This window comes from Amphiura filiformis, chromosome 3 (genome assembly GCF_039555335.1).
Source record: "Amphiura filiformis chromosome 3, Afil_fr2py, whole genome shotgun sequence".
NCBI lineage: Eukaryota > Metazoa > Echinodermata > Ophiuroidea > Amphilepidida > Amphiuridae > Amphiura > Amphiura filiformis.
In genome coordinates, this window is record NC_092630.1 from 41,891,548 (window position 1) to 42,171,835 (window position 280,288).

General features: G+C 36.2%; 5 protein-coding genes and 1 long non-coding RNA gene across 6 annotated transcripts; 4 read left to right on the forward strand and 2 right to left on the reverse strand.

The window, feature by feature from the left end:
* Window positions 1-8,350: 8,350 nt before the first annotated feature.
* On the reverse strand, window positions 8,351-9,483 carry LOC140147696 (transmembrane protein 187-like). Its single transcript, XM_072169463.1, has one exon. The coding sequence runs from the start codon at window positions 9,343-9,345 to the stop codon at window positions 8,467-8,469; it is 879 nt and encodes a 292-aa protein (XP_072025564.1). The 5' UTR covers window positions 9,346-9,483; the 3' UTR covers window positions 8,351-8,466.
* A 5,324-nt stretch (window positions 9,484-14,807) lies between these two features.
* Window positions 14,808-47,276, forward strand: LOC140148543 (host cell factor 1-like). The gene is made up of 22 exons (XM_072170538.1): window positions 14,808-14,993; window positions 23,610-23,919; window positions 24,527-24,735; window positions 25,470-25,554; window positions 26,023-26,129; window positions 29,252-29,397; window positions 30,812-30,929; window positions 31,843-31,953; window positions 33,155-33,238; window positions 34,292-34,383; window positions 35,157-35,555; window positions 36,076-36,814; window positions 36,853-37,056; window positions 38,192-38,497; window positions 38,951-39,544; window positions 40,117-40,380; window positions 40,942-41,078; window positions 41,847-41,978; window positions 42,709-42,897; window positions 43,550-43,818; window positions 44,509-44,598; window positions 45,492-47,276. The coding sequence occupies exons 1-22, from the start codon at window positions 14,834-14,836 to the stop codon at window positions 45,550-45,552; spliced, it is 4,806 nt and encodes a 1,601-aa protein (XP_072026639.1). The 5' UTR covers window positions 14,808-14,833; the 3' UTR covers window positions 45,553-47,276.
* A 7,733-nt stretch (window positions 47,277-55,009) lies between these two features.
* Window positions 55,010-198,657, reverse strand: LOC140148546 (uncharacterized). Its single transcript, XM_072170539.1, is given in 21 exon segments — window positions 55,010-59,284; window positions 60,663-60,849; window positions 69,305-69,394; window positions 73,054-73,597; window positions 73,600-73,843; window positions 73,845-74,910; window positions 74,912-75,222; window positions 75,389-75,532; window positions 76,626-76,757; window positions 79,658-79,797; window positions 80,868-81,075; window positions 83,275-83,413; window positions 89,673-89,777; window positions 95,391-95,467; window positions 98,967-99,111; window positions 124,483-124,632; window positions 142,444-142,523; window positions 151,659-151,836; window positions 170,624-170,718; window positions 194,431-194,496; window positions 198,488-198,657. Coding segments are annotated over 20 exon segments (4,110 nt in total). The 5' UTR covers window positions 198,536-198,657; the 3' UTR covers window positions 55,010-59,284; window positions 60,663-60,701.
* LOC140148545 (uncharacterized) lies at window positions 157,294-159,713 on the forward strand. The gene is made up of 2 exons (XR_011858496.1): window positions 157,294-157,811; window positions 158,358-159,713. It is a non-coding gene; the product is annotated as an uncharacterized lncRNA (long non-coding RNA).
* A 48,919-nt stretch (window positions 198,658-247,576) lies between the features above and the next one.
* LOC140148547 (ETS domain-containing protein Elk-3-like) lies at window positions 247,577-255,856 on the forward strand. Its single transcript, XM_072170541.1, is given in 5 exon segments — window positions 247,577-247,726; window positions 250,946-251,306; window positions 251,927-252,022; window positions 253,898-254,035; window positions 254,038-255,856. Coding segments are annotated over 4 exon segments (1,467 nt in total). The 5' UTR covers window positions 247,577-247,726; window positions 250,946-251,131; the 3' UTR covers window positions 255,096-255,856.
* An 8,210-nt stretch (window positions 255,857-264,066) lies between these two features.
* LOC140147698 (UPF0739 protein C1orf74 homolog) lies at window positions 264,067-265,594 on the forward strand. Its single transcript, XM_072169464.1, has one exon. The coding sequence runs from the start codon at window positions 264,275-264,277 to the stop codon at window positions 265,196-265,198; it is 924 nt and encodes a 307-aa protein (XP_072025565.1). The 5' UTR covers window positions 264,067-264,274; the 3' UTR covers window positions 265,199-265,594.
* The last annotated feature ends 14,694 nt before the right edge of the window (window positions 265,595-280,288 follow it).

Below are 280,288 nucleotides of genomic sequence, written 5' to 3' on the forward strand. Positions count from 1 at the left end.
ATGTATATAGAGGGTATAAAATATTTAAAAAAATATTTTTTAAATATTTTAAAATATTTTTAAGCTTGGTTATTTTAAAAAATAACATTCAAAAACATTTTTGAAAAATTGCTGCAAAACATTTTAACAAGATGTTATTTAAGTGTTGACAAAATATTTTGTTTGCCAAAAATATTTTACAATAACATTTTGACATTTTTTTACAGTATTGTGGAATTTTCATATGAAATAAGTTCAAAATATTTTATTTCCATGACCTTTGTATAACCTAAAGTCTTATTCAGATTTTATTTGACAGCTTAACCATCGCATATACGTGCGCGACGTCAAGCGTGTGCATTGGACCTTGTGCAAATAATACTGGCGCTGGACGGCTAGCAACGCTTAATTTGTAAAGGGAATCTGAATAAGACTTTAATATTCACATTATTATTAAAACCAAAACATGTTTATCACACATTTTGTGTGTTGGGTTGTACATACATTTTTGCATACATATATTTCCTTGTAATATATTATTTATAATTAAGTACATTAGTCAAGAATCAAGCGAAGGAGAGGCTTCTGAAATCCACAAAACAAAGTATAGATTTCAGTGATTTGAACAAAAGATTCAATCAGACATTGAAAACATATTTTGATTGACAAATCCAAAATTACTCAATGTTTTAAGATTTTGGCCATCTTGGCTCAGCTGATGGCTTCTAAAATGACTACTGGGATCCACTTTTCCGCAAGGATAACTGATATTTTCAGTGTATTCTGCATCCTCGGTTGATTGGTTCTTATTAGTGGATCGTATACAAGGTTTAGATAATTATTACTGATGTTCGAGTTGACTGTTTTCAGTGGCGTACCGTGGCCACCCCAACCCCGGGGGGCTGAAGAAAATTCAATTTTGCCGCCCCTTCCTCAAGAGCCCGAAAAGGTTGACCAAATTTTTTTGTCGTAGGTATAAAAAAATAAAAAAAAAAAAAAAAAAAAGAAAAAAAAAGGGTTTCAGGCGCTAGCGCCCTAAAAGAAACTCATTTTGATGTATAGTACCATTTTTTCAATTTTTTTATGCTTTATCAAATTTTTCCGCCCTTTTTTATTTACCAATTCTTTTTGCCGCCCTTCTTTTTTGACGCCCCTGTTTTTACCACCCCTTCATTTTGGCCGCCCCCTGCTTTTACCCCGGGGGGCTGGCGCCCCCAAAGCCCCTCCCAAAATACGCGCATGGTTTTGCCCCCAAGCAACCGAGGGATTTGAAAAGCACCAGGAAAAGTGGATCTTTTGAAGAAGCTAACAACCAAGAAGGTAAAACAGCGAGTTATTAAGGATTTGTCAATCAAAAAATCTTTCAATTTTAATCTTCAACAACTACATCAATTTCACAATTTCAACATGTTTCACACAAAACAGTTTTCAACTTACCAGTTTCCTAATTGCTGATTTCGCTTGATTCTTGAATTGTTTTAAAGATTTTTTTTCTTCTTCTTTTCTTTTTATTATCTTGACAGTTCTTCATGGGCTGTTTGAAATGCACTTGCAGGCCGGGTTTGGCCTGTGGGCTGACTATAAGCACTGCTGTATTGGGAAATTTAAATAGTACCTTGAATGTCACAAAAGTATTATATTAAATATACCATATCAGCATATAATCAGTCTCAGGATTTGCCACCATGAGCTACCATGCATAATATAATATGTGTGCTGTATTTATATACATATGTGATGTGATCAAGCAAAATCAGTCGGAACTCGGGAATATTGATTTTGAGATAGTCATACAAAGGAAATATTTCCTTTTGTTTCCTGTTGTTTTTTAATTGCTCATATCCTTAGCACTGGTTGTTCAATTTCAATGGGCTTTTCTGCAAAATACAGCTTTGTAAATGCCTTTTACTAACCTATGCTATAAGAAACTGAAACTGTAATATTTCTGAGTTCCGACTGATTTTGCTTGATCGCATCCAAATATAATACATGTTACTCACATAGGCGTAGATCGGGGGGATGGTAGGGATAAATCCCCCTATATTTTGCCAGGGGATGGTCCATACAATCATCTCCCAATGATGTTGACACCTGTATGTGGGTTTCTGACCAAATTAACCTCATATTTGGCCATTTTAACCCCCAAAGTGCAAATATTTTAGCTCTACGCGCGAATTTATTCAATTTTTGCACAATATTTCACCAGTTTAGCTTTAAATTGGCAACATTTTTCATGCGCATTTGTACCATAAACTTATTATGTGGCCAAAAGGTGCTGGGTTCACAATTTTTCAAGAACGTTTTTTTCCACCCCCGGGGTGACAAAATTTTATGGATATTATTAAAAATGGGCTAAAAAGTAGAAAAATGCCTAAAATCTTAAATATCAGGACAGTCAGCATCCTGAGAGAAGTGAAGGCAAGACTCTTCACAGAAGGGAGGGCGGCTTCACCCTTGGCCTACACCACTGCTAATCAGTTAAGTTTAGCCAAAGTACAAATCCAGTATTGTACACATACAACTTGAATACATTTGTTCCTCAGGGCTTGAATTTGACATTAGCAATTCAAGGGACATTCAGATATCTGTCAAACACAAACTATAGTCTATCTACCTTGAGTCACTAGCTTTGAAGTTCAGCATGTGCTGCGTTGGCCTAGCGTGGTTTCTTGCGTGTACATATGCGACACGTTGATTACGCGCATAAAAGTATGTACATGCACCAAGTAACGCTAAGCTAACACAAAACACGCTAAACTTCAAAGCTAGTGCTGGTGACTCAAGGTATATATACAGACTATACATATTCCAAACACATGTATGCCTTTTTATGCACTTTTGATGGAGCTGTCAACTTTTCGGACCTGTTGGATATTAACCAATATACAGGCATACTGGGATGGAAATATTGTTTGCCTACTAAAATTGTTTGTTGTTTACCACTGATTTTTCATTTTTGTCACCAGGGCACTTGAGAATCATATTATAGTAAATTGCTGTAAACCTTTGACGAGAGCTTACTTCCTTGATGTTGACATAGTGCAACTCCCAACATGTACAACATGTATGGTGGCGAAATTAACAATGTGTACGACACGGAAAGCACAGATAGCAAGCTTTGGAGGCACCTTGTTAGCACCGTGGAAGTACCCTCTCATCAGAGTTTTACAGCAAAATACCATGGTGATGTACATATTTGAGAGCACTGTGGCGCAGTGGTAAATCGTGGGATAGCTCAAGGCTTTCAAGGCCAATGTGTTGTGAATTTGGGCAATGCCTTTAACATCACTTGCCTTACACCACCCAGGTGAAATGGGGAGCTGTAAGGGGATCATTACAATCTACAGTGCAGAACGAATCTGCATTTTGATTGTGCCCTTGAAGCGAAATTATTCTAATGTATCTCGGTGGCAGCGTGATAAATTGTTGCAAGTGGTCTGATACATATCCCTGGTGAAGCACATGTTAAGTCACAAATATTTATTTTATAAATATCGTTAATTTATCACTGCCATTTGTCTTAATTTTGTACAGGTGAGCCATAGTGAGAAGTTCCCTGGTGATGTGCAAAGCTGACAAATAAAACTTTAAAAAATCTGCCACAATAATATATGCAATTTCAGATTGAACACACAGATGGGAAAGAATTGTGTAGATATTTCACTCTTTGTATCAAATGTTTATTTACGTCACAAATATACAAACATGTGCAATTATTAACAATATAATACTTAATTGATTTTAAAATGTTACAAATAACATTAATAATATTCGTGCATTGATTTTAAATCATATAAGAATTGTACAAATTTGGACTTTTAGATTATCCTAAAATGTCCTAAACTCTAGAGCATTGCACATATTGTCATGATTTTCTATTTTTGCTATTCTGTGAAAAGCAGCTGTCAGGTTTTAATCCTTCCATTTGTGTACCACCTTATACAAATATCAGGTCATTTGTCTTGGATATAGTTTGTTTGGCTTACAAGTGGCTTAGGGTCCCTTTGACCCCATAATCTGCAAAAGTTGAAAACTATGGGGTCCCACAGGGTCTTGGATATAGTTTGTTTGGCTTACAAGTGGCTTAGGGTCCGGTTGGACCCCATAATCTGCAAAAGTTGAAAACTATGGGGTCCCAAATATTTTCAGAGTGGTCTTTGGACACAAATTCTGACATGGTTATCACATTTTAGTCTCGGTGGGCCATATAATTGCCAAAGTTTGACAAATATATAGAGTCCCACATGATTTTAATGTGCTAAAAGACCCCAAACTCAGTGTAGCGGGAACCCTGGTGTGCAAGCAGTTCAGTGAAGGACTTGTGCTAGTTGCATGTGTGACTGGTGCATGCTTATGATGTGAATTTATGCAAGTGCAAGTTAGGACTTTATTGCCACGTGCAGTAACAGACCCTTCCATTTGTGTACCACCTTATACAAATATCAGGTCATTTGTCTTGGATATAGTTTGTTTGGCTTACAAGTGGCTTAGGGTCCCTTTGACCCCATAATCTGCAAAAGTTGAAAACTATGGGGTCCCACAGGGTCCTTACACAGGGTCTTGGAATCTGCAAAAGTTGAAAACTATGGGGTCCCAAATATTTTCAGAGTGGTCTTTGGACACAAATTCTGACATGGTTATCACATTTTAGTCTCGGTGGGCCATATAATTGCCAAAGTTTGACAAATATATAGAGTCCCACATGATTTTAATGTGCTAAAAGACCCCAAACTCAGTGTAGCGGGAACCCTGGTGTGCAAGCAGTTCAGTGAAGGACTTGTGCTAGTTGCATGTGTGACTGGTGCATGCTTATGATGTGAATTTATGCAAGTGCAAGTTAGGACTTTATTGCCACGTGCAGTAACAGAACCCGAACAATTTTCGCCAATTATAAGCTGAACAAATTATACCATTAGAATACTCTACTTACAAAAGTCTGTCTGTAGAAGAATACATAGTCTCAATAATTTAGATATATTGTTTTTTATTGTATCTCTAAATGTAATGATGAGACGTATATTAAAGTAAACATTTTTAGAAAGCAACTGATGCAAGGAATCCAATTAGCATAACAGATTCCTGCAAAAATTTAGTACTTATTGAGATAATCCTCAACATTTGATTTACTTTTCTGGCTTGAAGAAGGTAGACAGACTATAATAGAAGACAGAGATAAAAAAAAAAGAAGACTAGTTTGCGTCTAATGCCACTGTCAGTCAAATTCCCTATGATCCTTGATTGGCTAATAGCACGTAAAAAGGAAGGTCGATTTATCTGGTGCCGATCGGAAAAAAGGAATAGCAGAAAATGGCAAAAAATTACGCAACTTTTCTAGGCATTGCTGACATGGTGCCTTCGGGAAAAAAATTCCTACTAGTATAAAGACCTAACTTTTGAGATGGTTTGTATGTTTCAAGGTGCAAAATTAACAATAAGGCGCCCCTTTTTACCGCCAAATTCAGCAACTCATCATCACAACACTTGTAAACAAACCGTGCTCGAGTTTGATTGACGGATAACGTCAGACGCAAACTAGTCTTTTCACCTCTGTCTTCAATTATATAGTATATACTGTACATCAATTTATTAGTAGCTTATCCCTGAGGTTAAGTAGTATGGAGAAATGAGGCTGACAATTGAACAGGAACGTAATTACAAACACTGAAGTTTTACATTTGATATAACTGCAGTTTCATATATTTCAATTGCGGTAAAATAGCAGACATTGAGTTTTAAGGCGCGCGAGTGTGATGGCACACCATCGCACACCTTAAATTACCTGTCTGAGTTTACAGTTTCTTATAACTTAAAAAAGTGAGGCATCAGTTGCATCTGATTTCATAGATCACAACATACATTTTATTAGAATTGGTGGTTGGTTGAGCCAGGGCCCGGACACCACTTCTGTTTATAAATTACAAAATAATTGCCAATGTCCAAGTGATTATTGGAGAGAAATAGTTATGAAGTGCTTTCACAGTTTTATAGAATACTGATCAATTATTCAATGTACAAAAAAAAATTATCTTTGCACTCAAGATTTACTTTTTAAGAGATGTTAATTTTTGCTGGTAAATTTATCTTATTTTATAAAAACAATGTTATATAGAGATACTAACTCACAAACAGTAGGCCTACAATGTACAGCGAAACTTTGTTAACACAAAATTGTCAGGGCCATGGGTTTACTTTTTAGGTTATATCAGGTCATAAAAAAACTACCTAAAAAGGTATGCTTGAGACTGTAAAACTGTTATCAGAAATTTTTTATTAATCATAATAATACAAAATTCCTGTCATTAACAGATTTTGTGTTAACAAGTTTCCACTGTGCTATGTGTAAGTTATAGACAAATAAAACTTTCAACTTTATAAAATTGTAAAGAGTTGTCTTTAATCTCTTCTTTCAAACTTGGTATTCAACTCGCCTGCAGCAATGGAGTAGTCCGACGAGTAGGACCTGGTTTTTTTCTTAGTTACCAATTATACTCTGACTCTGATCGCTCAAGAAAGATTAACCACAAAAATCCACTAACCGCCCCTCTCAGGCGGCACAGTCACTGGACTTTCGCGATTTGTCTTTCTTGCACCATAGTCTAAGCTGAGTATAGTCTGGTAACTTACAAAAAAGGTCCTACTTGTCATACTACTGTGGAGTGGAAATTGATATTGGGCAATTCCAGTTGATATCCATACACCCCTATGACCTTAATCATCCACACCAGGAATGTAAATTTCAAATGGGGTTACCTGAATGGGCGAGTCCATTTGAAACCTGTACCCTGTTTGTAGATTAAGATCATGTCATCCATACATTTTGTAGGTGTATGGATTTCAACTGGACTAGCCCACTGCCACTGGGACAATCTACACAGGAGAGTATGTATGTGACATGATCAAGGGAAATGAGTCGGATGTCGCTAATATTGATTTTGAGATATTGGTAAAGAAAGTGTTCAAATTCTTTTGTTTTTTATTGTTTTCAGCGACTGATCAATTGATACGCAAAGAAAAGTCGTATCAAGACAGGGTTTTCAGTTTCTGAAAGCACTAAATGTCCTCTTTAGAAAAATATGTAAAACTCATTTTCTACCAGGGTCGACATGCGATTCATTCCCCTTGATCATGTCACATATATCCACATCAATGTGTACTTAATTTGTACAACCCTTTTGAAACCTTCTGTACTGCAATATTTGCATTTGCACGCTACCCAGGCCCCAAAATTCACATTTTCAAGTGCACTTATTTTCAAGGCCAATGTCCAAACTACAGATTCACACTCTGAAGTAAAGGTTGGTGCTGATTTAGCGCCCCGTCTGTGTAGATAGCTCCATTGGACAACAACAAAAGACAAATTTGAGTAACACATAATACTTTGAACAACATAAATACATTGCAAGAGGTAAACATCACAATATATCAAGAATTGAGAACTGTCAGAAAGTCTTAACTCACAAGCTTTCCTTTATGAGTTACGGCTTTCTGGTTATCAATCCTAAATATGTGATGAATGATTGCTTTACACTTATTAGTTCACATTTATCTACATTCTCACCAACACATAGCTGCAGCCTGCAGGTGTAAATTTTATATTACAATTGACATATTATATGAGAAATGTTGACAAAACATTGTTTTTCCAAAATGTTTGCAAAATAAATTGCAATTCATTAAAACACATTATTTGATTTTGATAAAAATTGGTTTTAACCATTTAAAACATAAATTTGTGTTTCCTGGAAAATGTATTTAATGGAGGTCCAACCATATTTGTGGAATTACTTGAGAAGTGAAGCTTTGAATTTGTTTACCGATAGCTAATCATAAGTTTAGAAGTACACACAGACGATCACGGCGGGTTATCTTATTAAAATATTGATCAAATTGCACTTCAAATTTTAGACTGTTCAAAATATTCAACCTTTTTACTCAAAAGATTTGCACAGTTGACTTATCAAAATAACTTTCATCCAAATTTAAACATCAACTGAAAATTTATGTGTAACTGTTGCAAAAAATGTCAATGCTGATCAGCCGAAAAATGATTGCTTTTGACTCTAGTCTAGCCTCGAATGCGTAACTATCATGTGCAAATTCAAAGCTACATTTCTACCTCAATATATCAATAAAATCTTGAATGGTTCAGTTGCAAAGATATTATTTGATCACTGATCATTTATACCGGTAAGCAATCAATCAAAATGTATCAAACACATTATAATATATCAAGGGGTCAGTGACACAAAGAGGTAACTCCATTTTTTTCAAAAATGAGATTTTAAAATCAAAATGTTCAGAAACATGAGCAGTTTCCAATAAACACATTTAGCACCCCATAGAAATCAAGGGCCAATAAAACATAGACTTAACTACATTTAAGTCAATGTGGACCATTAACTTTAAACTTATTTATCTCAGAATGGCCAAAATGGAGTTACATCTTTGTGTCACTGACCCCTTGATACTTTCTTCACCAAACATTAATTACTTAATTTTCAGTTTCTTACTTCCTTTACTTGATTTATTTGGTTTACTTGTTAATTTTGTTACAGCTGCACTCTCTTCTAGTAATTTCTTTGCCTCACTAATATTGAAAAGAAGTCTACACGCAAAGTGAATCATCAGAAAGTCCCCAACTTTGGACCAAAAATGGCCGCTAAATTCTGTGAAAAATGGATGGAACTTTCCGAGTTCTAAATCGTACAATTTAACCACAGTGAAGTCTAGGAAGCACACGACCAAACATATCAAGTTAAAAAGGTTATCCTTTGCAGGGTATCTATTGAAAGCAGTCCATAATGGCATCAAGCCATTGATTGCATGTAAAAGAAGAGCAATCTCAAAACCTTGTTCATGAAGGAAGATCATATTATAACTCAATGAAGACGATATCATAAGAGCCATTGCCCACTGCATGCTCCATCCAACTAGCAACGTTTTAGCCCACACAGCTACCCAAGCAAAAAATGGTAGTGTGACCCACTGATCGAGCACCGCACTCCTAGGCGCCTGTGTGATGATTCTCGTAAACTGTACCGGTCCATAAAATATTGCCATCCATGCAAATACATAGTACATATATGCCTCCTGCGATGACACGCTACCTTGCTGCTCCCTCATGAAGATTTTTAGCATCCAGTACATACCAACTAAGCAATAGCCGGCATTCACTATGGTGTTGGCAGGCATTTTTATCCAATCGGGAAAAACAAACCCACCCAGTTTGGAATCAGGCTCTTCTGCGTAGTATTTGTATCCGACTTCTACCTTGGCTCCATCAAAGAATCCTTGTCTGATTACCAACATGATGATGGCCAGACCAAAGGACACTTGAAGAAAAGCCCACAAAATATTCAACTTCATGATTGGAACGGTTTACGGCTTGATGGAAGACCACTTACATGTATAAGAATTGTTGTTGTCGATAGGTGATGGGCTCACTATGGAAGCTACCGTCTGCATTAGTGCATTCACTCAGAGTTTATGTAGGCAATTTTTTCCTGCAAGATACAAATAACACACTTTTAAGGTACGGTACAAATGTAATTTAATAGAATGATAAAGGGATAATATGATCCTCCCTGCAAACACAGTTTTGGGGAAAATGAAAAGATTGAATAAAAGATAAGCAAAAAACATACTAATATTATTGGAAAATGAAAGTTGGTAAAGAGTTCTCACAAAATGAACCAATAAGCATTTCAAAAGTTCAAGGGTCATTCAAGATTTGACCACAGATTGATCATCAAAACTGAAGGAATTGAGTACTAGTAGTAGTACATAAGTACTTTTCTTGGCTGAAATTTTGTGTAGAAGAATAAGAAGTCAAAAATGCAAAATGTCTTACTTGATATGCTCATGCAGCAAATGCTGGCCAAAAAATAGTAAATGAAATGATCGAGTGCCAAGTGGTGAACTTTTTTGTAGCCCATTGAAAGGTTATGACCTCAAGAATTGTTTTTGAGAAAATGCTAACTATGTTATTTATATCATTGTTTTATCACAGGCACATCAAGCAATCATGAACTTTCACAGAACATCACAATTGACATAACAAGAAATGAATGCATAAATATTCAAACAGAGATTGTCTTCAACGTTGAAAGAGTATGTATCATATTCAAACTGCAAAATATTGTCACATCAAAATGGTCATTTTTGCCAAAAAATGGCCATATTCAAAACTGAAGAAGATACAATGATTTCGGTCATGAATCAGGAAATTAGACTACATTTAGAAATTATCTTTTGAATTAAGTTAATTCATTTTCATATTTGTTCACACTTTTGGCTTCTAAACAATAGACTGTTGATTTAATTGTCAAAAGTTTGGAATTCTAAGGGTTCTGATCGTTGTTACCAAACCTCACAGAATTCCAAGAGGCTGACTTATAAGCAGGGATATGCTGTAAGTGAAATGGAAGAAATGCACGCACTGACAATTTTGCCTGTTTTTGTCAAAATGAATGGGTGAGTCATTTAAAACAGGAATTTATATAAAATTCAGGTGGTTACAATAGGAGTCAATGGTGGTAAGTGCCTCTAAGTGGTATATATATTATATGATATTTTTGTAGTACCGGTAGTAACTTGCTGTACATTTTAATATAATCTGTGCATTAAGGGGGTACTACACCCCTCAATAAATTTGTGACTATTTTTGCATTTTTCTCAAAAACTAATAACACCCTGGTAACAAAAGTTATGTATATTATAGGGGCAATAAATCCGATTACTACACTGGAATTTCAGTGACCCAAGACAAGCAGTTCGACACTTGTGATAGAAAATGAGGTACCGCTAGGATGTACCTCATTTCCTATCATATTTACTAAACCGCTTGTCTTGATTCACTGAAATTTCAGTGTAGTAATTGGATTCCTTGCCCCAATAATATACATAACTTTTGTTACCAGTGTAGTATTAGTTTTTGAGAAAAATGCAAAAATAGTCACAAATTTACCACAGGGGTGTAGTACCCCCTTAAATGGAACCATGCACCAACAGTTCAATGACATCCAATATGTAAACAAATTCAAAAGTTCTTTCATGGGGAGGGAAGGGGGTCAAAAAGTTTGATTACGTTTGTACAAAACTAGTTAAAATATTGGTCAAAGTTGATCCTTTGAGATGGAATTTTCAACATTTCATACAGGGAGGGCAAGCGGAGATTAGCCTCCAAACTAAAGCACTTTTGTACTTTTGTTTATAGCATGTCATCAAACTTAAATTGGTTTTTGTTTCTCTACGGACACCTATGTGAGATATTTATCAAATTATTTCGCACAAAAGAGTGGCTTCCGAGCAATTTTACAAACCAGATTAATAAAAATTCTGAATGACACTCATACCAACACATGCAATGTCTATCCTTGTTTAGAAGCAAATTTCAAACCAATTCTTTGCTCAGGGTGCTTTTATAATGTCTAGCCGGTATTCCTCGCTTAGGCCTAGGGTGTTTTTATTTGAGTAAAATCCTCGTTAGGGTTAGTTTGACAAATTTTTGACATCCTTGCGTAGGGTCACTTTTAAGTCAATTCACACGGATGCTTAAAGGCCCTTTCAGTGATTTCACAGGAACATTAAAAAAAAATGGAAATTTGTCAGAGTTGCTTAGAAATAAAGAATAAGTCTACAGAATTTCATTAAACCACTTTTCCCTGAATACATCGACAAATTAGTCAAAAACAGAAGTTTTAGAAAGGTTTTCTACTTCAACTCAGATCGACTCGAGAAAATCGAGATTTTTTAGTACAGTCGCCACCAATCGACTGGAAAAACTTCCTAGTCCAGTGTTTCTAACACGGGGAAGTAGAGTCTAAATTGATTTAAAACAGGCGCTTAATTTTTGTAGTAGAAAACAAAATAAGCAATTAAAGATCACCGAGGCAAACTAACGGTCAATTCAAATATGAAAAACAGTTGAAATTGTGTATTTTGTTTAAAATAGTAGCTACTGATGTAATAAGTAGTAGAAACAATACGCATAGCGCGTGTTAGTGCAGTGGAGAGTGAGCTTCTTTCGATCTCGAGTCGGACTTTTGTACTGTCAGTATCAAAAGTCCAGAATCATGCAAATGCTTTATTTTGTCTAAAATACACGGCTTTCGACCGAACCACTAGCAGGCTATGTTAGCACATCTATGCCAATTACAAAGGTACCAAAATCTGAATTTTGATGATTTTTACGATCGTCCGGATGAGCAAATCACTGAATGGGCCTTTAAAATTTAAATACAATACATGAGTGCCTCTTTCAGGACCTCTTAGGAGGGTCAAAACTTTTAAGGGCCCCCTTTTGCATCAGGCCCCCTAACAAGTATTTGTGAACAGCCCCTTTTTTTTTTAGCCCGAAACATCATGGCCCTAGTTGTTCCTTCCTCGCCATATAGGGCCATGAATGCCGTACGTACGTAGAAACGGGGCACCCTGAACTCATGTCGTGGTGTAGCACTACTTTCGGGCTCTGTTGCTATCAGTATACTATCCACAGAGGTTGCGTCAGAGAGGCCGACGCGCTCGATTGAACGCCTCGCGCAACACGCTCGGTTCCGCGCGCTACGCCCTCGTTAAGTCTGTGAGGGCCACAGACTGCGGCTAGTCACGGTGATGACGTCACACTGACGGCATCTATTTATAGGAAGAATTCAAAACACGGCGACAATAACAGTCACAAGTCTGGTCTTTTTATTTACATCCTCAAATGTGCTCAAAATTTACGAACATGCACCAAATATGTTTTGTTTAAGTCTCATCCGGGGGGCACTCAGCTATATTGGTGTACACATGCGTGAACAACGGTTTAAAAACACCCCCTACATGTATACAGGTTCTACCCTGTTTTTCAAAATCACCCCCTTAACAGGTTTTTAGCGCGCTTTCCCCCCAAAAAGTACCCCCTAAACAGGTTCTGGTCAATGCAAAATTGACCCGAACCTGGTTTTTTATTAATATCAACAAAACACTTTAATGGAGAGGGTCACAATGGCTAAAAAAGGATTTACAATGTACACATTCTTTTAAAATTCATCAGGTAAGAATTTATTTCAAATAAAAAGCAATATCAAACTATGAACTTCCAAATGGCTTTCATACACAGTAATCATCAATCCTCCTTTTGAAAAAAAATTATACCCTGGAATTTGTATCATAGATAAAAAAGCTAGTAGTAGTACAATAACTTTAAGTACCGTACCATGGGAGAACTAGATGAAAGGATATTCATAAAGATAAAAAAAAGTTCTTACTTCGTCGACTGAGTAAAAACGATCGAGAAAGACCGAGCATGTGGTGGAGGCAATGGGTGGAAAATTCACCAGGAAAATTCATCTTGTTTCATGCAGAAATGAACGCTATAGCTAGTATGGGGGACGGTCATCAATACATGCTATTGGGTATAGCATGTACATGGAGGGCCGGGATGGGCGCTGTATTATCATAATTGGGAAAATTTGCGAGGGGATCGACAAGTGTTCAAATCTGGTACTACTTATTTCCTAGAATTTCCCCCCTTAACACGTTTTGCTGGTTACAAAAAAACACCCCTTTTTGTTGAAAAACAGCGTTTTTAGACCCCTAAACACGGAACGTTAGTCGAAAAAAACCCCCCTTTTTACACGTTTTTTTGTTCACGCATGTGTACACCAATGTAGCTGAGTGGCCCCGGGGTCTCATCTTCACATGAGGAATGGTAGGAAGTGGTATTTATGAGAAAAAGTGGTATTTTGTACCCTGGAAAGGTTTAATGTAGACATCTCAGACCTTCATACGGAGAAGGACAGTGGAAATCGTAGTGACGGAGGAGGTGAGAGTACCTCTGGCTATTTTTTTCTAGACTATGACAGAATTTTAAAAAAATTTTTTTTTTTAAAGTTACCATTTAATTTTGTTTTCTGAAGATTAATTTGAGATTAAATTGAAAATATATATCATAACAGAAATCCCAACAAACCAACTTGGGGCTTGAAGTCAGAAGGTTAAGCAGATAATCTAGACTATATAGACAATATCATTCATACTACTACTAGACAAAGGCAAAGAGCCTCATGATCCAGCAGTACCGCAGTGCCAGTTCAGTGTCCTCACCTCACCTGTGGCTGCTGTGTTGTAAAATTTTACCCATCTGCAAACTGTGTCCAAGCCTAGGAGCTGTAAATTAAAAATTAGTTTGTTACACCACCTGTATACCTCCCAGGCCACACACTCATCCAGAGCTCTAAAAACGGCTTATTTACACCCTAAACAGGCATGCAGGTACACTTGAAGCTCAGACAAAAACATCAACAAACCTGACAGGATCACGTGTTCCTCCCTAGTCGTGACCCCGGCTGTTTTATATGACACGTTATATCAGCGATGTGTCTAAATTGGAAACCAGCTAATTTGTTTACATTGGTGGCGCTCTATTTACCATGTAAACATAAATTAATTAGCAGTTTCAGAGTACTTTATTTTGAAGAAATAAATGTATTAGAAAAACTTCAATCACTTTTTAACAATTAAAAAAATTGTTGTTGTTACTTTATTCAATATGAATAACATTTAGTACATCATTGCTAAACCAAACATTACTTGATCCAGCTTTTAAAAGTAAATTTATAATAGGCTTGGTCATGAAAGAACATATTCACAGGAATTCTTAGAATTATTTATTCTTCTTTAACTTAAAATTATTATGTTTATTAATTTAATAACGTATGTAATTTATTTTTATATTATTCTAGTACTTAAACATCAAATATACTTCCAATAAAATTAATGAAAAGTAGCTCAAATTGAGAAGGTAAAAATAAGTTGTTTACAACATACGGGTCCTTCAGTGAAAACTAGGGCATTGTGGGTAAGAGGCAAGATGGCGGCACCCATACTGAAATGGAAGCGTGTGACAAACACGACTGGTCCTTGTCCTAGACCAAGGCATGGGCACCGAGCTGTTGCAATTAAAGACCTTATGGTAGTGTTCGGCGGTGGGAACGAGGGGATCGTCGATGAACTTCACGTTTACAACACAGGTGAGTTTAAAGTTTTTGACGGGCACTGGCCAATCCAAGATGGCGCCCTATTGTTGTCATTTTACAGGGGTCTGACGCTTTGCTGTTTTTCCTGTTCCATAGACCTAAAACAGGCCTGAAAACTCCTCCACATGTGCAGATTAATGATGTTGATAGTTTTAGTTGGTCAATTTTTGCAGATCTTTTGATATTGCTCAAATTTTTGTCAATTTACAGAAATCCAAGATGGCGGCGCCCGTTGTTTATCCATACAAACTTCTAATATCGCGCCGTTCGTAATGTCAAGAACATTGTTTTTACGCTCATCGTATGGATCGCTACATTCCCCAACTGTATCTTTAAGCTCAGTAAACATCTAAGCTTTGTCTTTATGGGTTGTAAAGTTGAATCTGATCACAAAAAAGTATTTTAAACGTATTTTTAAAAGCCCATCCCCTTACTAAAATTCCAATTTTGACCAAATCCAAGATGGCGCCGATCAGGTGAAAGTTTGGTACCGGTACCACGGTTGTGATCGGCGCGGCGAAAATCCATAGTTGAATGTATTTTTTTGAGTGATGTACCTAATATTGCACTTCTTTTTCTTTAAGTACCATTTGTCGAATCTAACGTGTATTTGGTTAAGTATTTTAGTTGGATAAAATTTAGAAATAAAGTCGAAATTGACAAGAATTTAGAATGAAGAATACTTGTACTTTTTGAATGATCATGTTCGACTTGATTAGGTCGTCCAAAGGAAAAGACCTTAGCTTATGTTATGTTATGGCATCATGAGTAGTGTGTCTGTTTTGTCCATGTAACTGTATGGCTTATATTTTTGGTTAAAATTTGGTTTAAAATTTCAAAAAGTTAAATCTTATTGAAACCAATCTGGTGGCCGGTGGGTCATCATCAGGGGTGTAAATTAGCGGTTATTTTAACCATTTAAGCGGACCACAATCCGTCGGTTAACCGTATAGCGTATGTAAAAAAATCTTAGAAATTTTTTTTTAATTGATTTTTTTTTTCAAAGTTTTCGGCGACTTTGGAGAACCACTGGACCTACTGTACTGTCTGTAATAAACACTCCCCCATAAGCGCCCCTCCAATTTTTCAATGAAAAATTGACAAAAATAAAAATGCAAACATTTCCAAATTCCGACCATGCCATATCGTTTGACTTTTGAGTAAGCTTAAAACTGGCATCAGTCATGTCATTGACGATCGCTAAATTCAATTGCATGGACAAAACCTACTACGACTCAAACTTCCATCCATTTCATTACCTAATTATTGCTTGATGATGCATTTGCAGCTGCAGGTGTAAATTTGTTGTATTTACCACAAAAATATCATTTACCACGCTACTCTGTGGGCGCTGCCATTAATCCCATTATTAGGTACTTGTAAATCCCTCCTTTCTACAGGAGCACCATCGGGAAATTTAACCCGATTTTAAAGTTTTTTACACTTTTTTTTGGAAAAATGCAATGCCTCCGGCGAGTTTATTACAGATAATACGGTAGGTCCAGTGGTTCTCTTAAGGGGGTACTACACCCCTGCCAAATTAATGCCTATTTTTGCATTTTTCTCAAAAATTATAGCGCATTGGGGACAAGTAAGATATGTATATTATAGGGGCAAGGACTACAACTACTGCACTGGAAATTTTATTTCAGCACAGACAATAGTTGTGGAGTTACAGTCAAAAATGAGGGAAAACCAATATTTGATCAATAAATCAATAACTACTTGCTTTGAGTTGCTGAATTTTTAGTACAGTAGTTGTAGTCCTTGCCCTATAATATACATATCTTACTTGTTACCAATGTGCTATAATTTAAAAAAAAAATGCAAAAATAGGCATAAATTGGCCAGGGTGTAGTACCCCTAAGTCGCCGAAAACTTTGAAAAAAAAAAAATTATGTTTAAACGGTTAGTGATTTTCCTAAACGGATAGTGCATTTTACGGTCGGTTAAACGTGTAAACGTAGACACCCTTAGTCATCATCACTCACTCGGTACTATTGCATTTTAGTTTTATGTGTGAATATGGATGGGCATTATAAGGCTTAAAAGCCTACCTTTTGCAGTGCCCAACTCTACAGGTATCATGTATCTGCATTATCATGGGTGCCTTCATGTATTTGGTGGTATACTATCCATCCAAGATCACATACTGATAGGTCAAAGGTCATTTGAGGTCAACTTGCAAATAGGCTGAAAATTAAAAATCTTGACCCACATGAACAGTTCAAATCCAATTGCAACCATTATTATATTTTGATGAATCCAAGTGTGTAAAAATATTGGATCCAAAACATAATAATGATAAAATTGGATGCTTTGCATGGCTCGAAAAAGTGGGGAATTTGGGAAGCTCATTCCCAGGAAATGTTGGTGTTTGGAGGGAAATTGTGTCTTTTTTGTACCGTATATAAAAACATGCTATAACTTGTTGGAAATTTAGCTTACTTCCCGGGAAATTAACATTTTTTCAAGCCCTGATGCTTTGCGCCCAATATTTATTGCCCGGGATTTATTGGTCTCGCTAAGAGTTTTAAAATATTGGACTCATTTGGTACACAAAATGTTTGTGTGGAGGGAATGTAACCAAACTGCAAACTGGCTGCTAACTCATTTACTGATTGGTCTGTTGCTAATTTAATATGCATGATAGATATGTGAAATTTATGGGAAGTAAGCTTAAACTAGCTTGATTATTTTTTGAAATTCACTTGCGTTCACATGGATGCCGGGCATTGATGCAGCTTGTTGAACAGTGCGTCCAACAATAGAATATCACGTCCTGGACGCGCCTTAGCGGGAGCCTTGATTTGAAGTTTGTGTTCCTCTATAACTCTAGAGGCTTAGAGAAAAAACACATTTTTTGACCAAAAATGCGATATGGCAACTTCAAAATGCGAGAAAAAGCAAGATTTATAATGCCCCAAAATTGGTAAAAATAAAAAAAACTCCCCCCCCCCCCCGCTATTTAATTCTTTTTTTGACTCCATAACCAAAACAAATAGCCTCCCCGACCAGAGTTGGTATGATTTAAAATCACGATTCAAATAAATCTCAGATTTAAATTAACTTTTTCAGTTTTTACCATTTTTGATTAATTTTTAGTTATTAATTTCTATCTTAAATTGACTGTTTTTGTCTCGCCTGAACTATGTTCAGAGGGAGGCTTAATAATCACTATGGTGTGGTGTGTGTGTGGGGGGGGGTGTCCGTGTGGCGTGTGTGTGTGTGTGTTCGGAATTTAAGCTTGTGAACGCATTATCTTGAGAACTGTAAGTGCTGAGATGATGAAACTTTAAGTGGGGGTAGCATGACCAGAGGGTCTCGACCTGATTAGATTTTGGACGCAAAAATGGTAATTAAGTACGGTACCTAATTTGCATAAGTTATGCGTAATAAGCAAAATACCTTGTGAACAGATTATCTGGAGAATGGAGATTCATATGGGGTACAGTGACGTAACTTGGTGGGGAGTAGCGTGGCCAGATGTTCTCGACCTGATTAGATTTTCAGCTCAAAATATGCTAATTAAGTACCTCATTTGCATAAGTTATGCATATTTTATGCGTATCAAGCAAAAAACCTTGTGAACAGATTATCTGCAGATCCGTATGGGGTACAGTGACATAACTTGGTGGGGAGTAGCGCAGCCAACGGTTCTCAACCTGATTAGCTTTTCAGCGCAAAATATGGTAATTAAGTACCTAATTTGCATAATTTATGCGTTTCAAGCACGTTCCTCAAACTTGGTGGGTGGGTGCATCTTGACCCCAGACAGAACAAGTTTGTATTGGTTAGTGGGTCAAGGTCAACTTTGCGCAGAATGAGCAGCGTCAGCTGAATTCGAGAATGCTTAGAGGGCACATACATGAAAAATTCCAATCTGTGTGTTTAAGTACACACATGTGTGTATTGGTGGTATCAAAGGTCAAAGGTTTATATCTGAGGTCAACTTGTAAAATAAGCTGAAAATATATACTGAATAATTTCAGGGTTGCTTGATTTAAATTACATTTTCAAAAAAAATCACTAATTTAAATCAACCCCCAGATTGGTGTCATATGAAAGAGAAAAAAAAAAGAATATAATAAAAATATCCCCACCCGGGGGTGACACTCATCATGAAACCTGGGTCAATATTCATATGGGTCCTTGACTCCTTCTCATATCTCAAATTGCCAAAATGTGCTAATTAAGTACCGTACCTCATTTGCATAAGTTATGCGTATTTTATGCGTATCAAGCAAAAAACCTTGTGAACAGATTATCTGCAGATCCGTATGGGGTGCAGTGACGTAACTTGGTGGGGAGTAGCGCAGCCAAAGGTTCTCAACCTGATTTGATTTTCAGTGCAAAATATGGTAATTAAGTACCCAATTTGCATAATTTATGCATTTCAAGCAAAATACCATTTTCTCGGAGACTAGGGTCGCACATTCCTCAACTTGCTGGGTGGGTGCATCTTGACCCCAGACAGAACAAGTTTGTATTGGTTAGTGGGTCAAGGTCATCTGAGGGCATGAAACTGGGTGGGTACAGTCAAAATTTAGAAGCAAATTTTTGGAATGTCATTTTGGGGTCATCCGGGGTCACCTGGGGTCAAATTACTAAAAAAATGTTGTATGGGCATGAAACTTGGTGGGTACAGACAACATTTAAAGCCAAAATTTTGGAAGGTCATTTTGGGGTCACCCAGGGGTCATCTGAGGTCAATTTACTAAAAACTGTCATATGGACATGAAACATAGTGGGAAACAGTCAACATTTCAGGGTCATCCAAGGTCAAATTGCTAAAAACTGTCATGGGCATTTATAGGTCATTTCATTTCATTTGGGTACAGTCAACATTTAAAGTCAAATTTTTGGACGGTCATTCAGGGTCATCCGATGTCACTCAGGGGTCACCTGAGGTCAAGTTACTAGAAACTGTCATATGGGCATGAAACTTGGTATGTACAGTCAACATTTAGAGCCAAATTTTTGGAAGGTCATTTTGTGGTCATCTAAGGTCACACAGGGGTCACCTGGATCACATTTCTAAAAACTATCATATGGGCATGTAACTTGGTGGTTACAGTCAACATTTAGAGCCAAATTTTTGGAAGGTCATTTCAGGGTCACCAGGGGTCATCTGAGGTCAAATTAGTAACAACTGCCGGATGGGCATGACATTTGGTGGGTAGTCACCATCAGCCAGGTAATTATGCCCTGCAGCCCAGCTGAGAAACGCCAAATCAATTTATTTCTACCAAAAGTAGATCGCGAAAGCAGGTGGTCGCAAAAGCAGGCGAGACTTGTGGTTCGAGAACCACCTTGTACCTCATTTGTAATGCTTCCACACCCTTTGGATACAATTAAATACTTCTATGATGTCATTTTATCTATTGCTAAAAAATCATTTTCAAGGTGTAGAATTCAACAAGTTTTTTCCCATGATTTTACCAAATTTTTTCTTTGAAATGTTCATGTAGCCATGTGTCTTGAACTCGCCCCATTTTGCATTGTGCAGCCTTTTTGAGCTTATTTACACCTTTGGAGGTTGAAACTGACATAACATTTTAAATATGCACTCCACCCTGTACTAAGTATACATTTCCTGAAAGGAAATTGCATTCAACCAAATATGCCATTTAAAAAGTAGGGGGTGGTTAGTGTTAAGTTGTTATTGGATTCCTTGCCCCTATAATATAGTCAAACGATATGGCATGGAAATGCTTGCATTTTTGTCAATTTTTCATTGAAAAATTGGAGGGGGCATTTATCAGAGGGGGAGTGTTTATTACAGACAATACGGTAGGTCCAGTGGTTCTCCAAAGTCGCCAAAAACTTTGAAAAATAAATTTAAATTGTTTTTTTTTGGGTTTTTTTTTACATACGTTTACACGGTTAACCGACCGGATTGTGGTCCGTTTAAACAGTTAGACAAATAACCTTTAATTTACATCCCTAGTGTGTTTATTAATCTAAGTACACACATGTGTATTGGTGGTATCAAAGGTTATCCGAGGTCAACTTGTAAAATAGGCTGAAAAAATGTTTACTGAATATTTCAGGGTTGCTTGATTTAAATCACATTTAAAAAAAACAACACTTATTTAAATCAACCCCCATCCCCCAGGCCCCCAGAGTGGTGTCATATGAAAGAGAAAAAAGTAAAGAATATAATAAAAATATATCCCTACCCGGAGGTGACACTCATCATAAAACCTGGATCCAGGCCTCGAAATAAGCCAGAATTTTTGAGGGCCATTTGGGCCCTAGATCTTAAATGTTTGAGGGCCCTCACACAATTTTGTGGGCTGAATGTGGGCCATTGGTTTTAACCTATGAACCCCACAAAAATAGTGAGAAAAATTATCACAAATTTTGCGGGCCATTTGGGCCCGCCGTATGTGTCTTTTGCGGGGCCCTCACTGATTTTCGAGGGCTCATGGGCCCTCCTTATTTCAAGCCCTGTCTGGGTCAATATTTTTTGTGATTGCTTTGTAAATCTTTTTTGTGTGATATCTTGTAAAAATAAAAAACAGAGAAACAAAAAAAATATTCATATAGGTCCTTCTCATATCTCGAATTGCCAAGAAGCTATGACCCCCGAAATAAACAACTTTAGGATACATTAAAAGTATTTTCCACTGGGGGTCACACTCCTGTGTCAATATTCCTAATTTGGGTCCTTTCATATCTCGAAATCCCAAGAAGGTATTATGATTTCAAATGAAAGATAAGAAGTAAAGGTATGAGCCGCCCAGTGACAGTGATATTCCACAGTATACTGCCGAAGCATCATGGTTCATGTTTTTATGCCTCCACCGCGAGGCATACTGTTTTTGCAATGTCCGTCCTTCCGTGCCTCCGTCCTTCCGTCCGGATGCGATATCTCAGGCATGGATGGGTGGATTGACTTCAGATTTTCAGGATAGGTGGGTCATGGTCAAAAACTCTGGCTACTTTTTTTTGGGTGAGATTCAAGGTCATGTACTGAGGTAAAAGGTCATTTGAGGTCAGAGGGCCCATTTTCCTTATTTACCTCTTTTCTCGGAGACTGGGGGTCGCACGTTCCTCAAACTTGGTGGGTGGGTGCATCTTGACCCCAGACAGAACACGTTTATATTGGTTAGTGGGTCAAGGTCTCCTGAGGTCATGCAGGGGTCATCTGAGGTCAAATTAGCAAAAATAGTCATATGGCCATGAAACTTGGTAGGTACAGTCAACATTGAGAGCCAAATTTTTGGAAGGTCATTTTGGGGTCACCCAGGGGTCATCTGAGGTCAAATTAGTAAAAACTGTCGTATGGGCATGAAACTTGGTAGGTACAGTCAACATTCAGAGCCTAATTTTTTGAAGGTCATTTTGGATCATCCAGGGTCACCCAGGGGTCATATGAGGTCAAATTAGTAAAAACTGTCATATGGGCATGAAATTTGGTGGGTACAGTCAATATTCAGAGCCAAATTTTTGGAAGGTCATTTTGGGGTCATCTGAGGTCATCCAGGGGTCATCTGAGGTCAAATTAGTAAAAACTGTCGTATGGGCATGAAACTTGGTGGGTACAGTCAACATTTAGAACCAATTTTTGGAAGGTCATTTTGGGGTCACCAGGGGTCATCTGAGGTCAAATTAGTAAAAACTATTGTATGGGCATGAAACTTGGTGGGTACAGTTAACATTTAGAGCCAAATTTTTGGAAGGTCATTTTGGGGTCACCAGGGGTCATCTGAGGTCAAATTAGTATAATTACTATATGGGCATGAAACTTAGTGGGTACAGCCAACATTTAGAACCAAATTTTTGGGCGGTCATTTTGGGGTCACCAGGAGTCATTGAAAGGTTGTTTTGGGGTCATCCAGGTGTGATCTAAGGTCAAATTCAGTCTCCTCTTTTAGGCTTGAAGCTTTGTGTATCAACTTGTGAATTCCACATCACTCCCTTTGGTGGAGGCATCACGGTCGACGCTGTGCGTCGAAAACCGCGACATCCGAAAACCGCGGTCCATCTAGTTACATGTGAAAATGTCAATGAAAAAATTTGGTAAAATCATGGGAAAAAACCTGTTGAATTCTGCACCTTGAAGATGAATTTTTAGCAATAGATAAAGTAACATCATAGAGGTATTTTAATTGTATCCAAAAGTTGTAGAAACATTGGGAATGAAGTAAAACAGTCAATTTAAGAAAGAAATCAACTTACAATTGATCAAAAATGGTAAAAAGTGAAAAAGGTGATTTAAATCAGTGATTAAAAAAAATCAAGTGATTTAAATTGCGATTTAATAATCAAACAACCCTGTCAGCACCAGTATATATATATTTACCTCTAATCGAAATGTGTTTTACTTTGATGAGTTAGTAATGAGTGTTTCTAAAATGGTCAGTGATCTTTTTTACACGTATGCTTCTGATATGTTATGGTATAGACTTGAATGGTAAGAAGTATATGGTAAAAGTATATAATATTCTGAAAACTTAAATGGAAAGGCTTCTTATCATACTAATCATTACAAATTGCATCCCCAAGGTCAAATGTTGCTAAAGCAGGTGAAACTTGTGGAAACATGAACACAAAATATGGTATTTTAGCATAATACCAATGCATATTTATCTTTGATTACAGCCACCAATCAATGGTTTGTACCAGCAGTAAGAGGGGACATTCCACCAGGATGCGCTGCCTATGGATTTGTGTGCGATGGCACCAGACTATTCATATTCGGAGGGATGGTGGAGTATGGTAAATACTCCAATGAGCTGTATGAGCTTCAGGCGAGCAGATGGGAATGGAAGAGATTGAAACCCAAAGCGCCCAGGAATGGACCCAACCCATGTCCAAGGCTTGGCCATACTTTCACAATGGTGGGAAGCAAGGCCTATCTCTTTGGAGGCTTGGCTAATGATAGCGATGATCCCAAAAATAATATTCCGAGGTAAGCTGCATAAGTATCATGGTTATAATTAATGTTGACCAAATATTGACCATTTCCAATGTTATTTTCAAAAACTTGCAGTGCCAACTCTTAATTACCATGTACTTCACCAACTTTTCTTGTTATTTGCCTTCATGGTCATATGTGGCAGTATCTTGCCTTGTTACTCCTGTGCAGTTGTCGATCGCACTGAAGACGGCCATCTTGAATCATGAATTTTATCGATGGTGTTTTTATATAAGTTTTTTTTTTTAGATCTGGATCTGAGGTCTGGTTTTGGCTAAATTCATGTGAACCAGAACTCACTTTTTCAAAACTGAGTCCTGGTAGCAAAGCAGGACTCAAGCTCAAGCCTTGAACCTTGATGTTAACTAACATTTTGATCCATTTAATGGGTGTTAAGAATAGGATATCCTTTGAAGTTAGAATCAGGAGAACATTGTTATTAAAACACAAGTTACAGCAGCAACAATGAGCAATCTCCTTATAAATTTGAATATAGGTTTGTCCTAAACCAATTGTTGAACAGAAGTTTTGTTCATACAGTATTATTTAACTTGTTAGTTAGTTCATTATTTTTAAAACAAACTGTTGATTTTGTCCACAGATATCTTAATGATTTGTATACACTTGAGTTGCGTTCCGGATATCAGAACATGCAGTGGGACATTCCTTCGACAAATGGATTACCACCCCCAGCCAGAGAATCACACACATGTATTTCCTACAAAACCAGGGATAACAGACATCCAAGGCTCATCATATACGGAGGCATGAGCGGATGTAGGTTAGGGGACTTATACCAACTCAATATTGGTAAGTATGATTATACTAAAATGCAGCAAACCTTTTACGAGCGCGACTACCGTGATGTTGCAAATTGGCGCTAACAACGCGACTGGCGCACAGTTCATTCATAAATTTCCACTCAGCAACAATATATCGCCTTAGCAGCCAATCAGAGACAAGTGCGTTCAACGCAGTATATACGCGATGTATCCTTACAATACGCGCTCGTCTAAGGTTTTCTGCATTTTAGTATAGTTCAGACTCTCAAAATTAGATAACAACATCTGACTCCCAACTTGTATGACTCAACCAACAAAGTAATGTATTATGCTCCAAAGACTTAACTCATATTATGTATTCAGAAATTAGAGATTGTCCTTAACTGATTTGCATAATCTAAAGATATTCTCATACAAATTTGAGCATGTAGACACTCTAAGTAAATGGGGAGAATCTAAAAGTTTATGTAAAGTGCTGTTACCAGAATCAAAGTAGATTCTTACAAGGTGAAAAGAAATTCTAACTTCTATGCTTGGTGCGTTGCCAACAACAAGTGTCTGATTCTGGTTTCGCTCAGAATAACTTTGTATCATGACTATTGACCCACCATAGTCCCACCATGATAGGACGTAATTCTTGCCTGATTCACAGTTGACCCACCACAGTATAATGTGGCTGTCTGCTTCTCAATCTCTCTGTCATTCCAGTCAAAGGCCCTGTTAGTTGGACTAACGATTGTAACTTCTTTTTATCCTTTGCAGACACAATGAGCTGGATCAAACCAGATATCAATGGACTGAGCCCTCTACCTCGTAGTTTACATTCAGCTACTATTATTGGTCACAGGTAAGATTGAGGGAACAAATTGTAACAAAAGAAAACAAAAAATGTGTATGTAAAATTGTTATCAGAATTTCACAGACTATAATGTATAACAACTTTTTGATTAAATTTCCTTAATTGATGTGATCCTGTGAACAATTTCAGTCCATGCTCATTCTCAGGAGGAAGATTTAAATTGTTCTGATATTAATAAATGGAAATTTATATATTGGAGTTTGATTAATAAAATGATACCATATTAGCTAAACGTTAAATATATTGATTTATCAGTAATTAATCAATTAAGTCATATTTAAGAAGAAGGTATTATTCCAGTAATCAATAACTCAATTAGCATTAGGCCATTATCACTTCTTATTAACAACCATCAATTTCAGTGTTTAAATTTTAAGATAATATATGTGAAAAAAAGTAATGGTTTAAAAATATGTCTGAACTTGATACAATTCAAATTGTATTGTTTGTTGATAGAATGTTTGTATTTGGAGGCTGGGTGCCATTAGTTATGGATGATGTGAAGACAGCTACCCATGAGAAAGAGTGGAAATGTACCAATACATTGGCCTCCCTCAATCTGGGTAAGTGTTCCTCCCTCTCAACTTTAGATTGTTATATTATGTAGACAGTAATCAGATACCAACCTACCTGTCATCTGTGTAATTCCTGTCTGTTATTTATGACCTTTTGACAGTAAAAAACAGTTTACAGAAAGACAAAAAGATTTATTAAGTTTCTCCCGGTTTGACAATTTATAGTTCATTTTTTAAGCAATTGAACCAAAAAATGGCAAATTATGGTATAATTTACTTCAATCATTAATAATTTGTACAATAATACTGATTTGAAATTGAAAGGGCATTTTAACAGCAAAAACAGCCATCGTTTATGTGTCGATCTTTCGTTCTCCAAAGCTACTATCTTGGATGACTAAATCAGAGTGATAGAGGGCAGTATTTTTTCAATAATTGTGGAGCGGGAGGTCGAATTGTCAAATCAAGGATTCTCGTAAAATTCTTTTGCAAGAATCCAAATGGATTCGCCCGCACTGCCACAGATTTCTAGACCTGCTATGATGGTATTGTTAATTGGTGGAGGTTGTCAATTATTCAAGTGTATCAGTCAACTCAAAGCTGTTTTCTTATGTTTCTAATAATATCATTATAAACATTGTGTAATGTATTACCAGCTTCATGGCTAAATTCAAACTGAAATTGGTTGAGTTGGCATTTGTGACCATTCCATACAAATAGTAGAAATTATGTGAACTTGTAATTTTGTGGGTCTCAATGAATCTATGTTTTATCATAACTTTTGTCAACATTGTGCTTGTCTGTCTGTCTGTCTGTCTCAACCTACAAATGGAAAACATATTTGTGGGTGGGGGGTGCGGAGTACATTTGTGGATGTGTGTGTGTTAGGATAGTTTGCATTAATTATTACAATGTCCTCCAAACTGCATATATGCAAGTGCAAGAATATACGCTATAAACAGTTTTCTGTCAATGCATACGAAGGAGAAAATGTGAACAGAAATTCAATCTTCCAGAAAAGATTATAAATCATCTGCAAGTTGAAAGTAACATAAGTGCCAAGTCACTGCAAACCAACACACACAAAAACATTGCAAGTCATAATGGAAAGGACATGCAGCATTATTCAACATTGCTTAGTGTGCAAGTGCTTCTTTTTCAATTTCCTACTTTACATGGCAGATTCCGTCACATGGCTTTCACTAGGCAGGAGGGATCCATTCTTGCCACATCACAAGTTTGTTGACCTAGATCTCAACCCATGAAACCCTGCATGCTTCCATAAGATTCATCTGGGAGTTAGTTCACTAGTTATATTGCCAAGGAGCTATAATCATATTATTAGTTTTGGTACCGTAATGTAAGAGTTTGAGATTTTCAAAAGCTCATAGCAACAATTAAATCTTCCTTCCTGTGTTACTTTAAGCCACCATCGGGCTATTCCAGTTGAAATCCATACACCCCCTATGGAAGACATGAACTTAATCTCTCACGCAGTGAGTTTGAATTTCAAGTGGGGTTACCTGAATGGGTGACTCCATTTGAAATCTACACTCCCTGTGTGGAAGATTAAGGTCATGTCTTGCATAGGGGGTGTATGGATTTCAACTGGAATAGCCCATTTAAAGTCAATTGTGTAATTGAAGGTTGGTGAAGTTGTAATAAATGTGTAGGCGAGATGTTAAATGGGATGGGAAGTTGGCGGGTCTGTCATTGTGGATGAATATATTCTCAGGATTTCCTGTTTCTGCTAGGATTTTGAGCGAGCTCTTGTTATGTTGTCTTTGAAAGTGTTAAATTCTACTGGACAACCTGTTGACTACGCAGTTTCCCAATTCATAAAAATGAAAAGCAATGGCGTTTTAGTCGAACTACTGATTTTATTATGAAATGTGTGTGTTTGAATGTGAAAGGAGTTTAAACTTCATATCTAACTTGCCAAGATAATAGTATAATGTTCAAGCAATGTGAAAACATGTTACTGCGGTTTGTTAACACACAGCATGTTAATCAAGGATGTTTAAATTAACAAGAAGCTGCAGGAAATAAATAAATATCAGATATTGTCCTGTTTAGAGTCTTTATAACAGTCATTGTTTCAACTACTTTTTTTTAATTCTTGTCTGTTGCCCACAATTCAGGATATTGTTGCTAGTATGTCTCATACAATGAAGCATATAACTACTGTGTATTAGGCTTGTGTTATTGGTTGACTCATGTCCCTAGGGCAAGGGAGAAAATTAGGGTTTTTTTTTTATCTTTTGATCCTTTAAAAGGAATTGGTAAACAACATTTTTGTTTGTTCATTTGTGTGTTTTTTTTGTTTGTTTGTTTGTTTGTTTGTTTATTTATTTATTTATTTATTTATTTATTTATTTATTTATTTATTTATTTATTTATTTATTTATTTATTTATTTATTTATTTATTTATTATTTATTTATTTATTTATTTATTTATTTATTTATTTATTTATTTATTTATTTATTTATTTATTTATTTATTTATTTATTTATTTATTTATTTATTTATTTATTTATTTATTTATTTATTTATTTTATTTATTTTATGTGTTTATTTGCTTTTAAGGAAATAAGCATGGAGACATGTCAGTGTTAACATTTGAGATTTCTGATACGGTGTAGCTATAGTATGAAAATATGCCCAAGTCAAGAAATAAATAATTATTGGTAATAGCACTTGTAATGCAATAAAAAGAGATGGAAGCTATGCTAAATGATGGTTACTATGTAAAATTAATTTGTTAAAATGTTTATAAAAATGTAGCTGAACTTTATTAATATTTGGTCAAATGTAGCTGTATCTTTGAATATAAACTTTGCATTCAGGTGAGATTGTGAGAAAACCTCACTTTTGATTTTATTTGTATGATTATAACCAGTGTCCGAAATAAGGAAAATATGGAGGTTGTCCTGAGGACAACTAAAGCATAAATTCTGCTTGTCCTCAAAACATTTTGGTTGACCCCAAAATGTGTCATATTTTTGGAGGTAAAATATAGTGGTTGTCCAGGGGATAAGTACATAGCTCAATTTGGTTGTCCCCAGTGATTTTTGGACAAGAGGATAAACTTGTGCTTATTTCGAACACTGATTATATAACCTGTTTTAGACATTGCCTTACTCGTGAAATGTTATTTAATTTGTGCAGAAACCATGACATGGGAGCCATTAGCGATGGAGGTATTTGAAGATGCCGTGCCAAGAGCCAGAGCAGGTCACTGTGCTGTAGCTATCCATTCAAGACTGTACTGCTGGAGTGGTAGGGATGGATATCGCAAAGCATGGAATAATCAGGTATGTCAAAATTACATGATAGCTGCCTGCTAAAAAAAATCTGGTTTGATCTCGTCTGTACTAACTAATCAATGAAAATGGCTGTGAAGTTGTATACTAACCTCTGACGAAATCTGAAACTGAATGCCCTTCTATATTACTTGGAGCATTAGTATGCAACTTCTCGGTCAAAATAGGTCGTCAATGGTCTCTATCCTTGACTATAAACCCATAATTTAGAAATGAGATTGCACTAGTTTTGATTCAATCAAATGTACATGTTTGCATACATAGCAGCATTGTGTCTTTTTTACTTTCAGTTTTAGATCAATGACTTTGGTCACCTTTTTATAGAATTCAAGAGACCAAGTAGTTTCAAGTAGTTTTCAGTTAAAATACAACTTCCTGTGTCCGTAGAAAAGGGGATCATGAATCATATTCAATGAGAAATATGATATATCTTGCCACTTACAGCAAAACAAGTATTTGCTTCTATGTGTGTATATATGTCAGTGTATGAAGGGTGCATTTATATATAATACACATGCTTGTAATACTGCCAGAAAATGCACATCTGGATACTATACTGTATTGACTGTATTGTTAGGGTGTCAGTTCTATTAAAAAATCAGCATCCAGCTGTTTGCAAAATTACATTGGTATAAATGCAGTCTTCATTCTGCATGTGAATGAATATGATTTTGCGAAATTTTTGATGATGAAAAATAACAATAAAAAAATTAGAATATTAAATGCAATTCATTAAATTTCAGGGATGAGCTTGTGTATGAAGCATAACAATATACAGGATGCTTTGAAATAATCTTCAGTGTTGTCATACGGGCTGTTGCTAGAATACTTAAAATCATTCAACTTTTAGAGAGATCATTGGCTGAATGCAATGAGGGGGAAGTGTCAAAAATTACTATTAGTGGATTCTAAAACAGCAAGTACAAGTCTAGCACTCTTATTGTTTGAAAAAGGTTGTGTATAATTATGCAGATTCTTTCAAAATTTGCAACAAAATGTGACATATGTTTCCACAGTAATTACTGCTTTCTGAAACATCTTTTGCAAATGTACATTTATGTTGTTATGTCATTCAACCATCCAAATGTGGCATGCCGCCCTCTTTCCAAGACTTGATCTCCATTAGCTAAAAATAAGGCTATTCTGGTTGAAATCCATACACCCCCTATGGAAGACATGACCTCAATCTCTCACACAGAGAGTGTGAATTTCAAATCGGACTACCTGAAAGGGTGACTCCATTTAAAATCTACACCCCCTGTGTGGGAGATTAAGGTCATGTCTTACATAGGGGGTGTATGGATTTCTACTGGAATAGCCAATTAAGTGGTTCTGTAAATGATTGTGTGACTTTTAAGAGTTGAATTTGAACTCAATGAAAATATGTAACTTGTTTGATTTGCAGGTGTGCTGCAAAGATCTGTGGTTCTTAGAGACAGAGAAGCCACCGTCACCAAGCAGGGTGCAGCTAGTCAGGGCTAGTACCAACACACTTGAGGTATCATGGGGAGCGGTACCAACAGGTAAACTTCATTCTGTAGCTCATCATGGCTCCTGCTAGGAAGAAATCAAATCAAACAAACAGGGTTATAGCCATGCCGGTTGGGGGTAACCGGCGCCAACCGGCACTAAAAAAAAAAATTTAAATTTTTTTTCCCACAAATGTTTAATCATCATAAAAAGAGTGAAAAACCAAAAACAATTTTTGGGGTATACCCCCTAGCCTATTCCCCGATCCCTTGTGTTCGCTAAAAAGATTGTGCCCCGAGCCAGCCCTCTAATTGGATAGTAAAATTAGCCGGCACTCAACTTGGGCTAGCTATAACCCTGCAAACAAAATATCTTCATCTGTATTTTTATATTTGAATGGTTTGGTCATTTGCAGTATTGCCAGAGTTCAGCATTTAAATGACAATGTTTAATTTATGGAAGTGTCTAATGTTGCGAGCAATACTGGCAAAGCACTGTACAAAGAAATACCAGTAAAAACAGAGAAAAGCAGATGAGATTTTTGAATGATTCCTAGGACCATTTATGCACTTGTAGTAATTTTAACTTTTGATTTTTATATAAATGAATGAAAATGACCAAAAATTGATGGAACCTTTTGCCTATTTGGTATTTTCTAAATTATGAGGTGTTGGAGTGCACCATGTGTAGCTAATAGTAATATATATAAATGATGGTAATGTAAGATGACAGCACATTATCTTGTTCATGTTAAATGGATGGACCACCTGTCACCAGCAATTAGCCTTAATTAGATGCTTGCTGACACTGGTAATTAATTGTCCATCTAACGAGGCATCCTAGTAGAAGTAATGAATGTCAAGTTACATTATTAATAAGATAATTCAATATGGACTAAAGGAAATATTTGCGCACAGGTACATTGATCATATTGGTACCTCATGATTTGTCCGGTTTTATTTTCAGCTGATGCATATTTGCTGCAACTTCAAAAGTATGACATGCCTCCGACACCTACTACACCAACTGCTGGGGTATCAAGTGTGTCGCCACTGAAGGCTGCTGCCACTGCTGCAGGTTAGTTGATAAAGCGCCCTCTATTCTGTTGTTAAGGTTTTTTTTATTATTAGTTGCCGACTTGAAAAAGTCTAATGGTTGGGTGTCTATTTGTTGCATTCTCACACACTAGCACATACAGGGACTGGATTTTCAAAAACCTGTGAGAAATGTTTGAATCAAAACTGGAGAATGAACTGAATGACTTTTAAAAAAACTCAGTCCATAAATATATTATAAACATATATCTTTGTATTCAATAGATGAGTGTCTATTGTTTTTTAACTCATGTTTTTTCATGTGTAACTGATGTGTAAGATTATCAGATTTAGTGACTATGTAATAATGAGTTCAGACTAAACATCCTTGTCAAGTGACTACTACTCCCTATTCCAGAAAATTCAGAACTAATTTTTTGGAATTAGGCCTAAAATATATTATCTTGTTTTGCCAAATGAAATATAGCTCAATCCTAATCATATATTTAGTACTAACTGGAGATAAAAGAAAAAGTACACTATTTTACCAATATCTTGAAAAGAGAACCAAAAATATGCATATTTGCATGTTTTCTGACAATCGAGTCAAGCATTAAAATATTTGAATATATGCCGAAATTTTGATCAAATTTTCACTTTTTTGTGTTACTTAAAATGATTGGTTATAAGAATGAAATACTTATTTTCTAAAAATTAAAATGCATAAATTGGAATTAAGCTGCGTACAAGTCTTTAGGCTTGATTATCGCAGCGTATGAAAAACACCCTAAAAATATTTTTGGCCCTTAATTCATAAATTTGGCCAAATAGTGAAATTTAACTTTCATTGTCAGTTAGTGCTAAATGAATAATAAGGATTGAGCTGTGTTTCATTTGGCAGAAGTTGATAATATTTTTTTTTAATCTCAAAAAATTAGTGCTGTATTTTTCTGGAATGGGGAGCAGTACAGTTTGTGTTATTAGCTCTTAAGATTTTCTAGTGTTTAGATCTATGTAAAAATGTATGTTTGAGATCTTCAGCTTTTTCAAATACAACTTTAAAAGCAAGTTTTAATAATTTAGCAGCTTCTTTATAACTTGATATAACATGAAGAATTTTTCTCAAGCCTTTCAATAACTGTCGGTAAACTTGAAACTTTACTTTTCGCAAAAGAACTGTATTGTGCATTTTGTTGTTATTAGTTCAAGTTAGAACCTGTCCAACATGTGTATCTGTGTTGTAGGTCTCAAGATCCAGGGTGTCCCAACAGTAGGCACTTCTGCCTCTCTCACTTTCACCCCTGGGGGCGCCATCACAATCACAAAAGGTATAAGGTGCATGCAATATATTTGTATGTAATGTAGTTGTCTGTGGCCAGCCCTTGATGTTCTGCCAGAGATTGAGAATAGATTACTGTATTGTGTTAATCGTATTGTACTCTGCATGCTAGCTGCTTTTACATCATGCGATAAGAACTAGCAAAACATTCACATAGAATGTATCCCCTCCTCAGTGTAACCTAACCAGTCTTTGTGTATCAGATTAGCCTGCTTAAAACAAATCCAGCATTCATGAGTTAGCTTTTGTAGTTTCTTACTGTCTGCTACTATTTTAGGGCTGCCAACCATGGCTTATTGCTCAGAAGTGAAAATTGTATTTGTAATTTACTAATTGGGTTATTCCAGTTGAAATCCTTACACCCCCTATGGAAGACACAGGGGGTGTAGATTTCAAACTGAGTCACACATTCAGGTAACTCCATTTGAAATGCACAATCTTGTGGAAGATTATGGACATAGATTATGGACATGTTGTCCATAAGGAGTATGGATTTAAACTGGAATAGCCCATTTCTAATTCTGTCTCAAGTGTTTTGTGTCATTGTAGTAATTCAAATAGCACAGGCAATTTTCTGTAATGACCAGAAAACTACCTGTTTTAAATGTCAAGCTTTTCCATCTACTGATTGATTTTATTTTTTTTCATTGGTTTATTTTCAACAAACAAGGAAAGGAAAAATAATTGTTTTGCATACAAAGCAAATTAAAAATTAATTTATTACATTTTGGAAATGTTTGTTTTAAACAGACTAAAATGAGTCAAATTTCATTGCAACAGATATTCTCCCAATTCATATCCCTAAACATAATTAAATGGATTGAATTAGAGAAAAAAAACTTGCCATTTATAAATAGCAAAGCATAATGGCATCTCATTGTATCTAATCAAGTCACATGTTGCATGATAATTGATATAATGAAGTAAAATGCATTGAAATTAACATCCATATAGCATGCAGAGAACAGTGTATATATTTTGAGATATATTAACTCAAATGATATGGCATTAACATTTGTGTGTGCTTTGTGTTCCATGTTAGGTATTTCACCCTTGAAGACAACACCTGGCTCACCGGGCATGGTCAAATTGGCAATGCCATCAGCAGCAGCTGCCAAATTACTTGCTGCACAGGTAAGGGAAAGCTTTTCTGCCAATGTGTTTGAATGTTTGAAATCTTCATTTGTGTACAAACAGTTGAGGGCCTTCCAAGAAATCCAGGGTCCTTGCATATTTTTAAGGATGATTGCAGGGTCAGAATTTCATTTCACAGTGGAAGAATCAATCTTGATTCTTGCAGAATAAATTTGTGGGAATCATTTGATTCTTGCAAATCAACTTCTGTGTAAACTACAAAAGTTTGCAAGAATCATCATTGATTCACACAACTCTGTTTACCAGAATCTTTGTGAGAATCGATTCTCGTATTCTTGCCGAAATCCTGACCCTGGATTGGTTTGAGGGCCTGTCATACTTTTAGGCCTGGTATAAATAAGAATGTTCCCACAAAATGATATAATGAGGTCATGGAATATTAAGTTTTTCTTGCTGATTGTATTGGGTCTGTCTTTGTACATCCTCATTGCATTATACTTGCTGACTCTTAACTAATGTACAATGAAAATTAGTTCTTCTAGTGATGACTATGTTTTGAGCCAAGAATATTGAAGTTTGATACATGAACAGATTAGAAGTTTGCTTCATGTGAAATCTAAACCTTTCCATAATGAAATATGGAAATTGTCTCGCAGGATGAATTTCAGTTTGGATATAAAATAGGAAGTTTGCAAGAGAATTAGTTTTAGGAAAGTAGTCAATTTGACAAGATGTATTTTAAGATCATTATTTATAGCATAAGATTTAATGAACTATTATCTGTGTTTTTCCCCCTAATATTTTAAACACAGGGAGTAACAAGCACAGGTCAACCAGCCTTAAGTGGTATGGTAGCATTAGCGGAAGCAGCTGCTCAGAAGATGCAGGCCACACAAGGTTCCATCCCAACCACACCAACCAAAACATTTTTATCACCGCTTGCCGGATCCGGTCTCTCCATTGTCTCGCGTGCTCTCACAACCACAACGGGTGGTGTGACCACCATCACTTTACCGCAGGGAGTCAGGTTAGCAACGACACCTGCCAAACAGACCCAAGCAATGAGTTTACCATCAGGGGCTATGTTGAAGCCAGCTACAACTACACTGTCAGCGTTGAAGCCTATTATAACAGTACAGAAACCCGGGACCATCACATCACAAGCTTTACTTGGAGGCACAACAAAAACAGTCACGTTGGTAAAGAGTGCAGTAAGTTTAAGTTTAAGGTGTTTCACCCTTCTATGTGAAATGTTGAAAAGAAATGGTAAAACTATCATGGACTTTGTGGTGCCAAGAATTTAGAATGAATATACCAAGAGAATGCCTGTTTTTAAGAATTAAGAAATGCCGCTAAGTTACTGGTAGTGGTTACTGCCTGCCTGTGTTCTTGCATAGTATTTTTTGGCGATATTTTTGAAGATCTTTAACAAAATAACAAAGGTAGTGACAGCTAGACTGGACAAGGACTGATGTCAATTTATGCCATAGAAAAGTGTTATGATATTTAACATTGAATGACCATATTACATGCACACTGTAAAAAATCATTAAAGTAAGGAGCTCAACCTCCAGATCAGAAAAGTGAGTTTAGAATCAGTTCAAAATGCCAAAAGATTATATGTAAATTAATTAAAATCTTGAGTATCATATTGTTTTATTGTTATAACAGTTTTTAATGAAACAGTCCCATCCCATGTGATTCATAGAATTTCTTTTCTCACTCTTGCAGATGGGAGGTAAACCAGTGTTCACCACTCAGACAGCAGGTGGTACAGTATACACACTGAACCCAGGACAAGTAGGAGGCAAACCTGGTGCAGGCACCACCATAGTCAAGCTTGTCTCCACAGCAGGTGGTGTAGGACCCAGAGGAGCTACAACAGTTGTGTCTCCATCCACAAAGACCGGACAGCCAACCATACTTGGTATCAGCAGCATCACACAGCAAGGCAAGACCTTCATGAAAACCATTCCAGTCAGTTCAACCATGGCGAAAACGCTCACCACACAACAAGTAGTAGGATCCCCGGGGAGTACCAGCAAGCAGCCGACTATGATCACGGTAACCACCAAAATGGTGACCTCAACTACGGGTACACCAACAAAAATCATCACAGCATCTATGCCTAAGCCACAGATTGTGATCACAACACAACCTGGTTCACAAGGGACAATTGTATCGGGTGCTGTGAGAGGGTCGGTCGCAACAGCAGCTAAAACAGGAGCACCAATCACTATAATTAGAGCGGTCACTCCAGGATCGGGTCAGCTTGGTCAGGGTACCACTAAAACCATTCAAATTATCACTAAAGGTGACGGTAAACAGCAGACAAGTGCTAACATCCTTAAAGCACTGCAAAATACACCGGGCCTTAGTGGGGCCACTTCATTCACCATTACCACAACAACCAACACAGCTGGAGTCACAACAAAGTTAGTGACCATCCCTATATCGGCGACAAGGCCTGGTGGTTTGTTTTCACTCGCACACCGACAACAGCAGCAGCGACAACGGTAGCCCAAATCGTGGCCAACACAGCAGCATTGAATAAGCCTGTAGTAGCTTCGATGCAGGGTATGGCATCAACGTCGCTGGTTTCAAGTGCAGCAGCAACACCTGTATCAAGCACACATATAACCAAGCCTGGGCAGATACTTACTCATGGTACAATAGCACCAGCTGCTGCTGGAGTTACACGGGTTGCACAAGGTAAGTCAGCTCAATCAGTAAGGTGCTAAAGTTTGTTTAACTTATAATTAGCAAAAAAATGAAACTCGTATTGATATATAATGGCGTACATGGTTGCCATGCGTGACTGGTGTGCGCTTTTAGTGAATTTACGCGAGCGTGAGTTGGAACTTTATTGACGCGCGAAGTAACAAAAACCGAATAATTTCCGCCAATTATAAGCCAAACAAACTTTGGATTCTGGTGTGTGAGTGCTAGACTGGATAAGATCGATCCCCCACAGTGTATATTTATGTTCTTGTAGACAATTGTGCTGTCTTGAAAATAAGGCAAGGTACCTACTATTAACTGTGTTGATCTACCCTGGCTTCCCTGAATGATGCTAAATGATTTATAAGGTGTCTTAGGCCATAGTGATCAGTGATTTTCTTATAATCTTATGTATTCAGTTGATATAAATCTGGCCTTTGTTTTCAAAAGTTTTCTAAAGAAAGGAAATCTTACACTGATTGAAAGCTCGATATGCATGTTCTAAGCCTCTCCACACTGGTGTCGACTGCAGACGACAAGTTTCAAATTCTTGTGATAAATTTTAAAATGTCAGAATTGTACATATTCATGACTATTTAAAAAAAAATCAGAATGAAAGATGCATTAAATTGAGTACAAACAAGCCTAGTATTGGTTCAGTGGTTCTTGAGTTAGCTCTTGGTATTTTGAGAAAATATCTTAAAATTTGAACTTTCTTTTTGTGAAAAAAGGGGAAAACATTAGATTTGTATTTAAAATTATCTTGGAGCCCTCTATAGTTAAAATAAAACTCTTGATATTGAAACCTTTGGCCTGCACGCAAAGCATTAAATCAGAGAAGCAATTTGGATTAGAAGGTGGTCGGGGGGGGGGGCAAAACAGTCAAATGGGACATCGGTAGCTACTCTTGATCATGTATATGATCCACTTTGCATTAAGCAACCAAGGGATGCAAAAATCGCCTGAAGTAGCAACCAATGCCGCGGGAAAGGTGGATCCCAGTGGTCATTCTGAAGAAGCCATCAGCCAAGATGGCGAAAGTCAAAAATAGTGAGTAATTTTGGATTTGTCAGTCAAATAATTGTAACCAAAATTAAACAAGTTGTTCTCCATTTATTTATTACAGTTGCAGTAACAAAACCAGCAGCACCAGTAACTACACTGGCAGCAACTACACTGGCAGCGGCAACAACAGCAACAGACGGCAAATGTACAGATGGACATAACTGTCCCGGGGACGAGGAGGACAAGACAAAAACAGTGTGCACGGATGGACATAATTGTCCTGGGGATGAGGAAGACAAGACAAAAACTGTGTGCACGGATGGACATATTTGTCCTGGGGATGACGAAGACAAGACAAAAACTGTGTGCACAGATGGACATAATTGTCCAGGAGATGAAAATGAGGCTACTACTACATCTACACAGGGTGAGTATTCTGAGTTGTAATAAATGTCCAGATTTTTTCGTGAATGTTACTTTGGCTGAGGTAGGGCATGTAGTGCATATATAATTTTCTATAAATTGAAGCATTCAAAACTAATGTACGCTTGGTTTCACCTCCAGTTTGGTAGTAATGTCAGTGCTTTTAATACAGTTGTGCAGCAGTGTGCTAAGAAACTGCCGTTGTACACATCTGTACGCTCTGCCGGATTAGGTAAGCATGTAGGACTTGATACTGCGACAAGCAACTACCACTACTAAACTGGATGTAAAGCAAAATAGCTGTGTTGCCAATCTTGTCCCAAATGTACATAACAAATTCCATGATACTGTGACTAGTGCAGCAAGGTTAACTACAGGTTAAATTTGGTACATAATCACCTAATGGTAAATCACTACTGATAAATGAATGTATATTCTATTTTATGTTCTGAAATAGGAAAATGCACAGATGGTCATAACTGTCCAGGCGATGAAGACGAAACGACAGCAACCTCGTCAGGCCAAGGCAAATGTACAGACGGACACAACTGTCCCGGAGATGAGGAAGAGACACCCAAGACGACATGCACAGATGGGCACAACTGTCCGGGAGATGAAGAAGAAAAACCCAAGACGACGTGCACAGATGGGCACAACTGTCCGGGAGATGAAGAAGAAACACCCAAGGCGACATGCACAGACGGGCACAATTGTCCGGGAGATGAAGAAGAGAAATCATCCGGTGAAGGGAAATGCACGGACGGACACAACTGTCCGGGAGATGAGGACGAGGTGAAGACAAGTCAAGAAACGGGTAAATGTACGGACGGACACAACTGTCCAGGCGATGAAGATGAGCCAGCAACAACAAGTACCGCTACAACGGGAACAACGTCCACGTCCGGAGTTTGCACAGATGGACATAATTGTCCAGGAGATGAGAATGACCCAGCAGCAGCAACAACAACAACAGCAGGGCCTACTGACACCACAGCAACACCAAGCACAACAACAGCAACGGGTATAGAAACTGCTGCTACCACATCAACAGGTTAGTAATAGAGATCTTCAACTGCTGGAACACCTGATTTATTGAAATCTGGAAGGGGAAAAAAAACAAAGAAGAAAGAAGCAGGTGGTTGGTCAAGGAGAAGAGTGGTGGAGGTTAGCAGTTTGGATTTTGATGGTCATATATATAAAAATGATTGTTTGCAATGATTGTTTGAAATAGCGGCATCACTATAATCCATTTGGGGGTTCTCAATTATTTTTGCTCGAAGACCATAACCATATTAAAGATTTTGTGTTTGAGGGCCAAATACACCTTGTTTTGCAATGCTTATTGTACATTAAAAAATTAATTTATGGACTGGATCTGGCTGCCTATTGAGAACTGATCTGTGATATGCCAATCTATAAGGACTTGCATCTTACACATCTTTTAGACTTGCTCATGTGATGGCCAATAGGTACAGAAGCTCATTACACCACACAAGGTCAGTTTTTGAAATGTGATAATCTGGTAATAAACTATACAACTCTTGGCTTGTAGGCTATTGTCTATCAATCAACACATTTTAACAATGCTTAAATTAAATATTTGTTATATATTTTGTATTTCAGCTGCAGCAAGTGAAGGAAGTGAAAGTACAGAGGTGAAAAAGGAAGAAGCCACCACTGAGGTTAAAAAGGAAGAAGATGCCACGCCAATGGAAACAGAAAAACCAAGCGGTGGAGAACAAGCCACGCCCATGGATACAACGGAAGGAGCAGGTAAATCAGATGCAGTGCCTAATGGAGCAGAGTTAGCAGCAGCAGCAGCAGCAGCAGCCAGGTTAGAAACACCCATGGACACAAGCGATGTAAAACCACCCACTACCTCAACTGGTAAGATAAGTCATTCAATTGTTTTTAACCATCCCAAAAATTGAACTGTTTCAGATGAACCATTTAGTGTATTACTTAAACTATAGGACTTACGAGTGCTTACTGAAAACCCAAAGCTTGTGTACATATTGGGATATGTATGATGCATCTCTGTAATGGCCCGTGTGCATCAATGATATTGAGATCAAATTATACTCTTTGACAGTGAGTCAGCATGTTATGATTTTCATGCAGAGAACATGAGATTTGGTGCCAATTTCAATGAAAAGAAATTAATTTTTTGGGGTCAAAATTAGACTATTTTTGACAAAAATTACTTGAAATATTCCAAAGAGAGTGAACACTATTATAAGCTCATCTCTGAGTAGGTAATCACTGGGTTCAGATGTTGTAGGCAGGTTAGCTTGTAGTCGTAGAGGTTCAGATGCTGAACAAGTGAGTCATGGAATGAAACAAACAAGAGAAGTTCACTTGAAGCAGCTAACAAGAAATCTTGCTTTGTATGTTTTGTAGAAATTTGTCTTTCCTGACATAAATTATTGATATTATTTTATTCTGTAGGCGAGGTGGATAATAAGTCAATAGCCATGACTATAGCCTCATTAGCAAATTCAGGTATAGCAGCTAAGACTAACACAGTGGCTAATGGTTTAGGCCCACAAAATGTCATCAGGACGGCGGTCAAACCCAAGGAACAAGTAAGTGTATTGGGGTATTCCAGTTGAAATACATACACCCCCTTTTGAAGATGTTTCCTTAATCTCCCACACGGGGAGTGTGAATTTCAAATGGGGTTATCCAAATGGGTGACTCCAATTGAAATTCACACTCCCTGTGTGTAAGATTAAGATCATGTCTTCTAAAGGGGGTGTATGGATTTCAACAGGAATAGACCATTGTATTCAAAGTTATTGTAGTACTTGTTTGAGTCACACATGTCTCCTTGTAAACCACTCCCACGTTGCATGCTGGCAAGATATGGAAGCCAAATCTATATATGGCCAGTTGGACTTGGGCTAATGGTATGGATTATATTTTATATTTATAGGCAATATCAAGTGAGAATCCTGTAACATTATGCTGCTAACAAGATGCGATGATCCAGCAATATCTAATATGTCAAAAATGTCTATATGCTTGGTGTCTATACATAGACCGACTGCTATCAACAGATATTCTGATCTTTTGTGATTGATATTTGAACAGATGAATATGAAGTGTACCTTGTTTTGGTCAGCTGTTTGTTATTCAGTGATAAGAATATTTCCTGTTTTGAATTCTTGTAGAACCAAGGATCAGTCAGTCATACATGATGCAATGTTATTTCTTCATATGTATACTCGACCATTTGAGGGGTGCATTTTATGGAAGGAACAGGAATTTGCTAAATCTGTGAATGTAATCTATTACCTATAATAATCAAACTTGAGTGTAATTGTAACGTCTTACATTGTAATTATTTGCAGGAGAACAAAGCTGGTAAAGTAGTGATCAAAAAGGAAGTGAATCAGTGGTACGACGTAGGCATCATCAAGCAGACACAGACAGTGGTTGGATTCTATCATTTACCATCAGAAGCTGCACAAAGGAATGAAGATGTGAGTCATGGGTTGAAAACAGGGTGTTACCTAGCCACCTGCCCACCTGTCATTTGGGAAGGGCAGTTTGCTCCTGGGTCCGGCAAAATTAATGCCGGTGACAAAGGCTGAATTGTAAAATTAATGCTTGCATAAGTTAACTCATAATAAGACTAGACTAATAAATCAAGCTATAGCAAGTAGCTATTTAAACTGACTGATCCTTCAGAAGATACAGAGGTTAATGTTTTCAGGGTCAAATCTTAGACAGGCAGGCAGTTTGGTGAAAATGACAGGCACTTGTCAAATCCTAGCCAAGACCTGGTTAAAAATGACTAGGGAATTTGATAAGTAATTTAGGATGATATTTTGTTTGGAGGCAAGATTTTAGGAGTGGAGAACTAACATAGCAATAATAAAAGAATACATCGGTGCACCATGCTAATGTGTGCCATCTTTTGTTTTACAATAGTTTTAAATATGTGAGCCATTGTCACTACAGTAAAATCAATCATCATCAAATATGACAATATGCATTATTAAGCATAAAAACTAGTGAACAGGTAAAATTAATGTAAATATTTAAAATATTTCATAAGGACTTGCTATTTATGATGACTACAGTATCACATCTCATCCGAGATGCATCATTAGGCCGGCCCAATGATTTGGTGCCGAACTGATAACCTGTGACACAGTTGGAGTGTTTTTCATATCAATAATTATATGCCGATGTATGTGCTTTTTGCAGGACATTGACGTTGTAAGTGTTCCAGATCACAGTATCCTTAAGAAGCAGGATCTACAGCCAGGCACAGCGTACAAGTTCCGTGTTGCTGGTATTAATGCTTGCGGCAGGGGGCCATGGAGTGAGATTTCAGCTTTCAAGACGTGTTTACCTGGGTTCCCTGGTGCACCCTCCGCAATCAGGATAAGCAAGGTGGGTCAGGATGTCGCAAATATTGTATTTGATTTGAGATTTGCCATCAATGTTGCCAGTGTAGATGCTTTCTAAACAGTGCAGGTGTACATGGATCAACAGATAACATAAGGAAAAACTGATTTAGGATTGTATTATTATGTAGCATTGAATACTCTAAAAACTGGGCACATCTATATAATATTTTGAGCATACTTATATAGGTAGGTCTCATAAACTTCGCTTAATTTGTTACTGGCACAGTAATTTTGCATTCAGAAAACTAAAAGCCATTAACACTTGATCCACATGTATTTAAAATCAGGTTTGCTTTTTTTTTATACCAAAATTGGAACAAAATAGATGTGTTACAAAAAGAGCATCTGTTCTTACACTGGGTAATTCCAGTTGAAATCCATATTATTACACCCCCAATGGAAGACATGTCCTTATTCTTCCAAACAGGGATTGGGAATTTCAAATGGGGTTACCTAAATGGGGGACCCCATTTGAAATCTACACCCCCTGTGAGGGAGATTTAAGTTCATGTCTTCCATAGGGGGTGTATGGATTTCAACTGGAATAGCCCAATATCCTCTCATGTGGTGCAAAGTAGCTTCTATCATGAAATGTAAGGACAGATGTAATTTTGTTCTCAATTCCTGTTTTGCAGAGCACTGAAGGTGCACATCTGTCATGGGAACCTCCAACCAACACTGCCGGTGACATCCTGGAGTATTCCGTCTACTTAGCGGTGCGCAGCACACAAAGTGCCGCCACTGATCAGAAACCAGCAACCCCAGCACAACTGGCATTTGTCAGGGTGTACTGTGGACCAAATCCCTCCTGTGTTGTCAGCACCACTAGCTTAACCACAGCGCATATTGACTATAGCAGCAAACCTGCCATTATCTTCCGTATTGCTGCTCGCAACGATAAGGGGTAAGGAATAAACTATTGAATTTTCTTTCTTATGAGATGAAATTATGTTAATAATGAAATTCAACTACATTGAAAAAGCATGAGAGCCTTGTAAGTGGGCAGGTTGTACTGTAATATATTCAAGGGTAGAATTTTTCATTTTACAAGAATCTTTGATTCTCCTCCACTTAAAGATGGGTGACCTGATCAACAGCCTCATCCCCCCCCCCCACTTTTTCCTATCAAATGGAGATTTTGGCATAAGAAGAAAGCTCATATTTTTTTCGTAATCCCAGTGAAATTTCACGATTTAAATATATTCTGTTTAGACGTTATGAATGAAAAAGGCTGGCCTCGCCCTTATCCCCAAATGTGGTATACCACACATACCGTTCTATGGGTCATTGTGAAACACGTTTTTAATTCTAATATAGAAATGGCTAGTGCAATTTACCTCAAAATTTGGCAAGTGGATTATTTTGGTACATGCCTCAATGTGAGGTACAAAACACAATTCAAAAAAAATTTGACCACCTACCTTTAAGGAGTGTGTTGGTTCAAAATATCACGCAAATCATTTAGGAGAATCACTGAGAATGGATTCCCAGATTTTCGCCAAATTTCTAGGCCTGTATGTTTATTTTGTATTTTTTAAAACAAATGTCATTCTTAATGGCTATGATTTCTAATGATGTGTTCAATTGTTTGTAGGTATGGGCCAGCCACACAGGTGAGATGGCTTCAAGACAACCAAGCCTCATCCAAACTTGCTGCAGCTAAGAGAGCGGCAACAGGAGATAGGTAAGGAGGGAACATTGGTCTTAATTGAGAGATTGGGATTCTGTATGCCTCTAACTATCCCAAATCATAACACAGGAGAATGATTTTGAATAGTTGAGAAATCCCAACACCTCAAGTATAGCTCTAATTCTTTAATACTTGATACACATGCCCTATTTGAACCGGGACTGATTGATTCTAAGCCCTAGGTAATTTCTTGTAAAATGTAGGATTTAATGTAGGTATTTTTAGACAATAAATGTATTGTTTTTAGCCCCTGTCGTGCATCTATCGTCTCTTATAACACAGATGGATATCGTTATTTTTGGCGTAAAACAACTCGGCTTTGCCTCTTTGTTCTACTTAATATAATGATGTCGTCTGTGCTATATGATACAATAGATGCACGACAGCAGCTAAAAACAATACATTCATTCTGTAAACAATACCTTGTTGTACAATCCTCTAAATACTTTTTTATATATCTGACCTAAAGTTTGCTTCTATTCACCTGAAGATTAAACAAGATTAAGCAGACATTCAAAACTTTTAAACATTATTAATTCACAAAAAATGCTACCTGCCCAGAAATTTGTATGATATGAAAAATGTGTTTTATTACAATTGAGTTTATTCCAACAAAGGGTGCCAAAGTTGTGTTACTCCTTCATGTAATTATGTGCAAAATTTGGGTTAGGGTTAAGGTTAGTGTTAGTTTAGGGCTAGGATTAGGGTTATGATTAGGATTAGGGTTAAGATTAGCTTACACGAAATAATTACATGAAGGATCTACCCAAAGTTGATAGTCATAATTGTTCAGATCATGTGATTTACTTATAATAATAATACTAGTTTTGCTGGAATAATAAGTACCAAGTATAATCCTATTTTTTGTATTTCTGTTTCTTTTGCAGTCAACCGGGTGCAGCTGTGAAGAAGTTCAAACAAGAAATGACACCACCAAAGACAAACTGAAATTGACCCTTGACCTTCTGTGATAGTTTCCTGGGGACAAGACGACCTCGTCATCTCCTGACAACATTTGACACCTGTTGCTTTATTTTCCTATAGCTTTACACATTCACTGATGTACATAGAAAATTTGCCAAATGTGAAAGCTTGTTTTCAGCGGTTGTTATGTTATTGAACTTGCAGACTATGGGCAGAGTATAATGATATTTATTTGCTTCTTCTTCCTCTGGCTGATTTAACCTTTCTTCGTTTCTGTTTGTGTATGCTTGCTTGTGTGACTTTTGTTATGCTTGTATGTTTTAAACTGTTAGATTCAGTCAAAACTTTCTGGAAATATGATAGAATATGTCTTATTTTTTATTGTAAGATTTAAATGTGAATATAGTTAGATGAAAAATTATCTGATATTTTGAATATTTTTCTTTTGGGGAAGGGGAGGGTTATTTTTAAGTATATCCCAACACACGTAACATTTGTATTTTGGAAATATGGGCTATATATTATCAATTCAAACTTTGTTTCAAACAACATTGCTTTTGTCTTCATGATAGAAGTGGCATTTTATAATTACCGTACATGAATGCCCTATACCACTTGCTTTTAAGCACAAAACTTTTGCTGTTGTCATAGGATAGTTTCTTATAAACTAAGAAAGGTGTAGACTGCTGCCCTCAACTGTCTGGATTGATGACTAAGAAAACTATGGAAAAAAAGTGCTGGACTTTGCAACAGGATTCTTGTGGCATAGAGCATGCGCAGTTGCCTAATGACCAAGTTTGTTGTTTTTGGAACTTCAGAGCACGATCTTGTCCCAATGGCACTGTTTACAACGGCACGTTACATGAGTGGCGCTAGTCAGTTGCGCTTTGGGGCACAACCAAAGTTGCGAGAGAATATGTACAAAAGTCTGACACGCTATGAACTGTAAGTTATTCAGTTGTCACTCTGAAGTATAACACAAGTACATGCCCAGTGTAGACGAGTGGTGAATTTAGTCTAAGAAAGGTGTATCCAACTGATGGGACCTAGGCTAATTGGGTAATTGCACCTGTACACAGACAGTTGTCAACATTTAGGTAGCATGTGGATGTGGTCATGTAGATGCACTCTACAGGTGGTTATATGAAATAAGTGCTCCTTGAATGACAAGTACATTTACATGCACATTCACCTGCTACCTAAAATGTCTTAATTGTCTTTACATGATTATGAATAGGCTGCAAGACATGATATATGTGATGCGATCAAACAAAATCAGTCGGAACTCAGAAATATTCGATTTTCAGTTTCTTATAGGATAGTAAAGAGCATTTACAAAGCTGGAGTTTGCAGAAAACCATATTGAAATTGAACAACCAGTTCCAAAGATATGAGCATTAAAGAGTTTCCAAAACAGGAGGAAACAAAAGAAAATATGTTCTTTGTTTGGTTATATCTCAAAATCAATATTTCCAAGTTCCGACTGATTTTGCTTGATCGCATCACATATGCTTATTTATCATTGTGGGTGTACTTCTTCACTGTTATCTGTGGTCCATACCAGGCAGAAACCTACAGCCCATAATTCCCATGCAGATTGTGAAGTACCAATATAAGCAATTTTGTACAATTGTATGGTCACTTGGTGGGATGATGTTCACTGCAATGGTACAACCTCGATACAAATGCAGTAGTACACATACCATAGTGTAATATCAGATTCGAGTTCATGCTAGAAACCTCATAAAGGAACAGTGGTGTCATACATGCCATTGTTTTATGATCAATTAGCGGCAACTTTATCCGAAACCGGTTGAAGTCAAGTCAAATTGACTGCAATGGCTAGTAACAGTTGATATGGGAGGCAATCGTTTGATGCCCTTTTTTAAGTGCAAGCATGATACAACCATTAGCGATATACTTGTGCTAAGTAGGATTATGTATAGCAACAACTTTTTCCTTATTGTCTATTATACAAATATTGTTTGTTCATGAGGGAAATTGTGCAAACTATAGACTCATGTAGTAGGCCCATGGTCTCCAGTCACCAGGGGAAATAATGTGCACCATTTCCTGAATAGAGAACAGTCAATATTTGTTTTATATAATTGAGGAACATAAAGTAAGAATGATGAACTGATCCGCTGAGTATCAGGGTAGGATGGATTAACTGTCGTGTTGTCCAGTGGGCAAAAAGTTACTATTGACAGGTTTTGAAGTCATCACCAATCAATGGTAATTTTTTTATGGGAATTATTTTCCTTGTCCTGAAATTTCAGGGAAATAATCACAATATTTTATGTCATGAAATTCAGTAACCACCAAAGAAACGACAGAGATATTTTCATGCATTATATTATGTAATATCTCTGAAGTCTGCGCAGTCCACAAATTATTTTTGCTATCTTTACATTTTTATTTCTTTATGGAATCATTTGGTGGAGACAGGGTGACAATGGCAACATGTTTGTTAGTTTTCTCTTTTTTTTATCGTGCATGTCTTTCTGTTGTTATTTGAGTCATCTGTGTAGCTACTTTTAAGTCAAGTCAATCAGCCATCATGTGCAAACTAAAAAGGGTGAATTACCATTTCGCTCTGTAATGGGATATTTAGGTTAAAATCCACACACCCCCTATGGAAGACATAACAACTGATCAGTGCCAGAAGTGTGTAAGTGCAATAGCTGCCATGTGTAGATGAGTACAGGATACTGTGTGTAAATTGCAAAATATTCACAGGGGAGCTATTGCACTTACCCACTAATGGCACTGTGCAGTCGAAAAGCTTAATCTCCCACACAAGGAGTGTAGTTTCAAATGGAGTCACTCATTCAGGTAATGCCCATTTGAAATTCATACTCTCTGCATGGAAGATTAGGGTCATGTATTCCATAGGGGTTATGGACTTAAAATGGAATAGCCTAATGCCTCTTGATTCTCTGATGTCAATGATAAACTAGACTATACTCTGATCAGCTCGTGACTCATACATTGTGGATTGATATAGAATGGTGTACACTCAACTGGGCGCAGCACCTACGCAAGATGCGCTTTGCGTGAATTTACGTGGGTGCAAGTTGGAACTTTATTGACTTGCACAGTAACAACAACCGAAAATTTCTTGCCCATTACGAGCTGATAATAGTATAGCAAATTAATTGTTATGCCTTATTGAAAGTCTTCATGGCATATGCTGGAAATATGCTGGAATCAGACTCACAAAGTGGAAAGAGACACTGGTGACCAACAACAAACAAGTTATCACCACCATCATCATGAGCAAACTGTCATACACATCAGCTAACATATTGGATACCCAATAAGCGCATATTATAATTAAAGACAGGGATAAAAAGAATTTATCGCGTCTGATGTCACTGTCAATTACGATCCTTGATTGGTTAACACAGGTTAATAGCGCATAAAAGGAAAACAGATCTATCTGGTGCTGATCGAAGAAAAGGAACAGCAGCAAATGGCGAAAAATTAAGTACTTTTACAAGGCAAAAAGCAGCTTTTCTAGGCATTGTTGACATGGTGCCTTCGCCAAAGAAAGTTTCCTACTATAAAGACCTAACTTTTGAGATGGTTTGCACGTTGAAAGTGCAAAATTAACAATAAGGCGACTGGTTATACCGCGCGTTCAGCAAGTCATCATCACGACACTTGTAAACAAACCGTGCTCGAGTTTGATTGACAGATGACGTCAGGCGATACATTCTTTTTATCTCTGTCTTTAATTATAACATAATTCCACATGGCTGCTGCTGGTCTTTTACTGATTTGATTTGTATCTGTCAAATCAAGATGCTTGCCCAAATGTTTCACATATTTTCGTTTATTATTTGTATGTGGAAGTTTTCAGGGTAGGCGGGTAAACAGAAGTGGTAGATGGAGGTCTTGATTTGATAATTGCTATAAAAGTGCTGGTTACTGTTAATGAATATAACCAAGACATGCATGCAAGACGTATCAAAACTGAAAACTGATATGTTTCATTTTGTGGGAGACTGAAGAATGATGCCGTAGACAAAACAATTTTTGTAACATATTGTGTATATTTTCCAAAACATTTTTTTAGATACTCTGTATAATGGGTGCATGTGTGCAAAGCGAGGCATAACTCTGGAATACCCTTCACACCTATGTGTTATAGTGCGCTTTATTCCATAAAATGTACAGTGTGATGGGTATTCCAAATTTATTCCAAAAGCAAATATATAGTAGGCAAAGAACATAGGGCTTTGTAGTAATCACTGCAAAACTTGCACAAAGTCAAGTTAAGGATCTCATGTTTATTTGTTTGTTTGTTAATTTGTCACTTGGCCTTAAATATATATGACATTGTGCAAGTTCTGTAGTGTTTATGTAACCTTAGTGCATGTACTGTAGGGACTCAATGCCCGGCAAGTCAATCAAGAAAAAATAATAACCCTGACTTCAAAAGTTGGGTTGATATGTGAATCTGAAATGAATAATATGAACAAACCGTGTACAGGAATGGACTATTCCAGTTGAAATCCATACCACCCCCTATGGAAGATATGACCATAATCTCCCACACAGGGAGTGTGAATTTTGAATGGGGTTACCTAAATGGATGACTCCATTAAAATCTACACACCCTGCCTGTGTGGGAGATTAAGATCATGTCTTCCAAAAGGGGGTGTAAGGATTTCAATTCGAATAGCCCAATTAGAGTACAAGTTATTATTTATCTTGTGTATATGAAAGTGGACAGAAGGTGAAAGTTGTATTTTTTATTTAAAATGTTTGATTTATATCATGGAATTGGTTGTATATCCAGTATTAATGTAGTCTGTGCATTGACCTTTGATCTATTTTTTTTAGAATGAATCTTACCTCAAAATTGGTCAAAGGTCAATTCAATATGATGTGACCAATATTGGGGTCACAACAGTTTGGTAACATCACTAATTGCCATGATTACTGCTTAAAACTTAACCCTAATGCCCCAAGGGCATTTTGGCAACTGAAAGGGCAAGGAGGAAGGAATGAAGAGAGAAAACTAACAAAGTTGTTTGCTCTCATCTGTATTCGTACCCAAGACCCCTTCCTTGTATGCCGACTCGTAGCCACAGGGCTTTTGCTTGCCTGGCCAAGGAAAGCAGGCCGATGTATCACTTGGGGTGACTGCGTCATCTCATCACGTGGGATTATGCACGCGTAGTGCATATACCATGGAGTAGTCCGTAGTACCTGGGCGTGTTAGGGTTAAGAATTTAATAGCTTTGGTCAAGTCAAACTTTCATTCCTGTCTGAGAGTGCATTTCTGTATAGAATATCAACTTTCTTTGTTTTGTAATAATGTATAAATATTTAAAATTCACTTTTCAAATAATTTTGATTCAAGTTTGTCTTTTTGGAGGCAAGTGTGTAAAATATTGAGACATTTTTTGTTATTTGTTGCCGAGAACATTTCTGAAAGCACAAACGTTTATTTAGTTATGACTGTCTTTGTTGCTATGGTTATGATACACTGTGAATGTGGTCCACTTTTGTATAAACCATAGGATGAGCTATCCACAAACTTTGAATTTAGTAGTAGTCAGAAAACGAGGCCTAAAACTGTACATGATAGTCAGTGTAATCGTTTATAAGGCTGTAACTATTCATGGGGGAGAGAGATATCGTGCTTATGTTGCATTAGAGAAACCGTGCTTGTATCGCATTTGTCTTTTTTGCTAAGTGGAAAACTGATTTGAGGGAGATGATTATTGTACATACACTACTCTTCTGTTTGTGTTGTTGTTGTTGTGTGGTTCAGCTCAGGTTTATTGAGTTGTTTAATTTTGTTGACTCTTCCGGTTGGGTCATTTGGGTTGAAGTTCATCTGTCGGTGAAATTGTGTTTGAACACTAATAAATTTTGGTTGAAAATGGGTATTATCTTTAAACGACTTCATTTCAAAAGTAGTTTGTTTGTCTGTGATCCAAGAATTTATGATGTGCACACTACATTTGAATAAGAAAATTTCATTTTGCAGTGGGCATAATACTAGCATTATGAAATATGTTTAGAAAATACCTGTTTTCAACACGAGGTCGAATTCCATTGTATTACCATTCAGTTTTCAAACTGATAACTAAATCTTTCGAAATATTTTTCAAGTGTTTAATTAATTTGAGATGAATATTTGGATATAAATATAATGTATTATATAAAATTGGACAAAATGAAAAGAATACACATCAACCCAGCCCACTTTTTTTCATCTATTTTGTTGTTAATAGAAAAAGAAATGAAATTTGGTGGAGTAAAACAAAATTGATCATATATGGATGTTGTTCCTTTTTTTAAACAAATGAACTTGTGATTTCTGCGCAAGGTTGAAGGTATAACTGTAATATATAATACCATGCGAGGTCTTTACAGTTGGTTGGTAGGCCTAGGTCAGTAGACGTCGCCAGACTAGATTATGTATTGACGGTGTCCAATTGTATTAAAATAAAAAGGCCTCTTTTTAAACCATAAATGATTTGTGTGACTTGCTTTATTTATTTTTAAGTGTCATAGTTTTAACATGGTGTTTCAATATGCGGATTTAGGGTTTCTATTCTGGAAGTCAATTTGTGCCGAAAGTCGTTCGCACAATGCGATAGGTGTATTGCATTATAACAGATAATCTGCTATGAAATAAGCATATTGCATTGTGGGAAGATATTTCAGCACAAATTGACTTCCAGTAGAGAAATTAGCTTATTGAAATTGATCCCATTATAAATGTGAAGTGATTCCCTTAACTAGTTTCCCCTTAAGTTTAAGGGCCCTCATCAAATTATGCGCATTCTAGTATCAATATCTGTGTATTTTCGGTTAAAAAGCCCAATTTAGGTAATTTTGTATAATTGAATTTGGACAAAATCATTTTGTGTAGAATATAGTAAAAACCCAAGTTTGTTTCTTGTTTTGGGAGCAATTTTACTGCATTTAGTTTCTTTATTTGAGAAATCCAAAAAAAGTTACATTTTCCAAGCAAAAAATGATTTTTTTTTTTCTTGTTTTGTTTTTTTCTTACAAATTCTCTCATCTAACCTACACTGCCCTAATTTGAAGCATACACCCCGACTCTAAAAATTAAAAACTAATATTTCTTGTTTAGGTTTTCAGGCCACCTACAGGAAACAAGCTTTTTAGCTTAAGGGATCTAGAATGAGCGTTTATGGCGTTTCAATAGTATTTTTTGTGGGACATGAGAGCACCTCAGACGTATCAAATTGCATTCTGAATACGAAGCATGTCTTTCTGATATCAAATAATTGTCATTTTTTGAAATTCACGATATAATACAAATTATATGACAAATTATTAAAATTTGATATTTTTCAAATTTTTGATATATAGCAGTCCTCGAAATAAATTTTATAAATCGAATGATATATTCTTAAAGTGTATGTAGCTGGGAGGAAAAGCCGACGATCAATTGAAAATTTTGACCTTTTATATTGAAGATATGGATTTTTCCCAAAAAGACCTATTTTTTTTTGTGTTTTTTGGGGAAAAAAATCCATATCTTTCAATACCAAAGGTCAAAATTTTCAATTGATCGTCGGCTTTTCATCCCACCTACATACACTTTAAGTATAAATCATCAGATTTATAAAGTTTACTTCAAGTACTGTTAAATATCAAAATATAAATTTTAATGATTTGCCATAAAATGTGTATTACATTGCGAATTTCAAAAATCAAAATTATTTGATATCAGAAGGACATTCTTCAGTATTCAGAATGCAATTCTGAATCTGAAGAATGTCCTTCAGAATGCAATTCGATATGTCTGATGTGCTCTAATGTCCCACAATAAATACTGTCCAAACGTTCACACCCTTTCCCTTAATATCCTGTCAAAATATAATATGCTATTGAAAACAGAAAAAAATCTGGGCATTGTTTTAGTTCCAAGTCAATATGGCCACTGATTCATAAACAAGTAAAATAACACTGGCTAAAAACTTGATGAGAAGAAACATAACTTAAGAAATGCATCTAAAATGTTTGAGGACAGAAGAGATGTACGGGTCTCGTAAACTTTAAAGAAAGTGAAGGGAATGCTTTAAGGGGGTACTACACCCCTGCCCAATTTTGTGCCTATTTTTGCATTTTTCTCAAAAATTATAGTGTATTGGTGACAAGTAAGATATGTATATTATTGGGGCAAGGACAACAACTACTGCACTGGAAATTTTATTTCAGCACAGACAACAGTTGTGGAGTTACAGTCAAAAATGAGGGAAAACCAATATTTGATCAATAAATCAATAACTACTTGCCTTGAGTTGCTGAATTTTCAGTGCAGTGGTTGTAGTCCTTGCCCCTATAATATACATATCTTACTTGTCACCAATGTGCTATAATTTTTGAGTAAAATGCAAAAATAGGCACAAAATTAGCCAAGGGTGTAGTACCCCCTTAAGCGAATTCATTTGAAACAATGTATTGTTTATGAATATTGTCACTTTTGTCTCCAAAAGCAAATTAGTTATTTTTGAGCTAAGCATGAAAGTTAATTTCTTGTCAAGTTATGGCATCAGTTAACTTGCAGCATCTATTTAAGATTACAAATTCCGGTTAATATCAACAAATCAGTTTTAAGGATGGTGATTGGTCTGATCAACAGCTTCATCCCCACTTGAGTATCAATGGAAAGCCCACATTTTTCTCATTTAACATGTAAAATATATGGGCCGAGATATGTTATGTAAGCCAAAATGTATTTAGTGGGTTAACCTGGGGCTTTCAAATCCCCACATTTTTGCTCTCGTATCAAACAGAATTGGAATACAGGTATGAAACTTGACAGGTGGGAAGTGGGAGTCGAGGTCATTCAACCAAGTTGGAGATATCATGTGACAAAATTGGACCATCCTTTGAGATACAAATGGTATTGACCTTTTTGGTAAATCCCATAAGCCTTTGCGGGTAGACCCAAGATGTCATTTGACGTCACGCCGATGCACACATCGTTTAATGAACATTTTTACTGTGCATTATTAAGGTGGCGTAACGTCAAATGACAACATCTTTGGTCTAAATTGCAATGAATTGGGATTTACCAACGGTCAATTGGGAAGCTATTGAATACAGAATTAGGGCAAGGTGAAGATCAAAGCTTTGAAATTAACAAGATTCAGTTACCATTTCTGTCTGTGACCACCAATGTTATGTTGGTGTTATAGAACTCTCCTTTGGACATGTCTGAAAAATTTTCATTATGATAAAGAAATAAAACAAAGTTCCAAATTTGGTTACTTCCTGTATTGGGTATTATCTTTCTATTTTGGATATTCAATGTGTTTACAATGGCTAAGAAAGTATCGGTTGGGGCCTAGATTTGTGTATTAGGAGGCTTGTCAGCGTTAGTTAAGCAATGCATGACCCACATTTACGGGAACCCTATAAGTTTGCTTTGTTCTAAGACAACACATCGGTCAAATCAAAGACACATCACTCATTGAAGTTGTATTTAGATGTTGTAAAACTGTTATTTGCCAATTCAAACCGGCCCAAATTGGCCAATCTAAACATTTTTTCCAGAACATAAACATAATATTATTAGCTCTTAATTACAAACAGAAAATGATCAATACAAAAAATATGTGCACAAATCATCTGCAAAAAGATTATCCTGCGGCACATAAGTAAGAACAAGTTGCCGAAAATGACAAAGCTTAAAAGTGTCTACTTGTATTTGCCTAGATTCAAAAGCATAAATCTTAACAAACAGTAAAGTAATGTAAAACTAACACAAAATCATGTTTAATAGGGTATAAGACAAACAGAATGTATGTCAAACTTCTTCTGAAGTCCAACTATTGTTTCTGATCACATCTTATATATTTCATACCCCATCAAAACAATATTAATTCTATTTTTGTGCTTATCATTTCTTTACTGTTTGCTAAGACATAACAGCATTAAATTTGAGCCTATTTATTATTAACATACGACTATGGAATGTTTAATCTAATACTGAATCCTCCAAAGAGGCATAATATTACTTAATCTAAGATCTTAATTATGTAATGAACTGTACTTGAATGAAACTTTATGCACCAACATATGCACCAGTCTCATCAGTTTAAGGTAGACATGCTTTAAATAATAGATGGCATACAGCTGTCAGTAACACATGGAACATGTGACATGATGAATACAAAATAATGGTAATTGCGCAAAAAAACCTGTGATGCTTGGTAAGAACCCAGCCTATCACATATCAATGAACCCAGCATGACTCTGAGAATGAGATGAATTTGGACACCTATAATGCATTTCAAATATTTGTATATTAGGAGTGGATAGATGGTGTACTCCTTTGTTACATTGATGAAACATGACATCTGAGTGCCCCAAATTAACACACATCTCCAATCCACTAGAAATGTCCCAATAATTACTTTGTATTGGTTTGTATTATAGACCTAATGACAAAATTTGAATCACATCATCAAACTCATTCTGAAATCAAGGCCTGAAAGACTTCCATTTTGTTACAACCACACAAGTTATGAGCAAGTTATGAACAAGAAAGTTTTTTAACTTGTTTGCTATGTGTTGCATTAGTGTTTCCTGACAAGCAAGCCAGTAATAACACCCTCAGGTTGTAACCTTAACTCTATCAACTATCTTGTAAATAAACTATTCATATATTTTATGCCAACTCAGTACAGTATCCCTTAAAGCATGTCTACCTCAACATAGTAATATCACATATAATGGGTTATCCATATATGGAAAACAGGTCTTAATCCACACAGGGAGTGGGAATTTCAAATGGGGTTACCTGAATGGGCGACTCCATTTGAATTCTACACCCCCTGTGTGGAAGATTAAGGTAATGTGTTCCATACCTATGGTGTGTACCATGTGGATTTCACCAGGAATAACCCAATAACAGCCTCTTCTGTGATCAGCACTCTATCATGTAAGCCCCAAGCAATGTTGTACTCTTCTTAAATCTCAAATACCTAAAAGTGATATACCACTTCTACAAAATACACATATTGCACGTTGGTATTCAATGTAGAAAACGAAGAGCCAATACCTCAATTGCCATAGTGTGCTACCAACAGGCGCACATATCTGCGTACAGTATCTAAGTACCTAATATACCATAAAATCTGCATACATAGTCATGAAAATTACAATTTTAAAAGCCTTCAAAACATGATTTTACAAATTTTCCAAATAACTTTGGTATTAAAAAAGTGGAAGGAACAAGCTCTAGGAATTACTTAAAAAATGAACAAGAAAACATTTGTTCAGCTTTCAGTTGCGTTGCTACAATATTTTTGTTTAAAAAAACCCAAGTGTGACAGGTGTCATGTATTTAAATGTACCATTTCAGTTCTCATCAAGTTTTAAGTATCAACCTTAAAGTGCAACTTTGTTCAACCAATGTTAGTGTTCACTATTAAGGAGTGCTCTAGTTCCAACTATAAGTTGTTAATATGTACTTTTTTTAAATGAGTGCCGAGTGGATTATAAAGTAAGCCCAGTTTGGCCAATTTAATAGGTATCAAATGCACAGTAGCATCTCCCAGTTATTAGGGTCAAAATGAATTTGGGCATTTGAAAATATAGGATGTTATTATTTCAACATCTCAGCACACATTTTTGATGATTAATTTCGTCTACATTAAATCAGATGAGAACCTTGGTACCAATTTTGATTTAAAAGCAGCTGCCAAGTTGGCACTTAAAATGCAGAACTGAAATGTTACAAGCTTATACAAATACACTTGTCGTGTCATTTTGATAGGTTTGTCAACTTTATTTCTACGAAGAAATCCAAATAAGAAAACAGGTCCCTTTTGAACCTTTTGGCACCTATCATTTGGTTTTATTGGAGAAAGATGTGCACTGCACAACAAAATATGAATTTCTTCGTAAAAACAACTGTTACAACCCATCAAAATAAAATGACATTATTAAGTACAATTTTTTCTTGGTAACTATATATTGCAACAAATTATGATTTAGCATTTTTACTGAACCACCAAGATGTCTCAAAAGGTTTTAGATCAAGGACTAAGTGTCAGGTAAGAAATCCTGGGAGAGGTTCTTGGACCTTGGTTGAGTTCCTATGCTCATGCAAGGGCTGCTAAAGGTGAACCTAAAATGACCACAAAAGCATGAAAATGACACCTATGGGGAACCTAAAGATATCAAAGAAGAAGTTTACAGTTTAATTTTTATACCCTTTCTGGGATTTTCAAACAACTTTAAGATTTACAGGAAATTTGGTACCATACCAATTTAAAAAGGCACCCAATTGGGCGTAAAATCATAAGAAATTGACAATAGCAGATTCAAAGTTTAATATCCAACATGTAGTGGTAGTTCCAAGACCAAGTCCTGCTTTAGTCCTGCATGAGCATGAGAAGCCAAACAATTTTCAAGAACTTTCTCTGGGTTAAAAATACCAAAATAGTTATTGGCAAATGTGTCATTTCAGAGTATTTTTCTCATATCAAATTTGTGACCAAAAAGATAATTTGTTTTCATCTATACACAAGGTGAGTGTTGGGGTGTGATTCACTAAACTTTTTACACATTGTAGCGTAAGTAACCTGCCGTGAAGATACTACGACGATTTACTTACTTGTCGGAACTTGACGATATGTTCCCATTACAAATCCCCCTATTACTTACAATAAGTATAAATTGCAAATCTCCGTAGTGAAGTGAAAGTTACGATACATCGTATCACATCGTATCATAACTTGTGATAGATTTGAGACTTACGACATGTTGTAAATGTTAGTGAGACACACCCCTGGTTAAGTATTGGTTCCTTACTTCATTGAGATCTGTTATCGTGTATACTTTTATACATACATAGGAAAGGCACATGGTAAGCACCAGATTTAGAGTTGTTATCAGTTACAAACAAAATTGTTCCTACAAAAAATAACTACTCATTTGGATTAACAACAGGCTGGTGTCATGTAGAAACAGACGTCTTTTCAGTATTTCCTTATTTTTTAGATAAAATTTTACGTAAACTTGTTACCAAGATGACATGTTCAATCATTTCCTCGGTACAATTTCTGTGCGTTATGAAATGATTTCAGATCATTTGTTGCCAAGGTTATAATTACAATATTAAAAAAAATACCACTGGAAAATTTTAGGCAATGTATTAAATGTTAAAATCAGCCTGTTAGACTAACAATAACTTTAACTATCAAGACATTTATATTTTCCCCAAATGTTAGCCACTTAGAAGAGGCAACACAGAGGTTATATAATCAACATCTTATTTTTGTGTCAAAGAATGAATTTTAACCATCAACCTGAAGGTCAAACCAGGTAGTCAATTTTAAAAAACAAAATTTATATTGGTCCCAAAAGTTTTCTTTACTACCTAAATCATTGTTATAAATAATCTGTGTGTAAAGTCACTTGTATTTAGTTTCAGAAAATTATATCAACACAGGTTCTGTGATTTCAGCAAGCTGTGCAGTATAAAAGTTCACAAAATTGTAGTAAAGATATCCAAAGAGTGGTGTGTCCAGCCATTACTTAGTTGTCCATTGATTTGGGTCCCATCCTTGGCTAATGCCAGGAACAAATTGTAGGTTCGTTGGTAGGAAGGTGTTCTGTTTGCAGTCTTTTATAGGGGGAAGGTGTTCTGTCAGCTGTTAGTTGGAAGGTGCTCTGTTAGTTGTCTTCTGCCTGCAGAAGTATTCAACGGAGTCGGGTGTAGACCTGGCCAACAATCCAGAGTCTGAGAAAAAAAACAAGAGACAAAGTAGTTAGCTTGACAGTTTATTCATATTTTGCTCAGACAATCATACAAAGAATGCAAAACTTTGAATCTCTTAGCAACTTTTGCCATCCATTCTAGGGTGTTCTAGTTCAGCAAATCAAAGACTTGTCTCTGTACAGATCAATACCCTGGGAGCAATACATCGGTTCATAAATTTCATTTTGTAAATCAAAACTTACTAGGCTATTTCTTTGCTAAATCTGAATACGTGTGCAACTAATGAAAGCAAGCATACATAGCATGTACAGCTCAAAGTGTGTGGGTAGTAGATGTCATATCTGACACCATCTGTGAACATTAGTGCCTAAAATAGCCTAAAATGTAATGCAACATTAACACACACAGTGAGAGAAACATTGGGCTATTCCGGTTGAAATCCAGATGCCCCCTATGGAAGACATAACCTTAATTGTCCACACAAGGAGGGTGAATTTCAAATGGAGTTACTTGAATGGGCGACTCCAATTGAAATATACACCTTTTATGTGTGAGATTAAGGTCATGTCTTCCATAGGGGTGTATGGATTTCAACTGGAATAGCCCATTTTGTAACCTCATCCTATCTTGCAGAATTTGACTAAGTATGCTAGTGAAAGACTAGATGTTCTGCCCCATAATGCCATGGCATATCCTGGCTCCCATGAGTATTTCATGCATTGCTAACCTTGTATGGTCAGTTACCTGATGAGAAATGGCCGGTTTTATGATCATTAACTTTTAATCCCATGTATATGTGAGAATTTGATGAACTGTGAAACTGACATGAATTTGGTTTTTAAATTTTGTTATTTAACTTTCCGAGTGCCAGTAACTATCTCCAATAAAAACAGGATATTCACACATTTGCAATCATCTAATATTTAATTGAGATCTTGGACAGAATGCTCTGAAAAGTAGGAATGATGATTTAAAGTATTTTCAGCACTTGACATCTTGTCTTTAACCCAACCCTATTGTTTTTGTCCAAAATAAACAATTACTCAGGAAAAACGAAGTGGTTAACAAGGATTTGAATTACCGAGTTGGCCAAGATTCATTACTACACCTCCACAATCACAAACAACCCACTTACTGGCAGGGAAAGGGAAATTATAACAAGTAGTAAAGTAGTGTAGGTGTGTGAGAAAAACCATTGAACTTCAGTCCCCCAAAGCATCACATGCTCAGTACACTTATAACGTTCTCTGCCAGTTTCTCTCACTCGTTATGGACAGCATATCCAATAATTCTACCCCATGAGCCATGATTAAAGGAGGAAATAGGAAAAGTGATCCCGCCCGGGAATTGAACCCAGGACCTCTTTATTTCATCATAATTCTTACCCACTTCAACTTACCATGAATACAGGGTAAACCAGCCCTGCATTACTGCTGTTTCATACGAGAGTCCCTGTCTTCACAACCCCTTCTTGCTCATCAAACCATGTCAACATCTCTTCACTGAATGCGTCTGCTAGCGATTCACCAGCATCACCTTGGTATGAACCCTCCTCTGATGGTGTTGCGTAAGAGTCTGGTCTGGGTCTATGTATGGAAGAAACAAGAATGATGTATAAATTTATATGGGAAGATTTGGAAGTGTGTATATTTTATTTGAGGAGAGTTTTAAAAATGACTTTTTCTTTTATGATGGCAACTTTGTAATATTTTAAATAGCTCCATGTTCACATCTGTAAGACTGTAATTATCAAAGTGATTTCAATTGTTTTCTTTTATATTCATTTACAAGTAGTTCTTTCATGTTGTAGTTTTATATTCCACTCGAATCATAATCATCTTACACATTTTACACAGACAATTACACACAAAACACAGGGCAATGTTAGGGGAAGATATGATAGTACAATATCCTATTCTCAATGAGGATTCCAAGGCCATTATGTATCATAACAGTTCAAAATGCAACATTCCCAAGACATGAAATTTGTACAAAATACCCAACTTTGATTCTTTCCTATTCATTGCTCAATATCACCTTTAAAAACCCAACAATTTGACTCTGCAAACACACCCTGCTCCCCAACCGGGACCTGCTATCAATTCACCAGCTAGCCAATGCTTCAATGCACTTGATATGATTTCCATTTCTACCCCAATAACTCTCCTAATCGAATAAAATTCCTGAACCTTGAACATAACCTGACACATTTCGCTTTGCCACTTCACATTTGTTTCTGCCAAGTGAAAACAGTGTCGCTGTAAAAATGGAGTCGTCTCCAGGAAAGTGACACAGATGACAGATGAAATGCGTGAACAAATTATTGAAATTGGCTTTATGACACACTTAATTTGGCGCACCGGATAAACCACACCCATTTAAATTGTTCAGCACTTTTAAAATCAAGTATTTCTTTCTGTGCTGGTTGAACACTTGGCTCACCATCAACCATTATTAAATCTAGACATACTAGGGAGGTAACTTCAGTTAAGTATAAACAGGCATCAAAATAGACCTACATTTTCTATCTAAATGTCAAAATGTTGATAAGATCACCATACGTGCAATACTGGATTCGGTATGGCTTATTACGTCGCATGTTTCAGATCTACATCCAGATCCCAAGTGAAACAACATGATCCTGGTTAAAATGGATCACCCTGATCCAGGTCAAACTGGATCACTGTGATCCGTATCAAACTGGAGCATGTAAATCAAAGTAGGACTATGAAGCCTAATTTGCACCATTTATAAAGTCTCAAAGCAGGCTGTATAAAGTTTTTAAGTACATACATCCTAAGCTTGCATTGCTGATATTTGAAAGCAGCTGAATACATGTACTCATTTTCCTTCTATTTTCAACATCATGTTTATTCCTAACATTGATCATGTTTTCTCCAGCTGAGAAAGCAGCAAACGCCAGACTATTTAGAACACCCAAAGCATGACACCAAATCAGTGAACTGATCACACAGGGGAATTTCAAATTAATCATTTGATAGAATAACATGACTGAATGTAACACGTTGTATTTCCAAATTTCCGAAAACTACATTTAGTTCATTTTTTTGCACTTTCCTCCTATTTCCTATCGGATTCATAGTCACAGAGTTGTCTAAATGCAAACATATATCCTTTGTGTTACGAGAGGATGACACTGCCAACACTAATTTTTCTCCAACAGGATCATTTTGCACATATGTCTTCCCTTCCCATTTTTGTACTTCTACATGTATATTTATTTCCTGTATGCAAAAACATATTTGATTCTAAAGATAACTTTCATTATTAATGAAGAAATCCAGGACAACAAAAGCACCCATGGTACAACTTCTTGATTTTTGAGAGACAAATTACAAGTATAGAAAATACCAGTTATATCACAGTCGGCATCACGCTACGGATGCACTTGGCACCATGCCTTAGTTTAATGCTATCCATCAGAACTAATCATGAAATATGTTTCCTCACTGCAACATTCACAACTCTCAGATAGTAATTTTTGTCTTTGGAGGTTTTCGGAATAAGAGTCGCGTACAATGTGCAACTAGCGATAACACCGATAACACCATGCGTTAAATCTTAACAAGTAGAGTAATTGGCTCCACATTTTGGTTCAGGCAACTTGCACAATACTGCATACTGTGTTCCACATACATGCTAACTTTTACAATTTTCTTGTATAATGTGTTCCACATATATATGTTAACTTTTATTGAGTATTCTTGCTGTTCATAAATCACAAGCCACTGACGGTATTTGGGAAAGAAGAAACAAGGTTTTTTCTTTAAAATCAACTGAAATTTCTTCTAAAACTGTTGAAAACAAGCCTGTTGACTAAATATTAATAACTTGTCCTACATTTATCAAAACCTAGAAGATATACATATCCAAATTTCAATTCTTGTCTTCTATGAAATCCAAATTTCAATTCTTGTCTTCTATGTTTCTTACCCAATTTTCAATAATCGCACCCATCCACTCACCCCACACAAGTGGTTAACACTCTTCACGCGGGTGTCGACTGCAGACAACATGATTCAATTTTTTTTTTTAATCAAAAATTTCAGAAATGTAAATTTTCATGACCATATTTGGAATCAGCATGAAAAATGCATTAAAATGAGTACAAACAAGCCTTGTAATTCTTGTAATTGGTTCAGTAGTTCTTAAGATAGTTCTTGATATTTTGAGAAAATATTTCAAAACTTCAACTTTTTTCCGTTGAAGCGCATGGCTAGCACGCAGAGCATTAAAAGTGTTTTCAACCTGATGTGTTTTTAGTATCCACAGAGAAGGAAAACAAACAATACTATGCCAAGGGAGTTAACTAAAAGACTAACTGATTCCAACTAACAACCCCCACATGTTTACAATTGAATGAAGCAGAAGGCTAACTCACTTTGGATTGAGAGGGAGAGACCCCTCTAGGAATACAAGCATCGGAAATAACTTGGCTGAAACAACACCAGAGTACTAACGCATGAAGATCAAACATCCTGATGTTGAACAAACCCAAACGGCAGTTTTAAATGTTATAATCAATAGAAATACGATGCTATATTAAAGCAACGTATCATCTGAATTACAAGACTCCCTTTGCTATTAAATTTTACTTGATATTAAAGGAGGATTTTGTGATCCTAGCATCCTTTTTTTATGACATTTTTCATTAGATATCCACGAAAAAAGCTTATTTCCAAAATTTCAGTTGATTCCGATTTTGCGTTTGCGAGTTATGCATGATTATGTGTATTATTACACTGCTCCATAGACAATGTGTTGTAATTTCGTTCTGGTGCACCAGAACGAAATTCAAATTTGGCGATATTTTTGCTAAACGAATTAATCTGCAAGAAATATTTGGTACATATATAAACATTATGTAGCCAGAGGTATCCAGTGGTGTAAAAATCTCAACTTTTTTTTGGAAAAGTGGGGGATGAGGCTGTGGATCACGAAATGCCCCTTTAAGAAACTGAGCAAGGCTGATAATGTCCTGTTATCTTATTTGATATTGAGACACTGATGACTGAAATTGCATGATAAGGAAATACTTGGAGATATGAATAAATATCCAACGCTATCACAGAAAATAAAAGTTGCACTTTTGAGTCTTTGCCATTTCGTGACAACTCTGGTTTTTAGAATTAAAATTCTGCTTTTGTAACTGCCTAACTTATCCACTATGTTTACAACCCAAAATATTGCTGATTAAGGGGCCCAACTCAATGTAACTGAAATATGAGAATTCTGCTGATCAACCTATGCCTTGCAAGTGGTTGCATACCTGTTTATCTTGGCGGATCATTTCTCTTACATTTTCTATCTCACGGTCAATTTTACGCCTGAAACAAGCGATATCTAGGTCATGTCCGGCACCGATTTCCTACAGCGACATTGAGCTTAAATCTTGGCGAGATTACAGGTCTACTACCCTACGCCCTCTAAAGTATATCATTCATTCTGGACTTAACGTACTGTCAGCAATGTGTGTGTATACTAATTGAGACAGTCCAGAGGATACATTCCAGGAAATGCAGAGTTCAAATCTACAAAATCAAAGCCCTGGTATACTCTAAATATTTGTACTCAACATCACATTACCTGTCAGCAACAGGTGTATCCACTAATTGAGATATTCCAGGAATCTCAGTTCAAGATGCAGATTTATAAATAAGATCAAACCCTTATTATCTCAACTTGATGTCAGGTTTATGCTGTCAGTAAAATACATGTGAGCTGATATGATAAAGTCCAGGAGATATTTGAGAAAAACTCCTGTTCATATGTACCTAATTTGCTTAACGATATAAATTCATATGCGTAATATAAACCACAGGTTTGAAGTGATAGTTTTCCTAAGAAACCAATTTCAGTACATGCAGTACATAGACTGTATCGAATAAACCAACCGGAAAGGTGTAACAAATGAAATGGTAACCATGTTGGTGGACAGCTCTAGGTGTCAGAGGGACAAGTTGCTAGTTTGATTCTACAACCATTCATACCTATAACCTTTTTTATTGTATTATCATCATGATGCAAATTGCCCATGGAGGCCTCCTGGTGAACAGAATATTATTGAAATGAGGATGAGTGACGTAGTATTCAAAAGTACCTGAAACTTTGGAAGTTCCTGAAAACATTCTACACTTGTATTGTATTAGAAAACATGACAATTTGTGGATAGTCGTCATGAAATTGTGCTCTTGCATGTATTACAAAGTATCTGTGAAGGAATAAGGGACCGTTCACAAATACTTGGGGGGCCCTGAAATTTTTTTGACCCTCCTAAGGGGGGGGCTGAAAATAATGACCACAAATTTTCCTGGAAAAATTCAGTTTATATGCTTTTCTATGGGGTTGACCCATAATTTTCATATCAAAAAGGGGGGACCCTGACATTTTTGAGGTCTGTAAAGGGGGGGGGGGAGCTCGAAAAAATTTTGTGATGAAATTTTTTTGCATCAGGCCTCCCTTACAAGTGTTTGTGAATGGTCCCTAATGCACTCACACCAAAGGAATATTTGGGCAAAAATATTGAAACTACAAATTTAAATTTGGCAACCTATGTTTTCAAATGCACAAAATGTACCAAGTGCACTCTACCATCATGCTCCCAAACTGTCGACAAAGCAACTTGATGCTTAAAGCCATGATCGAAGTCGCTGTCTGCCAACTTCCACAATCAATGTCAACCTGCTAGACTTCCCATATTAGCCATTCCTGTGCAACCTGGAGACCATGATTCCGATGACAAATCCATCCTAATTCACACCTAAACATGCCAAATCCTCTCCCTTACTGACCCACCATTTAAGGTTAACTCCCTTGTTTATCCTTATTGAATCATATTTTGATTCAATATTTCAGCAAATAGTCACGCCATCGGAATTCAAAGGTGTGTTTATTTTGCTATATATCCGCCGAGTCTTTCTTTTCCTATTAAAAAATAATATGCTCTTCCTGTATGGACAGCCTTTTGCCCCAATGTCCATTGTATTTGATATTTTTGACATTTGTAACACATCTATATACAAATCCTATGCTATAATACCCAACCATAGGAATCCCAATGCATAACTCCCTACAAGCAATAATCACCCCACCAATACTGCCATAACCAATCCCTTTGGGAATATTCAAATCTTTGGGGAAATTTTCTGAAGGGTGGGGCAAAAATTACTATGTTGTTCCTCTAGACTGCTCCCACATTGAAAAATGCACACAAAAATATATAATTTTTACAACTATTTTGACCTATGATAAGTTGGATGTTGTCTGAAACAAGGGTACAATTACCGAATAGGGTGCAACTTGGTTACAGTTTTAGAGTTGGGTTAGGCAGTCTTGTAATAAGACTAGTAGAGTTGCATCCTACTCTGCAATCGCTCTGAAACAAGTCTCAAGGAAAGATACACAATATTTCTTGTCTATTTGTATTTTGAGCCACAAGGAAGTAAGGCAGCTCAAGTTAATGTCTGCAAGCATAGTCATATCTCATGACCTAATACCTGTTACTATCATAAAACCACAACATCCTTTTATCATACCTCTCTTACTGTCAAATTACTATCTACCCATATTAGGCACCATGACTTCATCCATGTTATCTTAACAATATCAGAAATCCATCCTTGTCTATGGGCCAGACAATAACACTGGTGTCCGGGCTGCCTCTGTCCCTTTCCGTAATTTGGGCGGAAAGGCCATCAATTAGTATGGTCCCAATGTATAGTTCATACAGGATGTGGGGTTAATCTATGTCCACATAGCAGGTGCCCCAGATGTACTCTTTACCTGCAACAGCTATATTCTTTATTAATTACTCAAGACATGAATCTTATTGATGCAAAGATAAATGTTTGGGCTGACTATGGGTGAAGACAGAAATCTGCTAATAAAGACATCGGATGGACAGTATGATGTAACACCATTGGATAAATCACTTGGGTCCTACAAGATTTTCCTGTATTTCCTATTCTGGATTTCATTTTGGCTAATGTATGTTCAAACAAAATCAAAAGTGCTTTAGATGTGCTAAGATTTTGATACATATCTTAAGGTAACTTTTGGTCATATAGGTATCAATCCACTGCTGAATGAAAATATTAGAAATTGCCATCACAGTTCTGTTGCATTTGCTCCTGCCATAAAAACTGTAAAAAAGAGGCAAAATTGCTCTCCAAAACATGCTGATAATTATGATCCAATTCAATTCAATAGAGCAAAACATTGTGAATGTATGTGACAGTAACATGTTTCATAGTCCTACTCTTTAACAGTTAAGCCATTTTTCACATGAGATACATTCGCTAAATCGCAGCAAGAGGTTGCTGCCATCCCAAACCTGACCATAATCCTAATCTCTTACTCATAACCCTAATCCTAACCCCAATCCTAACCATGAAACCTAGCCTAAAACATACCATTAACCCTTACCTTAAAACCAAACCTAATCCTAACCTTACCTCTGCAATCTATTTGGTGACAGTCATTCTGGAGGCTATATCTATAATACCGCAATACTTGAATTAAAATGCAAAAACAATTTTGTCCATTTTCATTATATTAGATCTTTTAAGTAATTTACTCATTTTCAAAGCTTTGTAAAAGTGCTGTAGAAATACTGCACTTACATCATATTGGGTACCCATAGGCCCTCTCCACCAAATCTATGCAATCAATGACCCTATTGTAATTCACCCCTATCATCAATTACTAGTTTGTATTGTTTCGTTAATCCCCTTCGCCAATGGCAGACGACAAAAATCTGTGACTTGCAATTCCAACAGGCAGGCAATAATGCAATGAACTCATGCAGAATTATGTCTTTACATTCATGAATTGCATGACAAATGGCTTTTGCAGCAATAATTACCCCCCCCCGAAAAAAAAAAAAAGTTCAGTGAATGTAACAGGCACAAAAGATTTGCATTTATTTTAAACAAAATTTAGTGTATACAAATATATATATGTAGGCCTTAACATCAGTTCCGTTTTCCCATTTTGAAGGTAATCCTACAGTAAGGTTATAAAGCTTTATGCAAGGTTTCTGAATCGGTTGAATCTGATTTTGATTAATTTTGCATTATATAGAAACCTGAAAAGGTGACCTGTATTTAAACACTTTCACAATGACATGTACTTCAAAAAATCAGTTTCTGTACTTTCCAATAAAGTCAAACACTTTTTTTTTCACTGAAGACCAATCTAAACACAGAAAATTGGTTGATAAATACATCTTTCATGATTTGAACCGACACTTTCCCCCAGCAAGCCATGCTTCGAAGTTTCATGCAAACATGCCCACTGATGCAAGCACACCTTACCTGACCAAAACCATCACCCCTCTGCGCAAAATGGAATATGCCAACTACAGCTCAGAATGCTTGTAACCCCAATATAACTTAACATGAATTTTTCTGCAAAGATGGAATATAGCAAGCCAAAATCCTATCATTTACATCCAAACAAAACATAAAGCAACAAAGATTTGCTACCAAGACAACAGACTGCTAATTAGTGCATGGCTATATCTGAAAATGAAAAAATGTGCGTTTTTCAAAACATATGAACATAAAAGACGCATTTCATCATCCGGCTGCTTCCTAAATTGAAATCACATTCAACATATGATAAGCAAAATAAATGACAGTGAAATATGCTGCATAACAAGAAACAAGCACCCTCTATTGGAACAATGTGTCCTCGGTAGAATACTTTCAAAGCGAAGCAACACCACTTTGCTTTTACACACCATCGACAAATATAACAAGTTCGTAGGTATGGGGGGAAGGGGTGGGGTAGAACAGAAAATAAGGCACAGAAAGAAACTTAAATTGAAAAACAAAACATCCAGCAATGTAGTCTCTGATCAAACCGATTATTTATTCAAATATAGTGAATCTTTGGATGTGATAGAGACTACATGCTATGTGACAAAATACATAACAGAGGGTTTACAATGAAAACAATACACAAACAAAACATAAAATAAAATAAAACAGAAAATAAAAACAAAACAAAACTGCTTACTGTACTGCGGCCGTCCTGATCTCTTGGTGCTGTCTTGAGGAGGCTTGGATGAGGACGCTACCTTCTATAGAGGCGGTGTAGGAATGAAGGCTAGAGTAAATAAATTGCATAACACAGCAAAAATGGAGTGCGATGAGTGAGGGGGATGGAAGTGTGGGTGGGGTGATCATAACAAAGCACATACAACACAACAAAAGCATGACATACGTGGCGTGGCATGCCCTTACTACATACATAACTACTACCAAACTTACAAGGACCTTGCTTGCTAGAATCTGATGTAATAATGGTTTCATATTTAATGATCATCTCAAAATGCTTCTACTTGATTTAATATTTTATCACAATTTCAACAAATTAACATATTTTCATGATTTTTAAATAATTGTTTGATTGAAAGTTAGTCGTCAAGTTAGGTCAGGATTAAAGATCCGGTAAGGGTTAAGTGAAACAGGCACTTGACAAATAATACTTTTTTAATATGCTGATTAATCTAAAAAAAAGCAACTTTCAAAAATAGAAAAATCAATCAAAATCCAGTCCAAATCTTCATTTCCAAATTGCTGTTTCATCTTAATCGTTTATAAATAAAAGATGATAGACGATGATGAAGCAATAAAACAAATTCATTAACAAGGTTAAAAGTGCTTCATTGAACCAGAAAGTCCAGCATCAATTTCCAGCCAGCAAGGTTGAAGGTAAACACACATGCAAATCACTACTATATATCTACTAGCTTGACTTCACTACATTTCCTTCTGTCTCACAAATATAGCTAGCCCTGTTCCTTTTCTGATCATTGTCATTCTAGCCCAACGACTAAACCCGCTATAAAAACTACTCCAAAATCAGGAAGTGACTTATTAAGTTCTTAATCTAATTAATCTTAACCCAATTCAACATCAAACTATCCAAAAATATGGGATATTTAGTCAAAGTGTTCATTTTATGAGACCTATCTACATATTTTTGATAATTCAATTAACAGCATTCCCAATGTCTTATTATTAAATGTGTTTGTGATCTAAAGTAATGGTAAAGATAAAAGTGCAAAATTATTATTTTACAATTTGGGATCAAATTTTAAGCTTTCCAACAACCAATGAGTATAATTTGGTGATCAAGTATACTGATGTCCAGATTTGAAAATTATGAACACTACAGCTTCTAACATTAGTCCTACTAATAGATATATTGTGATGTTAATGTCACACAGAGCTTACTGGAGTTATAGGTCAATGTTAATTTGAAATAATTTTGTAAGTGTTTTAAACCGCATTTCACACTTAAGTGCAAGAAAGAGTTTTGTGGTTCATTATGGAAAAGCAGGAAGCCACAGCAATCACACTCTTAACAGTAGAGTTGTTATGAGAAATAATGGCTACGAGATACAATGATTTGGCATCATATGCTGTGTAGATGTCAGAGTTGTATGCATCATTATTCGCATGTGTGTTGTTTGTTTGTGTGTGCATGCTTGCTTAAAACCATATCTTTGTATGTAAGTATCTACATGTGGGGGTGAGTGCATATGTGGATGTTACTGCAACGGACTGTCCCCGTTTAGCTAAGTTATGCAATTGACTGCAATCAGCCTAAAATGCATTTCAGAGTGTGTACCCTATTGTTGATATAAAAAATCAGTCCCCGGTGGATAGGTTCAAATCCAAACAAAAATTGTGTATAATTTGTGTAAAATGGGGTCAACATCCTCAGTTAGGCGCAGAATTTTTTTTTAAAAACCATTTGCCGGTCCTGAACAGGGTCCCAGTTTACCGGCAAACACATGTAGTGGTTTATACTTGGTGTATTACTTGCACATGTATGTTTGTTTTATCTCACCAATTATGATGCATATCTATTTTGACAATTCACATCAGCTGCAAAACGTGAGTTCTGAGAACTATGTTCTGAACGATCATATTTTAACTTTAAATTAAAATACATTTGTACTACATGTACGTAAAATTATAGATGACATGCTAGTACATTTGGATCATTTCAAAAGGTTATTAAAATCGTAACCATTTGTTGGCATGGCAACCATTCATTGCTATTTGTTAAAGACCTAATCTTACTACCAGCTGGCAAAGGTTCTACCAAGTTTATCAGATAATATTAGTGAATCACTCTAAACCCACATAAAGATTAATGATTTATAATTAAAAGGAAAATTATTCTTGTGTTAACTGACAGGGGTGCTGTTTTTAAAGTACTAAATACTGTAAAACACATTATTTTCATGGCAAATTTGTTATGAAACTGTGTGATAAAAACACTTGAAAGCAAGGCATTTTTTGCAGATAAGCTAGGATCATTTTTTAGGTGGTTAACACCGCCTTTGTGCATACTTCTTGTCACTGTTGAATATTTGTTTTTCAACATGGGCTACATTATGAAATGCATGGACATACTGGTATAATTTTTAATTTTCCTGCATTTTTAACTGCCAAGGGATCAGAGCAGGGATGTAGCTACGGCGGGCGGTGGCGGGCGGCAGAGCCCGGCACTCAGATTTAGAGCCCACCACTGATATAAAACTTAAGCTCTAGCACCCAGCACTCAAGTGTCAAATATTGCAAAATTACATAGAATTTGGCAAAATTTAGACAATTTTCAATAAAATTGTCAATTTCACAAAAATTCCCTCAAATGCCACCCGGCGCTAAAAACTCTGGCTACAACCCTGGATCAGTGGGTGTGAGTTCAGCTTTAAGCCAAAGAACCCAGCCCATTATCAGAATTATGAAATCACCTCAATGGAATTTGATGCCAAATTGTTAAACACTATGCTCATGAATTTAAGTTGTTTTACAGTTATCATTGCCATAAAGTTAATTCTAAAGGTTAATTGTTAAAGGATAACGGATTAATTATTAAAGTCATAATGACAAAGTTAGTCCAAACAGTAAACACAGGAACTTACTAGGTGTGGGTAAAATGGATCAGTGGCATAACAAAATAGGAAACAGCAAATTTAAAAGTTATGACGGGTCTAAATTTGGGTTATAAAATATCAAATTAAGTCAAACTAATATGGGTTAGCGAGGTGTTAGTTCAAATGTCATGGCTGATGGAACATTATAATGCAAATCAGAAAATAAGTATACAGAGAAATAGATCATTTAAAATCAAATGAGTATGAACAGTTGGGAAATGCATTGAAATCTATTAAAATCTGTATTTAAGTATATGGTTTGATGATCCTTATATTATGATTTCTTGAAATGATCATGGCAATATCTTAATACTAATAACTAGCCAAAATATTATCAGATCACAAAAATAATATATAATCCTACTTAATTTACTTCATATTAATTTATATGAAAACAAAACGGATAGAGCTTCTAACAAATTTAATTGTGTTATTTTTTTTTTTTTTTTTTTTGTCCAATCTGGTGAATCCTTAAACTGCTATAAAAACTTATAATAGGAATCAACGTGCCTATAATGTGTCTAATCTCACGTAGAGAATAACAACATGTTGGATTTCATCAGTGGCAGATTCAAATAAGTGCGTTTACACAGTTGCATCGCCACCATATGATCAAATCACCCTTCTATAAGCCCTGTGCGATTAGGATAGCGCATACAATTCAAATCTGCTACTGCAAAATCTAACATGGCATTATTCTCAACTTGAGATGAGACACACTATACACAATATTCTCCGCTAGTTATATTTTCCTAAAACACACTTTTAAAATTAAGTCTTTTTAAAATTTAAATTACTATATGATAATTACCTGCTAACAGATCCATGAGCAAGTTTCTTGGATCTTGAGACTGGTTCACATGTCATGGGAGTAACAGGTTGATAGTGTACTTTACTAACGGCAATACCACTACCAATGGCTGGTTGTGGTCTAAGAACCATTGATGATGTAGTCCTATACACAGCAGCTGGTTGGGGTTCTGGGTACATGGATGCACTTGATGTGCTTGAGTTCTGACTTGATATACTAGAGTAAGATGCTGTGTGCTGCATGCTTGCATAGTTTGAATACTCGGTCAAGCGATTAAACGCCGGATTCTGTTGGACGTGGAATGGTGCGGAGTTCACTTGAGACGGACCTGTGAGCGAAGAATGCGACGAATGACTGCTTGTGGATTGGTTGGAAGAGAATGAATTATGTCTCCTTCTGTGATGATCAACAGGGGGAGGAGGGGGCATAAGGTCACGTTCACTTGTGATGGACGAGTGAGTTGAACTTGAGCTGCCTTGATCCGTATCATTTCCTCTATGATTATAAGGCTGATTTATAAAACTATTTACATCTTCAAATTCATAACGTTTTGTTGTACTCGAAACACTTTCATGCATCGAGAAGTATAGTTTTGATATTGTTGTGAGCGGTAATAACCACGGCCCCGATACGGGGCATAGTTGTTGAAGCTCTGTTCTTCCTCCTCAGTTTGTTGTTGATTTGGTAGACTGGTCGCTTTGATATTCAAAAGATTTCCCATAGAGCCATGCTTCTTTGGTGATGGAGGTTGACTCATAGATGTCGGCTGATGATGATATTCTATGTCGTAAATCGTCTGTATGAGAAAAATTTAGCATCCTTGTCGCATGCTGTAAATCATGCAAGGATGCAGCGTGATACCTCATTGGAGGGGGATCATAATTATGGTCTCTTTGCGATACCAATTCTGGCGATTCATAATAACGTCCCAATTGTTTAGGTAATGTCCTGTTTGAGGCATTATTATAAGAAGGGGGTGGTGGTCTATCAGCATTATGGTTCACTATCTTATATCTCCTTGGTGATCCACCATTATAAGTAGGAGGCCCTCGCCCTGATGATGGTCTACTTATTGAATCATTATAACTAACAGGAGTTTTGGAGCGAGTTCTTGAAGAAGGAAGGGGTATTGGTGGGGAGTCCCCGTATTCCACACTGATACGCTGATATCTCGGCGATTCTTGATAACCCGTTGGAATTCTATCTGGTGTTCCTGGATAAGCCGTTGGAATTCTATCTAAGGTTTCATACGTATTCTCATGCTGTGTTTGTCTGTGGTTCTCTCTATACCTTTGTTCATGTCTCGATGAACTACCATTGTAACTTGGTTCATTACTGGTATTATTGTAAACTTGCTCATGACCAGGATTGGTATTATAACTTGGTTCATGCCCAGAGTTTGTATTATAACTTGGTTCAGGACCAGAACTTGTATTATAACTTGGTTCATGACTTGAGTTGACATGCTGGTATCTTGGTTCATGGTCACCATTACCATTACAATCGGGTTCATTCCTAGAGTTGACATTATAAACTGGTTCAGCATTGACATGATACACATTATCTGAACTAGAACGTTCTTCCTCATACCCAGCATCGGGTCCAATTGTAAATACAACATCAGCACTTCCAGTGTCTCTGTTACTGCTAAGAAATTCCTCACTTCGAGCACTTTTTAAGTGTAGTCTATATTCACTACGTGCACGCTTTAAAGTTCTCTCCTTCCCGGGACCAATTTGTAAAGAAGCATAGTTTGCATGAGACTTTGAACGTGATCTTAAACCATCTTTGATCTTTCTTGGTAAAGAACTAGTGCTATTTTGATGAGGTATGTCAGAGTATATGTCCACTGGATTGGATGGCCTCACGATCATCGTTAATCTTGTTCTTACGAGTGGCAGGCGGTGACCGCCACCCACCATTCAACAGTTGCCGTGGCACACTCTTTGAGCGTATTCGCTTATCATCCTTATCCTTGTGTTTACTACGCCCTCGTTCCCTGCTAAATAAGGAGCGAACAGGTGGTGGAGTTTTCGGAGCATGGATCTTCCGGTATGTTCCTTCAAAACCTTCCATGTCTTCTTCTTCAGCCTTGGGAGCCATTTTGTCAGGTAACTCCAAACCAAGTCGAATTTTCAGCTCTTTCAGATCATGCTCTATACTGGCAAGCTGTGAACACAATTAAAAAAAAGTGGAATTATTATAAATGCAATTTGACAACGTTTGTTACTCTTACATCTTTTTCAATCTGATATGAAGTAGAATCAATTTAATAAAACAGGGTCAATCAGGTAAAGTATTTGCAGTGAAAAATTGTGAGTTCTTAGCCATTTACCTTGTGAGCTGATTTCTTGTAGGACTCCCTCCTTGTCTTGCGCACCTTCTTGCTAATTGTCGGATCATCTGCCAACTTTCTTGCTGCTGTTGTTATTTTCGATTGGATCTCTTGTTCAGTCTCCAATTGTACCAGCTGTCGGTTCTACACAGAAAAAAAAAAATGTTTCAAATGTTACTAAATTGCGATCCTATAGAGGGGGCATTATGTAGTGCAAAGGTGGATGTGGGGATGTGGGGATGTGTGCCCAGGGCTGTGCGGCAGATTTGGGTAACATATTTGCTGTCATAGTGGATATGTCACCTTGTTACTGGTTCTTGCTTGATTTGCACACCTGTTAGCAATCCACTGACTTTGTGTTATGATCATTTTGATTGTGGATCTGAACACTGATAGTGTGAACCAGTTGACCATAGAAAGGATCAATTCTGACATCACACTACGACAGCAAATTCAGGCTTTAGGTTCATATCTGTGGGTCTGGGCCACAAATTTCAGAAAACTTTTTTCAAAATTTTCTCCACAAATTTTGAAATAGTGCTAATTTTCATTTTTTAGTAAATTTGGCAAACATTTGCAGAATGTTTGCCAATTTTGCTTCATCAAATTTGGTTTATTTTCTGGGTTAGTTTTCAGAATACCAAGGCACACATCCCCACCTAATCCAAAATCAAGAACCCCCTGGAAGTTGAGTCGTTTGATTCTAAGCATACCTAACATTTCATATGATATAGTTTAACATTAACTGACAAGTCATAGATAAATGTTTCCCCTATTACTGTTTTCCTTAATGTTAGGAAGCAGATTTTCTGTGATATCCTGATTGGATTTGTCAATAATCTATCTAGTTTTCCATAATGTGCATTAATACCAGTCTACGGTTTTACTGCATCTGCTGATAATGATATCATATTGAGTTACAAGACAAGAAATTTGATATAACATTATACAAAGTTTTGGAAATTGATTTTCTTGAAACAGGTTTGCTAGTCACTGTTCAAAAGTAAACTTAGAATAAGAAATTAAACTCTGCTTTAATCGCAATGGGCTTTTACAGTTGAAACCCATCCTATGGAAGACATAACCTTAATCTTTAACATAAATCAAGTCACACATTCAGGTAACCTCATTTGAAATTCCCACTCCCTGTGAGGCAGGTTAAGGTCATGTCTTCCAGTGGGCACATGGATATCAAATGGAATAGCTAATCGTTTGTTTGTTTGTTTGTATATCTTACCTCAGCTGAATCATTGTCAGCATTGACAGTCTTCTTTGACAATGTAAATGCAGTAGTGACTCTCCTCTTAATATGGGGTAGTGCCTCGCCGGACTTACGAGGATAGTCCAAGGGAAACTCTCCAGTTAATTCCTATTAAAACAAATAATATATATGAAAAACAAATTTAGTATAGGCTACATGCATGCTTCAAATGGTTTAAATAACAAGGAAACAAAACAATATGTTTATATGCTCTTTTTATAGCCACTACGTATCGACTCAAAATTAATGAGATCTATAAGTACCTGTGTCTCAGAACTAGCAACTGAGGATTGCAGATTCAGACAGATGACATTTGCTTTGATTTTACAACACAAATCTTATTGATCTTCATTGCCATAAAATGTGACAAATGCCAATGCTATTTTTGGTGCAGAAAGCTTAATGAGCTTTCACTTTTACTACAGTCTTGTCACAAGAAATATCAGTATTCTAGAAAACTATACTTAATTCAAAAATATAACTTCCTGAACTCCTTGAAAATGTCATTCTTTTCTTCATTAAAATTCAGAATTCTGCTTAACCATGCAGTATAAATCAAAAGACGTGTTTGGGGCTTGAGCAAACTGACATAAGAAAATATTGAGAGAGAAAAAAAATCAGCGGGGCTCAGTAGTATAAATCAAGATACTATTTCTGTTGAAGTCACTCCACACCATGAAATATATTTTTAACGAATTGATAATCATAGAATGGCAAATAAAATGCAAGTTAGATTTTCAGGAGAAAATGTTAATGGGAGGTGCAATGACCTGCCAGTACACAAGGTATTTGTAGATTCTCATAATTTCTCATAATGTATTTACGGATAATTAAAGTCATCATATATCATCTGAACTTCACTTCAATTGAGTCCTTGAGCAGGTGAATGGAGACACTCTACTCATCAAAGTTAATTACATAATCCTTTAAGGATTAAATATGAACCCAGTAAAAACATATAAACTTTATAAAATTTACTGCAAGAAAAAATTATGTAATATTGAGAATATAAGTTTTTTTGTATTGTCAAATGTTTATTAAGTATATTGGGCTATTGCTTTACCTAACTCTTCAATTCAGCGTGGATTTATATTTTATACTAGCCTAAAGGGGTATTATTTGACCCTATTGTAACATGAATTAGTAAAGGAGGGCATTAAACTTCCTTGTAGTGCAGAGGTCTATGGTTGCAGGCAAATATTCCTGTACTTGAAGCCCAAGTTCACTGACCCTACTAACTCCTAATAAGAGTGTAGTTACATAAACTCTGACATCTCCAGTAAATGAGCTTGTAACAGATTTGTAACATAATCTTGCTTAGATATCAGTAGCATAATAGTGGAGGTATAGTACACATCTTTTGTGCAGAATTTCTGATACCAGTGTTTACCAGGTCAATAGCCTTTCTAGTGGTTTACCAAAAATACATTGAATGCATACACAACAAAAAATATAACAAAAATGTACAAAAACATAACTTAACAAAAAAAAATCAACAATCAGACAAATGTAAATGGTATTTCAGGTCAGACTTTATAAAGTGATTACATTCAATAACAAAAAAAGATAGAAATCTGAAATTAATCTGAACCACATTTGCCATTTTGTTGCAAAACACTGATTGGAGCACTTGGGCAAATCAAGGAAGTTGATAAGGTAATGGCTTTTGATGTCCAACAACCAAAATTGCCCAGGGAATGTTTGTGTGGTTTGTGACTGGGGACCATACACACTTCCAGTTTTCCTAATTTACTTCATTACTGGCTTTAATTCAAGAACCACAGCACAATCTTAACATCTTTAAAATAAAATAAACGGTCCCTCTGCTCCCATCACACAAACATCAAGAAATTGATGTATAATGAAACCACATTGGTCCACTGGGTTTCATTCAAGTCTAGGCCTTGTGACCTGACCTTTAGCAATGATCCGGCTAACTTGAGTGTATGGACAATGTTACACCCTATTAACACTGAACATGGAGAGTAGATTGCAAATTACTTGCAAAGTTTCTTGCTAACATTTGCATGAAATTGTTAATTTAATGCTAAACAATGCTGGTCTTGATTCACCTGGACTATTTTTAAAGGCCCTTATATTAATGGGCAATTGAATTTGCATAGCGTGTCTTAAAAAGAAAATTAGTATTTTCACTTTCATTTTCTTTCCAAAAGAGTTAGGTTTAGCTCTAATTGATCAGTATCTTTGGTGACATTGTTTGACATGTTTTCAACTTCCAGACTATATTTCAGAGCATTTGATGAAAATAATTAACACGCTTCCCCTACTTGAATTTTAAGCAGCATTCATTTACAGCAAGCCAAGAAAAATGCTCAATCATTCTCAATCATCACAAGATTAGATGCATAACTAACTAATAATTACTGTATTAGGAAATTAACGTCTCTGTTCATGTCTCCGTCTTACAAACCTTTAATTTTTTCCTGAAAAAAATACACTAAACAGTCCACCTGAGGCAGTTTCTGGATTCAATCATAATCACTGCAATCTGTGGTACAAACTGATCCAAATGTTCCTGCAACACATTTTGACAGCTCCCAACCATCCCTTTTCAAATCCAGCCTTCCTCCTTGTCTAGTCTTACATCAAATCTTGCACCAAATACAAATTAAACGGACCAATTGAAGATCTATGCATTAATCATCTTCCACACACAAACAACAGACAGGATGCCAGGATTGGCTTAAATTTATAAATTAACTTGTGACAAAATGGTTTACAAATACAGTAAGCTTTTAAAAATGCTCATAACTGATGTTTAATCCAAAATGCTAAGAGATAATAAGCTTTTTGAAGTGATGATATATGATGTTTAATCAAGCATGACTTAAGTTTTCTTGCCTGTATACCATTAAAGCTAGGAGATGGCAGCTTAAGCACTTCCTAGTAAGGAATTGTGCTGGTCAGTCAGTCGGTTGGATAGTTACAGGTCATTTCTATTCAATATCTGTAAATATCTGGAAGCAACGGGTCATTCATTTACTTACCGCTTCCCGGACGCATACTTTCTTGAGTTCCTCAAGTCGTTCTTTAAGTCGTTCTTCCAAGGCATCTTTCCTTGCTTTCAATGCCATGATCATCTCCTTTCTCGCTGCTTCCCCCTCCAAGGCAAGAAGCTCCCTTGAAGCTGAACAAAGAAAAAATAACAGTTTCAAAATCCATCACCAATTGTTCAGATTCACAAATATCTTCCCCTATTTCCCAAAATCTTGTTTAATAAATCCTGAAACATGTAGGTAGCCATAGTATTACGCAGCACTGCAACACCCAATGATAAATAATGTAAAAATTCCACACTTATAGTGCTTGTGAAAGTAAACTGTACTTTACCACATATGCTTCCAATGACAAGAGTAATTTGTATAATATTTATTAAGCTTTTACCACCTGCTAAACAGTATCTTTCTTCTCTTCCCCTCTTTTCCCTCCCTCTCTCCCCTCCCATAATTCCTCTTATTACAGATACGATAGAGGTGTCTAGTAACATGATGATCTCCAGGGTTTACAAGGAGGGGCTGTAAACCTTTCAAATGACTAGTTCAGTTATTAAGTGACATAAGTTATGCTGATTGCAATTGAGAGTGTTCCTTCCCAAAGTCGACAACTTTTTAAGGTGTAATTGAAACTTGTCACTTTGCATGTGTCTTTTTTAATGAAAACATCATTTGTTGAAAGTGGCTGCGAGGCTAGCAGCATTAAATCATGCTATATTACGTACGGCAAGGCCTGTAACTTTCAACAATTCCATATAATCCAATTTTTCGATGGAATGCAAGTTGAAGCAGTAATGTGTGATTTGCTCCAAAGGATGCCCTGTATTTTACTTTTGGCACAATTGTAGTACCCAAACATGTACTGTGAAAGACTAACCTGAAGTGCTTTAATTGTAGTCAAATTTTTGATCAAAACAGTTAAGCTGCTAAGTGATTTCTTTCATTCTACCTTTTTTTTTGGCTTAAAAATGATCCGAAAACCCCTCACCGGTGTTAATATATTGATCATGTAATGATTTTGGCAAAGAATAACAAAATTAAATTTGACTGAAATCATCATCATGGCTTTAATTCAGCTGTGTATACTTTTCTCGGATCCTGATACCAAATTGTATAGTTACAGCGGCATCGAAACTGTACGGTTCCTGTGGTAAATATAGAACATAGAATGATGTGAATAGCTACTGTAGATATTAATACTTACAACATAGTTTATCCTTATGCTGCTCTTTGGCATCTCTAAGTACTGTCAGATTGGAGGTACTATCTCCCGTTCCTGTCCCCGTGTCGGCACTAATTCCACTACTATAATCCGAAGCTTGTGATGCCTGCGATGACGTTGTCAGGGAACCGGTACTTACAGTCAGGTCTGTCGCTATCTGACTGAAACTGCGCTGCGATGGATAGCGCTCCTATGGATAAGATCAAAAAGAAATTAACTAATGTTAATGAAAATTGATGTTAGAGAGAACTCAAATCAAAAGTGCAATATTAGGCAACAACTGCTATGAAACTAATAGCAAATATATTCAGTTTTGGATTTCAGATGACCCAACTTCAGGTTCACTTTCAAAGCAATTGCTCAATTTCTATGAAATTTAAAGCACCGCAATGCAGTGAAAACTGTCAGAAAAGTAAAACTTAGTACCAACCAAACCCACACTATCTGACCACACCATCCTGCTCACTAGCTCACACAACTGCAGCTATCATAGCCAATATGTAGGCACCCTGCCTGACGAAATCACCGCTTGCCAACAACTGCCTAAAGAATTATTTTAGTCTATGTAACCTATTCATTCAGTTAGCTGGTAACAGATGGGCTAATAAATGAATGAATGGATGAGCAATACTTGTTAGTTGAGCAGGAAGGCGGGAAGACAATTCTCACGGATTCCTAATCAACTACTTCCCCTAGCTGGCCTAACGTGTCCCCTGACTTGCCACTGTATGGGAGGGAGCTAGGGTTTAACAGCTTGATTGGTTTAGGCTGTTATAGGAGTATTGAATAAATTACCAGATAGGATATTATCAATCAATTATTACTGATCAATAACAATCCATTAAGATATGGCGCAATAATAGTTTCATTACATATGTCAAATTTCATTAGATCTGGTGAAAAAATATATTATTTTGGCACAAACTGGTAAGTGTATGTAGTCTATTAATACAGTGATAGACTAAAATGATGGTTATTGCATACATTTATTACACAGGAAACTTGTAACTTCCAAGCTCTGTACCAAAAGTCCGGCATGTGTACATACATGAATGTGCAGCTGTGTGTATGTGCAAATAGAGACCAAATTCCCAATTCAGATCCAATGAAACAATCACTTGTTACAAAATCAATAATTTGTCTGATTTGTCCAAGTCTAACCCATCATATTTTCAACATTTTGCCAATAATTAAGTTAGCATCATCAATCAGGAAACATAATATTGTCATGTATCCATATGGGACATGATTGAATTGATGATATTTCATGTTTGCTAACATTCCGACAGACGGATACTTAGTGCAGATGTTGCGAATTCAACGGCCAGACGAGTCTATTTAATACCAGATTTATTTGTTCCTGCTCTACTGACACAACTCTTTGCAAATGTCATCATGGAATCATATTTTTTTCAATATGACTGTTCAACATGATGTTGTTCACTTTCATTTAGGGTACACAAACCAGATCACATTCTTGTATGGATGTTTCTATGTGGGTCTTCAAATCCATACTTCTACAGTAGCAGTACCCACTATGTACCATAGCTTGTAGCCACCAACCACCATGTAAGAGTTTACCATCAACCCAATGAAAGATATATAGTGGGTACTACATAGGTACTGTAAGATATGTGATTGCATCCTGTATTGAATGTAATGCAAGGACTGCAGGGGCACAAAAGGAACAGCTTTGCTGATGGGTACCGATATGAATCTAGCTGTGTAGTAATTTTCCAATGGTAAAACAATTAACTAATAGAACTAAACTAAATCTTACCACGTTGCAAACAAACTACAAAGTTCAACTGAATTTGCACATGTATGTATGTGACTTTAAAACAGTGCAAGCCATTTTGATAAACAAACAACTTTCAAGTTTCAAATATAAATTAAGTTAGCTGGCAATTCCTAATATCTTCCAAACATTTCATTTCAATTTACCATGGCTCTACTCAAGAATACCAAGCTGGTTGCATCTTAGAATAGTTACTGGTACCCTGAACATATGTGATTTGAGCGAAACAAATGCAAACATATGTCTGCACGGCATATGCTCACACTTGTTCACTCTGCTGCGAACATGTGGTAGTTAATATAATTTCCATTAGGACTATCACTTTCTCATGCATTACTGAAGTTTATATACTGTTAAAAACCTAAGCATTTTGTTGTCCAGTTGGAAGCGATCAACAACCTTTTCGTCTATCAACTGGGTCAAAGTTTTATTGACCAATCTCCTATTGTTCATTACTTCCAACTGAACAATAAAGCATATGATACCAGCCTTTACACACAAAAATAGGCGAAACAGTATTTCCCGGAAGAAATTTCACAATTCGCAATTAAACAATTATTTAATTATTTTTTTGTCTGACGCCTTCCTTACCTTGCTATGCTTCTTGTCCAAGTAAAACTGGTGTTGACTCACTGCCATGGCCCACATCGATCGTATCAAAACTGGCTGACCATACCATGCATGTACCGTAGCATTGCTAGCACCAAATGTTCGTTTACTTACAGAAACTCTGTAAAAATACAAATAGGAAGACGATTTAGATAATATTCCAATTGTGTTCGAAGTCTTAAGCTTGAATGCCAATCTACATCATCAGGAAAGGAACTATTCAAACTAACTGATCACTTGGCTTAAACTTGTATGAAGTTTATACATGAGTGTGCTGCTGGCATGAAGTTAATGATGTCTAAATTTGGATCCAATTCAAAATATAATTATGCATTACTATGATCACTAGCTTGGTTAAGGTCTGCTTGCAGTCGTACGCAACCTTGCCAACAGTTGTTTGTTTTCCTATCCACCATTGCATAACATAAATCCATGGGCTAAGTCTAAAAATCACCAAAGCAGGACATTGAAGCTCCGACTGTGAGGTATGCGAACAAACGTCATACGTACTACTTCTTGTTTGTACTGAAATGAAATACTTCTGTTGCAGGTATATTGTCCAACTCAGCAGAAAATTGGCAAAATTAATGTCTACCTTTCTCCAGCTAGCACTAAGACCAGAGAAAGGAAACAGTGCAAACACACCCCACGGCTGACACGAGAAATTAAACTTGAAACTTCGATTGCAAGTTCATGACATCCCTATTACAAGTTCAAGCAAATGAAGTCAACGGAAGAGAGAGAAACATGGTCGGCTTGGAAGGATGAGAGGCAACAGCCTGCAAAGAAACCCAGCAAGCACTTCCTTAGAGATAAACATAAGCGTTGACTAGTTTCGATCTGGAAATGGGGTCTAGCGGTGCCATTGTATGCACAGTGTATGCCTCCATCTCATAACATAACTACTAGTTTTACTCGGCTGCGCTTTTGGTTTAGGAAGTGTGAAAAGTTATTCTTGTTTTATCCAGGGGCGATGAAGTTATTAAGTATAAAATGTTTCCTTGTAAATATCCATGTGTTCTCTAGGGAAACATTAAAAAGATCGAAAGTATGGAAAGGGCTGTTAATAATATGAAATGACAGGAAGTGTGGGACTTTCAACTCTTCCTTCCAAGCTTGATATCTTAATAGTGTTTATCATGTTCTACTTTCATCTGTGGCATATAACCAGGGGAAGGGGCATGAACCCCATCAGGACTGAACCCCTCTCTCCTTATGCTCCTTGATTTGGCAGTTAATTTCAGAGGTCCATAAAGAAGTCCTGATTCCACCACCCCTTCTTGTGGACATGCTTACCCCAACTTGTTGTGATTATCTAAAAGCCACAGACTTTCAAACACGTTTCAGGCTTTTTCTACAAATTTCCAGTGGCGCAAAAACAAATGAAAAAGCTTCCTCTGCACATGAAATGTCGCACATCAATAAACAAGAAAAAGCCTTACAGCATGATTGGTCTTTGCTATAAAGAGTGAATACTAAAGTATTGCTGATATTTCGAAATTTCTCAAACAGCAGTGTCCTTTGATCAAATCACAGAGATTATACAATGCAGCCATAGATTAATACGTCAGCTATTGTCATGTGATGTAAACTATCCAAAGAAAACAAATTGGTTGATTCATAAAACTTTTTATGTCAAATATTCAGACTATAGAGAAATTAGTCTTAAATAATATTTCAATTGTGGTAGGAAAATGTACACCAGGCAAAAAATTGGCATGGGAATAAATAATATACATAAAATATTGAGTGAAAAATTGAATATTAAGTGTTTGTTTCCTGTTTACTTGTTTGTTTTAATGCATGTTTAGGACATTCGGTAAATTATGTACCACTTGTTTAAAATAATCTATGAATATCCCACAAATTTAACTTGCATAAGTACACCATATACCAAATGTTAAGTATTATAAGTGCTATATAAGTGAGCCACTAGAGGAAAGGAATATGTGGTGCATATAAGTATGTGCACACACCACCACCAGCCACCACCCACACATCTACCCATCCTTGCGATAATGTTATACTTAATTGTACTTTGACATATTATGGAAAGTATTATTACTCTCACTTTCTGTAAAAAATCTGTAATATTAATATACTTTCTATTCCTGCAACTCTTTGGGAAAAATGGCCCACTTCCTCTTGCTATGGTTACAATTAAAACAAAGATTATATGTATTATGAAGTACAAGCTTATCAGGAAGATCTTCAGACCACTACTACAATAAAAGATTCACTTCTTCTTTTCTGTTGATTGAAATTTCACTTGACATCTATGATGACAATGGTTCTTATCGTATTCTTTGTGGTATTTAAGACTCTGTAGACCATTACAATTCCAGATGAAAGCTATCTCTGTATGAGCTTAATTTTTAAGCCGGTCAGAAAATAGAACGTTTGAAACAGTCTTCATGGATGCTTTCCTGTATGGAGACCAGTTAATACCTGTGTGCATCCATCCTCCTTCATCCAATCACCCCTCCAGTGTCAATCAATTCAACACCTCTCCTTAAAGCCCCCTGAAATCTGAGAGAATTTTGAGCCCTGGGCATTCGGTGTCAGTGCAAAGATCAGTTTGCTTGATGAAGACTCCCCCATGTAATTGACATGGGCAAGGAGGTCAGTACAGATAACAATTATAGACCAAATAGGAGCCTACTGGTGTCTAGCTACAGGCTGTTACATCCTAGTTGGAAATCTAGGTCAGATTGATCTCCTCCATCCATGAAATTATAGGGTGAAATCACAGCAGCTGATAGGTGTATCCCATCATGCTCTGTAGTACCATAGTAGAACTGCACATGCCATAGAAAGTGTACACAAAATCCCTCACTTCAACTTTCAATTACTCGCTTATATCAGGGGAGCTTAGACTTTTGTTTGAAAAAATATGATCTCTAAAGTATTGTGAAACTATCCATAGCTCTCAATATCTAAGCGGCTCTTGTTTATATTTTGTATATATTTGCTATGGAGCAAGCTGATACACTGCAATGCATGATGGGATACTCCCTTTAGCTGCTGTGGGGTGAAATATGCCTATTTGCTTCCAGAATAACAACAAGCATTGATTATAAGGTCAATATTGCTCTCAATCAATGAAATCAAGTAAAATACGCTTCACTATTCAAACTATGCAATGCGTTCACTATGAATACAAATTTGAGATCAAACGAGGCTACTGCAAGGAGGAACTTCAGAGAATATATGAAATTGTTATGCTTCACTAGGCAATACAAATACACATTTTGACACAGAAATGTTTCAAAATTGAATTACATATTTTGTGGTTTGGCTTTGAATAAAGATCACCTATAGCCAAAAATAATATTGCAACAAAATCAAACCAAGATGTCTGCCTTCAGGGGATTACCCTTTTTTGGTGTAAAGAATGTTTGCACTTTCATTTTGGGACAAAAACAACAATCTTTGAACCAATTCTGAATTTTATCAAATGGTTTAACTTCCCTGTTTTTTAAGAGGAGGAATACAGAACATAATATGTTTCTTTAATTATTAAATTCAGAAGATTCTATTTTAGTTAGGCACAAAGCTTTCACTACATGTATTGTTAGGAGTTTTATTTCATGAACAAGTGCTCAAATCCAAGTACCGTATTGGTCCGAGTATAGTCCCACCCGTTTTTTATGTGAAATTTTTTCACAATTGGGGGTGGGATTATACTCAATTTCAAAAAAAAAAAAAAAAAAAAAATTTTTTTTTTTTAAATGCATTTTGAAATCATTAATAGAGTATGACATGAATACAAATTATCAATTTTCATATTAAAAATACAAAATATCTTGAAATTTTTTTGTTTTGTTTTTTTTGTTTAGGTCAACCATGAATGATCCTAGCATCTAGGTCTAGGTCCAGTGACACTCCAAAACAATTTCTGAAATTTTTCGAAAAATGGGGGGTGGGATTATACACGAACGTGGGACTATACTCGGACGAATACGGTAATCACGGTTTCTTGGAATTCATAATCTTTTGAAATTTGTTCCTGCATATCATTTTTAATGGAAACACTTCAAACTAAGCAGTGTGAGTTGTAAAATTATAGCTACATGTATTACAGTGGTTACTATGTGCGATCATCATATCTGGAAGAAATGTCAATTTCTCAGGAATAAAAGCCAAATGGCCCACAAAAATGGCGATATCCTCCACTATTTCTTGCCAATTTTCTTGATTATCAGAGAGGCAAAATTTCTTTCCAAATACCAACATCTTCCTAGATTCAACATTTTTTCCAGACATGATGAATTGATCACTAAACTAATCTACTTATAAAATTGCAAAATATTAAAAAAACAATATGCTATTGTCAAATGGAATGACAACCAAACAAGGCTTAGTCAACCACAGTATGCGTCAGTATGAAAGTTCTGTAACAGACCGTAACAAATACTTGCTGCTAAAAATGAATGTGAGCCAATATTCTTTGGACATTTCAATTGATTTGCTTTGCATCTGTTGCATTCAAAAATACACAACTGTTGGAGTAACTGCATGTTATGCACAACGTCAACCATTCAATTGTCATCCCAAACCAATGGAATGAAGCGTGTCATAGAGTATGCTTCCAAATTGACTTAATAATTTTTAATCAATATCCAAAGGCTTATGACTTGCAGAAAAGTGATGCATGTCGTTTTCAAATAACAGGCATACCACTTTGTCTTACAATGAATTAATCTAATAAATACTAAATTCAGCATGGTTGAGTTAGTGTCATTGTACTGACGGCAAAATTAATATAAATGATTGGCATAAAACAGGGTATTCTTCAATCAGGCCTCGTTCTAATTAATAGTGTTTTTTGTAATAAGTTCATAAGCACTATAATGCAAATAGAGTACTGACGTAATAATATTTGGCTCACAAAATCTGGCTTAGTGTACAGAATCTACGGATACTGTGAGTCACAAGTGTTTGCATTGATGAGCTATTAGACTAGCACTACAAGGAGATGGACGATCTTCAAAATGAGCAATTAAGAAGCAGTGGCTAGTACTTGAGACTAGTAAAGTAATATTCAGAGACACAGGTCTTTACGATGTGCATTTACGGAGCAGGGGCTATTTGGATCGAGTGTGCAAGATGCCTTGCCTGCTATAAATGCAAAGGCAATATCAACTCACTCGAACCAAAGCACTGGTTCGTGCTCTAATACATCGTATGCATTCTAATGGAGTTTCCTGTCGCAATTTTTTTTTTCAATTTTGTTGAAACTGGCTTCATTTCCTCATTCCAAATTCATGGAACCAAGAGAATGGTAGAATTCAATAAATATTTTGAGCAAAAATATTCAACTTGACACTAATCTGCACATCAAACTAAAGCACACAAATGACAAGATAAAAAGATAAGTTGATTGAAAAGACTTTACTGATAGCAATAATTATCAACATAGAAACCAAGCTATGTGTACACAAATATGTGCTGGTGACAAGAAATCGCTGTGCAGTGGAAATGGTTTGTTATGCATATTTACTTTACGCTGATTTTATTAGACATCGGTACGGTCAGCAACTAACTAGACATCACATTGATAATGCACATCAGGTGAGAAATCTCACATAAGAAATTAGTGTGAAATTATATGCAGTTGGTTAGTTCAATGATGGCAGTGCTATGACTTGAAGCTCAGAACAACAAAGACTCATCTCCATTGAGCTCTCCTGGATAATGTGTATAAGTGCAATCATGAATGACACTACCCAGGGGAGAAATGGATGGAGACGAGATTTTGTTGAATTGAGCCCTCAATGCGTGCAAATCTTAACTTTTTGTGATAAGAATAAATGAGGAGGGCAGCAGGGGGAACAAAGCGTCAGATGGGGCGAAATCAAGACACATCCATAGACACTGTATAAATTGCCACTGGGTCCTAACTGAGGGGTCTGTTACACCAGTGTGTGGAAGAGTATGTTAGTATTCCTCCCTCACACTGGTTGAGCCTATGTACATTTCTCATCATACTCCCTATCATACATCTGGGTGGAGGGTAGCAAGTGAGTTCAGTCTTGTTGTAAAGGTGCGCAACATGTCGGTGCTGCCAAGGTTGGGACAGAATTGAATTTTGAGTCCCAAAACTTTACTTCTGCACCCACATAAGAAACCTATTGACAAATACTAAAATATATTGTGAACATAGCAAGTTAAGATGAATCTGCAAGTGAACCAAACAATGCAAGTGCTAGAAAGTCGCAACAAAAATGATGAAGTAAGTAAGTTATGACTATTAGCCTGGAAAAATGATAAAAAAAATCTAAAATACATGCATGTGAAGGAGTGAGTGTGTGAGTAGGAGGAAAATGAAGTAATACATCAACTTATGTCAGAGTGGGACAATACACACACACACTTACTGGGTCGTTGGGTCTGAAATCGCATCGCACAGTTCATCAAAATTTTCATCCGCTTCTTCACGAGCTTCTTGGTAAAGATTGATACTGCTGAGCCTGTGCGTGACTCTAGTTGGTTGATGGGTGAGAGTTCAAAACAGGCAATCAAAATAATAAAAAAAACGGAATGGAGAAATTATATATAATAGAAACGAAAAAATAAACTTGAGCCATGCAGGATGCAAACTGTGGATATGTCAGCATTCATACACAGCACAACATATGTTAGATTTATATATTATTACATTATATGTTACCATATCACTTAGTGTTACATATTAAAGTGGTTTAAAATAATCATAAACGGTATGAGTTTTCAAATGCTAGATGCATAATTTATATTACTAAAAATCCATGCAAAAATGTGTAAATTACACATATGTGTAGTCATGTAAATGTGATCATAAAGTACAATATGGTACGCATTTCCCCCTATTTTCCCCCTCAATCCTTGCATTATTCCTTTCAATTGAAATTCAATCGTGATAAAGATAACATTAAAAGGAAGACAGTGGAGACATGAAATCAAGCCAACATCCCCTCTTCCAAAATCAATAATGCCGGCATAGATGCCTCCATATGCAAGCAGTTTAATTAAATACATTTACCTATCCACCAACTCATGGCCAAGATATATAAGGAAGGGGATGCTTTTATTCATTAAATTACCATTCAATTCAAAAGGACATCTACTCGTACAATGACCCTGAAGAAAACAAGTGATGATGTTCAAAAGAAGCCAAGCTATCGCCACCTTAACAAATCATGGCTTACTCTATTCATGTGAAAATGAAAGTCATCCAAATTTACACACTGAATTACCAAATATCAATTTACTAGCGAAAAACCAAGCCTTGTATAGTTGGTGTGCACAGGTTCATTTTTATTCCAGCATCACTATGGACCACAATGGCCTCATCCCAATGGCATAGTCCAATAACCTCAATTAAACAATCATAGTGCAAAATTTGACCTCAAGCTTCACAGTATGAGTTTTTGTACCCAAATTTTCAAAAGGTCATTTAATGAATGTGCAAATGTATTAGGGTTAAAGAACTGTGCCTTGATATATGAGCATGTTGTAGATCCTAGTGCATGGGTATCCACATCATTTACAAGTCACAAGATGGAGAGCACACATCGTCAGTTCATCACTTACACTGACCACACTCAATCATTCCAGAGCTTTTGAATATATTACCAAATGCACTAGTGTAGCTATCAAAATGAAATCTCGACATCCAGTGTTTTTCTTGCATTTGCAATGTTCCTAGAGATTTCTCTGTCTCGGACAAGTAATTGCTTAGAGAGAATCTTATTATTGTCTGTAGATCTTGCCCCTGCCTGCATTTATTGCAGTATGGATTTACATTTGGTCAATCAATTAGTATTAACTGCATCTCTCTTTCTTTCTAGTTCAAGCATTGATGACAAGATAGGTCATTTAATTGATCCAAATTGGTGGTTTTTTTAAAGTATAAAATATTTCCAAATATTTTATTGACTTGTTAGCTTGCTGTCAATTAGAAGACCAGACAATTTTTCATTGCTGTTGTTGTTGTTGTCTTATAACAGACTGCTCAAAGATCATGGTCCAAGCTGTACAGGTGGTTGGTACTCATATCCCTGGTACTATACATGTATCTACAGAAGGTACAGGAAAACAATATTTCCTTTGTGTACTATACAAATATGTGTACAAAGGAAACCCAGTCTTGAGAAATTCAATGAAACCAATATTTGAATCCAATCTTTAAAAGTAAATACCAGAAATGTGTAACCCTAAGTACAAATGAGTACAAGGCAAGAACAAGGCAAGTTCAGTAAATATACAGGACCAAATCAATAACTAAACTCGACAGGGTGGGGAGTAAAGGGACATACAATGTATTATGCCCTACGTGTACATGTACATGTAGGAGCAGTGTAGGTAAAAGAACTAACAAGGAACTCCAAAGACATATTAATATGAAAATCAATTGATCCAAATATCTGCCCATATCACAGTATAAGGTATCACTCAAAGGGTTTTGAGCCAAAGTTTGTAAGCACTTTCAATGATGAAGCAAATGCAGTTTAACAAACACATGCTAATTTCATAACATTTTGCAATGTAATTTGCTATTTTCTACTGTAAGTGTAATACTAAACATTATGATTGGCCATTTTTCATAACTTCAAATGGTTCAAAGATAATACCTCTCCATATGCTAATTAGGCTAATATCCCATTTTTTTAACTCAAAACTTAAACCAGCAGTCCAGTGGACAAGGAAGAGTGACCAATCATGCAATCTTAGTCTGGTTTGTATCCGTCCCGCATTCTAATACTTCAGGTGTCATTACAGTCCTAATTAATATCAAAATAACACCTGCTAGCTTTTATTTTTAAACCTTTTTGAAATGAAAAAGATCCTATGACAGTACAAGATCTTGACCATAATTTGTATCAATTGTGGTCAGTGGATATCAGTCCGGATTTTACAAATCATTTGGATATTTTTAGTGCTGAATTGTCACACATTCAGTCGAAAAGGTTGCATTTATTTTCAATAAAAATTTTAACTTGTCATAATAAATTCACATGAAATGTACATTTTATACATTTGAAGAAGTTCAATACACTTCAGTGCATCTATATGCAAGATGCAACCAAAATAGATCTATCCTCAATTTGAAATGTGTGAACCACAGAACCATATCTCTGATAAATCTTTCCAACATCGCACCGTCATCGTACGAGTACGCTCTATCCAATTAAGCGGTTGTCAAATCTCCAGTGAAATTGATCACCTATAAACCTAACACAGGTAGTGGGTTCTCATGGTAGTTATAACTGAAGGATGCTTTGGTTTTCCTGAGGGTCCCATAACATATACCTCAACATTACATCATATTAGCGACAACACCGCTAACTACATGCAGGAAGAACGCACGAACGAGAGCTGATTTTGGTTTGGAATGCTAATTATAGCAAGGTCATGGCCCAATTTGAATTATAAGATGTGTCATTATGTTCAGAAATACATACTTGGCTAAAATGGGAAAGGTTTCCATTGGCAATGTTACTGAGCAAGGCATGAGTTCGGAACGGAATATGAATTTTCTTTTGTGAACGGAATATGAATTTTCTTTTGTGATCTTAAAGCAAATTTGGTGATGTCTTAAGAACAACTTGAGACAGAAAAGCCCTTAATCAAATTTGTACTTGAATACCTTTGCTTTAATTCAATTCATTCTGTTAACTGTATAAACAAAGTCCAAATCAAAGAACAAAATATTCCAAACCAGCTTCTTCTAGAACTTGGAAATGTGATAACATTGTCAATTTCACACCGTGTTAAAAAAAAAAAAAAGAAGAAGAAAAAAAGCAGTATTTTAATCAAAATAAATCAAACATTCCTTGAAAAAGACGATGCAATCTTACCTGACATCCAGATTAAGAGTCAACATTTTGACAATAGGCCTATATTCCTTACTACTGTATTATTCCCAGATAACAGTATTGTCTATACATGTAAGGAAGAAATTACTACACTAACAATGATCTAAGACAAAACCCTGGCGCTTCATCATAATCATGTCCTCCACTGAATATCTTCTCAATCAAGTCTGAGTCTTAAATTCAGATTCACTAAGGAAATCCATCGTCCTATCCAACCTTCTGACACATATGCAAATGGGCGGAGTGTTGAATAACAACTTGCTACTCATAGGATAAGATGTACAACCCCTTAGTCTTTATAAACCTCTAGTCTTAACGAACTTGTAGACAAACACCTTGCCGCCATTATTTAGTATTACGGTCTAGATATGGCTTATTTTTTGTTTTGCTACACATTTATCTGCTTTTGTTTTCATGCAATTACAATTAATTAATTAATTAATTAATTAGGTGCCAGCACTAAAAATCAGATAAAACAATTTAAAGACACTTTTCCTGTAAGCAAAGCCTGCCAAAATACAATCTGGGCAAATTTTTACATACTTCAATATTTAAAAAAAATATCACGACAAAACAGGCTGACAAACATACTAGCTGTTATATGATTTTAGTGCTGATTAACAACCCACTAAACGAGCAAATTTTTGCTGAAATGTTCCTTAAGTAATCGACCTTTATAAGCTTTTAATTAACGGCTCTATTCGTTAACTTGACCACGTCTTAAGGCACAACCAATCAAGGATTAAACAATTTTGATATTGAGGATTAAATTCTTTTGAAGGGGTAATTAAACATAAGCCTTAGTGGGTGGCTTGCAACAAAAAATACCTTCACACCGATGTGCGTACATTTTGGTTATGATTGACAGATATCCATTTCAAGAGATATGATGCGAAATATGACAGCTTCCCAGCTGAGCTTTGACAACAAATGAATTTGATAAATATTTATGCATAGGTGTGACATTTTCACACTTACTTTTTTGGGTGTACCACACACAATTATCCAATGCTTAAATCGGATGTTTTGTTAAGCTTCGAGCAAGAATACCAGGTTTCGTAACTAAAACCGCCCCACTAATGAACTAAATATGATTCATCTATGCGTACGCACTGTAGATGCCAATGCACATGCACGCATCCTGACGTTCATCTATATGGAACCAAATGTGACACACATATCCTGGGAATTATTTCAACGAAACCCATCACACTACCAATCAATATTTCATCGTTGGGACATCTGTTGTCCTATGCTGTTGTCACCATATCATGGGATTAGCAGAAAGCAGCTACTTGATTCACCACATAAAGACAACAATTGTTTTAGTCTTAGAAGTTGGTTTAGGTACGACATGGCACTGACCGGTCACCATTTTGCTTCTAAAATTCACTAAGTGCTATGACACCTAACAAATTAATGATGTCATAGATTAAAATTCTATGGAATTTTGTATTCCTCTCATATTTCCTGTGCATTATACTTACATTTTATAAGGTTTTGTTAGCTCATAGATGAGATTTGTTTGTTAATCAAGTTCCTTTATTTAATTGATTATTAAAAGAAAAAACTTCCAAGACTATCAGTCACTTGTGTTGGTCAAATTTTTAAATTTTTATAAAGGCAAATCGCATAACTTCAGGATATTCTTGGATTGATCAAATTCAGTTTGATAAATTAAGAAACCTGAAGGAGATGAGACAGAATCCAGAGGATGTTACTCTTGAACTATACTTCAAGTTTATGGGTATCACTGCTTTTTCAATCCCATCCTTATAAAACATAACCTTTCTTTGCGTTGGAATTGGCAATGTACTACACTTTGGTTCACCTCAAGTTCGGTAGTGAATGCGGTTGTGCTGCAAGTGTACTGACTAACTGCTCTTTTACACATATGTGCATGATCTGCACGAATAACTTTGTGTGTACGATTCGATGTCATGTCCAGCGAAATATGCGACTGCATCACTTCCAAACTTGCAGCAAACAGAAGTCTAGCACTTCTGATGTATCGCAGGTGTTTTTGTGAAATCTGCCCCTGTGCTACAAGAAGTTCCATGTACCATATCATTACTACACATTATTTTAATACTACATGATCCCTTAAGATACCATGTTTACCCATCCGACCAACAGATGGACAAGTCCGGCTGTTGTTGCAAATCTTCCTTGGCCATTGGTCAACTCAAGAGACAACAGGGGTAACTACTAATACTAAGGGTCTTATTGTACACTTACCTCCTTGGATCGATGACTTCAATAGAGAATTTCCTGTCACGGTAGTAGATATTCTGTAGCTGACGCCAATGGAAGACCTGCAACAATAGAGAGAGAGACACACATATTGAGTGATTGTGACAGATAACATGGCGCTCTAGCTAACCATCGGTAAAGTTCGCATTAGCCTGCTGGGTGAAAAACATAAAGTGAGTGACATCTAGGGCCAATCCCTGTAGAGTTTCAACCCTAAAGGGAAAGCCATTATTGATAATGTCACAAAACTTTTTTAAAGTGCACTTAAATTAAGGACATAAAGCAAGGACAGAGCACTTAGGGGTATTGTGGAGGCAAGTAATTCTATTCTAAAAGAAAATCAAGAAGCTTAGCATCATTAAAACTGTAATGTTGGTATACTGGCTATTGTTTAAAAGTAAGAAGCAAATCATGTTGTGTACATGTTCTTGACCCTACATGGTTCATAATTCCCTATGATGGAAACCAGTACCAGGGCATTGCAATATCAACGTTAAGATCATGTTGCTAGGTGAATTCCTGCAGACATGTATGTTACTATTGACATCCTGATTGAAACACTTGATACATTATGACAACCTATACTATCAAGACTGCGCACATATCCTATAAGTTTTTTTATTTCTATCATCCAGGAGATGTAAAGTTGGCTTGAGGACAGGGTGTGACACATTGAGTAGTGCTCATCACTGTCAGGAACACTTTCATCAATTATACTTTGTGCAGACTACACTTCATAATATGCCACTATGCACAAGTTGAACCGACTCTGTATAATCTGATCAGCTTGATATAGGAGAGAATGATTTGTTTTTTATTAATATTATTGCGCAAGTTCCAACTTAAGCCTGCGTAAATTCACGAAATTTAGCGCACTTCAGTCATGCATTACGCAAAGTGCCGTTCGCGTAGGTGCTGCACCCAGCTGTGTGTACACCCTTCTATATCAATCCACGGCGTTATGAGTCCCGCCTTACAAGCTGATCAGTGTAGGCAAAGTCATTTATTCCAATTTGGGAAGATAAAGAAGCGACTTTTAGTCGGTATGATACAGAAATTGAAAGTTCAAACCTTAACCATGTTATTTTCAGTATCCATGCCTATCAAGTTAGCAGCAAACTTATGACGTCTTGTTCTTTTGTGCTTTGACAGTAACTATAATGCATGGTACAGAAATTGAGAGTTTAAAGCGCATCTTTTGTTTCCATATTAATCCTTATTCTTGGAATAATACAATTGATATTTTTTTATTCTCTCATACAAAAACAGTTTCAGCATTCATTTCTACAGTCGATAGCTTCATATTCAGATTCATAGTTCTCCCTGGTTCAAGGGTAGGCCTAGTATTATCAGCTTTTCAATAAAATTAACAGATCAGTAGTTGCTGGCCAACCACTTGGAATGATGGTATCAAGGCTATGCCGATTGTCAACAAGCTTCTTATCAGACTAATCAAACTCATTTATAACCCAATAAATACTGTATATTCAAGGTGTAAAAATTTAGTCTATAGATCATTTGTAAAGTATATTCTTTCATACCTATATTAAGTATGAAATTATGAATTGTTGTGACAAATGAAAATGGAAATTTGTCTGAATGTAAGGCCGTTAAAAATGTACAGATTTAATGATTTTTAATCCTGTCCCTGATAATTAAATCCCTTTTATTCAAAGCAAAGATTCTGACTGTTTTAATACATTTTTCTCCTTTTAATCAGACTTTTTTTAATTATCACCATTTACTAAAGATTTTGTATGGAAATCTCTCCATTAGACCCAAGTTAACTCTGGTTAATCAAAGTTACAAGCCAATTTGCAGGGAAATCTCTCCATTAAACCCAAGTTAACTCTGGTTAATCCAAGTTACAAGCCATTCTTCTATATATTGTAATCAAGTACTAACACCGGCTGGACCCAGATTTCTGAATGAATTAATTTATAATTAGCCAGACAAATAACATAAATTATGAGTTAAACAGGTGATCACAGGTATTCTAGATCATTAATTTTCCAAAGGATTGGCACTAATTAAAAATTACTAAGTTCACCGGTCTTATAAGCAATATATTTATAGGTCAAAGAATTTATTATCCAGAAATTTGGTTTTGGCTTCAGGATGATGGGGTAATATGTATGAGAGTTAGGAAATCGGTAATTCAGAAATGTCCGAAAATAAAATTCTTATCAGCCTAGTTCATATTTAATTGTATGTGATTATACATGTAAGGCAGTATTTAGGTTACTTATTTGCTTGATCAAATTGTTGTTTATTAGTACATTTTTTAGCAACATTTTCAGCTATTTTCATGGAATAGTGTGTTTATGTATATTTGATTACATAATGTCTAAATGGACATGAATGAATGAATTTTTTGCAATAAAAAACAGAAGTGAAAAATAATTACATTCTATCAAATCTCGAGTTTTTACCAGATTAATTATTCCACTTTTAAATTACTGAAACAATTATTAGGAAATACTGTATGATTTGTCAGGAATGAATCGCTACAACTTGACTTTCTGTTTTGCGGTTCTTTGATGCTGAATACTGCATGTGTGGGCGGACTAACTAAATAACACAGCAATTACACAAAAGATTTAAACAATTTGCCTAGAAAGTTAGCAAACAAGAATTTGAAAGAACTTATCACAAGTCAATATCAACTATTTGCCATTTTTGATGCGCCCAGTGACTTCTTTGATTCTTCATACAACCATAGATTTTATTGTGAAAAATCATGTATAATTATGATCATGTAATCTGACAATTCTATCAACTGCTGATTCTGCATGTAATATGATTTGAGTCAGACTGGAGAAAAAAGTACAATTTGGCAAAATAGAATTAGAGCACCGCTTTTTTAACTTGAAATAACATTTCCCAAAGTACTTTTACACTTGGATTACTGTGAACCCTTCAATTACCTATTGTTTTGCTGGTTTTAATCAATTAGGACATATGAAAAGTAATAGCTATTCTAGTGTGTGTATATGTGTCTCCTAAAATTGCACATGTGTATTTATGTGGGTTGCGTATGTAGGTAATCATGTTCAATCCAAATGCAACTCATGGTTTGATACCGGGGTTACTGGGTTACGGTCGATATATCGAAAGATGATTTTGGGACAGGAAATTATGACTGATACAAAGTATTTGTTCCCCAACTGTCAACCCGAATTATAACCGATTATTTCGCATAATTTCACCAGATGGGAGGAGCCGTTGGACCCAGCTTCACATAGCTTAAAATACAATGAATCTAAAGATAGGACTAAGTAATGTGAAACTGGCAATGTATTTCTACATTGATGTACATTTTCCAACTGATCTGACATTGTTGTAAACACCGTTATGTTGACAGCTATACTTTGATTCACCTCAAGTTCAGTATTGACATCAATGCCTTTTGAGTGCCGACAATCCGCCCTTGTATGTGCATCTACACTTTGCGCAATTGACATTTTAATACATGCACACTTCAATACTGCGACCAGCGAAATACGCACCTATGCCACTACCTGAGTGGAACCAATGTATACTGTATAGCATTATACCTACCTTTCTTGGAGTGATTCTATCTGCTAAATCATATTGTCCTATTCCTTTAAAGCTAAGACCAAGCCACCACGGTAAACCACTTTTGTCTTTGATTTCGTAGTAATGCACACCATATGTAGCTAAACTTTCAATTAATTGCATATAACTGGAATGAGAAATAAAAACAAAGAATATATATATTAATGGTTACGTTGTTATTAAGTTGTGATATTTAAATGACAACCGGACTATAGGGTATAAAGATGTCCAGCTTTAGGAATAGAAAATTGATAAATGCATTCCTTTGATTAAGGTCTGGAACTGGAAAATTATTATTAAAGCACTCTGACAACTTCAGATAGAATTGCAATGACTTTATTATCACAGTGTTTGCAATAATTTATTTGATTTCAAATAAAACAAGGCTGAAATCAGAAATCATTTTTCTGTTGCATCGTAGCTTTAAAGTCAGCAATTAAACTTCACAAAATCTTCAAATCACACAACCCTTAACACAGACAGTGCCCCAACAACATCTCATCCTTTGCAATAATCCCGCGAACACAAAGACTCATTTCGGCTCAAGTTATCCAACAACACCTTCATCCTCAAACCTGGCCTCAGCTTTTCAACCAAACCGATACCTTGGCCTCACCATCTCACAGATATAAACAGACACTGCCAGTGGTGCTTTATCTACCTCCGTTCTTCATTACTACCCTCATGCAATAAGTCAATAGCATTTACACAGATGAGCCTTTCTGCTTTAGGATGCGGTAACCATCTACATGCTGCTTACAACTAGTGCTTTATCCATACAATTTGCTTTCACGCATGTTATCAGATGGTTTACAATTTGTCACATACTTTTCCCCAATTTTGTTTTAACCACGGGTTTATTAGTAAAGATTGAGATATCAATGAATGTTGACAACAGCTAGTTAGACAAACTATCTACATGTATACACCTGATAACACAACACTGCCATTGGCTGCTTTGCTTTATTTAGAATCTGTTTGATTTTTTATCCTTTCAAGTTACGTAAAAATTGTTTGTGGAAATATGTTTCGAAGTATGTGTGTATCTTGCAGCATAAAATTTGCATCATATCTAAACTTTCATTGAGGATAAATGTATTTTAAAGAGCAATATGAAATGAAACCATGTTCTGTTGCATAGAACTGACTGTAGAACATTAACGTTTGCCGACGGCACGTAACGCCTTAGACGTGACGAGAAATAAGATCAATTAATGCGGGTCACACTATCTCTCTCTAGATAGTAAGAGGGTGATAATATCATGCGAATAATACTGGATGTTCAGTCTGCTGCTACTCACTGATGGTGACATTATTGATAGGAACGTCTTTATTTATAGAAAATCAAAATGCAGATCAATACATTACTGGCCTGGTCAAGGGATTTTCTCTGCATAGCAGGTCTGTCTAGGAACTGAAGATATGAGTATGAGTATCATGTGTATAGCACAGGCGGCTCTATGCTGTACTCTGATACCTTGGTGCTCGCTATTCAAAAAGTGTCGCGGTTCGTGAACGGGGCTACATGGAGTTCTACATTTGTACAGCAATCGTCAACATTATATGGAAACCACAACAAATCCTAACAAAATGTTCAAGCACAGTCCAACCTCATTTAGCAGGACCTAGACAAATAATCTATGGAAAAGTATATTTCTCAATGCTAAGACACAGTGTTTTTTAATGCCATTAAGTATTGGAAGGACACCTTATTGTCATGTAGGGGAAACTGGGGTAATTGTGGCCCCCTTTTGCATTTTTACCATGTAATTCTTTAAGTATGAACTGGAGAAGTAAAATTTCTGCATGAGTGGATAGAGGCAATGGGTACCATCAGATGTGATAAATATAATTGGAAAATATATTACAATTTGCATAATAATTAACATAATGTTTTAGGGAATACAATTACCCCAAGCGGGTAATTGTGCCCCTGAACAAAATAAAGAATTTAAAGAGTATTGTGAATCCAGTTCTTCCTGATAACTATTAATAACATGTTTTATAGTCATAGCAATAATTTTAGGCCATTTGAACTGGTTTATTTACCAGAAAAAGGCATTTTAAGGAATTTTGTAAAATACTTGTTATTATGCTAATTTTTGCATGCGAAACTGCGGCGGATCTAACTGTTCATTATACTTCTGTGTTTTGACTTGAAAACATACTAAATATGTCTTTTTTTGTTTCAATAATGACCCCAAATGGCTAATTTGATTAACATATAACATATTAATGACCAAAATAGCTTTTTAGGGGGTCAGATGCAAGTAATTTGCATAAGACATGAACAGGGGCTACATTTACCCCAAGCCGGGTATTACATAATATGCAAATTTAGCTCATTAAATAAACATTTTTTTTATAAAATTGTTATATCAAAGGGAACTGTTATGATTACCTTTTATGTCAAACACATACAAAATAGTCAATGATACAACCAATAAGTACCACCCCTATGAATAAAAAGTGGACTTGCCACTTTTTTAGAGCCATTTGCGATGTCGCTCCACTAATTAGACCCCCCTCATAAAAATTTTAATGCTATTTGAATAATTTTTTCACCAAACAGTAACATAAAGACCACTCTTTCATACAATACAAAGTTAAGTCACCTAGACCAATGCTTAGTATAAAGACACCCTGATAAAGACAAAGGGGCCACATTTACTCCGGGCCCACAATTACCCCAGTCTCCCCTACATTCAAATAGTATCAAAGTGTTATTACCCCAGTGCCTTCTTGGAAAGCAAATCATGTTGTTCAAATTTCAACACTTTGGACATGCAATGATGATGCAGAAATGCATGTGATTTACTTTTTTGCACTCATCAGGTCACTGCTTGGTCGGCCATCACTACTGGACAGTCAGGTTTTACTGTTTTTTACCATAATCAAGCTGTGTGATGACATAAATTATCAAAATCTGTTTGACTTTCCTTTAAACATCCACTACGAATATTTCTCTCTCTAATCATACACCATCCAATTTAATCACTGTGGATGTCACATTTTCATCCCACACACAACTCATGAATCAACTCAGTATTAGTACTTTAATTGTGACAATAATCTCCTGCATCATCAAATGACAAAACTCAAGCATCACTGACATTATCATTCATCTTCAAACCCTTCACTTGATACATTGCTACTCACAGAGCTTTTTACATTAGTATGCAAGCTAATTTTGTACAATTAATTTATTTTCCCTGCTTCACTTATTGTCAGAACTTACATTTTCACTATTTGCCTTAATTTCCACACTAAGGGTCTGCAAGTCCTAAAAATATTGCCCTGTAACTTCAAACGTGTGAACAATTTACATGTAAATTTGAAAGTCCTTACCACAGGGCACACACCAGCAAGTCAACCATCTCTCAATCAAAAATAATCGCAGAAATCGGGGAAAACTGTGACAACAATCTCAAGAAAAACACAACAGACACCAAGAAAACACCTTTGAGTGCCCTCAGGATCATGGTAAGCTTGGTTCTTTAACCTCGCCAAGCAGGATGAAATTAACTTTGACCTTGTGAATCAGGCTACTATTATGATTTTTTTGGATACAAAATAACATACAAAATAATGTTTGACCTGGTAATAATGACTTTCCCAAGTGGTTTTCCCTGGTTTGATTTTGTAGCAATTCTTTTCAAAAGAAATATCTTTTATTGACTGAAATTGTGGTTTTATAGTAATGTTTGAAAAGGATTTATGCTGCCTTTTGTAGTGTAGCTGAGTATGACTTGACTAAATATTTGAAAACAAATCTCCCTATTTCTCATGAATTTCTTAGGAAAAATATATTCTTTTATAAAGATGAATAGACTATTTTAGCATTTGAGTTGATAGATTTTATCAACTAAGTGACAGAAGTCATTCTTTTGATTTACTACAGGACTAGCTGAGAACACTTGAGGCTGCACACTTTTTGAAATCCAGAAAGCAACCACAAATCAGGACAAAATTTTTTGTATCCATTAATATGTAAAATTTCAGTTTAGACAACTTTATATTTACTGAAATCAGGACATATATATATTGTACAAAAATCTATCCACATTCAAAGCTAGGTGAACAATATTCTATGTATCACACACCCTTCACTCATAATCCTTTAAAATAAGCCTATTGAGTAATTGTGTAACAAACCACAGAATTCAGTAGCTCTCCTCCCTCTATTATCTATTCCACAACCTGTCATATTAATCATAATTTCATTCATTCAAAATATTTTAATAACTTTAATACCAACTTTTACTATGCACTTATCCAACAAGCTGGTGAATATAGGAAAGTACAAAAATACCAGTATACAATACATCGACTTGATATAAAATGCCTAACACTCAGACAAAAATGTCATACAAATGACTGGGCAAAAATATGGATTTTGAAAATGCATGAAAAAATTGTTCCCTGAACTAGAAAATACTACATGTTTTACTAAAAGGGCTAGTGACATTCCTTTTAAATACTCAATTTGGCGTAATGCTAAGAAATTTATAGGTACATTTACACTCAATAAAATATTGGCTGTTCTGGTTGGAAGCATAATAAAAGAAGGGAAAATTCAACAGGTCTGCCATTTTATCCACTACAATGAACAGACCCAATGAATGACTAAATCACTCAAATATTCAAAGGAACCTTTTGCCTGTATTGACATATTGATAAATATTTGCTTCTTTGTGCTATGTGTTTCACTTCCCTGAGCATTAAGTGCAAGTTCATGTAAACCATCAATTATTCAATGCTATATATTTCATTATTCAGCCATTTATTTAGCCTCTATTTTAATTGAACCATGGACATGGAGATTTGTGTTTCCACTTCCAGCTATTCTCATGTGCAATGTTATGCTAATTTTTAAACATTCAAACTTTTTAAAGTTAATGTTGCAGAAGGCAAAATAAAAGAGGGGAAAGAATGAACCAAAATAGGCAATGCCAATGAGTGATTAAATAAACTGCTTCTATATGAAATGATGGTTTCAGACAAATTTACATTACACATTTTGCACTTTTTGTTGCCTAAAAGTAACGCCAAACACTTTTAGGTGCCTAAAATTAAACTAAAATAATGTCATCTGTGCATATAAAATCAAAAATGAGATGCAGCAGCAATTGACAGTCACACAATACAACAGTTTGCAAGGGTCACATTGTTTGTGTGAGAAATCTCTTAATTAAAGCCCTCATCTGCATAGTGAAACACAATACAACATAGAACATTCCTTCTCTCAGCATTTTAGAAAGGAAACTTATCTCACCTAGGTCTTACTTCCACCATCTAAGCTTTCAACCAAAACTCAAAAGATTGTAACTTAAGCTCATAAATACCTACATGAGAAATACCTACTCAAAAGTAAATCTACTTAGTATTCAAGGTAAATTTACACAATAACAATAGGTTGGTATTAATCCAGACATGGCCAAAAAGTCTCTTTTTGTGAAATGATAAACATTTTATTGCTGATTAAACAGACCTAGTTTGGATTTCTGCATTTACTGCTTTATGTAAATCTCAGTGAAAAGCTGATTACCTTTCACATGAGGTTGTTAAATAAATGTGCAGGACACTAAAGCATTTCCTCTTTTGTTATAATGAAGAAAATCTATGGTTAACCAAAGCCAAATTCTGGTCTGTTATATTCAAATTACAACAAAATGTACATTTATTATCATTATAAGCTTACAAAACAGGTAAACCTACAAGTAAGTAGACCTGGTCCAGAGTGTGAGCGGGAAATTACTACACAATGATGAAAAATACTAGTGTGGACTGGGTCCTAGCTTTTCTCAGATTATGCCAACTTCCTCATCATTCTACTTCATACATGTACTGATGTAGTACTTCCTATTATCGACTGAATGAGTCCATTTCCTGCAGTTATTGTTAGAATTGGTTTCACATCGTAATAATGGAACAAATGATACATTATTTGGTCAAGAAATCAACATTTTTAGCAACTTAAAATAGAACTTAAAAGTCAATGTGGTAGACCTAAGCCCTGTAGGCAACATTATTTTTGTGGGAGTTTTCTGCACAACACAAAAGCAGCCTCCCATAGTCCATGAGTCACTCACCTTAATGGTTTTACATTTAGATACACAGCCCACAGGCAAAGCTTACCCCCATTAGTTTACCTCTCTATCAAGGGTCAAAAACAATGACCACTTGAGGAGGTTTACTGAAGTAGCTTTTTTCTCTTCAGCGATGATTGTCCTTCGCTTTTAAAAGTTGTCTGAGAAACCTACGACTGTTTTCATATTGTTGTGCACAACTTTATTGAAAGCATGGGTGTTGCACAAGTATCTGTTCTTTCAAATAGCTTTAAGGAAAAACAACCTTCCTTTTTCCCTCCAAAAAACAACTGCTAAAAGATAAGGAGACAATTGGGAGAGGGCAGTGTACTCAGAGGCTATGATTGTAATGCAAACATTTAGCCTGCAGAATGAGCTGTTGAGAACACAACTCCTTTGGCAACAACACAGCTATCTAAGCAAGATAGCAGTCAATCATTTCACACTTTTAGCCTCAGAACAATCCCAACATGTACATTGTATTTTACAGATGTTAACTTATAGAGACTATATTAAGAGATAAATGAACTTTTAATTGTCTATCCCCATGGTTGGCTCAATGACAGCACTGACATAGACAACCACTTCATAAATTTTATCTGTAACAAGAAATGCTTTAAAAAGACAATGCCACGGATGAAGACCATGTTTCATAATTTGCTAATTTCCATTGATCATGTTGATAGTCCATGATATGCTGGTAATCACTAACAGACCACAAAATAGACCTTAAAATAACAACATACATGTGTGTACTTACTACCCCCACTTTCAACAGCCAAAACACTATCACATATTTCAAAAGGCATCTTATTCATCTAAGTGTGATACATTGCCAATAATATCTTCTCATGAAGAGTTAGGACTTCATCCAGCAACCTGAATCACACATGCATCTTTCAACAGATAAACCTGTCACTCATATCACACAGACATATGAAATACAATATACCAGAATATGACTAGTACTGCAAATATTATTGATGACAACAAAATGAATATTCTGTATCTATTGGATGTTTCATTCCACAACAATTTTTCTGGGAGAGTTGCCATGTGGGAACAATCAGACACGTTTTTCACTTTAACCTTTTGACTCCGAGGGCAGAATCTTGAAAATGATGGCAAATAATGTATTCTTTTGGATCTTGTAGAACAAAATGGCACCAACTGATGACTGATTTTACAAATCTATAATGACTTGAACCTGGATTTTGTACTTTGGATAAATTGATTCCATTGGTTACAAAGTAGCTTCTCACAAAGTTCAGTGACTTATTTGAAGATATTTTGGTACATTCTTCCAAGAAAATTCTACTTTCAATAATATTGGTATGATATCTGTTTTGCAAAATCAATCTACCCTGTATTTTCTTAACATTACGGTTTCTAGATATCTTGGCAAACATTTTGTCATGCAATGGGCAAAGTTTTAGAAATCTCATCCTAAGATGACATTTTTAAATCTGTGAAAAGAAAATTGTATCAAAACCATCACATTTGATAGTATTTGGAAGGCTACATATATATCTCTTTTACAAGTTAGCTCATGACCTTTTGAAGTATTTCCCATACACCTGAACTACATCCTTTATTTCCCAGGGTAGAATCTTATATCATGGTTCAGATCATGCCTGATGGCTTTCATGTGCAAGGTGGTGTTATGTGTTGCTTGACACTTAACTTAATCACTCTTATTTCAAGACTTCTAGAACTATTTTTGTAACAATGTGGCTACATGCTAAACCCTCAGCAACATTCTAGAGCAGATGATGAAAGTTGCTTTTGACTGCATGTATTATATAGCTCTCACTGCTTTCAACACCTGAGAAGAGACTTTCATATTCCCAACTTAGAATTCTCTTGTTTACACACTGTGCGATTCTGGATAAGGAAATACATGTTTCCCACAAACGTTCTTAGTTGCATTTATCGAAAACCTGAGCTAAAATCTTCATAGTCCAATTCCGCAGATGAAAACACACAACAGATGTAGCAAAAGCATACAATTTTCATATTTGAAAATTATTTCAGGTTACATTCAAATTATGTATATTGATTTGTCCCAAAAGTACATTAGCTTGCATATTTTTCATCTCATTACTTCTAATAACATGAGCATGTTAGAAAATGAAACACTCCCTGTTAAAAATGCTGTATGCACTATTGCACATGTTGTGTCATGCAACTTCTAATCTAAACTTAGCTTTTGCATTATGTATACATTATGTCGATATTGAATAATTTGATTCACTAATCACACTGTCTTGAATTATTAATCAGATCTGGGAGATGATAAAACCTTTATCTATTGTATAGCATGTCTGATTATATAAACATTCAATATAAATTTTTAATCCAGGATCTGCTACTCTATTGAAGAAAAAAATCAATAATAATATCACAAAAGTTGTGATATTGCACACATAAACATGGAGGTCTTCATGCACAAACAAATAACAACTGCTCAAATGAAATTTGAATTACACATAATATTATTAACTTTTAAACCAAAAGGAGTTATTGTTGCAATATGTGATAACAGAACAGTGAAGTAATCAAGTGTATAGAGGCCAGTGTTTAACCCAAAAATATATTTGCTTGCATGCATTTTTCTGTTGCATTTTCTATTTTCTGCTTAGATTTTCCGCTTTAATGATTCACTTTGTTAGTGGCTTTGGTTCTTCTTCCCAGATGGCAAGTTATTGCTATGCATACATTAGATGTTTGAATGTCAAGATTGCCTTAATTTGTTTGTTTATTCTTTTAATATTTTAGGATATTTATCAAACTATTGATTTTTGAACAAATTTTTGAAAAAAAGGGTAAATTTTAACGTATTGACTAGAACTCACAGTGAGAGTTTCACTGACACTGCCAAGAGGCCATATTTTCAACCAATTGAGGAAAGACATGCCCAGTACAGTAAGTGCAATATTGTAATAATATGGATTTACATAAACACATACAAATGTACAATGTACAAAATGTATGCCTACATGAACGCCAAAGCAATGTATCCCAAATGTCATAAAGCAACAAGTTCCCCCACTAAGCTTGATTATATCAGGCCTAAATCTTGATTAGGCTTTGCTTTTAATATTTCTGATTAGAGTATTTTAGTATGCTTCCTGTGGAGGCAAAATGTGCCTACATGTGTTCTGTAGACAGTCAATGCACTATACATATAAATCTGGATGTAGTTTGGTGGAATGAAATTGAAACTAAAAACCACTGCAGTTAAATAAGTTGACCCACATTTTGGTTACTTTATTAACCCCATTATACCTTTTACAGGAGTATTGAGTGAATAGTATGAACAATATATTTTACTTGTTGTATGTAGCCCCCCCATATGATAGTAAATTTGAGCATTTAATTTACATTGAAAATGCAATATCTACAACATGACCTTAAATATGAAAGCAGGGCAAATGTACATGTATATTCTTGGGGATTGAAAACAATGATATCATAAATCATATACTGGTATATCAGTGTACTGATCAAAACAACTAACCACTTCAGAAACCACAACACATTCTTGATGAATGAAACACCTGGGCCAGGAAAGCCCACAACATGAATGGACTACTGGATACCACTACACCCACATTATGAACCATTTGCATGATTTGTTACACATAAAAAATATTGCTGGATGAAACATTGCTAAGCCTACAATTTGTCCTGTTACAGGTACATTGTAAGGCAGTATGCAGACTCCAAGTATTAGACATATAATATTTGATGTAATGTAACATATCTACGTTTTAATATTTAATCTAGTCCCATTCTATTTCTAGTAATGTTTAAGTTCTAAAAATGTTTGATGACGTAAAATCGATAATATGTTACGTATAATATCTGGTAGAAATATATTATCGATTTTACGTCATCAAACATTCGTTAGAACATAAACATTACTGGAAATAGAATGGCAATAGATTAAATAACGTAGATATGTTACATCAAATATTTTACGTCTAATAAGAAGTCTGTATACGGCCTAAAAGTAGACTCAAAGCTTAAGTATTAGTAATAGTCAGCAATTCACCCAGGTGAGTGCCTGAATTACTTCCTTATCGTTTCCTATGTTACATTGGCGCGTGATTCAAAAGCCTATAAAGCAGGTTTGAATTTACAAGTACCGTAGCATGACATCAATTAGCAGGTCTAACAAGATTGCTTCAATTCAATGAAATTTTAATTAATTGGCAGGTATCACAAGGTTTGAATACAAATTGACCTGGCATACACTCAACCTAACGGCAACACAAAAGTGTATATATTTTTAACTGAAATGAAATATACATGTACACCTGTATGTAACAAGTATTATTTCATAATTATTTGGTTGTACAAGTACTACCACCATTTACGAAATCTCACACTCGGAATTTGAAGCAAGATGCACAATTTTGCATTTGTCATTGTGTTTAGTTTACCGTTACACATAAGTTGATTTATGATGGATGGCCTGATCATGTGATTAACTGTCCAAGCAGATATTCCATTTTGTTTGTTTGAATGGCTCGTCTCACAAAATTACACATTTGAAGCAGACAATAAATGGTGGTACTGTAGACTAAAATCAATACTCAACCTTCAACATGTTTGTGCAAAATTAAGCACTTTGCTAGCGAAAAACTATTTAGATATATCATAATATATGCAGCAACTAAACACACAGCCGCAAGCTATGTCTACTACTACTGCTGGCATACATAAATGCACAGATTGTACAAGGTCATTAATACAACAAATCCTGAAATTTACATATCATTTTGAATCATGTCCTTAAATTATAGTCACATGCTGCAGCATGTGCACATTTTCATACAAAATTACAATCTTCATTCTACATGTACCTACCGATACCGGAAGGTAACTAGCCTTACACCTGTTCACGTTTCATTGCACATGTACATGCACAATACAAACCACAGATTCTATACCAATACATTTGAATAGAAACATCATCCACAGTGAACCAATCACTTACTTTCATCCATACAGAAATATCCTCCTCACTTATGACAAAGAACACCAATATTATATCCAGTTATGAGTATAAATTCCTGTTACTTGCTGTAGATCTAGATTCTATACATCCTAGTGATGTAACATCAATGAATTTGGAAGACCAGGTAGTCAAGTACTCACTAACATCCCTAGCTCACTACGTAGTACTACGTAGGAAATAGCACAGGCATGACACACACAGGCTTCTATTCAAAGCAAACACAGTGCATGAGTGGTGGTATTTCCACAGCCGAGTCCGCCCACTGTTTGTGTGACATCAATGAAGTGTTTCTAGATCTATTTCACAACCTTGAGATTGTCAAAAACCATTTCAACATGTTCAATGCTTCCTCAAATTCACATGTTATTCATGCTTTACTTTATTGGAAATATTTAAAATGTATTGGCATCATAATATTGTGACAAAAGAGAGGGAAGTTCACATAAAATATTCATATCTTAAATCCTCAATTTTGCTTTTGTTGAAATTTAAAAAAAATCAATAGTAAACACCTGACAGCCAGAGTTGGTCTAGTGAGTTTGTTTTGTTTGTGGAACACAATGGATTGTGACCTTTGCCCCAAAGGGGAGTCCATCAACCAACAAGCAGTTGATGATAAATATTAAATGAACGAGGAAGAGGGGAAATTGGTAAGAAATGACCGCGATGCTTGATTAGTAATCAACCAATTGGAATTTATAGTACCATAAACATCAAAATATTGTGTAGGACATTTTGAGGATATGAAACCGAACTCTAAATATAACCACCCTCAGTGGGGTCTCAGAACCCCTAAATATGATGACTCATAGTGGTCGACTAAATGTTATAATTAAAACAGTTAATTAAAATTTGCAATGTGCCATATTTTGATATTGATTTTATCCAATTGAAACTGGAAAGTCAGGGATATCAGTTTTGGTTCATCATGACTATATCGCAAGCCCTTGGTAGACCTTAGGGCAACGACAGTCTAGGTAGGCCCACTTGCTGGGAGTTTTATCATGTGTAGTCATGGCAGATCTGATGCAAACACAGAGGTCTTTATGTTGAACAATTTGCGATAATTATTTTGTTTTTATCCTGGAGATTCCTATTATTCAATATGTCTATCCAGCCGAGCTATTGAATTCATGCATCGGTAACAATTTAACCATCTGAAAAAAGTAAATACTGATCTTGTTCCTAAATAAATGCCCCAGGATGTTGAATTTCTTTTTTGAAATTTTTATGAGAAGGAAATTTGCAATGAAAAAAAGCTTATAAATCGAGGTGAAAATCACAAAGACAGACTCACTTCTTGTTCATTTTCAGGTTCAAATCCAAGATGACGGTGCCCATGCAAATAGCGTATTAACAGTAAATACTACAAAATTACATCAAAGTATTTATTAATGCATTTTTATGCAAAATGTGATTTACTTTAATAGTGAGATTCTATACTATTACTGGTAGTATTACTATAAGCACCTTAGAATGTATGTTGTCCATGCAATTTATTAAGCAAATTATTAATTGCGAAAGCCAGCAAATGCCAGTTCTATTACTTCTAATAGCTTATTACTCACATGATACATTGTATGACATAAACATTTCTGCATTTCGGTCAATTTTTCATTGACAAAAATATGGGGGCATTTATTAGACAGGACATCTATTTAATACATTATGTTTTTAGTATTACTGCAATGGTCTTTCTCTTCGACAAGAATATATTGATCAATTAAATTATAAATAAATTTTAAGCCATAGATTTTCTTTTTAACTAGTTGGCAATGTTTCCTAATCCATACATCCTATACTATCTGTTTCAATGCAATCTGGTTTGTTGTAATGTACACACCCATGCCAGAAATTTTTAGTCTGAATGCCGATTTAGAAAATCTGTTACAATTAAATATGAATAGGCCCCTGTGTAATTTGTGACATCATTCATTGGACCCCAACTTCAAAATTATGATGGTCGTATTGTATGCAAATAAATGAGTTATTGAAAGCTCAAGTCAACTTGATGATATGAGGTCAATAAGATGTACTGAGGCATTGGAAAGAGACATGTGCATAAGACCACAATGGTATGGGAAAACAATAACCAAAAACCACATAATCAGACCTCACAATTGTCTTACAACTCATTAAATATCAGCGGTCAACTAGAACAAAATAGTTACAGAAAGAAAGTTAATTAACAGTGATTAGCCATCAAATTTGTAACATTGTATAAAATACATAATGCTTTTCATACCCCAATTATGCCAGCTGTCTGAAGCAAGTTATATAAAATAAGCCCAATCGGCATTGGAAGTTTGCAATGCATTGTAGGACAGTTTTTGCAGTTTTAGGACACTTTGTCCTTTGACCTTTCAGAAAATTCAGAAATATTGGGTTTTTTTACTTTTTATATATAATCTAAAATGTTTTACAATATTTAAAACAAATATAAAAAATATTAGTGTGTTATAAATTAATTATTTGGTATTTTTAATGATCAAAATTGTGACAATAGTAAGAAAATTAATAATAATTACGTAAATTTTCCCGATATGTCAGAGGTCAAAGTGTCCCAAAACTGCTCTCAAAAACCGGAAGTTAGAATGGCGATTGGGCTTATTGTTCTTAAACAATTGTCTGAAGCAAGTATTTGCAGCGTTACTGTACCAGTGTGCACTTCAATCAGGAACATTTGAACTGAAATTGGTACATTTCTATATTTAGATCTATATCAAATTTTTTGCAAGTAAACAAGCACACAAAATCAACATATAGGCCTATATCAGACAATTATTCCACTTAATTAAATAGTCCATAGTACATAGTACAAGTTGATTGAACTTGGCAATGTCACATTGCCCTTCCATCTCATACAGACCATGTAGACTCCTTGTATTCATTCATGCCTATAACATCCATGTACAAATTAAATTAAAGCACACATAATTGTGAACCTTCTTCCAGCTATGTTATTTTCTTTATTTAATTATGTTCCAATAATGCATGGCAATGATATGCCCAAATTGAACCAACATGTTGTATGGAAAACGCAATGCCTTTTAATTGGTCACATGCACCAAATAATAATAATATGAAGTTTCAATACATCAATATACTATGATATGCAAAAGAAGAGCGTATTTTTGCAAATGGTTTTAAAAATAATATGTATTAAAATAGAAATGCATGATATGACTTGACTGTCATTTATAGCTGAAATACGAACTTCCCATTCATTTTCAACTCCCAACTGCTCCTGCAATTGTTTAATAGTTATATTGACCAAAATAATAATATAATTTATTTCTAATACAATAAATATTGTGTATTGGGATTCTTTTATTGTACTTATATTAAACAGGAAGATAATACAACAAACTATAATGCCATTCGTTTGTTAACTGTGTTCTTTGTATACGTAAAAACAACAATGAATGAAAGGAAAGGAGATTGGTGAACAGATTTCTCAAATTTGGAAAAAATTTCATTCCACTATATGAAGTTAGTTGGGCTACAATTCTGCTATAGGGTAAGGTATTTAGATCTGTATTTTGGATTTGATATGATCAAATAATAAAAGATTTAACCATGTAATTCCAACTATGAGAATGAAAAGTAGGGCAATCTTGCACCAAATGACATAAAATATTCATAGCTAGATTTGCCTGGCAAGCTTTTAAGGTAAATTTATGCATTTTTGGGTCAAGTTTTTATCCAAATCTAGGGCAGGTGACATTCTGTTCTTGAGTGGCATACCTACCTGTGATTCACTACCTGAGGGATCCTTTGACAAATTGACTTTGTATGCCATGTGTTAAAACCCTCATCACCTATGCATACCTGGACTCAACCTTACCTGAGCTAAAGCTCACCCATAACCATTCTCTCCATCTTTAGGAATAGTCTGGTGTTGCTTCTTGCAGTTTTAATAGTTAGTCATCATCCAGGCAGGTCCCTATCTCAAACCACAGACCAGACTTTTGAAATAGAGTCATAGCCTCATATCCCATGGCACAATTCAATATTTTCAATATCAACTTGCAAAATCATGGCGTTGACCTTTTGTTGTGGAGTATGAGTTTTCGAACCCAAAATTCACAGAGACATTTCATGTACAAAACAATGCCACTTTTGGGTATTAGCAATTTGTTTCTTGTTGTTTGTATCCTCATCACTGCATCCTGGGCATTGCATACCTGGACTCAAGTGTACCTGAGTTCACCTCACCGCCAAGAAATTACCATATCCCATTTTCTTGCTATCAGTGGGTCAGTTAGTTAGTCATTCAACCAGGCAGATCCCGTTCCAGATGTTGTTTACCCCACACAGTCTATCATCGGACACCCATTACAATATTACATAGGAATTTATACCTTGTGGACAGGACACAAATGGTTAGTAAACAATGGCTGAGGTTTGATGGCATGCCTTAAACATGAAGTGCAGGTCCTGGAAAAAGGGCTATGCTGTAAGTTTTGTGATGGTATCCACAGCACACAAAATACATGTGAAATCACTAATAACAGAGAGATACTTTTGAAACAATTCAGATTATTTAAAATTTTTCATCACTTTTTCAAAAAAAAACACAGTGACAGATCTGTGTAGCCAAAGTATATCAAATGCAATAAAATTTTTGACCTTGGCCACAAAAAACCTCTGATGTGCAATTTCAATGTTACCATTTACAAAATACTGTCAAATGTGAAAATTTGTTACTTTTCCATATTTTGCAAAATATGTGAGTATAGTGAAAATGCCCAGGGACGAAACGCAAACAAAGCAACCCCACCAAATATTATCTTTATATGCCTGAATCTTTGAATGCTCTTCATGCAGAATAATCGTCTGCAAATAGAAAATATTTTGATAAAGTTGACATTAAATATGTCCATAAATATTTGTATTTACAACTTTCTACCGAACTTTGACCCTGACAAACAAATTTACCTGTTGCTACACAACATTGAATTGCAGACTACTTTTGTCAACATCGGTTTGTTCCCAGAGAAGATATCTTACCCTTCCCAGAATCCTTTGCATCAAATGGCACTCCCATTACTTTGTACATGCTCCCTTTGTTTTTGTTTTTCATGCCAAACATGGGTCGATAGTCAAGAAATAACATATTTTGCCAGATCTGGATGTGCTCTGTTCATTGACAAATTTATTGAGGTAAATTTCGTCGCTATTGACCCATGTTGCACTGCATGTAGATAGCAAATCAGTACAGAAAATTGAAATGCATTATGGGAAGCGCAAGATATCTTATCTGGTTTGTTCCACAAGAAAACACTTGAAAAGCTCACAAAACTATCTCAAAAAGACCAGGGATACAATATGCAAATTCACACTTTTCATTACCAAACAATCCAAACAATTCATTGTAAAGAACAAGTTGCAAACTCGCGTTACGCTCTTGACTTTTCACAAAAGCGTTGAATTAAAAAGTCAGCCACAAATCATTGTAGCATAGCTTAAGGTAAAATACAGGTATTGCAAAGAAAAGTTTTCTATTTCGGCTTCTGGTTCACTACCCTTGGGTGCTTACTTGCATTTAGTAGGCGTGGGAATAATCAAAGATTTATATTAATTAGAGAGAAAAATATTGAAGGTGGTAAATTATCTTGAGAAGCCGCAGAAGTATATTATCACATGCCTTGCTTCAGTTGCAAATAGCAACATCAAGAAATAGTGATGTCCTTCTTATTCAAGGGTGCTGGACCTATTTGAACAAATAAGTTTTATTTTACACTAAAGCATGTGTAATTCAAAAGCAGGAAACACTCACACTATTAAGGAACACAACAGCCTCATCCCAATGGCATAGTCCAATAACCTCAATTACATAATCATAGTGCAAAATTTGACCCCCAGTTGCAGAGTACGAGTTTTTTACTCAAATTTTGAGTCATTCAATGAATGTACAAATGTATTGGGGTCTAAGAACTGTGCCCCTGATATATGAGCATGTTGTGGATCTTTTAGTGTCAATGTCTTAATGTAGAAACAGATCTATGCATATCCCAAACTTGTCACCACCAAATTGGTTGAAAAACGCAAAACTTAATTTTGTTATCCAGGATACTTAAATTCTGAAAGTTCACTACCTAATATTTTCATTCAGACATTTATTCAGTCTGTGACATGACACATATCTCTTTAATATCAGTATTACCGTAATTGGATTGCCAATCCATGAAAACAATTAAATGCAGTACAAAATAATTTGATAAAAATCTCATAACTTTACAAGGAAGTTGTAAACTTAATAAAATATGATTTGGTGATCATTGGCAAGGCATAGAAAAGCCTCATGAATACAAATCATTAAATGTACTTTCTCACTCTGCTGAGCTGAATTGCCCTTCTCCCTACAGAATAGTTCTCAATTTGAATGAATATTGCAGAAGTTTTCAGCCGAGTAAATTACCTTTTGAGCACAGATAATGATGCACTGTGTACGTGATGACAAAATATGTCACCAATTTTCACATTCACACCTCTGTTTCAAACTCTTGGGAACTTTTTTTGATAGTATTTTGTATTCTGCCTTGTGCATGAGCAGCTTTGACATTAGATACATGCATACAGAAATGTCCTTCATGTAATATTTAATTTAAATCCAGGGCACCAAGTACCCGGTACTAGATGTTCAACAGCACTATAGCAACGTGAGCAACTTTCTGAGCCTTACAAATGATTTCATTTGTACAAAATCAAAATGTAACTCACTATTGACGGTTTCACCTATCATGGTCGGTAGGCATCATCAGAATGATGGTTGTAGATCCTTACTTCCGGTTGGACGTATCCCGGCCAACGAGGGTGTTTTATCAGCCAGGAGAGGATCATACACGTGACTAAGGATGATTGATGATGCCTACCGACCATGATAGGCGAAACCGTTAATAGTGAGTTACATTTTGGTTTTGTACAAATGAAATCATTTATAATGTTTACCAACAAACCTGATGAATCTATTTAACTTTCTGAACCTTTGTAAAGATGTTCGTTAGCTATCCTTTCACTATTACAGTGTGGGGCGAACCAAACATAATCTGTTGAAGTTCAGCTTTAATTAGCAGCTATACAGTCATGAGCTTTAGACAGCACTGAAAACAATTTTCTTGCCACCCTGGGCATCTTAGACAACTGTAGTTTGCCTAGCAACACCAATGGTCCTGTCTACTAAAGGACTCTAGTCAGCTTTCTATTGGACTCAAGTCTTTGGACTCTCGGCTTGGACTTAACTCCCAACACTAGATATCTGGAGACCTCAACCAGTACAACCATGTTCAGAATTGGCCTAGAATAGCCATACCAAATGGACTATCAGGCGCTTACTCATCTAAATCATATATCCACAATCCAATACGATAAAGAGATAACAGCAAGATAACAATAACTCAAGTGTGAAATTGATGATTTCAGATTAATCTCTTCCACAGATGTGGACGAGTACTAAATCAGGAAGCATGAAGGCAATACAGATCAGTCCCAGAGGAAGGATTCTATAAAGCGTCAATGACTATGACCATGATGGTGGCATGTTACTCAACGCTTACAAGGATGTTCAAAACTAGATAGTGATTTAATTTCAGAATGAGAATTGAGACACACTGGCTCCAATATTGTTTGGTCATATGATAATAATAAATAGATATAAATTCCCGGCTTGCAATTTATTTCATCAATATAATTATCACTCTGTATCATCAAGAAGTATAGCAACAGAGTAATTCATAGGATTTGCTGCCCAGGGCATTTGCACTCTGATGTTTGTATCACACCCAAATGTTAACTCTTCTACATTGAAGCTGGCTTTCCTTTTTGAAGGGAATTTTAGTTGATTTCTCATTTCATACCTGTTATAATTTATATTCCTGTTGGGAATTAATAAAAGTTCACATTCAGGATGTTTTTAAATTAAGTGAGAACAATGAATTAACATAGAATTAGGTGTAACCCCCTTGTTACTGGTGCCATTTTTTATATTACAAACCAACACTAAATCCTTTTCCGTATAAAGGTGAGAGTTATAAATATATATAAACGTCAGGTCCCATCCCTATGGCCAGTACATGATGAATTCATGCCATTTGATTTAACTTGTACTTTATTCACAGCACTTGTTTCTTTCACTTCTTCATCACCTGAATCCATTAATGCTTGATGACTGAAAATCAAATCCAATCACAGATGCTAAGAACATGATCTAATTCCCTAGCAGATGTGACCTATGGGTTGGATTCACACATTTGAGTCATATCCATCGTGCCGCCTATTTCTTCATGTTCAGGTGTTGAGTGGGCGATACATTCCATGTAATCATCAGTGTATTACTGAGATCTGATAATTGATGAGAGACCTCATCTTTTTTCCCTTATCACACTAAAAATGGTACTATGACTTAATATAATTGGCATATTGGGGAATAGATCAAGGCAATGTATAAATGAGCAAAGGCTCTGAGCTGAACATGAGCTCATATACACTCCCTCATCACATCATAATATGATATAGTGTTGCTTTAATGTTCTACTGAAGAACAGAGCTATGGAATCATATCACAAATGTTGTAATGCTGAATATTGTAATATTACAGCCAAGTTGAGTAATTACAACCCTACAATTTTGTGATGAGATTTTTCGTTGCAGAGGTAGAACAGATATCTACATTGCAGCTACGATATCACATTGCAGCCATGACATCACAACCCGAAAGTAGAGTATTGCGGGCAAAAGCCTCAAGAGGCAGGAGCTGCTCCATGAAGCCACTTCCCTGACGAAGCCAACCAAGAGTTGTAACCATGGTTACCATGTCTCCCACTTCCATGGAAAAACAAACCTACAGGCTCTAGCAGCCAGTAAGTTTACAAGACCTTTAATTGGACATGTGATTTAAAATCAGCCTTTGTAAAAATCTTTATAGTATTAGTAATAGCATTGATGGAAAGTGACAGAAAAATAATATGCATCTCATCAAGTCGGCTCATCCAACCAGAAAAAATTATTTATACTTTGAGGCGATGTCATCATCTGGACAACATGCGAGGTCAACATTCTGAAGCTGCCATAGACATCTGTGGCTAGTAAGACTGTCAGGATGGAAAACAAGAGAGAACCAGTGTTTGTTTACTTGAAAGGAAGAGCTGTAAATAAATAAAAACTGACATGAATGATTAACTACTTGTTTTGTTTTCCAATTTTATATAATTTATTATTTACATCTTTTGAAAGTTCATAATGTGGGTGTATTGTCATGTCAACAATCATTATCCCAAATATTTCATGTTTACTGCACATATTGCCCCCATTTCCGTCCAATGTTAACTGACTAGTTCCCTTATATTACCAACAAGGTGTATAGGTGTTGACACACAAACAAACTCTTTACAACCAACTTTAAATTTGCTCTTATTAAATCATAAACTTGAATATGGCAGAAAATGAAAGGGAAATTTAATAATTACTTGGTTGGACAGCCAGAAATTAATGCTAATAGGAAAAGGTAAAAGTGACTGAGTCACAATAAATCAAAACAACATTGCTTAAGCCCAGATTGGCTAAGTTTTGATTCTGTAATTAATCCTCATATTAAGCTCTGGCGAAATAAATTTAGTGAGAAACTTTTTAAGAGATACGACTTTAAATAGAAATGGAATGGAACATTTGTGTACTAAAATCCATTAAATAAATCACAATAGTACAAAATAGTTAAGGCATACCGTCCTTCACCTGGCGTTCATTCTTAGCCAATCTTGATCTTGTGAATCAAAGCGGTAAAGGTTCAATGTACAAGACCTGTGGTTTCCATATTCCAAATTTACATTACATCCAAAGGCAAAAGTGTTTCAAAATTATGCATTCCTCATAAATGGTGGTACGATCACGCAGTACACATAATGCATTTTGCTCTCTAGTCTGAATGCTAACGTCACATTTAAGGTACAGGTGAGAAAAGTAATGCTTCACACGTATTATACCTTAAGACCCAAAGACCTAAATCAAGATGCTCACACCTGTGGCACTCGTTATACCTTACCGTTACTAATTTCCTTTGGTTCCTTAACCCCGATTTCATCCTTAAATTCGCCAACCTTAACTCAGTTAATGCATCACGCCAACCTCCCCTTAATGCTTGATTCAAATCCCACCCTATCCTTATAATTTCAACTGAGCATCAATCAATTTCCATATTATACCCTAACAGGTTATTCACCCACATAACATTAATTTAGATTTCCATTCATTTTCAGGTTAATATAGGATTTGTTGGTTTCTAATTGAATTTGTCTGCCACATCTCCCTATTACCTGACTCATACAACTGGACATAACAGGAAGATATTGTTCCCTCTTGTTGACCATCATTAGCAGGCAAAATATAAACCCCGATTCTTGGTCCCATTCAAATTGAAATAGATTGACAAAATATTACATAAATTTTCTTGGGAAATTGGAATTCTGTCAAACCATTAAGGGCTGGGGTATGAACGTTTGGACAGTATTTATTTTGGGACATTAGAGCACATCAGACATATCGAATTGCATTCTGAATACGAAGAATGTCATTCTGATATCAAATAATTTTAATTTTTTGACATTTGCAATTTAATACACATTTTATGGCAAATCATTAAAAATTGATATTTTTGATATTTACCAGTACTTGAAGTAAACTTTATTAATCTGATGATTTATACTTAAAGTGTATGTAGGTGGGATGAAAAGCCGACGATCAATTGAAAATTTTGACCTTTCGTATTGAAGATATGGATTTTTTTTCCCAAAACACCAAAAAAAATTAGGTCTTTTTGGGAAAAAATCCATATCTTCAATATGAAAGGTCAAAATTTTCAATTGACCGTCGGCTTTTTTCTCCCTGCTACATACACTTTAAGAGTATATCATTAGATTTATATAATTTACTTGAGGACTGTTATATATCAAAAATTTGAAAAATATCAAATTTTATAATTTGTCATAAAATTTGTATTATATTGTGATTTTCAAAAATGAAAATTATTTGGTATCAGAAAGACATGCTTCGTATTCAGAATGCAATTCGATAGCTCTGAGGTGCTCTCATGTCCCACAAAAAATACTGTCGAAACCCAATAAACGCTCATTTTAGATCCCTTAATAGAATTGGTACATTTGTCAGTGGCAAAACTAGGGTCACCGTATTGATAACTTCAAAGCATGAAGTCATGCTGAATATAAAGATTTTGAGCATTAATAAATCGGCCCAGAAATGAAAGATTACAAAAGTGCCAGAATGGTGCAAAGTTGGTGTTTGTCTTTTCTGAACTAAAATAATTGGTCTTCTTGCCTTCAAATCAAAACCAACCCTTTCAGATTATCAATCAAATTTGCAAACCTGGATGAAACCAACCGAATATCCTATCCATACAAATTAACTCAATTTCAATCATATTCCTTCATATTGAAACCATCTGCAAGGACAAGATATAATGGATGGCAATAGCCAATTAACAGATATGACTCTTGAACTTGAGGTTCATAGGCACTCATGTGTTGCTGTCCACATTACAATGAGACTTCACAGATCCAATCTCAACGGTATTATTAACCTGTAACACCTGGGTGTACAAAGATCTAATCAGTATTCCTTCATTGTTTTTACAAGAACTAGTGCATGGACTGATCAATCAGGTCAAACTGAACAACTTTAATACAAGAACGGTCTTGAAAGATGGAAAACAACTGCCATGGAATTGGGACAGGAAGTCTGTTTTACTTGTTTCACTAAAAAGTTTAAACCCATTTTATTTGTTTCAGTAAATAAAAAGTTTGTAATTATAATTATCATAACTTATGGGTTTCAATGACCCCAAAGTGCCCAAACAGGTTTGGATCACTCTGACATCTTTACAGGTTTTGACATCCGATGACCCGACATCTTAACACCTGACATATGGGAGGTGGGATCTAATAACTAATGTTGTCTGGCAGATAGGAAGAGGAGGAAAAGAGGTGATGGGTTTTACAGCATACTCAAAACCAGGCTTAGAACATGTCAATACTCTATCATGCAAATAAAGTTGTGTTTCAGGGGTGTGATTCAAAACTTGTGAAACATCCTGAAAGTAGTAGTAAATCCTGAAAAACAGTGCGAAATTTGGCCGTAATATCCCAAACAGGCTGAAAATCAATAAAATTACAATTTTAGCCACAAAAAAATCCTGAAAGAATCACACTCCTGGTGTTTGTAATGTCCTACAGGGTTTTCTTAATTTTCAGAACTTGAATAGGATTGTACACATTGAAAATTATGAATGTTACAACCACCCGTAGCCTAGGTTCAATCTTAAAAGTCCCTTCAGATTGTGTGAGATTTCTTACTTTCAAAGGTGAGCGTCACATGTGTCCAAATGTCTGAGCCTCATACAAAATGTGTGAGATGGCTTAATGCTTACTTCATAAGGACTATTATGAAACACTTTCATCAGACAGGTTGAACAAGTCAGTGTCCTCACAAGAACTTACCTGAAAGGTTGACCAGCAATTTTAGACATGGTTTAGGAGAATTTTATTGACAAGTAAAATCATTTAGTATGCTACTATGTATTTCCACACAAAATATGGCACTGACAATCGCGCACCTAATCATCTTCATTAAGAAGACAAGTACTAACTCAATACATTAAATGCTCACTGGAAATGACAGCTATTAAAAGGTTACAGTTGCTCAGTGAACAAGTCGCGTGTTGTCATTTTGTTTAATGTTGCATAGGCATGTCTTCTCAGACTACTTATAATGTAGCATTACATCGCACTCAATGGTGATGCACTATGGAACATAACAGCCTCATCCCAATGGCATAGTTCAATAACCTCAATTAAACAATTATAGTGCAAAATTTGACCTCAAGTTGCCAAGTATGAGTTTTAGTACCCAAATTTTCAAAGATCATTCAATGAATGTACAAATGTATTGGGGTTAAAGAACTGTGCCCCTGATAGATGAGCATGTTGTGGATCCTGGTGATGGCAGTGATGAGGAAAGAACATTCACCATTTTATTGATATTGTCTGGAAATCATTTTGACAAGAAGATGGTTATAATGCACTATTCAACAGCTTTGCCAAATCTATCGCTACTTTCATTTGCTACTGAATTTAATTATGCGAGACTCTATGAGAACTGCAAACTATCCAGCTAGTGTAAATGGATCACCCTAACAAACCTCCTTTCCTATGAATCAACAACTTCACAACTTTCTTGTGAATCAAGGACTTTAAGGATGTAACCCATCTATGCACTTTTGCGTTCCTAATAAGCTTGTTTATAACAATTGAAAGATTCATCTCAAAATGATTCAAACTTTAAAAGTGTGTGACCACCTGGACCGAAATCGGCACCTTTTGAGACATACCCAACTGCGATCAACCACAACTTATTGTTTCCAGTAAGAGAACAGAGATGCGTATACCAAGAAAACCTCTTCTCAACAAATCAAGGAACCACTTCTTTTTCGCAATATTAACTCGACCTGATGACTCAGTGTCATACTAAAACACAAAATCTTGTTGTACTCTACACATCTACCAAATAGCTTGTAAATTGAATAACTACTATGGAAAACAAGCATCAAATTTAATAAAATAGTGTGGAGACAGTCAATGGATAAATGGAAGCCTCCTGCCTCGAAGCTTACTGGTCTGATATAAAACGTACTGGGCCTATTCATGCCAAGATTCAACCTGTATGCATGCTGAGAGGCTAATACATACACCTGACTACCTATTTCCTATACTTAGCACTTTCACTATGTAAAAGTTGCTTGCAATATTGTTCTTACATTATGTAAGCAAAAGCTAGCAAAGAAACCTGTTCTTTCTTGAAATTACCATACTCCTCTGTTGTCTCAAGTTCAGATAGCAAAAGAAGGTCACCATGACTGGGGCTATATACCTTTAAATAAGTTGAGGGTTCCAAACTTCCAACCCATGCTGACTCAGTGTTGTCCTCTTCCTTACATCATTGTGCACAAGGTTTGGATGAACCTCTGTAGCTCACATATGTAGGCCTATGTTCCAAACATAATTAACGGCAGATCACAAGTTGGCCTGTATTTTCCTCCAACCTAGATTCATTTCTATGTTTTAAAATTTACCAGGGACCAATTTCATAAAGACTTGCAATGCATGAAGTCCCACATTCATTCTTGAATCCATCATAACATGTTATCTTGTAAACTTTTCAAGCATAGCTTTGGAGATTTAAACTGTTTGTGCACTTAAAATCAATGCATTGCAAGTCTTTGTAAAACCATGCAAGTCTTTGTAAAACCAGGCCTGGATCATTTTCCTGAAAAGAAACACACAGCAACAACAACAAATTCATCCTTCGTACTACTTACCATACTATACATTGTCCCCGACTAAGTCCACCCAATCGCTTGTAATAGAAGAGAACCCGCTCCTCACAGTACGGTAATGATGGGTGTTCCTTAAGAGTGCTCTGAGGTAATACTGGAAGCTTCTTTAATTCGTTTCTGGCTTTGGAATCACTGCAGCAGAAAAATACAAAATTGGTACATGAATTAATATTAGGGACAGGATATTGAAATTTTACTCTATTCTATACGGAGGGATTTTTGTCACTCTTTTGAGAAAGAATTTTACTCCTGTTTCAATCTCTCAAGAATACATCTCACTCTGGAAAGAGTCAAATTCACTCTCTCCATTTCAATCCGTTGAATTGATCACTATAAGTAACTAATTAACTAATTTTAGAGCTCCGACATCATTTATTTTATATGTACATTTAAAAGTGCACAGATACATACTCTGCTGATACCCCAACACACCCCCAGAGTTGTAACAAGGCATGACTTGTGATTTGAGGTAAAATGAGACAACTGACTTGAGTCATATTCAGTTGACTTGAACCCATTGACTTTGTACAGTGACTTGACAGGACCCGAGCTAAAAAATGGGCCATGTGACTTGACTCAAGACAAATTTTTGCGACTTGTTACACCCCTGCCCCTCACACACACTATTCATACTCGCACAACTACAATACAAGATATACATTTTTCAGTGGAATTGGAACAATCTTGCTAACGATCCAGGGTTGTTTTAATGTCGTCAAAATTTACTCATTATAATATTCTAAAATTGTATTATAAACAATGCGCTTGTCACGATGTGTGCATGAATAAAACATGTATGCACATTATGCTAATGAGACAGATTGTCATTTAACATGAATGTATTGCACCTGCCATAGTAACCGAATATTCATCATGTTCATACCCACTTCTGCAGGAATTTTAAACAGGGGAAACAAGCTGTGATACACCATACATCACAAACCAAACATTCTCTCACATTTGCAACCTATAACCTGTTCCGCACCGATGATATAAGTACTGAACCAAGTCAACATAATCAAAATCTTTAAATCTTACTCAAAATATCATTTGTTTATATTTTATCACCTTCATCATTTACCACCTAATATCATCTTGGAAATACATTCAAAAGAGTTCAAAGGAGCATAGCAATTGTCTAGTGGTTCTTGTAGAAGACTCAGATTTTGACATGAAACTTGATACTTTAATGGTTAAACATGCACATCTTATGGATAGGTCATCTATGTCAAAGATTTGTATTTATTTATGTCAATCAATTTTTATAAATAAGGGCAGACATATTTTTGAACCCAACATAGCAAGCCCTGCTGTGTAGTCATTTCTCTGAGCACCTAGACCTTTTTGTCTATGCTTGGAGCTAGAGTAGTCATTCATGATTTATAAACTTGCCAGGTACATTCAATTTGACCCATTTTGGTTACCATTGTTCTAAAGTGAATACATTAATGTTTAAGAATTGCCCGAGGTGCGGTACCCCCTTGCGGAAGGAACTGTTGAGTTTCAATGCTTCTTTGTTACTTAATTTTTCCCCCGTTTTGTTTTGTTTTGTGTGTTGTGTTGTATGTTTATATGTTGTGTTGTATGTTGTGTTGTATGTTGTGTTGTATGTTGTGTTGTATGTTGTGTTGTGTGTTGTGTTGTGTTTGTTGTTTGTGTTATGTTTTGTTGTGTTTACTTGCTGCTTTTGTGTTTGTATGCTACCATGTTTAAAATCCAGTTATAGCATGCTTTTCCTGTGGATGCAATTTATGCTGAGACCCCAACCACCTTGACTTCTCTCCATTTTAAAAACCAACAAAATAATGAACAGTTTGATTAATATTTGACTTGAGTGTCCTTCTAACTTCCTGACTTTCACTGTAATGTAAGTTATATAAAATGAATTAGCATTTTGTGGCTTACGCAAACACAAATTCACTTGATTAATTCTAAGCAAATAACACAATGAAAATCCATCTTAATCAATTGCCTAGCTACTTTACTACCAAAAGCCGAACCTGTTGGCTGTGAAGTTGACCTGAATTAAATTAGGGTCAGTCAATCAAAACCTGCTGGTCAAGTTTGATTACAAACTCCAGTGTACAGAATGTATCTCAGGAGACCAGTGTGTCCTCAGACTGACCTCACCCAGTCTGGACACTTGACACATCACAATAAAGACTTTTGATGATGATGATGAAAGCTCTCCATCTTGGTGAAAGATTATAAATGGCATCTTCCAAATAAATTGTTAAAATTTTGCATCAAAAATGTATAATAAGTTTGATGAAAGAATAATAATAGTACAGGCTGATTGATGTTTTCCACTGCATATGAAATTTGATGCATATTCACCAAGATATCAGCATACAATGCGGGCAAATAAAACGTGCAACTTCATTTTGTTCATTCCAAATTACATTTGTTACATTGTGTGTCATTTAATTTATTTGTAACTTGAATAGCTGCTAATTAATATGATACCAAGATGGAAAAAGAAGAGGCTTTTTGTGGCGCCCTCTACGGAGGCGCCACAATATAGGCATGACTTTGTGAAACGCTTCTAATTTCACTCTTGCTAGATTGAATTCGCAATTGTTTTGCTAAAATTATGCCCAGCAGCCAGCTCATAAATAAAACCACAATTTGCTTGGATTTTATTTTATTATTGTTTTCTGATATGCACGGGATAAAATGGTGAGCGATATTCTTTGTTTAAAATACAAAATTAGGATTTATAAAAACATCAAATAAATCCTGACCTTTGTATGCGTTCAACCAGTTTACCGTGTGCCTTAGAACCCGATAGACGGTGACATTTGACCATACACTAGGATCCACAACATGCTCATCTATCATGGGAACAGTCCTTGAAAATTTGGGTACACAAACTCATACTCTGCAACTTGAGGTCAAATTTTGCACTATGATTATGTAATTGAGGTTATTGGACTATGCCATTGGGATGAAACTCTTGTGGTCCATAGTGATAAGATCAATTAACGAGGCCTCAATAAACTGATGGCTTTTGTTTGCTAATTACCTAATTACCATAGAATCTATATAGCGGTAATTGACCATAAGATCACAGTCACAAAGCTTCTCAAGCTTGGTGTTTCTCCTTCCCTTGTGCAGTGGGTGGTGGACTTCCTTTCTGGGAGGAAACAAAGAGTGAAGTACAAAAACACTTACTCTGAGTGGGTAGAATTACATGGTGGTGTACCTCAGGGCACTATCATTGGCCCTATTGCCTTTTTAGGCATGATCAATGATGCGCTCACTGAGTTTGATAACAACAGAATGAAGGTTTGGAAGTATGTTGACGACCTTACAATAGGTGAAAATAGAGCCATTGATGATGTCACTGAGGTACAGCAGTGCTTGGAATCTCTCCATGAGTGGTCTGTCAGTAACAAACTTAAGTTGAATCCAAGTAAATGCCAAGCCATGAGTGTGTACTTTGGTAAAAACAATCCCCCGGATGTTGATCTACGCATCTCTGAGCACTCCCTGGCAGTAGTCCAGAAAGTCAAGTTGCTGGGAGTTATCATCCAAAATGATTTGAAATGGCAAGGCCAGGTAGACAATATGCATTCCAAAGCTAATGGAAAAATGTTCATGTTACGCAAACTTAAAGAAGCAGGTCTCAACGCAGGTGAAATCCTCTCTGTCTACAAAGGTTATATGAGACCAGTGTTAGAGTATGCAGCCCCCTTATGGCATGCAGGTCTCGCTCAGAGTCAGGAGGACCGTCTGGAGAGAATTCAGAAACGTGTATGTAAGCTGCTCCTTGGAAAGGAGTATAAATCTTACTCCGACTCCCTTGCAACTCTGGATCTTGAGCCTCTACACTCCCGAAGACTGCAGATTTGCAAGGAGTTTGCCTCCAAAGCACATGCATCTGAAAAATTCTCCAGATGGTTCCCTGCCACTGACTATTCATCCTCAATGACCCTAAGAAAGCCCCCTAAAGTCAAGAGTTACAGGTGGAAAACCAAAAGATTCAAGGAAAGCCCAGTTCCATACATGGCTGAACTCCTGAATCATGCTTAGTGTTCTCCTGTCCATCTAGTGATTTGGTTTGAATCATTTTTTGTGGGAATGGATGGATGGGAAGGGCTGGTGTGATTTGGTAGTCCAAGCCTTTTAGTGCAATTCCCTCTCCTGTCATGTTGTCATATTATCATATCTTTTTATTATGCCGTCACATTGATATTCTATTTGGTTGAGTTTGTGTGCAATGGTAAGTGTGGGTGTGTATCAGTGGATGTTAGGGGGTGTGTGGGGGTGTGTGCAGGGATGTGTTTGAGATATGGTGTTGGTGTGAGTTCGGTTGAGTATGAGCTATAGCTATTTATTAATTCTTTGATTGTACCTTTTAAAATTTTCATTGAGTATGTATTGTGCAATAATTCAAGGTTTTTTTTATGTATTTTATTATTATTTGCATTTCTTTATATAAATTTGATTGTAATTATTGTAATTCACCATGCAATTCAGCCATTTTGGCTGCTATTTGAGTGTTCTAATAAATATACCTGAATATATATATATTGCCATGGAGGTAGTACTAGCTACTACCTCCATGATTGGGTTAAGTAAATAACTAAATCCTGTTATCTACCCAGCAATGTTTGCTTATCTTAATAATTGTAACAAACTGTAGTGTAATATAAAATGGTACAAGACCAATGAAGACAGAAAAGGCAAACAGACAGAAATTTAGAGTTTTAAATTAGAGAGTTGACAGGAAGTTGTAAGAGTTAAATTGTTATGGATATGATTGGTGTAAGCGCCCGGGTAAGCGCTTGAAAATGTTGAATGTCAGATCAAAGTCATCCGAGGTGAATTAAGTAATGTCAATCACAAATTGTTACAGGTCATTTGAGGTGGACTAAGTTTATATTTGGATTGTCAGAACACCTTCCCCAATCAAACACATTTCTCTTGCATTTGATCATCTTCTACTCTTCCCTAGAAAAATCATTATACGAGGGGCAGTCAGTATGTTTTAAGAGTTGACTCGTGACGTCATATGTGGATTGTTTTCATGGCATTTCTCAATGATCACATAAACACTGTACCTTTGTCTTTCAAACAACACATGTAAAAATTATATCATACACATGATTACGTAACAGCATGAGCATAAAATCAATAGACTAGGGACACTGGCAAATCACGCAAAAAGGCGGGCTTTTTAAATTACAGAAAAAACATGTGTTTAAAATGTCCGAGAACAGCAAAAGTACAAGGTGCATATGGCTAGTTTTAGGCAGGAATAAACACTAGGTCGTCAGTTTGCATGTGGTAAAATATGAGACTTGCCATTAAAATTGGGTGAAAATTAGACGTCTGGAAACTTCAACAACTTTAGGGCTTGAATGGAAGCAAAATTATTCTGCAAAAATGGCGAAAATGAAAAAGCAGTTATTACAAATGACATTAATTATCTCCAAAATGAAACAGACTAAAATTTAATGACTGGTCACGTGTGAGAGCTGGTACTCAGTGCAATGATAACTGGTGCAAATTAAACAACAATTCAGCGCATGCGTAGGTAGGATGACCGATACAACATGGTGGAAATGCACAAAAATTGCACAATTCCATGTAAATAGGGCCTAAAATATTACAAAATGCTATGAAAATTTGAATTTAAGGTGGTATTGGAGGCATTTTGGAAGTGCTCTGTTCATGTTTTAAACATCTTAATTGAGTAGGGCAGAGAACACTGATCAATATGCCTTTTGTTTGGAGCTAATCGGACATACGGTTTTCATAATACATACATTTTAAATTTCTTTGTATTGTATTGTTTTTATCAATAATCAATACAGTTAATGAGCTAATATGACTTGAAAGTGCTCATTAATATGTAATTTTTGCCAATATTTTGCTAAAATTCAATGCATAAATGTTCATAACATTTTTATTTAATAGAATATTGGTTTCAAACTTGGTCAAAGTGTTCCCAATGACTTTCAGATAATTTATGCATAATTAATGAGCAAGCCGCCCTAATTTGCATAATTAATTAGCATTTATGCAAATTAGCTCATTAATTATGCAAATATGCTAATTAGGGGGCGGCTTCACTATATAATACATTAGAACCTATTAGAAACACTTTGACCAAGTTTCAGGGCAAAAGTATGTAAAATAAAAGTACCATGAACATTTATGCATTGGTTTTCGCAAAATATTAAAAAAAATTACATATTAATGAGCCTTTACAGTCCTTTTAGCTCATTAACTGTATTGATTATTGATAAAAACAATAAGATACAAAGAAAATATAATTTGATGTATTATGGAAACTGTATGTCCCGATTTGCTTCAAACAAAAGTCATATTGATCAGTGTACTTTACCCTACTCAAATAATCTGCTTAAAACATGCTCAAAGCATTTCCTAATTTCTAGAAAATGACTCCATTACCACCTTAAATATTCATATGAATTTTTATGGATGATCTCAACCTGAAATGAACAGAAATGTTTTAAAAATAAATTTCACATTCAAACGATGGCCTCTCTCTCTGTACCACTACTTTTTGTATAAATGTAACAATGGTAGAATAACGGTTATATTTTAATCACGGATTCAAATATTTTCTTGGGAGATTCCCGTTTTAATGTTTGGCGATTAGTCAACAGAACTGGCAAAAAATTTAAATTTCCACGCTTGCTATTTTTGGCAATATCAAGATTTTTATAGAAAGAAAAACCTTGTTTTTATCAAAAATAAGACACATTTGACCACGCATTTAAAAAAAAACTAAAACCTTTACAGCCCAACAAACATGGTTAAATAAACTGGTAGTTTGTGTTCTATTACTGTTCCAAAAGGCAGCATTCTCCATACTTTAATTCCCGAGAAAATATAGAAAATACAACAATACCTCATTTCAGCCTCTTATTTCCCTGAACAAAAACGACTCAATTTCACCAGGTGACTCTAGACCATTGATTTTATGCTAATGCTGTTACGTAATCATGTAATGCGATATAATTTTTACACGTGTTGTTTGAAAGACAAAGGTACAGTGTTTATGTAATCATTGAGAAATGCCATGAAAACAATCCACAAATGACGTCACGAGACAACTCTTAAAACATACTGACTGCCCCTCGTAATACCAAATCTACACACCATGGAATTCACCATATCACGTCCAAGTTCACATTGGGCGCCACATTCCTTTTTTAAAGGAATTTTTATTTATTATACCATATTTCCATTGCATTTTCCAAACGGGGGCGTTTATTAGAGGTCATTTTTACTAGCACGACAATTCCTGTTAAAATCATTAGGTAAGCTTAAAAGTCACGCTAAAATGACGAACTAGAAACACTGACTTGTGGTTCACTTCCGGGTTTCCGATGCAGATTTTCGCCAATTATTGCTGCTATTATTGACCATGTGAACAACTAGGTAAGCTTACTACACAAGATAGCATGGAAATATCTGCATTTTTGAAACATCTTGGTTGAAAAAAGTGGTGGGGGCATTTATTTGAGGGGGGGCGACTATTCGAGGAAATACGGTATTAAGAAGTCCTCGTCTGGGCTTTCATTAGTGCCACTCAAGATGAATTGTCTAGGTTCTTCTTAGTAAGCTTTAGTACAGTTCTGGTTTTGAGAAAATGGTGTCTGTTTGACCGAGATGCAATATCATTTCCTGTAGTCACAGAGCAGACCTATTTCTTGTCAAGTATCATTGTACTTAGCCATTGTTATTATGAAATAACAATATAATTCATTAAACATTTATATCAGAATTTCTTTATACAAAATAAAAAGTTTCTTGGACCTGTTCCATTACTACTATTAGCCCACGACTTCCCATTTTTAGAGCTATGTAATTCATTCATACACAGTTGTTCAAATTCAGCGAACCACACAATGCACATACTCAATGCCAATATTTTTATTACTACGTAAGCGGAAGTCACAGAATATGGATAATACAGGACCTTGAAATTGAAATATCAACACTACACAATTTCGACACTTTGTGTATCAATTATTCATTTAAATCTATTAATGTGCTTATTGACCCATAAAATACTATCATATGATATTCATCATGGGAAAAAGCTGGTTTCAGACCTTTATTAAAGTTTTTATTTCATGTCAAATTACTTTGAACACTTTCAACACTTTCAAATACTTTCAACAAGTAGTCTATTCATTATTCAATCGCTTCCAAATCAATTTATTCTTCTAACGAATGTTATTCTGTCGGTCCGTGTCACGTCACTTCCGGTTGATGATGTTCGAGTGAAAACAAGTCCCTGATTCGATTTTTGTTGATGATTTCTGCCATTGGTGTTATGTAAATTTCGACCGCAAATAGTCAGTGGAATCACACAACCGTTTCTAAGTCTTCAGAGTGGAAGAAACTTACTTCATTTACCGTTTATATACTGACAAAAATTCCATGGTCGAGTGTCGTTTTTTCCGAAATTGAATGTCACTGCAACAACATCGCTATGTAGCCTCCTTCACAGTCGGTTTCTGTTGTTCATAACAAACCGTGAGCCACATGCAGTTTGGGCCCGAGACTAGAGATAGCCCGGATGTTGGACCCATCAAATATTTGGTGTATAGAATACCCCAAGTATTTACATGATAAATACTTTTTCGTCAACAAACATTTGTCAGAAGATAAAAATTACTTGGACATATTGACTTCAAATGAATATTTAACATCGGATATTGAGTATGCATCGGCCTTAATAATTCTCTATCTGTATAACACAATTTTGAAATGATAACCTGTGGAATAAGTAATACTATCTTTAATAATTTATTGCCAATTATCTACATAAGTAATTATTTCCAGAGCATGGTTTGTGCATTCCACAAAACAAATCAACCTGATGTTAATTGACCATAAATTCATGCTTCATTATCAAGTTCATGTTTGATCTAAACCAGATGCAAAATGTCATATTTCTAAACACCATAACTCTTTAATATTTAGCTGGAGGCCCATGGTGAGGGTGTTATAAAATTTTATATCACATGACCTGATGACACTGCACTAGTTCTCTTTTAATACACAGGTGACAGTGAAGATGTTTCTAATCATCAACATCATTCGCTACATGATTTCTAATACCTGAAAATTATTTCCAGCCATATTTGAGGGTGTGCAGGTATGTTTATATTTATGTCAAAGGATGACATCCATATTTCTTTACCAAACAAGGAAAAAGGATGTACCACAGTACCTGCAATGGGGTACCATCTTTGCAATTTACAGCTCCAAGAGATTGTGGATACAGTGGCATAGCGGGGAGCGTAGAGAGGGGAGGCAAGGCAACTTTTAGCAGGAAACTTTCAAGGGGGAAAAAAAAAAAAAAAAATGGGACTAAAATGTACAGAAAAGCCTCAAAATCTTACATTTTTAGGGTGGCCAGAATGGGGGAGGAGGGCAAGAGGGGACAAGACCTCACACGGGAGGGCAGCTGCCCCCTAGTTTGGTTAACAAACAGGCTTTTGAAGGTATAAAATGCCTATGGTTTGCTATGCTTTGATCAAGTATTTCTGCAGTCGAGTCTAGTCAGAGAGTGAACGTTTAAGCATTTGTTCACTTATTGGTTTGTATTATCTGATTGTTTATATTACACTTTTGAATTTGGGTTTTATGCTATACAACCTCGTCATTGTAAAAATAGAAAAATAATTCCTATGAATTAAAAAATCTAGCCTCTTTCCATATTTGCCCTTATCAAAATATAGTATAAATACATAAGGTCAATTTCTATAGTATTAGTAATGAGTGAATACTAATGTTAATGGTTTGGAATGTCAGTTGAACAATAGCCCTTTGCTAAGTCAAAGCCAGTATGATTGATTCCATTCCGGCATCCATTGATAAAGATAAGCTATATCACTTGATTTCCTATTCTAGTATAGAATAGCAATATTGTATTTCACCAAGGTTGAATATAATATTCATATCTTAAAATATTATAATCAGGACAACATAACACACCTGTTTTCCTGGCATTGACACTGACATAGAGTGGTAAGATAATACAGGTTGGATTGTGAATGTTGAGTGTGAACTTGGGGACATGATAGGGAGCTTATAATGTCTTGGTCAATTCCTGATTTACATCTTGCTGAATGAAATGCTGGTCAAGAACAGGTCCATTATTTACAAGGAAGGCAGCAGCACCAGCTGCCATGGTCACCACATATCTTTGGGAATGTCATGTTATTTCTTTACTAGCATTCTGAGTACTTGTCAATGTAAAATTATGAAACATGAACTTCTTTTTTAAAGACATTTCTTGTTTCTTTATAATGTGATACTGAAGCCACTCACCCCTCTGGATTTTTGATTGTTAGTTTCCTGTTTCATGGTTGAAAACAAGGGATGAGGTGACTTTTAATTATTAATTATTAATTATCTATTATTTTCTTTATTTTAAAACAAGCGGTCGCAACCTACATCAACCCGTTTTGACTAGGAATATGCATTTAATTATTTTACAACTATGTTTGATTTTATACATTAGTAATGGTACAGTTATGTTATTTGTTTATTCATCATTATAGTTGATCTGATCAAAGTCAGAAAGTAGCAAATGGAAGTAATGAAAAGTTATTTTAAAAGAGAAAATCCAAAATGAAAATAAAATAATTAAATATTTTGCAATTCTCTACTTTGGACGCGGGCGGGAAACAGGAAACTAAGAAGTAATTGTAAAGGGCCTTAGATCTATATGAATATAAGCAACATTAATGTACTGAAGCTTTCATCTCCTGATTATCTGGAAGCTCCCATATTTTGGAAATTTGCCAGCGACGTGTTACCCTATTATCACCATGTCAACTGGATCACGCTTTTGAGTTCTGCACCACGATCAAAATTATCGCAACACAAAGTCTATGGCATACACTAGTCCACTACTACCAATTCCAAAAGGTGCGTGATCCAGTTACCAGGGAGTTACGCAACCACTTCGCTGGCGAATTAGTAACAAGCACACTCCAAAATAATGCAACTTGCTATTTTGTGTCACTGTTACGAAACGAGTTACATCTTGCTTCATCATACTTTTATTAAGATGCTAAAAGCAGAAAGCTAAAAGCAGAATTGAATATGAAAATGCTACCCTGGACAAAAGAAATATCTAACAATAGATTCCAGAGTATTTGACTCTCTCCTAATAACAAGAGAAAATGAGAGTTGATACAAAGTGGAATTCATTTTAATGGGTAGTTTCTCAGGTCAATTTGTATACCACTCAATAAGGCAAGTCATAAATTTGAAATATTTTCTGCCAATTACTAAGTTATTCATACTTTTATCTTATCAAAATAATAAATAATTTTCTGTATTCAACTGTGCATGTGTGTGTATACCTGTATGCATTCAATAAAAGAAAACAAAAAGATAATGCAACAATAGAAGAAAGGCCTTTCTTGCTTTTTGAACTCAGAATATAATTTTTGTTTCTAACATATCCGAAAGAAGAAAAAATGCAACAAATAAACCAAAGCGAGCATGTATTGCACCGATGGAACACATAATGCAGATAAATCACTGCATGTAAAGTAAAACCTTGATAAAATGATTCTTCATGTATATGCATGCAACTTTAATTACAATTTCACTCACAATTTTTAAAAGTAAGTGCAATTCTTGTTTAAAGGTACATACAAGTCTTGTTTAAAGGTACCCCGGTACATACATACAATTCTTGTTTAAGGATGCACACAGGATCACTGAAGTGTTACATGGCCAAAATTTAGTTTTCATCACTAATGTCATCTTCAAACCGTATTTTATGTTGTCATTAATAGATTTTAAAGAAATCTTAAAATTTGAACCATAAGAAAAGCTATTTTAAAGACCCTTTTTATTAAAAATTAGTCAAAATGCAAAAGCAAATAAATCATTGTTTTCCCCGCAATAGATCAGCGTTCTCGTAACGCTGCATCTGCGCGCATAGCTAGCAAAGACACGCACGTGGTGGACGGTGGTAAACTGGATGGGCGAGGTGATTACTGATTGAGGCGCTGGAGTGGCCAATTTTTTTATATGAACATATAGTGAATTTTTTGTTTGTTTTTGTTTAATTTGTTTTTCAAGTTTCATTCATTCATTCATTCATTCATTCATTCATTCATTCATTTCATTGTTAGTATTTGATTTACCAAGTTGGTGTAGTTGGACAATAATAGGCCTATTATATTAGCTTATATTTTATGCAGTCCCAGCCTTGGTTCGGGAGCCTCTGCGGTAGTTTCAGTATCGTCTTCATTTTGAAGACCATAAAAAATAGGCAAGCAGTTAGGGCCTACTACCGGTAGGCCTATATTAGATACCAAAAGGACCCGAATAATGTTTCAAAGTGTTATTAAAACACGGATTTAAGATTCGTTTTCAAACGCTCTCTACTCCTGATTGACCATTAACGCAATGTCAAAAAAGTTGACATTTCAATAGGCCTACATCATGTTGACCATCTAGGCATAGGGCTAGGCCTAACTCTATGTCAAAATGTCGATATTTGAAATCGGCATAGCGAAGCATGCGCTTATGAAAGCATTTTCATGAATGTTTTAATGCTAAATAATAATTTCAAACGAGAAATATAATCGAAAACGCAAATTCGTGCTTTTTTCATAACCCATTTTAACTACATTTCCATTAGTATGCCTATTAGGTCTACCATGCCATGATTGTGATAACTGACCTTTTGGTTTTACAACACTTTTTTGCGGATGTTTTGGCCGCATGCCTTTTTATTTGCAATGTTTGTCTGGCTTTCAACTTTCACGTTTTCTGCATGCTTTTGCGTGAATGTTTTCATGCAGTGTTTTAAAACGCTCTTTATAGCATGATGCCTATATAGGCCTACGGTAGGCCTACTGCATAAACCACAATCTAATTTAAAGCCATAAGTGTTCGCTTTTCTACTTTTGAAATTCGGTTTTGTTAGGCTATGTAAATTTCCGTGTTTTTCAGTTTTCTTGTGACCTCTCCGTGTTTTGCCCGTTTAACATATATATATAGGCCTACTTTTTGTCCGTTTTACAAGAAGTTTATTCAAGACATATTACAACTTTTACCCCACTTTTTACACGCTTATTTGATTGAAAACAACAACAGACACACTTTTTTTTTTTTTTGTATTTTATTCACTTTTTATGCGGTACAAAATATTTTACAACTTTGATATTCCGTAACAAACAATTACAATAACAAAAACGGAATATTGAGTAATGCGACACATCAGAATCTTTTAAAATTTTACTTGGGATTCCTGTGGTGTAGGCCTAGCTTTAGCTTTATCTTTGGCGCGACGGGCCGCTGTGGTGCCTCTCAAGCACCAACTAAAAAGAAAAAGCAACGAGTAGTAATTTGTCAACACCAAAAAAAAAAAAAAAAAAGAAAGAAAATCACCAAAAACATTGCATTTTTAAAACAAAATTATGAAAATTAGTACAAAACAGAAATCGCAATTATCATGATTATGTCTCAATTTATTCTTCATTTCATAAAACTTCCTGATTATCTGCTAAAATAATTGCTTGTCAGTTATTCTATGCTAATTTTAATGTTCTGATGTCCGCAAATTTTAATACAGAGCATGATCTTTTTTTTATACGGAACAGGACAAAATTGTGCAAAAATAATCTTGGTTTCGTTTTCGGCAACACGACCATGCACTGTGCCACGTATTCGCGTAACCTGTCTGTCTGTCCGCGCCCTGTCGCTCCTCAAACGCCGACGCTGACATCGCGACCTTGCCGGAAGCTCTGCTGCACCATGGAAACAAGACTGCAGTAAATAAAATGGCTGCACCATGTGGATAAACATCTGCCGAATGTGCACGGATAATTTTGTCATATTGTATATTTAACCTTCTAAATCACCAAAAAAATGCCAATCTGCTGCAGTTGGACGCCCCTTCTCATTTTCTAACTTGACCAAACGTCACAAGTCACCGGATTATATATTTATGGAATAATCTTCAAAAATGGACCTAAAATCGGCTGTATTTTTCTAAATCGCGATTTTCGGCAAGTTCACTTTTGACCACTTTTAACCATTTTTGGTCCGCCATAGCGTCTAAATGAAGCATCACTGAGGTAAGTTTTTAAGTCAAACGTTTAGATATGGCCAAAATCTAGATAGTGTTTTTCATTTTTTTAAATTAGGGCCTAAAACTTTTTTTATCACCCATGATTCAAAAATTTGAACGCGGGTCACACGTTTTTACTGATTTTTGCATATATTTTAAAAACTAAGCAAAATTTCGAAAAAATAAAAAAACACTTTCTAGATTTATTTGTCTAAATTAATAAAATTCATGTTTTACAGTTTTTGATTTTCAAATAATTTTTTTATGGCGGACCAAAAATTTTTGGTCAAAAAAAGCCATTTTTTGGGATTTTCTCAAAAATTGTACTTTTTGACCCAAAACTGACATTTTAAATGGATTTATGAGCTCATTTCCGCTCAAAAATGTATACTTTTATATACTTTACATAAATAGTTTTCGAGTTATGAGGTGAATAATAATGGATAATTAGTGATCCTGTGTGCCTCCTTAAAGGTACATATATACAATTCTTGTTTAAAGGTACATACATACAATTCTTGTTTGAAGGTACATACATACAATTCTTGTTTAAAGGTACATACAGTTCTTGTTTAAAGGTACATACAATTCTAGGGTTTCATTCAGTTGGTGGTATTAATCAAATCTGACTGGTTCCTTGTATTCTGATCACATAATCTATGGAAACAGTCTCAATGTCACACACTGTTGTTATTTTGCCCTGCATTTGGGCGTTGTATTTCAGAAAGTGACCGTATTTCCCTATTGTTCCACAAAATGGTTTAGTGATATAAAACAACTGGTCAAAAGTTTGCGTTCATAATCGATGGAAGTAATTATTATGTTCTGGGTCACTTACAATCAAAATATTCAGACTTCACTTTTACTTGCTTTCTTTTATTTCCTTAAAACGATATGAAAGTAGTGATATTTTGTTTCATTCTGTGTGGGTTATAGAGCTGATCAATACGACAGATTATAATAAGCTTAATATAAAAAACAAAGTATGTAATAGTTTGATGTAGGCCTAATTGAAAGTGAAAAGAGTTTCTTTTCAACTTTAAATTTAAGGCCACTAGGCCTACATGTATTTTGTTCAACAGCAAATAATACTAGACCTGTCCTCACAAAATGCTGGCCATACCTCGAAAATAATTTACCACTTTCCTCTCATATTGTGGGAACAGATCTAAAATTAAGAAATACAAAAATTCAAATGATTCAGAGATTAATCAGAGGATGATTTAAGCACTTCCCACCACGCCACTGTGTTGACTTGCGGTTAGCACAGCTGTGTCAGTGAACATGACACCACTGCTTGCACATTGCATTGACGGGCATGGTTAAATTTGAATTTGGACTAATATATTTACAATAAAAACGCATTCAAAATGCTAGTCGATTTCACATTTTATGTTACCTATAGAAGGTGTGAATTATCCTTTATGCATACATCACTTTTGTTCTGAAATCCACCAAGTAATAATGACACACGCACAATTCTTAAACAACATCTTTTGCACAGAATTCAATGGGATTTGAAAAGTAAAGTGGCAGTTGAAACTCTAGTGATAACATCGTTTGCAGTGCATGATGGGGCTTCCTTAAATCATCCTTTGGAGATTAATAAATCCAATAATTCTAACACCCAGCATCAAAATTAATAAAGGCAGGATAATCATAATCCTACAGATTAAAGGTCTTTCAACTTTTAAAACTTATTGGTGTGGTTCTAACAATCTCTCTTTGTCACAGCTGTTGATGAATTCATATTTTAAGTGACATAATCATGTATTGTTTGATTGAGTTGTCTGTATTGTTACGTTCATATCAAGGCTTTTAAGGACCAGAATGCCCTACCTGCAATAGCTGCCAGGTGTCATATGTTAAGATGAATACAATATAGAATGCAGTAATTGTCCAAATGTATATAGGGCAGCTATTCCAGAAAGGGCCTTCTTGCACTTAACTCTCGACATAGGTTTAGGTTTTGAAGTTTGCTCATTAACAGCTGGTGGGACTTATGTGCATGCAATATTGGTTTAGTGCAAAACACTGATTTCAAGAGGGCCACAAAAAAGAATGATTTCATGACCTACGATTTGAGGACTGAAGGAAAGCAAATAATTTCATGACATATCCACGATGTAAGAGCTTACCATGGATAGTTCAAGGATGATGAACATTCATGGTGCCCTAATCACATTTATACTGCACATCTCAATTGCGATGTGATTAATTGAAACCAGATTTTTACGACACATAAATTTCATTATAGCACGGTTTTAGCACCCTCAAATAATTTGTGTATCACAAGGTTTTATTTTCAACTTGGCTGCGATATAATACATTTAGCATCCAAAGACCCCTCGATTCATACAGTGCTTAACTTTGTACTTCAAAACCTTAATCTTTATCCATCTGCAGGCTGAGTCGGTTCATGTGTTAATTTTTTGTCAGTGCAATGTGATGTTGAATAACTGCAGTTTGATGGGAATTGAACCCCTTATCATGTGTAATGAAAAATGGGGGCATTCCAACTCCAACATAGGCCTACATAGTAACTTCATACTTAAAACCGGATGCTGTTCAGAGCATGATAGAAAATTATGTGGTATCCTACATCTTTCTATGTCACAATCACCTTTCACAACATGATAAAAAACAGTGATCAAAGTTTACACACAATAAATTAGTTCTCCCAACTTCCCATATTGCCTTATCTGTAAAATACAGCAATTTCCTACAATCTACCCTCAAATAAATGTTAGTCTACACAATTATATGCTTCAAAACCTTTCTGCTGCGGCATTCAACTTTCCTCTACTATGGGTCATGCGCAGGAAGTCTCCATACTCATTGTAACTTTGCGTAAGATTTGAGGACTTACGATGGTCTAGCCACTTCTGGTCTGCTGGAAAGGTTTTGCGAAATCAGGTCAGGATTTTTAAGATTTAAAAACTTGGGAGGGGTGCTGTGTTTCACAGGAAGTTAGGATTTAGTCGCAGAGAAAGGTTGGGATTCATAACCCAATCAAAACTTTTTTTACTGTATATACAATGTAAGTTGACCAATGAGGATAATGTCAAGTTGAGCCTTCAAATGGCTCATTGTGCCTTTTTACATTGAAATGTAACATTCTATCTGGACCTTATCTGGAAGTTGTAACATTTTAAGTGCCTACATCCAGTTCCTTAACGTCATCAACACCTTTGGCATCAAGTTATATCACCTTAGTGAATTTATACCAAAGACGTTTATAGACTAGGAGAGTTTGTTTGTGTCACCCATGGAGGACAAAATAGTGTACCTCTGGATTAGTTCACAATGTGTATGGCAAACTTTATATTTTACCCTAAATTTGTTTATGCATGTAATTTTTCTTTGCGACGATTACACGCGCAAAGCACTTCATGCACAAACCTTTGCAATGCATATTCAAATTATTGTTCCATTTCAGGTACACCATTTAGTCCCCAATGTGACAATACAATATGTGGATTTCCCATAGTATTACAAATGGGGCTATACTGAGACTACACTCTCCCAATCTAACTTCTTTGATTTCTGTATGGTTTCAACTCATTGTGAAACTCTCTCTGTGAAATCAGCTCCTGATATAAAACTATGCGCCTATTGCATGGTTCCGCCATATGCAGGTAGAGCCTCAAACTGGCAATAGACATGAAAAGAAGTATTACGTATCTTTACGCAATGTTATATGACTGATTCAATTCCCATTCATGCATGCTGCCAGATCGAGGCTCTCCTTGCATATGGCGGAACCGTGCAATGGGTGAATTGACTTAGAAGTTAGATCACAGATCCTGGAAGAATATGTGCTTAGATTCACCCTGATATCTTACCTTGTATGATCCCCATCAGTTGCTTGTAAAACATACGCTGCTAATTCAAATGCTGTCTCACTGTCCACTTCAATATCACCCTATAGAAATGAAGAAGAGACACAAACCCTTTAATTAGTGATACAATTATTGATACAAAATGACACCATGATGTTAGTCAGTAGTTGATTGGTTGGTATCAATTATATTAGGCTCAAATTAAATTCTCAGCCTATGAGTGATAGATAGGGTAATTGTATCTGATGTGAGTCATTTGAAATGGGAGTTAGCCTACACCACACAAAATAGGTCAACATTAGACCTTTAGTTCTACTATCTAATTCCTTGAGACTAATTCTGTAACAGACTGTCAGAAGGAAACCAAACACCAGCCAGGCCCTTTCATCATGATATACACCATGTATTAGTTGGTAAACACAAAGAATGGTCAGAATAAAGTAACCTATACTAATGCATCATATGATAGCATTTCACATTACAACAATGTCTCACTTTAACCCTAAACACAACCCATGGTTATTTTGCTATTGGAAGGGAAAGAAGAAATGAAAAAGGAGAGAAGATGAAGAAAAAGGTCACTTGGCACCCCCGGGATTCGAACCTCAGACCCCTCGCATGCCACGCAGAAGATCATCGACTTGCTGCCATGGGGGTTTCGCTGGCCTGGCCAGTGATTCGGTGGGTATATATGACTTAGGCTGATTGCATCATGGCATCACATGGAATGCATGCATGCGCAGTGGTTTTCATAGTGAGTTTCAGTCAGGTTAGGGTTAACCTATTTTAACCTATTCCTTCATGCAAATATATCAGTGTGTAGATCTCAATAAAGGGAAAATAACACACAACAAAGGGTGACAATAATTTAAATAAAACAAATGAAAACATTGGAAAATTCAATGTGCCTTATAAAAAATCCATTACTCAAAAATGGCTACTGCAGTGACACCCTTTAACCTGTATGTTGTGTTATGGAGTTCAGGAACATTGGGGAAAGTAGGGAAATAGGGTTCATTCAAATGTTACAGTGATGTGTACACAGGTGACAAAATACATTTCAGTGTGTAAACTTTGTCCCAAGCTTAAATTTTAGTTCACATTTAAGAGTTATACTTAGCACTAGCTCCATCTCCGATATTGATACCCTACAACTAGTTTGGGCTTGAGTGCCATGCACGCTACCCACACTATCCAAAGGTATCGTGATCAGAGATCTAAACTAAACCGCATTACCCGCTAACCTTTCCCCAGTAGTAATAATGGCAGCATAAGAAGTTTCATCTACCTCTAATATTTGCAGCCTGCTGGATCAAGTCAATACATTACTTTCCCCCATTTTTAATTAAGTTAGTGCACCAAGAAAACTGTCACAATCTTTGCTACATTTCATCTCACGTAAAAATTAATGGCTTATTTTCATGTTTTATTCACATGCTAATTTCACGATACACACAAGAGCCTTTCCCAAATCGCTGTCATAAAATTCTTTTCCTAATTTCAAGACTCAACGTTAACAACCTGTCTCTTAAATGTGACAAAATGTACCTGAAATCAGGCACCCGTCTAATTAACACAAGTCAAGCGTGGCTCACCATGAATATTACATGAATGCATCCACGCCCGGAAATGTACACATCATGTATTATGGCAATAGTCTCAACCATGGTATAATTGAAGACGTGACATTGGCTGCGTTTTTGTACCCATTTCATTTCGGGTGTTCTGTTTCCCTTAGGCAAACTCACTCAGTCACATTATATACCCCACAAAGACTTTATTGGCAATGAGACAATGGTAAATCCACTATGGACTCGGTCGATTCATAGTATTTTCTTGTCCCACATAGGTTGCTGGTGGCAATCAAGTTCAACAAGTGTCAATGGTGAGGGCATTAACTCTTAACAAGTATTGAAGGGTATACTTAATTCTAAACCAAGAATTTAATCACTTAGTTTAAATCCATTTTAGAAAACTTGCAATTTGTTTTGTACAAAGGCATTGATATTTAGTTAGCTACCGTTTCTTACATTGGTACCAAAATTGATAACTTCCCAGAAATAAAAATTCTTTTTTCTTCCTTCCTTTATCCTTCAATCAGGAACCTTTCTATTAATTTCTCTACAGTTTACACAGAATTGGTATAATTCCCCATCCTCTTGAATTACACACAGTAAATTAAAGAAATCTTATTTCTAAGAAAACAAGTATCTTACACAAGTGTTGTAACAGGTTTGAAAAAAACACCTTTCCAATGAAAGTCTAAAATCGAAACAAGCAAGACATGGGTGGGTCGGGCATATGTCAGCTAAATATCTCTCGCAGTTGGTCGCCCAACACAGTTGGACATGATGTCTTCGTGCTGATTATTGGCTTCATATTTCCACATGAATTATGAAAATTGACAACAAACCCCAACACTTCTGCAAATATGAGAAGGAAGCATCACTGGCATTCCACACCAGGTGTGCAAGATGAATCTATAATCCTAAAATGCTCGAGGAATATTCAATCAATGTCTGATATTTGGAAACATTTCAACTTTCATTTCTTATCAGTTACTTTAACTCAGTCTCAAATTATACTTTTAAAATTTTGCACATTTCTTTAAGGGCTGGGGTATGAACGTTTGGACAGTATTTATTTTGGGACATCAGAGCACATCAGACATATCGAATTGCATTCTGAATACGAAGAATGTCATTCTGATATCAAATAATACACATTTTATGGCAAATCATTAAAAATTGATATTTTTGATATTTAACAGTATTTGAAGTAAACTTTAGAAATCTGATGATTTATACCATAAGTGTATGTAGGTGGGATGAAAAGCCGATGGTGAATTGGAAATTTTGACCTTTCATATTGAAGATATGGATTTTTTTCCCAAAACACCAAAAAAATTAGGTCTTTTGGGAAAAAATCCATATCTTCAATATGAAAGGTCAAAATTTTCAATTGACCGTCGGCTTTTCCTCCCTGCTACATACACTTTAAGAATATAACATTAGATTTATATAATTTACTTCGAGGACTGTTATATATCAAAATTTGAAAAATATCAAATTTTTATAATTTGTCATAAAATTTGTATTATATTGTGATTTTCAAAAATGAAAATTATTTGATATCAGAAAGACATGCTTCAGTATTCAGAATGCAATTCGATAGGTCTGAGGTGTTCTCATGTCCCACAAAAAATACTGTCGAAACGCAATAAACGCTCATTTTAGATCCCTTAATGCACTGAAATGTTCAATCACACTTTTACTTCACTTTTATTTCATTTTGAAACAATTGCTAATATCACTTACAGCTTGTGCATCCAGTTGCTATAATTTTTTCCTTAAGTACTTTATATATGGAATTGACACTTTACTCTGCTTTTAAACAGATTAATTTGTTATTCAATCACTCATTTAATAATTTTAATCTTAGGTTTAAATTATTCCTGTGTAAAAAACACAATTTTACCAAACCTTCAAAAAGGACTAACACACAGTCTAAGTGGCTGAAAAATTGGATCTCGCAATTATGAAATATAATACTGCATTAGGAGAAAACCTGAGACAACAAATGCTTAAGATAGCTCTAAGATTTGACTGATGATGGTCTGCCTCCAAGCAGGGATGATGAGGGATGATAGTGATACATAACTGACATCTCATCCAGGTGAATGAACAAGGAACATTCAACTCTGAGTCTTATCTTAAAATTATTGTTGGGAGGGAGGGGAACAGCCTTTCAAGAATTGTTCAATTGGATTAGAAAGACTGTACATGTAGGACTGGCTCAGTTCCTGAAATCCCGATGCCCTGAAATTGCAAACATGAAGCGCTAGGTTTGCTGATGAAGATGGGGAATTATTAAACCATTGAATGAAAACTCAAGTAGTTTAAAGAACCTCAAAAGATCCAATAGGGATCTTTTTCTTCAATTGGTTAAGACTTCCTGATGTATTCCAAGGGATGTGAGAGGAAATTGTGCTACTTCGTAATCTATATCTTTCAGTTTACTTAGTTTTAGCCACTGTTTTCGACAAAAGTGCTTTTACTTGCTATAATAAAATATTGTTTGTTATTACATTCCAGATTCATAAGAATGTTTCATTTCAGACTTAGTTTCACTTTAGAAGTAAATATTAATCATTAATGTTCATTTCCTTAGCCTTATACTACTCAAATATACTATTACCCTTATGATTTTACACAGACATATAAATTCTATACTAAGACTCCTTCAGGGCTAGATATACAAGAAAGAGTGGCGGGTTTCATGTATGAAATGCGTCAATAAGCTTAAAAATCGCCTCCAAACAACTATTCTGGTGCACGAAGTAATGATTAAATTACTTCTCCGGCTATACAGAGTCAATATCTTGGGCTATTCCAGTTGACATCTATGCCCCCCCCCCCTATGGAAAATATGACCTTAATCTTCCACACAGGGGGTGTAGATTTCAAATGGAGTCATCCGTTAACCCCATTAGAAATTCACACTCCATGTGTTGAAGATTAAAGTCATGTCTTCCATCTGGGGTGTATGGATTTCAACTAGAATAGCCCATAGTCTGAATTCATAGCTACTGTCTACCCAACATCAAACTTTGAAATGTCAAGTATTAATAATTGAATTTTAACAAATGTATAAATTTAACCAAGCTGAAATATTAAATATTGGGTGATATTATGAAATTATTTTTCCTTGGCTGCTCCATTTGACCCTTGTAACAATATTCATAACAAATTCACCCCCTGCTACACTCTAAAGTACTTCATTAAACAAGAGCAAAATGGCATTATATTACCAGCATTTATTGGGCCTACAAACATCAGAATAGTCACTATTTACAGACTGGTCCCTGAACAAATTTGACATTCTCTCTCCTCAGATGTGGATAAAGCAAATTCAACCACAGTGTGCATAGGGAAAACCTGAATATTTTCGTAACTAGTTTCATGTTAATCAGGCTTGTGCCTGTGAAAATTAAGCATGGTACCTGGATGTTGTTGCAGCTTGCTTTCACTAATGAATGTGTGAGGATTTTGTGGGAAAATTTTAAGATCAGAATTGATGAGGAAGATGATGAGAGTGGCAATGATGTTGACTTTAATAATCATATCATCGTCTTCCACATGTCTGAGATTACAGCGATTTGGTACTAAATTGCGGCATGGGAATTTGGGAAATTTAATTGAACACTTTTTGTTTGACAGAAAGCTGACAATCAACCTGTCTCACATTATTTCTGAAGTTACATGGTTTGTAATTATAAAATGATCATGTCAGCAATGTTTTCAATTCTTATTGCGGATTTTGCTCTCTTAATTAATCCCTTATTACAAAAAGAAATATCTTCCCATTAAAAAGCCTAGTTTTCATTGCACCCGGTTGTGAAAAATTCAACTAAAATGTGATCGGCCTGCCCAAAGTCTCTTCAAATGTCCCATAGACGGCATCGGTAATATTTGCCAAATATAATATATTCAATTCCATTTATTTGACAACCACTTGTGATGTTTTGTATGTAAAATGATTACACTCCAAGTGAGATATTAGCTCTACAATTCCTACAAATCAGTATCTCCATGGTTTCCCATTACAGATCTGTATCTAGGATACCAAATCAAATTGGCTAGGTCGTGAGAAGATTCCGATAGAAAAATGGCTTCCGATCGCCTTCAAAATATTGAATACTTCCCAGTAATTTTGCCATCCTGATCTGGACTATCTACCTGATAAATAATTTAAAATGTTAATATTTAATAGTTGATAATTCATCTGATTTCCTATCCTACTAGGTCGGTCAAGATATCCCAAAATAAGTTTGTTACATGCAAGATTGGCTTTGCCATGGGTCAGTTAAAATCTTTACCTAACGGGAGAAGGGATCTAATCCCGGCTTTACACTTCTTAATTTGACTATCCTTTCTCATGTTGATAGGGGTTCACTTGATAACATGAAAATCATACTTCCTCTCAGCATCATAATACTAATCATGGCGTGTCCGTCTCTCTGTCCGCGCGCTCGCAGTGCGCATCGCGTGCGTGCAGTACGCTATCGCGTAGTGCGCGGAGTACCGACCGGCGTAGTGCGAGCATCGGAAATCATTACAGTGTGGCTAATCATAGGCCTATTTTCAACACGGCACACGTACAGAGGCCTATTGCAGCAGAACATGACTATTTCCAGGGTGCAACATTTGAATAGGAGAAACTTAGAAACTACCCCTAGAGATAGTTCTATCACAAGAACCACCCAACCCGAGAACCGCGAAATCTAGTTTCCTATAATGTTGGCATTTAATAGGCATCCTAACTATTGGAAATTCAGATGAGCTAAAAATTAATATTATTTAATTAAAACCTATGCTCAGGAAAATGTTTGGTCAGTAAAAAGGATTGTTGTTAGCATTAGGATCAAGGTTTTAATGATAATTATCTGGAAAAAAAATGATTAGTAAAAGTAGCTGATGCCATCATTTGTACAATGATCAGAATTCACAAGTTTGCACTCTCACTAAAAATAAAGTCATTTAAATCATCATTTTTTGGGCATACATTGTTTATTTCAGATCCTTGCATATATAATTTGGGTCTTGCATTGTCTTTATGCTCTGTTAGAGTGAAGCATATCTGCTAACTCCTGATTTTTTTTGCACTCTCACAATTTATTTTGTCAGTTTGCCTGAGATTTGTAAACTTATAAAACATAATTTCTCGGGCTTGCATCGTTTATTTCTGATCCTCCCTCGCATACCGTAAAGATTCGCTTAATGGCGCAATGGATTCCCTTGACATAACTGGAATTTTAGGCCCAAACTAAAAGTGCTCTCCTGTAAAAATCCCACCAGGAAATAAGGGCATGGCCCCTTAATTCTTCTTGTGATTTTCAAAGGAGGGAGCTCTCTATTTGTATGTTAAATTTACCCTAAAGCAAAAGAGCCCATACGCGCCATTACGGTTAATTTGTCTCCCATTGTCTCACACTCTGCTAGGGTGAAAAATTTAGGCCGTCTCATTCTTCATTAGAAATTATAGACATACAATATTTTTAAAGGCTTACTTCCTCCTTTGTGACCCTGTTAAAAGTAGACTTTAGGTATGTCCACACCGAGGGTTTTTTGCTTAAGTAACACGGTTCTCGAGCAAAAACTTGGGGAAATCTGCTGTGTAAATGCTCTTGGGGATTCCAATCCCTAAGTTTGCCCCCAAATTTATCCCCATGAATTTTAGGGAATTTCATGATTTCCCGAGCTCGAGTGCTACTGCCATGTGAACGATACATTTTGTGATTCTTGAGTGCTGAGCTTAACCCATGACCTTGGTTTAATTATATGGTTCAATTTGGCGCAATACTAGATAGGTCACAGTAAGCTTCTGATAGTAATTCCAGGCATCACAAAACGTGAGGATTCCTGGCTTCATAGAAGTCGTGTGGACACACACTCAGGGATTGACTTAGGAAAATTTGCAATACTTAAGCGCCCCGATCCTCAAGAATTCTATGTCTGTCTGAACGTGACTTTTGTTTCACTTTATACATTATTGCATTAAATATGCTTTACTAGGACACATTTCCTTTTTGCAATTTTGTAATTAGGGATCCTCCTTCACAAAAATACCTCCCATATCATATTTCTTTGCATTGTAATTAATAAGTAAGTAAAAGGGCAATTTGAGGACATGATAAGGTGTACAATAAGAGCTAAGTGAAAGGAATCAATACCACCTGTCTTGCATCATCTCTACGAATATTGATATACTATTCATTTTTATAGAGCAGGATGAAATAAGTAAATACTAACCACCTTATGTCACTTATCCAGCTTTAGATGGTACAAAGAAAAAGATGGATGGTGAATTGGCAACCTTGGGCTAAATGTTATTTCAACTGCTATGCATTTTTGAGTCGGTTGTATGATAATATTATTTTCTCAGTGCAGAGTTTGGTTACACGGAGTGTTCAAATTGAAATGTACTGGATCAAAATTTGTATGAACTTAAATTTTTTACCTAATTTTTATATTTCTGACTTTTATTTTGTCTGTCTTTCTCTACTCTATAATTCAATTACACAGTGGTCTGTAATTGGATACCACAAGAGATTAAAGAGATCAAAATGCGACCCCAAATGGTACTTATTGAATATTTCCTACAAATTCTTGCTAAGTCACAAAATGATCTACTTTTAGTTTTAGATGGAGCACATTATACTATTTAGACCTGAGACGAATATAAACTAACCTGTGACGACAGGTTAATATCTACCTAACCAAAATCAATCATTTATGTTCAAAAATAATATATAATAATATGTTCAAAAGTCAGATGTAATCCTTAAATAAATTTTCTAGATTTTATATGGTATTAATTGAAGCAAATAATATATTAAATGCTCCGAGCTGAGTATGAGAAGTTGATTTTCCAATAATAATATTTCAGTCATCATTTTGGTCGTTATTATTAATATTGCTACTCATCTGAGCAAATTAATATAATTGCTCTGAGCATATCAACTGATTGGATATTAATCTTCAGTTTATAATAATAGTTGGCATTATTTTAATATAATCTACAGTTTATTGCACTCTTTGGAGGTTACACTCACTTCTAGCGCACAGATTTGAAAGTGGTGGTCAGTCTTCAGCAACAGACTAATGCTAGATAGTGAAGATTTAATGATATGAATAGTAAGAGCTGAAATACGGTGATAACTGGAGGACAAAATTATGCCGGACAAGCGGCCCTTCTGGTTGGTGGACAGTGGGGTACCACAATCTCATTCCTTTGCGAGCTGTACTTTATAGTATTTAGTCAATCACAACCATAAGAACAACTGCTCCATCACCATGATCCCACAAACATGCTGAGCAACCGATTTTTGTCCGTGCCGATTAAACTAAAAGAGAACGGACCAGTTAAATTTTTAATGCATTACAGTTATACTAACATTGATATCAAGTGACATATTGAAAGAGTAGCCCATAATTTGATGTCCACTGCAGTGGATAAATACATTTGTCACCCTTTTATGCCCCTGTCAACTACATACTTTGCAAACATGATAGATTTGTGCTTTTTTCAATCCTGCAATTGAAATCAACTGAACCAGCATCTAATGAGATAATACCTGATGCATACAAATCATGTTCTAGCTATGCACCAACTACTTTCTACATTATTTGCATAAATCACACATCAGGCTTACTTACCTTGAAAAGTGCTGCTTTTGCCTGCAGATAGAACAGCTCAATAGTGATGCTATCCCGTAGATGCGAGATGCTTTCGATGAAGAACTGCACACGAAAATACAACGATAACGTCCCTGTCTTCCGTGGGAATTCGTGATCCAGAACTTTGCGGTCAAGCTGAAGCCAATTGTAGTGACCCCTGTAGGATAATCGAGAAGAAAACAATGTATTTTTGGTTTATTTTTCTATCACAGCATGTGCACTCAAGATTGAAATACTCTGCAGGAAGTGGGTGGAACACCCTGGTTGTATTCAAACTCTGAGCAGGGGTTTATCCAGGCATGAGATGCATGAGGGATAGAGGGGGTACATCAAGTTTAAGAGGACCTTGCTGAACCTTACTGGAGATTGCCGCTTGAGGGCCTGCTTCAATTTTTGCAGCATAGAAGTTTGACAACTACTGATACATTTTCAACACTAGAGGGCTCACTTCCTAGATACTGACTTGACAGTACACCTTTGATAACTTCTCAGTACAGTGGATTAGCACTTGTTCAGTGCCTATATGGGACCATGAACCCCTCACTGACATTACAAAATCCACCAGTCCTATGGCGCCTATATGCGCACTTCGTGCGCACCGCCCCTCCTTGAGGAACTAGAACTAGTTCTACAGTGGATAATAGCTATGCCATGTACAGCCTTCACAAAAAGTAACATCGTTATATTTAAAGTATATGTTATCACATTCGTTGGGCGCACCTTGGTTCAAATCTAAATATAGAGCATATCATTTATACAAATGTACAAATATGCCTATATAGCTTCAAAATTATTAATAGTATTAACAATATTTTAACATAGGAAGAGTGGTTTCTTTATGCGCATTTTGATACCCCATTTGTCCAATGTCTTTCAATATTAACAACACAGTATGAATTAAAGATCATTTTCTATATTTAGATAGCAACATATTCATCGGATGTGTTCCTACACCCAGTCTGTAATACATATGGGGTTATAGAATGTAAACGTTTATAATCAACCATTCTCATGAAGATTAAGGAACAAAAACAAGTTTTAACCTGAATGCAACAAGTTAGAAGTGAATAAAAGAGACAGAGTAATGAGGAGTTACAAATAACTGGACAAGATCTAGCCACAGTTTGAGGCCTCACGGACTTAGCGAGCGCATCGTGCGAACAACTGAGCACGATGCATGTGAGGCGTTCAACCGAGCACGTAGACGCAACCTCTGTGGATAGTATACTAAAAGCAACAGAGCCTGAAAGCACTGAAAGTAGTGCTAGACAGGATCCTGCCAGTCCATAAACTGCAGTGCTCATACATGGTATAGCGCCCTCTTTCTATCTCATTTTAACAAATAGTCATCAAAACTCTCAATGGGTATACAGACAGTCATGTGTTACTATGACAACCAGTTAATACAATGCAGTTTTCCTGCTTGGAATGGAGGGAAAATTATGTACTGTATAAAACTGAGAAGATGAAAAAGGCAACACTTCTCATAAAGCTAGAAGGAAATTTGACAAGCAAACAATGCAACCCGTGAGAAATCAACAACAGGGAAATTAATTGAACTCAATATGGTTTCATCTTGAGCATACCAATATTTTGATTATACAAAAACGGCATAGCACTGGTGGCATAAAGCTTCTAAGGCCCATTCTAATCTAAAATTAAAAGTCCCCTACATTTGGCTTCTTCCTACAACTACTAGAACAATACAAATTTTAATGTGCTAGCTAGGTATAACACATATTTGACATATAATTTCATATCATTTTCTTGAGTTCAGCAGAACATGCAAATGCAATATTCTTGCCCAATTAATAAATAAACTTATTAATAAGCTTGGGGTTAGGGTTAGGGTTTCTCCTATTCAAATGTTAACTACGGAAAAAAATATTGCACCCCGGAAATAATCATGTACTGCTGTAATAGGCTTCTGCATGTGTGCCGTATTGAAATATGTGTTGAAAATAGGCCTATTGATCCGATGAGATGCACCTGCACGATTAGCCACACTGTAATGCTTTCCGATGCTCACACTGCGCCCGTCGCTACTCCACGAACTACGCGATGCACCGCGGGCACGCGTTAGCGAGCCGCGCGCACGCAGTAGTGCGCGGACAGAGGGATGGACGGACGGACACGCCATGATTAGTATTATGATAAATAAAGCAAATTGTATAATCAAAATATTACTATTTGATCTAATATAAACCGTATTAAATTTGAAACAGAAGGTACTGGTTTTTAAAGTTAATAATGCACATACTGCTATTTAAAAACTTTTAAGAAATAACGCATATAAAACAATAATGGTGTACAGTTGTAGGAGTATTTTGTGATCCTAGCATCCTCTTTTTATGACATTTTTAGTATCCACGAAAAAAGCTTATTTCCAACATTTCAGTTGATTCCGATTTTGCATTTGCGAGTTATGCATGATTATGTGTATTACACTGCTCCATGGCATAGGCCACTGGGTGTAATTTTGTTCTGGTACACCAGCACATTAATTCAAATTTGACGATATTTTTGCTAAACAAATTAATCAGCAAGAAATTTTTGTACATAAACATTATGTAGCCAGAGCTTTCCTGTGATATAAAAATCTTAATTTTTTTGGGAAAAGTGGGGATGAGGCTGTGGATCACGAAATGCCCCTTTAATTATTAATGCAGATTTGATTTGCACAAAGTGTGTGTATTGGGGCATTTGTGTTTGGGGGTGTGTATGTGTGAAGGCCCATATCAGCCCATACACATGAATGAGCAAAATATAACATTTAACACAGATATCAAGTTTGCAGAGCATTAAAGAAAGGCCTGAAAAATTGGACGTTTAAATTAAAAAACAAAATTTGACATGCTACAAATAACCAGAATACATGATAACACAAATTGTCACCTGACCCATCTCTAGTGCGTAAGTTACACAGCAAACCAGCTTGAGCTACATTCGCAGGACATATCAGTATCACTATCCGCTAACTCTATTATTACTCACTTAACACATTGTATTACACCAGAATCTCCACTGAAAGCAGTCGTACATTATATTCCAGTAAATGGGCTATACACCAATACTCGCATACATATTACCATCAAATTCAAGGAAGAACCTCTCACATAAAAATGTGTGATCTTAACAGTTTTTTCCGTAAATCCTACATCTATGCCTTCAAAGCTCAACTAATCCAACATGCAACAGAAGGATTTCTATTTACTCACCATGAACTTCCCAAAACTGATTTCTATTTTGTGACAGGTTTTACCACATATGTATTGCATTAGTAGATATTCAAGTTGCAGATGTAGAAGTAGAAACATTTGACCATACTTGGTAAATATCTTCACACCTGGGTTGCATTGGGACAAAATAGCCCTAGGTTTCTATCATAATTTCTGAATATTATCAATAATGGATAACACTATTATTTTCAAGTGGGATTTAAAATGTAGGAATAGCAAACAGCATTCACACAGCATGTGCCATGTAAATACAGAAATGGCAAAATATGTCACTTTTTGAAACAATTACACTCAAACTGACATCTGCAGTTGGTCATCTGCAGTGTTGCTACTGGGGAAAGGTAAGCGGGTGATGTAGTAGTTTAGTTTAGAGTGTTACAGGATGTGCTCGGTGGAAACCGATCTTCGGCAACCGTGATCCACCTTGTATTGAGAATCTTTGATGAGATAGACAATGCGGTGTAACACCCGGTATTTCTGCCAGTAGAAACACAATGGATAATGGTTGCTGGGTATTACACTTCCTTTTGTACATTATCGCATACTGAGCAGCTTGGGGGGGGGTAAGGAAAACATTTTCAGTACTTCCGGTACATACCACAACCCTTACTTCAAGCATTCAGTAGAAACGTGCCTGTTGTTAGTGGATTGGTTCGTGGGTTACCAGGATACTGGTTTTATACTCAGTGCTCAGTATAAATACACAAATTATTACTGTTACAACTTAAATACGGTAGTTTACATGTAGTAAAGTGTTGCTTTAAAAGTTTCACAAAGTACAACATAATGCAAGTGAACTGTAACTAAACATGTCATTACTCCAGCAAATATTAGCTTCTTTTCTGAACATTAAAAGTCAAAATCCTGAGCATATAGACTCAATAGCTTGCAATGGGAAGTGCAATAGATGTTTATTCCCACTAATATGGTGTCAAATGTTTTTGTTTGCATAGACCTACCCTGGTTTCATATTATATGCCTCGTTGACTGTTGTCAAAAAGCAGCAATCACTTTTCATTTATAATATTAGCCTATAATAACTTAAGCCAATTTGTGTCCATTAACAAATTGCTTACTGATTATTTCATTGACACAAAATTACACACATTGAGTGTTCAGAGCAACCTAATCTGTATTCAGTATTATCAATTTTGTTTTCTTGAGTAAAACTGCCGGTAAAACTATTCAAAACCACTACATGTATTAAATCAGGTACTGAGATTTGAAGGGGAACGCATTGAATTTTTCACTGCACGATCACAATTATGTATGGTGTAGGCGCACCCACTGAAATTCTAATTCAGCGGAATTAATTCCATACCTTGCGCAAAAAGTAGGTTATAAAAGTAACCATATTATATGGTCCCTGATTCTAAGTTCATGTGAAATAAACCTAATTTTTTCACGTGAAGCAGCAAGTCTATGTAATTGTGCAAAGACAATCACTGTCATTTGCACAAAATCCAGGTATACAATAAACAAAGTCAAAGTGTCTTTCTTTTTCAGAGTGTTGTATTGTCCAGGGTAGCGCATCCCAGGGATCACATTTTGACATCTCTCTGTTTTATCCTTTGTATTGACTTTTAAAAATCATATGAATATTTGACCACACTAAATAAGATATGACCAAGAAAACTAATAAAAACTTTCTTGTAATGACAAACTGAATTGGTTGGTAATACTTTCAACTGACCTTTATATTAAATCGACCATACCATTCTGGAAGCTTCCCACTTACTTCTACAATACCTACCAACTACAGATTTTACACTTAATTAAACTTTAACTAAATATTGAATGAATAGCTATCTCTTCCATATCACAGCCCACAATGTAACTGTGTCTGTTTTCGGCACCCTCAAGCAAACTCGATCTTCACCACCAGACTTTTAAATTACAGGGCTACAATAAAATACCAGACACTTATCAATTAAAAATAAATATGTGATATTACAAAGTCTGCTTGTCAAATAATATCCCTTCACTTGATAATAAAATCTCTACTATGTGATCCTTTCCCACAAAACCTGCAACATTTTGGTAGACCTACACTATGGTCCACAATGGCCTCATCCCAATGGCATAGTCCAATAACCTCAATTAAACAATCAGAGTGCAAAATTTGACCTCAAGTTGCAGAGTATGAGTTTTTGTACCCAAAGTTTCAAAGGTCACCCGGACTGTTTCTACTGCAAACGTTACTGCATAAACGCTACCACTAGGCCTATTAACCTATTAAGGTGATTGATGGATTCACTCGCACTGCCACGCATTCACCTTCACCCGGTCTGTTTCTGCTGATACCGTTACGCGTATTCCTCGCATCACCCCGAATTCACTTGAATCATAGACCATTTAAAACAGGGATAAAGTTCTAGTATTAATTTCAAAGGCCCCGCGATAGCAAAATGAGGCTATGTGTGTAGCCACGATGACAGATTTCATTAAACCAGCCACAGGACTTACGTAATGACCTTGCAGCGCACGACCGCCAATCACAGCGCTGCTCTCGTAATGCATTTGTCCACGTCCCTTTAATCGCAACATTGGCCAATCACACGCGCCGTACCACAGCGGTTCGGTTGCCAATTGTAAACATTACCGCATGGTTTCAACGTGGTTATTGACGGAAAAACAATAATCGATATTGCCAGCTTTGTGTTGTATATGCTAAACTGGATCTTTTTACAGGCGTAGAGGGACTATCGAACTACAAATGTGCCACGGTATGTTGAATTCTGTCATGGATATCCGATATAAAATCTTGATTATCGACTTCCGACTTCCGGGTACATCTTTGTGATGGAAAATTCAGCCATGCTTCAGCGAAGGTTGCGGTGATTTTAGAATGCAGATTTTACATTCAATATTTCGTTGTCGTCTATAATTGAAGGTAATTATATGTAGTTTTATTAATAATATTCCTCAGAATGAAACAAGAAACGTTATTTCAACCAGAATATGAATGTTTTAAATGAGAAAAGTTGACGCTTTTCATCATGCACACATGTCGAGTCGAGTGTGAGTGCCTGTGTACGTACGTGTGTAGTTCCATGACCATTGTTTACATGGTTTTAAATCAAGATTTTACATTCAAAATTTGGGGTGTGGAAACTTGGAATCTTCAAACCGGGGGGAATTCGATGTGAAAAAACAAGTGAATTAGTCACGTAGCGAAGGATATAAGCTTTCGTGTGATACCAAATTCTTTACATCGTGGTTTGGTTCAGTTTGCAAATTTGGGTCGATTTTGAAATGGACTCGAAATCATCAATGATTGTAATATCATAGCTGAGCTAGCTTGCATTTTACATTAATATGGCCTGTAGATATAAATTAAATCGTGTGAATTTGTAATTATTTGATCTTAATTAATAATTTATAAAAATTAAAAATACTAATATATTTGTTCTATTTTTTATATTATTTACGATTCCAGGATCTGTGACGGGAGGTATGAAAAACTGCACAACAAAGAGGAAAACGACAGAGTCAAAGATGGAACTTCAGTGGTTGATGAGGAACTACAATTCATATTTAAATATCTCTAAATTATCACTCGATCTAGACTGTAAATGTTAAACTGTAAATTGTGAAAGGAAACTGAGACTGGGACCGTATTAATGAGAAATGATGTCAAAGACATGCATCGTCTTGTGGTTGGAATTGTGAATTTTATTCCTGGACCTGCACTCTACAGAAAGAACTTGGAGGCTTGGAATATAGAATGGAACAAATCCGAACAATAAATATTTACATAGTTGCACGATGATCTTGATAAATTATGGTTATAGAATACAATGGAAATACTTCACCGTCAACAAATTAAAAATATCAGGTACTGAGCTTGAAATTACAAAACATTTTCAAATTCATAATAAGTAACTTTCTGATGTACAAGTCGACAAAAAATGTTTTATGGGCCCGGCCTTTTGCTGTTCTAAGTTTTCTTTTTTTAATTTTGCTAAATTATTGTGTAAAATTGATTATTGATTTTGACTGAAATTTTTTTGAAAAAATTCAGAACATTTTCAAAATATGTTTGCAAAAAATGGTCAAAGTCCTGACCAACCGACCCCAATGTAAAAGTCTATGCACTCGTAAAACAGTCCTTTTTTGTCGCCTCGCAGGTATTTAAAACAGCAAAAAATTATTATTGAATTTTATTGTTATTTTAAAAAAAGCCTGCATACTTTTACATCAAATTTAGATTGTTCATTTGACTCGGCTTCAACTGCATAACTATAGAAAAATTATTTAATTCCTGTTCATCGTAGAACTTTCCCATGTGGCGTATACAGCGTAGAACGCAGATGCAAAAGCTTGTTATTGCACAGACGCAAGTCCACTTTTTTCAATTGCCCCCCTCCCCCAAATAAATCCTGGCTACGGGCCTGCTGAGTGCGTTAAAATTTTGCATTGTAGGAGTAGTATTTGTAGCTATAAATTGTACTCCCATTTTTTTCTACAACCCCCTATTTTGGGTGTTTAAAATCATAACCCCACTATTTTTGGGTTAAAGATTCTATGACCCCTCCCCCTTCCGAAGAAAATGCCAGCCCGCTTGTGCCATATTTCAGTGGTGGATCCAGGATCAGCTTTAAAAAAATATTAATTATTATTTTTTCAAGCCCAGTAATCCCCAGACATTTTTTCTTGAATTCATTGATCTGCCAGTGCATTGCATTTGTATAAATTTCTTCTAAATATCGTCGTAAATATAATTAGATTTTTTCAGTTTGTACTGCTGCTGGAAGTTTAAAGAAATAAAACATTCAGAACTTTTTCAGAAATTGAGGTGCATTATTTATTAAAATTCATTCATACATTTTATTTCACACAGAATTCGTCGGGAAAACAATGAACGTACGAGGGGGTATCCAAAAGTTTTTGACACCACCCAGAAGGAAAAGAGCTATATCGATGAAATTTTGTCAGTGTATTCACTGGTCCTTATGTACATTATGGTCCAAAAATGGTCTCATAAGTATGTTTACTTTCTTTACAGGTGGCGCTAGATGGGCAGTAGGCGCATAACCTGCAAGATGGTGAAAATTGAGGCACGCAGCGTGATTAAGTTCCTGCCTTTGGAGGGTTAGGCCTACAATGCTCAGAAAATCTATGATGAAATTAATGCTATCTACGGTGAAGATTGCCCATCATATGGCACTGTTGCTTTTTGAAAAAAAAAATTCCAAACTGGCCACATGTCCCTCACAGATGAGCCAAGAAGTGGACGTCCATCACTTACGGATGATGCGCCACAGTGAAGAAACTAAAAAAGTGGAGGATCTTATCATGAAAAGGTTATGCGCCTACTGCCCATCTAGCGCCACCTGTAAAGAAAGTAAACATACTTATGAGACCATTTTTGGACCATAATGTACATAAGGACCAGTGAATACACTGACAAAATTTCATCGATATAGCACTTTTCCTTCTTGGTGATGTCAAAAACTTTTGGATACCCCCTCGTACTTGTTTGTCTATGGTTTATTTTTATTTGTTGTTTATCATGATGTTGTAAATATTCATGACTTCATGCATCATCCGACCAATCACAACCGGTTATTGACATCATGTGACATGACGTGGCGAGATATTTGACCTCTGTGGTGACCTGGTAAACATGTTTTTTCTCCAGCGAGAATGCGAGATCCCATTGTTTTGATCCCGGTTTTGATGTCGACAGTTTTGAGGTTTTGCGTCTTATTATCCGGACGGAAATATTTATTGCAAATTGAATGTATATTTTAAGTGAAAAACATATCAAACTTTGGTAATATTGGTTTTTTTTTCTACTCTGACCCGATATTAATAATAAAAAATGATATTTCTTGCCCGGATTTCTTGACCAAAAATTTGCGGCGAATCATGTGAAATTTTTCGAGGTATAACGTTCGACCTTCCAGAATATATTTTAAGCCATCACTTTACAACCAATCATTAATGTGGAGTTTATATCAGTAATATTTTTCATAAAAACAAATTATTTTTTGATATTTTGGGGAGAAATCCCGGGGATAAATTCACGCCGTCGGTGAACCACGAGTCCAGATCGCGGTGCAGTGTGGGTAATCTCGAGTTGCGTAGCGGGTAATTTGAGCAAATTTTAGCTCGGCTCAATCAACACCACCTGTCGTGACTCGTCGCGGTGAGGGGTAGATTTTACGAGCGCTACATACATCGCTTCAAAGCAAATACCGCTGAACTTTATCCCTGTTTTAAATGGTCTATGCTTGAATTCACCCGCAAATGTTTGCTCAGTAGAAACACGCCGATTTTCAGGCTTATTTGTAAAATCTCACTAAATGTAAATTTATTGCTGATGTATGGTCTTTGTTTTGTGGGAATGGGTCACTTTTATTGAAAATATACAAGATGTCATTGAAGGAAGGAGACACCAGCTAGAGTTTCCATCCCACATATTTTATTTCATCACGATGAGTGAATTCATGACTTTTGATTGAATTATTCTTTGAATTCCTGACTACAATTTGGATCCTGTCTGATGGCTATTTTCTGTCAAAAATCCAGCTGTTTGGATGGATTAGTATGGTGAGATATCAGAGCCATTGGGATTGTGAAAGAAAACATCTTCTATGTACCTCTCATTCAAGTTTGTGAAAAAACGCATAAGGCCAAGGAAAGTCGATTTTGAGTTTCCCGTCACCCGCCCTCACTTCATTTTCTGACCCTCACTTGAATTCATTATTGTGATTTTCCAAAAATACCGATAAAAACTGGTTATATTTGCAAAAAAATTTATGAATATCCCTTTATTTTTTGTGGAAAAATCAAAATCAAAACATACATTTTGCTGTCAACCTTGCAGACTCTTTTTAATATACTTTTGAATCTCATTTGGGCTAAACATCCATCTTCAAGTGAGTGAGCGGCAAATAACAACACACTTTACATGTGTGTTGACTGTTGGTCACATAATGAAAGGCAGAAAAATAATGAATAATGAAAAAGTTACCTCACTTGTTTTCAGAAATTTTGTGACGGGAAACTCAAAATTGACTGTTAGTGGCCTAATAGATCACTGTAAGTTTATGACATGATTAGAAAAGTTTATGCATTGCACACATAGATTACATAGTTTCATGGTATACCTCTTATTCAAGTGTGCAACTAAACACACGATAGATCACTGTATCAATTAGTGCTTTTTTTAGCGGGTTCACCGTCGGACAAGTCAAGCCTTCATCAGGAGTAGCTCTGACTTCTTCAGGACAAAGTATCTAAGAATGAGACATGTAGGCTGCCCCTTGCCTACTGATGACTCTGAAAAGAGCCGTTCACTGAAGACTGCCCCTTGTGCTTGTCAACAGAGAACAAGTAGATCTCGCCTATCTGCTAATTTTAAAGGTTTTGTGGCTCTGAAAAGAGCTGTTCACTGAAGACTGCCCCTTGTCTACAGAAATCGCTGTATGTTCATGACAATGCGCATGTAAATTGTAATAATTACATAGCTTCGCTGTACCCCTCATTCTAGTTTGCGACAGAGCGCACATAGATCATTTGAAGTTCATCATGATCACATAAGTAAAGGGTATTGCGCATGTAATATCAGGTATCAAGCAATTCACAACGCCTGCTTTTTATCTTGTCTTTAAAAATATTTACTTTTCTACACTTTGAATTGTAAAGTTTGGGTTATCTGAAATGTCAAGATATTATTATGACAATTCTAATGTCAGCCCACTTCAGGAAGCTACTCCGATTACATAAAAGTTATCAAATACAATGCCTAAACTTGGCAGCATATCTGGGTTTAACTTAATATTCGATAAGGTTTTTTGGGGGGATAAGTCTCTAAAATTACTGGATGTTTTGAAGACATTTCTGACATTTGAAGACAAGTAAACAGTTGTGCATTTATCTTTATGAAATGTGATATTTACTCAAATAAAATGGAGGACTAATATTCCAAATGCAGACGTTTTACCAGACTAACTTGAACTCAATACTAATACACCTTCCTTCAAAAAAGATGTCATTATTATTTTATGTTAACATCACATTGCAGGCAGTTGTCAAGCCATGTAAGCTAGTCAGACTCAGGCTAGGTATGTAACTGTAAGGTACATTTCTTGTTATAAGAATAACAGGCAATTCATCAAAGAAGTTAGATTATTATTTATTTATAAATTGTAAAAAGAAAATTTGGGTATACTTCAGGCATATTTGGTTTAATGCATAGATATTACTTGAGAAGCCAAAGATAACGGAATATAAAATGCAACCAAATTCACTTTATTTTCAATTGAACCATTTGATTGTTTTCCCCTTCAAGCCTATTAGGTTTGTTTGCTGTGCGTAAGATTTCCATGGGCGGATATTTAAAGAGGAAAATAAAAAAGTGCAGGTGATGCTGCAATATAGATATGAGCCTATGAATAATGCAAAGCCTATATTTGTCATAAACTGTTTTATGCTTGAGACAATAATTTATAATGAAAATAAAAAAATCAGAATTGTTTTCACTACCATATAACCTGAGCAACGTGAAATTAAAATCAATGTCTAAAATTCTATGATAAAACAATATATCCAATATTCAACAACTCTTCATATACCTTTGTACAGGAGCCAACCGTTGTTAATCGGTGATGAACCAACACTTTTACTGTGGCGTACACGCGAACGCGATGAGACTACGCGTTACGCGAGAGCGCGTAAAATTCTTCATGCCTGGAACCTTTGTGCCGTATGCCAGCTTACAAGTTGAATTCAGTATTTATCAGGAAGCGGCTAAACATTGCCGTTTTATTCTGTAGTTTTATTGCTGATATCAAAAGAGAAATCATCGAAGTTTTTGTAAGGCTGAGTGGCAATGATGAACTGACATTCCTCGTAAATCGTGAATTATATGATTTTTAGCTTCTTTTCGTTGTTGAAAGGGATTCAATCATGTTTCACCGTTGTTCATCACCGATTAACAACTCGCGTCCGGCGCGTCTGCGTGGTTTACTTCGGTCGGGCAGCTAAAGCTGCCCTCGCGAAGTAAACCACTCAGACGACGCGGACGCATCGTTGTTAATCGGTGATGAACAACGGTGAAACATGATTGAATCCCTAATTGAATTCAGTAACTTCATAAAGAATCTATGCATTTATCTTGTGACTTGTTTTTCAAAAGATATCCTGTTGTCTCAATTATTCAATGTATACTTAAGTCTATAAATTGGCACCAATGAGCGTTTTTCTACTGAGCACCTCACATTACCTCGCTTTTTCCCCCTGCATTTTTAATCCTCTCACTGTCAACTGTGTCATTTTGGAAACCTTGCATGGGTAAGTCTGCTGAAACACATCAAAACCACAAAAAATATCACAAATTTCAGTAAAAAATAAAACAATTGATGGTGTGCTCATTTTTACTCATGATTGTCCTTTAATAATCCTTCTACATGTTCAAGACATGTTGTGAATTCAGCTTGAGGTGATTCTCTGAAATTCTACACAGATATCACCAGTAATACAAGCTATCTTTGTCTAATTGGACCATTTATAATGTCAAAATTGACAACTATTATCTGTCTGTGTTCCATTTCTTATTGATACCTAATATGGAGAAATATATATGCATCGATTCTGTAGGATCCATTTCAAACTTGACTACCAAGAGAGCAGACAAGTTTAATTAGCCGATTATGTGGATGTTGTAAACATACATGCTTGTGATCAACCATTCCATTTTGAAGGGAATCTTTATTCATCATTCATCAAATGTTCCATTTAAATAAACAAGCTCCTCTTTACCTTTACCAAGAGCTTCCACCAAATTGACTTTAAAATAACCCTGAAAAACAAGTCTGAGTAGAACCATAAAATCTATGGTAGAACTTTCATTCAATATGGACCACAATGGCCTCATTCCAATGGCATAGTTCAATAACCTCAATTAAACAATCATAGTGCAAAATATGACCTCAAGTTGCAGAGTACGAGTTTTTGTACCCGAATTTTCAAAGATCATTCAATGAATGTGCAAATGTATTGGGGTTAGAGAACTGTGCCCTGATAGATGAACATGTTGTGGATCCTAGTGATTGTTTCTTTGAACAACAAAATTCAATGTTTTTCTTTGGCATTACATCAAAACCAATTGCCCTTACAAACAATCTCAGTGCTTGCATAACACCTTGTGTTTTTACTTGAATACTGACAAATCTATTCTGTAAAGCTACAGCGCTTAGAGCCAATTTGTTGATCTTGGACCCTGTCTCAATTACCCATCACATCTTATTTCCTGCTTACCCTACCCATCTTTTGGTTATGTTCAACATGAACCACTTTATCTGCCAAAACTCATCAAGTGATCAATAGCACAACACAGAGTGTGATCACGATGCCTTAATTTTTTACACACCATCAATGACCGTCCATTTTCCTCTGCTGTAGTTTTAAAGGTACTTCAGGGAAAACTGAATTTTGGTAAGTATAATTTTTGAAAAATTAATTTATTGTATTATCAAAACTTCAGTTTTCATATTGTTTCCTGTGAATCCTGTCTCTCCATAACACAGCCCATGCCACATGTTGAGATTTCCATTCTTGCACATCCAAAATGCCGCCATGGGATGAGAATGGTATTAAATTATCCCGCACAGTGCATGTTTTGGGTGAATTTCAAAACTGTTTATATGAGGAATAATCATTTGAAAAGTTGATGAAGTAATTCCCCGGGAGTAATTCTAGTATGTTTTCCCAACCTGCTTTTGTCATATGCCAAGTTTGCACTGGGAGTGTGATTTTGCGCGACTGAGTTGAACGTAGGACATGTTAATAAATTCACAATTTTATAGTGGTCATTTAGAATTGTTTAACCCAGAATGTTTTGTTTTTCCATCCTAAAAGAGCCACACATAACACTTTGTTGACACTTTTCCAACTCAAGGGATCTACTTTAAATGGAGCAAAAGCACACTTCCGTAAGTAGTGTGTTTAAAGCAGAGTCTGTGCTTAAAGCAATGGCTTGTAACAACTTTTAATTTACTTCTACAAATCTTGATTTCACTCTTGTACAATTTTTTTAATCATTTTATTTGGTGTTTAAATTTCACCAAATGATCACTAAAATGTTACAATTTAGAGAAAAGTAACAATTTCCATATTGAGCTTTTCTCTTATTTTGGAAACACATTCTTATAATACACCCACCACATTTTCAGCTGCACTCCAAACTGTGATTCTCATCAAAGTGGAAATGAGATTCTCAGCATTTGAACACTTTTTGGAGGTAAACAGATAACAAAATTTGATTGAATTTATGCACCTGTTAATGCACTAGCAATAAATAAAAGGCAACAAGCTACACATGGATAACATCACGGGATGTATGGATGTGCTAAGAAGAAATATGACTTCTGTGTACCAAATATGATTTGCATCATAAATCTCTTAGATATTGTGTCATCTTCACCTTCATTGTACATGATACAAACAAATCACTTACAAGACTAATCATATCAAAAATGCAAAGTGAACGATAAATCTGTGAAACCATGAGAGCTGTTTTCACTTGCAATGTTTATGGCTCAAGAAGCATTAAAGCTGTAAGGTGCTTTTAAAAATCAGGCATGTGAACTTTTCATATAAGGCAATGTGAAAAGAACACAACAAAACTGATGGATATTAAACCAAACTAGTGGCAAATGGTGGTCATAGACCACAAACCTAGCTGGGGCATGTTGGTGTTTTAGAGGTATCTGACCCCTGCAAAATGTTCCAAAAATGTTCCCCTGGTCATGAGGTTTGGCGTCACCGAGTTTGAGTCCCATACTCCTTACAGACGCCCATAAAATTAAATTTTAAGATTTGACCCAGATAACCTTTGACCTGACCCCTGCACAGCGTTCCAAAGTGTCCCCCTAGTCAGTAAGTTTCTTGTCACAAGAGTTTGAGCCCGTAGGCTTATCCCTTACAGATGTCCAGAAAATGCATTTCGAAAATTTGACATCTGCATGACCTTTGACCTGACCCCTGCAAACTGTTCCCCTGTTCATGAGATTTGTTGTCACCGAGTTTGAGTCCCATACTCCTTACAGATGCCCAGAAAATTAAATTCTAAGATTTGACCCAGATAACCTTTGACCTGACCCCTGCACAGCGTTCCAAAGTGTCCCCCTAGTCAGTAAGTTTCTTGTCACAAGAGTTTGAGCCCCGTATCCCTTACAGATGTCTAGAAAATGCATTTGAAAATTTGACCTCTGCATGACCTTTGACCTGACCCCTGTAAAATGTTCCCCTGATCATGAGATTTGTTGTCACTGATTTTGAGCCCCACACCCTTACAGAGGTTGAGATAAGGCAATTGTAAGATTTTACCCCTTAATGACCTTTGACCCCAATTCTGAGTGCAAGGTATGGGCACTGGGTAAAGCCGATGCACATGTGTAAGTGACGTCATTCTGCTATGTAATATGTGGCAGAAGAAGCATTTTGAAGGTATTTGGTTATATACCAAAAATGCCCCTTTAATGACCTTTGATCCCAATTCTGTTTGCACCCTATGGGCACTGGATCTAGCCGATACATATGTGCAAGTTACGTAATTGTAGGGTGTAACATGTAGGAGGAGAAGCATTTTGAAGTTTGTTGCCAGAAGAAGAAGAAGAAGAACTAGTGGCAAATGGTGGTCATAGACCACAAACCTAGCTGGGGCATGTTGGTGTAGTGGAGGTATCTGACCCCTACAAAATGTTCCAAAAATGCTCCCCTGGTCATGGGGTTTGTTTTCACCGAGTTTGAGTCCCGTAGGCCTACTCCTAACAGATGTCCAAAAAATTCAAATCTAAGATTTGACCCCAGATGACCTTTGACCTGACCTATGCATGATGTTCCATAATGTTCCCCTGGTCTTGAGGTTTGTTGTCACCATGTTTGAGCCCCGTACCTCTTACAGATATCCAGAAAATGAAATTCTACGATTTGACCCCAGATGACCTTTGACATGACCTTGCACAGTGTTCCAAAATGTTCCCCAGGTCAGTAAGTTTGTTGTTGTGGAGTTTGAGCCCCGTACCCCTAACAGATGTCCAGAAATTGCATTTAGAAAATTTGACCTCTACATGCCTTTGACCTGACTCCTGCAAAATGTTCCCCTGGTCATGAGATTTGTTGTCACTGAGTTTGAGCCCCATACCCCTTGCAGATATCCAGAAAATGAAGTTATAAAGATTTGACCCCAGATAACCTTTGACCTGACCCCTGCAAAGTGTTCCAACATGTTCCCCTGATCATTAACTTTGTTGTCACCAAGTTTGATGTCCAGGAAATGCGTTTCTAAAATTTGACCTCTGCATGACCTTTGACCTGACCCCCGCAAAATGTTCCCCTGGTCATGAGATTAATTGTATCGAGTTTGAGCCCCATACTCCTTACAGATGTCCAGATAATGCAATTGTAAGATTTTACCCCTTAATGACCTTTGACCCCAATTCTGTGTGCAAGGTATGGGCACTGGGTAAAGCCGATGCACATGTGTAAGTGACGTCATTGTGCTATGTAATATGTGGCAGAAGAAGCATTTTGAAGATATTTGGTTATATACCGAAAATGCCCCTTTAATGACCTTTGATCCCAATTCTGTTTGCACCATATGGGCACTGGATATAGGCGGTACATATGTGCAAGTTACGAATTGTAGGGTGTAACAAGTAGGAGGAGAAGCATTTGAAGTTTGTTGCCAGAAGAAGAAGAAGAAGAAGAAAGAAAGAAGAATCGGAGAGCATTACAGTAGAAAGAAAGAAGAATCGGATAGCAAAACAGTACCTAGCTCGGGGTTGAAAACCCCCCAGCTAGGTAATAAGGCTATTATACCTATGAGAGCAATTCAATTCTAAAGCTTGTAGAATATGTATCCAGTTAAAAAGGAGCAAAGAAAGATGATTCCAGGAGGAGGCTTTCTAAGCGGAAGGATAGCTACAGGATGCTATACAGCCGATCCAGATCAAGCTAGCATTTCAGGCTCTTAGTTTTATGTGAAATTAAGAAAACAGGCTTCAAGAAGGAGTTGGGTTTTTTTTTCAAATTTTCTTTCAAAAATCTGCTTTTGATGCTTTCCAAAATGTAAACTTGGCATGTAAACTAAGTATTTTAGCTTCATATTTTAAAGAATGGTATGTTTATTTCTTAACAAATATGAAGCAGCAGCATAGTAGTATTACATCCGTGATCACATTTTTCAACCTGGGTTAAATTTCATCCGGTCTACTAATATATTCCCTCATGTCACAATTTTACATTACCATTTTGCCCCAAACATGAAATTGCTTCAAAACATCTTTAAATCATCACATTTATTCTTGAATTTCATCATCATATTTGACTTTTATGCTTCTTGAACTTGCTAACCTTTATTTTATGGGGATGGCAATATTGACTGATGTAGCGACCAACTTGAACAGATATAAATGGCAAACAAAGATGTGGTTAGACACCTGTAAGGCATATGGAGAGTCCATCAATTCTCACACTTCAAAAGTGATATTTGGTTTTTGTTCAACAATTTCTTGTTTTGAGATATAAAAGAAGAATCAGAAGCTAGAGAGGGAATTCTTGCCACAACCAGGCCCATCCTAAATGTGGACCTTTCATCCCAAAAAAATTGCATGCATGCAAAAAGCAGACTTGTACGCTTGAAAATTAAAGTTTCTTAATTTGAACATTTTAAACCTATTTTTACCCACAAAAGTGGACTTTTTAGAGAGAATTTTTGATTTAGGAGGTGCTGCTGTCTGCTCACACTCCCTCCCCCTCCCCCATGTATGGGGCAGGGCTGCTACATGTAGCCACTGACTTAAAAATTAACATTTCAAAGGGCAAGGAAATCAGGCTTGTGTAAACCAGACATTATTTGAAGTGGATATATCATTGATAACTTTTTCCCCAGTTTAATAGTTATCATCCCAATTTCAAATCAGATCAAACTGAATTTTTTTTTATTACCTTATTATATTTCTTATCACAACATGGCTAAATAACAAAACCCAAAATATATTTTGCGAGAGCGACATGCCCTCCTGCCACCCCACTGGTATATCATCCATGACAAAATCATTTGAATCAACTCTGATATCAGTAATGACAATTATTTCATTTTGCATGCCGAACCTAAAAGAATTTGATGCTTAACCCTAGTCTCACTATTAAAACCACTGGGCGTGCATGCATTCCACGTGATGCGACGATGCAATCAGCCTAAGTCGTATATACCTAGGGAATCGCTGGCCAAGCCAGCATAACCCGTGGCAGACTCCGCCGTGGCTACAGGTCAGTGATCTTCTGCGTGGCATGCAAGCGGTCCGAGGTTCAAATCTTTTCTCATTTTTTGTTTCTTCTTTCCCTTATGATAGCAAAAAACCACACATTCAGTTAGGGTTAAGCTTAGCCTAATTTTTCTTGAGACACCTAATGAGAAAGAATTTGGTCACAGACACTCTGTAAACATGACCTAGTTCTTCTGTCACATCTCAGGAAGTACTTACCTACTTACCGATTATCATCATAGTATTAAAGGAACTGAAAACTAAAACAAAAACTCAAATATAAGGGGCTTAAACTACTGTAAAAATAGCTCAATTCGTAGTAGATCGCAACCTCATTTGGTCTATTGAGCTATCAGAGGGCACTGAGTCAGTGCTTCACTGGAACAGAATGAAGTCACTGAAGTAATATTTGCGGTTAACTTACGTTTGATCGACAAAGGCTAGGCCAAAGAATTCCTTCTCTTTGAGGCTGAAGTAGGAGATGACTAGATCTAATAAATCCCCTGAGATCAGCTTGGGCTGAAATGAACAAGAAAAGAACAAAAAAAATCATTTTAAATATTAGGATATCATAAATCATAAATACAAGAAATTACTTACACCTGAAAAGCAAGCAAACACATTTGGACCATGTTGGCAACATACGGTAGGCCTATCTATTTAAGAAGTTCAAATTAGAAATAAATTTTAAAAAAACCTTGCTGGGCAACTTCCCATTTGTTTACATCTGTTTGTTTACTTGTTTGTTTATAATTGCCTATGTGTTTATTTGTTTTTGGGGTTTTTTTTGTCTTTCTATGAAGCTACTTCTTTACTCCTGAAGGCATTGGGCTATTCCAGAAAATAAGCGCACACCCCCTATAGAGGAGTTCGGATATCCGGACTTTTTCCATCCATCCAAGCTCCGGAAATCCGGACTTTTCAAACAGAGGAGTTTGGATACCCTTCTGTACAAAATGTAGTTGAAATTCCGCAACTTCAGCATGAAAGTGGATAAAATTTCCGGTTATTTTCATTTTTAATGAAGAATACGGATATCCGGGTTTTTTCTTTGATTATTTGTGACCGGAAATCCAGACTTTTGTAGAGAGATAAGCTTGGAAATCCGAGTTTTTCTCTCATTTTAAATTCACTCCTCTATAGGGGGTGTGCACTTATTTTCTGGAATAGCCCATTGCACTTGGGCAAATTGCTCCTAAACAAGCTTGAAAGATCCAAGAACATTTTCCATTTTTGTCATCATAATAATATGGAATAAATGCAACTTGATCATCGTTAATATGGAATAAAATCTGATGGAAAAACTGTGTCATTTTTCACAAAACCGTAAACAAATCACTAAAAATACTCTGAACTTCACTTAAAGATGTGTTGATTTGCATTACTGGGATTCCGATAAGGCCAGGGGTCCATGAAATGCTTCCCTTATTAGATACTTTGCCCTTTAACAGCAATTTCCTCTAATTGAATACAGCCAATAACTCAGGCACATTTTGCTCATTAGCTACTTCAAGAATGTTTCATGTCCCTGCAGTGATGATCAGGAGAATTGCCACATTTCATTATCAATTCAGTATATTTCTGTTTTTAAACTTTATTTGTCCGAGTGTTCATACACGAGAAACTAAACAAATTGCACAAATTGACGTAAAGATTAGCTAATTTTCCTAATTTGCACTAACTGTTATACTTTTCCTGTCAACTGTTATCTCAAACTGTGATATGATGTTTCCTATTATATCACTCATACATAAATTCTAGACAGTTCATTGGTTGATTACCATTTGCCATTTTTACCATCACCCACTCCGTGTGATAGTCTTTACCATCATGTGCTTTGTCAGTAGTGCGCCTGCGCCAAGCCGCAAGGCGCTGACTCTTGGACTCGCCGATTTAGTTATGGAGTGGACCCCAAAATGTGAAGTATATCACCGCAAAACATGGTGTTATGTTGATGAATAAATGTATTTCCTACCTTAAATAGTATTTTAGTAATAGAATTTATGCATGAGTGATATAAAACAAATATTAACTGTCTTAAATTAGTGTAATGGTCGAGAAATATAATCACTCGGTGAAAGATGTATTGTTCCATTCCACTTGCCGTTCCGAAATGGAACAATCCATCTTTCACCTCGTGATTATATTTCGACCATCACACTCATAAACAGTTAATATTTGTATACTGACACACCTTTTATTCACTTATGCCTTAATATTCAACATTAATATTAAATTTTTTTTTTTAAGTAAAGAAAATCATTGGTGCTAATAACATTGTTATGATGCTTTGTATTGAAACTAGGAACAGTCAGTCTCAAAAGCAATAATCAACATTTTGGATATTCCAATTTGCTTCATACTAAACTCTTTAACCTTTAAGTCCCCATCTCATCAAATCATCCTAAGCTGTAGGCTATTCCCCAAATGAGACCATCCAAGAGGTCCTTGACGGTCTATGTTGAAAGCATCCTCTATGAAACAAGGTGACATTCTGACTCCTACTCATCTTCATCAGGGCATTATATTGCCACTCAAGGCTTTGCTAAATAGACCAAGTTCCCCTCGAGAATGCAATATTACACAATGATCTTTAACAACCAATGTTATTTACCATATTTGCAGTGTCCCTAGTCTAATATTTTCCTCTTTTACAAAATCACTTGCCCAATTTTATTTTCAGCCATTCAGCACATGTTGGTATTCAGTTCGAAGATCTAAAATATCATAAAACATTATCAACTCTAACATCCACCATTTTTTTGGCTATGGGAAAGGAAAGAAGGAAGGATTAAAGAGCGAAGATGAACAAATATTGTTCCTTCATGATTCGAACCCCAGCCCCCCCCCTCGGTCATCAACCGGTAGGCCAGCCACAGCCCTCATAGATTTAGCAAGTGCGAGCAATCAAGCGTGTAGTGCAAGGCATTCAACCGAGCGTGTATACAACCTCTCTGGATAGTATACTAATAGCAACAGAGCCCGAAAGTAGTGCTACCGGTAGGCATGCGTTTTCACTGGCCCTGTTAATGAAATCGTGCATATGGCTTAAAGTGATTGCATCATCCACTCACAAGGGATTCAGCATGCAGTGGCTTTGTGCTGTTGGATTTTGTTGGATTAGGGAGGGTTCGGGTTAATAGGGCCTATTTTCAGTAAGAAAAATAGAGGTTACTTTAATTAAAGAACTTAAGGGGTTGTTTGGAATGACAGGTGAGTCAGGGGTCAAAAACAAATTTTTACCTTTTTGACCTCAGCACATGTGTATGTATGATCTGCCATACAAAAATTAAAAAAACAATACCTCAAAGTATCATTTTTTAATGTTTTTTGTCATAATCACGCTTTTCTACAAATTTCATCTGTTTGTACCGGGGGCGTGTCTGTTGCCAGGTAGGCCTACATGACAGCATAGACACACGTTACAACCTTGAATAATAATACAGAATGATGTTATATTCTTCTTAAAGAGGAACAAGCACATCTGGAATAATGAACTACATAATTGAGTTATGTGGCCCAGGGCATGTCAGTCCAGACACCACCTAAGTCCAGACATGTATACAAGTATACAGGAGTGTGATCTATAAGGACAAGGTCGCCTACCAACTGGCCAGTTGACCAGGCCAACGTTTGTTCCTCTTTAACCTATCTTAGAACTGCCTATTATTTCAATTGTTATACTGTTCTGGTTGGTTTATTGCATATACTGTATAGAAATTATGCAATATGACGCCGAAAGCATGACAGAGTCATCTTCATTCAAATAAAATTCAGGTACCCGTAAGGTACCACGGAGCAATTCGCACGATAATACAATAAAACAGATGAAAGGTATGAATGGTTGTGGAATCGAATTGCAGACCTGTCCCTCTGTCACCTTAGAAGCTCTTAGAACTGCATCTCGTGAGGCAATGGTAGGTAATAAACCAACCGAACGATATAACAATTGAAATAACAGCATGTCTTGGTCTCAATTCAAGATGTGCAATTTGGACACACCTACTCGTTGGCTGATTTATACTTCAACAGTTCCTCAAAGTGATATCAGAAAAGCCACTATCTCATTGTTCATTGGCCCGCAGTATCATACGCCGCCTGGGCACTCAACTTTAGAATTGATGGGTATATGTGCCTACATTTTGTACGAGCGTCGCGAAGTTGGCCCATATCAGTACAAAACGTTGGGTTTTTTTTTATTTTAATAAGGGTCAATTATGTACAATCAAACTGAAAAAGGGGTCATTGGGTATAATATTTTGAAAACTGAAGGTGCCTGGTCATCGGGTATAGTCGGCTTCAAAAGAGGGGCATATATTGACAGGCACATACCGTCACCTCTAAAGTTGATGCCCCCGGTGCTCGCATTATATTTTGTTCATGGCTCGGCTTTTAAAACTCCCACACATCACAATAAGGCTATTGAAAAGTGTATAGAATAGCTAATGATAGACTGGTCCCTGCGATTAGTCGCGGACCCGAGCGACAATATAGTAAACACATCGAGTTTATAACACAAGTGACAGTAGTCGTGAATTATGGAGGGTTTCATTGAACTTCTACCAGCAAAATATGGAATAATACTAACACAAGACACCAATCGAGATGATGATACCAGCCATAATGGAAGGCTTGTATTTGACCTTCTTATGAATCCAATTTCGTGGCGAGAAGTTAAAAAGGTAATGTATATTTCAAGAAATTTGGGTTCAAAAATTCCGTATCAGCTCGTATCATCAATTCCGTAAATATGGCGTATAGAGGCACAACTTGACAATAAACTGAACTATTTAAGCGTAAAGGACGCACTGGATACACATAAATTTGTGTTTCCTTGCTGGCGGAATAGTTGTAAAACTCTTTTTGTCAAAAAGTTGGACAATTTATGAATTATGATTGGCAAAATAGCGAAAGGAAATAGACTTTTCCAACCATGTAAAACTACACTGGGTTGTTGACATGGTCGACATACATTAAGACATACGCATGTTCCTAAAGTAGGAGGTAAGTACTATAATTAATTGTTTAAAGTGCTCAACATACCAGCAAAAAGTCATAGGGTCATCAGAGTACAGGGACTTTGTGAAATACTGGGTACAAAAATAAAGTGCGTGAGCCGATATGCAACATCAAATATAAATGCCGATTTACATAATTTCCCATGACCTTACAGAAGTGATCGTGCTCAAATATAAAACTATAGAGTTTGGTCCTTGATATGCACCATCAATTGTGTACTTGTGATCAATATTGCTAGGCAAACAATCACAGCAAACATGCCAAAATTCTCCCATTTCTCCTCCATTTACACACATATAAACCCATCCCTTAATGCTGTGCAATACTTAACCAATAATTTTATTATTAAGAGCAGTGATGGGATTTGCATTTTTACTTTAAAAAAGTTTTGAAGAAAGAGCTCCATTTATATTGACATGATTTTTTTCTCTGTCCTTGCACCTTTTCCAGCATTTTTCTGTCCCTTCAACTTCTTCCTGCATTGACAATGTCAATGTGAAAAGCAGATGATATAAAATCTTTTTAACATTACTGTGATACAGGTTAACAGCAATATTCCTATTTACACTAATTTTCTTTCCTTTGTTTCTTGTTCTCTTTCCTGTTCATTGAACCCTGATGGAAGTCAACTAAAAGTAATCACAGAGCTGATTTTAGTAACATGAAAACAAAACCTAAATCTCTTCAGAGATTTGCTCTAGTAAAACTATTATTAAACCATCCTCTGACATTTCAATTGATACTCTGTGCTTGATACCCTTTTAAGAAACGTTAAAGATTTAAGCAGCAGAATACGGATACATTATTACATGCAATAAGCGCCCCCACGACGACCAACTTTGTATACAGCACTATTTTATGCAAGCAACACAAATGCAAGCCTGCGGCAATGCACATTTTATTCAACCATAGCTTTTGTATAAACTGGAAACCTGTTTTTACCTCTTTAAATCAGATGTCCTAAAACCACAGAACATCGGGCCAAAGTCACGTAACTGACAGGTCAACTGCGACCATCGCAGAAAAAATATTGTACCGGACAATTTCTTACTAAAGCCTCTGTAACTCTTGACATTTATCATTGCATACAAATAGCTTGCACTAGAAATAGGTTTGTATATAAAGAAGACTAGTGTTAGTTTAAATCTGAATGTAAAATATCAAAGTGGGTTTTTAATGTTTACATTCATATCACAAAGGCAGTGGACTAAAACATACTATGCACTTTCGACTATAGTTTGCTTAGCACTAAAAAGGCTTGAAGTATTTGCATTTGATTGAAACTTATAGAAACCCCACAAGATTGTTTCCCTTATTAAAGCTATTCAAATATAAATTTTTACCAATTTCTTGTGAATTTATCTAGCAAGAATGTTTTAGTTCATAATGTGATTTTGATGTTGATGATGTTGGTAGTACAGATGTTGTTTTTGTTGATGATGTCCTTGTTATTTTCCCGATACCTATTTTAGCCCTAACTTGAATTAAAAGTCGCTAAATCGCACTAGGAAAGCCACTGCGCATGCATGCATCCCACAAAATGCTGAGCCAGTGAAACCCCTTAGCTCCCAAGAGGTCCAAGGTTCGAATCCCAGGGGTACCAAGTGACTTCTTCTCTCCTTTTTCATTTCTTCTTTCCCTTCCAATAGCAAAATAAAAACATGGGTTCAGTTGGGGTTTAACTTACATCATACTAACTAGGCACTGGTGCTGCTGGCACATTGTATTCAATTGCACCCTCCTTACACTTTGCCCCCTTCCTAATGTTACCAATTTTGAACTGATCACACTGTGGAACCTCCCCCGAAAGGTAATGTTATTACATGCGAATAACCAGAGCATCGCATCACTGGTTATGTTACGGCAAGTAAAGGGTCATCCATGGTTCTGCATACACATCGCTATTTCTGAGGCAGTTGGTATTGCTAATTGACTTAGATAAATAATCAAAACTACTCCAAAAGCCTCCATGACATATCTGATGGCAATATTTGATAGTATTATGCTATTTATCAGTCAAGTCATATTGGTTTTCAAGTACTGTGGACATGGAGCAAATACTACTTATGGCATCTAGGAATATGAATTCTATGAATAAAATTTTCTCAAGTTAAAGTTTACTCAGCGAAGAAATAAGAATGAACCAATTTAAAACAAACTTATTCTATTGATATTGCAATGCAATATTTATAATTTTATATCAGATAACTCAACTGATTTTGGATTGATATTAAAATTCAAGCTCAAACAAATTTCACCAGTACAATTCAGAGGCAAACACATAATAAACAGTAATGTCAACCTATGAGAAGGAACATACATTTGTAAACCTTGAGTAATTCAATCGCACACTTGACTCAAAATTTCAATTGTTGAGTAATAAAATACTCCCCCACTTTGCCATGTTCCCTAAATATACATTTTTATCGCCATTGCCAAATATTTCATGTATTTATAGTACTAAATAAGATTTGAATAATATGAACATATAAAAGTACATCGCCGACTACACTAAACTTTCTGTAAAACTAGCCATTCAATTTAACCTAAGTGAACCCTTCGAAACAAAACTGATGAATATTCTATAATTAAAAAGCCTAATATTCATGTTCATGTCCACCATGGGCCCAATATTTCAGTCTGAAATTCTGAATCCTGTAACTTTCAGAATGTATCTATAAAACACAGCATCTCCCTGGTTAGTTTTATACCGACAATACAAAACACGTAGCCTTAAGGTGCTATTATCCTAACAAAGCACTTACTTACTGTACCCGATTCACAGCCAAATGAAATATTGATGAACTCTTTCACACTGATGTGTGTTGGAATTCAAAGCAGAAGAAGCTGACAATATCCTAATTTAGTATTGGACTAAAAGAGGAAATTTAATCCAACATAAAATATCGGTCAAGTGCAAATCAAAGTGGCTAGATACCATCTCATCCATTAGATGGTAAAGTGATTTTGGTCTTCCATGGCTAAAATTTCCATTTCTATTTACCAACTCTCAATAGAGGTAGTAATTTGACAGAATTGGACCGAAAAGACCAAGTGTTGGTTACAGAACAAATGATACATCACGTATGCACATATCTAGTACACAGAAGCAGATTTGCTAAGGCATTTCATCATCATCAGTGATGTTCATTAATTCCTATAGAGGGTCTGTGATGACACCCTATTTTTTACCTGTGTCTTATTATGTAGGCCAATTTTTGCCATGTGATGTATTAGCATTCATCACAATTAGCCCAATTGGGTGTAAGGACTGTGATGTTGGCAATACTACTGTAAATAGAAGCATTGATGAGCAATTTTGTCTTGAATCGTGATGTGACATTTTCTGCGACAGTTACCATCCTTGGACCTCTCTAGTGATATTAGCTTCCTTTTCACTATCTGAATTATTTATAAGAGTTGAAGATTTCAATTCCCTGTTTCTCTTATTTAATTAAAGAGTATAAAAAGCACTAAAAGACAGCTCTTTGCCAGATCAGTATTTCTCATCTCTTGACCTTCCTGAAAGATTACTTTAAGAATGAATACACAATTCACAATAAGATTTTCTTTGGTCCAAATGTGTAACAGAAAATACCTAAATTGCTTGATCCAATGCCATTTCGTTGCATACTAGTTATGTTCAGATGACCATAGAATTCTTGAGGATCAGTGTGCTCGAGAATTGCGATTCATAAGTCAATCCCTGAGTGCGTGTTCACACGACTCAATTGGAGCCTGGAACCCTCAAGTTTTGCAATGCCTGATGACAGCAGCTATGGAATTACAACCGGAAGCTTACTGTGACCCATCTAGTGGCATCCTGAATTGTGCCGTATTAAATATAATTAAACAAAGGTCATAGGTTAAGCTCAACACTCGATTAAATCGCAAACAGGGCCGGATTTATCTTTTTGGGGTCCTGGGCCAGGCCAAAATTTGGAGGCCCTCAAACTCACCGTGAGGAAGGCAAGTACTCAGTTTTGGTTTAGGTATAATTTAGCTATGCAACACAAATATTTGCAATTTTACCAAAACTAAATGTTTTCGCGCTAAAAAGGAATATGCACAGGGCAATATTTGGGGGCCCTGGGCCCGGGCCCATCTGGGCCAATGATAAATCCAGCCCTGGTCACAAAATGTATAGTTCACACCATGGTAGCACTCGAGGATCACTTTGGGAAATCATGAAATCCCTAAATTTCTTGGGGATAAAGTTTTTGCTTGAGAACTTTGTTGCTTCAGCAAAAACCCTCGGTGTGGATGTGCCTACTGGTACCTGGTAGTACAAAGATGTATGCTATGTGTTTGTTTTTTTTTTTTTCAGATGCTGCTAAATACAATGTAGGTTTAGGTTATGAAAGCTTTTATTGTCTGAACCCTTGTCTCACTTGGTGGCTGTCTGAGTATTCACTGAATGATCACTGAATGAATGATTGATCAGAAACTACGAGCACCATCCATTTAAAATCACAATTTGTCAAAGTGATGTTATTCTGCAAATGTAGTATGTACTACAATCCTATTTGTCTGAATACTTAGCACCCACAAAAGATAACATACCTCAGTGTACATTATACTGTACGTCTAAGAATTTATTTTCAAATTAAAACAAAATTAAAAGTTGCACTTCACTTTGCAATGTTAAGTCTAATAGCTTCATAAGCCGTCTGATTGATGTTGACGTCATATAGACAACAGGGAACACACAGTAAGGGAGCTATATCTTTTCATCATAAATCTAGGATTTACTTTCAGATTATGTTTCATGTTTGTTTCAGAAAATAGTTTTCATCTACTATATACGCCCTAGTAGTAAATTACTAGCCTGGAACTCATCAATAAACTTCAACTTCACAATCACTTGATGGCATAACAACAAGGGGGTTTTAACAGTCAAGTTGAGTCAACCCCACCCTGTGTGTTTGAAAAACAAACCAGCCCAAAGAAACAAACAAAACATGAAAATCAGTCCTTGATCAATCCCCTCAATAATTTTGGTGCGGAGGCTGGAATACCCCCCCCATAATCCTAGGTGGGAAAATATAGGGAAAATGGGTGTTTGTGACCTATATTTTGCAAAAAAGCCAATGCATCATCTTTTATCCCCAGCATTTATCAAGGTTTTCATGACCAGTTTGTGATATCCCTCAGGTACAGTGCTGACATTCCTCCTCCTCCTCCTATTCCTCCTTGAGTCTTCCCTCTTCCTCCTCCTTCCTCCTGTTCATCCGCCTCCCTCCAGTCATCTCCACTTAGAGCAATCACAAACATGATGCAACTGGAATGAGATGAAGTCTCAATTGACAACATACACCACACAGATGACATTTATCCCAATGAGCTGCAGCTGCAGGTTTTCTTCCCAATATTTTGCAATCAGATCCCATCATTTATCACAACTTTGAACCTTTTCATTTACCACCCTCTGTTACAAACTTCAATACCAATACAACTTTACATGTTGCAAGCTTTTGATTTCTTCGCATTTTCTCCATTGGGAAATGTAATACCAACCCTTCCACATTACGACTTGAATATTATATCCGGATAAAAGACCCTTTAAATGATATATTTTCAGTTCAGATTCCTGCCCTGTAGCAAGAAGTTAAATACTTCTCACTTTTATAGAAACTTATCCAACAGCGGCAGCATGCGCGGACCAGCAAGCTGTGAGCTGGAGGGGACGTCCACGCGTCAGTTACAGCAGAAATACCACTTCAAAGCCGCCAATGGGTGAATGTGTGGCCAACAGCTGCCGACTTCAAATGTGTCAAATTAAAACAAGATGAGATAAGAATCGTAAATGTATAAATGGCAGGGATCGAAAGTTACCTATGAATTCAAAACACTGATCACAAATTTTTACCTTCTGATCTCACCTTTGAGTTTTAAGAGTGAATTTGTAGTGGGCAGGCCCATAACCAGGATTTATTTTGGCGGGCTGATTTTGAAAAAGTGGACTTCTTTTCCAAATTTGGACCTTTTTGGACTGGGGCAGATTTTGAAAAAGTGGACTTTTTTTTCTCAAAATTTGGACCTTTTTTGACCAAATAGGCATAAAAAACCCAATTTTTTTCCCTCGCTACACTTGCAAAGAAGGCTTTTTGGGTCAAAAAAGGAGACTTTTTTGGGGATGTCCACCTCAGCCCCCCTGGTTACGGGCCTGGTAGTGGGACACATTTTGCAAAAACTGGCACTACCACCAGATATTTGGCTAAGTAGTAACTGATGATGATTGCAGTGATGGCACTAAGCCCCCCCATCCTGGGCTTTGACCCTCACCTCCCCCAGTCAAAAATATAAAAAGATTAACCTTTTTTTTATAGTACTGGTAGATGAACCATCAAGAAATGTCCAAACTATTTTCTGGATAATACACCATAAAACTTCCAACTACCAATTTTCAACAAGCAGATATTTACTTCGGAATAAATACCAGAACTCCCCTTCAATTAGAGCAAATAAGCAAAAGTTTTAGTAAAACATAATAGGCTTATGCTAAATTTGTACATTTTTGAACTGTACTTGCATAGCCCAATTTCCTTCTCCTTTCCCCCCAGTCAACCCACCAAAACTACCATTTACAATTTATACCACAAAGCAATGTAATTTACAGTTCACTACGAAATCAGATATTAGCCATACATGTATCCACGATCATGAACTCAAATATTTAACTCACCAATGTCATACTCACTATTAAATAAATCACCCCTAGAATCTGCAAAAAATAAACACCTCAAAGCTAGCCTGAGGGCACAAAGATTTTACCCAGTTGACTATTTTTACCATCATTTTTCCTTTTATATGGTGTAACATTACAAGATGCCACATCAAATACACATCCACAGAAGCAATTATATAATGCTTAACCCTCACCAAGCGCAAGCATATTGCAGTTCAAATTTTACCCTGGGAATCTTACACATTTTGAAGTCAAAATTTCACACATTTTGTTTCAAAATTTGGAATGAAACTTGTTTCAAAATTTGGAATGAAAATCATTAAAAAATACAGTACTAAAATGCCCACTTTTGCCATTGGTCCAGTGAATCTTACGACTTGTATTTGCCATACAAGTTGAGGGAAAATTTGTGCGTTGAAAACTGCTGCCGTTTACGAAGTATTATCCCTGGTTCAGTGAAAAATTACCATAGCCTCCGGCTATACTTGCCTTGCCTCAGGGCAAGAAGATTTTTACTGGCTATATCCTGCAGTTTGGCACATATGCATACAGTTTAGTGTAAAATTTATTTTTTGTTTCCAGGTATTTTTCACAGCTGCAAATTTAGCTTTCTCTGGTTGGAAGAGTTTTATCCCGTGGAGTTTTATACACAGATTCTGATTGTAAGTATATTATATGTATAATTGCTGAAAATTATCAAAAATATGTAGATTTTTTCCAAAAGCAAAGCAAATATTGCATTTATTTAAAAATGTTGAAAACTTTAAAGTTCATTGTTTGATTCCATGCTTTTGACCTTGACATAAACATTGTCTTATAAATGATAAAGGCTTGTCTAAGGTCAAAGCTTCAGCTATATTTGAATCTGAAATGACAATTATGAATTTTTTCTAAATTTCTTCAATTTTGTATCTAGCATAAAATGCGGTTAACAGGGTAAAATAGGAATACTGAAACAGTTGTGAAAATTTCCCTAAACTTAAAAATATCTCTTTTTCAGGCAAAATATCTTCCTAAGGACATAGCCTGAGGGCACAAAGTTTTTTTCAGCCAGTCAGGCAGTGAGCACCAGAAATGAGTCTGTAATGTACAGCCAGCAGCCTGCTGACAGGTCAATTCCCTGGGTGCAATGAGCCAGTAAATTAGCATACACTGGCTAGTTCAATGTTAGCCCAATTTGATAATTAACAGGAAACTGTCATTGTAATTGATCCAACAGAACCATTGAAGGAAAATAATGTAACTGAAAGAAATAATGAGTGGAATACATACATACTATGGGGGTTCTATTATGGTAAACTGGGTTTGTAAAGCAAAATACACCTAGTATTGAATCTCGATTCAGCATTTTGTGGCACTTTTAGGGCCATGTGCTCAAATTGTGAACCAAGCTTGCATGTACCAGTTCTCCCAAACATAACTTACGCAAACCAGGGTTCCAAGTGCCTGAGCCAATTGGGATAGAAAATAACGTACTTTAATTTGTTCACATTGACCAACGTTCTCTGTAAAATTAGAAGTCCAACTTTAAGCTGGCAAATTGAACACAATTGTCACAGACGAACTGCCTGTGTTAAAACATGGTATCATTGATACTGATATTGCTGATATGCCTATTTTGAAATATATTTCAATTGACTCTCTATCATGTCTATGGCAAAATACAATATTGTAACTCATTATAAATGGTTGTCCTGATGAGGTCAAAATGAGTTGTTAATATGACAACATCTGTTTTCTCTATGAAATAGAATAATATCCCACTGACTTTGCCTACAGTGAAACCACACATTTAATAAATCATATAGTAACTGCAGGTGATCGCTGAATGAGTGCTACCTATGATGAGACTGAGTAGGAGTAAAAAGTTCAATGGCAATCTTGTATGGCCATAGACCTGGCCTACCTGCTTCACTGCCAAGTGCTACCACTGATTGTAGAAACACATTTTAATAGGTCAGGTACATCATACATCTGGTTCTACTTGGATCTCATTCATGCAAATTGCTTAATAATCTATGCTTTGAATCCATATTCATATTGGCCTTTATTGAAGGAGATGGACTATAATTAGGAAAGAAAACCACTCCCAACAAAACAAAGTCAACAAATTTTAGATTTTAGAGTATTTTACTCTCAGTTTTGCCTGGATATCAAGAGCAATGAAGTTTGTTTTCAAAGTAATGACACAAAACTGGGCTGAATCAATTCGCGGACTCAACACCCACGGAAAGTCTAATATTGCTACATGTACGGGGCTATTTCAGCTCACAGGATTATCAGGGCACTAACTTATATTTGAGAATAAGAAGTATGTACAAAAGCCTAACATTTGCAAATTTATCTGTCAATATCCTCCCATTTTATCAAAACCAAATTTAAATTGCACTGTTATTGAAGCTCCTCCATCTTCACTTGCTGAAGTTACAGGTACTTTCCTTAAGTATTTTGAAACAAAATTCTAGCCAAATTGGCCTACAAAAGGTACTATTATTGGCCCTACATGTACATTGTATAATTGGACTATAGTACTTTGTAGCTGAGTACTTTACCTCCATTTCACCCAGGAGAAAGTCTGAGGTCACCTGAGGTCAGTCTTGACATCACAACACTACATGTCAACTGGCAGGGTCATGATCTGAAATCTCCAAGAAAGCCTTCCAATTTACCCCTGTGCAAACATTACCAGACAGACAGAAACCCCCAGAAGCTGCACATAGCAAATGCCTTACAATATTGCAACAATATTTTCACACCAACTCCCACCATTTTTTTGAGAAAAAGATACAGCATTATGATTGAAATTTCAGTTAGCAAATTAATTTTTTTTTGCAGAGAAGTTGTGTATAAAATTGAAAGAAAAATAAATAGTTATACTGCCTTTATTATCCCTATCATAAGTAAATAGGCCGTAATAATGAATATCGTAGCATGAGTAAGTGCTGCTCACAGTCACATTTAGTGCATGGGGCCATGGGCAAACTTTAGGTCATTCATCCAGTTTATCGTGGTTATTCATCTCTTTAGCTCTTTTGATGGACAATTGCAGCATTTGGCAGAATTTGTTGTGATTTGACCAATTTCATCTTCATAAACCTAGTCTGAACAAACTTTGAATTTCAATTTCCATGAACTATGTAAAAAATATGGGGGAAACTGATGTAATGTAAGAATGCAAATTTTCATGTTCAATACAATTTTTTGCTGCTGTTGATGAAGCATTGCGTTAAATTACCTATAAGGCAAAATGTACCAGTTTCAATCCCGGAGTCAACTGAATATCTTTTAATTGCTTCCTTTAAAGGAGGATTTCGTGATCCTAACATCCTCTTTTTATGACATTCTTCAGTAGATATCAATGAAAAAAGCTTATTCCCTAAATTTCAGTTGATTCTGAAAGGCCATTGTTGTAATTTCGTTCTGGTAGTGGTATATCAGAATTAATCTGCAAGAAATATTTGGTACATAAACGTTATGTAGCCAGAGGTTTCCAGTGGTATAAAAATATAAACTTTTTTTGAAAAAAGTGGGGGGATGAGGCTGTGGATCACGAATGTTTGGGTTTATTTCACTCCATGATGTACAATGCGCAGGGTCGGCTTAACAAAAATGACCAATAAATATACCAAACGAGCTGCATACATTTTAGTTCATTCAAGTCTTATAACTTCCACAGTTGCATCCTTCAAGACTATCACTTTCATAGGCTCATGCTAACTTGTCAAGTTATGTTTTATCGTTAATTTCTTCATAATTCCAGAACACCCAGTCCGTACAATACCTGATAACATGCATGTACCGCCCAGCTTTTACATTACATCAAGTAGCTACTTCTAATTTGATACAGGCGACACATGAATATTCCACACTAGCCTCTGGCTAGTCTTCATTTCCACGTTTCAAAATGCTTCCTAATCATATATAGGTGCATGATTTCTTGGCGGCGAGGTCCTTTTAAAATCCCAAAATTCAGTACGGATAAGTGTTTGCCCGGTGACTCAGAACCAAATCAAACCTTTAAAAATTGGCATGCACTTGGCATTTTTATACTTTTGATATGTAATAATAATTGGGAAGAATTCTGTCAAGGTGCCAGTCAACACTCGATTGTAATATCAATATTTTAGAAACCATCCATTTTTGACAACATTCACTTGACAAGTTTATTTCAATAATTCATGTATGACCCGATAAAATCGTTGAAAATAAACACACATTTTACCATGATAAAGTATTGATAATGGAGAGACAACGCCACACATTGGCATTTAGATATTTAAAGTTGCCGACTTGCCTACGGGCTCCAGGTCTAAATCAAGCATTCAAAACATGCACATATTTTGTTTGGTCCATCTTCAATTTAATTAATTATTGACAATCAGTCTGACTTGCCATATCTTGCTTTTCAATATTATTCATACAGCGTAAGCAATGTAATTTGCAATGGTGTTTAAAGGTAACTTATACACATGTCACTTGTATGACCCACCCTAGGACCCCCGGGGGATGTGCGTCATGGTTGGGTCATTTACCAACCAATTAGTGACGCAGAGTACGGTCATTTACTCAATATATGCGTCACAACATACCCGAGGGTGCGTCAGTGTCAGTCACTTTACCTAGGTGCGTCAATGGTTAGGCGCATCAGTGTCAGTCAAAATACCTAAATGCCTAAAATGGTGAGTCAAATTTGCGTCATGAGGACAGTCATAATCCTTAACATGTGCGTCACAATTTTGACCAGGGGCTCAGTCATTGTCGGCAAATGTCAGTCATTGTTTAGAAGCGCACATGTGGGTCATGGTATAGTTAAATCCGACGCACCTATGTAAAGTGACTCACCACTCCCGGGGGTCATAGGGTGGGTCATACAAGTGACATGTGTATTATGGTCAGTCAAATTAAATATGAATTTTCAGAAACCATTCTTTTCTCCAGAATATGCCACAGATGGGAAGGAGGAGATGGGTCTAGCCTTCGAGTTTAGGGTGCTGGTCCTATTTAGTAGCTGCAAATTATGCTCATACAAATTTAAATTTATTTTTCAATTAGGGCATCAGATTTGGAAAAAAAATTTATTGCCTGCCTGCCTACCAGTACCCCCTTCCTTCTTTGTTCCTCTCTAGAATAATTTGCTCGTTTGTTACTTGGTTGGTTGGTTCATCTATTCATTGGCTTGTTTGTTTGTTTGCTAGTTTGCTTGCTTGCTTGTTTGCTTGTTTGTGATTTACTTAGGGACGCACCATTAGATATTATCGGGGGGGCTAGGGAGTTTTTTGAAAAAAAAAGTTTTGCCTCACTGATGAGTAAAAAAAAAAATTTTGCCTCACTGATGAGTAAAAAAAAATTTTGCCTCATTGATGAGCAAAAAAAAATTTTTCCCTACCCAGCTCTGTATAAAGGTAAACATTAAAATTGAAAAAATACACCTTCGCCGCCAAAAGAAGCGAAAAAAAAAATTCAGCCTCCAAAGCCAGCGAAAAAAAAAATTTTGCCGCCTTCAAGTGCCAAAAAAAAAATTTCTGCCTGACCCAAACTCCCTAGCCCCCCCGATAATATCTAATGGTGCGTCCCTTAATATCAATCCACCTTAAAGGACACAAACCCCTTCCATAAAACATCCCCAAGGTGAAGTTAATTCTGGTTCACTACCACACAGACATTACTCACTAACAAGGCATGTTTCCAATCCTTAGTGACATCATTTGTTTGGGTTCATAGAAAACTTGGCAAGAAAGTGAGAATCTACTTTCCACTTCATGCACCATGAAATTTTGTACCATTTACAATCATAGGCATAGCTACATGTAGGCATTATGATCTAACCCCAGATCTAACCAGAGACAGTTCTTCTCATCTGTCCATAGACTGTGTATTATCTATTAAACCATAGACATCTTGAGCATGCATGCTCAATGTGGAAGAACCGGTCTACCCCACTAAGCATGCTAAGTTCGCACATTCAAGATCCACCATAGAATGACCTCTCAACAGCCTGGGTACAAAAACTCATCCTCCACAATTTGAGGTCAACTCTCGAGCCATAATATGTTGAATGGAAGCTGTTGAACTAAGCCAATACAAGTGAGACTAGTTTGGCTTCAAATGGCTCATAGGATCTCAAACATGGCTCATCTCACAGGACACAATTCTATATGAACCCCAAATATGCTTGTATAAATGATTACCTTTGAACACTCTGGGTACCAAAACTCATACTCCATAACTTGAAATCAACTTCTGAGTTATGATCATTTGAATGAAAGTCTTTGAACTTGGCCATTGGAAATACAACCATAGCTTTAAAGTGCAATAGGAATCTTACACCAAAAGACCCCTGGCTCTCAAAACAGTGATGTTTGCATTCTTGATAGAGGGTGACTGGCGAACAAATCCAAGGTCAAGTCCTAACCCACATGCCTTTCTCAAAAATTCAAAACAACAACAAACCATATGGATAAACCAGTGTTGCAGACCTACTTTAGAAAGCTTTTCAAGGATCACACGTTTTGTAGGAAATTAGAAATGGAATTGGTAACTTTTCCCACAAGCATAAAATTTGAAAGATATTACAGACAATAATAGGATCATAAAAACTGGTATCATTAAGAATTGACCTACTGAAAGTTCTGGGAAGCACTGTGAGGTTATCCACAAATTTGAGAATCTGTGGGTTTATCAGACCAAATTGCCAGAAATTGTTTAACTCTCTAAGTATTTGTTCTATTTCCATGAGTTTGTAATTTATTATGACCTATTTGATGTCTAAAATTTAAAAATAAGTTCATCGAAAACTATGTCACTCATCCTCATTCAATTTTACATAAAATCCTGTCCACCATGAGGCCTCCACCATATCCACAGGGCAAGTAGCATGATAATAGAATAAAACAGGCCATAGATAAATGGTTGTGGAATCCCCCTTTGACACATAGCTGTTTCTAGACCAATATGGCTGCCATATTAATTCCGGGGGGAGTCACTCGTTTACCAAAGTGGTACGCATGCTCGTCCCCAAAAACGTCGAAAAAGGGTCGATTTTTGGCCTTGTGGCGGCGTTGACGTTTTAAGAAAAAAGGGTGCTTTTCAGGTAAAGTTTCGACGTTTAGGGTATCTTTTTCAATTTCCATGGGTTTGTTTTAGAGTTTACGCCATTTAGGGGTTCATTTTAGTTTCTTACACCGAATTACGCCATATTTTAGGGGTAAGATTTTCAGAGCCTTACGCCAATAAGGGGTGAAATTTTTCTACACTGATTACGCCATTTAGGGTCCATTTTTGAGGTGCTGGGACGAGCATGCATACCACTTTGGTAAGCAAGTGATCCCCGGGTATTAATTATGCCATTTCAATTGTTATACCTTTCCAGTTGGTAGAGTTGATAGTCGCGACTACGACTATTGAAAACCAAAAGTCGACTAATGCAAGTATATTTTTGTGTTAAAAAATTACTTTAAAAGTACCAGTTATTCGCACCAAAACCAACCAAATACTAACATATAAACTGCGAAAAATGTGAAAAAATGTTAGTCATTGTCTTACCAATAGTAACACTAACCAACGAGTAATCATAATGTCCATAAATCATCATTAAATTGGTGTTATTGACTTGTTGTTGAACTACTTTCCCACAAGATAAAAGCTGTTAAAAAACTCAAATTACTTAGAACTGTCGAACATCTCATTATGATTATAATTTATGCAGCGATAACAGGTGTAGCAGCGTCATAGCGTGCATGTACAGACCCAGGTTGGGTGTTTGTACCAACTACTAAAGGTATGAGATTATTTCAACTTTGGAAAGAAACAGCGAGAACTTCCGAGAAGTGTTTTCCAAAAGGGAAAATTTAGGAAAATATTATTAGATTAGAAGTACTTTTCACGTAATTTCAAAAAGCTATGCTTATTGTGGTAACAGAATATTTAGAAAGCAACAGGAAAATAACCAAATTAGCTGACAAACAGTCGTAATGTTGCAATGCCACCCCTGTAGCGACAAATGCAGTAGTCTAGATGCGGTCAGGTGACGTAGGTCGGAGGTGAAAGTTAATCGTACATGCACGATGCAACACGTTCATGAGCATACCATGGAAAATATGCACTGCCGTACCGGCATGTTTACATATTTTCATGCACAGCAAAACATGCAAACGAACGAAGATCGCTATTGGAATATTGAAGGTTTGAGAAAATATATGAAGTTTCTTGTGCTGTTGCTGGAAAGTGGCAAGTGAATTTAATTGAACAGAAAAGTTAGGCCTATATTACAGCATTTTACAGTCAAATATTTGCATCTTAAGCGTGCGATACAGTGTAGCAATTTGTATCGCAACAGTGCTGGTTTGTGTAGCAAACTGTGATGCGATGCCGGCAATCACAGGTCCTGTAATCATGCATTATAAATACTAAATTGCCACCAATCTTTCACCCGATTTTTCAGTCCAATTTTAACCACAGATAGTCGCGACTATAGTCGTAGTCGCGACTATTTGCTGCCGACTAACTAGTCGACTAGGAAAAAAGTGATAGTCGCCCAACTCTACCAGTTGGGTTTATTCAATAGGGTCTATATGAACGAATACATGTCCCATCGTTGTATGGTTAAAGTCCTGTATAATTTATTCCACAGATTATTAGGCCAAAAAAAAGAAGCTTTGTCTCAAAGCTTGCGTGCGCGTTTGTAAAATCGCACGATTTGACAAAAAAGAAATGCAGAAATTTTATTTAATTAAAAAATTTTTTTTTTTAGTTTTTTCCAGAAAAAATCGGCGAAAATCAGACTTTTTTCTCAAAATACTATGAAAAAAGTAGGGAATAAATTTTTTTTTTTAAATCGCATTTCGCATTTGTTTTTTAATTTCTCGTGAGCTTTGAGACAAACCTTTTTTTTTTGGCCTTATTATACTATTTCTCTCACACCTATAAATGTAGCCTATATAATTCCCATGACTGATAAGATATCCTGACAAGTGAATTCTCAATTATCTGTCTCTGATGTAAACTAAGTACTTTGTAATAATAAACATGCACACTTATCACATAGCCTAATATCATAAGTCGATATTAATCATCATCCTAATATCATATGTAGCTCATCCTTTGGTAATTATCATAGTCTTGCATTTGAGATTGAATAACAGGACTAATAAACTGGGACAATTCTCTTGAACCTAGAATTGGATATATTCTTGTCTTGAGGAAATGCACAAAAGGTATAGGCCTATGCATTCAGCTGTGTTTTAGGAAAATACAAGACAAAACCATGGAAGTGCTACAGCTGCTAAAAAAAATACGAAGTATATCTTGACTAATCATGGCCTAATTATAAATAAAATGCAAATTATTCACAAAAAGACAAACAGATGTACAAGTGGTGGCGCCAAGAATTTTTTTTTTTTTTTTTTTTTTTTGTGGGCTAAGTTAATTTCTGTGTGGAAAAATTAACAAATGCTGCGCAAAATTGCAGCAAAAAGTGTGAATTTTTGTAATTTTGGGTTTTTACTGGGAGGCATCAGGGGGACAAGGGGTGGTCTTTGGAACATTTCACTAATTAAGAGTTTGTGTGATATTTGCAAAGTTGAGATATTTTGGGCACATTTATAATTTAGCTGCTCTTTGCACCTTTTGTATCCATTAGATCATATAAATTACTCAAAAATAAATACATTGGAATGGTAGAAAATCCTTTCAACAACTCAACAACTACATGACATTAGACAGCCATTTTCTCTCCATCTGTTTACACTGGAAACAAGGAATTGCAATTACCAAGAAGACAAAATATTCCAATCAATCTGTTTTTAAGTCAAGCCATCTAAACCCACTCAATCTGCTTCTATAGCTTTCTATGTCAAATATGCTGACACAATTTATACATCGGATTGATAAATGATAGCATTCTGTCGTATCCATGAGTAAATACACAAAATGGTGAAAATGGCATCAGCGTGTACGTGTCACACGCAATTTCTTTTCCTCCATCTCTTCTTACTTTCAAAGTTTCCTTTTATAAATGTAAAGCATTTTTACGTAACATCAGATATCATGATGGCTCTGACATGGACACAGTGTACTCAGCTGTACATTAGGACATACACCTCAGTCAGGACTGTAAAGTGATGAGGACAGCGACATTTCTTATTCTATAATTTAATACTACACTACATCCTGGGAATGATTTACAATTCTGATTTTTTACTTTTTAGGGCAAGCATGTCCTAGAATTTATTTCTACATGTACCTCAAGAAGCAGGCAATATTGTGTTAAAATTCCCTGTAAAACTGTGACACACTTTATTTTCACTTCCAATTTTCTTGAAAAGACATTTTGTTGTTTATTTTAAGTGGCAAGATAGCCGCAAAAAATCTGGTTGAACATAAGCTTTTATGACAATTGTTATGTCAATTTAATGTCCACAATGTAAATTCAGGCAACATTTTTGAAATTAATATAGGCTACTCTATATTCATAAATGTATGTTTTCCGCTTAATGATAAGGGAAATAGACTGCGCAAAGCATGTGGCCATGAAATTCAATGGAATTAATTGAGAGCTGGAATCGCATGATGAGGATGAGTGCACAGCAGAATAAGAAAACATGTAGGCCTAATATTTTCACATTGCCAAAGGTATGTTGATAAACCATTGATCACAAAACCACATCTTACAATATCTATGATGATATCTCATTTTGCTAAAACACAGGACAAAACAAGTTTTCTTATTTTAAAATTCATTGTTCCTGTTCACAGAAGTAATTATCTTCACAAAAATATCCTCATGACTTCAATCCACATAACATCATGTCACTGAGAGGCTCATGTGGTAATTCGGTAACATTAATTCCACTATGTGTTGGCTGCGTGTGAATTCTATGTCGGCACAACATATGGAGAGTACATTTACATTTTATAGCAACCAACACATTGCCTTTGATGAAACAAGAACATTCAAATAATACATTTAGTAATGAACCTGCTCCAATTATGCATTATATCAGATATTCTGATTTCTTTTCAGGGGTATGAATATGATAGTCTATTTATCGTTTAAATTGATTGTTAAAATTGCAAAATCAATCAATCAATTTCAATCAAGCAATCAACACATCAATCAATCAATTTGTTTGATTGTGTACAATTCTACCAAAGCTACAACGTCTACTACTCAGCAATCCACCAGAGTGCTGATGAAGTGAGCTTGGATAAGTCACGAAAATTACATGTAAGTGTGAATTCAATTGCTTGTGTGAATCGGTTAAAATTTACACCAATATTACATGATTTCACTCATTGTGAAAACATGGCTAGGACTCTAAAAGTTATCCATTGAAATGTCATTCAAAGTTGCTCATTTTTATTGAACCTGCAATCTTCCAGTATAGATCAACTCTCTTGTGTTTTAGCCAAATAAAAAGCATCTCCCGAGATGAGCAGCATCAGAGCTGCTCATGCTATCTGCTATTTAAAATCTTCAAAAAGAGGTCCACATTGAAATGTTTAATGCATAGTATTTGATCAGGTCAAGTAGAATCCATGACAACATACAATCTGAACGAACAGATAAATCGCCTTACATTATGTAATGGTATCTGAGTGGAGTCTTCACAGTAAACAATGCTGCAGTGTTATTTTCATGCAATAAGTGTGTTTGCAAGGAATTCACATAACATGCTCAATCTGAGGCTATCGGTGGACGTGTTGATACTACGCTTTATTCCGTACAGTACCATACTACGGGCTGGGCTGTATGCATTGTAATGTACAAAAAGTAGCCTGGGCTCGGAACAGTAACCTCAGATTGTGCACTGTATAGGAATTCATTGACACATCGCATGTCCCTGTATAACTTACTGTCTTTTACCATAGCAAACTATAGCAAATAAGACCAGATTCACTGTCACCGTAATTTGTATCTATCGTTTGTTTAATCAAAACTGTTTCTCGAATCTTTCAAGCAGGTGCCCTGTGAATGCAAAGCAACGTACCCGTTGCGTTCATACTGCTTAAGATCTGAGATGCATGATTAGTTGTACAGCATCACTAGCCTCAACTCCCCTGTACCTGGCATTATACAGGTATCATTTGTGACACGATCTGATCCACTCAAGTCTAAATTGAACCGGTAATTTTGAAAATTGCGAATTACCACCAGTGCAGTTAGCTCTGCAATGCTGAAAACCTGGTGTCTCTAGCATGTAATGAATTTAGAAATGTCAATTTTTCCTGTTTTCTTGTGTTTTTGCTTCTTGTGTATCTCTAAAATTCCAAATAAATAAACATCATCAGCTTGAATGGATCAGATTATGTCACATTTTTCATGGTCTAGAGAAATGCATCTGTGGCACATCCAAATCTTGTTCTGACTAGCACATCTCATCCTTACTAACCCCCTCATCCTAAATGCATCAAGTAGGTCCACATTTTGTACCATATGGTTTGCATCTAGGTGAGAGGAAGCTTTAGAATAGGATGTACTAGAGTCAAATAAATTTATCTTTGGATTTGAATTTAATGTGACTTACCTGCACAACGAGTTCCACCCTCCTGTCATCCAGGAGGGTGACCTGTGTGCGTCGCCCCTCACTCATCTGTACAACAAAAGAAAAAAGAAAAGAAAATTGAAATAATTAGTTAAAGATTACCAATACAAGTTGATCACTTTCATCATTGTTCATTCAGATAATATATGTCTTGCATATATCTGTTCTGCTATTCTAAATCACATTTCACTAAAAGTAATCTGTAATTTGGAAATGAATATTTACAATCTTCAGATGAATGCAAGAAAGTCATAAGTACATAATAATAAAGAACCTTCTTATATTAAACCATCATGTTCTGATGAATTTTGAAAAAAGTTGTCGCCACAAAAGTTAGAGTATACCCTTTAAACAAACCTTCCTAAACAAAAGATGCTGTAATTGGTAATCTGCAGGTGTGCAAAAACACTCACTGCACTGCAAAGGAGTATATAAAATTAATCACAAACCAAATTGATCAATGAGCATCACAAATGCTTTTATATAAGAATTGCTTTTTCTAGATAGATCCTTTTTCTTGTTCATAATTGTTTCAAATCCCACATGGTAACCATTCCCTGTTAGTACAAGTAGACTCAGAGGCAGGTTCCTCTCTGTCAAAGCCTCTGCAATGTAATTTAATTGCTTGTGTGTCCAATGAGAACAGCATTTATAGTGATGCATCGATTATGTCTTCAATCACCTGCCCATGACAAAATCACCTGTCCTGAGTTGACCCACATCCAGCACAATATTACATCACATGTGTTGTAGGTCCCACAAGCGATGATGGCTATGGCAATGAATTGTAAAATATACGAATGACTACATGAGAAAATGAAAAATACTGTTGCAAACATGATTATGTATTGTAATGTTCAAATTTCTCTTCAGAGGAATTTGGCAGTCAGCATATTTATGGTTTAACATGGTGGAAGTGATTTGAAGCTAGAGTCTTTATCAGTATTTCAGAAATATTGTCGCAAGTTTAACAAGATGCATTACAGGCTTCTTTATGATGTGGTAAGTTGTCCACACTTCCTGTATAGTAAAGATTTATACAGAAAGATTCATTAGGCTTCTGGGCTAAGTCCATTCATAAAATGATCTCTTTAGAAGCAACTACAATGATCTATAACCTCCTTACTTTTTTCAACATATGGCAAAGCCTTACCATCTCACATACAAGGGGAATCCTTGCAATTAATTATCCTGAATTTTTAAAAGGAAACCTTAGCCTTGCCTCTCAATCTAATTACAGATCCTGATCTAATCCATTGAATCCACTGGCCTTCTAGGTGTTTCTACAAAGTCATGTGAGTTGGGCTAGATAACAAAATATCCATTCTATAACCTCATCTATGATTCAAAACAAAATCAGAGACTTCTGTTTACAATTGATTTGGTTGTGATACTGTACAGCAGTGACATACCCGATATAAGCATTGCATAGATGACAGCGGCCTCAAAAAATATCCCATAAGCAAATCCCAGCTTATTATGTTATATGTAGATCTTCAGTACATGTACATGACAGATGATACCAAAACATCCATGAATTGGATTGCTTGAAGATCACACTGTTTCATCTTATGAATTCTAGACAGAATGGAAATGATGACCTCTTTGAATGTATTGTTTTAACCCACACCTATATCATATGAAGCTGGTTTACATGAATAATTTGTATTTCCATATTATTGTAGAACAATTATTTAAATCCTTGTGACAAAATCATGAGGGGTGTGTTAATTGCAGGTTTGCACTTTAATAAGGTCAACAGAATTGTGATCTTCTAGAGTAAATAATTAATATTTGCTCTAAAGATATTAACCTGTTCTCTATATATAGCGTTCATCAGATAAAGCATTTAGCTTATTGACACAACGAGTTGGACATATTTATGACAGGAAATGTACAGAAAACATTTGAACATCAAAGCTTTTGTTGTAATTGTACAAGTACTATAATTTATATTTGTTCGGTAATATATGTTTTATATCCATATTCTTCTCAATTTCATCTATAAATGCCAAGTAAAAGCTGATGAAATTAATTTTATATATGTGACATGATCAAGGGGAATGAGTCGGATGTTGCTAATATTGTTTTTGAGATCTTGGTAAAAACAGTGTTCAAATTCTTTTGTTTTTATTGTTTTCAGCCAAAAACAATTGATTTTTTAAAACTTTTTTGGTCAAAAAGGTTTAAATTTGGGGAAGGAAGTCTACTTTTCACAGAATTGCCCCCATAAGCCCACGTTTTCAAAATTAGCACCCCCAAAAAAAATATCCTGGCTACGGTCCTGGTCTTTCTTCATGTATTCTTTCTTTCCCTTTTCACCCTGGTCATATTTTTCATGCCTGGTCATATTTTTCATGCTTGGTCAACAGACCATTGCCACACATCTCCAGGGTCTAAGGTCACAAACTGGGCTACTAATTTTACACCAACAAAAAGGGACCACAAGAGCACTTTGGTTTCCATCTCCAGACAAAACAAGTCCCTTTAAGCAAAACAAGCGATAAATAACTTGTTCCATTTTCAATTTAAAAACCACAAAGGTGAATGCAAGGTGAAGAAGAATGGTGTTTGCATTGCAAAGCAGGACCCTTAAAAATAGTCTATGATCAGATCAGGTGATGATGGAAGGCACAAAATATACAACAAACACCACATTGAAAATAAAATTTCTACTTCTACCACTCTTTGTATAAAATTTAAAAAATTATCTATAATTATGTATATTTTGTGTACAGAAGAATTTAAACTTGACATAAGTTCTGTCAACATGTGTAGTTGTTCACTATTTAGCGCATTAACTAAGGAGGATTCTATTTGTGTCTCATTTATTTTGGTTAAATTAGGTGTTAATCACAGACAAAGTTACAAACCTAAGATTCTTGTTTGTAAAATTCCACCTGTAACTTAAGACCAAAGGAAGTTGTTGCTTTACCTAAATCACATAGTTATTTCCAGCCTGTATCACCTTACTTAATTTTAAGTATTTTCAGCCTAGATTCCAATCCCTGATCACATGGCTATTTCAAGCACAACAACTTCACCTTATTAGCACAGATCTGACATTACTGTCATGAGCAATGAAGACATCTCCCGCTGAACATGATGTACTGAGCACTATTAACACATCCAGCCATGTAATTGATTGACTCATACCTGAAGTAACGTGATCTATTACACCTCTTGTTAATAAAATACTGAGGTATTAAACGCATTTGATGCAAATACATGTCTATTGCATTAAAGCTGAATGTCAAATACTTTAATACTGACAAATTTGTAACTTGCTTACCTCGCTGTATAAAGACTGAACACAAGATTTGAGAAGTTATCACAGAAAGAATTCACAAAATATATAAAAACAAAATTCCTTTTAGTGCATATGATTAAATACTTTCTGTGAGGTCAGATGGCACGCACTTGACGTCACAGGCGTAATGCGCGAATATTGCCTAAAACTAGGAATTTTGATTTTTAGTTCAATAAACAACACAGATTGAAAACCGACTATACATCGCTTTTGTTTATACAATGTGAAACAGTAAATCATTACTACACATAGACTGACCAGAGATGTTGCATCCTAATTGATTTTGCCTGAGCGCATAGTGCAAGTCTTGCCTGGATACTAACAACAGGGATAGCAGTCTCAAATAGGCCATGCAAATAGAAGATATTCAAATAGGCCATGCGAAAAGGAAGATATGGGTAGGGACACCACACATAGTATAGCTACGACCAAGATTAGTTTGAGTGTTTGAGTGTTCATTTCAGCTTATTTAACAAGTTGACCTCAAATGACCTTTTCGCAAGGGTGCCTGGACAGATAGCCAGACAGAGCCTGAAGTTGCTTTTCTAAAAGACGATAAACTTTTGACACAAACGTACAGACCAATGATTTGTTGACTGCTTTGAAAACCCAAGTTTATGACATAAACTTGGGCTTTCATGCCAACCTCACACTTAATTGTATCTTTGAACAATACGACAGAAACAATTTTCACATCTTCAATACCAATATTTAAGTACGGTATCCTACCTGCAATCCTACACACATCGTACATCCCCGCAACGTCTCGACAGCCATGTCTACCCCACATACTAGACTCCTAGACTGCATTCTCAAAAGTGAGTTATCTCCCTCCTAACCAACCGATCGACACATAACATGGCAAATAGGCAGGTATAGAAACCAACACTTCACTGACTTGCTATTTCTAGAATTGGAATGAGGTATGGGGTAGCTAGCTGCCTACATAGCTATACATACTGTCAGATAACGTGTGACACATAATGCAATTATATCATCTGATGTACTTCTACTGTGAAAACACGGTGATCAAACAGATCTGGCAAATTGCCTATCATTGAACCCATCATTGAAAAGGACATTTTACCAATCATTGCAAAGGACAGGTTTATCGGGAGTACATACTTAATCAAATTCAGAAGGAAATCAGTAAGTTCATTCTGTTCCCATCTCAGCTCTTACTGTCTTTATACATTTGACTTTTTGACATAAAATTAATCTCCCATCCTTTATCTTTAGGTCAGTATTTGTTTTCACAGCTCAAAATATTATGGATGCGCCTGCCACTGAGACGCATCCCAGATGAACTAAACCGACTCTGTCAACTCGGCAAGATATCTGGTGTGCATTTCGCTAAATAGCCCGCTACAAATATCAATGGTGATAGCAAATAAGAGAAATGAATCTGGAAAGGAATACCAATATGTGAAGGTAAACATTCCAATTATATATAGCAGACCAGCATGGCCCATGTGATTCATCATGAAACTATAGACTGTACTTGACATCATATTGGTAACCTGGAGATTCTCAATGACTGATACACACATAGACAAGTGTCAAATTGCCCATCACTAGTTGTGCAAACAAATAATTAACTAAAACTCATCCTTCACTATTCCCAAATGCTAAAAGATAACCATGATGTATGAGATGTTCCATCATGTTTGTTGCTTTAGGAGCTTAATAAAAACATATCCCGCACCAAAGCAGCTGATTACAAAAGTACATAGCACCTTAATTTCAAAAGTGCTACAGCTGTAAGCATGAATAACACATACATTTTGCAATTGTTGTAAATTAAAATTATATAACAAGTAAACAAATGTGTTTTAAATGATAAATAAATATAAATAAACTTTTAAATCAAATTTATTTGTTATATGAAAAAATAAATTAGTTAAAAAATCAGAGAAATTTATTAAAATAATTTTACAAAACCATCATTACTCATCTTCCACATGCACAACATACACAAACAAACACTACACAGTAAAGCTGTATGTCTGTTTCTCAAGGTGATTTCTTACACAGGAAACATATTCTATTTAATTAATTAATATTTAATTACTTGAATTATTCTTGTAAAAATACTTTTGTTATGAATTCAAATATTAGGATTGTGTTGTTGGCTTTTGCAGATATCCATTCACTACCAGATTCCAAATTAAAATAACAAGTGTAAAGTCTATTGAAAATTTCTTGTGGGTGGATAAGTTTATAGTCATGTTCACATTTTGAGTTACACCCGGCGTAAACTTACGCTAACATTGATAAAAATTCCACAAATATTTTCGCTACTCCTACCGCGTGTCCACACCTAGCCACTAAGCATCGGCGTAAACATTGGCTTCCACTTCCGGTGTTTCCGTGACCTTTTTCAACCACACGGTATGTAATGTCTTAGTTCCGACCAACAAAAGGTCAAACTTACACCGGGTGCCAGGAGTAGCAGCGTTCACATTGCAACTTACGCCTGGCGGCTGTTACACCCAGCTCGTTACTCCTGACTTTTGTCAGGAGTAAATCTTCGGACGTACGCCTGGCGGAACTTACGCTGACCATAGTTCACACAGCCACTACTCCTGGCAGGGCCTACCGCTACTCCTAGCAACTTGCGCCGACCAAGTTCCGCCGGGCGTACGTCCGACAATGTGAACACAACTTATAACATACATTTCCATGTAAGGATTTCAGGTGTGAAACCGGGTGTGAAACATCCTTGCTTTAAGCAATACTCTTAAATTTCTTTCAAAGAAAGCCTTTATTGAAATATTAAAATAATATGCCTGATTGATAACATTGAAAAGTGTGAACTGCAGCATTTACAAGAACCACACCAAACCATATGCTGGGATTGCTGGCACTGTCAAGCTGTCTCTCAAAAGATTGTTCTAGGGCCAATATACCACACTCCTTGCAAATACATGACAAGCACCTAACAAATGACAGATAACCTGTTACATGTAGTTATGAAGATGTTAATTAATTAATTCCCCTAATCCCCAATCATAATTGCATAATTTAGATCTGTGCTTTTCTATTTCTAACAAAGTTCATAAAATAAGGACGATGGTCCTGGATAAGATGTCTGAAGATATGGGTTGTGATTGCGAATACTCGTGTGATACAATTTTTTTTCATCTTCAGCCTATTTTTGACCTCAGTATGTGACCTTGAACACCACCATTAGATCAAAAGTTCCCATAATGCAGCTATGGCTGAAGTTTGGTTGCAATAAGATTTGAACTGTTCATATGAGACCAAATTTTAACTAAAATCCTTACATAATTGTTGACGGAGAGAGAAACTGATACACAGACACACAACTTGTGATGTCATAAGGTTTTTTTTTCTTCAGATGACTTAAACATGAGCCTTATTTGGGCCAATGCCACTCTGTGTTATCAATGAATCCTGAATTTCATCTTTTTTTTTAATCCTGAAGATGTATCAGGAATTCAGGATAAACTGACAAAACATCCTGAACTCAGGAAATGAAAACTCTGGAAATGAAATATCCTGAAATGTAGCATTTCTTGTTAATGAAATGTTGACAATCTGTCAAACACATCAGAGCATCAAAGTTCTCTGACCGCTAATGTATGGGTCATCATTATCATTGAAAGGAAAACCACTGACACTATTCCAGGTCATGGATGGCCTGCAAAATTACTTGTGAAAAGGTAAACTGGATAAATGATCACAGCAATTTAACTCATTACTCCTTACAATATCCCAAAGTGTTACACAAGCTGAAATTGCTGCTAGTAAGTGTACACCCTATTATTACTTCATGAACAGTTTACTCCATCACACCACCTCACAGCACAACATCAAGTTCAATGTTATTCCTTTAGATGCATCTAAATAGGATGCCGCTGCAATGTCACCTATAGCAATCTGTTTTTGTCAACTAATAAATAGATAAGCCATCAATCAAGACTTGAATGAAAGATAAATCACATGAAAGTGCTTTGACCAAACTTTGTATTGCAAATAAATGAATGGCTCTTACAAAGTGTGCAGGTAATTGTATCAGTTATGATGTGGCCATGCCCTCTCTTTACTGAGTACATCAAGTATAAAACAAGTGTGATGTTGTTCCAATCAACCTCACCAACTGGATTTTTTTAAATCAATGCAACCTTTAACTGGTATATTCGGAAATGGCAAGGTGAAAGTTATTAAAAAAAGGGAAAGGCATTTGACATTTACCTATTCATTATCTATTCTGCAGTAATAATTACCAAGCTTAGGTATTTAACTGATGTACGAAGAAGTTGCGTGTATGACGGTCGGTGACCGCACCCATGCTATGAGTAAAACAATGATATTTTGTTTGTTGTAATGATTTGGTTGCTGCTTGTGTATGGGATCCCATCTGACTCATAACTTCCATCCCAAGAATGATTTCTTCCAGGGAGTGTTCTTACTTCTTAGTAGAAATGAGAGAATGGGGATGTGCGGCAGATTCAGGGTGCATTTTGAGCCAGCCATTCAGATTAGACTCTGGGTGCATTTTCAGCTATTTTGGTTTATTGATGGCTCTCAAATTCAATTTGGTTTAAAAAGGTGGGTTTTTTTTTAATGTTCTCAAAAAAGTGCCAATTTTTCATCTTTTTAAAGCAAAATTTCCAACAAATGGTATAATTTCGGGTCTGTTTTTCACCAAATTTGTCCCAGCCCCAGCCTCACATCCCCACCAAATCAAAGTTCAGACCCCCCCCAGATTTCTCTCCCTAATTTTACCCTTAAAACTCAATAATTTTTTAAACTACATTTCACTCCTGGATATTTCCTTTCACTCTCCTTTGCTTTAAGAGTGAAACCACTCATGGAAAATAAATCTAACAGCATTATTAATCACTTAAACAAATATAAGGTAATAGGGCACTTTCCGTTTCTGATTAAAGTGAAAAGAAAACAAAATACATTTAATAATGTTACCTTCCCACGCTGACGTAGAGCTGCAGTTTCCCCCAGATCGAGAGCAAAGCTCAAATGGCTGTAAAGTGGCCCAGCCAATATATACCGGTATATCCTATTTATGGCTGCGCAGGATATCTCCAATGGTGTCAGACAATACTAAGTCACAGATATTTTAAGGCATCAGCTTGACAAATTTTACCTCATATTAAGCTCAGTAAGCCCAATAGATACCAAAACAAGAACGTCCGCCACAGATAACGGTGGGAAAATATCAACAAAACCATGCATCATCCTCTGAAGATAGAAACGTGTGACGTACAAAGTTACACAGTTACAGGAAGAGATTTGAGTAGCAGCAGGAAGCGTAAGAAAGTAATACCAAGAGCTCCTCCTGAGTTGAACCATTATGGTATGTGGATATTTAAGAAACACAGGTCAATTGCTTTAAAGTGAACTTTTTAATTAATTAAAGCCGTAAGTCTCAAGTGCATGACATTATAAATGATTCCAAGTCTTTTATTTCCTCTCGAAACTTGTATGTATAAAGAGAATCTAATACAATTTATATGTCAGTCAATCAAATCACTGGTGGCAGGCCCGTACGCAGGATTTTTTTGGGGGGTGTGCTGATTTTGAAAAAGTGGACCTTTTTTCCAAGGGGGGGAGGGGCGATTTTGTAAAAAGTGGACTGTTCCTCAAAAATTTGGACCTTTTTTGGCCAAAAAAGCGTAAAAACACTGTTTTTTGTCATATTTTGGGACTTTTTGAATACTTTTGCACATTTGGGGGTGGTGCGACCGCACCCCCACACCCCCCTGTGTACGGGCCTGACTGGTGGCATGTTCGCCATGTACGTCAAAGTTCCCATATACAAAGGGCAAACTGTGGTTAGGATTTAAAAAAATGACTGGTAAGAAAGTCTACTAGATGACCTCAAAAGGTCAGGTCGTCTGTGAAAATATAAATGGTGAAACAGCAACAAGAAATTTCACCCTTTCCGAGTGAAAATACAGCTCATTTAGCCAATGTCCACATGGTCATCAGGACTAACCACAGCCATAATACTTCATAATATGGTAATGGAAAGAAAAGTGCAAAGGTTCATCATTTTTGGCAAAACTAATTTTGACAAAAAAATGACATCACAGACATAAACATTAATCCCTAATTTGCATATAACTGTCATTCCTCCAGTTAGCTCTTCCAAATCCCTAGTCTGTGATTGGTCTAGGTATTATGATGTCTATGGAATTGTTCAATACAACAAAACCTATTCATTGATCAGGTTAATAACTAACTGCAAGACAAAACCTAACCTCAGAACCAAATTCATTTGGAAACTTCCCCCCCCCCCCCCACCCCAACCCACACACACACACACTTACCTTCCTTAATCTGCATGTATTAAGTGTCATCCTCACATTTGTCCACAAATAAACAATTAATATCAAAACTTGTGCAGTGAACCTGCATCCAGCAGTATCACACCATATATTCCCACACTGTACTAATAGTAATAAGCTGACTATCACATGTTATACTAAACATTATCAGTAGAAATATCCGTTCTCAACCTACCACAGTCAGCGAACCTTCAAAATCAAAGATTGACTTGGCAACTTCAGCGGCACTCACCTTTCTCAACAATCTTAGTGTCATCTTCACATTCTATGTTACCACCATTGCATGTAGACTCAAGCCTCGTATACTGTGCTGACATCTACGGCATGTATCACATAGGGCCGGCTGACTGTCACACTGTGTTTTGAAGTTCAATTCTATTATGAGCCGATATATCTCCACATAATACTAATATTTTCACAACTATTTTGAATAAAGAATAGCACTATAAAATTGACCAATGTGATTGAGTAAATGGCAGTATACTTTATGTGTAGAACACCTCTTAATCCTTGAATCTTGATCCTTTTAATTAAACTTTAAAAGTGCTACATGTAGTCATTTTGATCAAAAGCATAGAAATATTTCTACCAGAAATAGGCAGAGAGGAAGTGAGTCTCACAAAGTCCAATATTAAAGTCAATACAATGATATTTACATTTCAATCTAGTCAAATAATAAAGCGATAATGACAATGGATAGTTGACATTCATTTATAGATTAAATGATATAATATTTTGCTTTTATTTTTGCTATTTCCTTGAATTTACTTTAAAAATAATTTTACATTTGTTCCAGGGGTTCATTTTTAAGAATTAAGGGTATACTATCATTCTTGTTATAAGCTAAAACGTAACATCAACAGGAGTTTCCATAATAAGTCTACATAATTATATGTTCTTAATCATGTTAATCTGTGCATTTGCATTTAAAAAACAAGCAATCATAGCATTGTTCAATTTGGGTGCACTGTTCACCTTTAATTATATGAAAAAAATATAGAAACCACTTTCCCCAAATTCAGTAAACTTTGATGTTTTCCCAACTCCTCACCGCCTCTTTGTTCTTAAATTCTTTTTGAAACATATGACTTTGAAACCCTTTGTTAAATTCTTTTTGAAACATAGCACTTATAATAGGCCTTATATTTAGAATATACCTTTTTTCAACTAAAGTACCATCTTTCCTTCATGCAACTGGTGCAACCCACTTTACACATTTGGTATTTCAATATTTCATTCAGCGATTCACAGCTCTACTGCACAAAATTCATTTGTAAATGGTTCAGATTTATATTAAAAATAGTAATATTGAGATGGGGAAATCATTTGTTCACAACCCAAACCTATTTCGCTAAATTCTTCATACACACACTGGTTTCACTAAGGTTCACCATTATTATATTAAAATGTTGTATAGGACTTTTAATAATGCCAGTACTGCATCTTGAAATGGAATGCAATATGCAGTTTGCTGGGAGCCAAGAGAGACTGATTCTGAAATTTTTAATATACAAAATTTGCATTCCATCTATTTTTGTATTTTATTTGTGCATGTGGTGGTGGGTGGGGGTGGGGGTGTGTGTGTGTGGATGGATACACCATTGTAAGCACCCAAACCCCAGCCCAGACAAGGACATTTTTATTCATAACCGTGGACACACATCACAGGGCCATAGCAAGGTTGAAAAATGTGGGCGCCCATCTAAATGTGGGGCAGCCAAAATACAAATATGTGCCAAAATTGGAATAAAGCTATCAAGAAAACATAACAAATTTCTCAAAAAGTGGGGCCCCCATGGCCTCCCCTGCTGCCCGCTTGCTACTACAGCCCTAACCCACCAAACCTAGGATGTCAATGTTTCCTGGTAAGTGCAAGAGGTTGCAAAATGCCAGGGGTGAGTATGGCTATAATAGGACATGGCTATAATAGGACATGCCATGGGAAGATAGCATGGGAAGATAGCATGATATCATGTTTGTGAACTGTTTTACATATATCTGAATTCAAATTTTGTCATCCTTGTTTGGTGCTGCTTTACGTTATTTTTTTATATTCCCTGCTGTATGCAAATTAAGCTAAAAATATTGATCATAATCCCAAATGTATTTAATTAAATCAAACTAGCATAACAGCCATAGTGTGAAAGATGAAAATGGGTGTACTAAGTTACCTTTTACTTTTAGTAAAGATGTGTATTAAATAAATCTTCTTGGGTCTATACATAATTAATTTCTGAACTAATTTCAAATATTTCTACAACCGTAAATCAAAAAGAGCAAACTCCAAAAATCAAATCAATCCTAACACAACTACTTCTACAACACACACATCCAAACAAACATACAAGATGTATTGTAACCCAACTCTTGATCACAAATATAGCTCGATTCAACTTCTCAATTTCACCCTATAGCTTCACGCTTATCAAACTTTACACACATCTCGTAATAGTGAAAACTAGGCTTCTAGGTAATCCGATGCGCTCTTGAGATATAAGACGGATGAAGGAACATTGGTAAGGTGACACAAAAATCATTTATTATTACCTTTTGGGTTTTACATGATTCAAGTCCGCCACGAACAATGCACAAGATGATATTTTTATTTTGTAATATAGTTTTATTATCAACTATAGGAGTGATGATTTACCTTTCATCATAATAAACCAGGCCATGTGCGCTTTTAATAATGTAACTTTGAATACAATTTCATAGGGTGCTGAAATTTTAAACAATCATGCCAAGTAATATTTAAGGGCATTTTTAGAACATTTCGTAGCAAATATTCCTTGTTTAAGTGATGCCAAATTGTTAATAGCATGAAAAAGAGACTTGTAAATTAAATTTTAACAAGAATTCCTTCCATCAAAACCACTTTGAATAAAATTTAACTGTAATCAAGCAAATAGCATACATCTGATGAGAAATAAATTGCAGAAATAAATTACGAAACCCTATTTGATGCTGTAATTCAATATCACCCCCACCAAAGGCTATAGTATCTGAATGGGTCATATTTCACACACAGTAAAGGCAATTTCAGAATTTGATAAATTTGATATTATGGGGTTGGTAGTGTCAAAAAGGTATTTGATCTAAACTGCTTGTAACTATGACAATGTTGTAAGACCTTTTGCTTTCACCAAGTACAATGTATAGCTTTAAACCCATCATCCATGTATGTGCTATGTGTAGAGTTCATTGTAATTTCCTCTGCCTGCTGTTTGCAAAATGCAAAATTCTAATTCTGAACAGTATTGGTATAAGTGCTCTCTAGCAGGTTACTTTACTTTTAGGTGTATATTTCATTACTATCGCTATGGCAACCAAAACACAATAATTATCATAATATATACAGACACATCTGTTGATCAACCTATATTCGCCTACACTATTATTTATGAACGCTGAATTACATATCACAGATTGGATATATTGAATTAAATATAAGGATAGAAATGTACATAGCAAATGCCATTTTCAATTAATGCAATTCAATTTCACTGGTCTACATATAAATTTGTTTTTATTGTTTGTTTTTAATTGCTTGGGAAGATAGTTGACTCATGCTAAATGATGTATCATTAGTTGATGACAAGAAAGACAAAACATGTGCAGATCTATAAAGAATGTGATAATATACTCACATGTTGCCCTAATAGCTTACGTACATGTGACATACCTATCACGTTTTTACTAGATACTTGTTAATCACTGTTTCATTAGAGAGAACTAAAGATACCAATTTCAAGCAAAAGGTGCAGATTATTGATCAAGTTAAGGGGGTACTACATCCCTGTGGTAAATTTGTGACTATTTTTGCATTTTTCTCAAAAAATAATAACACACTGGTAACAAAAGTTATACATATTAATGGGGCAAGGAATCCAATTACTACACTGAGATTTCAGTGACTCAAGCCAAGCAGTTCAGTATATATGATAGGAAACGAGGTACATCCTAGCGGAACCTTATTTCTTATCATAAATAACAAACCGCTTGTATTGGGTCACTGAAATTCCAGTGTAGTAATTGGATTCCTTGCCCCTATAATTTACATAACTTTTGTTACCACTGTGTTATTAATTTTTGAGAAAAATGCAAAAATAGACACAAATTTATTGAGGGGTGTAGTACACCCTTAAGTTTTATCTGAGTATCTTTGTAAAAATTTTACTCTTGACACATACTAGTAGTAATCTGAGTATCTTTGTAAAAATTTTACTCTTGACACATACTAGTAGTACTACACAAACATTGTGATGCATGTTACTAAAATAATGTGTTCTGGAATGAGAACACTTTGATGCTATTCAACATGGCTGAAAATATGATTCAAAATATAAATGCTAACATTGGCATCCATGATACAACTCTGTCTCGATTATTGTATTCTAAAATTATCCTCAACGAAATCAATGCAAATTCGTGAAGTCAATGCAAAATCATTTCAAGCATAATTCTAGACACATGGGACTTCTACCACTCTGGTATAAATCCACTTTACTGGGTGGTTGACAGAGTTTTGTGGTATTAAGTCCCTCAATTTGTCACTTAGTTAATTCTTCAAAATGACAGATGGCCGTAGCGCTAAATATTGACTAAGATTTTTGATCTGCCCTGTGGCTACAAAATGCACAAAAGGGATTGTTTTGTCCAAACACTGAATTCAACTAGATTATAGTAATTATGAGAAGAAAGATTTATCCTTAATTAGCTACTCACAACAATAACCAGAACACTCACCACTATAAGTGGACATATTTGACATAATTATCCACAAAATATGGGCAGCAAAATTTCTCAACTTTTTCTTCAATCAATTCTCACAAATTTGGTTCAATGATGCTTGGATCAAATTATTTTCTTTTTTATATTTCTCACATTCTTAAATTCAATGTTTTGTACAAATTGCAATGTATATGGTGGAACCTAAGGCTACACTCCAAGTTACACTTGTGCAGTTTGTACTTTATTTGATATGCACATCTTGTTCCTCCGATACAAATGCACCCTTCATTATCAGAATGTCTCATATTCATTCCAGGCAATAAGAATCAAATTCACCATCCATTCATGATGCAATCTTTTTTTTCTTTTTAACACAATAAAACTCATCTAAAGTTACATATTGTACATGTTGTTCAGTTGCAAATAGCAATTTGCCTCTCAAACACGTCTGTTTCAAAATGAGACTTAAAGTAACCATTCCAAAGGTAGCTAGTGAAGTTAAGGTGTTACCAATCCTTGTAACAAGATGCTAGATCTCATTATCTCATCCTAACTTGACCTTTTACTCTCCATATCTGCAGGATGATTGTGTTGCAATGTAACCAACAGATACAAAGATTCACCTCTCTGTAAACAACATACTTGCACACAACCAAATTCATTTCCTTTCCATCAAAGCTCCGTGGTGAGAAATCTCTGAAAGCAAATACTCCTTCTGTCTTTGTCATCAAATTATATGAGGCATACAGACCTATTTCTGTCAGCATGTAAAATCCAGGTGAGTTAAAAAGGTTTGTTAACATCACCAATCAATACACATTCCTCTACACTATTACATTTTTGAATGGAGGAACACCCTGAATGACTTTAATCAACATTGATGAATTTTCTTGAAGTGCAGCAGACCCTGAATGTTTTAATATAATTAAATTGAAAACATGTTGCATGAGAGGAAAATAAATCAAAACACCTCCACTTTTTGGTAAACTTACATTTTGTCAGCTGAATTTTAAGCCATTGGTTCACTGTAACTGTTGTTGTTGTAGTTATGTGAATGTACAATTAACTATCCCACTTCTAAACACCTTTTAATCTTTGTTATCTTCTGAAGATATCACACACAAATATTACATCTACCAATAAATTGAAGGGCTATTTATTGCTATCTACTGAAGATAGCCATCACTGATCAAGCAGTTAAAGTTCAGCTTTGGTGCTATCTACTGCAGATAGCATATTTCTACACATAAAACAAAAGTGTTATCTACTGAAGATAGCACATGTTGCTCATTTCCATTCTAGCATTCCTAAGGATTTAAGTAATAGCATTCCTAGCAAGTAATACACTTAAACATGTGCACACTCACGGTACTCCACACATGCTTAAAAGCAATGCATATTTACTTTTCTCTCTGAGGCACCGTCACCCTTAAGTCCAGCGAACATGCAACAATTTCCGACCGAGTATTCTCTTTTGTGCGCAACACACATTATAATTTCCTGCTGTCCATCACTGTAACAAAGACTTGAGACATTAAGAAGTCAATGCTTTCAAAATCATTGACCTCTACCTTAGGGACTGGTAGCACTACCATAGATGAAGAACTAGCACCTAAGAATGAAGAAAAAAGATTAAGTTGAAGACCGCTGCAGAAACTGGTAGCGGTAGCTCTCTACCACCTGGAAATCTTATGAATTATTCATAAGACTGGTGCTGGAGAGGAAATCTCACATTTGATATAGGCAATTTATACACAGAGACCTTGTGATCAAACAAGAATGTGTCATACCAATGCGAGCGATACCAGCTAGCCCAGCCCGAGCCGACCACGCCGCAACTTCGCCGGAAACTTCATACTCGTCAAGTCTTTTGTTGTGCAAATTAGTGATGACAACGCCATTGTTAATGAGGCTACTCTTTCCATCTTTGGGATAATTTAATCATCATTTTGAAAGATCCGATAGCAAAACATAGCAAATACCTATGACTAATGGCTACCGACACTTCTCTTTTCAAGATGTTAAGTACTACTTTTACACATGAGTTAACATAGGCTGAGGCAAGAATCACTGAATGGGCATTTTTGAAAACACACTCAGCCTACCTTGTATGTTGACAACCTCTTTAATGGTTAATTAAGACACGTCAGAATTCATGTTATTTTCACACACAAACACTTAATTCAATTGATTACTCATACAAATAATTGTTAACACTTTTCACTCTCTCATCTCAAATGCACAGTTCATTGACCTGTATAAAACGTGTTTGTCCAAACGACCTACATGAAATTTGGTGTAGGTAGGTATATCACTTTATACATTGACTTTAATTGAGTATGCCATCCCGCAAAACTGTAACACCAACAAGTTTAAAATCATTATGATTTTCTTATTTTAGTTAACTAAGTTGTTTTTTACCACATGACCCACTCTGCTTAATCATCAAGACTATCTTTTTGCTCAAATGCTAAATTAGCTAGTCGCATAAAGCTATCATCCCTATACTACACTGATATCTATAGAGGTTTGCAGATTTCCTTGTATATCTTTCTTATCATTTTTAAAGCAACCCTGGCAACAAAAGAACATCCATCTTGCTGACTTGATAATATTTCTATCAAAACAGCTGCAAGTTTTGAACTTACAATACATTCTGATTATAATAAGTTGATGTTTTGGCAGCACTTAAAAGAGCATCTTTTTTATCTCCATCATCTCAACTTGCATCTACAAGATGATCCAATGAATCGGTCACTGCATCTCAGACAGACTACCGGGTCAAAGCTGATAACTCTGAACAGTTGTTTGATAAGACGATGTCGCGAAGGGTTGTCGGCATTTAAGTCTAAGTAGAAGTTGATGACCATGCATGACTTGAACCAAATGGGGGAGACCGCAAATAGGTGAGTGAACTTCTCCCCAGGTAAGCCAGCACATATCCTGTACTACACCAATCTCACTTTAAAAACTACCTTAGCTAGCCTAAGTTAAAGTAGGTCGTAACAGCAAATATACGCTAGACCCACCGGCCAATTGTGAGGCAGGATAGTAACAGATCGCTTGCAGCCCCACCATAACAAAAGACTTGAATGATTATTTAATGACAAATGCCATATCATATCATCATTAAGATACCCCCTATATATTCAATTTCATGAATCACTGGTTCTACCCTAAAGGGCAGACACTGCATTTTGTTTTTGTTCCATATAAGGAGATTTTAGCTCTTTTGTCTAGGGTATGCTCCCATGAATAGAGACTTGTGTCATTCATTTCCTAATTCCAGAACACATTATTTTAGTAACATGCATCACAATGTTTGTGTAGTACTATGTGTCAAAATTAATTACATATATACTCAGATAAAACTGAACTTGATCAATATCTGCACTTTTTGGTTGAATTTGGTATCTTTAGTTCTCTCTATAAAACAGTGATTAACAAGTAGATCTAGTCGTGACGTACTGGGTGTGTCATGCTATTAGGGCAACATGTGCTATATTATCACATTCTTTATCTGCATGTTTTGTCTTTCTTGTTATCAACTAATGATACAGCATTTAGCATGAGTCGACTGTCTACCCAAACAATTAAAGCATTTAACCCATTTCAGAAAAGTTTAATTAATATAAAACAGGGCTATAAAGGTAATAATTAGTATTTCATATTTTCATATAGTCTCTAAAGACGGCACAGTGGTATTGCAAGGTGAGTTGAGTCCAGGTGACGTGGAACAGCTTTAAAGCATTCTCTAGATAGCTGCAGACCATTTTTAAACCACCAATGAATGTATCAGCTTGTTACCTTTGGCTACCTCTGTAACAATACCATACCCACTGTTGCACTATAATTATGTATAATTGCACAATTGAAGGAAGGGTATACCCTATATTAGCCAGGATTTCAAACCCCAGGAGCATGGTCTGATGAAAGCTCAAGCCAAAATGGAGGCAAGCAGAAAACTCCTCTCGGCCAAATCTGAGTAAGGGTGTACCAGTGAGCGAGTTACCTGATGTTATTCATTTATACCTTTAGGGCTACGGGCTAATAAGTGAATGACCTGTCATTGTGTAACGAAAAATAGATATGGACTTTTTTTCTGAATCATATGTAGTCATAATAAACACAAATCTGTGAATATTATAAATATAACATTATCCTAAAATATAAGGGTTGCACCAACATCCTTATTTTATAATACAGCCATAAATATCCCATAATCTGTATAAATCCTAATGCAATTCCAATTTATATTTTCTATCCAACCTGTCTGTGATTCATACAAGTTTATGTCCTGAAACCATTTATTATGGCCACACCCTATCTACTCCCAACATCAGTTGATAATAAGCTTATCGATTCAAAGTATCACATTCACAAGTTGATTGCATTTGTCAAAAGCATCTCATCTTTAAGTTGGAAGTAAAAAGTCAAGATTATCTTAAATCTTTCAATGTAGATGGGGTTATAATCTTGTAATAGAACACACAAAGCTTATATAAATTTTTATCACAAAATAGAACATTTCAGACAATTTTCCAATCTACAAATTAAATTTTGCCAATTTGGAGACTTTTCAATCTCCAGCATCTGCTGCTTCATTTTCACAACATTCATTAATTTTTATATATAATTCTGCTTAGCATTGCTTCTACAACTACTAAGTTGGTCCATGGATATCGAATAAGGAAACCTAGTGTACCTAGTATTATCTACCATCAAAATTGTAGTATGCATCATTATAAACACAATGATCATTATCTTATCATTACAAACCAAACTATGTATCTATGTCCTTTGCCCACATAATTAAATCAGCCACATTATCTGCAAAAGTAAATATGAAGCATTCCAATGTTTTACAAGGGTTATTACCTAAAGGACGTCTAATGAGGAGTGATAACTGCTATAGTTTGTTAAAATGGTAAAAGATATTTTATAAATTGGTTGACCACAGTAACTAGCTGTCCGATGTTTCAGAATTACCCAATAATTCTATTTGGCATTTCAATGTGATGTATTCTGTTATCATAATCAACATCAAGGATGTTAAGTTGGTTTCAATGTTATCTTGAGGAGAAGCTAGATTTTCAATCTAAGCTTGTTTGTAATCATGACATAGTATTTGCTGTTGTTATTAGACTATATTATTATTGTACCTCTAAATGTGATATGTACTGGATCTGGTATGAATGACAAACATTTTCTACCTACCAATAGCACAATAGCAGTTATTTATGCACATTTACTTCCTTTTAATAATCTTTATTTTTACCAGGAATTCTGTATCCAATCTGAAATTTGAGTGTTAACAACTAGGCTAAGAATTACTTCCTGGACTATTTCATGTCACCAACATGCAAATAAATTTATTATTATTTTCCTAAATGTCTTTACATGTATGTGTATGTTTAAATATGAATCTATAGAATCCAACATTAAGGATTTGAATTACCAAGAGGTGGACTCCCCAGTTCACATTAAGTCAACCATGAACATGTGCAATAACTACTTTTTAATTTCAAATCAGGTTTGGAGTATCCTGATGACGAGACTGGGGCGAATCCACCGTTTGCTCAATATTCATGATTGCAGTAACATCAAAGTCCAAGTATTTATGATACATACCAATACATGGTATAAACACACACGATCACACATATTTGCTCAATTATACCTTAAACTCAAAAATATTTCATAACAATGAATAGAAACCCAGACGAAATAGACCCTATTTCCTTGTTATCTTCCACAGGTGAGGTCAGTACCTGAACTTTTGACATGGATGTTATCCATGAATGTTATCAATGTCCAACTAGTATCTGGCACAAGGCCTACCAGCATGACCAGGAAAGCTACAGGATATCCTGATCTATCTGTGCCTTACACTGACCACTATCATGGCTGAAAATGAAACCCAGCTTTTTTATAGATCAACCTACTCCCTTTGTGGTAGACCAATTCCATTTATGTCCTCACCAACATAGAACATTATTAATAAGCCAATACAGGATGTGTTTTATAATTTCATTTTCCCATTTCTAAATGAAGTGCATTAATATTTCCATGGAAATCGACACAAATCGTACTTTCATCTCTAGTGTGGGGGCCGATCACCTGATTAATAGATTCCTGTTACCAGGGAGAGGATCACAGGTGTTAGGAATAGGATTGACAAATTTGACGTCAATTGCTTTACAGTGTATGTTAGTGTTATTCTCTGATTGCAGATCTACAGAAATCAAGAGATGATTCAGTTGTTGTCATTTACTGATTTCATATCAAAATCCCAAACTTGGTCTTTTATTCCATGATTCACTGTTTATAACAAAGACCTTAAGTAGTGCTTAGTCAAATCTGTGGCTAACAGGGACCAATACCCACTAATGTTCCCCTTTCTGTCGAGTTCATACTATACTTTTCAACTTGACTTGATAAAAATAAAAAATAGTATCTTTTAAACCCCACCTCAACTCACCCCACCTCATGCCCCAACCCGACACATGTTTACACCAACTTCATTAGGATGATCCAGTTGAAATAACCAAATTGAAAAAAATCTTCAAATCTCAACATTACTATTGATCAAACTCTATATCCATCTCATATTGGACATGTTGGATATTGGAGTCAGACCCTAAATTACCCCCAAACTAAATCACTATTAAGCACTAGTAGTACACAAGATGCAGCATGTACATCACCTAAAAACAACAGAGCCTCCAGGGTTACCATTGATAGACAATGATGCACCTGCGCCTGTCTATGTCTACCTACCACATGCTCCAGCTCAATGTACGATTTAGCCAGCCAGCACACAGGCCTTCAATTTACACTATTTTATCAAGAGTCATCCCTCAAGATTTAATTATCATTTTAATATCGCTGACTGGATCACACCTAACCTGGCTAGTTTATGCTCCAGGTTACATCTTAACACTTGTCATATCGTTGTGATATCACTGAAAGGAGATGCGTTTCTTCATTGTAATGCTTAGCCCATTGTATCTAAACAAAGACAGGTACATATACACGCATGTGAGCAACATGAAAGAAAACTGGTATGTCTGGTGGTTCTTACCTATTATATATTATCTAACTGCACAATATTATTTGTACCCCCTCCCAGTACCCCATCACCAATCTACTGTTAAAGACCCATGGTCCAGCAATGGTGTGAGAACCACTCATGTTTTTCTTTTAAAATAATCAATTAAAAACTTGTTTCACCATAACACACCTTCACAATTTACACAAACAAACCACATATTCTAGTCCTTCTAGAATCTGTGAACAAACACACACAAACCCACATGCACCCCCACACACTCCACAACAATCCTACGCAAGCATTTACAGCAGTGATATTTGCACCCATTTTGGTTCCTTTTAGCTTTACTGAAACTGAAGCTTATTGAAACATACATGTAAAAAACATTTTATACATTTGTGCATACCTGTAATTGATTCATCAGCTGTTGCACACATGCGCTTAGAGATATGCGCCCTCCCATGCCGCGAGTAAAGTTTACCACTATGCAGTCTTCACAATCGCAACCCATTGCGGATCATAACCAAGTTATTATTAGTGCTATTGCTGCGCTTAAAATCAACTGGTAAATTACACATAAATATACTGCATCCTCAAAGTTTGGAAATATCCCAGTAAATCCAGAATAACAGCTAGAGAACTGCTCCTACTTCCTGCAGTGGTCCTATCTCATAATGTGAAACAAGATACACATCCAGTGCAAAATTTGATACTCCTTTTAATATAAATATAATATTGTCTTCCACAAAAGAAATCTCCTTAAATCAGGCACTGCCACTTATTCCACAATGCGCTTTAGCGAAGCACCGCAACTACCACTCGCAACACAATAGAACCACACCTATGTATGGGCACACCCATACATCCATGCATCAACTCCCGGTAGTATCTTATCCTGGCAGCAGGTGAAACCGATCCCAAATCACCTACGAGCCAATGGTAAAAGACAACGACAATATGCAAATTACCACCGGTGCATCATTGATGATACAACATCGTAGCAGACTAACTTTGAGATGATATGACACACTTAGCTCCATCTTACACTGATGGATTTTTCTCGACTATTTTTGCTCCGAGCAATATCTTAAATATAGATCATGAGGAAGTTCCGTACAAAAACTGGTATTCATACACTATACAAAGGAAACCAGGTTGTAGCCCTTACAATCATTTCAACCGATGAAAAGGCAACAATGCACAAAAGACTGCAAACTCCCCTTAAACTGACTCATTGATTTAAAATTTATACCAGTTTAAAATTGGACACGGTGGATGATGGATCTGGATTTAGTTTTTTTGCTTGCAGTCATGTCACTGGTTTGAATTTCAAGAATTCCAATAATCAACTCTGGCATTTTTTGTATTCTAAATAAAAAGTCCACTCTTTGTACTGCTTTCATCATACCAGTACCAGAAGAGTTGATTAAAAACAACTTCTAACCTGGCATTTTTAAGAAATCCTAAAATTACTACCAAATGAATCACAATATTCAGCATATATCGCCATATCCCATTGAATCTGTACCGATTGATACGAATCATATGATAGAACAGTAACATAAAGCAAACTGTTCCGATGCAAAACAAGAATGATTAGTAGACTCAAGTTTATGGTTACCATTAACCCTCACTAACATCAAACCAACGTTGGAAGCTACCGAAGCTTACTTCCAACTAATAAGAGTAAGACCAATCACAAAGTTGTCTAATTCCACTTCTTTACACTCATCATCCAGATCATTTATATTCGCAAAAAAAAGAGATCCTCCCAGACACCATTTGGCTGTGGTGTATGCGTAACTTTTCAATATCGATCCAAACACCGACCTGCCTAACAAATGTTTCTCAATACTGTCCAACTATGTACTAATACCAATATCATTCATGTACATCATACCATGGAGCTCCTCTGTTATCCTGTTCCCATCTCAGATTTACATTTCAACCAAATTATCCAATATAATCTTGATCAAGTTAAGTTTCCTCTCCTATCATTTCTACTGGAAACACTAAAAGGGCTATTTCATTATAAATGACAACATTGAGTCCCAAAAGGGGTCAAAATTCAAACTCATTTATTTCATGCAAATTCATTATCATTTCAAAGTTCAGATGGTGTGTCAATAATTCTCAAAATATTAGAGCGTCAAACCCTCAGGAACCATTAAAAAATTAAATTGAATTTTTGCTGTGTAAAACATAGCTGCCGTCTGGAGGGGACATTTTTTAAACAATTTAATACACAACTTTGAAAGAGTATATGTAACCAACATTGGGTTCATACTTATTCATATTTAGTCTGTAATAATTGTTGTATGTTCCTTTACACTTCAGTGTCTTAAATATGCCAGTTTCAATATAAAACAATTAGTAAATTGATACTAATCCAGATAAATGGTGCAAAATTACTACATATTTTAAGGATAAACTTTATCTTCACATGAAAAATTCATGAAATAGTCATTTTGTCCTGCCCAATAGCTACACTGATGCATAAGTGAGTATTCTGCGTCAATCTGTTGTACTAGTCATGGAAAACCTAAAATAAAAGACCCTCCTGTGTCATTTGTTCTGGATAGGACACATTTTTTAACACATAATAAAGCATACTTTAACTTTAGAAATAGCTGCATCAATATTATTGCATCAATATTATTGCATAAAAGATCCCCAGCATTTAAAATCCACTACAAACAGGGTTAATATTCTGGTTAAATTAGGAATATTGCAATTTTTAGCTAACCAAGTTCAATGCAGAATAATATCATATGTGTTCTCAACAACTGGACAATAATTTGAACACTAAAGTGGTTTGTAAGCATAATTTGCAATAAAATGCAAAAATTTCTTGTGGGTTTGGCTCTTTGAAATTTTTATTTTTTAGTTTGTTTACCAATTCATGGAAATGACATAATTGTGCTGGAGAGGACATTTGTTAAATTGCAAACAGAATCGTGGATACAGGCTTGCAAAAATGCAACAAATACCAAATCATGTGCCACCTTGGTAGAAGGAAGACCACTCTTCCTCTACAAATTTCACATTCTATGATATAATCCTTCTTATTTCAACAATTAGTAATTAACTTCAGTTCTGGAGAGGACAAATTTTTAACGCGGAACTGTGGTATCAAGAACAAGTGGTCTACTGTATGTAAAATAAATGAATTCCTCAATCAGTGCCCTGTCCCATCAATTGGTAATATAACACAGATTATACAGGTAGGGTAAGGGTTTATATTTCCTCTTTAATGTTAACAAAAATGGAGGCATGAATTGGAGAGGACACTCATTTTTTTATTTAGCATAAAATGCCAATTTTGCAAGAATCTCTGAATTTTAACATTTTTGCACCAATTTTCACCATTCAACTTGCATGATGTTCCACACATATCATATTTTCATTGCAACAAGCACATTGCCATAGAATGTACCTAATTTTTCAAAGAATTAATTCAGAATACATGGGCAAAATGAAATGAGACTCCAAAATTGAGTTAAAAATGTACCTTTTGGCAATTTTTTTATACAAAAAATAGACAGAATTCTGTAAAAATGCTCATGTAGCTTGTAGTTTGTGGCATACTTAGAATTAAGTTAATAACACTGCATTATCACCCTAATTATATCAACTAGATATGATAAAAGCCATTTTTGTGAACGTGTCATTTATAATGAAATAGCCCAAAAGACTTAGCAAAACCCGGATGCCAATCAAACTGATGAATTCAAAGCCACGTTACGCAAATGTAGGGCAAACTCCATTAAGCCAGTTTAATAATATAACCCTAAATTCAAACATTTTTAATGAATCACTTGCTACCAGCCTACCAGTGGTGGAGCCCAAATCTCAGTAGTGGTATTAATCCTTTTAAGGTTCACTCCCCTCGCTGCGATGGCATGCCGACAAATACTGTTACTTTTCTCCAAATGCCGCCAGTAAACCAGGGTGTGACTCATTCCTCTGTTCCCCCCTAATTGGTATCATATCAGTGAGTAGGGATAATACGCTTTTACCTAAAACTAATAAAGGAAGAGCTTTACTCCACTACTAAGACTTGATTGGCTACTTTGAGTGGAAAAATGTAATAAGTTTACGGGTGATTAGTAGTGAAAATACTGCGTCTCCATTGGCACGTTAAAAATCTTGGGACATCATGCTTTCAGGCATGGTTTTTGGCTCATCACAGACAATTACCTAAATTGTTTAAATATGGTGACGAAATGGGATCACAAAAGAAATGGGCTTTTAATTTTTGTCATATATTGTTATCTATTAAGAGCCTCTGGGGGAAAGATGATTGAGCGCTGACGATACTGGTTAAGTGTGAGAGGTGACTCAATATAAACTTTATTAAGACACACTTGATTTGTCTTACCAGATTATGAATTAATCGCATTCTTCTACTGCATTAATTTGATATCAGGATTCCATTCATGGGACGAATCTGCTCACATATAATGGCCAGTGGAGAAGAAAAAACAATAGACAATACACTGCATTGATTCTTTCTTATGTAAGGACAATTTTCTCACAAATGTATACTACATTGTAAGCTATTGAATTCTTGAATCAAGTAGAGCCATTAGAATTTCCTGTACGGTTTTGACTTTAGAGTGTATTGGTTGAATACTTGTAGCATTCTTTGTTCTAGGATTTAATAATATTAATAATATTATATATGGGTATAAAATAAGGATTTCAAATCTGGAATATCAGAAAGTTATTTTGTCGACTTATGCTCATTTTGTGAGAGCAAGTCATTGTGAGTTCAGGCTTTCTGGTTTCCAACCCTCGTTTTCTGCTAGGGTTAGGTATGCTGCCTGGGCACAGTACAAAATATTCAGAGAGAAGAATAAATCTCATCAGATACAATACTCAAATTGCTATGTTCTAACATTTATGGGAGTAATATCGTGAGCTTTTTTTGTCTATTTGAAAGGATTGTTACACACAACAACATTCATTCTATTTTTAGAGTTTCAATACATGATGTAATTATAAATAAAATATACTCATTATGTTTGTATGCTCCTGTTACTACATGCAGCCCATGATAACAGCCCAATTAGATATTGCTATCTACTGAAGACAGCTTATTATTAAGCCTGATCCTACTAGCTCTTGACGCTACAAAAACACATCTTGGCACTTCAATCGATAATACGTAAACCACCGACATGTCCAATGTGAACCTATTAAGATATCACCGCTGGTTAGGTCAATAGCATAGGATTGGGTATTGATGTGTTTCTTTACGAGCTATATTTTAATTTGTTTCCATTTTTGTTTATACATTTTCAAACATGCTTGCAAAGGTACATGAAAGCATCAAAATTATTTATTTTTGGGTGCATTTTGATCAATTATAAGAAAATGCACCCAAAATTACTCAACCTGGATTTTTGGGATGTTTTTTTTTCTTTTCTTAGGACTTTTATTCAGCCTATTACACCAATATTGCAATTCTTTTTAAGGGCTGGGGTATGAGCGTTTGGACAGTATTTATTTTGGGACATTAGAGCACATCAGACATATCGAATTGCATTCTGAATCTGAAGAATGTCATTCTGATATCAAATAATTTTGATTTTTTGAAATTCACAATTTAATACACATTTTATGGCAAATCATTAAAAATTGATATTTTTGATATTTAACAGTACTTGAAGTAAACTTTATAAATCTGATGATTTATAATTAAAGTGTATGTAGGTGGGATGAAAAGCCGACAATCAATTGAAAATTGTGACCTTTCGTATTGAAGATATGGATTTTTTTTCCCAAAACACCAAAAAAAAATTAGGTCTTTTGGGAAAAAATCCATATCTTCAATATGAAAGGTCAAAATTTTCAATTGATCGTCGGCTTTTTCCTCCCTGCTACATACACTTTAAGAATATATCATTAGATTTATATAATTTACTTCGAGGACTGTTATATATCAAAATTTGAAAAATATCAAATTTTTATAATTTGTCATAAAATTTGTATTATATTGTGATTTAAAAAGAAAGAAAATTATTTGATATCAGAAAGACATGCTTCGTATTCAGAATGCAATTCGATAGGTCTGAGGTGCTCTCATGTCCCACAAAAAATACTGTCAAAACGTTAATAAACGATATTTTGGATCCTTAAGGGGTACTACACCCTGTGGTAAATTTTGACTATTTTTGCATTTTACTCAAAAAATAATAACACACTGGTATCAAAAGGTATGTATAATATTGGGGCAAGGAATCCAATTACTACACTGAAATTTCAGTGACTAGACAAGCCATTCAGAATATATGATAGGAAATGAGGTACATACTAGCGGTACCTTATTTCTTAGCATAAATAACAAACCGCTTGTCTTGGGTCACTGAAATTCCAGTGTAGTAATTGATTCCTTGCCCCAATAATATACATAACTTTTGTTACCACTGTGTTATTAGTTTTTGAGAAAAATGCAAAACAGACACTAAATTTATCGAGGGTGTAGTACCCCTAAAGTTGTAATGTAAGTAATATTCATTGGAACAAGCCATACATGTAAGCACAATATTGATGTTTGAAGAAACAGGAAAACACTGGTCACTATGGTCACTGGTTTAACACAATACACAAGCTTGACCTTCCCCAATCCCATGTGTGTAAACATGTTTCTCTGTAATATTTTAGTTCAGCCAGGGAAGCCACCAAAATCGGATATAAACCTGAACTTCAGGATAGAAGGTTACATCAATATTTGGTTTGGCCTGGATAGGGAGGGGATATATTAAGCATCAAAAGCTGTAAAAACAATGACTCTTTTAGCTGGAAAACAATGAAATTCAAACTGCAATTTCTTGATTGATTAAATATCACAGAAATGTCATAGACCCTTCTCTACCCGATTTATTAATATTTCATGTGCACTTGCAAAGACATTTCTTATTTATTTTCCATCCGAACAAAATTTTATTCAATCATATATTAATCACTGTCCTTTCAAAAATAAATATGATTGATATTTTCTAAAGAAAGTATTCACACAATAACTAATTTTCATTTTCTTTTTTTTTTAAATAATATTTAGCAACCATTTAACGCACTTTTGGTAATCAATTTGAGAGCATGGATCATCAAACTCTCTTGTGTAACTATGGTAACACTCAATTTGAATTGAGGAAACATTTCCTATGTGTACAACAATGATCTTGGCAGTGACTTTAATAGCATGACCCCCTAGTGAACTGCAACTGTACATTGACTTGTACTGCATCCAGAGGGAATACTGGTTTACTGCATTGCTAGCTTCCTAATTGATTGAAAACTGTGTAATGAGTGAGGAGTTGAAACAATAGGAAAGGCCAGTTTATTTGAATGTGCTGAACCGGAGTGTTGAAGCAATGTAATTTTGAACATGTATGCAGTACTATGTTTGTGTGTGCTCTCACTCAGGGCAAGATCACTTAAGATGGCAGAGTAGAAGCTCAACAAGAATTCCAGTGAAACTGAGCATTTTGCTTGAGTCTGGCTACATCAGGACACAAGTATGTTTCCACATGGAGCCATTGTAACAAACAAATAAACAAAAAAATGCATTTCATAATTTCAACATTAAAAAAAAATTACAAATGAAATAGAATATTGGTTGCACCAAAAATGAAGGCTACCTAAATATTGTATCAATTTGGACAATTCTCTGGAATACAAAGATAGGATTGAGAAAAGGGTCAGGTATTTTGCTGGGTCACAAGACCCAGTCCTATCCATACTTAGAAAAGGCCTGGTTAAGTCCGATGTATACTTCACTTCGCCACTTCGCGAGAAGCTGTGATGAAAAATTAATTCGCAGCTTCGCGCGAAGGCATTCATGTATACTTCATCAAAATATCGCCGAGTATCGCGAAAAATTGTTGCCCGCTCTGTGCTTTCATATAGAAACTTCGCTGGCCTACCCCCAAAAGTTGAACAAATCCAACTCTCCATGAAGGTTTAAGAAACCTGCTCATGAAGGAAATTCCTTCATGGAATTCGTACAATTTCAGCTCAAATTACTTCGCGGCCTGCGAAATTGCGGTCGCGAAGTGGAGTATACATCGGACTTTAGATGCCTAAAGTTGTGTGTTGGTCATATTTACTACATGTATGTAGGTGGCCTGTACACAACATGTACATATGTATGTCTGTGCTGCAGAATTCTGTGTATCAACTTTTGGAGAAAAAACAAACAAAATTTAACAAAAGGCACAAAGAAAACATCAAGTTTGGTAACTTGAGACTTCAAGTTCAATTCCTTTCTTCTCATATACTGGCACAGGTTCTTGACCTACTTTCAAAATAAAACCAATACACTCCAAAACCTTTCCTAGGGTAGATGATATCTGATTGCTTTGACGTAAATTGAAGAATGCAAAGACAAAGTATAACACTAAAATTGCAAAATTGCAATCATTTCCATGAGGATGATTTGCACTAATGTTGTGTGCATCAATATCATAGTGCTAACAGACATATCATATCCTCTTCACTTTGCACACATCCAAGTTTCTCTCACCTGCTCTTTCCTTGGAGGAAATTGAATGTCTTGTAGATGCCCGTAAGGCTGACAACATGCACAAAATACATCAATATCATTGCAAACTAGTTCATACAAAAACAGATGGGTTTATTTTAAATGATTTCTTTGTATACATTTGTAAATGTATTTCTGAGCTTTATAAAATGTGCCGCTGTCACTAGGATCCACAACATGCTCATCTATCAGGGGCACAGTTCTTTAATCCCAATACATCTGTACACTCATTGAATGACCATTGAAAATTTGGGTACAAAAACTCATACTCTGCAACTTGAGGTCAAATTTTGCACTATGATTGTTTAATTGAGGTTATTGAACTATGCTATTGGGATGAGGCTATTGTGGTCCATAGTGTGTAAAGACAATATTTGGAATTTAAATTTTAATAAGATGAACTAATCAACTTGTTTGATCTTTAATTTATTTTTAATATGCTTGGCACGTGCAATACTATAATTCCTAATGCTTTTGTTGGTTTTAATTCACACCGAAAACAGTGGCTCGTGCAACAAAAAATAGTTCAGTGCAGTATCTCAATATACCAATCTGAGGTAACAAAAGGGTTCATCCTTGACCCTCAGGTTAATAACAAGGCTTCACACCTGCCTCAACCCCAAATCACCACCAATTTCAATCATTTTTGGGGTTGAAATAGAGAAATACTGAAGTTCAACAACTGGTCAATTATCACTTCTAATGCTCTTCCAGTTCGTTAGATTTTACAACCACATTAAAAAGTTATGTTATTAACTATTTATAAACAAACAAATATGTTATAAGCCTGCATGGTTTTGTTTGAAAAAAGTGATGATGCATGTGCTCAACAATTTTAACTTAATTGTACAGTTGAGTGTTGACTAAATTTTCAAAATAACACTTACATTTTTGATAACTGGATTTGAATACCAATGTGTATTTTAAGGGAGGTATGAAGCAGGTGTATGGGGTATGTATTCCAGAGTTGTTCAGACTAATATGGGCAATTCCAAGCGTTGCGGAATGATGCAAACTGCCTTTGTACGAATTTCTTTTTGATGCAGCAGCCAAATATGTATTAACAGCACAAGGTGAGTATTTTTGGTTTTTGAATGATTAAGGTAGGAGAAACTTTTCCAAACCACCCTAATTTCCTAATTTACATATGCAAAGTTCGTTGCGGAATGATGCGCACGGGACTAGTATTTTTTGCACTAAAACATTTTTGACAAACTCTGTGAGTTTAGTAATCTGAGATATTAAATTTGCCACTTAATCTAAAGCTTAGGATGTAAACTGACAATTGTCAGTATCGATTAAAAAAAAATTTGGGCATCGTCTCTTTATGCCAAATTTTCCGACACTAGGTCACGCTTGGAATGATGCAAGGAGCGCTTGAATGATGCTGTGTGTAAAATCCATAGAAAATGAAAAGCAGTCCATGTTTGAAAATAAAAATAAATAGATCAATAAATTTGAGTAAATTGTGTTTTATATACTTGGCTACTTATGTTAGCTGACAAATATCAATATTTATACAAAAATATTTATCACCGATTTTTTTAAATCAGATAACTTGTGTTGCATGGTCACATTTTGAAACTAAAATTATGTCAACATTTTGCTAGTCTAAAATTCTTGGAAGTGAAATTTAGCACTGGGTGTTAGCCATAGGATGTAACATAACAACTATCACCATCTATCAAGAAATAATCATCACTGTTTTTATTTTATCGTAAATTTAAAGAAAAAATCCTTGCAATCCATGAATCCTTATGGCGCTTGGAATGATGCAGGGGTTTTGTGGAGTTATGTCACTTACAATGGTTCAGGCAATGCTTAAACATCAATTACTGTAAAGATAATTCTGTGCAATGCATTTCAGAAAGTTCTAACCCAAAATTGTGAATATTTTTTTCAAGCGGGCACATTATGAATTATGCATCATTCAAGCGTTGCGGAATGATGCAACTTTAATTGGTCGTTACTGGCGCAAACTAGACTTTTTGAAAATTATTTTTGGGTCATTGGATAGGGATGAATAAATTTGCTTTGCATTCTAGTTTCAATGAAAATCAACCTTATTTTAAAATTGCAGTGGTAATAAATGATACTTTTGCGTTATGGAATGATGCTTTTAATCGTAAAATTGGTACTCAAACAATGCTGACGGCTACACGTTATAAAATTTGAAAATTTCTGGTGTTTATATTTTGAGCTACTTATAAACTTTATATTCACATGCATAATTTGTTTCCAAAATTTTACAGTACAGAGCAGTTGCTGTGTTTTTAGTTTTGCTGCTTTTACCAGTCAAGAATATGCAAATTTATGCAAATTAGGATGTTTTTCTAACAATGGACACCATTTCCTCCTAAAAAAGTACGTTTTCAGAAAATATAGCTTTTTAACTACAATATGAGACCAAAATCACATACTTGACTTGATTTTTAAATTTTGACAATTTGGGCGAGGTTGCTTGGAATTGACCATATAACTCCTCATACATGTATGGCTGTCCTTACACAGTGTGGAGAAGGGTAGAGGAATTCAGTTAGGGGGTATGTATATCCTATGCTATAAAATGAATACTAGTAACACTGTAACAAGTTACCTGAGCCTAAGACTTTTTAAATGCATGTACTACCTATTCATTTAGATAATGAAAAGTCTGGCTCTAACATAGGGAACATATGACTTTTCATTTTAACAAATATCATTAATTACAGATTGGGACCTTTTATAACGATCAAATGCTGCTGCATTAGAATGAGAGTATCCAGTATGGTCCTCTTGTTTACAGTTACTGAAAAACAGCTGAATGAATCAATGAAATGAGGAGACTGGTTGTAGCCTCAAACAAATGGAACATTTTTCATTACAGCCCAGAACATTTTATGTGGATTAAATGTAGTATTGGAATGTGACAGCATTGTCCACAATCACTGGAAACTAATGGGTACCATTCAATATTTGCTTATTAGGAGGCCTGTAGTGCAGATCCGTCGGAACACGCATTTCAATACGGAATAAATGCTAACCTCATCGTGACATCATCCAAGCAGCAAAGTTCATTGGGGGGGTAAATTTTACAAAAATTTGAAAAAAATATGAAGTTATAGACCCTAAATTACTGGTTATTCCAGGTTGGAAATATACTGTTGCTAAAGAAAGGGGTTTTTTTCCCAAAGCTAGATAAATTTATATGTTTTAATTACGGTACTGTTGCTTCTCTTGAACAGCAAGGGATATATTGAATTAGTATGTATTGCTGGCTGTTCAATAGAAGCAAAAATAGTTAAAACACACAATTTTACCCAGCTTAAAATAATACTTTTTAAATAACTTTTTAGTACCGTAATTTAGGGTCTGTAACTTTTCATCAATCCGATACTTAACCAGAACTCAAAATAGATGAAGGCCAAGAGTGATTTGCCCACGAAAATGCAAAAATGGCCCTCAAAAATTAAATTGCGGAGGCAATTTTAATAGAAAGTAGCCCCTGAAAGGAAACTATTTTGAGGCTTGACTCAAAATAAATATGGGGATTTACAGTATTTAGCCCCTGAAATCCTGAAAGCAGCCCTGAAAGTTAAATTAGCAGTTAAAAAAGTGAGAGCCACAAAATTAAAGCAGTATTTTGAGGCCTGATCAGCACCAATAACTGACCTGATAATCCAATAATCTGTTTGGTTTTATTTGCTTAGTGTCAAATGTAACTGAAAATTATTGCATCCTCTCCATTTTATTTACAAATGTGACAATCCCACCTTTTGCATCATTCAATCCTGTCAATAAGTACTACATGTAAACACTTAACCAAGGACAACCTTTTTAGCCATTTGAATACAATTCTTACCTACTGATAGATTTTTAATAAGTACAATAGAATTAGCCTATTGTTATAATTTTGTCTGTCTAACTGTCAGAATTAGAGATCGATAAATATATATGTTGGCTGCACATCCTAGTGCTACTTTAGTACAATATCATAACTGGAGTCAACTGTTTTTCCAATATCAAATAAACCACTGCAACATTGCAAAATAATGCATAATATCTTAGATAGTAAAATAGTACAAAAAAATACTAACAATTCTGACACACCTAAGCCAAAGCTTCACCCTTCCCATGGAAAAATTAGAGTACAATTTGAAGACGCAAAAAGAACATCATTTACATCAATAAACTGAAATAGATTATTTAAATAACAAATAAATAACTGCAGTTCAGAGAACAAAGTAAATGATAAAAGAAACATGTAAAAGTTAATTAAAACGGTGATACTGGGCCTAGTTTAGGCTGATATCGCACGATGAAACCAGCAAAATGTGCAGTTATTATAGCCTAATCAAACACACCACAAAATCATCCTAGGTTTAAATATTCCAAAGGACATGCTTGTGCATGTTTTTGTTTGTTATCAACATGATAATAAACTTCAATTTTAAATTCAATAGTCTTAAAAGATTGCATTTCCAACAATGAGCATCTTAATCCTAGTAAATCATATCTACCATTAACAATCACAGATATTTATTAAAAAATAGTACCGTACTACATTACCTCCTCTTCGATCTTCATAATTAATACGACTCCAATTTAAAAATCCAACGGCTAACCAACGGACATGTCTGACACAAGAATGAATGCCTACTGAACTCAACACACACAATAAGTGCTTTGGTACAGCTGCACGCGTGTTCTCTCAGGCTAATCAAGCATACCGACTCTTTAACAGCTGATTCTATTGTTGTTGTTAAGCGAAACACCCTTTATAGTCCTTATAAAATACAATAAGGCATGAAATTTGACTGAGTGTGAGAGTTTGTTAGTGTCACTTGGGTAGTAATGATACTGACCATAATAATAGAAATGTCAACAAATATCTCCTTTTATCAATTTCGTCAATAGAAGATGATTACAATGATACAAATCAAAATATGAATCTCAATTCTCAAATGAATTCTATCCATTTCTTACACCGTGGGAAGAATTGCAGCAAGAATCCAATGTAAAAAAGATGTTTGCATCAGCATTGCATTGTCCTGACCCCTGAACCCCAAAGTTGATTCTTGGTAACCAGGGACTGTCTTTTGAGGAGAGCGAGAGCAATCACTCTCTACTGCTCTCCTTAAATCTGTTATAAGAGAGTGAATTAGCTCTCCATAGCTGACCATTAATTCTCTCCTTACACTCTATTGAAAATGCTATAACAGCTCTCCTTGATGGCTCCAGAAGAGCTATTTTGCTCTCCCGCATATTCCAAAAGACAGTCCCTGTGGTAACAGAGAGAAACAAATTTGCATGCAAAATTCGTCAGCAAGAATCAATTGATTCGCTTGTGCAATAAAAATTCTAACCCCGCTTTCAGTCCAAAATCAGTCAAAAATATTGTTATAGTGGAGAAACCCCTTGCAAAATGCAAGATTTTAAAGCATCATCTTTCAACTATTTGTAACCTTTTAATGGGATTTTCTCATTTTCTGTACAAAATAATCTAGGACCAAATTAGTTTGTATCTGACATCAAGGCAAAGATGCGGCATGATTGGTTGCTGCAAGTACAGAAATTTTGTACTTTAATATATTACATCTTCATTTTGATGTCAAATTTTGTCATCAGAATTTCAAATTTTGTTCCAAAAATGCAAACCTCTGAATTTTGATAAATTTTAGGGTGTTCTAGTTTGGCAAATCACTGACAATCCCTTTAAGGAGGCACACAGGATCACTAATTATCCATTATTATTCACCTCATAACTCGAAAACTATTTATGTAAAGTATATAAAAGTATACATTTTTTGAACGGAAATGAGCTCATCAATCCATTTAAAATGTCAGTTTTGGGTCAAAAAGTACAATTTTCGAGAAAATCCCAAAAACGGCTTTTTTGACCAAAAATTTTTGGTCCGCCATAAAAAATTATTTGAAAATCAAAACTGTAAAACATGAATTTTATTAATTTAGACAAATAAATCTAGAAAGTGTTTTTTATTTTTTGAAATTTTGCTTAGTTTTTAAAATATAGGCAAAAAATCAGTAAAAACGTATGACCCGTGTTCAAATTTTTGAATCATGGGTGATAAAAAAGTTCTAGGCCCTAATTTAAAAAATGAAAAAACACTATCTAGATTTTGGCCATATCTAAACGTTTGACTTAAAAACTTACCTCAGTGATGCTTCATTTAGACGCTATGGCGGACCAAAAATGGTTAAAAGTGGTCAAAGTGAACTTGCCGAAAATCGCGATTTAGAAAAATACAGCGGATTTTAGGTCCATTTTTGAAGATTATTCCATAAATATATAATCCGGTGACTTGTGACGTTTGGTCAAGTTAGAAAATGAGAAGGCGCCTCCAACTGCAGCAGATTGGCATTTTTTTGGTGATTTAGAAGGTAAAATATACAATTTTACTAAATTATCCGTGCACATTCGGCAGATATTTATCCACATGGTGTAATCATTTTATTTACTGCAGTCTTGTTTCCATGGGGCAGCAGCGCTTCCGGCAAGGCCGCGGCGCGTTTGAGGAGCGACAGGGCGGCGGACAGACAGACAGGTTACGCGAATAAGTTGCACAGTGCATGGTAGTGTTGCCGCTGAACGAAACCATGATTATTTAAGCACAATTTTGTCCTGTTCATTACAAAAAAGATCATGCTCTGTATTAAAATTTGCGGACATCAGAACATTAAAAGTAGCATAGAATAACTGACAAGCAATTATTTTAGCAGATAATCAGGAAGTTTTATGAAATGAAGAATAAATTGAGACATATTATAATTGTGATTTCTGTTTTGTCCTAATTTTCTTAATTTTGCTTTAAAAATGCAATGTTTTTAATTTATCGTTTTTGGTTATTTTCTTTCCTTTTTTTTTTTTTTGGTGTTGACAAAATATTGCATTTTTATGTTCATTGTCCTTTTCTGAACCGCAAACATGATGTTGTTACTACTGCGTTGCTTTTTCTTTTTAGTTAGTGCTTGAGAGGCACCAACGCCAAATCGCGCCAATGAGATTTTAACGCCCGTTATAGCTAGGCCTACACCACAGGAATCCCAAGTAAAATTTGAAAAGATTCTGATGTGTCGCATTACTCAATATTCCGTTTTTTTTATTGTAATTGTTTGTAGTTATCATATTTTATTTTTAACTTTTTACGGAATGTCAAACACGCATAAAGGTCATAGGCCTATTAGGCCTAAAGCTACAATAAAGTTGTAAAATATTTTGTACCGCATAAAAAGTGAATAAAATACAACAACAAAAATTTTAAAAAAAGTGTGTCTGTTGTTGTTTTCAATCAAATAAACGTGTAAAAATTGGGGTAAAAGTTGTAATATGTCTTGAATAAACTTCTTGTAAAACGGACAAAAAGTAGGCCTATATATTATGTTAAACGGGCAAAACACGGAGAGGTCACAAGAAAACTGAAAAACACGGAAATTGACATAGCCTAACAAAACCGAATTTCAAAAGTAGAAAAGCGGAACACTTGTGGCTTTAAATTAGATTGTGGTTTATGCAGCGCAGTAGGCGTATCGTATAGGCATCATGCTGTAAAGAGCGTTTTAAAACACTGCATGAAAACATTCACGAAAAATGCTTTAAAGCAGTTTACCTTTTAAAGTATGCAGAAAACATTATAAACGTGAAAGTTGAAAACCAGGCAAACATTGCAAATAAAAAGGCATTCGGCCAAAACATTCGCAAAAAGTGTTGTAAAACCAAAAGCTTTTATCGCAATCATAATCAATCAGGAGAGAGAATCTTAAATCCGTGTTTTAATAACACTTTGAAACATTATTCAGGGCCTTAGGTATCTAATATAGGCCTACCGGTAGTAACTGCTTGCCTATTTTTATGGTCTTCAAAATTAAGACGAGACTGAACGACCGCAGAGGCCCCCGAACCAAGGCTGGGACTGCATAAATATAAGCTAATATAATAGGCCTTGTCCAACTACACCAACTTGGTAAATCAAATAATAACAATGAAATGAATGATGAATGAATGAATGAATGAATGAATGAATGAATGAAATAAAACAAATTTTTAAACATAAAACAATAAGCCTAATGATGTACGGGCTAAGTCTAGCCTACTAGCAAAATATTTAGGGCCTACGTTTTCTATCGTATCTACCAGATTGCGTCATCATTACAGGGCTTCTTACGGGTAACTACTTCTTACAGATAAATTTCATCCTTCAAGTTCAGAATGAAACTTGAAAACAAAATAAAAACAAACAAAAAATTCACTAAATTATGTTCATATAAAAACCTATAATTTATACCACTATATCAGCACTTTTTTGGCGAAATTTATCGAGTAGGCCTACTGATTCTAGGATGGGGACGGTGGTGGTCTGTCGGCCCGCAGTTTCAATAATGCAATGGTGCAAGCTTTACCTACCTTGGAAGAGATCAATACGATAAAATACGGTAGTTATCGCGATTGGCGACTCTAGCGCCTCAATCAGCAATCACCTCGCCCATCCAGTTTATCATGTGTGCGTGTCTTTGCTAGCTGTATGCGCCTTGTGCAGTCACGCGTTTCGAGAACGCGATATATTGCGGGAAAACAATGATTTATTTGCTTTTGCATTTTGACTAATTTTTAATGAAAAAGGGTCTTTAAAATAGCTTTTCTTATGGTTCAAATTTTAAGATTTCTTTAAAATCTATTAATGACAAGATAAAATACGGTTTGAAGATGACATTAATGATGAAAACTCAATTTTGGCCATGTAACACTTCAGTGATCCTGTGTGCATCCTTAAGTTCCAGATTCAAAAATGAACTTATACATGTACCCTGTAGACCTAAATAATATGTAGCTTGTCTTTCACTGTACAACAATGTATTTTACAATAATATTTTGCGAAGTGTTGGACATACATGTCTATCAAATGCCAGGAAACATTTCCTGTCAAGATAAGGCCTTTTAAAAATACAGATCAGTATCTAGTTTTGAGCAGTCTGTTAAAATTGCTCAATGCTCATGAATTAGGTCTAGAATTTGTAGGCTTTATAGATCATTGTGGTCTATGGCAAAGTTTCAAGCCACACCAAAAGCCATGACCATGATGATGGAATGCCACTCTGTACTGTGGTACTGTGGGTAAGAAGTGACAGGTACATGGAAAGCATTAAACTACATTGCATGCCTGTGGCACAAGTGGCAAACGTTTTTGGCGTTGAATGAAGGCAAAATAACACACACACCATCCCCACACACCCAACCCCACACCCACACTCACAGATTCAGTGTTACATCAGTCGCTGACATATTTACATGACTGTTATGATAACCGATGACATTTTGAATTTACACACACATATTTTTTTAATATTTTGGCAGCCATGGTGTTACTGATTCTGATTCACACACATATTTTTTACTATCCAAAGGGGGTACAATATCCCCTAAGGGGTGAGCTTTGGACATTTTCTATGGGTGTGTATGCAGAAATAGTCTCAAACTACAACAGGGGACATCCCTTGTTGTCTGTTATATATCTAGAAAATGTCCTCTATTGGTGGTGTTTACAAGCCCACACATGCATATAAATGTATACAAAAAGAAGAAAAAATGCAACACCCAAGAAAATGAAAATGAGTAATAATTTGAATGCCAACACCAACATTTAAAATTAAACTCGCCTTGTCATCCTAGGTGAGGTGGATGACGTCAGAACAGAGCCCAAAAGACCAGAAACACATCAGTACACATTGTAAGATTTTTAAAACTTACACATTCCTAAACTTCAGGCATGAGAATGATCATCCATGAAAAAACCTGAAGTGTTTTTTTTTTTTTTTTTAAAGGCCAAAAACAGGCTGAAATTAAAAGAAAATATGGAAATTTGGTCAACAAAAACATTAATTCAGGTTTAAACCTGAAAATTCTCCTGCCTGAAACTTGTGAATTGTGAAGCAAAGTTTTATGCAGTTGCAGTTGGGTGAATACTTTTTTGAGAAAAAAAAGATACCTCTTGAATTTCCTGTCGATTTTTTAAGGTCACTCATCCATTTTTGTTCAATCAATTTTTTATCAATATATTTTGTTTTATTTTGTTTTGTTGTCTAGAGATTCAATGATCACAATTGGCCTATTAAAATAACCCTTTGACCACACTGACCACAAGAAATGCCACTACCAACTTTGGTATTAATGACCAAATGACAATTACCAGCCACAACCTTTTGGTGACCTTACAATGTAGGTATGCTAAGCAATGGCTACATAATACAAATGATGTGAAGTGGGTGTGTCCTTATTATGAAAATAGTAATTAAATGCACATTGTACCAATTCCTGAAATGTGTGATTGAAGTTCAAAAATATGTGTTGAAATATTAAAAACAAAAGTCAAGTTAAAGTGTATTTTGATGAAATCAATAACATAGCAAGCCTGCATAGGCTGCATGCAATTTGAATGGTGACTAACTTGATGATGAGTACAGAGTGTGCACTTGAATTTGAGCAAGTTGATCATTCAGTGAATATCTAGGATTACAGTTAACATTTTGCCTAGATTTGTATTAATTGACTCTTGAAAAGGGATCTTCATTGGATCTGTAGACAAATTTATTTACCACTAAATACTTCAAGATATGTATGTTCATTAACATAATTCCACATCCATGTATTTTGTAGACAACTAAAGTAACAAAATTAGATTTTAAAAGTTTGGTGGGAACAGTTCTTCTTTAAAATCTAAATAGTACAAACAAAATAACCTTGTAAATAAAAGACAGACCAGCCCATATAAATGATTGTTTGAAACTTTTATCAATACATTTTTTTTAAACATTAACTTAAAATTTGTGTCTAAAAATGTGAGAGTACATTTACAGTATGTGGATCATGTTCAATTTCAGTTTCAAAATTTTACTAGGGTATGTCTGGAAAGCAAGTTGCTGAAACATAACTGAAACATGAATAAAACTGAACTTTCCCATGCATTGACTAAGCAGAAACAAACATTTGTGGGAAACCCAATCTTTCCACTGACTGGTTCTGAATAGAAGCAGGTCTTTTGAGTGTTTGGGTTCTGTTATTGTAGGTCAATCAATGTTAACACTTATTTCAACAGGCTACTTGGAATGATATGTGATTCAATGACCATACTGCACTGTATAGAATATTGATTTATGAACAGCTTATTGCAATAAAATTGCCCAGTTCATCCTATATTGAATTAAAATGAAGTTCTTTATGAAGTCTTTGGGTTTTTGTGTTACTGTTGAGAAAAAAATAAATGGCCACAAATTATTGAAAAACAATTAAATGTTACATCATTCTAGTGATTGGGTCTCCATTGTGTGTGTCATAGCTTGTGCAAACTTTACAATGTACACACACCAAGGGCCGAAAGACACTGCAACAGGGTATAGTAGTATGCAAATTATGCAGGTAAAAATATAATTATGTTGGAATGGTTTAGGCCAATAGGCAATCAAACTAATTTTGCTAGGGGTCAAACCAAAATTCTGTAAGATACTGGCACTCTGCAATCTGCACTTTCATTTGGTAGTGTGTTAGGTTTCTTGCTTTTCAGATTGTTAGTCTTCAATTTCAATGAGATTTTGTCCCGGATTTTGTGGCAAATAATTCCAGTCTTTATATTAAATAATTTATAGTGTTCGGAAAGAATGAGTAGACCCCTTGGAGCAGTCCTCGTTTCCAGATTGATAAGTCTCTGATAGCCTTTGTGGGTTGAGGTTTCTTGAGACGCATTTCACTGGCAACAGAAACTTTTGCTCCAGGAATGGCTTCCTCTACCATTTGCCAAGGTGACTCGGTTGACTTTTCTTTGGAGTTCCAGGTTGTGTCTCATCCTAAGGATGTTTTATATTGGAGGGACTAGTACTCATCCATTTGACTTCCTTGACAAGGTAATACTGGTAATCCATTTTCTCCAGTGTTTGCATTTACAGTTTTACACCATAGCATCAACGTCAATATTGGAAGATGCACAAAGCAGTACTTTGTCGGGGAATGTCGGATTTACTTCACAAGATGTACCACCTTATCCTATGCACAATTGAACACTACCCACTCTGGAACACGCACAGACATCACTCTCACGGATCCATGGGTTCTTGCCATATATATCTTTGAATTAACTGAAATATTTACGAGAATTTCAGAAAATTTTGAGTCATTGTCACATTTTTGAACCCCTTATTTATGGACATACCCAATTCCCGGGGCTATCACAAATTAAACATTGACTATGTGTACGTGTACGCATGATCGTTCCCAATTTCGAGAAAAAAGGGGTTATTTTTAAACTATGTTCATGAACATTTTATGTTTTGCGATATTTAAAAAATAGGGTTGTTTTTGTTTTTGTTTTACTCGAAATTAAAAAATAGGATATATTTTTGTGAAGCCGAGAATGTTGAAATCCCAAGAAATCTTAACATTTCTTGCTCAATTTACTCCCGGATTTCAAGTTTTGTGAAACTTTTGTGCCTTCCTAATATTCAGCTCAGCAACGCACTCAGTTTGTTTCTGGGGTTTGTTTACACCGATTACATCACTAGGGACTTCCCAGTTTCTTGAAACCGCACAAAATAGGGGGATATTTTTGACTTTGGACACGATGACGATCATGCGTTATGCCTTTGCATATACCCATTATACCGTAAACGTTCGCCTAATGGCGCCCCTGGGCTCCTTTGCCTTGGGATAAATTTCATGTACAATTTACCTCCTCTAAAAATCCCAACAAGAATTAAAGGTACGTATTTGCTGGTGGGATTTTTATGGGAGGGCACTCTTAGTTTGTGTTTAAAATTCCAGTTATGTCAAGAGAGCCCATAGCGCCATTAGGCGAACGTTTACAGTATAGGCAGTGACAACACCGGGACCCAATTACAAGAATTTCAGCAGTCTCTTGTTCCTACAGGTTACATTTTGTACATTGTGTAAAGGGGGTCTACAACATCAATGAAGTAAAACTGACAAATATTTCTTGATGCTTAGTGTGCCATGTACCACTGTAGGACTTATATTATGAACAGCTCCGCATTAGATAGATATGTCATTTAATATGATCCCGGAATTAGTCCTGCCAGCAAGACTTCAGTCTTTATCATAAACATAATGCCATTTACTGACCTGAACATCTAGGTACGACGAGTTACAGTTACTGGAACTATCCCGGAATATGATAAAGACTAGCTTGCAGGACTAGCTTTCATTTACATAATTATACAAAGTAGGCCTATGGCATGCCTAGATATAACTCATTCAAGTTAGTCCCGAAGTGAAGTTAATTTTTGTGAGTATAAAGGTAACTTGAAGATGCAAGCATGGATTGCAAGATTTTATCATCACTGCCACTGTGGCTGCCATTTTTAAAACAACATGCACAATGATGTGAAATTGTGAATGTGGTATATCAGCTCATCGCACTATTTTAATTCGGAATCATTATAATGATGTTGTAGAATAATATAGTAGACATACATGTATTAATGAGCAGCTACCATTACCATGGTGAACACTATAAACTTGCACAGCTACACGTACGAGGTCATTTACTTGCTTTACTGCACGCTTCACTTGCCATTCACTGGTTTCGGCTTGCCAGCCCATGCATGATACATACGGTGAAGTCGCGACTCGTTCCCGCTGTAAAGAAATGGATTTTATACGATATTTCTAACGGCACTTACCTTGTCAATTAAAAAAAAGAGGTGGTTTATAGATATTCTAAGCTGGATCTACGACTGTCATCTCTTGTATAATCCGTTTTCTCAAGTAATTTTCGTGTTTACACCATGAGCACTCAGACACCAGCACTTCTCTGGTCCTTTCAAACGTCAACATTGGAGATCACAAATTTAGAGTTGGGCAATAAGCAATATCCAATACTTGGTACCGTATATCGACAGAATTATAACCGTGCAGTTGACAGATTATGATGGCATGCATCATTTAATTGTTTTACAATAAATTAATTGAATGAACTTCGAGTCCGTTTCCACAAAATCAATCTGTTGAAAACGACCTATCCAAGCACTATCTGACCAAAATCAGTTTGATATATATATTTTTTTATTTTTTTTATTGTAGGCTAATGATACGCCCGGGATGATATGTAGGCCCTAAATTGTTGCATAGCCTATGATCATCATTAAAAGAGCTCTTTTATAGCAAAGTCATAGTTCATTTAATTTACAACCGTATGACAAAACAGGCGAAAATAGTAACTTTTTACGCAAGATTTGCAATTTAAAGAGAATTGGCCATTGCACATTGAACTGAAGATAGTACTATACGGACAATAATAAGTGTGCTCTTTCATTTAATGACATAAAATTGGGAAAATATTGTAAGGATCTAGGAACACTTGACTTTTAAAATCTATATTTTGGTCAAATATAGTGCTAGGTCGTTTTCAACAGATTTACCACATTCGCCTTGCTATAAACATTGAATTGCGTTATGAAAAAAGTTGCTTTTAGGGGAAGTGTTAGCTTTCGTTCAATATTTTCCACTAGATCTCACACAGCTCTTATAATGGTATGCACTCAACCGTGTATATAAACACAGACTGCGTAGAGGCTAGACTCGCTGTGCTTGGAAATATCTGTGTATTCGCGTGTATCGAGGTGGAAACTGTATAGGCCTAGATGCATTTATAAGAGAATCGTTTTTGTAGTCAAACCTTTTCGTAAAAAATTATGATAATACAATAAACTATAGCTTGGTCCCCGGGTTGTTCCAATGAATCATTCCCACGGTCCCATCTTTATCCAAATATTACTGTTGGTTTTAAACCCACATAATTATTCAAGTATCTCAAGTTCAAAAACACAAAATTAGAAAATGGAAATGCAAGTTGTGTAGAAAAAACTCGTTGAGAATAGGGCTAAAAGCTGCGTTTCATTTCATGACGGGCATATCGCATAGGCCTGTTTTTCAAGTTAGCTGAAAACCGGCCGTGTAATAGGCCCTACTAGTATTAAGCGTACATAGGCCTATATTAATGCATTGATCTTCAAAAGTTAGGAAATGAGCAGAGCCAATAAAAAAGCAATTCTCAACCCGTCGGCTCTCAACGCGACAGTGAACTATCAATTCCCTCCATCTATATGCAATGTAAAAGTTATATATCAAGCCCTAACCTTGGACTGGCGCTGCCACTGCGGGTATTGAGCCAAATTCCACGAATATTTCCAAACACCTAAATTAGCTAAAAATTTAGGACATGTTACAAAACTATATTTCCTAGAATTTCAGAGAATAGGCCTACTTTAAATATTGGCCGGTTATTTTCACACAGTGACGTTAACTAGGCAATGTCCTATTACCTACCGGTATAACATACACTAAAACACCAAAGTGCGAATATTTCCAAACACCTAAATTAGCTCAAAATTTAGGACATGTTACAAAACTATATTTTCTAGAATTTCAGAGAATACTTTAAATATTGGCCGGTTATTTTTCACACAGTGACGTTAACTTAGGCAATTGCCTATACTTCTAACATACACTACTTGTAGAGGTCACGCGTCAATTGTGAGAGCTCTGTGTATTTTGTATAGGAAACGGACAGTAACTGCAGTATGGTTCGAATCCGAACAGTTCTCTTGTATCAGAGGGGCCGTTTAACTATTTAAATGTCACTCAGTGCGATGTTGTTGATTTTGTGGTAAGAAGCTGTATATCAGATATTGCCCAACACTAAGTTCCAATCAATTAATTATAAAGAATCCCCGCTGGAATCCCGAGAATGAATGCTGCCCTGGTTGAAGATAGAGAATTAGAGATCACCAGCCCGCGCGCTCACCATGGAGCTCTATGCCGCTACTGACTATCTTAGCTCTCGCATAACCAAGGGGGTCGGGGAGTCCCGTGGTGACAGCCCCTCCCCTACCCCTTGGAATATGGTCGTCCTCCCCTACCCCTTGAATACTGGTCGCAATCACACTTTTCCCGTGCACCTTTTCCCCCACTCCGGACGGGAGTTGCGACCCGGGGTTGGGACACGATAATAAACATCATGGTCTCCAGGGGGAGGGGGGCATACCCCGGGCGCCATCCTTAGGGGGGCGCCAAATTGACCAATTCAGCAATCAGCATCGATTCTGCGCCCCAAGCGATGAAAGTCAAAATTTTCGCGCGCATTTCAACACAATTGAAAGAACATTTTAAGACCGATAGGGCCTATTCAACTTCTAGTAGGCCTACCGGTAACCAAAATTGCAAAATTAAGTAGTGGTAGGCCTTATTTGCTCGCGTCTAAGATATTCTGGGGGGGGGGCGCAAATTTTGTTTGACGCTATACCAACCCTAGTTTAGACTTATCCGTAGTCCACTTGCCCATTTTGCATACTCTGGCTATTAGGCCATATAAAATTAATATTTTGGTTCTCGTCCAGAGGATTTTCATGAATTGATGAGGGAGAGAGGTGCTTTTTTTTTTTTTTCAATGTAAAATCAGCATTGTCAGTAGTTTTCGGTCTTTTCCAACAGTGCTCGAGGAATCGACGAGGCACTTTTTTTTTTTTCAAATGTGAGATTCTGAGGATAAACCCCTAGAGTACCACAAAAGACTTGGAAGTGATCCTTGTTCTCTAATAAACTTATTTATATGTATAAAAAATTCATAAATCATTCCAAAGTCTAAAATAATTGAAAAATCTATTTAAAAAAAAAATCTTGACAAAGGGAGGGAGGGGATGAGAACCAAAACATTAATTTTATACGGCCGTATATTTAAACATAAAACTCTGATTTGTATTAATTTGAGTGCAATTGATAGATTTTCACATCTGATCTTTTACTGTCACTAATTATATCAACTCTTTATGACCATTTTACTATTAATTATATTAATACGCATCAGTATAATTTTGAGTTCCAACAGGATGCGTTCATCATGATTAATAATAGGCTATATCATATTTTTATTTAAATCAAAATTCGACTATGGCATAGGTCTAACCCTAGTTACGCCACTGTCAAAATGATAACACTGACCGGTATACCATAGGCCTATAATAGGCCTACGTTTCAGCATGGTTTCAGTCACCCTTTTTTTTTCAAAACAAAATTTTTAACAAAGTGAAAAGGGTGAATAATGTCCAAAAGATATAATTTCTAAATTCGTAAATACATCATACATCTATCGATCCCAATCAGTGGCGCGCCTGGCGTAGCTGGGATTTTTTCCAGGGGGGGCACCTTTGTTCCATAACCCTTAGGGTATAGGACATTTTTTGTTTTTGATATAGCCCCCGAATGAAATGTATTTAATTATGTTTGTACTCACTCAGGTAGCATTGTGTGTGAATTTTACATTCTTTTTTTTATGGGCATTTTAGTGTCTAAAATGGCCCAAAATGAGGGTTTTTCAATATTGCCGTCCATTTCTAATCGTCACCCCCATAGGCTTTACATGTAAAATAAAAAGGCACATAAAAATTTAATAGCCTCTTGTCCAGATGTAAAATTCACACCAAATGATTTTTGAGTGATTACAAAGATAATTAAATACTTTTCATTCGGGGGCTATGTGGAATTTTTTTTATGTATTCCTTGTACAATGACATTTCACTATAAAATGTCCATTGGAAACAAAGGTGGGGGGGGCAAGCCTGTATGGGGCGGGGGCCCAAATCCACCAAACAAAAAAATTTTGCCGCCCCTTCCTCAAAAGGTTGACCCAATTTTTTTTCCGGTGGTTTTAAAAGTGAAGAGCAAAAAAAAAAGATTAGCCTATATAGGAGCTAGCGCCCTAAAAGCAACCAATTTTTCCTCTATCTCTCCTTTTTACTTTTTTCCCTTGAACTAGGGGGGCGGGGGCCAAATAGCTCTAGGGGCGGGGGGGGCCCAAATAGGCAATTTTGCCAGTGGGGAAATTGCCCCCTGCCCCCCCCAGCAGCTACGCCACTGATCCCAATAGAATCGACACCGGGAATCGACAGTCCTTCTGTTCTGTATGCCTCTTTTAGCCGTATTTGTTTAATTTCCCAAACGCATAACTTCACGTAATTTACTAGAGGGCAGTATTTCTCTTTCCTAAACGAGTGCAGGTGTGCACTTTACCAGAGGAAATAAGCGCAACAGAAACGCGTTATAAATGAATCAGCTGTTTTTAAAAATCAAAACTCGTAAATGTAATGAAAACCTGCCACAAATGGCTATAAATGACAAAATAGGCACATTTCGAGATTTTGGAGGGTTATTTGGACGCTTGCTAATTGAACATGTTGAAAAAGCAGCGTCAATTTAAGTATGATGTGTTTTAAAAAATGCCTATCTGTCGAGCTGTCCTGACTTCGTTAATGCTAAAACAAAATATACAAATCAGTCATTGAATAATTATAATAAATATATTATTTTAGCAATTTTGGACAATCTGCAGACAAATTAAAGCTGAAAAAATTCAGCTAATCAATATGCAAAATTGATGCCAATAGAAAATCGTACGAGGGTGCTGTTTTTTGTTTTTTGGTGTGTTTTTTTTGCAGGCATTCGGGCCTATGTTCTTTCAATTGAAAAAAAAAAAATACACAAAAAGTAATTAATTATGCAAATTATCTAATTACAGCTGATTATGTATTCATGATGTTATTATGTAAATTAGGCATGAGTAATTAATTTTGGGTTTTTTTTTCAATATTAAGTCTATTCATTCATCATAAATTTGTCAAGTATGAACCTGTTATGATGTTGAATAAAGTTAATAAGTTAATTACTTAAATATAATACAAAGAAAATACAAAGTTTGACATTTGGAAGGTGGAGTTTGGAAAAGACTTCATTTTTTCTGTAAACATGGTAGCCTATGTGTCACCATTGCTCAAAGCCAAATCCGAAAAGTAAAAATAAAAATTCATTTGCAATGAGACTTTTATATAACATTTTGTTATCTGGATTAACATGCATGGGAGGACAAATGGTAAAAGGAACCGCCATTCAACTCCACGGATACAAATTTTTTTGGAATACTACTTCCTACAAAATCTCTTTGATAGTGATATGTTTCAACTAGTTTTCCTCAAGTGTGTCATTCGTTTTTGACGGAAATAATTTACATGTACATGAAAGATTAGTATTTCAGCTAAATGGTGGTAGGTCCTTTATTTCAATAGGCCTATATTTATTGATTTATGGGCGATCTTCAAAAATCCATTAAACAGGCAGTATAAATAAATAAATAAAATTTCGGTGTTTTATATAGCGCCTTTTCCGGATCTTAGAGGGATCAAAGCACTGTAATTTCGCTGCCATGGTGGATCATGCACAATCAGATCGCATCAACTAGGCTGGTTGCAGCCGAACTTGGCGCAAACCTATCCGCACTAATAGATTGTAACATTCACCAATTATCTATGCAGCTCCTCAAATTCCATTGGGTGAAGGAAGTTTTTGATAGCCAAACAACTAATCACCGATTTTTTGAAAGCAGGAGGAAACCGGAGATCCCGGAGAAAACCTGCGAGAGCGAGCATGGAATCGGGATAAACCAAGTGCACATGAGTCCTCGGGCCGCGCCGGGGCTTGAACCCGGGACCTCAAAGCGAGGGAACTACCGCTGCGCTAACTCGCGAGGGAACTACCGCTGAACTACCGCTGCGCTAACTCGCCTCCCCCCAGTATAGCTCTTAAACAAAGCAATAATTAATTTTTGAGGACCCGATGCTCGGTAAGGCTTCACACACACCATATATTAAAATTCAAACAATTGGGATAAATAGCACATATGACACATTTTTCGACATGGATGTTTTCTAAAATTGGCCAACTTTGAAGCGCGCGCTTTTCAATTCACTGTTATGCTTGCATCCACAATGTGGCAGCTCCATGTTTTGTTCTTTCTCTCCAGAGCCTTTTCACAGCAGCACTCATTCCACCACGCAGGATGGTCGACAAATGAGGGTGCAGATTTCTGTGGTATGAATCGGTGCATGGCATCAGTGATTATGAATTACTGCAAGCCCCTTCAGGGTCATCTTTGGTGAGAAGACGGTCCCCAGTGCACCAGCTAGCTCATTTCTCAAGGCATCCCAGTTAGCTTTCTTGTAGAGCCAGACACGTCGTGGAAGAGGATTTTCAGAGAGTGGGGAAGTTTTCAACATGGTCTGGACAAGGTAATGGTCTGAAGAGCCAATGTCGTGGTCGATGGCAGGTACGCGCGTACGCCTCTGTGGCGTCTGTGCATCGTAAAACTAAGGAGTCCATACAGTTTTTATCGGACCCTTTGGTCACTCTCAAAGCTTTTCAACTTGTGATTTAAGGAGTCCAAAATGGCCAAAATAAAAAATAAGGAGTCCCTGGACGCGCAAACTCCTTAAATGCGACCCCTGGTCGATGGTAATTGGATGGAGAGAACATGTTTGGAGCATCAGTGATTATGAGATCCAGGCGGTTTCCAAGTTTGTGGGTTGGCTTGTCAACAATTTGGGTAAGGTCGTGAGCACAGCATAGGTTAAAGGCTGCTTTTCCTTCAGCATCAGTGGCGGTGTTTGAGTGGCGGTGGCTTTGGAGTTGGTGCCGGTGGTGTGCCGGTTGGGGCCCGGGGTTGGGGTAGATGTTGGTGGTGGCGATAGTCATGTGTTGTGATGGTGATAGTGATGAGTATTGTTAGTGGTGCCGGTGATGGTGCACCACCGTAATCATGGTAATTGTGGTGATGTTGTGGTGCATGGTGTGTTGGTGGCCGCTGGTGTTAGTGGTGGTGTTTATGTTGGTGGTCAGAGTGGCAGTGGTATTGGTGGCAGTGTAGTTCGGACATTGGTGGCGGATAGTGACAGTGTTGTTGAATTTGATGATGGTGATCATGGTGATCATGATGGTATAATGATGATGATGTTGATAAGTGGTGCAAGGTGGGCCTTGTGGTCTGAGTAGCGGTGGTCAGTGTTGCGGTTGATGGTGGGTGGTGTGGTGGTGGTCAGTGGTGACGGTCCATGGTAATTGTGACGGTGTTTTTGATGTTGTTATTTGGTGGTGAGGTGGTGTTGGTGTTATTGTTGTTGGTGGTGGTACATGGTGGTGCACTCAGTTGGGGTTGGTGTTAGTGGTGGGTAGTGGTGGAGGACTGAATGGCAGTAGCCGTTGGGGTTGATCGTATGTTAGCTCATATTGGTGGTGTGAATGCAATGTGTGTGTCGGGGTTGTTGTTTGTGCATGGTGTTGATGATGCTGGCGGCTGTTGGTGGTGGTGGTGTGGTCATGTTGTGGGGTGGCGGTGGCGGTGGTGCCATTGTGATTGTGTGGTGTTGGTATTGGCGGTTTCTTGGTGGTCCGCATTCAGTGCACTGCAGTGTTGGCGGTGGTTCTGGTCTGAGCTCGTGCAGATTCACTTGACCTCCAGGGCCGGATTTACCATTTTGAGGGCCCTGGGCCAGCGGCCAAAATTTGGAGGCCCAAACGCACCGTGAGGCGTATGCACTCAAGTGGCCTGGTGGCCAAGTTTTTAGATTTTACTAGGATATTTGCGCGAGAAGCGGGCGAATAAATTAAATTTTAGACTATTTTATTCCAAATTGAAGCTGAATATTGTTATATAACAGGCCAGTGCGCGCGAAGCGCGCAAAATGTTGCAATTTTTGTAACCTATTTTGGCCCAAAACATGTTATTTTTCGGCTAAAATTGAAGATGCACACACTGCACAGGGTAATTTTTGGGGCCCATCTGGCCCTATGGTAAATCCGGCCCTGTTGACCTCTCACCTGAAATCAAACATACTTAGTCTTAGGGGCTGTGCAATAATTATGAGCCCCCCCGGGGGGGTAAAATTTCCAAACCGCTCGCCACATATCACTTTCCCCCCTCTCGGCCCGCCAAAAATCGCTTGCCCCCCTCTCGGCCCGCCAAAAATTCTTTCCCCCCCCTTGAACATGCCAAATTTTGGGGATCCCAAATTGCAAACCTTAAATGGTCTAGATGTATGTTGCGAGCGCAGCGAGCAGGAAAATTTGCATATTTAAGCGTTTCCGTACTGTTTTCCTAAGTCTTTTAGAGCGTTTTATTAAAAGGCGGCCCATGAATGCGTGCCAAAAATCGCTTGCCCCCCCTCTCGGGTTGCCAAAATTTGCTTGCCCCCCCCCCTTTCGGCTCGCCAAAAATGTCTTGCCCCCCCCCCCAATTTTACCCTCCCCCAGGGCTCATAATTATTGGACAGCCCCTTATGACGCAAAACAAACCGCACGATGAGTAACCTTGATGTCTGAATGGAAGGGTTGTCCCAAGTTCACTAAAATATTCATGACATTTGTATGAATGAATTAGAACCTCGGAATGCATCTCAATGTGAAGTGTAAGTGTTTAGTAACTTTTGTGGCTAAGTACCACACTTATGTTTACTATAGACCTATTGTTTTATTTTCTTTATAGTGCTTGGGAGCGAGAGAAAGCTTGAGCTGGCCTTGACACCATTGAAATACCGGTGGTGAAATAACTGAATAGTTTTGTCCTGGAGTCAGTTTTGCATTCATCATGTTGGACCATAGATCATCTAAATATTTAGATGATCTAGTGGTCGGACCGATTTTTATAGTCGAACCATTTTCTCTGCTCATGAACACTATCATGCATACAGGCCTCCTTATTAATTATATCGATTTTGTTCAAAATCATCAAGCAATCTAACTCGATTTATAATTATATACGCTCCATAAATGATACAATATAAAAGTACATAAATTTAAAACACAGGCCCTGTTTTTCCGATCTGACGGAGCTCATTTTTTGCGATCGAAATACTAGTATTCTTTGATGACTATAGCTACATGAGATACTAGTAGGCTACTAGTCGATGGAATGGATTAAAAAACACCAGATGGTATAATAATTACCATTAGGCCTATTTAAATAATTATGATGATATTCATTATCAACACCATCCATATCATGTTCACCAATATTTCCAGGATTTGGCTTTGTTTACCTGCACGACCATTGTACCACGTACACACAGCACTAGTCTCGGGCCAGACTGTATGCAGCTATCACGAACATACAGGAACGACAGGTGTTTAGCATTCACAAAAACCGACTGTGTAGAAGTCTAACCCAGGACACACACTGTGAATGATTTCTCAATAGCATACCCATGCCATGACGTCATTACATACGCACGTACTTATTCTATTTATAGGGAGTTTCCCCGAACGTACTTCCGGTTTCTTTCTTGGTTGTGTGTAATGTATGTTGTGTGTGTGTGCGCAATGAGTTTTATCGGTGACACATCATTGATAGTGAATGTGGCGGAGTGAGTGGACGATACATATTATTAGTTAACACAGTTGGATCTTCCCAAGTGAAGGGGTGTTGGTAAGTAGAGATAATCGTTAAAATTATAATTTCACCGTCGGAAGTTGGGACGACGGACACGGAAGTTCATGACATAGCTATGCCGGGCCGTTGTTGTCAACTCTATGCACTGAGTACACAGACCGGACCGGTCGCTTATGCTATCCATATGTGCAGTGTGGCCATGTCGCAGCAGACCATAGTGGTTTGTCAAGAGCTTTCGTTTCGTGGACAACACGGTGATTTGGCTCGCATTTTGGTGCTTCGACCTTCATCACCATGATCACACAGTATTAATAGGCCTATTTAAAACTTTTGAAAAGTCAACTTAAATAATTTACTGTTTTATAAAAATTACAATGATGTAGGCTTAGGCTACTCTAAATATGCACGTGCTGATTTCAAACACACTTAAATAATAAACTTTCGAGTTCGCCTTTCGGTTAGATCTATTCCTTCATGTAATTTTACACGAAATTAGGGTTAGGCCTAGTTTAGGGTTTAGGATTAGCTTACACGAAATAATTACATGAAGGAACGACCCAACTTCCAATGAGTCAAATTTGGTCCTGCTTGAATCCTCACTGAGGTCTAGTCTATAGGGGCCTAAGATGTTTTAAGTGTAGGCCATAGTAATACCTGTCAGTACCTCTTCTGTAGGTTGTTGTTTGTGTTTGTTTTATTGCTTTGTTTCAAGATTAATTAATTAACCTTGACCATAAATTTAAGGCTGGCCAAATCTTCTCTGGTTCTGCTCAACCTTTGAACATGCGGACTGTATCAAGTCCAACATGTTCAAGCCCCGTGTATATATTGACAAATATACCTTTGTCCTTTGATCTTTTGTATAGAAAGCATGCAAATCGAAACCGTACAGCATGCAATTATGGCTACTCCGTTCGTCCATGAAATTTATAGTATAGCTACATGTATTTATTTTTGATTTCACAGAATAAATTAATATAAATTTATAATGTTGCAAAGAACTTTTGTCATGTTTGCATTAAATACGTATACGTTGTATAGCTATGCATGTGTTTTTGAGCAACTTTGATGTTTCTGTAAATCTTTAAACCATATCACCAGGAAAGTTATCACAAATGATTTTAAGCAACAAGTGTTATTTTCATTGAATATAAAATATACCTAGGCCTACAATCATATAATTATAAATCAGAACGCGGTGTAAAATGGTGGAAATATATACATCGTTGATTGTATATATATCAGATGGTATATCACAACATTGGGGCCGGCGGATATGGGCGGATATCCGGCAGGCAGGTCTGCTGATTCTTTGGCATGGCTGGGAATATCCTGTATTGGTATCCTGTTGTATTATTGTTTGCCGCGTATATGATATGTGTGATGAGGTCTTATCATTCACAAACACTCATCATATAGCGGGTTCATTAACTTCATTTGAAGGTCTGTGTATGCACTCTTTAATATGTGTAGGCCTTATAGCAAGTTAGGGAACAACCCAAAAGTTTGACGACGCGACGTCCTATTAAGGTATAAAAAGAAAGTCCGTTCATTAGGAAGCTGACCCCAGACCCTTAACGTAAGTGTGAAATATCAAAAATTCCAATATCAAAATATCAATTTTGACCGATATTTTAAGTAATTCACAAACTTAGGACTTTTTGACCCCTTCCCCAACTTTAACACATTGAGGCCCATCATGCATCCCCCAAAGATACTCAATGTATTGAGTAGGCCTATCTTTGATCCCCCAAAATGCAAAGTTTGAGATAAATTGCCTTTAGAAAGCATCTCTACTTCCTAGACATATTTTTTTGAAAAGTTATAACCGAATTTCAAAAAATAAAAAAATAATTGAAGAAACCTCAAAAAAGGAAGCGAGAGGGGACGTGAAACATGTTTATTTTGTTTATTTGGCCTAATAGACCCTCATATTTATGTTTACAGCATATAATAATATTATAACTTAAGCGTTGCCAACATTTTCAAAATTTAATTCATAATTGTATCAAAAAGCTCAATGGAGATCATCCATCAAGTCACGATAATCCAAGTGTAAATAAAAATAGTAATTTTTCCACAGCAAATTTTGCATATGCCCAAACAAACTTATACAGTCGATCTGCGACCCTGAAGGTTTTGTAAATTAATAGGCTTTAATTGATAAATTATATCATCAATGAAGAATTGCCTTGATATGTGCTAAATGACGCAAATGACGAGCTATCGACGATGAGAATTTTAACACGTGTAGGAAGAACAATTAATTGAGTTTAATACACCGTCATATCGCTCTTTTAATTTTCTGTCAAAATCGATGAATTTCTCTTTATTATATAAACACGTTATTGCAATAAAATCTAGGCCTATACGTGGCAAAACTGGCAATAAATAAATAAGCACTATAAAACAGATAGGCCTACATCACATAGTTTCCTCGGACAATGGACATTGCGCGTGAAAGATCAGGCATACAAAATGGTTTTAAAAGAATATTTAAACATTTATTTTTAGTTATGATGATGATCATGGTGATACGGTATCTTTCATAAGTTCTTTCAATGTTCATACACGAAACAAGTATATAGAAACTATGTTTCTCTCTCCATGTTTCATAAAAGCAGACCAAACGTCCGTATGTTTGCAGGCTGTGTGCTAGCTGGATTAACGTAAATTGCGTCTAAATTTAGACAGACACATCCGTATTTAGCTTTACGTTCATATCTCTTTCCGCCCACTACTTCAGCTCATTAAATTATATAGTACTTGATCCCTCGATGCCATAGGAAGCGCTATATAGGATCTTATCAGGCGCATTTGGGCGCAGAATCGGGGGGGGGGAAGGTCATGAAAGACGTATCACTCGTATACAGCCTAGGGGCGTTCAACATTTCCAATTCACGGTGGAACGCTGGTAAACCAACCCAATTTACCCAATATTGGGTTAAATTTGACCAACGTTGGGTAAAACGGGCTTTTACCCAACGGATGCATGTTAAAAGTGAACAGGGCCAGGAAAGCCCGGTTATTTGAGACGTTGTGCAAATCATATCCTGAGACGTAAAACTGATGACAAAAAAAAAAAAAAAAAAAGAAGAAGAGAAAGAAAACTTTATACTAAAACATCACTTAAAATCTAGGCTTGAAACTTCACGAATTTCTGTTTTCGCTTATAAATGTGACGAATCCATGCATGCATTGCAAGGCCTTGTGTTTGTAATTAATTAACATATTTTTCAATATCTTTACATACAGGTCTTCACTACACCCAATATACATCAAGACAAAGACGCTTACTACATTCGACTCGACTATACAGGAAATAACAAGTACCGAGTATAAAGTGACAGCCACTGATCAAGGACCCTGGGGACTATTTTCAATTTGTTATTGCCAACTAGAAGAAACGGAAACCATAGATAATTTAGTTCTTCAGCAATCATGCTATCAGCTCAACAACAGCATCGCAGCTCTCCACCGGCCACTGCCGTTGTAGTGCATCAGGTTCGGCCTGGACAACACCCTACGCCCCCTCCTCAGATACAGACAGTAGTCAACCTGGCTGCAGCAGGACATCCTAGTAGACCACCTCCAAGTTATCACCAAGTCGTGACAGGTAAGAGCAACATTTTCAATATCACCAAACATCTTACTTGATTAAACAAACTGCGATGTTTTTTTCAGTGATGTTTTTTGCAGCATGCAATTCACTTGTTTGTTTTTGTTATACACCGTTTATCATCTTGCAGTGGCGTTGTAAAGGGAAGAAGCCCACCCACCCCCCGTGAGTAGTGCCGTCCTCCCCTCTTTCCCTGCCCGCCCTGATATTTAAGATGTGTATGCCCTTTTGTGTACTTTTTTGACTATTTTCATCCAAATTTGGCTCACTTGCCTTGTCCCCCTTTACCTCCCCTCCCACTCCTCCCCTCTACAAGATTCATGTTAACGTCACTGTGATCTTGAGCATTTTGTAGAGATTTAGGATAGTGGAATAACCTGATCGGAGGAACCCAGTTTCAAAGCTATACTCCAAAGGAATAGAAAAACAGAAAAGAAACATACGGTATATTTAAAACATTTGCGGCAAGATGCGGCCGGAAGTAACTTAATGACACGCATAGGGCGAAGTATTATTTTTAAACCAATAGGTGTCCTTCCGCCCACTTACAGCCTATAATAAAATGCACTTTACTTAAGAAAATTCCAACAATACAACGTCCTGTGTTTTAATTTCAGAATCACGTCGTCACGACTCAAACGTGGAAATGGACACAAGAACCATGGCTGTGCAACATACTTCATTGCCCGTCTCATCAATGCCAAAACAAAAAGGTGAGGCTTGTTGCAATATATATTTGACCAGAATATATTGGTTACCGTAATTTTTACGAAATCATTTTGGAACCCGAACCACACCTTTCTTCAAAAATGAAAGTACGTTCCACTGGACACATGTCAGACAACATCCCGCATACAGATGTGCCTATTTTGTGGTTGCATGGAAGTTGCTGTGGTTGGAAACATTTAAAAACGAATGTTGCTAAAACGTCACTAAAATTTGTGGGCTTAGAACTTTCTGTCACAAGCAAACAAACAAACGCAAAAATGCCACAAACACGTATATGCTTGTATTTTTTGTAAGAAAATAATACTAAATCTCGACTTAAAAACATCAACACAAAAATGTTCATTTTCACACCTAATGCAATGAAAAGATCATTTATTTCCAACTATTAAGCAACTTCCAACCACAAATTGTCATGGCAACCAAAAATGTGGAAAAAGAGTTGACTCATCCTTGATGTCATACTCTGAACCTTTGCCCCAGACAACACTAGTATTATTAGTGTTTTTAAGACCCCTAATTCGCACCCAGAATACAAAATGCCAGTTCCTTAAAGTGTAGAACTTATCAAGGCGGATGTAGATAGTTCCTGTTGCAGGCACTGGATGCAAGAAACCGAGTCACATGCCTGCACTATAAAAAGAACTTTATTTGGCGTTTTTCTTTACAAGTTTTCTAGGAGCATATGAGCATTTGTCTCATGTGCCTACTATATGAGTTTAGTTGCGAGCTTCCCGTCCAAAGTTTAAGCCAGGAAGGAACTTGAGTTTTATATGGTTGTCGAAGAGACCACGATTTCCGTTTTTGTTGCCTTCATGAGTTTAACTGTAAATGTTAGATATTCATTTGAGGACTGACTTTGTATGCAGACAGTCTCCGTTTCCACTTCCCCCTTTGATTTAGTTTATTATAAGAAAATAATTACCTTTGTCTAGGCAAAATGTCGCGTTTTTGTCAAATTTTGTAACTATCTTTGGCTTGATAAGCCCTATAGCTATGAAGCTAAGTCTTTAGCTATGTATAGAATAGTTCAAAGCTAAGTTATAGAGCGTCATTATCATGATTATTCACTGACGATCCAATTTATTTGCCAAAACGCAGTCGCTATTCCTTGCATGTTGCACGGTGGTTAAACTGTAAAGCAAAAACACGAAATCAAACTAAAAAGTGACCCTGGTACATATACCTGCTATCTTTGTTGCTGACGTCACAGTAAGTCATGCTCTTGAACTTTGCCAACATAGCCAAAGGGTAATTCCAGGGAATTGTTACAGTTGAACTTTGTACCCCGAGATTGTGGTATATCGACCGTGGTTTTCCATTCCTTAAGTAACCATGGTGATAAAACTATACATACAATCAGCACATTGTTGGTAGTATGTCCCATTGAAACGGATTTGTGTGTTGATTTCTTTGAAAAGGGTGATAGCATCAGAACAAAGTATTCTCATAACATCATAAAAAGGTGATCGAACTCACAAAATGTTTTGTGGTTCTGAATATAATAAACCGAGCAATGCCGAAAAATGGCACGAAGTTCGTTGGATACACACTCATGTGGTCCTCGGATGGCCCATGCCACGGACCCGCGCATCTGTGTCAATTCCTCGATTAACTTAAAAATATAATCGAACTTGCCTTGCTTTTGCCACTATTTGAATCGATCTTTTGTTAATTAAAAATACGGCACACGACCTCCAGCCTCATTTCCACTCAAATGAAGCAAAAATTATACTAAAATGTGTATTATTAATTGAATTGTATTATACTCATATAAACACTCCGCATGCTCAACATGCGCAATCATCTTGGGTCAAGATACAAACTTTAACAAATGTAACTTTATTTTGCATTTCTTATAGGTCTTGAAAACAACATTACGTTATGGCAATTCCTTCTTGAACTTTTGATGGACAAAAGTCAACAACATCTCATCACATGGACTGGTTTTGAAGGAGAATTCAAGCTGCAGAATTCGGAAGAAGTCGCCAGGCTATGGGGACTCGAAAGAACAAAACCAACATGAACTATGACAAGCTGAGTCGCGCCCTTCGGTATTACTATGATAAGAACATCATCAAGAAAGTGATGGGCCAGAAATTTGTCTACAAGTTTGTGTCCTTTCCAGAGGTAGTTAAAACGGAACATAAGATTCCTTTCCGAGCAAAAATGGAAACTTTGGAAGTACAGGCTGGCAATGCTAGACCGCGCAGTTACCCAGGTTATAACGAAGCTAATAGCAACAACAGCAATGATTCCATGCCCAGTATCAAAGTAGAGGTGAAAACAGAGGAACAACGTGCAGTAACTCCCGAAATTAGCAGGCGGCAGGTAACTGTAATACCCGAACAACACGTCATTATGACTGACGAATATCAACAAAAGAGACATCAACCTAGCCCCTCACCACCCAGGGTAGTGTTAACGCAAGCACCATCCCCAGACTCCTCCTCTTCTGAAAACCATCGCGATTGTCGTCCATCTGTCAGAGAACATCCATCGACGATGCCACCATTGGGCCCCATCACCACATCAGCTCCATCGATTACCTACATATCAGAAGCTAAGATCTCAAATGAACCATCTCTTGTCAGTAGCTCAGGTAAAGTCTTTAGCTCGACCAACTCGCCTTCCACCATGACAGTTGTGCCTAGTAGCCGCGCCTTAAGTAGACCTAAACCTGTTGAACTGTCTGTGCCTACAGCTCTCAAACCAATGGACTCTCCTAGTATATACACCGCAGGTTTTCCGCATCACATGAAAGTCCCAAGTCCATCATACCTTTCTGTGAGCACATGCGGTGCATATGGACCTAACACCCCACTCGCAACACCGGTCTACGTAGCCAGTCCTCTTCTTGGCCAAGCTGGTACCCCTCTTGTCGTTCCCCTTCATTTCTGGAGCACGTTAAGTCCGCTGACTCTGAGCCCATCATTGAACTCGCCAAATGCATTCCAGTTTCCAACGGGTGTGCAGATTCCTGCAGCCGTCTCTGCACAGCCTCTTAATACGCCAGTTTTGTTATCACCGTCGACGACCAAACCCATTTCAGTCACATAAAGTCATTTGAACTGGATTGATTTGAACAATTTCATCTTGTAAATATTCTCAGGTGCTTTATGACATTTTTAAGAGACTAAAAAGTGTTGACACTTATTAATTTGTACATAGCGAAGAAGAGATCTATATTTTTGTGTCAGTTCGTAATATTTGTGAATCGTAAGTGATAGCCCCGATCCAGAGATTTATTTTTAACGTCTGCATACATGGGCAGTGCCCGTCTGTGCGTGCGAATCTATGGGACCATCGCATTCTGTTTGAGATTGTCGCTGGTAGACAGTCTATTTTTTAAACACATTTACCTTGAGGATGATGGTGCGAACAAGGCTGGGGTCTTCGACGTTTGGAAAATACAAACAAACAGTAAATGATGCCTGGTGCATTAAATGTTAAATGGAACTTTTTGTATAATCAATATGTAATGTATTTTTCAAGTTTGAATGTAAATAGGTAGATATGTAATTAAACATTATAGTTAAGTGCCTGAAATACGCTGTTCGGTTATCAGTATTAACTCGGAAACGCACCATGACAATGATGACAAAATATACTTGGAACGAGTTGGCGGCATTTTGAGCTTGACGAGGGTCTGTGTATACTGATAAAGAACTAAAGTATCAAGTGAAATTAATTTGTCCAGTCATAAAATCATTGATTTCTGACGTCAGTAGATGAATTGGGTCAACGGCAAAGATTATGATCAATAGTGTGATATCTGTAATACTAGTGTAAAATTGCGCAAAAAATATGTCCCCGGGAAAGTCGCCACGGACGTCTTTGTAATTCGTTTGCCCTCTTTCACTGTGGCCCTCTTTAAATGTATATCTGGTATAGGTCATCCCATTCATGTCGTTATGTATATGGCTCAACTAATTATACGTCCAAGACCCCGGGCCAAGACCGTGCCGTCAGTTTAAGGTATGCATATGAATGACCTCTGATAATCGTAAATTCATTATAGCAAAATCTTGATAGATTTTCTTATGAATACAGAACATAATCATCAACTCATGATTTACATCAATTTTGTATTATGCCCATAAATGGGTAATATTGTAATTGTTACTATGATTGAAAAGGATAATAACAGCCTACTCCGTTTTTGGACACATATTTTCATGCTGGACGTGAAAAATGAGTAAGTTAAATTATTTGTACCCAACGATCTCGAGCTAGTCTACGAGTTCAAACCTCAAATGCGTTTTATATGTGACGCAGGAGGGTATGATTTTGATAAAAGTTCACATAATTTATATTGTTGCACAACTTTTAAGAGTGTTAAGATTCAGGAAACAATTAAGGGATATGCGTATCGTGATTGGTAGAAGTATTAATATGTACTTTATGCACTACGTGCGTTTTGTATTCTGTAAATGTTTCGAATTTCAATAAACAAGTGCGACCAAACTATAATACCATCTCAATTTGTGTCAGTGTTTCTTTAGGCTTGCATGTTCAGTCAGTGGCGTAACAAGGGGGGGCAGGGAGGGGAGGCAACGTGCCCCGGGCGCCAAATTGACCAATTCAACATCGATTCTGCGCCCCTCCAAGCGATGAAAGTCAAAATCGTCTAGTAACCTAAATTAATTAGTGGTAGGTCTTCATTTTGTCCATGTTCATATCGAGGGTTTCAAACCCGGGAGCATAGGCGTAGATCCCGGGGGATGGGGGATAAACCCCCTTATGATAAATTTATTATCACAAAATTTGCTTGATCCCGGCAAACGAATATTTTACAGAAAAGGTTCAAATGTCGGATTATAAAGGGTATAAAAACGGTTTTATAACATTCATAAAACATTCTTTGCAAAACATTCTACAGCAGAATTGTTATATTAAGTCATATTTTACCAGGGTAGCCCAGTCAGTGCATAGCACATGATATACATAGGGGCCCTGGAGAACATATACACAATATAAAATTTGATTGTTAAAATTACACAATTAAAATTATACAAAGCTCAATTTAAATACATAAAAGCTACATAACAATTTAAAACACAACAATAATATTATTATATACAATTATTGTTATATGAGTATTGATAAAAACTAAAATGGCAAAAGAATAATAAAATATTATCATAGCACACACGAAGGAGATACATAAAACATAAAATACATTAATAATAAAAGACATATAATCTGAAATTGCCATTATTAACTGAGATGTTCAAATATTGTTGATTTAAATGAATATAACTTATTTATTGCACGAATATGATGTGGTAATTTGTTCCATTCTATTGCACCTTGGTATTGAAACGAGCGCACGTGACTTTTATTGACGGCAAGAAGTTTATCAGCACTTGACCTAGTATTTACATGATGCGTGTTATTTACAAACTTGAATTTACAGCTTAGATAAGAAGGAACAAGATCATTTAAACATTTAAACATCGATTTTTAATGTTAATCCATCCGAGTTTATGACGAAGCTCTGTAGCACTATGCCAGGGGGGATAACCTGTTATTGCCCTGGCAGCCCTATTCTGAAGCTTTTCTAGTCAATTGTTATTGAATTATTGACAAAATATTTTACAAAATGTTTACTCAAAATATTTTACAATAACGTTCATGATTTATATAGTCATTTAAAATTAATAGTCTTGTTTTTGCTGGGATGTAGCATTTTACTGACTATTATAGTCACACCTTGTGAATTATCATCTTTTCAGAATTATACACGACACACGTCATTCGTGTTTTTCCAGGTAACACTTTTACCCAGCGTAATTGCTTTCGTTGTTTCATCAACACAGAAAGAGTGGGCGGAATTACTTTTTTCATGTGTAATACTAAATATTGCACTACAAATTCAAATTATAAGGGCCGGGTTTCTTTGGATTAATGGATTTCAACCTTATACGACGATCGTATCATGCTGTACAAATTTACAGGTATACCTCGGCTTCGATGTGGGTTTTTTTAAAGCATAACTAAAATAAAAGTCCATTGGTAATTTTTGCGTGACAAAACCAATAAGTTTTACTTGCTTAATAATATTTTGGGAGGGCGAGTTAGCGCAGCGGTAATTCCCTCGCTTAAGGTTTTACCGTCGTCACCCGATTCGACTTGACTATTGCGCCTGTTTTCAAGGCGTGCGTACGCCGCGTCGTGTTCGGCGTTGCGTTGCAGACATCGCAGAGAACGATGCATGTTGTGCGTGTCAATGCTATTTTTGCGCACCGGCGATAACTAGGGCCAAAAAATAAAGAAACAATGTTTGCTGAGCACAAAAAAGTGGTCGCTTCTAATATATTAAATACAACTTTTACAAACCAAATCTTGCCAGCGTGCTTCCAGTAATAACGGACCTGGACCCCCTCCCCAAAGTAGGCCTACGACAGTAGGGTCCAATAGATGGTGGGTATGAAGTTATAGGCCTACCAAACAAACACAGAATCAGGGTGTTTTTTTTTACATTAACGAGTGTTGGTTAAATTGGTTAATTCGTTTTAATAATATTTTGGCCTAAATGTTGGGTAAGCACTACGACATATTATAGGCCTATTAAAGGTTAGGCCTATACGTTTGTAGAACGTTTCATAATGAAACACACTACAACAAAATTAAAAACATGTTGTGAAAATGTTATTGTAGACATATATTATTTTGGCAACATTGTTCCAAATTAGAATATGTTTTGCAGCAAGTGTTCAATGTTTTTGATTGTTATTTTTAAAATGTTTTAAAAGTTTATAATCCACCATTTAAATGTTTAAAGCATTTTGTGTTATTGGGTAAAGACCTACTACGTGCACTGAATACATAATGCATGCGATATAGACAACACCATCAAATCTATTCAGTTTAAAAACAAATGTGTCATACATTTACAAAAATGATATCATAATTGGCCAAATGTTTTTCTACAGCTATAGGCAACCCAGCGTTTAACTTTGCTTTAATTGAACTGCAACAATTGATGATATGAATCCACCTCGAGATAATTCCGTAGGCCTATAGTTTTGGTGACCAAAAAGTTTTCCTCTCGGTAAACGGCACTAAGCATGCCGTAAGTAGGCCTATGCCTATAATAATTGTCGGCCTATAGTCAAACACTTCCGCCCATGGTGTCAAACTCTTCGCTTTAACATGTTTAATAAATCCTCTTTTGGTCATTCGAGTCAGGTGAACATAAAGCTGAAAATAACTCACTTTGTGTAACTTGATAACTCTTTGGCCCAATAGGCTATCTTTGCAGATGACCAAAATACACCAAATTAGAATTAGGCTAAGAATTTTTTATATTCTTAGCCTTAATAGTCGACATCATTATAATTGTTCCTAATTATGGACACTTCTTAGCCTAAGTATTTTAGGTAACTTTTTTACAGTGAAAACTTTCCTGCGTAAACAACAATTCCTTTTTTGTGGCCATATGCGTAAATGAACGCTGATCCGGCATCAGATCGCGCTTCATACCAGCGCGTTGGCACGCACCAAAATATCCACGTACGCAATTAACTACGCATGGTGTCGCAGAAAAAATGCATTTTTGACCTATTTTGGTCAATTTACGCGAAAACTAGGTCCGGTACCCCCAATTATTTTTGCGCGATTTTACAGAGCTTTTTCTTTTTCATAACATATATAAAATTAAAAAATTTTGTCTCGACAATTTTTTTATACAACGCAAAAGGTGATATATTTTGGGCAAATTGCTGATTTTGCCATTGAAGTGTACAGAGATTTTTGGAAATGTACACCTCTTTTAAAACGGCTGTAGCTCAAAAGTGAGGTCCGGCACCCCTGTTTTTTTTCCTGATTTATTATCTACACATATTAATGTACAAAATATGTCAATTTAAAAAAATTTCGTCGATAGGTTTAGTAACGACGGTAAAACCTTAATTGCACCACTGAGGTCCCGGGTTCAAGCCCGGCGCGGCCCAAGGACTCACGTGCATTTGGTTTATCCCGATCCATGGCGCTCTCGCAGGTTTTCTCCGGGATCTCCGGTATCCTCCTGCTTTCAAAATCGGTGATTAGTTGTTTCGTTATCAAAAATTTCCTTCACCCAATGGAATTTGGGGAGCTGCAGAAAATGGGTGGATGTTACAATCTAAGTGCGGATAGGTTTGCGCCGTGTTCGGCTGCAACTAGCCTAGTTGATGTGATGATTCACCACGCAGCGAAATTACTGCGCTTTGAATCCTCTGGAAAAAGCGCTATATAAATTCCGAAATTTATTATTTTATTTCGTCCGTCTCGTCGGAGCAGGGGCGTAGCAAGAGCCTCGGGGGCCCATGGACAAGAAATAGTGCGGGGCTCTTTTAGCAGGGCCGGATTTACCATTGGGCCAGAGGGCCCCAAAATTGCCCTGTGCATGTTCCTCTTAGCCCGACAACACCATGTTTTGGACCAAAATATGGTAAAAATTGGAAAATTTTGCGCGCTTCGCGCTTATCATACTAGCCCTTCACATAGCAAAATGCACATTCATTTTGGGCTAAAATGGCCTAACATTAAACATTTATTTCGCGCGCAAATGTCCTAGTAAGATCGGAACAAAATAATATGCTTATCTCCCTCTAATTTGCAATGCTTCTGCCACCACCGTCGATCTTATAATAGCGGGCCCCCAGTTTGTAAACCAAACTTAGCCTCTTGAGTGAACATCCTTTCCGCACGGTGAGTTTGGCGCCTGCAAATTTTGGATTCGGGGCCCAGATCAATTCGGCCCTGCCTTTTAGCATCTCCTTAAACAGCGCTTATTTCATTTTCTCTTTTGCTTGGGGCCCCTGAACCCTGGGGCCCATGGACTTCGTCCACCCTGTCCCCCCGCTTGCTACGCGCTAGACTATGCCAAAGTCGAATTTTATTAAAAATATGTTATAGTCATGATGAACCCATTTCTATGAACTCAAAATTATACTGATGTTTATTAAAATTAAAGTATTCAATAGTAAAATGGTCATAAAGATTAAGAATATCAGATGATTAGTGACAATAAAAGTAATTGAATGCAACATTATCTTGCATAATAATTATTATAATGGCTCACTTTAATATTGAACAATTCTGATTTTGGAATCTACCAGTTCACGAAAATCCGGGAAGCTAACAAACAGAGGGAGTGACGTGCGGTGACTGAAACGGATCAGATACAGTTGCACACAAATCAATATAAATCAGAGTTTATGTAATAGCCAGAGTATGCAAAATGGGCAAGTGGACTACGGAGAAGTCTAGATACGCGCCTGCGTCGGAGAACTGCTTCAGATGTGAGCATCTGATCCACTTTCCCAGGAAACTGACTTCTGGTTGTGTGTAGTCTTATTACTTCAAAGGTGGGTCATAAACGTGACTTAGGAAATAAGTGCCTTCCTCTTTATTCACGGTCTTTGTCCTCCTCTTTCTGTTCTCCATCGCTTTGCCTATATCATATCATAAATTGGAACAAAAACCGAACTCTAATGTTCTTTCGATTTTTTTTAATCAGAGAAGATATGTTAGGAGTTTCTTCAATACAGTTTTGGCCAAACATGAAACATGCCAAATGTGATATTAAAAATGGGCGTTACCAATTTTAAATGAACTAAAATAGTATGAAATGGAGGAAATGATATGATCCGGATATACCTCCAGCATACACATGACTTCCGCATAGATATACATCGCGAAAAGGGATATATTGTAAAATTTATTATAATTATTTATGGCCATATTTTTTTAAACCAGTAATAGAAATGAACTTGGCTGTATATTTATTTTCATCTAATCAACGGTTGCTGATTAACCGGGCTGATTAAACACATGCAATTAATCGTTGATTTTAAATATCACATATACAATTTACGTCTTACGGGACGACCAATCCTCTTTCTCGGAACTTTCGCCTGGTTTATATAGGCCATATACGAGGGGGTATCAAAAAGTTTTAGAAATCGCCCAAAAGTGAAAGAGCTATATCAATGAAATTTTGTCAGTGCAATCACTGGTCCTTATGTACATTATGGTCCAAAAATGGTCTCATAGCTATATGTTTACTTTTTTTACAGGTGGCACTAGATGCCAATAACCCGCTGCCCCAGTTAATGCGCATAAACTGCAAGATTGAGAAAATTGAGGCAAGCAGCATTATTAAGATCCTGCTTTTAAAGGGTTGCAGTGCCTAGAAAATTGATGATGAAATGAAAGTTATCTTCGGTGGTGATTGTGATATGTCTCTGTCACTCTTTGGAAAAGGAATTTTTATTTCATCACAGATTTTCTGGGCACTGTAACCCTTAAAATGGAACTTAATCATACTACATGCCTCAATTTTCTCCATTTTGCTGGTTATGCGGTAACATAGGCAGGTAGTGACATCTAGCTCCTGTAAAAAAAAGTAAACATACTTATGAGACCATTTTTGCACCATAGTGTACATAAGGACCAGTGATTGCACTGACAAAATTTCATTGATATATCTCTTTTACTTCTGTGCGATTTCTAAAACTTTTTGATACCCCCTCGTACTCTTGCTCTCAGTGTCTCGAGTACAATGATCTGATGATCAAGTTGTATACATCACATTTTTCTCCCGGGTTCTTTTCAAGCTAGAACATTGTAAAACATGACCATGCCACGAAAGGACTAGTCCAGGGGCCCGGGGAGGCACTTAACAAAATGACCATACGGGTATGCTCCCCTGGAAAGACCGCTGTTTTTGGACAACGCAGCTCCGAAAGATCCATGAATTTTATATTCGAAACAGAGCGCTGAAGACCACCGATTTTGATAATTGCAGCTCCAAATGACCCCGGAATTGCTCATTCCTTAATCCTTATACATTTCTGGGTTTTTTAGGGCGATTTATCATCTTATGTTTCAATAGATAGCATCATGAGCTAGAGGTGTTTTTTGATCGGCATTCATTTGGCAGGAGTCAAAACTTCGTGATTTTGGCACTCTACAAAATTTTGGCACCTTGGTTCTTGGTGGCTTATATCCTAAAAAGCTAATCTGGACATGCTGGAAGCTATAGTAGGATAATTGTGAAGTGACGTCATAGCCAGTGTTGGAGCAGAAAGTGAAGAGTGAAAAACAATCCGAAGATCAGGAAACCGAGGGTGGCACTATGTACAAAGGGCTTGCAGAAGAAGCTTGGATCCTGGGGACGCAGCATCCTGATTGTGGTAGGCAAAGCTGAATCACTGGATGAAGGCAGCAGTGGTTTGAACAGTGACTGTGGTAGATGGTAGTTGATTCCACATGCTTCTTGATCCAACAGAGTAGACCCTCTGATGCCGTATAGCTCCGTATAGAGCTTGGCAAACAGGAAACTTCGTCAAACGCGTTGCTGACGGTCCAATAAAACGACATCAGTCTGCCCATGGTGTTGTAGGCCCGTTAGGCCCAATCATTCACAGTGAGTTGGATGACTGTTGCGAGTCGTTCCAAATTTAGCAATTTATGGTGACTATAAATGACTTAAGACGACCAGTGCAGTGTATTCACAGGACCTCAACAGTGGCGTAGAGTGGGTCATCACATTGGAAGGGGGGGCACCGACCATGATTGGGGGTGGGCACCGGATCTGATTGGGGGCACCGTAAGCCAGTTTTCGGCAAAAATTTTGACTTTCATCGCTTGGAGGGGCGCAGAATCGATGCTAAATTGGTCAATTTGGCGCCTAAGGGTGGCGCCCAGGGCATGTTTCCCCCCTCTGTCCCGCCCCCCCCCCCCTAGTGACGCCACTGTCTGTAGACAACTGATGTAAGTATTAGTAACAAAGTCCAGAATTTTCAACGCCCAAACTGTGAACTCAATTTAGACAATTCCTATTCTTTGACATGGTATCGGCCCGTGTCTGGTCTGGTCTGTACGTTGAGTAAAAGTGCGCCATCACATTTTTTTTGTTAAGCTGTTGTAAACCCGGAAGTAGAACCCGGAAGTGATTTTATCAAAACAAAAACCATGATGTGGACACGAAGCAAGCAATGGATGTCGATGCACATGCATGGAAAGATCTGATGGGCAGAAATCAGAATCTGACATAGTTTAATAAAAGTCTGCAAAATATACTCGATTTGTACATTATGTATAGATGCTCAGTTGATGAAGATTTTGTTCTGTATTTACAAGTGTTGTGATATCCAAATGATGCAAATCATATCATATCTCCATTGATCAAATCAACATTACTTTTCCGGCAAACTTCAGTTTAACTTTTAGGGTCTAAAATTGCAATGGATACTAGACTAAAATCTCTTGTGTTGAAACATATTGGCAAAGCGGCACACAAGTATTGGAGAGCTGTCGCTTGTGATATCATTGCAGTTTGCCAAGGTATAAAACCAGGTTTCCTATATGACTATGGAGCCGTGTCTTCCCATTCCCTTGCTGCTCTGACATCAGATGTCTTCCAAACTATATCCCATGAGCAATCAAAGGGTGGGAAAAAATGTGACATGTGTGTTATCACCCTGGAGCAAGATGTTATGTTGGTTAATATTGAAGCATTGTATCGCAGATTGGAAGAGCAGGAACACTGCATGGAATCGTCAACCAGCAACATCATAGACGTATCGGAGAATCTCAAGTCTCCTCAAATTTTAAGTTTTTCATCGCCCCATGGTATCAAATTGAAACAAGAACTGCATCGGTTTTGTGCTCAATGTAAACAACTGCTTTCAAAGAGAAATGTGGATGTAAAAGTAGCTGAAGTTGAATTACCTGAAACTGAAAACTTCAACTTGACAACTATCTTTGGGTTACTCATCGGCTACCCTGTGTTTTACTGGTATCAAGGAGGAGCAGAAGCAGCAAACTGCTTGGACATGGTTCCTCTTATAGTTTATGAAATAGTTTGTGATTTGAGAAACAACTTTACAGACAGCCAGTCTCAAACTAGTCACACTTACGATGGATTTCAATCTTCAACAAAACATTGTGATGGTAGCAAAGCAGAATCTTTACCAAGTAAAGATGATGATTTGTTGAAAAGTGGTCATGCTGTATACTCATTTAGCATACCAGAGTGTGTTAGTGATCATTGTAGAGAACGTATACATTCTTGGTTTCACAATTTACAAGATGGGGTCACTAAAACATTAATAACAAATTTACAAATGAGCCAAAAGACAGTGAATTTACCAAGTGTAGCGCTATAATTTGTTTGTCTCAAAGTTCCTCTTGATGTTGATTATACATAGGTTTAAATGCGTATCACTTATTGAGAGTGAATTCAGTGAAATTGTACAAACTAATGTATGTGTACTGAGATGTTGATGTTTCAGAGTTTGATACTCCAAATCATTTTAAAGAAAAAGTACATGTTATTTGAAATGAAATAATATGCTACACAAGATAAATCAAATACAAGATGTATGATTTGAGCCACATTTTCTTTATTTTTATACTGTCTTGTATAAACATACCAATCACGTATTTAGAAATACATTTAACCTGTCTTAAAATCAGGGATATGAAGTTTTCATATCCTAAGAATACAGTATAAGAAATTTTGGAAGTTTAGATCATAGACTGCAAGCAGTGGTGTAGCAGGAGTCATCATGGGGCACCGACCATGATGAGGGGGGGCAACCGGGCCTGATGGGGGTGTGCATGAATGCCACTGAACGCATTCGAGTTTAAACTTTTATAGTTTATAGTTGCAGTTGGAATGCAGCTATAATTCTTAACTGCAACTATAAACTCAATTATATCTCTACATGTAGACTCAACTTTAACTCTCTAATTATAACTCTCAATACAGCTATAATAGAGGTTATCCACTTTACTCATGTGTGACTCCCGGGGTGTGACTTCTAACAAAAGGCGCTGATTCCTGTAGTATTTCTCATTCAAACCAATTCCAATGCACAACCTCAGAGTTACCTGCATAACTTTGGCGGACTATTTTGAAACAGTGATGGGTGCACATGCAGGTACTTCTTTTGAAAGTCCTAAACAAGGTATAACAGTCGCTGATAGGATGTGCAACTTACAGAACACAGATAACCTCTATTCTAACTGCAACTATAAATGCCTAATGAGGAATGCATTTTTTTATCATTTATCTTTTTATTTTTGTTATTCTTTTTATGTATCATACAGGCTTTGGGACAAGCAGAAAGTATCCAGTGTCTGTTGTAAATGTTGGAATAGTAAACAAATAAAGTCACTGCTACAAAATAATTATGTGTTGAAGACGAATTTTGAGTTTCATTGTTGGTTTTTTTGGTGAGCTAATAGTTTCAAAGTTGTTCAAATTTGGTTAAAAAGCATACCTAATTTTTCTCTCATTTCAAGGATTCAGAAAAGTATAGCTCGGCCTAGCTGCGTCATACTGTTCTTGAGTTATAGTATTATGGTCATTTTTTGCCACACAGGGGTCAAAAATTAAAAATGCTCAGATTTCAACGCAATGCTTTGTTATTGAAAAAAATCGGGTAATAATGGTCAATCCCCATTACATTATAATTGACCACAACCTAGATTTTGTTATGTTTCCTAGGTAACAAAACATCCCGCATGGTTACAACTATTCCTTATTTGAATTGTTTTCTACGAAGATTTGACCGCTTTCCACATAATGGAAGAACGGTATGTCACAGGTAGGTCAAACTATAATTTGTCTGAATCCTTGAAATGAGGAATAATTTGGTACGCTTTTTAACAAAATTTGACAATGTCATAGGACCATAAAAGGAAGCTAAAAAAGTTGGTTCAGTACAGGCGGCGGATGACATGATCGAGCCGGCAACTCATGAAACGGCCCGGCCGTATGGCATTTTCCATATACTCAGTTAGTTTTGTGAGGTTCATTATCGAACCCCAACGGTTTTAGCTTGTATTTATATTATTTATTAACATAGCCCTATTTGTTTGTGATATTTCAAGTGTTTTAAAATTTCAAAATAATCCCATTCAATTACACGGTTGACGATGAAAATTTACTGAATTTAGGGAATGCACGTCATACACCACCTGGTTCAGTCGAGTCTGGGATGGGGGATGCACATGCACATTAAATCCCTGCATTTAGTCGACTACAATGAACCAGTCACGCTTCACCTAAAATGATCTGTTCTGCCTCATTTGTCTGGCAGAAATCAAAGTGGGATGCAGTTCGGAGTGATTATATTTCTACATGTTCATACTACATACTCTGAAAATTTTAGAAAAATCGCACGAGTCCATTTTTTAAAATCACATTTTTGTTCCTAAAATGGGGGTTATAGCGCCCTCAACAGGCACTCTCTCCATAGGGCTACATGTAAAGACCAGTTATAGACAAATGGCCCTAAAATAAAACAGACTCGTGCGAATTTCCTCAAATTTTGCATATGATGTAGATTTAACATCTGGAATGTAATGCAAGTGATGTCGTTGCTGCTTTTCTAAATTCATTTTTTATTTTCCGCCCCAGACCAAGGTGATCTGGGCTAGTATCTGGGGTATGAAATTTAATGGTACAAAATGCAAAGTCATGAGGATTTCCCATAAGAGAAGCCCAGGACAACACCAGTCGACATAGTGACAGCACCAGCTTATATCACGGGGCAAAAATCAACACATTTTACACGGGGTGTAGGGAGGTTGACAGCGGCATTTCCCCCATGCGCCCAAAATACAATAGGCCAAAAGAAATCTTTGTAGGATATTGCAATTTTAACTTAATTTCTGAAACACACAAAATGACTTCTATACATACATGTAAACAATACTTCAATTTTAACAATACAAGAAATAAATAAAATTTTATTTTATTCACTTTTCTGTCAAACTCAAAATGAACACAAATTTGTGGAAGTTTTAAACAAATATTAACACAAATCCATAACCCGAGTTGACCTCATACTAAGACAATTTTTACAAATAATATACAATTTCTATTCTCAACCCACCAAGTAATTGCTTTTCCAAAAGAGAAATTGCTTTTCCAAAAGTTATCTTAGTAATTTTCAACTTAATTCACTACGATATGTAAAGTGCCCAACACACTGAAACCGTGTACTGGATGTTGTTATACAGTGGAATGACATAGTGTAATCTCTATAATAGGAATAAGAGCCAATACAAAGTCCCATGTGATATATGATATAAAGGGTATAAAAACGGTTTTATAACATTCATAAAACATTCTTTGCAAAACATTCTACAGCAGAATTGTTATATTAAGTCATATTTTACCAGGGTAGCCCAGTCAGTGCATAGCACATGATATACATAGGGGCCCTGGAGAACATATACACAATATAAAATTTGATTGTTAAAATTACACAATTAAAATTATACAAAGCTCAATTTAAATACATAAAAGCTACATAACAATTTAAAACACAACAATAATATTATTATATACAATTATTGTTATATGAGTATTGATAAAAACTAAAATGGCAAAAGAATAATAAAATATTATCATAGCACACACGAAGGAGATACATAAAACATAAAATACATTAATAATAAAAGACATATAATCTGAAATTGCCATTATTAACTGAGATGTTCAAATATTGTTGATTTAAATGAATATAACTTATTTATTGCACGAATATGATGTGGTAATTTGTTCCATTCTATTGCACCTTGGTATTGAAACGAGCGCACGTGACTTTTATTGACGGCAAGAAGTTTATCAGCACTTGACCTAGTATTTACATGATGCGTGTTATTTACAAACTTGAATTTACAGCTTAGATAAGAAGGAACAAGATCATTTAAACATTTAAACATCGATTTTAATGTTAATCCATCCGAGTTTATGACGAAGCTCTGTAGCACTATGCCAGGGGGGATAACCTGTTATTGCCCTGGCAGCCCTATTCTGAAGCTTTTCTAGTCAATTGTTATTGAATTATTGACAAAATATTTTACAAAATGTTTACTCAAAATATTTTACAATAACGTTCATGATTTATATAGTCATTTAAAATTAATAGTCTTGTTTTTGCTGGGATGTAGCATTTTACTGACTATTATAGTCACACCTTGTGAATTATCATCTTTTCAGAATTATACACGACACACGTCATTCGTGTTTTTCCAGGTAACACTTTTACCCAGCGTAATTGCTTTCGTTGTTTCATCAACACAGAAAGAGTGGGCGGAATTACTTTTTTCATGTGTAATACTAAATATTGCACTACAAATTCAAATTATAAGGGCCGGGTTTCTTTGGATTAATGGATTTCAACCTTATACGACGATCGTATCATGCTGTACAAATTTACAGGTATACCTCGGCTTCGATGTGGGTTTTTTTAAAGCATAACTAAAATAAAAGTCCATTGGTAATTTTTGCGTGACAAAACCAATAAGTTTTTACTTGCTTAATAATATTTTGGGAGGGCGAGTTAGCGCAGCGGTAATTCCCTCGCTTAAGGTTTTACCGTCGTCACCCGATTCGACTTGACTATTGCGCCTGTTTTCAAGGCGTGCGTACGCCGCGTCGTGTTCGGCGTTGCGTTGCAGACATCGCAGAGAACGATGCATGTTGTGCGTGTCAATGCTATTTTTGCGCACCGGCGATAACTAGGGCCAAAAAATAAAGAAACAATGTTTGCTGAGCACAAAAAAAGTGGTCGCTTCTAATATATTAAATACAACTTTTACAAACCAAATCTTGCCAGCGTGCTTCCAGTAATAACGGACCTGGACCCCCTCCCCAAAGTAGGCCTACGACAGTAGGGTCCAATAGATGGTATGAAGTTATAGGCCTACCAAACAAACACAGAATCAGGGTGTTTTTTTTTTTACATTAACGAGTGTTGGTTAAATTGGTTAATTCGTTTTAATAATATTTTGGCCTAAATGTTGGGTAAGCACTACGACATATTATAGGCCTATTAAAGGTTAGGCCTATACGTTTGTAGAACGTTTCATAATGAAACACACTACAACAAAATTAAAAACATGTTGTGAAAATGTTATTGTAGACATATATTATTTTGGCAACATTGTTCCAGCTTAGAATATGTTTTGCAGCAAGTGTTCAATGTTTTTGATTGTTATTTTTAAAATGTTTTAAAAGTTTATAATCCACCATTTAAATGTTTAAAGCATTTTGTGTTATTGGGTAAAGACCTACTACGTGCACTGAATACATAATGCATGCGATATAGACAACACCATCAAATCTATTCAGTTTAAAAACAAATGTGTCATACATTTACAAAAATGATATCATAATTGGCCAAATGTTTTTCTACAGCTATAGGCAACCCAGCGTTTAACTTTGCTTTAATTGAACTGCAACAATTGATGATATGAATCCACCTCGAGATAATTCCGTAGGCCTATAGTTTTTGTGACCAAAAAGTTTTCCTCTCGGTAAACGGCACTAAGCATGCCGTAAGTAGGCCTATGCCTATAATAATTGTAGGCCTATAGTCAAACACTTCCGCCCATGGTGTCAAACTCTTCGCTTTAACATGTTTAATAAATCCTCTTTTTGGTCATTCGAGTCAGGTGAACATAAAGCTGAAAATAACTCACTTTGTGTAACTTGATAACTCTTTGGCCCAATAGGCTATCTTTGCAGATGACCAAAATACACCAAATTAGAATTAGGCTAAGAATTTTTTAATATTCTTAGCCTTAATAGCCGACATCATTATAATTGTTCCTAATTATGGACACTTCTTAGCCTAAGTATTTTAGGTAACTTTTTTACAGTGAAAACTTTCCTGCGTAAACAACAATTCCTTTTTTTGTGGCCATATGCGTAAATGAACGCTGATCCGGCATCAGATCGCGCTTCATACCAGCGCGTTGGCACGCACCAAAATATCCACGTACGCAATTAACTACGCATGGTGTCGAAGAAAAAATGCATTTTTGACCTATTTTGGTCAATTTACGCGAAAACTAGGTCCGGTACCCCCAATTATTTTTGCGCGATTTTACAGAGCTTTTTCTTTTTCATAACATATATAAAATTAAAAAAATTTTGTCTCGACAATTTTTTTATACAACGCAAAAGGTGATATATTTTGGGCAAATTGCTGATTTTGCCATTGAAGTGTACAGAGATTTTTGGAAATGTACACCTCTTTTAAAACGGCTGTAGCTCAAAAGTGAGGTCCGGCACCCCCTGTTTTTTTTCCTGATTTATTATCTACACATATTAATGTACAAAATATGTCAATTTAAAAAAATTTCGTCGATAGGTTTAGTAACGACGGTAAAACCTTAATTGCACCACTGAGGTCCCGGGTTCAAGCCCCGGCGCGGCCCAAGGACTCACGTGCATTTGGTTTATCCCGATCCATGGCGCTCTCGCAGGTTTTCTCCGGGATCTCCGGTATCCTCCTGCTTTCAAAATCGGTGATTAGTTGTTTCGTTATCAAAAATTTCCTTCACCCAATGGAATTTGGGGAGCTGCAGAAAATGGGTGGATGTTACAATCTAAGTGCGGATAGGTTTGCGCCGTGTTCGGCTGCAACTAGCCTAGTTGATGTGATGATTCACCACGCAGCGAAATTACTGCGCTTTGAATCCTCTGGAAAAAGCGCTATATAAATTCCGAAATTTATTATTTTATTTCGTCCGTCTCGTCGGAGCAGGGGCGTAGCAAGAGCCTCGGGGGCCCATGGACAAGAAATAGTGCGGGGCTCTTTTAGCAGGGCCGGATTTACCATTGGGCCAGAGGGCCCCAAAATTGCCCTGTGCATGTTCCTCTTAGCCCGACAACACCATGTTTTGGACCAAAATATGGTAAAATTGAAAATTTTGCGCGCTTCGCGCTTATCATACTAGCCCTTCACATAGCAAAATGCACATTCATTTTGGGCTAAAATGGCCTAACATTAAACATTTATTTCGCGCGCAAATGTCCTAGTAAGATCGGAACAAAATAATATGCTTATCTCCCTCTAATCAGTTTGCAATGCTTCTGCCACCACCGTCGATCTTATAATAGCGGGCCCCCAGTTTGTAAACCAAACTTAGCCTCTTGAGTGAACATCCTTTCCGCACGGTGAGTTTGGCGCCTGCAAATTTTGGATTCGGGGCCCAGATCAATTCGGCCCTGCCTTTTAGCATCTCCTTAAACAGCGCTTATTTCATTTTCTCTTTTGCTTGGGGCCCCTGAACCCTCGGGGCCCATGGACTTCGTCCACCCTGTCCCCCCGCTTGCTACGCGCTAGACTATGCCAAAGTCGAATTTTATTAAAAATATGTTATAGTCATGATGAACCCATTTCTATGAACTCAAAATTATACTGATGTTTATTAAAATTAAAGTATTCAATAGTAAAATGGTCATAAAGATTAAGAATATCAGATGATTAGTGACAATAAAAGTAATTGAATGCAACATTATCTTGCATAATAATTATTATAATGGCTCACTTTAATATTGAACAATTCTGATTTTGGAATCTACCAGTTCACGAAAATCCGGGAAGCTAACAAACAGAGGGAGTGACGTGCGGTGACTGAAACGGATCAGATACAGTTGCACACAAATCAATATAAATCAGAGTTTATGTAATAGCCAGAGTATGCAAAATGGGCAAGTGGACTACGGAGAAGTCTAGATACGCGCCTGCGTCGGAGAACTGCTTCAGATGTGAGCATCTGATCCACTTTCCCAGGAAACTGACTTCTGGTTGTGTGTAGTCTTATTACTTCAAAGGTGGGTCATAAACGTGACTTAGGAAATAAGTGCCTTCCTCTTTATTCACGGTCTTTGTCCTCCTCTTTCTGTTCTCCATCGCTTTGCCTATATCATATCATAAATTGTAACAAAAACCGAACTCTAATGTTCTCTCGATTTTTTTTAATCAGAGAAGATATGTTAGGAGTTTCTTCAATACAGTTTTGGCCAAACATGAAACATGCCAAATGTGATATTAAAATGGGCGTTACCAATTTTAAATGAACTAAAATAGTATGAAATGGAGGAAATGATATGATCCGGATATACCTCCAGCATACACATGACTTCCGCATAGATATACATCGCGAAAAGGGATATATTGTAAAATTTATTATAATTATTTATGGCCATATTTTTTTTAACCAGTAATAGAAATGAACTTGGCTGTATATTTATTTTCATCTAATCAACGGTTGCTGATTAACCGGGCTGATTAAACACATGCAATTAATCGTTGATTTTAAATATCACATATACAATTTACGTCTTACGGGACGACCAATCCTCTTTCTCGGAACTTTCGCCTGGTTTATATAGGCCATATACGAGGGGGTATCAAAAAGTTTTAGAAATCGCCCAAAAGTGAAAGAGCTATATCAATGAAATTTTGTCAGTGCAATCACTGGTCCTTATGTACATTATGGTCCAAAAATGGTCTCATAGCTATATGTTTACTTTTTTACAGGTGGCACTAGATGCCAATAACCCGCTGCCCCAGTTAATGCGCATAAACTGCAAGATTGAGAAAATTGAGGCAAGCAGCATTATTAAGATCCTGCTTTTAAAGGGTTGCAGTGCCTAGAAAATTGATGATGAAATGAAAGTTATCTTCGGTGGTGATTGTGATATGTCTCTGTCACTCTTTGGAAAAGTAATTTTTATTTCATCACAGATTTTCTGGGCACTGTAACCCTTAAAATGGAACTTAATCATACTACATGCCTCAATTTTCTCCATTTTGCTGGTTATGCGGTAACATAGGCAGGTAGTGACATCTAGCTCCTGTAAAAAAAAGTAAACATACTTATGAGACCATTTTTGCACCATAGTGTACATAAGGATCAGTGATTGCACTGACAAAATTTCATTGATATACCGTAAAACCCCGTCTACAAGGATATACCTAAGAAACGCCCTCAATAAAATTGGTTGCTTGTTGTATTTGGAGTTTGAGCAAATACATACTGGCACTGGGTGGCTATGCATTCCATCTAAGTATGTTGTAACACCAATCAATTGTATTGACATAATAACGACTGTTTCGTATATCAGGATCGTATAGCTCAATTGATAGAGCGTCAGACTTTGGAACTGAAGACATGCTGAAGAGAGCATGGTCCGGGCACCGGTTCCGTTTTTTCATTCTCGTTTAATTTTATCTTTTTGACTTGTTTTTTTTTTCTTTCTTCTTTTTTTTTTTTCTTTTTTTAATTTTTTGTGTGTTTTTTTTTTTATAGTTTTTTTTAGTTTTTTTTTATTTTTTTTTTTATAGTTTTTTTTAGTAATTTTGTGGTTTTATAGAAACTAGTAAAAGCATTTATTCTAAATAATAGCGAAACCCACGGTTAGACAGATGTGTTGTAACTACTTGTCTGTCCTCGTCTTTGCAATAAAATCTATGTTGCACCTTTGTGCCATCCCAATTCTTGAGGAATGGTAGGTAGGGTGCGTTTTTGGCTTAAGCACGATTTTGTTTCTACTTGAAATGAAATCAAAATAAATATTGCTCTGTTGCCACAATTGCAGTTTTTTCAATAAAAAAAAAAATAGATGAGGAATAATAATTATTCCATATTTGAATCTATTGTCCCATCAAGAATAGAGTGTCTTCAAAAACTTCAATCAATTCATCTGACAAAGGAAACTATTCTGGTCATTCAATTTTGTTTCGCTTGCACCTGTTATATCACAGGCGTTGGTAGAGAAGGCACACTTCTCTTGTCTTCACCGAAGTAGTGATGTAAACTCTAACATGATTAATTACCATAGCTAGCAATGGACATACACTATTTTTTGTTCCACTTGAACCCATACTATAGGCTATTCGCTGTCGATGTGACGTAATTAATCGGATTAACTACCATAGCAATTGATGAATACAATTTCGAATATATAGCCCTGCACTTCATCGTTCACGTGGCACCTATGCATTAAACCATAGTTGTCAAAGAAATGCTAATCACTCGCCATGTAAGATTAGTATTTATGAAAAGAGTGGTATTCAATCTATGTTTGGTGACATACGCGGGTGATTAGTGCAATCTGCTTGATGGTAGTTATTGCGATTATTACGTCACTTCGACAGCGAATTGTAGTATAGACGAATCCAACAAGCCAAGTGATGGTCAGAATTTATTCGGCCATTATACGCTGGTGAAGTTGCGTAATTAATCGGATTAATTACCATAGCAACAGGTGAAAACAATTTTGAACATATCGCGCTGCGCTACAAGCAGGTTACCCTCATCACCTGTACTGTGTATGTCTGCAATCATAGATTGAATACAATACTGGTCTTTTCAAAGATCTTACAGGTGCAGCATGATATGGTTCAATGAAGAGGTACCGCCTGAACGTATCAGTGTATAACGCGGTATATTCAAAAATTGTTTTCACCTATTGCTATGGTAGTTAATCCGATTATTACGTAACTTCGCCAGCGTATTGAATAAAACAGGAGGATGTGAGTTCACAAGGGCAATGTCGGGGATTATAGGTCACAATCGATGTGGAGAGACACACCACATTTCGCCAAAATACATTCTAGAAACGCTTGCTGTTAGAATAAGAAAAATTTTAATGCTAATTTATTGCACATTCTAGAGAAGCGTGGTTACCTTTTAAAATAACCGAGTGAGAGGGTTTTCAAGAAAATATTTTTCCTGTCAAAACTGAAGCATCCTCTGCATAAAAGAAAATATGAATATTAACTGCACATCATATATAACGATTCGTGATACCCAATTGTGGCACATTTGATGTCGTTTAAGAAGCAGAGAATTTTATTTCAATTTTATATACGCCAAAATATTTTTTAATTGAGCAAAAATAAGGATAGAAAAAACGTTGAAAATCCTATGTGAATATTACATTAGACCCGGCAAAAGATTACTGTTTCGTTTTTATGGTAATCTAATCTTTTATTTCCTGAAAAAACATTTGGGGTCTAAAATGGAATTTTTATGTAATTGATAAAAACATCGAACGTGATACAAGAAAATGGTAGGTTTTCCTCTATAGTATTTTACTGACCATGGAAATGTACTGAGACACAAGCACGTGTCAAAATCGATATAATGTATTGTCCATACAGACGCCCAGTTATCACTGTTTATTATTGGATTTTTTTTTGTATAAAACACGCAGTTAACTTAATTGAGCGCTAATAATACACATAAATGTTTTTAGGCAAATAAAATTCCAAAATATGGTACGTTTTCTGCCTTTGCTTGTCACGTGGTAGGCCTATGTTGAAGTTGCGATTATACCTTCAAATAAGTTTCAAATGAATTCCAAGAAGACAAATGGCCGAGTGGTCTAAGGCGCTGGGTTCATAGTGTATCCAAAGCAGTCCGCCGCCGCCGTGAGTTCGAACTCCGCCTCCGCCAAACTTTAATGAAGTAAAAGTAAAATTGAAATTTTACTTTTAAAAAATTTCATATTGGGGAAATGTGACTGGCAGAATTTATGTATGGCGTGGAGTGGTGTGGTGGAGAGATGAGAGGTCCGACCAACAGCCATAGCGAATGGTTCATGTTCAACTAATTCCAGCGGACGGTCTGTGGCTAGTAAGGAATCGTCTTTGACCACATGCGCAGATCTGTCTCGTCAGGAAGATATTTAATATCCCGAATTTACCGGGTGTCCCAAAAAAAGGTTACATGTAGATTTTTGAAAACATTCTAAGTTAATGTTAACAAATATAAATATCCTTTTCATTACATAATCTATGTACCCTCTACTAGTACCCCTGTGAATGTCAAGTTCACAACCTACGTACTTAGCCCGCTCTTTACGTGACATTAATGCAACACGAGGTTCATTGTACCACCGTCACAGCCACCGTGCATTTGGCGGGACACTTGAGTAGACCCAGCCATAGAATGACAGATGAGTATTTTATTCTGATAAACAAATAAGTTTTATTTCAAGAGTTCAGTCAGAATTATGAAAACAAACAGCAGCGATTTCAAGTCAATAAAATCCAAAAAGGCCTAAATGCAAAAGATTGTTATTCATTTCACTATGTTGATGACAGGAGATACAGCGTGCAGAACTGCTTTCGCCAAAAACCTGTTCTCTCTAATGACCATCTTCCTTTATTTGTAATCACCAAGAATCCAGAATCCCTAAAACTGATTTATTTTCAATGTACAGTATTTAATTTTTCAATATGTTTCTTTTGTGCAATAAGTTCAACAATAAAAATAAGAGAAACATAAAAAAAAAATAAAGAAAAAATCTGAAAACAAATGTGTGCTTGTGTTCAACTTTCGTTGTGCGATATTTTGATAGTTAGTCACTCTTGACACCCCTGTCATCTTGCGCTCACAAGTTAAGTTGCTTTTAAGATATGGAATTGAAACTTAGCAAACAGTTACAAGAAGGATAAATAAATAGTATGTGAAAAAATGATATTGTTTTGTTGTACCATCACAAAATGCGGTTCATTTTCTACATGTAACCTTTTTATGGGACACCTTGTATAATAGGCCTATGCCTACCAGTTCCATCGTATAACCGATCTGCTAGAGAATATTTGTTACCATGTTTAATAAATTCGTATTTATCGTATAATAAAATGTAGCCAAATGTATATTATGTGTCACACGGTTTTCTGCTGAACCACTAGCAGGCTATGTTACCACATCTATGACAATGACAAAGGTGAATTTTGATGATTTTTACGATCGTCCGGATGAGCAAATCACTGAATGGGTCTTTAGTTCCCTCCTCTCCTTATCCTGCCAATATTATATGAATCAAAGAAAAATAAAGAAAAATAAAATTAAACAAGAAAAAAAGACAAAGAAAAGAAACAATAAAAGAAAAACAATAGAATAAATTAAACTAAATATGAAAAAAAAATTTTAGAAAATGCAAGAAAATATAAATGAAAAGTTTGAACAATATTTTGTTTATAAAAGTTTGTGTGACCGTGATGAGGCTCGAACTCACCATCTTCCGATCTAAAGAACCAAAGTCTTATGCCTTGCCAAGTGAGCTATGCTCGTGAGATGCGAAATAAAGATAAAATAATACATTGTATACCTGCTTGTGTCGGTAAATGATTTGCTCAAATTCCATAATGATATAATATTGTGGAGGGCGCTAGCGTGAAATATGCTATCATCACAGTCGCTTCTATTCCTTATAGACGGGTTTCTACGGTATCTCTTTTACTTCTGTGCGATTTCTAAAACTTTTGATACCCCCTCGTACTCTTGCTCTCAGTGTCTCGAGTACAATGATCTGATGATCAAGTTGTATACATCACATTTTTCTCCCGGGTTCTTTTCAAGCTAGAACATTGTAAAACATGACCATGCCACGAAAGGACTAGTCCAGGGGCCCGGGGAGGCACTTAACAAAATGACCATACGGGTATGCTCCCTGGAAAGACCGCTGTTTTTGGACAACGCAGCTCCGAAAGATCCATGAATTTTATATTCGAAACAGAGCGCTGAAGACCACCGATTTTGATAATTGCAGCTCCAAATGACCCCGGAATTGCTCATTCCTTAATCCTTATACATTTCTGGGTTTTTTAGGGCGATTTATCATCTTATGTTTCAATAGATAGCATCATGAGCTAGAGGTGTTTTTTGATCGGCATTCATTTGGCAGGAGTCAAAACTTCGTGATTTTGGCACTCTACAAAATTTTGGCACCTTGGTTCTTGGTGGCTTATATCCTAAAAAGCTAATCTGGACATGCTGGAAGCTATAGTAGGATAATTGTGAAGTGACGTCATAGCCAGTGTTGGAGCAGAAAGTGAAGAGTGAAAAACAATCCGAAGATCAGGAAACCGAGGGTGGCACTATGTACAAAGGGCTTGCAGAAGAAGCTTGGATCCTGGGGACGCAGCATCCTGATTGTGGTAGGCAAAGCTGAATCACTGGATGAAGGCAGCAGTGGTTTGAACAGTGACTGTGGTAGATGGTAGTTGATTCCACATGCTTCTTGATCCAACAGAGTAGACCCTCTGATGCCGTATAGCTCCGTATAGAGCTTGGCAAACAGGAAACTTCGTCAAACGCGTTGCTGACGGTCCAATAAAACGACATCAGTCTGCCCATGGTGTTGTAGGCCCGTTAGGCCCAATCATTCACAGTGAGTTGGATGACTGTTGCGAGTCGTTCCAAATTTAGCAATTTATGGTGACTATAAATGACTTAAGACGACCAGTGCAGTGTATTCACAGGACCTCAACAGTGGCGTAGAGTGGGTCATCACATTGGAAGGGGGGGGGGCACCGACCATGATTGGGGGGTGGGCACCGGATCTGATTGGGGGCACCGTAAGCCAGTTTTCGGCAAAAATTTTGACTTTCATCGCTTGGAGGCGCAGAATCGATGCTAAATTGGTCAATTTGGCGCCTAAGGGTGGCGCCCAGGGCATGTTCCCCCCCTCTGTCCCGCCCCCCCCCCCTAGTGACGCCACTGTCTGTAGACAACTGATGTAAGTATTAGTAACAAAGTCCAGAATTTTCAACGCCCAAACTGTGAACTCAATTTAGACAATTCCTATTCTTTGACATGGTATCGGCCCGTGTCTGGTCTGGTCTGTACGTTGAGTAAAAGTGCGCCATCACATTTTGTTTGTTAAGCTGTTGTAAACCCGGAAGTAGAACCCGGAAGTGATTTTATCAAAACAAAAACCATGATGTGGACACGAAGCAAGCAATGGATGTCGATGCACATGCATGGAAAGATCTGATGGGCAGAAATCAGAATCTGACATAGTTTAATAAAAGTCTGCAAAATATACTCGATTTGTACATTATGTATAGATGCTCAGTTGATGAAGATTTTGTTCTGTATTTACAAGTGTTGTGATATCCAAATGATGCAAATCATATCATATCTCCATTGATCAAATCAACATTACTTTTCCGGCAAACTTCAGTTTAACTTTTAGGGTCTAAAATTGCAATGGATACTAGACTAAAATCTCTTGTGTTGAAACATATTGGCAAAGCGGCACACAAGTATTGGAGAGCTGTCGCTTGTGATATCATTGCAGTTTGCCAAGGTATAAAACCAGGTTTCCTATATGACTATGGAGCCGTGTCTTCCCATTCCCTTGCTGCTCTGACATCAGATGTCTTCCAAACTATATCCCATGAGCAATCAAAGGGTGGGAAAAAATGTGACATGTGTGTTATCACCCTGGAGCAAGATGTTATGTTGGTTAATATTGAAGCATTGTATCGCAGATTGGAAGAGCAGGAACACTGCATGGAATCGTCAACCAGCAACATCATAGACGTATCGGAGAATCTCAAGTCTCCTCAAATTTTAAGTTTTTCATCGCCCCATGGTATCAAATTGAAACAAGAACTGCATCGGTTTTGTGCTCAATGTAA

Excerpts from the sequence above, each read along its gene's own strand:
- LOC140147696 (XM_072169463.1), bottom strand. The coding sequence starts at position 9,345 with ATGAAGTTGAATATTTTGTGGGCTTTTCTTCAAGTGTCCTTTGGTCTG.
- LOC140148543 (XM_072170538.1), top strand. The coding sequence starts at position 14,834 with ATGGCGGCACCCATACTGAAATGGAAGCGTGTGACAAACACGACTGGT. Across the intron at positions 36,815-36,852 it reads TATATCGGCGACAAGGCCTG|CGACAACGGTAGCCCAAATC; the intron begins GTGGTTTGTTTT and ends CAACAGCAGCAG. Across the intron at positions 42,898-43,549 it reads CCGCAATCAGGATAAGCAAG|AGCACTGAAGGTGCACATCT; the intron begins GTGGGTCAGGAT and ends CCTGTTTTGCAG.
- LOC140147698 (XM_072169464.1), top strand. The coding sequence starts at position 264,275 with ATGGATACTAGACTAAAATCTCTTGTGTTGAAACATATTGGCAAAGCG.